This window comes from Phodopus roborovskii, unplaced genomic scaffold (genome assembly GCF_943737965.1).
Source record: "Phodopus roborovskii unplaced genomic scaffold, PHOROB, whole genome shotgun sequence".
NCBI lineage: Eukaryota > Metazoa > Chordata > Mammalia > Rodentia > Cricetidae > Phodopus > Phodopus roborovskii.
In genome coordinates this window covers 1,254,909-1,543,266 of record NW_026125572.1, presented here as the reverse complement: position 1 = coordinate 1,543,266, position 288,358 = coordinate 1,254,909, and the positions used below count along the sequence as shown (strand labels likewise).

General features: G+C 36.8%; 1 pseudogene; it reads left to right on the top strand.

Annotated features, from left to right (window-relative positions):
- Nucleotides 1-211,753: 211,753 nt before the first annotated feature.
- On the top strand, nt 211,754-212,581 carry LOC127216922 (centromere protein K-like; annotated as a pseudogene).
- Nucleotides 212,582-288,358: the final 75,777 nt, after the last annotated feature.

The window sequence follows — 288,358 nt, the reverse complement described above, 5'->3', positions numbered from 1 at the left end:
GGGCCCTCAGTCTGACAGCTGGGAATCCAGCATTGGACCGACTCAGACCCCCTGAACATGGATCTCAGTTAGAAGGCTTGGGCAGTCTAAGGAACCTCTGCCAGTGGAACCAGGATGTATCCCTGGTGCACAAAAGGACTTTGGGAGCACATTCATCATGGAGGGATACTCCCTTAACCTAGAGGCCAGGTGAAGGGCCTATTCCCTACTCCAAATGACTTGACAAATTTTGTTGACCCCTTCTGGAAGGAGATGAAATGGGGGAGTGGTAGTGGTGCAAAGGAGGGAGGGAGGGAGAGAGGGAGGCATGGAAGGAGGGAAGGAACTGGTATCAGATATGTATAATGAGGAAAATAAATAAATAAAAAGGAAAAGGAGAAAGAAAGAAGGGAAGAAAGAGAGAGAAAGAAAGAAAGAAGGAAGGAAAGAAAAGAAGGAAGGAAGGAAGGAAAAAAAGAAAGAAAGAAAGAAAGAAAGAAAGAAAGAAAGAAAGAAGGAAGGAAGGCAGGCAGGCAGGAAGGAAGGAAGGAAAGAAAGTGCCCCAATGTTGTAATCCAAGCAAACCTGCCCTGCCTCTTGGGGGGCCCTGGCAAAGTGTGCCACCTCTGCTTATGGCAAGCAGTACATTGTCTCTGTCTCTTTTTGTCTTTTCTCTTCCCTTTCCTTACTCCCTTACTGTTGAAGACCAGTAGTCTCCTGACTCTGACCCCGCTCCTTTATGATGTGTTGGATGCTCATGCCCATGCCATGGCTATGTCACGTGTTACCTGTCTCCTCATGAGGCACCTGGTTGGGCAGGGGACTCAATAATCATGGACAAGTTTTCCTTTTAAAGCAAGCATGCCAAGTGCTCCCTCTCTGTTGTTCTCTCTTCCCCTCTTACTCTCTTGGTCTTTTTTCTCCCTCTTCTGCTCTCTCTCTCTCTCTCTCTCTCTCTCTCTCTCTCTCTCCTGCTTTCGATTGGCCACTAGCTACTCGTTTTTCTCTCCACTCTCCCAATAAACTCCACTCCACATAGGCGTTTCATAGGCAAAAACTGCAACAAAAGAACAACAATTACCTTCACCAATAAAACTTCCTTTCTATGTAAAAATAAATAAATAAATAAATAAGAAAAGTAAGTAATATGAGGGCTTAGAAAATGAACTGTGACACATTCTTGAAACACCAGTTCCCTGGAGTCAGAGATAGGATATCCGTAAGTTCAGCTTGACTATAACATAGATGTATAAACTATCTCAAAAATAAAAACAAAAATAAAAGAATACAAGTATCTATTAAGTAATGCCAGAGAATATGATAATGACATTTATGACCTTTTGGAGTTAACACATTATTCAATTGGTACATCAGAATAGTGCTGTCAGCTTTAATCTTTGACATTAGCAGAAAAAATTTCAGCAAACATATTAAATATTTTATGTGTCTAGTAGCTAAACTTAGCTTAAAAACTATATTTCCCAAACAAGTAACATTAAATATTGTTATAGTCATTCTTCTATTATGCTTCTTGTGTGTTTATGAAATTCTATGTATTGAGATGTTAATAATTCAATTTATAAAAAAGAGAAATTGTTAAATCAATTTATTTAACATATCATTTTTTTATTATCTGTATTTATTAGTTAGTGTCACATCCCCAAAATGAAAATGTGAATGAAATGTTTGCCCCTGATGAGATGTTAGTGTCAGCAGTCTCACACATGATCCCCATCAAGAATATACTTTCTTATCCTAGACACATGAGGGAGGACCTAGGAACTGACCCAAATGATATGACAGACTTTGAAGACTCCCCTTGGTAGGCCTCACCCTTTCTGGAGAGCAGAAAGGGGATAGGATGGGGTTTGTTGGGGGAACAGGGGATGATTAGGGTGTGAGAGAACTAAGATTAACATGTAAAACAACCTTGTTTCAAATGTAAATAAGATAAAGTTCTTCTAGCTCACTCTTTTCATGCAAACAATAAACTCCTTTCATACATCAAGATCAAGGCACTCCATTATCTATCAAAATATATGAGTTTAAAGATTTTTTTCAATAAATAAGCACATGTTTTCCCAATAAGTAAGGAAAGGTGGACAAAGACAGGGTACAAAAATAATATTATAAAATTGCTTGCTGTCATTAATTGGATCAGATATTTGCAATATTACTGCCTGGATAAAAAGAAATACTTGAGTGTGTGCTAAGCAACATGTGAGAAACTGAATACATATTACTTCATTTCACATTTAGAATGCTTGAGTATTAGCACATTCCATAGTTCTGGGGAACAGACCCCTTCTCTTTCCTGATATCATCATCACATTCCATAGCTGTTATGGAACACAGATCCTTTCTCTTTCTTGACAGAATTCTTCTCTACCCATTGTCTACAAAATCAGAATCTGTTTCTCTGTGCCAGCAAATCTTCCCCACTTAAGACTTGAAGATTTTCAGCCAATTTATTATGGAAATGGCATCTCCCTGCTCATGATCATTCATAAATGATGGCATAGTATCAAAGGAGGAATAATGGAAGAAGCTCTGTTGACTTAGAATGCTTTAAATTAGTCAAGATGGCATTATCAAATATGATGCTGTAAGAATTGTAATAAGGCTGTGAGCTGATTCTCAACATGAGCCTGAAATGATGTACTTAAAGTAATTCTTATTCTCATTGAAGAATTCTTTCTTGTTTTTAAATGGAAAAATTACTCATCTATAGTTACACATACACACACATATGCATATATGCATGTATCTTAAGTATGTATATGTATATATAGATGTCCCAATTGTTGTCATTAGTAATGGCTATTTTGAGGAATGATCTAGTATGGCAATTGTATAACATACTTGATGCTATAGGTCATTTTCACCTCATATTTCTATAATTATATGATCCTGCTCCAACAAGGAATTATGTTTTCTTAAGAGCTAGATAGTCATGGATTTGGGATTTGATGTCTGATTGGCAATAACAATCGATACAAAATTTCTGGAATGAGGATAGGGACATTTAAACATCTTAACAAAACTAACCACAGCCTGGCAGTGCTATTGAGCACTGCATTTACTAATTAAAGCATGGCTTCTTTAGCTGAAATCTGAAAGGTACACAAACAAAAGAAATGAGCTATGTATTAGCACACATGGATATGGGCTGCAGTTTTATATATCATTCCTAATAGAAATTGTTTTCAAACTTAATATGTATCATAGAATGGGAAACCCATGAGATAACTTCAAAAGACAAAATTTGTGTCAATATTAGATAAATCTTATATTTAATTTTAAATGAAAAGATAGATGTAAAAACTAACAAACTTATAATACATAACAAATATTGCCAAATTATTAATTTGTTTAACTAAAACATTTATATATAACTAATACAGAATTCATGTTAATACTGCTTATTTTAAGCAGAAGGGAGGGATTTCTATAAGATAATAAAATGTAGCCACATTTTGTATTTTAGGTATTCATATACATTTTAACAAGAATCAGTTCTAATGTTAATATTTCAAAGAAAATGTATATAAATAAAACATGTAGTATTTGCTAGATTTTTATGAATTAAGTCTTTAAAAGCCAAGAGATAATGCTCATAGACTTAGAGAACTAAGTAAAGCCTGAAATTGGGATTCTTCTTTCTGTGTATGTATTTTTCAGTTGACAATTTTAAAGATCCAACATCAGAATTAAAATGTATTCAAGTAGAGAACTGTGGGTTATATAACCAAAGTTCAGGGTACTTTCTGGACATATGAGTCCTTAAAGGCCACTAATTTGTTTCCTTTTCTTTCTACTCATTGTATAAATTTAGAGTTTAGTGAACAAAATACTACTTCATAGACACAGTAGTAAGAAGAAATGATACATCATATGGTGAATAAAATTTAGAGAGTTTATAAGCAAACAAACAATAATAATAACTACAGTGGCTGGTCACAAAGTCTCACAGTCTGAACTATAGCAAAACACATTTCAAAACTGATCATTTGGAACAGATATCTTGAAAAGAAGAGATTTTGAAGAAGTGAACCTTAGAATTCACTCAGAAATCTCTACACTAAAGGAGTGTGGTTATTTAAAAAAACATTTATTTTACGGGAGAAAAACAGTAGCACAGAGATGTGAGTGGGTCACTTATGTTTGTTGTGGCTTTGCCTTTGCCCTGTAAAAAATCATAGTTGGAAGTTCTGTGGTAAAATCCAGTGTTTAAATTGAATGTATTCACTAGGCATTTATCATCAACCTATGGTCCATCAGGCTGAAGTCATAATGCTGAAACTGTTCCCTGTTCCAACTGCAATTAATCAACCTCATTTCAAAGAGTGTACCTGCCAAGAAAAGCACACACAGACAAGGACAGCAAGCTCATGGTCACAGATCACTCTGCAGTTTCATTGGCAAGACTTGACAGACCCCAAGAAAGAACTAGTCATTTATGGTATGTTATTCTAGTAATTAAAGTGGAGACTCTGCAACATATATTCTCAGATAGTTATATCAAGACATTCAAAAACACAAATAAGGAAGCTTGGAAATACAAAGAATACACCAAACTTTTGAGTGAATTTATAGATCTATTATTATTTTCAACACCCCCAAAAACTTATCATTGTCCATCCTAGACACAGTATCTTCTGAGAAAAAAAAAGTTCATTATTTTATCTCTGTAAAAGATTTGAAAATGTTTGTTTTAGTCATGAAAGAAAAATCATAATACTAGATAGTATGAATGCATATTATCAAACACTGGATAAGCAACAACAGAGGTCAATCATTACTGAGAAGAATAAACTATGTGTCCTGTGGTTTCTCCAACTGTCACATGTTAGTCTACCACAGAGGACTTGGGGCTATCACTAGAATTAGCTGATCAGTCAGTCCGTAGATGAAGGGGAAATGATTAGATTTTAGGGAAGACAGATACCTGGAGATGTGGATAGGGGCAACTAACTTAAGAATCTTAGCTGAGTGTGAGTACAGGAATGTGAAAGACTAGCCAGAAATAAATGAGGAGAGTAATCCATTAAGGTCATTGGGCCACTGCAAGTCAGGAAAAATATGGTGGTAATAGTCAGTCAGTGCAGTGGACAAGTCTGGAAATATTACCTTTGGTGCATTCATTATCTCTAAGGATGAGAGAAGATGCATTTTACTGATGGTTGCCACGTTATCTAGTCACATAGTCACATGAGCATCTGCTTGGAAAACTGCAGACTTGCACATTAACATTTTCTCTGTTTGATACAAAAAAAAAAATGAATCATTGCAGCTAGTTGAACAACCTTGTGGAACTCTCTGGTCAATACTATGATAAACATCATGACAATCAAGTTGCTTTGAAAGCCAACAGTAAGCAAGTCCTGATAAGTCTATCTCAGTCCAATATCTAAGCAGATCTATTAACACATTTACCCTGAACTGGAAGAATGGGTAAGAACCATTTAAATCTATTGTAAAGCCAGCATGGAAGCTACAGTTGAACCTAAGTGTGTAAATTTTGCCAGAAAGTACTCCATTTTTCTCATGATGAGAGGAGTCACAGTGCTTGGTTTTTCTGTCTACATATTTCTGGCAAATTGACCGTGATGAATATTAGTCTGTCTGTGGGTAATCATTGCTAACTCACTGCCCCTCCAGTTTGACCATTTGATTCTGATACAGTATATCCTTTTAAATAAAAACCATATTACAATAATCTGACAGTGGTGCCACTTATGTCAAGGTCCAGTACACAAATGGTCAGATTCCATGCACTTGATAGAGACTTATTTTTCTCAGGGTGCTTGTATCATCAAACACCGGAAAGGACTTCCAAAACTTTAAATGTGGAGTATTCTCTTTGCCTCTCTCAGCTTACCTCTTAGACAGAGCCTGAGTGGTACAAATGGCTATGTCCAGGGAAGGGTGTATATGCTTTTATTTAAGGAAAACAAAACTGTGATTTTGAAAAGACACCATGACCAAAACACTTTCACAAACCAATTAACTGATGGGCCTTGCATGCAGTTTGAAAGGTTTAGTCCATGTTCATCATGGTGGGAAGCAGATAGGCATGATGCTGGAGCAGTAGCTGCAGGTAGCTGGCAAAGAATGAGACACTGACAGAGTCTGATTTGGGTTTTTGAAACCTCAAAGCCCACTCCAAGTGACACACACCTCCTCCTAGTTCATACCTATTCCAAAAAGGACACACTAATCAGTCCACCAGCTGAGAACTAAGCATGCAAGTATGTGAATGTATGAGGCTATTGTCATTCAAACCACCACATGTTCTTAGAATAGCAGATAAGTCCATAAGGTGATCTTACTCCTTCTGTGCTGTGATATCCAGCTTCTTTCCACATTTTCCAATTTGTTTTAATTGAAAGTGTTTTTTTCATACAATATATTCTGCAACACCATGCCTTCTTTTTCTTCATAAAAACAAACAACCAAACACACAAAACAGGCAAATAGGACAAATAGGAAAGGAAAACAAAGCAGATTAAAAATAAAACAAATAATAAGAGTAAATAAAACACACAAATAAATAAAATATAAAATCCCCAAATTGAAAATCATACTATGCCAGAAAGGAAAAAAAGATCTCCAAAAATAGCATTGAATTATTTTGTGTTATCCATCTGTGGCTGGGCATTGTACCTGCCCTTAAGTCTGTTTTTCGAATCCAAGGAGACTCCATTGGAGAACACTAATATTCCTTTGCTAGTAGTTATCAATTGGAGGTAGCTTTTTGGTTAGGGATGGGAGATGATTTCCATGCCACCTCTCAGGACTATGACACCACCTAGTTTGGATCTGCACAATCCTGTGAATCACAGAATAGGTGAATTCACATTTGCATCAGACCTGTTATGTTATAGCTCTTTGGTGTTGCCCATCCTGTCTTGCTTTTTCAATCATTTTGCATGATTTTCCACATAGACTGCTGATCCCTAAGGAAAGGGGTTTCATGAAGATATCATGTTTAGGACTGAGTGTTCCAAGGTCTAGCATTCTCTCCACATTGGCCCTCTATATTCATTCCCATCTACTGATTAAGGTAGATTCTCTAATGATGCCTGAGTGAAAAACAGATCTAATGGGTATAGCAGACTGTTGTTAGGAATCATTTATTATTACAGTGCTTTATCATATGGTTCTCAACTTGTGTGTGGGTCATGATCCTACAAGAGTAACATATCAGATATGTATATTGCAATACTTAAGAGTGGGAAATTATAATTATGAAGTAGCACCAAAATAATTGTATAATGTGGCTCACCTCAACATGTGGAACTACATTAAAGGGTCACATTATCAGGAAAGTTAAGGACTACTGCTTTGGAAGAACAATAATATTTGGTTTTCCCCTAGGTCCATGGCATATCTATTCTTATGTTCTTGGAGACCTGAGCAATATCCGGCATGGGTTGGTAGCCTGCAGAGTACCTTCTAGTACCATGAACACCAGTCACTATCTGTGAAGTCTAAAGAGAGATACCAGCTCAACTTCTCCATTTTGAAAAAGTTATGTAGATACTGTCTTCATCAATATAGCCTGAGGCTTTCTCTGTGGCCCACTTGCCAGATGCTCAATCTGATGTAACCCATTCCTGTTACTGGATGTTTAACTTGGTGGAGAGAGGTGTGCATTTGGAGATTTGTCTCTCCCATTATTTGGTGATTCTATTTATATAATTTGTGTTTTTTTCATATGTATATGTACGTACATGAGACCTAATGTGGGACCATGCAGTTATACATAGCGTACTTAAGAAACTGCTAAATACCAAGATAAACACGCTTGTGCGCGCGTGCGTGCACACACACATACACACACACACACACACACAGCTTCTATTGTAGTGAGTGTCTATATGAACCCTCAAATGGCCCTTAGTGTCAGTTGCGCTTTCATGTATTCCCTCCCCTACTCCTTCTTCCTTCCCTTTCTCCATTTATTCCCCTTATTTCATTTTCTCAGAAACTTATCTATCTTGGTCTTTTATACTTTCTAACATAGGCTGTGTAGACCTGCATGGTCCCACACCAGTAATTTAACATTCTTTATTTATGTACAAACTATATTCTTTTCCAAATGTCTCCCCACAGGACATGTCTTCTGTATTTATGTAAGACAATTAATATCCTGATGAATGAACAGTTCTTTGCCCATTAATCTGCATTTTTTTCTCTATAGCATTTGCATTCTAACATTTACTTATTTTGAGTAATTCTATTATTTTTCTCTTATTTTTTAATCTATAGCATATTAGCAACAGAAACAAACTGTAGTTTGTTTCACATACTATCTCCACACGTTAGATAGTGTGTGTCATACCAAGAGTGTCAGAAATACTGAAGTCAGTAAGTAGATCAGAGGTGTAGGCAATAAAATTAGAAAGTGATTTTAAGATCATTATAACAGGTTGAAGAGATGTCTCCACTGGGTTTGAGAGCACTGGATGCTCTTCTATAGGACCTATTTTTTTATTGCTAGTACCACATGTGGGCTCAAAACTGTTGTTAACAACTAAATTATCCATGGAGCCCTCAACTAATGCCTGTTGGAAACAGGAGCAAACACCCATACATAAACACTGAGTCGAAGTAAAACCCAGATGCAGATGGAGAGGACAAGACCAGATGGAAGAAACACATAGAGACAGCTTACCTGAACAAGGAGGAGCTAATGGGCCACCAGACTGATAGCTGGGAATCCAGCATGAGACTGACTCAGGCCCCCCTGAATATGGGTCTCAGCCAGAAGGACTGAGCAGTCTAAGGGACCTCAGACAGTGGAGCCAGGATGTATCCCCGGTGCACAGAAGGACTTTGGGAACACATCCCCCATGGAGGGATAACTGCCTTAATCTAGAGAAAGGAGAGAAGCCCTAGTCCCTACTTCACATGACCTGTCAGACCTACATGACCCCAACTGGATGGCATTCCCCTACATATGGAATTGTGGTGGGGGGATGGGAATGGGAGGGTGGTTAGAGTGCATGTGAGAGGGCAGAGAGGGTAAAAGGGAGAGAAGGAGGGAGGGAGGAAGGGAGGGAGGGAGGGAAGAAGGAAGGGAGAGAGGGAACTGGGATAGACATGTAAAATAATAAATTAAATTTAAAAAAAAATGCTTTGACACGAAATTTAAGTTCAAGGACAAGTTACTGTGGAAAAGGATTTCTATTTTTGTTTCCACAGAAAATGAAAAGATGTGGATTCCTTCCAGACTAATGTGGTTTGATCAAGCCAGACCTCCTGAAACAGAGTACCAGGTGATCCTACATTCCAAACAGCTGGACAAAGCAGCCTTACAGACTACAGCCAGGATATCTGAATCTTCTTTGAATCCCCCATGACAGCGCCCCTTACCAGAAGGAAATAGTTTGGAAAGAACGACGCCCAAATTCCAAAGATTGTCTATAAATATTTGTTTTCATTTAAATGGACTTGGTTATATAAAATAAATTAAAAAGAAAAAAAAAAAAAACTGTTGTTAACTCCGGTTCCAGAGATTTCAATGTTCTCTTCTGCCCCCTAGAGGTAGTGCATGCATGTTGTGCACACACATAAAGGAAAAACACCCTACACTTAAACTCAAAGTAAAATAAATCCTTTGGTGATAGTTTGTTATGATATTAATAACATTCTATTTCTAAAATAACAGAGTGTTCTGATATATTTAATTACACCTGGAATCCAATGAGTCATTTGAAAGGTTGACTTACTTATACTAACTGCCAATGTATCCTCTTTTAAAAGAATCCAGATTCTTAGAAGTGACAGCAATTAATATGCAATGATTTTCCCTTCCTGGTTCTGAATTCACATGTCTAAAAGGAAAGCAAAGAAATCCTGACTGTTTCTCTTCATAAGAAGAAAATTGTGAACTATGTATTTGCCTGACTGAGCTTCTGCCTGAACAGACCCCATCTGTTTGATAACATGTGTCATTCTAGCATATGCCAAGCAATCAGCAATTCTGCTGTTCATGAGAGATAATGAAAAGATGAATAAATGAAATCTCTTAATTTCTTATGAGGAACACGCCGCTCTGTAACCTCACAAAAACATCAGAGAAATGACTACCCTACATTGTAGAAAACTGTTAAGTTCATTTCTAGGCTTAGTGGAATGTTTTAAAAACCAACAAAGCATATACATGACCATCCAATCTAGTCCTCATTTTCTTGCCCAAGTAGGCAAGACGTATTGGGAAAAATCTACACAGCAGTCTCAAAAGGTGTTTCTTCTTTGTTAAAATACCAAAGCAAGTCAATTTCGGGAGACTTTGTGAGTCCTGGTAATAAAATATTTATAGTAAGAGTCAATACTGCCACAGGCTTTTAGTCTGTATTGCTGTCTAAAAGCTCTAGGATGTGGAATAAGGAAGTCTGAGCAGTTTTGAGAATAGCAGACAGGTGATTTTTATCCATGTTTTCACAGTACCTGCTAATTTAGTGAGATCTTACATTCCAACACCCTAACAGCCCTATAATTTCATTTTTTATTAAGAAATAACAGTTTACTGAACTAACCTTAGAGATTAAAGGTTAAATTTTCCTTGTATTTTCTTTCAGAAAATACACTTATATTTTTATCACATAATTTAGGAAAATAAAAAAATGAGCGCACTCAAATTTCTGTATTTGAGAGGATAGCCTTCTTGAAACTTACATTTTGAAAGTGTTATATCTTACCATGAAAATAATACATACATACATACATATGACGTTTTAATGATATTTATGTGTATCAAAACATATAGACATACATGCACATATATGCACGCACATACACATATACAATGCCTACTAGTAGAAGCTGCAATATTTTCACAGAGGTGTCAAAAACACCAAACATTTAGCTACTAACATTTACCTACCAACAAACATTTACCTACTAATACACCTAACTTTGTAATATCCCAGAAAATTTATATACCAAGAGATCAAGGAAAGACAAGGCACATTTGATTACTAGAATTAGAAGCTTGGCTTTTAACTTCAGTATTAAATTTACTCCAACAATCTAGATGCTTGTGTACCAGGCTGGGTTGGCTGGGTTAAGTAAGCTCAAACAGCCTCATTTCTTGTGAGCCTCATTGTTGTGCCCTATTCTCTTTCTGTGTGTGGATGGCCAGTGAAGGTGACTTGACGATAATGCATCATGACCCACCCTCCACTCCCCTCTCCCATTCTGCTGGTCCCCTTTTTCTGTCACCTTAACTTCTTTGTTTTTATGTCACATTATTTTATTACACCTCTTTCTGTTGCCTACTACACTGTTCTTTAAAACATCCTTTTTAATGTTCCTCTTTGTAGTTTCATTATTGATTTTTAAAACCCTCCAGTGATCCCCAGAACAGTTACTGAGAAGGAGTCCCTGACATCAGGAGTTGAAAAGCTCTCCAGAGAGTTAGTAATTTGTGTAAGTTTGAGATCCTCAGATTGGATGTGAGTAGGTCCAAAGAGAGATCTCCCAGCCAGCAGCATCAGCACCAGAGAGGGTACTTTTAATAAAAGCAAATTTAGAGTCCAGAAAGACCCTAAGGAGAAATCCTTAGGGTAGATGACTGCAACCTGGACTTAAAAAGTGTATGAAAGATTCTGAAACAAGTGAAGGTTTAAGATTTCTATTTTGGAAGCTTTTCATGCAAAATTCAAAGACCTACAATTAGTGTTCCTGACTGTGTAGCCTGAACATTCCTACTTTGGCATTTAAATTCCCCTAAACTGTGTAGAACTAGAATGCCTGCCCACTCTGACCCTTGCAACTGATATTTGCTACTTACTTTCCTTTTAAAGTCAGAGCCAGCTCCAGATGTTCTGAGTTTAAATCTGCATTTGAGTAGTAGTTTGTGCATATTTTAAACTGTGAGAACCACAAGTTTCAGACTGGTTATCACAAACTGGGAAATCCTCAATGTTCAGGCTTCACCTAAGTTTGAAGCAGTGTTTGTGGGGATTGACCCAGGCATGTCTGTGAATCCAGGTTTGAAGATAAATGGAAGATAAGATGTCATGTGAACCAAGAATGAAATAGGTCTAAGATAAACCCCTAAATTCCCTCACAGTGATCTTCTAATAGATAGCCCCAGTGTAAAACAAAAGAGTATGTCCTTGAGATGTGTTTTGGGGTCCTGTTTACATGGTGACCCAGTGTTAGAATGTTGTGAGCACAAAATTGAACTTTATACCAAACAAACGTAATTCCCATCAATTTTTCTTGATCTGTATAATGAATACAAAGAACACATTAGAAACTTAACCTCTTCCATAATCTCACATTTACTTTATTTTTGACTCAACACTTGCTCTTAAGAGCTGGACAAATTGAAGTATTTGGAGGTCATGATGATTTCTAAGAATTATTGCTTTACGAAGACCATAAACTAAACAGAAACTTCAAACTGTAGAGTAGAAGGTAAACTGAGGTAAGGTTGTCTGCTCTAGGCTGTAGTCATCTCAGCCTGAGGTGCTTCACTCTGAAGCTGTGGGACTTGCTATGTTGCTTCTATGTCTCTCTGACCAGCGGGAAGAAAGTTTAAGTCTTTGCTGAAAAGTGAAGAGTTAACTAAAATATCCTCAAACCAAATAATGAACATTCACTGCTAATGATCTCATTTTGGAGGACACTGTTAGAAATCTGTCTCAGGCTGGCAAGATGACTCAGCCAGAATAGGTCTGTCATTCAAACCTGGTTATCTTGAGTTCCATTGCTGAAACCCATGTAAAGGCCAAATGAGAGAATTAGCTCCACAGAGTCATCCTCTAAACTTGTGCACAACCATACATATTTACAGTAAATTAAAAGATAAAGTTATTTGTTTGTTTAATTTAAAAACAATCTGATTTTACATATCAATCCCAGTTCCCTCTCCCACCCATTCTCCCACCCCACCCCCATCCGCATCCAACCCTCCATCCACTCCCCAGGTAGGGTGACTCCTTCCATGGGGGATCATCAAAGGCTGTCACATCCTTTGAGGAAGGGCCTCCTCTGTGTATCTGGGCTGAGGCAGTATCCCTCCATGGGGACTGGGCTCCCAAAATCTATTTGTGGACTAAGGACAAACACTGGTTCCACTGTCAGAGGTCCCATCGACTGCTCAGGCCTCCTAACTGCCACTAACATTTAGAAGGCTTGGTTCAGTCCAATGCTCGTTCCCCAGCTTGCTTTATGACTGAGGTTCATGTGCTCTCACATAGTCAGGTCAGCTGTTTCTATGGATTTCTCCAGCATAGTCTTGATCCCTTTGATCATCCCTCTTCCCTCTCTAGAACTGAATTCCAGGAGTTTGGCTCAGTGCTTAGGTGTGAATCTGTGCTTCTGTTTCCATCAGCAACTGGATGAAGGCTCTAGAATGGCATATAAGGTAGTCATCAATATCATTATAGGAGAAGGGCATTTAAGGTAGCCTCTCCACAACTGCTTAAATTCTTAGTTGGTGTCTCCCTTGTGGACTTCTGGACATTTTCTCTAGTGCCATATTTCTCTTTAAATCTTAAGCAAACATACTTTTTTTTAAAAAATAAAGAACTAAATTCAATATATCTGTAATAAGAATTTGATGTCACTACCTAATCACAACTGAGTATCCCAGCTGCTTATCAATATGTAAAAGATGGACAGGAGCATACAGTGTATCTTCAGGTTGTTGCTGATATACCTTGTACTGATTTAGCGAAGTTCACTGAAGCAAAATAAAACGTGGGGACCAGAGACATAGGATGGTTGGTAGAGAGCTTGCCTAGAACATACAACCTTCAGAATCAGTTTCCACCATAAACATTAGTAGAGATGCCTACCAGTCATCTTAGCCCTTGGGAAGTAGAGGAGAAATAAGGAACTCAAGATCAGCATTAGCTACACAGTGAGTTCAAGATCATTTTGGGTTACCCAACAAGCAAATAAGTAACAAAATCAGACACACACACACAAAATCCAACTTGTTCTTACACTGTAATGAATGTTTAAAAAAAGGCAACCTTTAAGCAAATATTCTATAATGTCTAAACCAGTCATGTTTTGTCTTGTCTAAGCTGGCTGCACTTAGAAGGCTTAGGCAAGGGAGTTGCCATGAGTTCTATGCAGTGGTGGTTTTTTATTTTGTTTCTAGTGGTACAAACTTTAAATTCAATTCTTGCTAAGTATTGTTACTTTGTAATAATTTGGAGTGTCTTGACCACATGGTTTTTTGTGTTACATTAAATACTATTTCCCAGCCAGAAGCAAATAGTTATCTAGAATCATATGTAAACACCCATTTTAATAATTAAGATAAATAGTCATATGTCTTTTCATAGATTTTTGTTTTTAGACAACCACATGGAGTCTTGAAACTGCATTGCCTTACAAAGTGTACAGTCAGGCATGCTCACTTCCAAAGGGATGCAGTCCTTATAAGTCATTGAGTTAGAAAGACTGCAAGAACTGATGGAGTTCTACGAGTCATGTGATTTCAAGCCTCCATGCACTAGATGCTACACTCTTATCACACTCTGAGTTTCCCTGGGGACCAACCCAATATGAAATGGATGCAGCAATGCTTTGTAAAATCCATTTTGTTAATTCCCTGCAGGAAGAAACTTGCTTAAAGTATTCTCTATCAAGACAAGTTTCAGATTATCAGTTGGTGTTCATTAAATCTTCATTATCATTCAATGTTCGCTTCTTCTAAATCTGCTTCGCATGTAGCTGCTTTGACCATGGCCGCTCTGATAGTCAGTTAATAATTTGTGTACAAGAAAAATTACAAGAGGTTCCAAGTTTCCTCTTAATCTTGACTCCCTCTCTTGAAATATGGGTGACAATTATGTTCTGATAAGCACAGTAGATCAATTATAAGAAAAGCATCCAACTTTAATTCAACCACCAAAACCCTTAGGACATATTATGATACATGTCGTTATCTTTATTAGTAGCAAGAAACAAATATCACATGGTAAACATACTTTACCAGTATTTTATCTGTTTTGTTTGTATTGTAATTAGAGTATTATTTAGCCTACATATAAATAAATAAGTCATAAGTATTCATATTAAAGCTGAATATTTGCTAGGTTTCAGAATTACTCCCACATATTTCATAGAAATTTGGGAGCCCCTTATGGTGGAGCATGTTTACAAGCTTATCCACTGTGAAAGCCAAGGCAGGATATTGGTCACAAATTCATGGACATCCTGGCCTACATATTGCATGCAATGCCAGAATTAAATACACAGTAAGGTCCACTCACAAATATGAAAAATAAGGTTGGCAAGATGCCTCAGCCAGTGACAGCACTTATGCCCAAGACTGACACCTGAGTTTGGTCCCTGGAACCTACAGAGGGAAAGAAGACAACTGAGCAATTGACACCTGCACATTATCCTTTGACTTCCACTTGTGCACAGTGACATGCATGCACACATATGTACACATGGAAAATAAACAAAGGCAATAGTTTTTTAAACTTAAAAGAAATGAAAACTTATTTTGATTGCAACATCAACCCAAAGATTCTTTCACTGAGACTTGGACATCATTTTGGGAAAAAAAAAAATGGTATCTTATATAAGCAACACATTAAAAATGTTGTGAAGTCTTAATTTTGGATAAAGACAAAAGTTATGAGAATCACATAAAATTAAATCTTGAGGATGAATAGAGTGACTATAAAGGAAAATCTGAGTAAATAAAGGCACTTAGCAACAGACAAAATATTCTTAAGTTTTTATTCTTCTCTCTCTCTCTGAGATTTAGGAATTGAAAAGCACCTAAAGAACATCTTATTTAAATGAGATACATGATATGTATTTCCATTTTTTTTTCATCTTATACAAAATATAAAGCAATATCAATTAAAGACAACAACCAATAAAAACAAAGACAAATCTAAGCAGTATTTATTTAATCTATAGTTACCGCAAAGAATGTACATCTTTCTGTCATACCTACATCATTTATCAATATAACCTCCAGATAATATGCAGAGCACTTTACCATAGGCCAGCATCCTCAAACACTTGGATCCATTCTTAGTAGCAAGATCAATAGGCTTACGTCATGGTTTCAAGTGTGGAAGGTGCTGTCAAAATGACCTGGAATTTAGTAGAAGAACATAATCTCTATTACACAATAAATGACATTTTTAAAATATTAGAACAATCCCCAGAAAACAAACACTTTTATACATATTAATCATAGCCAAAATGTCTTAGTCCAAGGGACAGTAAGGCATTTCCTGCAAAACATACTGAGCTTTGAATAAAATATTTATAAAAATATTATCTTCTCTTAGGAGCAATAAGGCACGTGAGTTTTATCAGTGCATGGTTTTAAGAATGAGCTTTGGAACTACATCCAGTCCTACTCATATCCAATTCTAGATTGGTTTGCCCTTTCAGTGTTCAAGAATACAACCACACCAGGCCAGGTTTTCTGTATTACAATAGCAAGACATATGCCTTTGTAAGACTGCATAAGGCTCAGGTATAGTTTTTATTCCAATTGTCTGTGTCATTGATTGTATTAAAAACAAAACAGAACGGGTCTCTTAGATCTTGGACTCTCTAGCTTCCTTCCCCGCCTCTCCCGCCAGAAATCAGGGTATCACCCTTCAGAACAACCCAGACAATCTCTCCTGCCCCGGACAAAGAGTTAGTAAGAACACGTGCTGTGCCTGAATCTTGTACTTTTTTCCCTTTCCCAGCAGGTACTGGAGTTCCCAACACCCCTGTGAGATCCAGGCCAATCATAGAAATCATGAATAGTACTTCTGCTCTCCTGCCTAGGGACCTTCCTCAGTGATAGTGTCATTCGGGTTAGGTTATAGTCTCTTCTTCCCATTTCACCTTCCTCTACAACCCCTAACAGTCAGAAACACCTTTTGACCTAAGGCTGTTGACCCTTGTGACCTGTTCCTTCATGCAGCTGGAGCTGTGGCCGCATCTCCCTTTTCTTCCGTTGGTGTGGTGATGCACATTATAAAACCCGAGGCAGAAACAGGGCCTGCAACGTTCTAAACATGCTTCCCTCATCATCAGATCTTCTCTGTGGACAAGTTGGCGTGAGGGAAACTCAGGACCTACTCTTCTTTATCTGATGTTGTTTCCATATTGAGTGGGATTTAGTCAAGGGAAGGCATTCCGAATTTCACAGTCACCCCAGCAGACACATGCCAGCCTGGAATGAATTTGTTCTGCAAACAAATCAGAGCATATTAAAATGCTGGCACTCTTTCCCTTCTGGGAAGAACTAACTGGGATTCCCATTTTCCTTTCTAACCTATTATGGGCATGGAGTTTATTTCTGCCCTGCTTGACTAAGGGTCTGAGTAGTTGTGGCTCAAAAAAGAAGAATTTACATGTTTGTAATAATTATTGAAGATTCTTTCAATAACATTTCAAATGTGCTGTTTGCCTTTGGGGAAAATTCCTGAAACATTTGAATGTTTTAAATTGTTCACCATTTAATGGGGGTTAGTAAGAAGGTTTGTGGAGTTCTTCATATGATGGGTCTCAAGGACATTTTCAGGCTCACACAATTTTAAGAAGGAATCAAATTTTCTAATTGCATAACACTCCAAAATCCAGAACTTTTCAAAATCCAAAACCCTCCAAAAAGCCTCAGAGGCTGTGGGAACAAATGCATGCATTTTAAAAAATCGGCTTGTCTCATTCATAGAAACTAAAGACATTGTTCAGATTGGCAATTTTTTTAGTTAAAAAAATAACTTTGGCAAATTAATTAGAAGAATGTGTTTCACATGATCTCATCATTCATTTTGGAAGTAAATGGATGATTAGTCAAATATACTCTGTTTATTCCAGCAATCCACTCCACTCTGATCTTTTTTCTTCCTTAACGAGGAGGGATATACCCTTCTTTGCCTCCTCTTGCTGAGCAACAGAAAGTGCCCAGAGAAGATTGGACCCAGAGGGATGACAATTAGAGGGTGTCCTCCCTGTTCCTGGAGCATTGTCATAGCCCTGATTCTGGTTGCCTTCATCATTAACGCTGGTCCCGAGGCCCTCACTCTCTCTGCTGGTTTCCTCTTTAAGTCAATTATGAGTAGCTCCTGTCTTAAAGTGATTTCAAAGTATACACTGAGACTGGCTGTCCTTCTCTAATGGAGCCAATTCTCCCTAGGTTGGTGAGTAAGAGTGCTTTCAGATGAGCACAGCGACTGAAAATCAGGTATGTACACTCCCATTTTAAGAAGTTTTATGCACATATGGAATCAGTGCAAACATTTTAGGCAGCTTTTCTAGACCCAGAAGCTGTCAATTTTAAGTGTTAGCAATGACATTGATTCAGGCATACATGAACAGAATGATGAATTATTAAAAGGACCAGACCTCGTAAAGTGGGCAAGGAACTAGGATACAAGGGTACTTATGAGACAGGGCTGTCAGAAAACAGAAGGACCAGCACAATGTAGAAAACTCTGTGGTGAACCAGGCAGTGGTGGTGCACACTTTTAATCCCAGCACTGGGTAGGCAGTGGAATCCGGATCTCTGTGAGTTTGAGACCAGCCTGGTCTATAAGAACTAGTTCCAGGACAGGCTCCAATGCAATACAGATAAACTCTGTCTCAAGAAAGCAAGAAAAAAGAAAGAAAGAGAGAGGGTGGAGGGAGGGAGGGAGGAATGAAAGAAGGAAAGAAGGAAGAAAAGAAGAAAGGAAGGAAGAATGCTGTGCAGTGGATAGCGAACAGTAATCTGCATAAAGGAACCCATAGAAAGGGTTGTTTGATGGAGACAACATGATAACCACGTAACTTTATATACTTACTTGTTGGCCAAGAATTTATTTCAACTGACTATCCAAAAGATAAAATACTTGCACAGTTCTCTTTCCAAGATAGAATCAAATTGGTGCAAGTCAAGTTTCCTGTAATATTTCCCATCCCATATAGAAACAGAATAATTTCTCATGTTTATGAAAAGCTAATCAAAGTTCTGTTTTGCATCCATATGAACAACAACAACATATCTTCTATACAAGCAAATACTAAACACATAGGATCTCTGAAAATGTAATATTATTTTTCAGCTTGCCATAATAAAATATGTATATGTATTTTGTTAATTTTGCTTCAATTTTTCCAAGCCTTATTAAAGACTTATACTGATAAGTACAATATACATGTACTTAGTATATATATAACCTCATGTTTTAATATATATAATTATGAAATGGCTCCCACAAGCATATCTCTACGCCTCTAATCAGAAAATAATTATGATAACTTTACCTCACAGGATAAAATGAGAGTAACGGAATGGAAGGAAAATGAAAGAAGGGAAACCACCTAGGCTTTGCCTCTAATTCTCCTACTGTGCTCAGCAAATGACGGGAGTTATTGCCAACTGAATCTTACTGACTGTGCACACACTTTGCCTTGGCTTACCTCAAACAAAGAAGTTCCTAACGTTAATCTACTTCAGTGTGACCTAACACTAGATCTACTTCAATTTAACTAAGTTCAAACTTAGCCACAAAAGGCCACACCTGCCTAAATCACCATAGTAACCTACAATCACTTTGATGGCAGTAGCAGTATTTGATAAAGGACAGTCTATGAATATGGAGAGTGTGTACAAAGCTACAGAGTGAAGTTTGGCAGCAGCAGTGTTGCTCTCCAGCTTGTTCTAACTGACTAATCTTGTGTTACTAGAATGTTGGAACTTGGCAGAACAAGTGCTAATATGCATACAGGTGTCGGTCTCTCTTTCATGCAGCCAACTGTTTCAAAATATTTTTTTTAATGTATGATTTTATGGTGCTCTTCAGTCTCACCAACTTTCTTGGCACTTCCAGTTACATAAGCGGGGAAGATTACTTGCAACTACATCTTACAGCATGGCTTAGATAATGCAAGCAAATGGTTAAAATTATTGAGAAGATTCCTGAAAGAACACTATACCATTCTTTCAATCATTTCACCTTGACATGTAAGCAAAGTCTTTACCTACACTGGCAAATAGATTTAGTCTAGATAATGAACGGTGGCCAGCTTCCCTTGAACGCTATTGTGCACATATTCAGGTTATCAGAGTTTGAGAAGCATTTGTTTTCCTACTGCAAAATCTCCAAAGACTTTTTTTCCAGGTCAACTCTATCCATCTCAGACTGACTTCATTTTCTTGTTCTACGATGACTTCTTGTATTAAGGATTCCTTGGCAAGCTAAGGCAATCTAGTTAATTTAAGATCATTTATAAAAAATGTAGTAAGTAGTCCATGTTTTATTTTAAAAAGATAGAGAATCTGACTGGAAAAGGAACTACAGAGAAAAGTCTCTATTGTTAAAGGACTCAGAGGAAGCTTACAGATACTATCAGAGACAAACTAGGAGTATAATTAACAGTCCTTCTGAAGATAGAGGATAAACATATTGAGTAATCTCTCCTTGTAATATGAAACCTTTCTGGAGTTCCAGGACACATCCTCCATGGCAAAGATGGAGGTTTCAATGATTTTCATTCACACACACATGTTCAGTAGTCAACATGATTAGATAAATTTTACTATCCCCCCAATTTTTATTTATAATATTTTATTTATAATATCCACATGAGTCACCCATGCATGTGTCACTTATGCAAGCTATCCTTGTCCTATATGTGGCATCACTCTACAGAGCCACAGCAAGATTTCATTCATCAGAAACTGAGTAAATATTCACTCTATGCTGTGATGCTTCCCAAAGTGCATTTATATTGAGGAACACAATCACTTTACTCCATCCCTGGGCTGTATGGCTTCTAACAAATTTTCACCCAGACTATTCTATGCATAAAGAAATAAAGATTCTGAAGGAGTTAGGACAACAGTAAACACAATTGATTACAACTGGTTGAATTATTACTGGGTACACAGGTATCATCTTTGCATTTAGGCTCTAAATGCAACTGGTCATAAAACTTCAAAGGCCAGCAATTATTCCCAGAAAGAAATGCTAATTTTTCACTGCAGCACTTTGTGCAGGCCACACTTGAACTGTCAGTGTGCTGAATAATGACCAATTGATATACAAAGAAAATAATCCAATACGTTCAGTTTGAACTGTGTGTAGTGATATCTCAATCATGAGTCAAGAAAGGCTCTTTAAGGAAGGTCTGTGGATTAATGACAAATAGCAGTGTGAGTACAACAGTATTTGAAAATCTGAGAAAATGTTTATCAATAACAACACAGAAACAAAGGGAGAAAAATCTAGGCAACATACACTTCCTGGTAGTAGTAGCAGTCTAATCAAGACTAAATCTAAACCAAGACACAGAAAAAATAAATAAATAAAATAAAACAAAATAGAACTCTCCTCCCCATAGAGATGCAGTCACAGAAGCCATAATGTAGGACCCAACTGAATATTCAGTAAATAAAGGGAAGAAGCATATGTGTAACTTATCACATGTCTCACATATTACAGAATCTTTCAAAGCTTACAAATAACGATATTTGAAAATTATCAACACATTTGCTACTATTAATATTTATTTCTGTTTATGGTAAACTATTTTGGTTGAGTATTGAAATGCCATCTCTTATTATCCAGATCAATTATTTAGCAACTAAATGATAATTTGTGCTTGTTGAATTATGAGTTACATTAAAATAAAAAAAATAATGATGGTAGAGAAATTAAAGTAATTAGGACCTAAGATAATATAATTCCATCATGTCTAGTAGAGCTGGACCTTGAGGTTGATCAGTTTCCTTCTTCCTGGGTGTCACACTGGTTTCCATAGAAAATGTGCATGTTTTCATTCATTAAACAATGGATTAGTTCTCTTGCTCCACATCCTCACCAGCATGTCCTGTTACTTGTATTTTCATCTTAGCCATTCTGATAGGTGCAGGATAGAATCTCAAGTAGATTTAATTTGGATTTTCCTGATGACTAAGGATGTTGATCATTTCTTTAAGTGTCTCTCAGCCATTGAGTTTCCTCTATTGTGAATTTCTTAATGCTATGTTTTTAACTCTTCAAACTGATTTTGTGCCTGATAAGTTATGGTATTTTATTTTCATTAATTAAAGAATATTTTTTTATTTTTTTCTTAATTTCTGTCTTGACACATTTTTCAGTGTTGTTCAGTCTCTATTAGTTTGTAAGATTGCCATTGTTTCTGTTGTTGATAGCCAGCATTAATCATGGTTGTCTGACAGGATGCAGAGTGTTAATAGTTTTTTGTTTGTGTGTTTTTTGTTTTTTTGTTTTTTTGTTTTGGGTTTTTTTTTTTTTTTTTTTTTTTGTTGAGATTTGCTTTGTATCCAAGCGTGGTCAATTTTGAAGAAAGTTCCATGAGCTTCATAGACAGTATATTCTTTTGTGTTTAGGTGAAATGTTCTGTAAATAATTGTTAGGTCAATTTGGTTTATCACCTCAGTTGGCTCCAACATTTCTCTATTTATGTTTTTCAGGATCACCTGTCTATTGATGAGAGTGGAATACTAAAGCCAACTGCTGTCAATGGGTGAGAGTTAATATGTGGTTTAAGCTGTACTTGTGTTTCTTTTTTAAGCCATGTGGATGGCTCTTGTGTTTGGTGCACAGATGTTACAAACTATAATGTCTCCTTGGTGGATTTTTCTTTGATGTACATGTTTCCTTCACTGTCTCTTCCAATTAGGTTTGGTTCAAAGTCAATTTAGTCAGATATCAAAATGGCTATGCCAGCCTGTTCCTGCATTCTATTTTCTTGGAATATATTTTTCCATCCTTTTTCTCCAAGACGATGTCTATGCTTGATATTAAGGAGTGTTGCTTGGATGAAACAGAGTGTTCCTTGGATGAAACAGAGGGAGGGATACTCTTTTGCATCCATTCTGTTGTTAGTCTGTGTTTTTATAGGGGAAAAGAGACCATTGACTTTACGAGATATTAATGATCTGTAGTGGTTGATTTCTCTTATTTTCTTGTTTTTGTGTGTGTGTGTGTGTGTGTGTGTGTGTGTGTGTGTGTGTGTGTGCGTGTGTGTGCGTGCGTATGCTCCACTAGATTTATTTTTCTGGTGTGGTGTAATTTATTCCCTTTGTTTTCATTGTTGTATTTAACATACTTGTGCAGGAGGTTTTCTTCTCATTCCTTCCTTAAGACTGGATTTGGAGATTGATTTTGTTTACATTTTGTTTTATCATGTAATGTCTTATTTTCTCCATGTATTGTTACTGAAAGTTTTCTTGTGTATAGGAGAGTGATCTTGCATTTGTAATCTCTTAGAGTTTGTAGCACATCTGCCCAGGCTACCCTAGCTTTTAGATTTTCCATTGAGAAGTCAGATGGAACTCTTTATGGTTTGTCTTTATATGTTATTTTGTCTTATGTCTTTCAGATTTTAATATTCTGTCTTTATTCTCCATATTTAGTGATTTTATTATTTAGTTCCCTGGGGACTTCCTTTTATGGTCTAATTTATTTGGTGTTCTGTATGCATCTAGTACTTTAATCAACATTTCCTTCTTTAGGTTAGATAATTTTCTTCTATGATTTTGTTGAAAATATTATCTGTGCCCTTGACCTCAGTGTCTTCTCCTTCATCTATTCCCATTATTCATAGACTTGGTCTTTTCATAGTGCCTGAGATTTCCTGGATGTTTTATGCCAGGAGTTTGTTTATAGTTAACATTTTCTTTGACCAGGGTATCCATGTTTCTATTTTGTCTTCAGTGCCTGAAATTCTTCCATCTCTTATATTCTACTGGTTAGACTTGCCACTGTGGTTCCTGAGTAATTTCTTACATGTTTCATTTTTAGATCTTCTTCTGGAAATTGACACCAATAGAAGGAGAGGTTTCAATGAGTACAGCAGACCCAAGATAAATGATAAATAGGTATTTATTAGGCAAGCACTTACACAGTTAAGAGTAAATAACCACCTTGGTCTTCCTTCTCCAGAAGATTCATTCGCTGCCCTTCCAATGCTCTCTGCAGCCCAAGAGAGCTGAAGCCAGGCCCCATAATGGGTTATGTCTGCACCTGAAACCATGCCCAAAGAGTGTGGCCACCAGTACAAGTTCACAAATAGAAACGCAAGATGCTATTACATTCTTTCATTTGGGTTTTCTTTAACTGATTTTGTTTCCACCTTCAGGTCTTGAACTATTTCATTCATTTTTTTATACTATGCTTGTTTTCTTGGGTTATCTTAAGGGATTTATTAATTTCCTCTTTCAGGATTTCTACTGCATTTATAAAGGTTGTTTGAAGGTCTGTATCTGATGCTTCTGTTAAGTTTGGATATCTGTGATATGCTGTAGTAAGGTTTCTGGGATTAGTAGAAATACATTTTCCTGACTGTTGCTAATTGTGTTTTAATCCTGGGAATTCAGGAATCTGGGATTGGGAAGATTGTAATCCTAAATGCAGGTATCTGGTCTTGTGTTTATTGGGTGGTGTTTTGTACCTTGGTTTCTATTTCCTCTCTGGGTCTTAAGATTGTGTGGTGGAGTTATATTGCTTGGTAGGGATATCTTCTGGGTTCCTGATAGTTGTAGTTACTGGGACTTCCAGGTAAAATGTGTTTCTAGCTATTAGGAGCTGACACTGATAAATGGAGTTGAGTTGAGAAAGTGTGAGGGGGTTCCCAAGAGGGAGGAAAACAGGGTGCTCTACCAGGATCTGACTAGTTAGCTAGCTAAGAATGAGCAGAGGTCATAGCAGATGATCTGCTTCAAAGATAGGGCTGAGACAGGGGATTGGACTTGAAAGCACTGAGAGAGATGTAAGCATCTGTGTTAGCCTACTTGCTTTCTTGATCAGAATAGCCTGTAGGTCCCTAGGGAGTACCTGCTGGTGTTGGGAGCTGGACAAATAAATGATTGGAGTTAGTTTAGGAGCAGAAGATCTGTGTGATCCGTTGGAGACTGGTGTGAAGGGGTGGAGTATGTAACAGGTCTTCTGCTGAAGCACTGAGGATGACACCAGGGGTGGTGATTTAGATTTGGAGAAGCAGATAAATAGATCTGACTTTCTGGCCTGTGGGTTTTCAGGGATGCCTATTGGAGTTGGGGCCTGTGATAAAAGAAGCAGTGGGGAAGATCCATCCAATCCATTGAAGATGTTTGCAGTAGGAAGCTAAACTAGACACTCTGCAGCAGAGCTGAGGATGGGATTGGGGGATTGAATCTGGAGGAGCAGGAGAGGGGCATATTTGCCCTCAGCATGCAAGCTTCCCTAACACGAGTGGCTTCCCTAATTTTTCTTTCAACCTGGGTTCCATATCAGTGCAACTGTTTAATTAGATTGTTATTGTGCTGTGAAAAATGACCTCTCCTAGTATTAGAAGATTTAAAATGCATGACAGTTATATTTGTTGATTACTAGTATTTTGCCTTTTCTTCCATGGATGTGGTTTGAGTACAGCCTAGAAAGCTTGGAAAGGATAATTATATTATAGCCTGGCAGATGCACTCTGTTGAACCTTGTGAAACCTGGCAGATGCACTCTATTGAACCTTGTGAAACCTGCTAGACCTTGGAGAAGAAGCCACTTTAAAAGGAACCCATGAAGCAATCCCCCTATCATAAGAAGTTTTCTTCCCAGCCCCCACACCAACAAAAAAAAATTCCATATCTCTGCATTTGGCAACTTCACACCCTGCTCTCCAGCTAATTATCTGGATCTACAGTTTAAATGCTCAATCCACCCTCCCTCACTCTTTAAACTCCAGTTACAAATATTAGCTTTTCACTATGCTTCTGACAAAGAGGCTTTAAATCAAGGACTCAAATACTTTTTCTTCTGCTCAGGTATTAACTACAACTGTTTATAAAACTCACGAATGACTTCACATGTTTATATTTGGTAAAAGACTATATTATTAATATAATACATTATATTATAATATAATACAATATATTATATATTATATATAATATAATGTATATAATATATATATACATTATATATAATATAATACATTATATTTTAGTGGCTTGCTTTCTTACTTTTGCATGCTTTTCTTCCTCCCTCTCTCCCTCCCTCTCTTCCTCCTCCCTTCCTTCTTTCTCTCTTTCTTAAGAGAGAAAAATGTATGAACTTTGATGGGTTAGGAAGGGGAAAGGATCTGTGATGACTGGTGGAGGAAGAAGAATATGACAAAAATATATTGCACGACATTTTCAAAGAATAAATAAATGAGAGAAAGGAAGGAGGAGGAAGTTTAATCTCATGGAGTAGAGCTGTTCTTTCCTCCTGGAAACTCATCAGAAGTCCTTCCCTTCCTAGAGATTGCAAGCTGCATCATATCATCAGATCTTACACAACAATCTCATGCACATTTTTAATTGTCTCTCCATTCCCTCTATTCTCTGAAGTTGGAGGTTATGATTAACTACCTAAGGTTTTAATTGTGGTTTAGTCTCCCATCTTCTAACAGTTCCCTTAAAAGAAAAATTCACTTCAATCATGAGTTCTTTCCCTAGACCTTATAAGCATTGTAGAAAGCATCCCTATGCCATCATAACTCAGGAAATTAAGAGTATTAGAAGCTCTGTTATCAGACGCCAGAGTCATAGAAGAAATATCAGAAAAAGGGGCAGGTGGGAAGGATTTTCTTATCTTCAAGATCCCTCAGGAAATTAGAGATTTGGGAGTACTGCTTCAGGATTGTAGGCTAGAGGCAAATATCCTTTTCTTGTAATGTTACACCTCAGTTACCATCTGTAGCTTTAAACATCCATTAGTTGGCATGTACCCTCTGACAGGCAGCATGAGAAGGAGTCTGCGTATGTCTCTGAAATTCTTGTAAATGGTCCTGTGTAGATTTCTAAGCGTTGGTAACAGCTTCTTGCATTGAAAGATGAAGCAAGAAGAGCTGCTATTTGTCTCTTTTGCATCCTAACACTGCTTTTGTGTGTATGTTAAATTTATGAAAATTGTTCAAGTGTACACTGTAATATAATGACATTTTTCTGTGTATTGCAAATACTACCCTACTCGATAAAATACTAAAATATAACCAAGGGCAGGCAAGATGTATAGAAAAATGTCTTCCTCTTCACATGTTTTCGGTTTTGAATAAGAAATGTCTCTCTGTTCTGTTACAAGGAAAGGTCACTAAAGCTGATCACAGATAAATTCAGATCTGTATTATTTATGGATACCTAAACCATAACTCCACCAATTAAGACATGGGTTTTAGGTTAACCTGATGTTGAATGCAGGGTGATGATATATCTCTGCCATGTGAATTGAAGCCTTCCTTGCTTCACATTCAATTTGAACTTTGACAGAGATTTGGGGGATTCTATCAAGGCCCTTACCTGGATTAGCAGTGAGATATGGTAAGGGGCACATATTCTGATTCATTTCAATTTGGTCTGTAATAACTCAGTGTCTCTAGTAATGGCCTCTCAAGGTGGAAGCCATAAACCTGCTGCCTGAAAGAATTACAGGGCAAGAAATATGAGCCTCATTTTCTGACTTGAGGGTCAGAGTGGACATGGAAGAACAATGTCAGGGTGACTTCCACTTTGAAATGTTAGGCGTGAAAGCATGTATGGGGAAGATTTGGGGTTTACTCTATTTCACATATTCTAAAGCCCATAAGGAGAATCCAAAATATACTTGATGCTATATCAACAAATATATTGACAAGATAATGATACATGAAAATGATATACAGAATTATTTTTGTATTCATGTTTTAGGAGAAATCTAATTTATTTCTTGCTATATAAAGAACCTATTCCATATAGAGGGATACTATCTCAGCATAGACACATGGGGGAGGGCCTAGGCCCTTTTGCAAATAATATGACAGACTTTGAACAATCTGCAGAAAGCAGATAGGATGGGGGTTGGTGGAAGTACAGGGAAAAATGAGAGGGTGCAGGAACTGGTATTGACATGTAAAACAATCTTGTTTCAAATTTAAATTTAAAAAATTATTCAAAGAAAAAATACCTTAGGCTATAAATATATATAAAACAACAATTATGCTAAAACACTAATAATAACCATCTAACTGATTGAAGATACAGCCTGATATTTCATTATAAAAGAGTATTAAAGTTTAAAAAATTGTCATGCTTCAACACATATTCCCCATTTAATCTTCATACTTTATTGATTTGCTTTAATGAAACTTGCTGTTTTAAATTATCATTTCTCTTGATGGCTATTTCATGATTATCTACAATGTATTTGGCACAGTTTATAGCAAGCAGGATTGCCCACACATGGGAGTTTGTAACAGAATAATGAACCTGGACTTGATCATGAATTAAAACCTTCAAAAACTTGTACTTTGCATGAAGGTAATGATATAATGTTAGCATCTCTTGTTGCATTAACAATAAAAAAAAACCTGAATGAGGGACAATAGCCGATAGAAAATTCTGAATTAAAATATATTGAAGTAAATACAAAGATTTATTTTTATTACATCAGCAAATCATGCAAAAGTTTGAAAAATTAGTTCCACTAATCCTAGTTCATCAAAAATAAATTCTACATGAGATATTCTAGCTAAATATAGCATGGGGCTTTATGTCTACTATATTTTTCATTAAAAAATGACATTCTGTATCTGTATGTAACATGTATATCTGTGTGCATGATGTATGTGTGTGTATGATGTATATGGTGGTATAGTGTATAATATGTGTGTATTGAAGTATGTGTACTCGGTGTCTGTGTATGGTGTGCATGTATTTTGAGTGTGTGTATATGGTTTGTGCACATGATATGGATGATGAATGTGTGTGTGGAATATATAATGTGAGTGCATGTGTATGATGTGTTTGTATGGTGTGTATACACCAGACATGTTTTTATGGTGATTATATATGGTGTGTGTATGGAGTTTGCATATATGTATGTTGTGTGTTTATATGTGTGTTGTGTATGGTGTGTGTGGTATATGTATGTATACTGTGTGTGTGATATGTATAATGATGTGTGTTTATCATGTGTGTATGTATGTATGTGTGTGTGTGTATGTGTGTGTGTGTGTGTATGGTGACTATACTTGTGTATGTGTGTAAGTGCATTTTTATGTTTTGTATTGTATGTGAAGGGGGCACCTAACTTTTGTGTACATTTGAAGTTGGAAACCTTCTTTCACATTGTTGTTTTCCCTGTGCTGTGTGCTTCAAGCTGACTGACTCACAAAGCTCCCCGAAAGTTTTTGTTTCTCATCCCCTGCCATCTTAAGATCATGGGGCTAGGATTACTGACCCATTGAACTGCATCTGGCATTTCACACAGGCTCTGGAAATCTATTGGATAGTTGTTCACCTTCCTTTGTTATTCAATTCAATATTCCAAATGGAGAAGCACCTATGTATTCAGAGAAAGTCAGTCTGCATGCATCTCACACACGTTGGTGTGGCTTTTAAAACGAAAATGGGCCATTGTTTTCTGTAATTCCCAAGGAAAGCAGTGCATTCTGAAGATGTACTCAATCTTTGTTTAAGTATTGTATGTACTCAAAAACTACACAAATTTATGATTGAGCCAATGCATTCTCAAAAATGCTATTGTGATACTTTTCTTTCCACTTCTGAGTATTGTGACAAGCTTAAAAAAGTATCTTGTCAATTTAAACATTAATTTGTTGCTAACTTTTACTGTTTCTGAAGTATATTAATTTATACAATATGAGGGAAACAATGAACTTTAAAACTTTTCCAAATGGTTGATTGATCAGTTACTTCTAAGTCATATCTGAATCCTTCTCCCACAGATTTACACCAGTAACTATGATAGATCCCTGAGCACATATGGTTTTCCTTCAGTGCTTTCTGTTTGTTTGGCCAGTGATATTAAAAAATATTTATCTTCTTAAAATCTTTCCATTGATTGTGAATCCCATGTCCCCTTGCTTCTAGCCTCTGCCCTTGCAAACCGCCCTGCAATAGACAAATTATAAAAGTAAAACCAAAAAACAAAACAAAAAAATCTTAGTGTGGAAGCTCTAATGTGGTCTGATGAGTCACACAGTATATGCCTTCATCCATACATCTTTACTTGTAAGTGTTCATTGCAACAAGTCATTGGTCTGGTTCAAAGACTCTGAATTCTGCTACACCCTTAATACTGGACCTGCACTGGAACTCTTCTTGGATATCCTGCTGTTGCCTTGTGTCATGGAGATCCTGTGGCTTTGGTTCTGCAGCTCCAACTGCTTCACATGCTCCAGCAGGTCACGTATAGGTGGATTTTGGAATGAACTACCTCGTAGTCCTTGTTTTAGGCTAGGGTCGTAACTGAGTCCTCTGTCTTTACCTCATCATCACTACCAGGGCAAGCCCTTCAACAATGCCTTAGCTAGCTCACCCAATGAAGCAGACAGCAAGAATCAGGGCCAATTCCCCTCTCTTACCCTCAGGGTAGACCTGATATCTGGATTGCTGCAGGACCAGCTCTTCTATTCTCAATGCCCTCGAGGCTGGCTCTCCCGCTTGTCGGGGGGGGGGGCACATTTCCCTTACCCATGCCACCCTGTAGCTTAAGAGTGAGGGGGCAGGGGCAGCACTCCTCTCTTACCCAGCTCACCATGGCCCTGCAAACAGAGTCAGCTCTAGTGAGTTGCCTGGGAAAGGTGCAGTGCCTGCTCTCCCGCTGAGCTGCTGGACCAGTTCTCCCACTCTTGTGACCCCAGGCCCAGCTCTCGCCTCCCACCGGTGGCAAAGGGCAGAGAGAGTTAGGGCAATTTTTTCCTCACCCGTGTCAGCACATGGCAGAGAGCTGAGTGGTAACTTTGCTGTAGTTGACACCAGGTTAGTTAGAAATAATTACAATTATTCTGAACTGCTTTCAGAACAAAAAAGGGAAGGATGGGAATCACCGGGTGGTATACCCTAAACTGGAATAAACAAATCCTTCCTTCGGTCATCAAGGCCCAGCCCTGGAACCCTTCTGTGTTTGAGAAGTCTTGCTAATAAGCTTCTGAGCTGTTTTCTTGTCTTTTAATCCTTTAACAACCTGAGGAAAACAGCTGACCTACTAGCCAGGATCACGACATTTCAGGTTCAAACTGGAGCATAAAAATTTCCACCCAATGACCAATGATATTTCTGAAATCAATCACTTATTTCTCCAAAATAGCCCGTGCAGAAAATATTGTGTTTACCCTTTAAAATAAATAGCCCATTGGTGAGTTACTTGTAAATGTAATTCCTTGTTCGGTCAATCCCATTGACTAAGTTGACGATTTTTCTTCCTACATGTTTTATTAACACAAATGTCAGGCTGTACTTTTTCACATTCCCAAAGATTGTCTGCTACTGTTTTCTAAATCCTACCATTTTGATTCTGTCTCTGCAATACATTTTGCAGAACAGAAGCTCCAATGAAGTAGAATGGCTCGTCTGAAATTGTCACAGGATGGATTTTATGCACTTGGTTAAAAAAGCATCATATTATGATTGCAATAATAAAAAACAAACATTCTCCTTTAAAGGGTAAACAGCAGTTTGGAATTAATAGGAAAGGATTCCTATTTCTTTTAGTACACTTAATTTTGTCTTGCAATAAAAGGTCATCTGCAGCATACTTTCATAAAGTCGGCAAAAATATTCTCCCAGAAATATTGTGGCAATGATGTACTGGAGGTATACTGAAAAAGTATACAGTATTATGAGGTGAAGAATGTATTAATGTCATATAAGATGTCCAGAAATGGAAGCCAGTAGATATTTAGAAAAAGAGTTTGCAGCAGCTTGCTCTGTAGTTTAGGAAAGCCAACATTCCACTGTGGGACTCAGGTAAAAGCAGAAAGCTGGAACCAAAGATTTGAAGTTCTCTTCCCAGCAGAAAATGGAGGATGTCAACCACTTCTTTACTGCACTTACATTGTGAGAGTGAGGATAGCTGTTCTTACACTCCATAATCTTTGGTAGTTTAGTGTTGGATCTATCTTGATTCTGCCTCATTAGAATGAAAGATCACTTCCCTTGGAATAGCAGAAAAAACAATGAAAAAATAGGCAGCTTTGAACTCTTGTTACTTGAGCGTCTTTAGCATAATTTTAAAGACTCAGTGATGTGCTGTGAGCCAATAAGGAATATATATCCATGAGTGGTTTATTTATAGGGGTACTTGTTCATATTGAAAGACCTAAAAAGTAATGTTAATGATGGACTAACCTAGAAACCAATATCTGTTCCTTGGAATTTTCTAGCTTCCTCTCACAAGGCCCTAAGATAAAAATTCACACTGCTCCTCCTTTCCTGTGAGTCAACAGGTGGTAAATAGAGTCAAGAGATAGCTGTAACTCTGGTTTGCCCAGACAAGATTAATTAGCACACCTGAGGCCCTAAGGTCTGCTGACCCTGATAGCAGACCATCTGGCCTCCAAGGGTCACATACTCAATGGACTGAGGGTCCCACCCCCTCCCTAAGCTTGTGGGTTTGCCTTTAAAAACACCTGGGCCCAGGGGAGGGGGCTTCTCCCTAGCCTGCATCCTGGAGGAGCCTGTTTACACAAACGTTTCCTGTTCATTAAAGCCTCTTGCGTTTTTTTGCAGCAACTGGACTGGACATTGAGTTCTTGGGGTATCAACTGAACCTGGAAGACTCCTCATTCTGAGGGTCTTACAATATGTAAGAAATAAGTTCAATATTTTCAAGAACCAAGTTCCTTGGATGTAGATATGAAGATTACTGAAGTAAAATTAATTTCCTGATTATAATTTAATAATACTTAAATAAAATATATGATGCATATAAAGTTCACAAATTATATATTCAAAACATAATGACACTATAAGGGAAGGAAGTTCAGAATACCTTTTTCCAACAAATATTCAATATAAATTGATATTTATAAGACTGTTTTATCTGATCAGAATGAACCTCCCTGTTTCATATTTGAGTATAGTACTAGTTGTCTTAGTAACATTATCATTATTGGAATATGCATTAAGTTTTAGAATTGGTAACCCCTTAAATATAGTGTAGATAGTCTAAGCCCATACTTTCTGTGAGATATTCATGTTAAAAATGTAAAATTCTACTAAAAAATTAATGGTTTCATTTTTTCTATTAAAATATGTGCCGTATTTTTATGTCAATTACAATAATTATTTCTAAAAAATATTTAAAATAGGACTGACAGAATTTAAACATGCCTGAAATAGTTTTGGAAGCTTATTTTTTTTCAAAAAATAAAAGTACAGTAACTTTAAAATAATGTCTCTTCTTTTTTTAATTTGTAACAGAAAAATACATAAACTTAACTTAGAGTACTTTCCCAGTATTTTGTTATGTGTTCACATATAGGAGAAAACTGATGAATGTAGCTGCGCAGTGGTTTTTATAAGAACACATGGGTTTTATAAAAGGGTTCATAGGTAAATAGGAATGGGATTTGTACTATAATCTATAAAAATAGAAACAGTAAGACACATATTTTTACTTTATTAGGGTCATGAAGCTATTTTATGAAAAAAATAGGCTTTAAAATCCATATATGACCTACAATATACATGACTATGAAGCCCTGGCAGTGTGGATTTTGATTAGCTCTCCAGGATACCAACATCATGTCACTGTATCATTAATCAGGGGAAGCTGTGTCTACAGAGAGTAGCACAGTTAATGAAATAATTCGTGAAGTGGCTCAGGAATGAGGGCCATTGTGCTAGGCCAGACCTTTAAAGTATTGAGGGCAAAAACAAAACAAACTATTAATAAGCATCCTTCACATCTAGAATCTGAAAAGAGATGTGGATATTTTATGTCATTCAGCATAGGAAATAATGGGCTTGCCACAAATTCTCATCCAGAGGTACTGGAGGTTCATAGACTCTCTCAGGGCCTCACTTTTCTGGGAGTATGGTAATTTGACCTGACTTTATTGCAGGCCCAGGTGTAAATTGTAGCTCTTTGTGGAAGACCTTCTTTAGCATATAAAGGAAATCTACTAACCTCCTATGCTTGGCTGAACAATCTAGACCTGGCTTATAAATTCATGTGTGTACTTATCATATGTATATATGCTTATATGGATGCTAGTATAAAGACATGAATTTGAAGTCTTAGGTACAACAGCAAGTGTGTATTTTCAGTCAATTTCTGATTGGTATCATAGGAGCACCAGTTTGCATGAACAGTTAGCCTTCCCATTTTATTTAAAACACTTCCTTTTAGCGTAATGAGTTTTTTACCATCTATAATTATAGGGGTGGTCTACTTTGTCTCTTCCTGCCTAAGTACAAGAAATTAGACTCAAAATCCTTTTGTTTCATAAGATAGAAAAGATGAAGTCTATCTGCAATATATTCTAAGTATCCCAGAATATATTTTTCATTTAAAATATATTTCTTGGAAATGGTAAAAATATTCTGGTGCAGAAAGAATAATTTAATGCACACTGCCAGTTTTTCAGAGTTGTTTTAATTCCAGATTTTAGATAAATTATATGATGTACCCATCATCAATCATACTTATTAATATTTTTCTTTTATTTACTATTAATGGTTGGCTTTCAGGTCAAATGTACAGAATTATTTTTGTAGACTAAATTAAAAATGTCTTTTTAAAAAGAAGGCTGTGATTATCATCTTAAAAGAAATATGAGATTCTTGTATACTATTTTGAGTTTGCAAAAGATTAAAGAGCTTAAATACTGGACTTAGCATGAGGAATATGAAAAGACTCTCCACTTACTTATTTTCTAAATAAAATACTGAGATGCCTTAAGTCTATGAAACACTCCAGATCATAAATCATGCTATAAATAAGTACTTCTTAAAAAGCATAAACCTATCTAGCTTTTTATCAGTTCTCTGTTGTGTAGTCTAGGAATGGTTTTACTTCCAGGACTATAACCCCAAAAGGTCTGACTGAGCACTTTAAGGCTATGAAGAATGTTTAAATTTCCCAGATACTCAGTTGTCACACATCTGAGACATTAATTTCTAAGAATATATGAGCATAAGCTGCAGAAACCTCAAGAATGTATTATTGTCGCTGGGAAAAACTGAGTGCACAGTCATGTGTCCATCTCCCACAGGTCTGTAGCATGGCTTTCCAGAAGTCTCTAGATGTAAAGATTCCTGGAAGACTGAGCCCATGCCTGCATTTTAAGATACTGTCTTTGAAGCAAGCCCCACTGATTTACCTGCCTGTGGGAGTCAGCCCTGCTCTGTCTATCCTGAACAAGAAATACAATCTTCAGAGCCAAGGCTTCTGTCACATTATTAGGTTCTTTCTCATGGGATTTGTATTTTAGGTCGAAAATGCAAAAAGGTAATAAAGAGAATGAACAAGTTGCTTCTCTCTCAGAGACCCACATTCAGCCCCAATGTTACTTCTAAGCTTGTGTATAGTGTGTGGTCTATTCACAGGAGCCATGGGAGCACTCAAGTACATGGCAAAATGAGAACCCAGGTGAGTAGAGATGTCACTCAAGCTTTTCTATTAGTGAGTAAACTGTTTCTTGGGTTGCATTTCCACTCCATGAATAGAGAAAATGTCTTTATGGAATCAGTTTATCAGTAAAGACTGAAAACTGTTCCAGCTGCTTTGGAAATTAGTGTAGAGAATTATCCAAAAGCTGTAAGGTTTTCCCTCCGGCCTGGACCCACTGCCGCGCCTACCCCAAATAACACACAGAGACTCTGTATTTGATATAATGCTGTTGGCCTGTTACTTCTTTCTTATCGGCTAGGCTAGCTCTGTCTTAAGTATTAACCCATTTCTATTAATCTAAGTATTTCCACGTGGTCTCATCTTACTAGAGAGTTGGGCTGGCCTCCTGCTCTCTCCAGACTCTCCATGTTGACTCCTCCCTACTACTTCCTTTTTCCTCCTTGTCTCCTAGTCCCGCCTATCTTGCTTTTCTATTGGCCAACAGTGCTTTGTTCATTAACCTGTATGAGAAACATATTTACAGAATGACATCTCCCATCAATAAATTCCCCCATTTGACCCATGTATACCACTATTTGTCAAATACTCAAAGGACTCAGCATCCTACTTCAAATATACTTACTCCACCTTGCTCATTGCTTCTATTCATGATAACTAGGAAATATAAAAAACCCAAATGCCTGCTAACTGAAAGATAAATAATGAAAATGTGGTACATATGCACAATGGAATAGCATTTAGCTATAACAAAGAAAAAATGGCATCATGAATTTGGCAGGAAAAGGGATGAAACTACATTAATTTATACTGAAAGACATAGCATAGACCCAGAAAGACAAATGCCACATCTTTTATTTGTGCATCTGCAGATGTGAGTATCTAAACTGGAGTAACAACAGACACAAACATGGGAATGCCCTGTGTAGATTCTTGCAAATAGATAGCCAGAATGGCATAACTGCATCCTATGGTAGCTCTAACTCTACTTTCTTGAAGAAACCCTATGGTAGTTTCAGTGGTGTGTGCACTCATTTTTATTCACACCAGTAGTGTATCAGTTTAACTTCTTTGCATCTTTGATAGCAGTGATTGTTTTCTTTCTTGGTGGAAGATGGAATTTCAGAGTATTGATTTGTGTTTCCTTGTTGGCTAACAATACAGATCTTCTTGTCAGAGTTGTTGGGAATTTGAACTCTTTGAGAAGTATCTTTATCCTTCATTTGTCCAACTATTGAGTAGATCACTTCTTTTGATGTCCAATTTTTGAGACTTGAAAATACTACATAGCAATACTTTGTCCAAAGAATAGCTAGCAAAGATTTTACTTCGGTCCCACATAAAAGCTATGATATCCTCTTTGGTTCCCTAGTCTCTTTACTCACTGTTCTTTTCTTTGTTATCATGTACCTTTAAAAAACTTGATTTAAGCTTTCCAGTGGTGGTACATACCTTTCATTCCAGCACTCAGGAGGCAGAGACAGGCGTATCTTTGTTAGTTAAAGGCCAGTCTTGTCTACAGAGCCAGTTCCAGGACAGCTAGGGCTGTTACACAGAGAAATCCTGTCTTGAAAAGCAATATCATACAATCTTGTTTTCTGGGTTGGGGAGGTGGGTTAGCAGTTAAGAGCACTTGCTGCTCCAGAAGGTGTACATGGGTTTGATTCCCAACATGTACATGATGGCTTACAACCATCTGTAACACAAGTTCTAGTAGATTCCACATCTATTTCTGACTTCTTGGGACATCAGGCACTAATTGTGATATACAGGCAAAATTCTTATCCATATATGCTGAATAAATCTACAAAAATATTTTTAAACTTGATGAAATCCCATGTGCTAATTTCTTGTATTGTATTATCAGTTCCTGGAGTCCAATAAAAAATTATTTTGACAATTTACTCAGAAACAATGGAGGAAGGTGTCATCTTCATATTAAAGTCTCCATTAGTGACTGAAAAGCAGTCCTAAACTTCAGGAAATTTAACTTTATAGAAAAATTGTTTGACATATATTTCTGTTCCTATTTAAACTAATTTTTCTTTGCAGAAAGTTAGTTTGCTTTGTGATATATATATATATATATATATATATATATATATATATATAATCTTTATATATTTCAGAATTAGAGAAATGGGAAAATATGCTTCATTATTATAACTTCTACTCCCTCTCTGGGGAATTTTTAAATCTCCCTCTTGTATAGGACTAATACTGTTGAGTAGCATAGACCAATTTCCATTTCACACTGTCTTTCCAATTGGCTTTTTCTCATTGTGTTTTTATAACCATTCAGGTTTTTACATTTGTAAATGGTCCCACATAAGGGCTATTATGTCCTTTTCAGTTCTGCACATTAGGAGTCACAGGGTGTCATTTCACTTCATTATAAGTGATAATGACTTTGTCATGTCGTTAAGTACTGTGCACCAGTTTTCCACTCTCAAAGGGTGATACTTTTCCTATTTCTTAAAATTAAGAGCTTCATTGATATATACTTCTAATAAAGGAATACACCTTATTAGTGGAGGGGAAGTTTTTTTTTTTTTTTTAACTATTGTCACTGTTGCATTATCAATGCCAGAAAATTAAAGTCTCATAATGAAGTATAATATTTCCTTACCAGGCACTTTATGCTCTGTGGCCATTTATATGTGTCACAAATATTATAACTTTGACCAAATTATGCTAATGTACTTTTTATGAGTATTATATAGTCTATATGAGTATTATGTAATCTAATCAATATTTTGCTACTTCTAATTTGTCATGGTTTGAAAGAAATGCCATACAAAATAATTTAATTTGTTTGTATATGTATGATATGATTTTTAATTAAATTTATGATTTGCTTAGAGTTCATTCCTAGCAATGAATTACTGAAGCATATATATATATATATATATATATATATATATATATATATATTTATGTATGTTTCTTGGAAATGACTTTCAAATTGTATTGACACCTCTATTTTCAAAAGGCTGAAAATGCCTCAGTGATTAGTGATGATATTTTAATCATGTACAAAAATATTTGCACTTAATATTCTTACAAAGTTTTATACTTCTCTAATGATTTCCTACCCATTTAAGCCGTAGTAGCATGTTGATTAATTAGAATTATAGAATGTTTGTATCCCTGGTAATTGTTGTTTACTTGCTGTCTGTCTCAGTTACTCTTCCTGCAACTGCAGGAAGAAGCAGTCTCTTTAACTCACTGACCTGAGGTACAGTATATCCTGAGAGAAAAATTCAGGCAGCATGTACTCTAGGCATTCTAGTCACATTGCTTTACCATCAGAAAGTAGAGAGCAAAGATGCTTTTGCTCAGCTGCTCTTGTTTATCCTGCAACCCAGCACCCAATCCCAGGGAATAGTGCTATTGTCTTTCAGATTAGGCCTGATCACTTCGATTAACATAATCAAAATAACCCTTCACTAATATGCCCCAAGATAACCAATATAAACAATATCTTAACAAAGTATTCTTAGGGGCTTCCTGCTAAGTGTTTCCAGATGCAATGAAATTGACAGCAACTCAGACCATGACTCTCAGAGTTTATTACAAGTGTTTCTTAGTAACTTCATGCTTGTTCTATCATATGAAGTTTAATAGTTATTTTTTCAAAGGAGTATAGTGTTTTTATTAGGATCATTATATTCATTGATTGATTGATCAGAGTGATATTTTATGATAACTCCTGGTTTTTCTTCCTTAACTAAAAGAATTGCATAGATCTACATATTTTTAATCTTTCACACAATTTTTACTTGGCATCAAGAGTGAATCACACATGTGTACACATGTGCACATCAAGCTACAAGCAGGTGCAAGGTAAAAAGCAAGTTCTTATGTGGAATTTTGAATATGGAAATTAGTAATATTAAAGCATTAACACCTGTGTGGGACAAGAAGTCTTTGAAAGGTAAAAGAATGAACATTGTTAATATAGAATTCAGACTTGAGGACCAAGGATATGGGACAATAAAAGTTAATTTTAAAAAATTAATTATTTTTGTCCATGAATAAAAACAAAGAACACAAAATTAGTTCTCTGCTTGTAGTCATTTACAATATTGCAACATTAGATTTCACTTATTTATAAAAATAGTAGATTGTCCCTGCTGCTCCTCAAAACCTTTTTGAGATTATTGAATAATTTTTCAGGAACACACACACACACACACACACACACACACACACACACACAAGCTGCATGTATTAATCCTTTCATGGTTAAGATAAATTTTTAACAATATCCTTTTAATTATCAACATTTTGAGCTTCAATTCTTGTCATTTTTCTTTCTGTTCATACACTCCTCCAATTGATTCACACTGGAAAATGCCATAGACAGAAACAATTTAACATGATTAGGCATAGAAGAGTATTATTGTTCCTTGTTCCTGAAGTTTTCCCTCAATAAATTCAAATGATTCGAACAACCAAGAGGAGTAAAGCAACCTCTCTGGTAATCTCTTTTTGTATGGTTAGGGTGTGTGTGTGTGTGTGCATAATTATGAATTGTTTTCAGCACACTGGGTAGAAGATAGTGTCTACAAATACTACAAATAGAGTTTGAGGCAAAATATACAGAGATCAATGGAACCTATAATTTGATTATGTCATGAATTTTTATAGTTAGTTTAGAAATATTTGGAAATAAACTATTCTCCTTTCACAAGTCATACCCCATGCATGATAATAAATGGTAGACTTTATTTTTTTTTTTAACCATTAGTGTAGTTTGCTGCAGCTGCAGGCAATTCAATAACAACCACAAAACTCAACAAAACTAATATGGTGCTTCTTTGGGAAAGGAAGCAGAGGGAGGGGTAGGTGTTGGCCAACTGGGAATAGAGATGGAAGAGGAAACAGGTGGGAGGTGATCGCTTGAAAGGGAAAGCTTGCACATGCATACACAGTCCTTACACAACCATTGCACACATGGCATAGCCACACAACACATGGCCCTTTGAGCTGTCTAAGTAGCTGCCAAAATACTATTTAGTGTGTGTTGCCTGCCAGTTGTCAGGGGGCAGGGGCAGCATAATGCCAGGATATCAACAATTAGTTTTTTTTTTTAAGTAGATATGATAAAGATATCTCTCTCCACTGAAGCTGCCTGTGTGGTGTTGTCTGTGAGATGGTGTCCGAGGCAGCACCAGGTAGAGCCACTTATTCACCCATGGACCCTAAAACACCACTGCTGAACACTTGAAAATGTGCACACTGAAGCAAAGCATGGCAGTGAAACTATAGCAAAATCTGAGGCCATGGTTAATAAAAGTATTCTTATACTGTCATCTTTGTTTTAATTTTATTGTCATTCACTTAAGTAGTAAAAGATGACAGCAAAACATTATTAAAGAAAATTGGCTTTCCTGGAAGGGCAGCACTGTTGACTTTAGGTGCTGATATTATTAACTCAGGCATTAGCATTAATGGCTGGGAGGATTGTAAAGACAGATATATTAGAAGAGTGGAGGGAACAGTCACTGGAAGTAACCAATGGGTTCTGATTGACTAATTCATTTATCTTTCTACATACTATATCATAGACAACTTTGTATTCATGAAGTGAAAAGAGACAAGGCATCTATGATGTTCATGTCTTAATGAAAAAGGCAGAAATCTATGTTAATTTGCACTGTGGGACAATTATGTGTGTCAGACTTTTTTTTTTTCAAATATTTATAAAAACATAGTTTCATCCAAGGGAAAAATAAAGCCTGGAATGGGAAGCATCAATATGATGTATTTTACATGCAAAACTATTTTTAAACAGCTATTAATAATCACACTGGCCTCTTAGTGACAGATGATATAGACCACACATATGGTAATAGGAGTCATGAAGAAAAATTGGTTGTTGAAAGGGAACCTAACTTAGAAGGTATCCATGACAACAGTGGTATTGATGATGTAAAATTCTGGAAAGGTAGCCATGAAATGTATCTCATCTTGGATGATTTTAATGAAAGTTTTACACTAAAATTTTGAGGGTAAGAATTCTAAGTTGAAGTAAAACCCCAAAGACATAGTATATTTTGGACTGGTTGATTGTGGTTGAGTGGTTTGGTCTGACCTTTTTGTTGTTGATGTTGCTTCCTTTGTTTTGTTTCATGCTATCATTTTTACCCCACAATTGCTGAGACCTTCCTATGTAACCCAGGTAGGTCTCAAACTTAAAGAAGTGCTATTAAAGATATGAGGCATCATTCCTGGATTGGTAATACATTCTGAAAGCAAGAAATAATTGCATAAGATGGGGTGCAATGATGTAGGGAGACAACCAATCACTGTTATGTGCCCTCAGATCCACACCATGATCAAGTAGTATCAGATCTTTTCTCCATAGCGTTCTGGGTGTTTTTTCTTGTAGTTCATCTCTACAGGGCCTTCCTCAAAACTTGAAACCTACTCTCACCCACACGAAACAGTTGTGCCTATAACTTTTTAGCCTAGAGTAGCAAATGACTAATGTGTGCAAAAACTGAAAATCTTCCTCCATTCTTCCTTCTAAGACTGAAGAATTGTTTATACTTAGAACATTCTTATAAGAAGGAGCTAAACCTACAAGATTTTACCTAAAATTTTAATTTTCCTTAGCATCTTACAACTAGCCTTTTCCTCAAGCCAATAAGTGTTTTCCCAAGTGTATTATACATTACACATTAGTTCTTATTTCAGTTTTTATTTTCTTAAGAGCACAAGAGAAATGAGAACTGGTTCATCATAGGATGTGGGCCAGAAGGATGAGTACTAAGACCTGGATTTCTGGTTCTGCAGCATTAGAAGCCCCACTTGGGTTAAATGTACAGTTCATGTGCTGTGTAACACTGAGGAACTGTTATCAGTATTTCATTCCATTGTGAACTAGGATCTGTTTGTATAAGGAAATACACTAGTGCATGAAGCATTAACTTCATTGGAGATGGATGGGGGATGCTTATATTGACAGCATTGTCATGTTTCCTGGTAGCTGCTGGTTGTAGTTGATGAAGAGAAAAAATGGAAGTCCTATGCGATTCAAATCCCAACTCAAGAAGAAATGTATTACAATTCTAAAGAGAAACTTTGCTAGAGATAAAAGGCTGTTTGTGCTAAAGATCAGGAACGGTAGGTGGTTATAAAGGGACAAACTCCTTATAGAAAATTGAATTTCTTGTCTCAGCAAACCCTCAAGTATAAAACTGGCTTTTGAACAGAGTGGACATCTGAATTTGCTGTAGCATAATAGACACCTTCTCAAAAGACAGCCAAAAGAAGCATTAACTTATACAGCAAAGAGGGAATCTTTGCCAATGTGATTAGTTTTAAAACCTGGATATACAGAGATTATTTTATAAGGCTTTTTTGAACAACTACAGGTACTTGAATTTCTACATCTCATAGAGAATTTCACACAAAGGTGGAAACAAGAAGATGAAATAGAGCTTAGAAACACTGTGGACTGTTGATTACAGTAACTCATGAGTCACCAGACAAAATTAATTTCTCCTTCCTTGGATCTATTTTACTTCATAGTTTTAACATTGTTGCTTAAGGATACAGTTTGAGAATTCTATCCATCCTGTTGAATCACACATGCAATTATGACTTTACTTCTCACTACCTCTGGCAATACTCTCTTAAATGCTTGGGCTTTCTTTCCTTCCTTCTTTCCTTCCTTCCTTCCTCCCTCCCTCCCTCTCTCCCTTCCTTCCTTCTTTATTTCCTTCCTTCTATTCTTTTCCTTTTTCCTTCTTTCTTAAAACATATTTACCTGGTACACTGTGCTCTGATTAATTCATAAATTTATATGATTTTATGTGTATAATTTATATTTAGCCATTTCAATTTTATTTGTATGTCCCTGTGTGATTTAGAATAAATTATTCCTTTGTGTTCAGATTATCAATCATAGTGATATATATGATTAATACACGTGGTGATTAATTTTAATGGGCTTGTTTGGAAAGTCTAGGAACCATGATTGTGTGTATCTCTGAATATGTTTAGGAGAAGTTTAAGTGAGGAAGGAAAACCCACACAGAATATTAGCAGCAACATTCCATGGACTTGGATCCAGAGTGAATGAAAACAGGAAATGGGGAAATTCAGATGATGACTAGTATTTATGTGCCTCTGCTTCCTAAATGTGGTGGCAATGTGACCAGAACCTCAATCTCTTGCTGTCAGGGTTTTCTGACCAGGAATTTTATGCCTTCTTAAGCCAGAAACCAAAACAAATTTTTATTTCCTTAAGTTGACTCTGTTAGATATTTTGCCACAAAAAGAAAATTAGTAATTATTGTCTTATCACTGACTAAAACAATATTACTAGAAATTGGAGTGGAAAAGAATTCCAGACTATTATTTATATGTTATTGGTGTTTTAAGTAGTCTCCTTTGGAATTTAAAATTCTGCCAATACAAAATTTCTATCACATTCTCTTTTCCTGCTTTTTCTTCTTCTCAAGATTCAGAAGTTTTAAGCAATAATGTAGGGAGGAGTTTAGTGAAATGCCATCATCAGGACATGAAATAACTAACACACTCAGGAACTAACAGTCACCCTGGTGACTCCATAAGATTTGTAGAAGATCTGTCCCCTAAAATTTAGACATAGATGGGGAAAAGTTCTCTAGGCCCTACACTTTAATGAGGGCCTTATTTTATCATCTCTACACCTTATTTATTGTCTCCATGAGAAGCAGAATCATTATATTTCAAAGATGTTCATACAATAGGTTTTCCATCCTTTAGTGAATGGTCCTACTATACACATGAACATATAGCTAGCACTAATTGGACTTACTAGGTAGAACTACTTCACTCATGAACTTAGAGAAGTTGTAGCTGCCTGAAGAAGACTACACAAGATCAAGGTGTCAACATTCTAGCATCAAAGAGAGCTCACTAGCCTCAACCCTTAACGAAAGACTGATGGGAAATTTCTGGTGCAGGGGAGTCAAGTTTCTTTACGGCTTTGTTACAATGCTCTTATGGATAGGTTCATGTCCAGAAGCATATGCAAGCAAAACTTGTAGTACATAGATAATTAAATAAAATTCATTTAAAAAATTTAAATGACTAGAATTTGAGGGGGTACAGAAGGTGAGAGTGGGTCCTAGAGCCATCAAGAGGAAGAGTTGGGGTTAGGAAGATGGGAGTAGATCTGGGATCCATTGAGGGGAGGAGTTGGGGTTAAATATGTTTAAAATATAATGTATGAAGTACCAAAGAATTAATAAAAATAAGAAGGAGATGATATTGGGATGGAAACATGATGGGAAAACATGTGGGGAGTTGGGATAAGAAAACAGAAAATGCATACGATCATATTTCATTGTTTTCATGTATGATTTCTCAAGAATGAACAATTAAAACCTCTCAATGCTAACTTTTTGTTTGTTTGTTTGTTTGTTTGAGACAGGGTTTCTCTGTGTAGCTCTATAGACCAGGCTGGCCTCCAACTCAGAGAGATCCTCTTGTTTCTGCCTCCTGAGTGCTGGGATTAAAGGTGTGTGTCACCACTGCCTGGCTAATGCTAACAAGTTTTATTAGGATGAATCATATCTCTTTCTACTTATTGACATTTCACATACCACTAAAAAGGCTTTTGATAATATTTAAATGAATTTAATGTAACATGAGAACAATATACTCCCAAGTATATTCTTTAGCAATGATGAGATGTATACTTGGCTTGCAGTACTTACTATTGCTTGGATTTGGTCGGCTCCTATCATTTTAGTTTTCAGATTCAGCTTTTTATTTCCCATGTGCATGATTTATCTCATTTCTCTTGTCTATTAACTTACAGAAAAGTCATTATCAGTTTATATATTTCTTATTAACCTCTCAAATGACACAAATGGAAAAACAATTGATACTTAAACACACATATGAAGACAAGGAAGTTTACAGAGAGACAAGCTAGGGTATGTGCTTGACGGAATCAAGATATCTTCTATTGATTAGTAGGTGCAGGGATTCTCAGTCAGCTGACCCAGCATCAGGTCATAAGCCAATTTGATAAATAACACAGTCAGGCAGGCATGTGGAGACTCCCACCTCTTTTTCATACTCACCTTATGGAAGGCTGTCGTAAAGGTTTGCAAGAACCTTAGACCACACAAAAAAGCCCATTAATCTGTTGTCTCTGAGCACATCTCAAGATCTTAATTCCTGTTTTCAATTAAAATCATATAACTGAATAAACAGTTTCAGTTACTATAGATATACGAATGCCTAGAAATCATTGAATAATGAACTTCTTCTCCTGCTAATTTTGAAAGCTGCTTTTTAAGGTCCCAGAACTCAATTATGCTCATGTTCACTATCTCATGTGTTATTTTCCCTTAGCAATAATTCTTTCTTTACCTCACTCTAGGAATTGAAACACAGAGAATTTTTGGTTTAAACAGGTTTTAAATCTTCATTTAACATTCATTCTTAGTTTTCTTTTCTCTATCTACCCATGTAAGCAAAGTAATTTTATTGCTTGAAAGAATGCAAAGATAATTCCCCTCACCCTTGGTCCTGCTTGTGGTGAGCATTGGGCCAGAGTGCATTTCCAGCACTACTACTATCTCCTTGGGAATTCTTGGGACAGCTCTGAGCATACTGGACCTACCTAAACACGAGGGATCACCTTGAGCCTGTACTCACCTGATCTTTGGGCACTACCGCCTGCCTTCTGCTGCAGGTGAGTCTGGGACCAGTCTAAGCCAAATCCGCCTACATCCTTGCAAGGAAACTCCCTGGGTTAGCTCCACAACTTGCTCCCTGTTATAACTGTTCTGAGTGGTTCATTCCTGGTAATCTGGTCCATACATCAACCAGAGTCTGCTTTCCCCTCAACCTTGGTCCTTCTGGGCCCAAGGCTCAGCATAAGCATTGGGTCAAAATGTGGATCCAATACCCCCTCCACCTCCTTGGAACTTCCTGGGCCAGATCTAAGCATACTGGCCCCACCTATTCACACAGGATCAAGGTCAGACTGCACTCATCTGATTATTGGGCCCTATCACCTGAACTCTGCCTAAGTGCTAGAGACCATCCTGAACCTAACTTCCCCACATCATTGGCCCTGCTATGTACTCTGCTTGAGAGACCTCTAAGGGAGCTCAGATCATCCAGAGTTAGTGACATCAAACTCCTGACCCACCTACACCCACCAGGAGAAAAGATAGAGAGAGAGACTCCACCTACACCTACTGGAAGAAGTGATGGGAAGACAGCAATACAAAAAAAAATATACCCAATAATAGAAATACCAGAATCTAGGGAATCTATGCCAATTAGACCTGAACACACCAAAGCAGATAAGGCAGAAGTGAACAACGTAAAAAAATAACTTCATAAAAATTATAGAAACCCTCAAAGATGATATGAGAAAATCCCTTAAAGAAATGGAAGAAATGGAATCTACAAATTCAATGCAATCCCTATCAAAGTCCCAGCAGAATTCTTCACTGCCCTTGAAAAGACAATACTCAACTTTATATGAAAAAACAAAAGACTCAGGAGAACCAATACAATAAAAGAATTTAGCAGGCATCACCATCCCTGACATTTACCTCTACTATAGAGCCATAGTCCTGATAACAGCTTGGTATTGACACTAAAATAGACAGGTAAACCAATGAAATTGAATTGAAAAATCCTGATATTAACCCACACAGCTATAGCCCCCTACTTTTTGACAAAAGAGCTAAAAGTATACAATGGAAGGAGGAAATTATCTTCAACAAATGGTGCTGGCACAACTGGGTGATAGTGTGTAGAAGACTGCAGCTACACTCATGTCTACTTTCATGCACAAAACTTAAGCTCAAATGGATCAAGGACCTCAATTAAATCCAGCCACACTGACATCTTTTGGAAGAGAAAGCGGGAGATACTCTTGATCAAACCGGTACAGGAGACTGTTTCCTGAACATAACACCAGTAGCACAGACACTGAGATCGACAATTAATAAAGGGACTTCCTGAAACTGAGAAGCTTTTGTAAAGCAAAGCACACAGTCACCAAAACCAAATGTAATTCCACAGACTTGGAAAAGATCTTCAGCAACCTCACATCTGACAGAGAGCTAATATCCAAAATATACAGAGAACTAAAAATCTAGTCACCAAAACAACAAACATTCCCAAAAAAATGGGGGCGGGGTACAGAACTGAATAGAGAATTCACAATAGGGGAATCCAAAATGGCTGACAGGCACTTAAGAAGGTGTTCAACATCCTTAGCCATCAGGGAAATGCAAATCAAAACAACTCTGAGATACACCTTACTCCTGTCTGTATGGCTAAAATCAGAAACACCAAGGACAGCTTATGCTGGAGACAATGTGGAGAAAGGGGAACACTCCTCCTGGTGGGAGTGCAAACTTGTATAGCCATTTTGGAGATCAGTATCATGTTTAGGTAGGAAAATGGGAATCAGTCTACCCCAGTACCAAGCAATCCTAGTTTTAGGCATATAACCAAATGATCCTCATCCATGCAACAAAGACATCTGCTTTACTATGTTCATAGCAGCATTATTTGTAATAGCCAGAACCTGGAACCAACCTAGATGCCTCTCAACTGAAGAATGGATAAAGAATATGTGGGACATTTACACAATGGAATACTACCGGGCCGAAAAACAGAACAAAAGAAACAAAAACAAAGCAAAACAAAGGACAAACAAAGAAGCAAACAAAAAGTAATGAGATCTTGAAATTTCCAGGAAAATAGATGGAAATTGAGGAAACCATCCTAAGTGAAGTAACCCCGTCTCAAAAAGTGGAACATGATATGTACTCACACATATATGGATTTTAAACATAGAACAACTGATCACCAGCCTATAATTCACACCACTAGAGATACTAGGACACAAGGAGGAACCTGAGAGATTCACACAATGCCCCTCACAGAAGGGGAAAGCAACAATATTTCCTGAGCATATTGGGAGTTGGGGGGGGGTGCAGTGAGCAAAAAGAGAGTTAGGAGAAATAGAAGGGGAGGAGAGCAGAACATGTGGGATCAGAAAGATTGAGTTGGAGGACGAATAGACAAGAGTAAAAAGAGATAGCATAATATAGTGAGCCATTATAAGTTTGAAGAAAAAACTGACTCTAGGGAAATGTGCAAAGATCTACAAGGGTGATCCAAGCTAACAATCTGAGAAAGAGTAAAAAGGCTTCCTTATATACCCTTCCCTGATAATGAGATTGATGACTAACTTATCTACCATCATAGAGCTGTCATCCAGTAGCTGGTAGAAACAGAAGCAGACACCTATAGCTAAACACTGAACTGAACTCCTTTGAATCCAGTTGCAGAGAGGGAGGAATGATAAGAAAAGGGGCCAAGACCAGGCTTCAGAAACCCACAGAGACAGCACCCCTGAACTAGGGGGGCTTATAGACCCTCAAACTGATAGCTGGAAACCAGCATTGGACCAACTGTGACCCCCTCAACATGAGTCTCAGGTAGAAGGCCTAGGCAGTCTAAGTGACCTCTGACAGTGGAACCAGGACCTGGTGCCTGGAAGTTCTTTGGCAGCACATTCCCCATGGAGGGATACTCCCTTAGCTTATAGAGAGGAGGGAGGGCCTAGATCCTACTCCATATGACTTGACAGATTCCGATGATCCTTTCTTGAAAGCCTCACCCTGCCTGTGGATTGGGTGGGGAATGGGATGGAAGGGGGAGTCTAGAGACATGGGAATGAGGGAGGGGAGCAGAGGAAACTGGGATCAATATGTAAAACAAGAAAAAATATTAAATGTATATATACACATATAAAAACAATGCAAGGATAGTTTTTCCTAAGGCATAAATATATCACTCAGCCATAGGGTCCATTTCTTATGCATCATGGAAAGAGAATATGCAATATTCTTGCAAGAAGAGATTTATATAAGAACCAGCTCATCCCAAGAAACAGTGGTACAATTGAAAATTTGAATAAAATAGTGTCTCTTAATACAAATGAGTAATCAGAGATCGCTTTTTGTTTTATATGCTATGACAGTAATATATAAATGATAATTTCTATGCAGTAGGTGAAAGGTCACATTATTCCCTAGAATGTTTTCTTTTGGATACAGTTTCAGTAAGAAGAGAAACGACAGTGGATATTCAGAATTCAGTCACTTTGATTCAACTATCTTCCCTTTCAGGAATGGCACTCTGGAGAGAATAAAGAATCATTGACTTGCCCGGTACCAGGTAGTGTTGACTGTGGCAGGAGAAGAATGCATGGAACCAGTAATAATTGATCACTCCCCTCCCAGACATAATTTGTAAGAAATGATTACAGCTTTGCCCTTGCAGAACGTTGCACTTTCCTCTGAGAAAGGTAGTGTCCACACAGCACTATTTACAAATTCTACGTGAAGACTAGTTTACACTCTTCTGTGCTTGCTTAGTCTCAGCGTAGACTTAGGTACAGATTATCAAACTGTGTCGAACTGACATTGTCTTTGATCTGGTAAAAGTTCCCGGCATAGTGGAACTCTAATATAGGCTTCTTCATATGTCCCTTCTCCACTTTATGTTTCTTCTGGAAAATCTATGCTGTTTGTGGAAGGATTCAGGACAATTTCTTCTCCATCTCTTTGTTTCTTGAGATACTTACAACAATGTGTTGAGAATTTAAACCTGAAAAACAACCCCTGTCCTTTATACAATACAGAAAGTTTGCTTCCTGGAATTTTCATCATCATTTTTCTTCCAGTACTTCTTATATTTTTGGATGTGAGCCTAGCCTTTAATGACTGAGCCATCTCTCCAGGCCTCTTCCAGTATTTCTTAAGCTACACTGACATTCTCACTGGTAGAAGCTCTATTCAAACATCTTATCCCACAATAGCACTGCACCCTAAACTGCAGCCTTTCTGAACATTTAAAAATTAGACTATAGAACAAACAAGATGAGCAAATGAGTTTCATAACTAAAAGTGACTTCATTGACTATTCACCCACCTACCACCATACAGAGATAGAATCCAAACCATAGTTAACACATAAAAATCCATCATGGTAAAGTAGACTGACATTTAGATGGTTTTTTGCTGTGACCATGGAAACCTGAAGCTGTTTTTCTAAAATAAAGTGCTACATTCACTATTTTAAATCTCAATTTAATTTAAGCTGGAAGAACAGATGGTAGCAAAAGATGGTAACAATGAGCCAAGGAGAGCAAGGAAGCATTGATTGCATGTTTTTTTTTCTCCCTGTAAGATCATCCAAGATACCACAACTGTATCTTTTCTGAGAGTGAGCAAGTCATAGACTACTGCCAGATGTTTTCCAAACAGAAGGCAAAGGTTCAGACCAACTCTTTAAATAACTAATAAATATATTCAACTTTATAGCAGCTGAAACATAAAACAGACTTAGAGAATCTAAGTTTTCCTGCCTCTAACTTCTATATTCAATATGTTAGTTTGTTACTGGGGGCATGATGATTAATATAGGTCTTTATCATTTGTACTATGAATAAAGGCAAATCAGAAACAATTCAGCATAAGAAATAAAACCTGGAATATGCCTTCAGTATCTATAGGAAAGGCAGAAAAGGAGGAACTTTCCAGTCCTAAAAGGAATAAGGACTATGGGACGACCTTGCCAAAGTAAATGGAATAGTCAGAACTCTGTGTCCCCTGGTAGCTTGAGACACATTTTCCATTGACTTCTCTTTACTAAAGGATCTCAGACTGAGTCTTTCATTCTCAGGGATGGATGGTAATTTTGTCAAGTCTCTCTAGTAATGGTAGTAACAAAAGCAGGTGATATCTGCCTGATGCTTTAGATGGGTCTGAATAGGTGATATACCACAGGGAAAGAAGTTTCTGTCCAGCCTGGTCCCACAGCAGTTTAGTCCCAAATAAACACACAGAGGCTTATAGTAATTATAAACCATTTCACTGATGGCTAAATCTTCTTATTGGCTAACTCTCTTTTAATTACTTACCCATTTATTAATCTATGTATCTCCACATGGTCATGGTTTTCTGGAGTATTCCTGTGCATCTTATCTTCTTGGCAGCTATATGGCATCTCCTTGACACTGCCACTACATTTCTCCATCGCTGTTTGGATTTCTGGTCTGACCACATCCTGGCTGTACATTGGTTGAAACATCTTTATTCATTGACCAATAAGAGAAACCTATATTCACAAAATACAGAAGGACATCCCCCATCATCAGGCACAGCCATAACTTACCTCCTTAGCATCTCAGCAGACAAGAGAGTAAGTTCCTGTTTCTCCAAGCTTATATCCTGTTTCTACCAAGCTATCTCACTTCTATGGTTAGCTAGTGGCAAGATCCATTTTCTGACCTTCAGACAGGCTTTATTTGTCCAAGCATGATATCACCACAATTACAAATATAAATAGTGCTGGGTCTTATAGAGGATGGTTGCAGTGGCTTCATGTAAAATCAAACTTTAAATATTTGCCATTCATATAATTTTTAAAGCACATTTTCACCAATATAGCTTGAGAACACCATATTTGTTAATAATTTTTATCTATTTCAGCATAAAATTGAATTCAAAATAGGACAAACTTGAATTAATTACAAAGGCCACTTTATGGGAAGGTGTTCATATACCTAATGGGGATTTCAAAATAATTTCTCCATGTTATTTTTTGGAATGAGTCTCTCTATGTAGCTCTGGATGTCTCAAAACTATGTAACTCAGGTTGGCTCTGAACTCACAGAGATCTGTCTACTTGCCTTTACATCCACAGTGCCTGAATTAAAGGCATGTGCCACCAGTCATGTTCCAAAGTAATTTCTTACACAGGTGACAAAAAGACATGGAGAGCTTATGTCTTTGTATTTTGAAGAATTACTCATAAGGTTATTTTTCAGAATATGTTGTATTTCTTTACATAACTGTGGGTACATAGTAGAGTATTCAAAATAGGAGTTTAGGTAACTGAAATCAGGAAGTGAAGGGAACTGATGCCATGCTATAGAGCCAGCAGATGCTTCTTTACTTCTCATCTTCCTTTCTTTCATAGTTCTCTGGCTTTCTCTTTGAGCAGGAACTAGTGTGAACAGAGGAGGTCTGGGAGGAATCCTGACTTTAGTTTGAACCCACACCATCAAAATCCAGCTTTATGGTTCCCAGCAAGCTAGTTGATCTTTCTAGTTGTAGTTTCATAAGATAATAGTCCAATCTCCATATGTTTAGCAATGTGCTACATAAAAATGTGTGTATAACTTCATGATTGTAACTTTTGACATTAATAGGAGACAGAGCCACACATCAAACTCCCTGATCCTCTGGTTCTTATAACCTTTCTACCTCCTCTTTCATAATGTTTCCTGAGCCTGGAGTTTTCTAGATACATCCATTGACAGTAATAGGCATATCAAAGTGGATGAGGAAAAGCCCACAAGACAAACCTCACCCCTACACAGAGAGATGCAGGCCACTAAGGACTGCTACGGGTGGAGAAAGTCTCCAAGAAACCAAACCAACTGGTTATCTAGTACCAAACGGTCAGCCTGAAATCATACACACAAGTAACATTATATGGATTAAGCAGGCTATGTATGGGACAGAGAGAGAGAGAGCGAGAGAGAGCATGCGCATGTACCTTTGTGAGTGCATGAACACATGCAAAAACAACTAATGATAAGAGAGGCCATAATGTGTACCTCACCTGGAAAACACACTAGAGCCTGTGGTCAGGGACACAGAGGAGCCTTCCCTGAGAACATGAGAGCAGGAGAGTTACCCCTTCCCCTTCATCTGCCATTTGGTGGCATGGGTGAAGGAAAGATGCCCCCCCCCCACCCATCACCACTTGCAACAGTAGAGAAAGCTGGCTCTGGGGTTATCAGAATATAAGATCTGGACCTGACCCTCAAGGGCTGCAGTGCATGAGAAATCAGCTTCTGCTTCCTCTCTGGCAACCTCACTAGGGCTAGCGCTGTTCTTGGGTGATACAAGTGAGCCATCATTGAGGGTATGAGAGCAGGAGAACTGATCCTGCCTTCCCTCAAAGAGAGAGCCTTGTACCTGGGCAAAAGAGTAGAGCTGGCCCTGGCAAAATGAATGACAGGGACTTGGATCTGAGGACCCTAAAGCAGGCAATCTGTTTTGCTTCGTTCTGTAGGCTGCATTTGGTGAATAGCAAGGCAGTGCTGGAGAGCTCATCTAGGTAGTAATGATAAGAGAAGGCTGGAGAGCTGACCAACCCAGCTCCTACAAAGTTCAGAACCAAAGCTATGAGTTGGCCCACTCGTACATCCATCTAATCTAATAACTGTTAGAGCATGTCAAGGAGAAATACCTACAAATTCAGCACAGCAAGATCTATATGATGCAACAAATTCAGCAACAGCAGGGTATCAAATGAGAGCCCATTACTGGTGGTGGAGTAGAAACTAGAGGCCTTGAACCAGACTTGTGGCAATGAAGATTTACAAGTAAGAGACATGGAATAGAGAGTAAACTGTGTGACTCAGGGAACCACACTACAGCTTTCCACACCAAGATTCTTCCTTTTGATGTTTTTCGTTTCGTTTTGCTTGGCTTTGGTTTTGTTTCGGTGGTGTGGGAGGTTGCAAAGGCGGAGACAGATTCAAGGAGAGGCAAATTAAGTGGGTATGGAATGTATAGAGTGAAATCCATGAATAACTAGGAGAGAGGGGTATAAATTGGAAAAAGAGAAAGGGGGGATGATAGATGAGTAGAACTTTAATGAGGAAAGGTAAAGGGACATTTTGTAATTATAATCTCAGAAATAAAATTTTAAAATGCTGTATAGTGAACAGAACTGTGCCTGGAATTCTATGGGAATAACTGTCATAATTACAGTTCTTCCCACTGTAACAATTCAGGCATACCTGGCCCCGCCCCTTGGGAAGCTGGCACAGTGGCTCTGCACGTGGTATACTCTGCACACAGGTGTAGAGGTGTCTTTAAAAGAAAAACTCTGCCTAATTTCTCTATTTTTCTCTGAGCAGGCAGCTCTCTTTCTCTTCCCTTTCCTTATTCCCTTACCTTCCCCAATGAACTTTCCAATAAGTCACATCTTCAGGTCTCTGTCTGTTCCCCATCCACTGTCTGTCCCTCACCCGCCTCACGACCCGCCATTGCTCCACCTAGTGAGGAGATACAGTCATATTATCACAACAACCCTAAGTCAAAACCCTAAAGAAATTACTTTTAATCATGTTTTTCACATCCCTTACCACATGCAAAGACCTCTCTCAGCACCCACCAATATAAATAAATGAAATATAAACAAATTAAAGTAGACCAAAACAAGCAAGTAAACAGAAAAGTAGAGACAAAGCACTGGAAAAATAAATAGACGCTGACACACACACACACTTGCCCACTCAGAAAATGCCTAAACAAAATTGAGAGCCTTAATATATAAGCAAAAGATCTGTAAGGAAAAAACAAAATAAAACAACAACAACAGAAATGCCAAGACAAAAAGACCTCCAAAACACCACTGAGTTCATTTTGTGTTGACTATCTTCTGGGCATAGGGCCTTCCCTCAAGAGTGGTTTTGATAGCCAGTAAGATTCCATTAGAGAAGTCTGATTTTCCTTTGTGCTTGGTTATCAGTTGAAGATAGTGGTGCATTAGTGGTGAGAAGTAGTACTCTCAGCACATCAGCAGAGGACTCTATCTGGCACAGGCCTCTGCAGGCTCTGCTCATGCTGCAGGTCTCTGAGATCATATGTATGTCCGTCCTGCTGTATCTAGAAGGCCTTGTTCTGTTGCTTCCTCCATCTGCACTGGCTGTTTCATCTCCTGTCTCCTTTTCTGCAGAGGTCCCTGAGGAGAGAGATTTGGTGGAGTCATCCTAATATAGGAATGAGTGTTCCTAGGTGTCTCACTCTCTACCATAATCTGGTATGGATCTCTATATTTGTTCTTATCCACTGCAGGAGGAAGCTTGTCTGATGATGATCAAGTAAGACACTGATCTATGACCATAGCAGAATACTGCTAGGAGTCATTTTATTACTGCTTTCTTTATGCAAAAGGGTAGTATCTGTTTCTCTTCTAGGTCCCTGAACTATCTAGACTTGGGTTCTTGGCCATCCAAGCAGTATTGGTATGGATCATTCCATCCCATGGATTGGATCTTAATTCTAATCAGGTAGTGGTGATTTCTTCCACAATTTTTGTGTCACTACTGCATCTGATACGATTTTGCGTTTTAAACGAAATGATTCACGGCACTTACATTCTGAATTCTCTTTTGCTGTACTTTATAGTTTCAGAACTGTTAAAGAGTAAGAACATGTAAAGTTTAGGACTATGGTACAATTTAAGGTAACATATATATAATTTTGCTATACTTTCCTTTGATCATAACAATGTGCATTTGAGCACTGACTAATCTCTATGTGAAAGGAAGCTGTTTCCATATACACAGGGATAAGCTTCAGCAATTCAATTGAAACCTGAGCTGACTGCAAACAATAGCAAGATTTTTCTCCCAAGTTCAAACACTGATAAAAATGTGGTTAATAATTAGAAAATGCCATGTGTACTGAGAGCTCTGTCATGAAAAGTGAAAGCCCAGTCTTCAAGGTCTCACTTATAATGGCACTCAACACCACTAAGAGATCTCTGCCCCTATCTAATGACTCCCTAAGGCTACATTGCAGAATGACTATAAACATATGAATTTGAGAAAAATCATATCAATATTTATGGAACACCAAGAATATATATTGACACTGAACTAAACCAATTATTATCAAAATTACTCATATTTTCTTCATTTTAAAATATATGCATGTAATTTATGTTATCTACATAGGTTTTAAGATGCATGTGCAAATCTAATTTCTACAATTCAAAAGAAAATAATAAAGCTAAGTTAAAAAAATACTTTCCATTTTCTCCGGAGACAGAAATCTTTTTTCTTTAATTAATTAATTTATTTTTTATTTTACATGTCGATCCCAGTTCCCTCTCCCTCTTTTCCTCCCGTCTTCCATCCCTCCCTCCCTCTCACTTACCCTCTCTGCCCCCACACATCCACCCTGACCAACCCTCCCCTCTCATCCCCCCACCCCAATTCCACATATAGGGCAATGCCATCCAGGTGGGGTCATGTAGATCTGACAGGTCATTTGAAGTATGGACTAGGACTTCTCTCCTGTCTCTAGGTTAAGGCAGTATTCCTCCATGGGGGATATGTCCCCAAGGTCCCCTTGTGCACCAGGAATACATCCTGGTTATACTGTCTGAGTTCCCTTAGACTGCTCAGTCCTTCTGGCTGAGACTCATATTTAGGAGGACCTGAGTCAGTCCCATGCTGGATTCCCAGGTATCAATCTTAGGGCCTGTTTAACTCATCCTTGTTTAGGTCAGCTGTCTCTATGTGTTTCTGCAACCTTGTCTTTTCTTCTCCTTCTGCATCTGGATTCTAGTTCGACTCAGTGTTTAGGTATGGGTGTTTTGCTTCTGTTTCCAACAGGTACTTGATGAGGGCTCCATGATGGTAGATAAGTTAGTTGTTGATCTCACTATCCTGGAAGGGCATTTATGGTAGCCTTTCCACGGTTGCTCAAATTGTTAGTTGGTGGCAGTCTTATAGGTCTCTAGACCTTTCTTTAGGTTCAGTTTTCTTTTCAAACCAATAATGGCTCCCTCTTTTATGTTCTCTCTCTCTCTCTCTCCCTCCTGTCTCCTATTCCTACCCTGACACAATCTTCCTAGTCGCACGTGCTTTCCTGCTTTCCTCTCCTCTTTTCTCTTTCTCCTACTTCTCTCTCCATTCACTGCCCCTGCCCCACATCCTATGTGTTCTGGGGGACTTGTCCCTTCCCCCTTCTGTGAAGGACTTTATGTGAAACCCTTAGAATACACCTCATATCCTAGTTCCTCTGGTGGTGTGAATTATAGGCTGGTGATCTTTTGCAGAGAAAGAAATCTTAAAAGGTTCTTTCCCTGTAAGGAATTATCGGTGATTAAACAGATAGCATTATAGATTAAAATATGACAGAGTTGTTCTAAGACACTAAGGAAACACACCTACACCACTAGATGTCCATACATTTAAGTAATAGTGTTGCTGATTCTAGATGAGGTCAGTCACATTTCAGGGTGGTATAGCCACAGATGAATTCAAAATGAAAAATTGGTCAATTTGATTCATTGTTATTCTAAATTAATGTTCACATCTTGCCTGATTGTGAATTTCCAATGTCAAAATCTACTGTTAACTCTGAAAGTGTAGTATCATGCTTCCTCATTAACCTTTCAGTCAACAATATGTTTTGTATTCACCGTGTGGTTTTTAGAACTAAAGATTATGAAGCTATTTGCATTTTACACATGTTCGTCATGTCAGACATGAAAGGAATGCTACTAATTATCAGTAATTAAATAGGTTATGAAAATTAAATCTATTCTTACATATTGTACCATTTGGGAGCTTTGTATTTTTAAATTCAGAAATATGGGTCTTTTTATAGTTCTTGATTATTAATTTGCTATAGTCGTAGCCTCACAGACAAGCATGAAGGAAAACTGGAATTAGTCAACATTTTTTTCTTGTTTTGATTTTATGTAATGATACTGAATTCTCTCCTCTGTGCATCATGTGGACAAATAGACCATTGGATATGTATGGTAAGTAAGGTTTTATGTTTTTTTGTTCTTAGAAGATGTTAAGTGTGAGGTTTCTAGGAGTTATTTGGGAGAAATGATTTTGTTTAAATTATATAATATGAATGAACGTTTAATATTTAAATAAACAGATAGTTGTAACTGTTTTTAAACATTTCCAGTGGAAATATTTTGTTTTAAAAAATTAAATTTGAATTTAAAAAAATTTGATGTGTGTACGGGGTAGGTTTTTCCTCCCGCTGCTGGTCTTGTCCTGCCACTGCACCAGCCCTAATTAACACACCGAGACTCTGTATTTGATATAATGCTGTTGGCCAGTTACTTGTTTCTTATTGACTAGCACTGCCTTAAGTATTAACCCATTTCTATGTATTTCCACGTGGTCTTACCTAGAGTGGTTCTGTTCTCTCCAGACTCTCCATCTTAACTCCTCCTTCCCACTTCCTCTTTCCTCCTTGTCTCCTAGTCCTTCCTATCTTCCTTTCCTATTGGCCAACAGTACTTTATTCATTAACCAGTATGAGAAACATATATACATAATGGCTTCTCCCATCAGATGTGCTTTTAATGAATTTGAGTAAAGCTGTCTTTTAAAAAGAAACCTACAAACTTACTATGCATTGTTCTTAGAAAATTTATAACAATGCTGCCATGATATATATATATATATATATATATATATATATATATATACACACACACACATATACACACACACACACACATATATATATATATACATATATATATATATATATGTATATATATATGTATATAAATCTTCCTTTAAGAGCTTTATCCAAAGACTCTCTGTGAAGCAGCAAATCCTTGTTTGCTCAAATTTCAAACACAATTCCACTAATCTACTGTGACCATGAGAGGCATAAAAGAAGATAATAGACAGCATATACATCTCAGTTGATGTACAAATTGGTTTAGCTGGGATGTAACACTTGTATCACATTGAGATGCTATAATTATAAGCCTCTACTGGGCTTGATATTTTTTTAAACATACCATCCTAAAATAACACCTGAACATATTTTATATCATTTTCTAGAACATCATCTTAATAAAGATTTAAAAATACTTAGATGAGAAATTAGGTCTTTTGCTGCTGCCACTTTAATATATTAGACAACCTCTCTGTCTCTGCCCCCTCCGGCCACAATAGTGTATTCACATACACATAGTGTTTTCAATATCTGAAAAGGTTGCAAGCTTTGCAATGATACCAATTTTTAAACTGCGATTTAATATGTTCTGTAAGCAATGCATCTTTTTGATGAGTTCTAAATAAGCACCCACAGTGTGAATATATGAAGTGTCCAACATTAAGTTACTACATCATAAACAAAGGCACAAAGAATTATACCTAACTCACCAGCAGTTTCCACTCTTTTGAAGAACTATCAGAAATATTTACGTAGCTACTGAACCACTTAAATGTAGTGCTGTGGATTCTGTTTGAATTACTGTCTTCTGACCACCACTGGAGACTTGTCAAAGCATTATTCAGTTCTACTAGTTACTTAGCCCTGACTAACAGCCTAATAACTAGCACTGGTCTTGCTAAAACAGTTCTTGACATTGCCCATTCAGCTGGTGGATAAGCTAGGAACTTTGGAGAACTGTGGCTAGCATACATCTTTGGGAAAAAGACCTAAGAATTGGGCACATCAGAAGTGTTCAACCTTCTAAAACCTTTGTTACATGAAAACTTAGCTCCTAGAACCCTCTTTCTGCCATTTCCCCCCACTATTTAAAGCACAAATATCTCATCATCCTATTCCTTTACAGGTCAGTGTGTATGCTTTCATAAGGAACCAGAATGAACTCATTAGAAGGCAATGTGATGAGTTTCCTTGCTTTTGGATGCTGTGGATATCTGTGATGCCTACATTTTAGCTTGTGCCAGATCAAAGCATCCTCAGGACCCATGCACCTGCCTTCCACAGTTTTAACAAGATAATTAGTTTTCAGTTTTTCAATAATTTATATGTGTCAAACATTATATTACCATTTAGTTTGTGGTAATACATTGCTAGTGCATATGTAAAATTAAAATATTTCCTTTCTGAGAACTACAGACTATGCTAGGAAGCAGATGCTATAAGTTACTAGAAAAGTTCCTGTGACAGCCATTTAAGACTTTCTTTAATAATTTCGTATAATTAAGAGTACACTGTTTAAAAATGTTTATCTGATAGTAGCTGAAATATAATTTAATAACTTTATGCCACTACAATATTTGGCTGAATACTATAATTTTCACCAAGAAAATCCACTCTCTGTTCTGTCATAGCAATGATATGTTATTGTATTTTGCAGATATGTTATTGTATTTTGGGGTATTTTATTGTTTAATTTTTTTTTTGTTTTTTGGTATTTTGACCCTGATTTTAATTAATCTGAAACAATTAGGAAAAGAAAGCCATAGATTAGGTTACACTGAAATCAGGAAGAACAGTATGTTATGCCAAGACCAAGTTTTGTGTTTATGCTGTAATGAACAAGGACTATAAAAATGGAAATAAAAAACATTGCATAGTATTAAATCTAACATTCAAGACCAAGGGTTGGTTTTATGAGTGAGAAATAAATCCAGGTCCACAGTGCTTTTTTTTTTTTTTTTTTTTTTTTTTTTTTTTGTCATAGAACAAATTAGATGAAGCCATGGAGAGACAATTAAAGTTGATTGTGAATCATTAGAATTTGTTTTTAATGTACTAAACAATACTAATGTAAACTGTATTTGGAAAAGCACTTTGATTAACATCTTAATGTTGTACCTGATAAAAGTGTTGATTTGAAATGTATAGTGTTAATAAAACTCCTCTGTACTGTTGCTAAATTCCTCTGAACTGCTAATGAGAATCCCACAAGTAATGCACATAGAAAGGCATACTAAAAGTTCTTGAGTGTGTTGAGGTTACAAGAAAATCAAATGTGACTCGACTAAAATCTAAAAATGGAATATCTGAGGTTCTTACAGAATCTTAAATTTGGCATTGTTGTATAATATAAAACAAACATAATTAGAGAGAAATAACCCCTACACTGAGGCTAAGGGATCTTCACAGAACAAGGAAAAACACATCTGCTGTGATAGTGACTTCTACATATGATAGGAAAGTTGCACCTAAAACATCTCAACAATATTGACTCCTAAACAAGACTAGAAGAGTGACTAAGCCTCCTGACATGACAACAAGGTCACACTCCTAGACAAAGAGCCACAAACCTGTTAAAAGGAGAATTAGTGTCCTCCAGGAATGAGTTCCCTGATAAGTTAGTTATCCAGTCCCAAGCAGGCAGGACTAAACACATACATGAAAGCAATACGCAAAGATTCTAATGGTGTTATGTATACATGTATATCTATATGTGTATGCATATGCATGTAACTGTAAAATGAGGCCTTGACTTTTGATGGGTCTGAGGTGTGTGGAGGAGTTACAGGGAGGAGAAGGATGGAAGAAATTATGCAAATGTAGTATAACATTTTCAAATAAATGAAAACTAAAATTAAAAAATGTATTGTCCATTCAATGTCTATAAATTCAGAAAAAAAAATAACTTTCAAGGATCAAAGTGTTTCTTTCAATATGTCAAATGCAACATCAAAAATAAATTAAACAAGAATAAGGAATTGCATATTCTAATCTGTAAATCCGCTACAATTAACAGATGCTAAGAATGTAAACTTTGCTGAAAAACATTCATTTTGTGAAACACAAATTATACTTGTTGGGCTAACTAACTCTTGGAATTGGAATTTGGTTGATAAATCATTATTTTAAAATGCTAAGCATAAACTCAAACTAGCAAGAATGTTTGAAAATGCATGCTTTTATTTTAAATGATCCCTTCTTAGAGGATGTCAGAGCTCATGACTTAGTAATCATCCAAATGTGGAAACATTGGACAAGCAACTGAGTATTAGTTGAACAACAAATATTGTTTAATTTTTAAAAAGTTTTCAGAGTATGGAAATGAAATATGATATTATTTAAGTTCTGATCATTAGTAAAGTATATTTATCATTGAACAAAAAATTATGATGGTAATGAGACAGAAAGTTCCAGAATTTGAAATAGGTCAACCGTGATGAGACTTAAGAAAATCGTTGTGTGGTAGTATTGTAGTTTGAATAAATTGTTTGCATGAGTCTTGGGCATTTAACTATTTAGTCCCTAGTTGTTGCTGCTATTTGGAGATGATCAAGAGCTGTGGCTTTCTTGAAAGAAGTATGTCACTGGAGGTGGAGTCTGAGGTTTCAAAAGCCATACACCATCCCCAGTTAGTTCTCTTTGTTTCCTATTTACTATTAAAAATAGAGCTGTGTGTTTTTGGCTCTCAACTGTGGCTGCAGCCTCCTTCCACCTTTGTTCTGATATCATGGACTCTTATCTCCCTAAAACTTTAAGTCCCCAATAAACACTTCTCACTATAATTTGTATTGGTCCTAGTGTTTTATCACATCAATAAAGGTATAACTCATACATATCTCATTTGGGATAGTATATACATGTGTCTATGGCTATATATTTCTATACATGCTTTTCTATATCATTAATATCTATATCTAAATCTATATATCCAGCATCTATATGATGTCCAGGAGTCACATTTAAAAAACACATGTTGTATGTATGTCTATTTCTAAGCCTTAAAACTGATAGCATCAGCACAAATTCATAGCATCCAGCCTTAGGCACCTGAGTCGCACTTTCCAGTTACGTTGCAGCCACTTGACTTCCCACAAAGCTTTAGGTGCTTCTGATAAAGGCTCCAGTCTAAGAACTATTTCACCTATGTTTATTCCATTATCTAAAAACACGCACAAATAAATAAAATAAAAAAAGATGTGCGTGGAACCTGTAACTCTATTCATACCCATGGCCAATTTCAAATACTATGTAGTATATTCTGCTCAGAGAGATGACAAGATGTAAGAGATGACAAACATATATAGTAGTCTCCAGAAATGTGCACCCAGTCCACATCCTGTAAAATATTTATTTCAGAGGCTCACAAAAGGTGTTGTACTCGGACACCTCTGTTAAAGTCATACATTATATTCTCAATTGAATATCAGTCTTTCATTTGAGTCAAAGAGTAAATGGACTTGAGGCTTTAAGTAATAATACTCAAGATAGATTTGACGGTTAATTGCTTGTGATGCCTTCCCTGAAGAGGCTGAGGTAAGAAAAAAGCCAAGAGTTCGAGACCAGGCTATGCAGTGAATCTATGACCATCACAAAGCATATGTTATAAATAAACATGCAAATGAGTGCTTTACTAATTACTTAATTAAAGAGAATGCTAATGTCCCCTCTATTGCTTAAAGACCTTTATTTCTCACTGTAGTAAAGATAAGGTTGTGCTTGGTTTAACAATAATAACCGGTTGACACTCTCTTCCCATCACATTGTTGAAACATAATGACATCCTAAAGTTTAAAGTTGCATTTTTTCATAGATGACTGACAAAATTGTTTTTGAACTTAATTTTTCCATACTGTGCCTTTGCTTTGTACCTGTTCTGCTGTGCCTGCCTTAGAACTTCTATAACTACGTATATTTAAAGGCTCATGATTTTCCACATTCATATATAACAGCCTCCTGAGTTTCCATCTCCAAATATTTTGGGGCTATGTGGTGAAATGTAGGATATACTTGTTTGATATGTCTTCTTAAATATCAAAACAAGAAAAACCTTACTACTTAGAGGATTAAATTATAGTCTGTAATTTCTTCTATATTTTTCTGTTTATGGTTTATGTAAACAGTTTTATTCACAAATATCTCTAATAGTTAAATATGAGAAGTAGAAACTTAGATTTGCATGGAGTTATTTCATACTTCACTTACTCTGTAAAGGACTGATTAAACTGATAAGTTTCCCAAAAGGGTTTTACAAACTCGAGTATCTTCCATACTTATGACTATCAAAGCCAAGCAGGTAATAGTGAAGCTACTTTTAATTAACATTCAAAATTCATCATTAACGGAAAATGGTTCTTCTACTTTTTTTCTAGCATTGGTCTGATGCAGAATTTTCCAAACTTATTTTTACATAGTTCTGAAAACTAACATTGAAAAAATACAATTTGTCTACTCAAATAACACTTGCTGAACATTTTTAGTTAAGTTTGATAAACATGGATTAATTTGTTTTGACAGGACAGAAATCATGTTTTATCTTCCTGGCTTTTATGTTTTCTTCTGTCTGCATTCGTTAACTATTATTTGAGACTGAAATTAGGTTGAATTTGAACCACCTAAGCCTTTGTACAAGTTCTGTTTAATCATGTACTTTGCTATGTTAATGTGCTTTGGGCTTTGATGCTAACACCTCATTTCCTTTTGGGCTTTGATTTTAGCAAGCAAGCTAATATTCTTTTTTTGTGAAACTTTCCTGGGCTTTATACCAGTGTAATGACACCTTCACAGAATAAGCTACAGCTACATTTTTTTTTAAATGTATGTGCTGGAATACTCTAAATGACTCTGTGATAAGCTGTTCTTTAAACCTCTCTTGACTTACTTAAGGGTTACAATATAACACAAGGATTTGGTACCCATTACCATGTTTCCTGTTTTTGAAACATGAATGAAATCAGATAGCATTCAATTTTTTATGCTCAGGTTTCTGTAATTAAGAGTATAGGTCTGCTAATATGTGGACCATCTACTTATGTGTCCTTTCTTAATGAAATGTTGCTGACATCATATGATGACTTTAATTAACAGTCTTTTGCTTCGCTATATTATTGGAGATACTTTTCATGTTATTTTTATCTTTTTGTTGTGTTTTATAAACCTCTTTGAAATTAAGTTTGTGACATTTATAATGTAAATGTAAAACTTCATGTTTTTAAAAACAGATACCTACTTCTTAGTTCTATTTTTTTCTGTACTGTAAATTGTATTCAGTTTATTGTTGTGCCCTTATAGCATCTACTTTGACCTTCTACAAATTTTAGACTTAACTTGTGGGCAACACAGAAATGAAACAGCTAGAATTTTTTATTTAGAATAAAACTAAATATAAATACAAATAAAACTTTGGGAGAATTGACATCCATATAATATAGGTCTAATTATGAAGAAACATCCTAAAACCATATTAAAAATAAAACTCAGGTTAAATGTTTTTAAATAGATACCTTTTACTATAACTATTTTTGATACATTAAAAATTGGATAATTTCTATTTTTTCCTACTATTACTTTTTCTTATTTTACATATTGATCCCAGTTCCCTCTCATCCTCCCATGCCTGAGACCCCCCCCCCACCTCCATCCCAGTCCCCTCCCACTCCACAGGGAGGATGATGCCTTCCAGGAAGGATCATCAAAATCTGTCAAGTCATTTGGAGTAGCACCTAGGCCCTCCCTCCTGTCTCTAGGTTAAGGAACTATCCATCCATGGGGAATGTGCTCCCAAAGTCCTTTTGTGCTCCAGGAATACATCTTGGCTCCACTGTCAGAGGTCCATACACTACCCAAGCCTTATAATTAAGACCCATGTTCAGAGGGTCTGGGTCAGTCCAATGCTAGTTTCCCAGCAATCAATCTAGGGTCCCATGAGCTCCCTCTTGTTCAGGTCAGCTGTCTCTGTGTGTTTCTGTAGCCTGGTCTTGACCCTTTTGCTTATCACTCCTCTCCCTCTGCAACCGGATTCTAGGAGTTCAGCTCAGTGTTTAGCTGTGGGTGTGTGCTTCTGTTTCAATCAGCTACTAGATGAGGGCTCTAGGATGGCATATAAGTTAGTTAGTTATCAGTCTCATTATCAAAGGAAGAGCACTAAAGATAGCCTCTCCAATATTGCTTAGAATGCTAGTTGTAATTCTTGTTGGTCTCTGGACATTTCTTTAATGTCAGGTTTCTCTTCAAACCTATAATGGCTATTGCTTTTCTCTCTTTTATGGTATCTCTTTACTTATTCTCCTCTATTCCTCCCCCTGTTCAATCTTCCTAGTACTACATGTTTGTCTCTCTTCCTCATCTCTATTAACTTCCTCTCCTCCTCTCCACTCATCACTTCCAATATGCCCAAGAGGTCTTGTCTCTTCCTCCTTTGGTGGGGGATCTTGTATGAATCTCTTAGGTTACCCCTTGTATCCTAGTTTCTCTGGAAGTGTAAATTGTAGGTCAGTGATTCTTTGCTCTATGTCTAAAGACCATATATGAGTGAGTAGGTACTATGTTCCTCTTTTTGGGGGGGGCGGCTGGGTTACCTCATTCAGGATGGTTTCTTCAAGTTCCATCCATTTGACTGTGAATTTCAAGATGCCATTGTTTTTTTTCCACTGAGTAGTATTCCATTGTGTAAGTGTAACATATCCTCTTCATCCATTCTTCAGTTGAGGGGCATCTAAGTTGCTTCCAGTTTCTTACTATTACAAATAATGCTGCTATGAACATAGTTGAACAGATGTCTTTGTTGCATGGATGTGGATCATTTGGGTATATGCCTAAGAGTGAAATTGCCAGGTCCTGTGGTAAACTGATTCCCATTTTACTGAGGAACCTCCATACTGTTCTCCAAAATGGCTGTACAAGTTTGCACTGCCACCAGCAGTGGAGGAACGTTCCCATATTTCTACATCCTCTCCATCATAAGTTGTCATTGCATTGGTGTTTCTGATTTTAGCCATTCTGACAGGAGTAAGATGGTATCTCGAGTTATTTTGACTTGTATTTCCCTGATAGTAAAGAATTTCAGCCATTTTGCATATCTCTATTGAAATCCTCTATTCAGTTCTGTAACCCACTTTTTATTAATTAATTTATTTATTTTTCTCATTTTAAATATAGATACCATTTCCCTCTGCCTCACCTTTTCCTGCCTCTCTCCCTCCCTCCCATGCCCCCTGACCACCCTCCTATCCCATCCCCTCCCTCCAAGCCACTCCACAAGAAGGATGATGCCTTCCAGGAGAGGTCAACAAAATTTGTCAAGTCATTTGGAGTAGGGACTAGGCCATCCCTCCTGGCTCTAGGTTAAGGGAGTATCCCTCTATAGGGAATGAGCTCCCTAAGTCCTTTGGTGCATCCAGGTTACACTGTCAGAGGTACCTTAGACTGCCAAAACCTTCTAACTGAGACCCATGTTCAGGGGGTCTGAGTCCTGTATCCCACTTTTTAACTGTATTATTTGGTGTTTTGGTGACTAGTTTCTTGAGTTTTTGTATATTTTGGAGATCAACACTCTTGTCAGATGTGGGGTTGGTGAAGATCTTTTGCAAACTATTGACTGCCTTTTGACCTTGTCAACTGTTTCCCTTGTCTTACAGAAGCTTCTCAGTTTGAGGAGGTCCAATTAACAATTAATTAATTGTTGATCTCAGTGTCTGTGCTACTGGTATGTTCAAGAACCTCTTCTAAGAGGTTCAGTGTGGCTAGATTAATGACGAGGTCTTTGATCCATTTGGACTTAAGTAATAGACACAGATATATCTTCAGTCTTTTACACACCATCATGCACTTATGCCAACACCATTTGTGAAGATGCTTTCCTCCTTCCATTGTAAAATTTTAGTTGTTTGGTCAAAATCAGGTGTGAGGGTTAGTAACAGGATTTTTGATTCAAGTCCACTGGTCTGAATTTTTTTTTTTTTTGTGAGTGTGTGTGTGTGTGTGCCAATACCAAGCTGTTTTCAGGACTGCAGCTCTATAACAGAACATGAAGTCAAGGACAATTATGCCTCCTGAAGTTTCTTTTTGGTACAAGTTTGCTTTGGCTATCCCAGGGCTTTCATTATTATCCTTTCAATGTTAGTGAAGAATTGTGGTTTGATTTTCATGAGGACTGCTTTGAATCTGCAGAATGATTCTTGCAAGATTGTCACTTTTACTGTTTATTCTACCTATCCAAAAGCATTTTCTGGCGTCTTCTAAAATTTCTTCTTTAAAGATGAAAATTTCTTGCTATATAGTTCTTTCACTTACTTGGTTAGCATTACTCCAAGATATTGTATGTTGTTTGTGGCTATTGTACAATAAAGGGTGATATTTTTCCTGTGATTTTTTTCTCAGTCCCTTTATTGTCTGTATATGGAAGGGCTACTGATTTTTTTTTTAATTTAATCTTGTTTCGTTTACTTTGTTGATGGTGTTCATCAACTCTAGAAGTTCCTGGTAGAGATTTTCAGGTCACTTATGTAAACTATCATATAACCTGAAAGTAATGAAAGTTTGACTTCATGTTTTCAATTTGTAGCCCCTTGATCTCCTTTTGTTGTTTTATTGCTCTATCTAGAAATTCAAGCCCAATATTGAAGAGATATGGAGAGAGTGGACAGCCTTAAGCTTCTGTACATTTAGTTTGATGTTGTCTGTTGGTTTACTGTATATTGTTTTTATTGTGTTTAGATATGTTCCTGTCATCCCTGACATTTTCAAGACCTTTTTCTTGAAATGGTGCTGGGTTTTGTCAAAGGCTTTTTCAGCATCTCATGAGATGATCATAAAATGTTTCTATTTCAGTTTTTTTGTATGGTGGATAACATTGATAGATTTTCATATGTTGAATCATCCCTGAATATCTAGAATGTAGCTTACTTGGTCATGGTGGATGAATTCTTTGATGTATTATTAGGTTTGATTTGCCAGTATTTTATTGAGTATTTACATCAATGTTCATGAGGGATATTGTTCTGTAGTTCTCTTTATAATTTTGTCTCTATGTGGCTTGGGTCAATGTAATTGAACCCTCTTAAATGAGTTTGATAATACAATTTCTGCTTCTATTGTCTAGAAGAATTTGAAGATATGGGTATTAGCTCTTCTTTGAATTTCTGGTAGAATTCTTCATTGAAGTCATCTGGCCCGGCCCTGAGATTTTTTTTTTTTTTTTTTTTTTTTTGGGTTGGGAGGCTTTTGATGACTGCTTCTATTTCATTAGGGTTATAGGTCAATTTATGTTGCTTATCTGTTGTTGATTTAATTTTGGTAAGTGATAGTTACCCAGAAATTTGTCCATATCCTTTGAATTTTCAAATTTTGTGGAGTACAGCTTTTCAAATTACGACCTGAAGATTCTCTGGATTTCATTAGTGTCTGTTGTTATGCTCCCTTTTCATTTCTGATTTTGTTAATTTGCATGTTCTCTCTCTGTTTTGGGTGGGATTGGATAAAGGTTTCTTTATCTTGTTGATTTTCTGTAAGAACCAACTCATTGTTTCTTTGTTTTGTTTTCTGTTTCTACTTTATTGATTTCAGCCTTCAATTTGATTATGTACTGGCATCTACTACCCTTTGGTGAGTTATCTTCTTTTATTCTAGACCTTTCTGTTGTGTTGTATTTTTCTTTAATTTTACTATTCTCCAGTTTCTTCATGTGGGCACTCAGTGCAATGAACTTTCCTCCTAGCACTGCTTTCAAAGTGTCCCATAAATTTGTGCACGTTATATCTTCATTCTCATTGAATTTTAGTAAGTCTTTAATTTCTTTCTTTATTTCTTCTTTGACCCAGGTATGGTGTAATTGCTTATTGTCCAAGTTCTATGAGTTTGTAGGGTTTCTGAGATTTGTGTTATCATTGAATTTCAACTTTAAAGCATGGTGGTCTTATAAGACACATAGTACTATTCCAATGTTTTTGTATCTGTTGAGGTTTGTTATGTTACCTAGTATGTGGTCGATTTTAGAGAAGGTTCCATGTGGAGATGAGAAGAAGGTATATTCTTTTGTGTTTGGTTGGAATGTCCTATAGATGTCTGTTAAACCCAATTGGGATATAACTTCTGTTAGCTCTTTTGTTTCTTTGTTAAGTTTCTGTGTGGTGGGCCTGTCTAGTGGTGAGAGTGGGGTGTTGATGTCTCTCACTAATAGTGTGTGAGATTTTATGTGAGCTTTGAGTTTTAGTAATGCTTCTTTTACGAATATGGGTGACTTTGTATTTGGGGCATAGATATTCAGAATTTAGACTTTGTACTGACAAATTTCTCCTGTGATGAATATGAAAAGACATTCTTTATCTCTTTTGATTGATTTTGGTTTGAAGTATAACTTGTTAGATATTAGGATAGCTACAACTGCTTACTTCTTGGGTCCATTTGATTGGAAAATCTTTTCCCAACCCTTTACCCTGGGTAATATATGTCTTTGAAGCTTACATGTATTTCTTGTATACAATGGAAGGATGGATTCTTCCTTCATATCCATTCTGCTAGGCTGTGTCTTTTTATAGATGAGTTAAGGCCATTAATGTTGAAGGAAAGTAAGGGCCACCATTGATTGTTAATTCTTATTTGTTTTAGATTTGTTGTTGGTAGTGGTGTTGTGAATATATTTGCCTTGCTTTATTCTTTGGGTTCTGGTGAAGTGGGGTTATCTATTGTCTATGTCTTTGTGAACATAGTTAACTTGTTTGGGTTGGATTTTTCCTCCAGAAATTTCTGTGGGGCTGCATTTGTGGATATGTGTTGTGGAAATCTGGCTTTGTCATTGAGTATCTTGTGTTCTCCATCTACAGTTTTGCTGGGTATAGTATCCTGGGCTGGCAACTGTGTACTCGTAATATTTGTGGAACATCTATCCAGGACTTTCTGGCCTTCAGAGTTTCCATAGAGAATTCAGGTGTAATTTTGTTAGGTCTGCCTTTATATATGCCTGGCGTTTTTCCTTTGTTCCTCTTAATATTCTTTATTCTGTATGCAAGGTGATGTGATTAATATGTGGTGAGGGGACTTTTCAGGGTCAAGTCTATTTGGTGTTTGGTGTGCTGATTGTACTTTCATTGGCATGTCCTTCTTATGATTGGGAAAGTTTTCTTTAATGATTTTGTTGAATATGTTTTCTGCACCTGTGAGCTGGGCTTCTTCACCTTTTTCTATGCCTATTTTTCTTAGGTTTGGCCTTTTCACAGTGTCCCACATTTCCTGGATGGTTTGTGTTAAGGATTTGTTGGTTGATGAATCTATTTCTGCTTGTTTTTCTTCTGTACCTGATATTCTGTCTTCGATCTCTTGTACTTTTTTTTTTATGCTTTAATCTGTAGTTCCTGATTGTTTGTCGAGCTTTTCTACATCCATCATTCCCTCAATTTGTATTTTCTTTGTTGTTTCTATTTCAATTTTCAGGTCTTGAACTGTTTGAATTGTTTCCTTCATCTGTTTGATTTCATTTTTTTTTTTTTTTTTTGGCTTTCCTTTCTTTAAGAGATTTATTCAATTCTTGCATTTTTGGCTTGGCCTTTTAGTCTATTTTTTCCAATTTTTTGGTTTGATTTTTTACCATTTCTTTAAGGGGTTTTCTCATATCATCTTTGAGGGCCTCTATCATTTTTATGAAGTTATTTTTTAAGTGTTTATCTTCTGCTTCATCTGCTTTGGTGTGTTCAAGTCTAGTTGGCATATAGTCCCTAGATTCTGGTGGTGTCATATTTGTCTTTCCATTGGCGAGTGTTTTCTTGTATTGCTGTCTCTTTCTATTTCTTCTTCCTGTGGGTGCAGGTGGAGTCTCTCTCTCTTTACCCTTATCTTCTGGTGGGTGTATATGGGTCAGTAGTCAATGTCACTAACTCTTTATGATCCTAGCTTTTCTGGGAGTTTCTCAAGCAGAGGCCACAGCAGGGCCAATTATTTGGAGACGGCAGGCTCAGGATCATCTCAAGAACTCAGGCAGAAGGCAGGAGAAGGGGCCCAAAGGTCAGGTGAGGACAGGCTTAAGATGGTCCCTCATGGAAGTGCAGGTCCAGTATGCACAGAGGCAACCCAGGAAGTTTCAAGGAGATGGTGCTGGTTAGACCAGCACTTTGGCCAAACACTCACCTTGAACAGTGGGCTCAACTGGAACAAGGATGAGGGGAAGGTAGCCTCTGTGTGGCAGATGGTCGGAGTACTAAGACTGGACAACCCAGGCCAGTTATAGGGGCAAGCGAGATGCTGAGCTAACCCAGGGAGTTCCCAGGAAAGATGTGGGAGGACTTTGGCCTGGGCTATTCCCAGACTCACCTCAGACAGAGGACACGTGAGGGAGCCTAAAGGTCAGGTAAGGGCAGGCTCAAAATGGTTCCTGTTGAGGGGTGGGTCTAGTATATACAGAGCTGACCCAGGAAGTTCCAAGGAGATGGTGGTGCTGGACCTGCACTCTGGCCAAATGCTTACCCGGAGTAGTGAGTCCAGCTGGGATACTTTCTTATTAAATTTTATTTCTTTCATATTTATATACTTTTATGCACTAAACTGGTATATTGCCAAGTTCCTAAGTTAAAATATGTCTCTAATATTTATTTATATGTCATCCTGCAAGTTTCTGCAGGTACCCCAAATGATAATGAAACCTTCTTATAAAGGTACAGTGAAAGAATCTAATAATTATAGATGTAAAAAAAATCTTGATTAAAATGCAAAGAAAATGACAGAAAACACCTCATTTATCTTCATTGAGCTGCTTGGCTCTCCTATACCGTGTATAGCACTGTTTCCAGGAATGTTCAAAACACAGGAGGTAGAAACAGCCCACTTCTTAAACCTGCATCTGGGAAACATTTCCCATTATTCCACTGGGCAAGGTGTCATAACCCTTTCCCCGACCCAAGGGATGGAAGAGGTTCATCTGGAGATCGTGATAGCCACAGGCTCATCTCCTCATCAAAGCTGCTGAAATTATCTGATGCTTGAACAAAGGGTTTCCAAGTTGGGGGGGGGGCTCGTAAATGTCAATAATTTGAAAATAGTGAATGTGGAAATCACAAAGCCATTCTCAGATTTGTTCCTCCCATGCCATGAGTTACCTTTCTTAAAATAAAAAAAAAAAAAAAAAAGGACAGCCCCATTTCATTGCAGAACTAAAATGCACCTCAGTATTATAGCTCTGATAATAAACAAATTTTGTGTTAATTGCCTCTTTGTAGTCTAGCCAAATAAGTTACTACAATTTGCCATTTGCATTTTTACTTTAAAGAATTTTACAAACTTTTATAACAGAACTGATTTATAAAAGAAGATAGATTTTGATAACAAAATACATTGATGAACTGTAGGCAGACAACTGTGAATACACAAAATTCTAATGTTGCATTATCTGGGAAACCCTTGACTTGTGGAAGAGCACAGCTATGAGACTGCCAGGCAAGAGTTTGGCACAAATCGCTGCCCCATAAATGCACCAATAATATAGCTGAGGTATAGAAGCTGGAGAATGCAGAGTTGATAGTGAACAGCTAGCAGAGAAAGTGATTCAGAGCCCTGCTGAGCAGAGACATGGGGCACCAAATTCACAAAATCCAAATAAAAACTAAAGGGATAGAAAATTACAAAATGGTCCACATTTCAAAAATCTAAAAAAAAAAAAAAAAAAAATAAGGAAAGGTCAGTCTTAGTCATCTCAAATGTTCCTGGAGAGTTAATAGGTACATATTGAGCAATAGCTTTTGATGTGACTAAAGTAGCTTTCTAAAATGGGGTGTGATTTTCCTTGGATTTTTAAAATATGCTTTACATTACTCAGAGTGTGGGTCCAAGTTTAAAGCCACTTCCATTAGAATAAAGAAAATGTACTTTTATATCTTCAATGACAAATATGTGGAGAAAATGACAAAACTTCTGAAATGTCATAGTAATTTTAGCAAGGTGTGAAAGACATGTAACTTAATCCATTCCCAACTACTTCAAGATCCAAGAACCATGCTTGTCATTTGTTTTAGTGTTGTATCTATGAGTACTTGGCATATTAAATACTTTACCCCAAATCTGACTGTTTTAAGTGTTGACATGTTGTGTGCAGGTATGTAATCTCCCATTTACTTTTAAATTTGATCTTATGGAGACAACATTTATATAGAAATTTCCAACAAACTATCTACCTAGTACAAAGTAATGCAATATGTAAACTTGAGTCCTACTTGATCTCTGAACACTGACTACTTCTTATTTTTTCTATTCTTCCATAATTCACCTGGCCCCTTAGATAACTTGTTTGTGAAACACCTTCTAAGTAGAAGTTTATTTATCTATCAAACTTTAAAAAATGTTTATTTGTATCTTAGAGTTTTATTCCAGATGGATTGTATTTGTGATAAGTCTGCAAGTCATAGCAGGACAAGAATAGAAATCTGTCCACTAACTGCCCAGGACTCCAAAGAGAAAGTGAATGGAAGAGGCTGGGTAACTTCAGTCCCCTTGGAGGTCATATCACCTATGACCCAATACCTATCACTAGACTGCACATCCAAAGGTCTGACTAATTTCAAATTATGCAATATGGCACACAAAGCTATGAAATATGGCCACATGCCCTGTGGATGGCATTCCATACCACATCTGAAAGACACTATTAGGCATTTTTTTTCTTTACTTATTAGCCATAGTAAATCGCACAGAAATTTTCATTTAGCCAGTAATGAATACATGTTTTAGAATCAAAGTCTCCCTATGTATTGGCAGATGATTTAGCTTAAATATAAAGTCAAGGATAATATAATTTTAATTTGATGAAATTGCTACACAAAACAAGTTTTAACTTTTCTGCTCATTATATTTGGAAAACTAGTTCCTTCAACTAATCAGTATTTGAAGTAACCAATCATATAAGATGGTAATTTTTGACTTTGACTGTATCATAAATATTCTGCATTGCATTTTCAAGTTCCACAACAGACAAAAACATATTGCTTTTGATTACAAAACTAATATTGGGAGTCCACCCTACTTCGGAGACTTCTCGGAAAACTCTGAACAAAGGAGACCTGCCTATCCATGCGGGACCACCCGTAATTTCCACATGCTTGGTCTCTGACTCCACCTCCAGTCCTCTGCTGGAGTCCAGGGCCCCTCCGAGAGATCTGCCATTCTCTGTGGTTTCACTCTGGCAAGACCCTTGACCCCCAAAGCAGGGCCTCTGCTAAAAAACAAAAAAGAGGCCTCATCTGGAGAGTGCCAGTTTCCAGTGAGATCCAACTATCTACTTTCATGCAGAAAATTCCAAAGTTTCAGGCTCAGCCTTTGTCCTCTTCCACCAGCTATTGGCTAGAGCCTTTGGCTAGGGGCATCTTCTACTGGATCCTCATCCCTGACCCCATCACTGGGTCCCTGTCTTTGGAGAGACATCCTATAGAGCTTGAACCACCCAGAGCTACAGATATTGAACCTCTGACCCACATAAGCCCACCGGGAAAGTACCATGGAGGGGAGACCCCACCAACACCTACTGGAAGAAGATATGGGAAGATGGCAATACAAGAAAACACCTAACAACAGAAAGACAAGCATGACACCACCAGAATCTAGGGAACCTACATCAACTAGAACAGAACACAACAACAAAGCAGAGGAAGCAGAAGGGAACGACTTAGAAATTAACATCATAAAATGATAGAGGCCCTCAAAGAAGATGTGAGAAAATCCCTTAAAGAAATGGAGGAAGAAACAAACAAAAAAGTGGAAGAAATGAACAAATTCTTTAAGGAAAGCAAAGAAAGTACAGAAAGCCTAGAAAAAAGAATTAAGCAGGTGAAGGAAACAGTTCAAGACTGAAATAGAGAAAATAAAGGCAACACAAACCGAAGAAATGCTGGAAATAGAAAAACTGGGCTAAAAATCGGGAACTACAGACTCAAGCATAACCAAAAGAATTCAAGAGATCAAAGAGAGAATCTCAGGCACAGAAGATAAACTAGAAGAAATAGATTCATCTACCAAAGAAAATCATGAATCCAACAAATTCTTAACAAAAAACATCCAGGAAATGTGGGACACCATGAAAAGGCCAAACCTAAGAAGAATAGGCATAGAGGAAGGTGAGGAAGCCCAGGTCAATGGTGCTGAAAACATATTCAACAAAATCATCGAGGAAAACTTTCCCAATCTGAAGAAGGACATGCCCATGAAAGTACAAGAAGCATACCAAACCACAAATAGGCTGGACCAAAGAAAAAAGACCACTTGACATATAATAAACAAAACACCTAGCATACAGAATAAAGAAAGAATATTAAGAGCAACAAAGGAAAAAGGACAGGTAACATATAAAGGCAGACCTATCAAGTTACACCTGACTTCTCCATGGAAACCCTCTAGGCCAGAAGGTCCTGGATAGATGATCTACAAGTATTAAGAGAACATGGATACCAGCCTAGGCTACTATATCCAGTAAAACTCTCAATCACTATAGATGGAGAAAACAATATATTTAATGAAAAAAACAGATTTTCCCAATACGTAGCTACAAATCCAGCCCTACAGAAAGTATTAGAAAGAAATTCCAACACAAGGAAGGTAACTACGCCCACAAAAATGTAGGCAGCAGATAATCCAACTACACCAGAAGCCAAGGGTAAAGCAGAACTAATATATTCACAGTACCACTGCCAATAACAAACCTAAATCAAACAATCATCAACTTTTATAGGTCTTAACTCACCTATAAAAAGACACAGGCTAACAGAATGGATAAGAAGACAGACTCCGTCCTTCTGCTGCATACAAGGAACACATCTAACCTTCAAAGACAGACATTAACTCAGGGTAAAGGACTGGGAAAAGATTTTCCAATCAAATAGAAATAAGAAGCAAGCAGGCATAGCTATCCTAATATCTAACAAATTAGACTTCAAACCAAAATTAGTCAAAAGAGATGAAGACAGTCATTTCATTTTTATCGCAGGGAAATCCATCAACACAAAGTATCAGTTCTGAACATCTATGCCCCTAATACAAAGGCCCCACATTTGTAAAAGAAACACTACTAAAACTCAAAGCTCATATAAATCCTCACACACTAATAGTGGGAGACTTCAATACAGCACTCTCAACACTAGACAGGACCACAAATCAGAAACACAACAAAGAAACAAAAGAGCTAAGAGAAGTTATGTCTCAACTGGGGTTAACAGACATCTATAGAACATTCCATCCAAAGACAAAAGAATATGCCTTGTTCTCTGCTCCACATGGAAACTCCTCTCAAATCGACCACATACTAGGTGGCATAACAAACCTCAACATATACAAGAGTAGGAATAGTCCCCTGTATCTTATCAGACCACCATGCTTTAAAATTGGAATTCAACAACAACACAAATAGCAGAAAACCTGCAAACTCATGGAAACTGAACAATGTGCAATTGCACTAAACCTGGGTCAAAGAAGATATACAGAAAGAAATTAAGGACTTTCTACTATTCAACGAGAATGAGGATACAACATACCCGAACTTATGGGACACCTTGAAAGCAGTGCTATGAGGGAAGTTCATTGCACTAAGTGCCCATATGAAGAAAACAGAGGATAGAGAATTAACAGCACAACTGTAAACTTTAGAACAGAGAAAACCTAATTCACACCGTAGGAGTAGATTCCAGGAAATAGTCAACTTGAGGGATGAAATCAACAAAATAGAAACAAGGAAAACAATACAAAAAAATCAAAATCAATGCAACGAAGAGATGGTTTTTTGAGAAAATCAACAAGATAGACAAACTTTTATCCAAATTAAGGAAAAAGCAGAGACAGAACATGCAAATTAACAAAATCAAAAATGAAAAGGGGAACATAACAATGGACACATAGGAACTCCAGACAATTTTCAGGTCATACTTTGAAAATCTGTATTCCACAAAAATTGAAAATTGAAATGAAATGGACAAATTTCTGGATAACTATCACTTACCAAAATTAAATCAAGAAAAGCAAATAACTTAAATAGACCTATAATGTGTAATGAAATAGAAGCAGTCATTGAAAGCCTTCCAACCAAAAAAAGTCCAGGGCCAGATGGATTCAGTGCAGAAATCTACCAGACATTCAAGGAAGAACTAATACCACTATTCGTCAAACTGTTCCACAAGATAGAAACAGAAGGTTTATTGCCGAACTCTTTATGAGGCCACAATAAACTTGGTATCCAAGCCTCACAAAAACACCACTAAGAAAGAAAACTACAGACCAATATCCCTGATGAACATCAATGCAAAAATACTCAATAAAATACTGGAAAACCGAATTCAAGAATACATCAGAGAAATCATCCACCATGACCAAGTAGGCATCATTGATGGAATGCAGGGAAGGTTTAACATATGAAAATTTATCAACGTGATGCACCATATAAACAAACTGAAAAAGAAAAACCATATGATTATCTCCCTAGATGCTGGAAAAGCCTTCAACAAAATTCAACACACTTTCATGATAAAGGTCTTGGAGAGGTCAGGGATAACAGGAAAATACCTAAACATAATAAGAGCAATATACACCAAACCAACTGCCAACGTCAAACTGAATGGAGAGAAACTTAAGCCAATTCCTCTAAAATAAGGAACAAGACAAGGCTGTCCTCTCTCTCCATATCTCTTCCATATCATACTAGAAGTTCTAGCTAATGATACAAGACAACAAAAGGAGATCAAGGGGATCTAAATAGGAAAGGAAGAAGTCAAACTGTCTCTATTTGAGGATGATATGATAGTTTACATAAGCGACCCAGTAAACTCTACCAGGGAACTCCTACAGCTGATAACCACCTTCAGAACCCTAGCAGGATACAAGATAATCTCAAAAAAAAAATCAGTAGCCCTACTTTTTTCAGACGACAGAGAAACAGAAAAAGAAATCAAAGAAACATCACCCTTAACAATAGCCACAAGCAGCATAAAGTATCTTGGTGTAATGCTTACCATACAAGTAAAAGACCTATATAATAAGAACTTTGTGGCTCTAAAGAAAGAAATTAAAGAAGATACCAGAGAATGGAAAGATCTCCCATGCTCCTGGATAGGTAGGATAAACATAGTAAAAATAACAATCTTGCCAAAAGCAATCTACAGATTCAATGCAATCCCCATTGAAATACTACCACAATTCTTCCCTGACCTTGAAAAGAAAACAATCAACTTTATATATATATATATAAAAAAGACCCAGGATAGCTAAAAACAACCCTATACAATAAAAGAACTTCAGGAGGCATCACCATTCCTGACTTTAAGTTCTACTACAGAGCTATAGTTCTGAAAACAGCCTGGTATTGGCATAAAAATAGACAGGTAGACCAAAGGAATCGAATTGAAAATACTGACATTAACCCACACACCTATAAACACCTGATTTTCCACAAAACAGCTATAATTATACAATGGGGTGAGAACAGAATCTTCAACAAATGATGCTGGCACAATTGGATGACGGTGTGTTGAAGACTGCAGATAGACCCATGTCTGTGGCTATGCACAAAACTCAAGTCCAAATGGATCAAAGACCTCAACATCAATCCAGCCACATTGAACCTCTTAGAAGAGAAAGTAGCAGGTACCCTTGAACAAATTGGTATAGGAGACTGCTTCCTGAATATAACTCCAGGGGCAGAGACACTGAAACAATTAATAAATGGTAGCTCTTCAAACTTAGACGCTTCTGTAAGGCAAAGGACACAGTGGACTAGACCAAATGGCAGCCCACAGACTGGGAAAAGATTTTCACCAATCCTATATCCGACAAAGGGCTGATCTCCAAAATATACAAAGAACTCAAGAAACTAGTCAACAAAACACCAAATAACCCTATTAAAAAATGGGGTACAGAACTGAAGAAAGAATTCTCAATAGAGGAAATCAAAAAGGCTGAAAGACACTTAAGAAAGTGCTCCACATCCTTAGCTATCAGGGAAATGCAAATCAAAACAACTTTGAGATACCATCTTACTCCTGTGAGAATGGCTAAAATTAGAAACACCAATGATGACTCAGGTTGGAGAGGATGTGGACAAAGGGGAACACTCCTCCACTACTGGTGGGAGTGCAAACTCATACAGCCATTTTGGAGATCAGTATGGCTGTTCCTCTGGAAAATGGGAATTAGTTTACCACAGGACCCGACAATCCTCCTCTTAGGCATATACCCAAATGATCCACAAACATGCAACAAAGACATCTGTTCAGCTATGTTCATAGCAGCACTATTTGTAATAGCAAGAGCCTGGAAGCAACCTAGATGCCCCTCAATTGAAGAATGGTAAATGAAGATGTGGCACATCTACACAATGGAATACTACTCTGCAGAAAAAAAATAATGGTATCTTGAAATTCACAGGCAAGTGTATGGCAAAGGATCACCAGCCTATAATTCACACCACCAGAGGAACTAGGATACAAGGTGTATTCTAAGAGTTTCATATAAAGTCCCTCACAGATCTGGGAATGTACAAGTCCCCCAGAGCGCAGAGTAAATGGGGGGGCATCAAATGGAGGGAGAAGCAGGAGAAAATGAGGGGGAGGAAAGGAAAACACGTGCAACCAGGAAGATTGAGCCCCGTTAGGAATAGAAGACAGGAAAGAGAGAGAGAGAGAGAGAGAGAGAGAGAGAGAGAGAGAGAGAGAGAGAGAGAGAGAGAGAGAGTGAGAGAGAGAGAGAGAGAACATAAAAGAGGGAGCCAATATGTTTGAAGATAAAATTGAACACAAAGAACGTTCTAGAGAACTACAAGACTGCTGCCAACTAACAATTAGAGCTTCTGTAGAAGCTCTATGCCTTTCCGGAGAGTGAGATCAACAACTAACTTATCCATGGAGCCCTCAACTAATGTCTGTTGGAAACAGGAGCAGACACTCATACATAAACAGTGATTTGAAGTAGAACCCAGATGCAGATGGAGAGGACAAGACCTGGAGGCAGAAACACATAGAGACAGCCTACTAAACAAGGAGGAGCTAACAAGCCACCAGACTGATAGCTGGGAATCCAGCATGGGGCTGACTCAGGCCCCCCTGAAAATGGGTCTCAGCCAGAAGGACTGAGCAGTCTAAGGGACCTCAGACAGTGGAGCCAGGATGTATCCCTGGTGCACAATAGACCTTGCTAACTCATCCTCCATGGAGGCATAACTGCTTTAATCTAGAGACAGGAGAGAAGCCCTAGTCCCTACTTCACATGACCTGTCAGACCTACATGACCCCTACTGGATGGCATTCCCCAACATATGGAATTGGAGTGGGGGGATGGGATGGGAGGGTGTTTAGAGTGCATGTGAGAGGGCAGAGAGGGTAAAAGGGGGGGAAGGAGGGAGGGAGGAAAGGAGGGAGAGGGAACTGGAATCGTCATACAAAATAATAAATTTAATTGAATAAAAATGCTTTGACTCCAAAGTTTATGATCAAGGACAAGGTGCTGGGGTAAAGGATTTCTATTTTTGTTTCCACAGAAAATGAAAAGGTGTGGATTCCCTCCAGACTAATGTGGTTTGATCAAGCCAGACTGACTGAAACAGAGTACTAGGTGATCCTACATTCAAAACAGCTGGACAAAGCAGCCTTACAGATTACAGCCACGATTTCTGCATCTTCTCAGAATCCCCCATGACAGGGCCTCTTACCCGCAGGATGTAGTATGGATAGAAAGACGCCCAAATTCCCAAATATTGTCTATAAATATTTGTTTTCATTTAAATGGACTTGGTTATATAAAATAAATAAATAAATAAATGAAAAAGAAAAAAATGAAAAAAACTAATATTGGTTGCTCTCAATTTACCTTCTGTTTTAATATTATTCTTAACTCTATATGTCCCGTCATTCTCTCTTTCACATACTTTTGCACATTGCCTTATCTAGCTATCATATATTATACCTACTATGGTCTTTATGAGACATATTTACATTTGACAATTAATAATGCAAAATTGCTGTTTTTTTTTTTTTTTTCTCTGTAGTCACTTCTGGAAATTTTAAGACTGGAATTGATTTAGTCCTATTATTTCTACACAAAAGGAATTACACATTGACAACATTCTACTCCATTTTGATGTTTGTACCCAGCTAATCTTATGAAATGCATTTTCATCAATGCACTAACTAGCTTTTCCAGTAGTATAACAATGTTTGAAGGCAGGGTAGCTTTTTTTTTTTTTTTTTTTTTCACCAGTAAATACCACTAATGGCCTAAAATACAAAATCTTTTCACAGGATGAGTTGCAAAACTCCATGACTCCCTGCCTGCCTATTTTTCTTGGGTTTTATGCTGTTTACTACTTTCTAAGTGTGACCATAGGATCCCTTAATATCTTGCTTGCAATGTTGCTACCACTCTCTTTTTTTTTTTTAATAGAAACAGTGTTATTACAAACAAGGGCATTTTTTCAGGTACCACCAATGCCTGAGGCCCTTTGCCTTTACTGGATTTTTACCCAGTGATACTCACACAGATTTATCTTACTGTCAAATTTATGTCCCTGTGGACTTCCTCGTAACCTTAAGCTATCATTTTCACTTTGTTTATTTATCAATATGAAGTTATAACCTGAGAGCTGAAACATGCCTTACTCTCATTACTGGTGAGGTTCCAACCAAAGTCTATGTCAATACAGAAGAACTGAGGATGACTGTGAACACATCTGCAGCTGTGCATCAAGCCATGGCAAAAATCCATGGAGAACTGCTGAGTGCAGGCTGGAGACTGTATCTATGTTAAGCTCTCAATCACCAGTCCTGTTTGTCCCTCTTGAAACACAAGTGATCACTCTGCCTGTAAACCTATTCAGGAAACAAATTATTTATAGATAGAAAACAAACATTTTTCTGTAATAAACACAACTGATTTCCCTATGCATTCCCAAAGTTCTTTTAACTTTTCTTCTCAAGTGATTTCAAACAAACAAGAAAATATATCAGTCCTTGTTTCATAGGGTATCACCCATCAGAAATCCTCAGAGACAGAAAGCTGATTTTATAGAATTTGTTTGCATGAAAGGAACTACAAAGATAGGGGTGTCATTTTCCCAAAAAATGACAATAGAAATAGACTATATTGAATTTTTAAGACTTTACTTTGTGGCTATATGACATAAATTTACCTGGGAATGAATGTTTGAACCTTATCAGTAAAACATATTAAAAGCTAAAATTCCAAGTTCAAATTTCTAGAGATTTTTCCTTTTTTTTTATTTTTTGAAATGATAATTATACCAGTTCTTCCCTCTACACCCCCTTAATCTCTTTCAAATCTATCATGTCTGTTACATTGTTATGTGTGTGTTTGTGTGTGTGTGTGAGAGAGAGAGAGGGAGAGGAGAGAGAGAGTTTGCATAATGATAATTGTGTGTTTCAGCACTGATCATTTCACATGGGTAATCAGTTGGTGTGCCCTTTCCTGAAGAAGACACCCTGTGCCCAATGCTTGTCAGTAGTCTCTAGTCCTTTGATAGGGTTGAGGGATCCTGGGCTTTCCCAGCTCACTTTGCCATGTATATATGTCGTTGTTCTTGTTCACACCGTGCTTGTATTCCTCAGGATCTACTCACTGATAATTCGGTGAATTCAAACACTTTGAACTTGGGAAAAATGAACTCTTCTGGCTTCCAGTGGCTTCAGCAGTTGTTCTTTCTCTCTCCCTGTCTGCCATTCATGTGTTACGACGTCAGAGGCTTTCTTCATCATATCAGGATCTTTGCTGGTGTGAAACTGCAACTTCTAAAGTCCATCTCTAATTAATGGTTTTGATTGGCTTACTTGAGAGCTTGTGATCATCTCTGAGTCAATCACTGTGGTCACATGGATGGATTATGCAGAATGCATACATTTCCTGCTGGGAGTGTTGGTTAAAAATGGTTATCATTCAACACATATGGATTATTATTGGAATAGAAAGTAAAAATGGAATTCTGATATCAAAATATTAATGTTTAAATTGAACATAAATTAACAAATGTTCTCCTCAGAACAAAATAATTATCTGAATGTAAACAAACTTGTTTTTATATAAATCTCTCCAAAATATTATACCAGCAATAATCTCTATGAATTGATAAATAAATGTCTAAATGGAATAAGCCAGAAAAGAAAGGTTGAACCATGGTCTCCTAAATCCCTAACTATAAAGGATGGAAAAATCTAAAATAATTGTTTTCTTTTACAACTTCCTTCATTATTTAATACCAGATTGCCTTCAACAAAGAAAAAAATTCAAAGACATTAGAAAATGCAAGAACTTTTTCCTTGGCTATAGTTTAGTTTTCAACTCGTTTTTTATGTAAAAAATTCCAGGCCTACCAAGGTGGCTCAGTAGGTAAAGGCACTTGAGGTCAAACCCGAAAAACCACATTCCATTACTAAAACTCAACATGCAGGAAGGAGAGTACTGACATTCACAAACTTGTCCTTTTACCTCCTCATGTGTATCATGGTGTGTGTGTGTGTGTGTGTGTGTGTGTGTGTGTGTGTGTGTGAGTGTGAGTGTGTGTGTGTGTGTGTGTGTGTGTGTTTGAATTCATACTACTATTTTTGGCTTTAGTGAGAAGTGTTTATAGTATTCAAGAATGACTATGTGTAGTAAAGTTAAGGTGATAGTACTCTCTTTTAGGCTCTATCCCAAACCTCCACAGCACATTGACTACTGTCAGCAGTCTATCAACAAATCCACTGTGAGAACAGAATGCCAACTGGCTACAAAACAGTCATTCCTTAACTACCATTTCATTTGGGGAATAGTTTCCTTTTGTATGAAAGAGAAAATAAGAGAAGTGGGAAAGAAATCACAGTGGAATTTGTTATGAGTACTTTCCTACTAGCTTCATCCCAGAGCCATATCAGTCCCAAAATAACACACAGAGACTCTATTGGTTATAAAGCTGTGGGCATGTTACTAGTGTTTCTTATTGGCTAGCTCTGTCTTAAATATTATCTCATTTCTATTAATCTATGTGTTTCCATGTGGTCTTATCTTACTGAAGAGAGGGTCCAGACTTCTTATTCCTCTTGTATCCTACATTTCAACCCTCTCTACTACATCTCACTAAATCCTCCTGTTTCCTAGTCCCACCTATCTTGCTTCTTTGTAGGCCAACAGTGCTTTATTCATTAACAATAACAGAAACATATTTACAGAATCACACCTCCCATGAGGGATTAATGATTAGTATTAGGTTGCTATGTAGGAAGTATTACAGGGGAATGTGCATTAAAAACAAAAACAAAAACAAACAAACAAACAAAAGAATAAGAGAAGCAAAGAAAGAAGTGATGGGAAGCTTGTTTACGATATATGGGACTTTAGGTTAAAGGTAAGTTAAAGAGATTTGTTAAATATAAACATTCAAATAATGTAGAACAGTCTCTTCTCTGAAGAGTTGGAGTCATTGAGACTCTGCAAACTAGGTCAATCTTCGTCTTTGGGATAGCTAAAAAAAAAAAAAGATGATAAGATTTTCAGGAGTGGAGCCATCAACTGAGAAAACTACTAATTGACCAGTAGTATCACAGAATAAGGAAGATCTATAGTGAGAAATAAGAGCTGGGTAGACTGGGTGTAGAACCACATTCTCCACTCATTCCCATATATAGTTTTAGCTGGCCTTGGGTGGACACTTGGGTCTCAGTGCCCTCCCAAACCTCAACTGGCAAAATAGCTATGGCTGAAGGATGAGTAGGCTCTCAATCCACAAATGACATCTAAGGAATGGTCCCTGGCTAATCAAGCCAGAATGTGGTGCCTGTTTCTTATATTGACTGTGCTTTATATTATTCAGTTCAGTCCTTGGGTATTTTTAACCAAAAGTAACATTAATAACAGCAAAGGAAATTTAATATCCTTAAAGGAAGAGAAGTTTTTGAGTATGTAGAAAAATTCAGGTATTAAATAGATAAAGAGTAGAGAAGCAGGAAGTGAAGGTATTTGTACTCATGGGTATAATATCCCTTATCATTTACTTCTTTCACATACAGAGTTTTGCACCAGCTGAAACTTAACACTAAATTTCCCACACATTTGTTGGACTTTGTCAATGACCAGTGTTAGCTAGCTACGACTGAATTATAATTTTAAACATTTGATAGAGTGCTTAGAAAATGAAACAAGCATGGAGAATAATACAATAGACAATTGCGTATTTACCTCCAGCCAGGAAAATAATCCTTTACCGATGCAGGTTGACTCCCCAGTACTCTCCTTTCTAATGGTGTCATACTCATTTTTAATACAAAATAAAAAAAAATTAGTTCTAAAACAGAAAGAAACCTTTTTAGAGAATATTCAGCTGAATTGTGTTAAATATATGGTTTACTGTGACTATTCAATGCAATGCCATACTGCCACATGCACCCCAAAATAGACCAAAGGGAGTAGAAACAAGAAACATCATTTTCTCACCATTGGTTATAATATCTTCCCTGTAATCATTTGGAAATTTCTGGTAGCATTGACAGTGACCAAGCACTTTGTCTCAAGTTTGCTTACTATTTTCTCTCTTTTGTTCTTTATAAAGTCTCTGAGATAGACATTTCTGTAAAAAATTGCAAAGGTAAGGGAAATTCATGTAACTTCCGAATCTTAACAAAGAGAGAATTACGAGTCAGAAAAAAATTCCTTCATTCCTTTCTGGGTATGTAACTGAGTTTAAGCATCTCATCTTCATTATTTTCTGACAATAACACATTTCACACATTTATTGCAATGTCATTTCTGTCTAATAGAATTCACTTTGTTGTATATTTGTAATTTTTCTTTCAGTTTTCACAACTTAAAAGCAATTATTTTAAGTAATTAAATTATGATGTAGTTAAGTGTGGTTTTGGTAGACCTGCCAACTGAGATTTATATATAACCTAAACTTGTCCACTATTAACTTGTTCATTTTCAGAGGTGGTATTTTTTCTGTAACTCTGCCTTTCACTTCCCTTCCCGATTTCTTTCATTATGACCATTCTAGAAGAAATGGTCATAATAAGTCTCTTAGACAGCAGATTTTCTGTCCATAATGACAATGACCAAAATAAGGGTGCCTTTGGGGTGTCATTCTGTATTTCATGACTTACTTTCATCACCAATATTGACATCGACAGATTACTGCATCTCTCATCACTCACCAGAAAAACGCTGTGCAGTTGATGGTGATTAACACAGAGACCTGGAATTGGGAAAGGTACTGAGAATAAAGGAACACAGAATACTCATTCAAAAACGCATATCTATAGCACACTTGGGGATAATTGAAGAAGATGGGGAGAAAGATTTTAAGAGCCAGGGATGATGATAGGTGACTAAAAGGAAGCCATGTCTTTCAAACACAGTGGAATATATGCATATACGAACTCAAGGCCTATACAAGCTCAAGTTGATCAAATCGCAATGGAAAGGACAGTTGGGCATGAAATCCCACCCCAAGCTGAGCAGGTACTCACATTTGGTGGCTGCTGAGAGAGGAAGACTAGGTTTTCCTTAAGAGTATGACCTCTGTTAGATTGGCCAGTATCTAGTTGAAGGCTGTGCATCCAGGACAATTAGGCAGAAAAATAGGACTTGGTGGGTTTGGAAGAATATATTTGACACAAAACTGGATGGGAAGTGACAGGGGATGGACCTGGTAGGAGTCCTAAGAGCAGGCTAATATGATTGAAAGCACTGTACAAAAACTCAGAAATCTAATTGAAAAGGAAGAGACGAAAGAGATAGGAATAAAACAAAAACTGTTGTCACAAGTAAAAGAGAGTCAGGCAACATGCCATCAATTTGCAGTACATAAATCATGTTAGCATTCTTAAAATTTATATATTCCTTATACACACACACACACACATATATATATATATAAATCATATATATAATCATATTTCCACTATAGAAATATGTGGAATATAAAACAATCTGATAACAAAAACACCAGAAATCCAGCTTCTAAAATGTTCCTCAGGGTTCAAAAAAAAAGGGACTACAAATTAGCAAAGTAATGAAAGTCTAAGGGAAAAAATAATTGATTCACATATAATTGCTCCTCTATATGTTCTTTATTCTTCTGTTCTCTTACTCTCTTGCCGTTCTGTTTCTCTGTTTCTGTGTCTTTATTTGTTTGTTTCTTTGTCTCTCTAATTCTCCCCAGTTCTTCGGGATACAGGTATAGATGTTTGCAACAGTAGTTCTTTTTACAATTCAGTATGAGGCTTGGGTCAGCAAGGCAGGTAAGATTTATGCACAAAGCAATAAACCAAAACTGCTAGGAGAACATTTAGCATCAATTGCTTAGAGCTATAGGCCAAATGGGCTCTAAGTTTAATTTGCACAGGAAACAAAACCTGGAGCCTTCCAGTGCTCTGGTCTCAGTGGCAGTGCAGGCCTTCAGAAAAGTTTCCTGTTCCCTGAGGATGAGCAAATGGGATGATTCCCTTTGTCTTTCTCTTCTGAGGGGAAACAGGAGGGAGCTGTAAATCTCTGAGCTAAAATCTTGAGTTAATACAGGAAGTCTGAGACTCTTTTAGTGCATGGTTACTTTAGGTTGTCACTTTTTCTGTCTGCCAGTGAGGTAAAGCTAAGGCATGCTTATTTTTTCCGCTCCATTTATGTCCAGCTTGGAATTAACAACTTTGGACATGTAGTGATTCTTTGTCCTTGGATATTTGGAAATGTCTTAGATGGGATGCTTTTGCCTGGGAACTAAACACTGACCAAATGCCTGTCAATAAAAGTATTTGCAGGAAGGCAGATCTCCGCAACTGCAATGGAGAGGGGAACAAGAACCTGATAGTGAGAAACAGGACTCACACATAGCTAAGGAATATAATCAGTAAAGTAGGATCTGATAACGGATAACAGGTTTCACCCATAGCCAGGGAGCATAATCAGTAAAACTTCAAATGCAGGGGAGAAATTTGCCCCCAGTAAATGAGCAGAGAGTTCTAAACTGTAGGAAGTAAATCCCAAGTTTGTAGCAGAAAGAACAAGCTACAGGAATAAACTACAGCAAGACACAGCCAATTCATTCATAAGATCATAATGCCAGGTACCACTTTGCACTTACTTCATCCAGTTCTCCTGAGTTATCTCATGATATATTGGCTGTATAATTACCATGTGATCTTTCAGCTAGCTAGTAGCAATCAGAAATGGGAACCGACTAGATGGCATTCTGATGTATTTCCTTAAAAACAATTTTTCCTTTGTGACAATGGTAGCATGAGATATTTATTAAAAATATTTGTATTTTAGAGATATACACATATTTTTCTTTATAAAATACTTCGTACTTAAAATTTATCCTTTCAATTTGGAGCTCCTGTTAGAGCAAAGTAATAGGAATATTTACATAAGAGTATAAAAATATTTTTTCTCACGAGATAGAACACACTTAAAGTTTCTGCTGTGTTTTAGCCACCACAGTTTGCATATCCTAATCTCAGCATGTAGTAACTAAAAATTGATTCATAAATATAGAATACTCAAAGTGATAATCAAAATTATATCATTAAGATAGGCATCTTACACCATGGCTATTTCTGAGTAAAAAGGAAATTTCAGACTCACAGGTGTGTGGAGAAAAGCTCATGTGGAGAATTAATGAGAGAGAACTCAGAAGAAGCCAGTGTCACTGACACTTTGATGTTGTCTGTAGGAACCAGCGAGGATGGAGGACAGCAAGAAAACAAGGTCCTCTAAATCAGCATGACCGTTGTTCATAGGAACTCACAGAGACTGAGGCAGAACGCACAGGGCCTGCACAGGTCTATATCGGGTCCTCTTTGTATGTGTTATGGCTTCCAGTTGTGGGATTTCTGAGTAGACAATCAAATCGGTCTCTGATTCTTGTGCCTTCTCTTGTCCTTTTTCCCTTCTGTTGGTCTTGTCCAACTCAGAAGTGGGAAGTTTTTGTTTCATCTTACTATTTTCCTTTGTTTTTATTGTATTATCATCCCTTAGGAGCTGATTCTTTTCAAGGGAGAGAAAGGGGTGGATCTGAATAGGAGGGACGTTTGGAGGAATGAAGAGGAATAGAGGGACGGGTAATAATAATCAGGATATATTATGTAATAAAACTAATCTCTTTTCCATAAAAAGGAAATAAAAAAAATGAAAGTCTGCTCTTTCTGGAGTTATATCATGGAGTTTTGAAAAGATAATAAAATTAATTTCTCTGTCTTAACTTACCCAGTTTTGGTCCCAGGAGTTGGTTTCATTTTGAAGCTGAAGCTATGACCAGGAGAATGATGAAATGCACACATCCCATTAAACACTTTGTAATATCTGTTTTGTCCCTAAAATTTTCCACATGAAAACATGGTTGCCTTCAGTGACAATGTCATTCTCTCAGACCCCAAGAATGATAGTAAATGAAAGGTATTTCACAGATTGAAAGTTGACTGTGACTATGGCAACAGAGGACTAATGCTGAGTAATTTGAAAAATTCAACAAAGGCTACTTTATTAAAGATGCCAAAAAAAAAATCCTGTGGTTTAGTTTATGTCTTATCTTAAAATCATTTTTTATGAATTATTATAAGTATAAAACCGACTTCAGATTTATGCTTCAGATATACTTTTTCATAAAAATAAACCTAAATTTCCCTTTTCACAGACACAACTTATTTTACAGTAATTAATTAACCTCTGATAATAGATAATAAATTCAGAAAAATGCTAGAGAAGGCATCGTATAAGGAAGATTGTATTGAGGTATTTCAAACATAGTTAATTGTAAAAGAGAATTCCCCTCACACTTGCAATTATTTTTTAATTATTTATGCTCTTTATGCATATGTATGCTAAATGCTGTGATAATATAAGCAGAAATAAGATACCACCCTCACTTTCAGGAGATTTTTCAGGGAAGCACAGGTCATTCTACTCATATTTTCTTATGAATATGACAAGGGACAGTTCTGAGATGTCAACACCTGACTTTATAACAACAGTCTCCACTTCAAAACTGTTTCCCAACTGTATAGTAGTGATATTTCTATTGAGGGTCAGAAGCTTACACAAAGTGGACATCACGGTCATTTAGAAGTTACCATTTTGGGCTGGTCATTTTTGCCAGGTCTAGAAAGGTAGATAGAAATGTGGTGGTAGAGAGGGAACTGAAAGAATGCATGGGAGCCCTTGAAGAAGCATGTTCAGCAAACTCATCAATGAGGTGACTAGATGTAGATCCATAGATTATGGCTAAAAAGGGGCTACAGAAGTCAAAGTTTAGTCCTTTATGAGTTAAAGTAATGATCCTTTTTAACTGACCTAAAAAAAAAATATGGAGAGTTTGTACTTTGCTTTTTATTTGTGGAGTTGGGAGTCCCAGGGATTTGACATCCAGAACAGAAAAGTGAAACCCTGATCATAACTGACCAAATAACAATCATGACCTACAGAAATTACATCATGTTTTTATTAAACTACAGGATTTTGACCCAGTAAAATCAATAATAATTGCTACTTTCCCATAGAGTGCCCAAGCCTTGTGGAGACATTTTCTTATTCCATTTAGTTCTAAAAGAAATAATCACAACCAAGTATCACCAATGAGTGAATGCTTGAGAGGCCCTTTCCTGAGAATCGTGTGTGTGTGTGTGTGTGTGTGTGTGTGTGTGTGTGTTGCCAAAATTGAATGTACAGTTCTAAAGAACAATCACATTGTATATTTTCCAGAAAGAATGCTTCATAGCTTCCTCTGGATCTGGATAAACAAATAGGCCGAACAGATGTTTATTCAGGGAGAAATAACTCAAAACATAGACAGATGAACACCAGCTGTTTCCTGCTTCCAAGAATTCCTCCGGAAGTCCTCCTGTCCCCGTTACTTCGGCTTGCAAGAGAGCAGAGAGTGTTCCCCCTGCTCCTCCTCAGACCTAGTTCCCCAGGTCACTTCCGCCCCTGGCTCCACTCCCCCAATGGGCATGGTCAGTGCCACAGAAGGAGACAAAGTGAATATCCCACTACACAAAAGCCATTTTATTTTAATTTATTTATCTCATTAAATATTTTTAGCAAATTATTCAGCATTAGTTACCATCATTCTAAAGCCCACATCTAAGCAACCGCACTAAGAAAGCTATTGTTGCTTACTTTGAATATAAGCAGGCATCAGCATTTTTAAACAAACCCTTTAATGATCTTATTTATGTCAGTAATTTTGCTACTTACTGCCTGAAGCACTCGCTATGGCTGTAGTCAGCTTGTACCATAGGGTATATATAGTTTCAGGCTATGGAGAAAATTAATTGAAAGAATAACTTCCTAAAAAGTCAGAGACCTGTATTTGAGCATAGCATTTATAACAAGTAAATTTTGAATTCGATAGTAAAATAGCACTAGATTTAGTCTTCTCTGTGTTTTGTATGAAATATCAAAGTCATATTTTTTATTTTTAAATGATTTCTGATTTAGTGTAGGCTTGGGCTGCATCATATCTTGACATAAATTTGATATGAGTAAGTATGGAGACAACACTTAGTTACAAAGTAGGAAAAAACTCTTATTTCCCCAAATGAAAAGATGGCTACAGGCATAATTAGTAATTATGAAGTATATTGCCAGAACAAGTAGCTTAAGGGAGATTCAAAGAACATTTGCAAACTTAAATGCTTTCTTTCAGGGTCATTATTTCACTGGAATTTTCTAGCCTTGTGTAGTGTTTCTAAATGAGGTAAGCATTTCAGAGAATGTGATAAGAAGGGTATTTGAACTGAATCCTGGGTCTTTGCCTTCAGTCCCTAATTAGCATTTTAAAAGACTCTCTAATTCCCTAAACCTGAAACCCTAGAATAACTTTACAAATGTCAGTCCCATCTCAAAGAAAACTATTTTTCAGTCGTCTTTAAAGCTACTCCTTGGGGATAAGAAATTGCCCGTGTTCAGGAGAGATGTGTATAAGCACAAATACATTTTAAAGAAGAGGCTTAATTTTCTTTCTCAAAAATAAAGGGAACATCTGAGAATATAGTTCAATCAAAGAGTGTTTTCTCAGAAAATACAGTCTTGGGTTCAATTCCTGTTACTGTAAAATAGAGATAGATAGATAGATAGATAGATAGATAGATAGATGATAGATCTTCATGTCCCTATCTTATTTTATTTTAAAAATCATGTGGATAATCACTTTCTCTTGTTTTTGAAATGTGTGTGAATACTTATGAAAACTAAGTCAATCTATTCATGACCAAAAAAAGGGTTTGGAAACCATTCTTTGAAATAGATAACAACCAGAGAAGACAACAACCACATCATCTACTTTCTTAGAGCTTGACAAATTACTTTTATAATACAATACTTAGTACCAAATATTTTTTATCACCGAAGTGAGACTTCTATATATAACTGTACCAGGAATTGAGCACTAAGCAGTTGTGAGAAACTGCCTGACAGAGGTCCTCTTGCCCCTGATCTATTACAGGCATGGTGATGAACAGACTACCCAAGAACACTCCATCACCTGTACTTCCTTAAGGACTGTTGGTCATCAAAAACTCTAGGTCCTTTCTCTGAAGAGGAGGGGAAACTAGAACACGGGGGACCAGGAAGATTAAGTCAGGTGATGAATACAGGAGAACAAGAAAAGAGATACCATAAAGGAGGGAGCCATTATAGGTTTGAAGAGAAACTTGACACTAGAGAAATGTCCAGAAACCTATAAGGATGACCACAACTAACAATCTAAGCAATAGTGGAGAGGATATCTTCCCTGATAATGAGATTGATAAGTAATTTATAACTCTTCCTAGAGCCATCAGCTGGTAGCAGTTGGAAAATGATGCACACCCCCACCCCCCAGATAAACACTGAGCCCAATCCTGGAATCCAGTTGCAGAGAGAGGAGTGATAAGCAACGGAGTCAAGGACCAGGCTACAGAAACCCACAAAGACAGCTAACCTGAACAAAGGGGAGCTCATAGACCCCAGACTGATAGCTGGGAAACCAACATTATACCCACCCAGACCTCCTGAACTTGGGTCTCAGTTAGAAGGCTGGAGCAGTCTAAGGAACTTCTGACAGTGGAACCAGGATGTATCCCTGGTGCATGAAAGGACTTAGGGAACACATTCCTCATGGAGGGATACTCCCTTAGACTAGAGGCAGGAGGGAAGGCCTAGTCCCTACTCCAAATGACTTGACAGATTTTGATGATCCTTCATGGAAGGCCTCATCTTTGCTGTGGAGTGGGTGGGGAATGGGATGGGAGGGATCAGGGGATCACTGGAGAATGGAAAGGAAATGGGACTGGGACTGATATGTAAAATAAAAAATAATAATTAAAAAAAAACAACTCTCAGGCCTTAAAATTGAGAAGTCTTTTATAGGTCTCTAAAATGTTAGCTTGCCTTGTTCAAAATATCAAACAAATTTTTCCTGTTCCTGAAAATGTCTCTATTTCTACATCCCATTCCAGGAGTGAATAGTTGCCATTCACAGGATATGTTATTTTTCCCTCCCTTCTTTTTATCTTTTGATTTCACAAAAATTAACTAATAAAAGTTTTTTTAAAGTGCCTGAAGATTTGTGACATATATATATATATATATATATATATATATATATATATGAATAAAGTATATGTTATAAGTTTTCTTGGTCATTTTTTTGCATCTAATAAAGTAATTTATTTCTATCTTACATTTATGGAGTTTTGCCTTGCGCAAAATTTTGAATGTTCTTATATCCTAACTGCCTGACATGCTAAAAGATCCTATTCATATATGGTTAAAAAAATACATGGTATCTACATAAAACTGTAACTTTAAAAAACAGTCCCAACTCTATGTGTAATTATTGACTGGAAATAAAAAACAAAAAGACAATCTGAATGACCACAAATGCAATTTATTTATTTATTTTACAATAACAATTTAGAAATCATTGATTGTATTTTGGCAGATATAAAGACAAGAATACTAGTAAGCATTAGCATTGAGGGGGTAGAAGCCATTAAACATACCTTTAGTGGATATAGGTAGCATTAGGAAATTGAAGATTCCATGTGATTGGTTAAGAGCACATACTTGACTTTCTCTGATTAGCCTGTGTTGGAAGTGGGTGCAAAAATATAGGAAAGCTATCAGGTCTTTAACAACATTTATTCAGGTCAATTCATGTGTATCTCTGCGCAATTGTGTTTGGGTGCCCATGAGGCTACAAGAGGTTGTCAATTTACTTGGAGCTGGAGGTTCAGACCTTGGGCACTACCCTATGTGGGCTCTGTGAATCAAATTTTTAACCAGTGGATGAGTCTGTAATCCCTGGAGCTATTTCTTCTTAGACAAAGTAGGAAAATTTGCTGTTCAGTGTTACAGGGATTTTACTTGGTCTAGTAGATCCATTAGTAGACATAATATTATAACTTCCTACAAAGCTGAGTGACAGCAAGCTAGTTTCTTGCGAAGGTTTCTGTGAACAACTGAATCATGAAATTTGTCGCTTATGATCTCCTTTTATTTATGGCCTAGCAATCATAACATGCAAATTCACTTCCTCTATTCTTGGAACAGTGTCCTAGAATAAAATTGTCTACTGCATGCTCTTCTCTTTAAGAGTAGCTCTGTCTTTCTCATTGGATCTATACCATTACGGATCCTCACTGCCTGGCAAAATCCCTAGGAGGACGCAAACCTGTTTCATGTGTCTTCTTAGGCTTCAGTGATTGTTGTTCCCATTCATGCTCCTATACGTTAGTGCACTGGAATCCTAGCTATCACTAAACTTACCCTCTGGATTTTGAAACTCTAACACAGCTCATTGACTGATTCCTTTCTCAGATTTTTTCTTTCCAGCTACTTTCTATAACTACAAGTCACTGTCACACTGCATCCTAAAGCCATGTCTGGCATTTCTAATTTCAAATATGTTTTAAGAATTTCACTTGAAATACTTGATGGTATGAATATATGGATATATTATCATTTCTATTTAAAACATATCTAATTTAGGTAAAGTGGCCACAGCTATAAGCCTGGCATTCAGGAAGCAAAGACAAAATTGTAAGTCTACAAGCAGCCTGATTGCACAATGAGCTCCTATCTTGAAACTTTTTTGTCCATTTTGAAGCTGAGAGAAATGGAGACAATGCACTGTTCCATGTCATATGAAACTACATATTACCTAGTAGAAAGTTTTTGGTAAATGTTACTGCTTTAGCAACACCTCCGTTTTAAAACAGGTAATTAAAGTTTACTGAATGGCAGTTAGAAAACTATAACTCCGCATGTAGTTAGTGTCATTTCTGAGGCTGTGATAAAACACCTTCACCAAGAGCAACTTCTGGCAGAAGGCGATCTAGGCCCTAGTCCACCACTTCACAGAAGTCCCAGTGGAATCTCTAGCACACGGTCACATCCATCCATGGTCAAGACAAGAAAATGAATACACCTCCTGTGCTTAGGGCCTAGCCAGTTTTCTTCAGTTGCACCATCCAGGCCAGGGAATGGCTAGGCACTGTGGGCTGCATCAGATTCCGATGTCTGGAAGCCCTCACAGTATGCCCAAAGGTCTACAGGACCAAGATAGTTCCTCACGGGAGGTTGTTGTCCTCCAGGAGGCTATAGGTTGTGGCAAATTAAAATTAAACTAAGTATGATAATACTAGTTTATGGTATGATAATACCATAAATCTAAATTTCTCTGCTAAAATCCAAAACTTTACTTCCCCTTTATTGTTAATTGTTTTTATTATGTTATGTTTTGTTTTTTCTTTCACTTGGTGCCCTCAATGTATTATTTTACTATAATCATTTTTTCAATATTCTTCAAAACAGCTAATACATGTTACGGGTTCTTTAAATAAAGATTGTAGTAAGTTTGACTTGTAAGCATAACATGTATTTATGGTATATTTGAAAAACCACCAAGAAAATAAAACAGTCCCCTGTGAAATGCTAATAATAGACAGATGTCACTGTACATGTGGCTAAACCTGAAAGATACACAGCAAAAAAAGGTGAGTACTTTGGTGAACTAAGGACTATGAAGATAGTTGTCTATGCTCACTGATTGTGCAAAGTGGAACTCTCCTGAAACACACTGATAATATTGAGACTAGAAAACTACAAAAGTGTAGAGCCAGAGTTCCATGAAAGCCTCTGTATTTTAGAGAGCGGAGAGCCTTGTGCATACAGATGGGCACTGGAGAAGCCAGGAAAGTGAAAACACACAGCTCACCTCTTCAGTGGAATGAGGTGCACAGCTGCTCTTTCTGGACTGCTAGGAATGATGTCAGTTTACAACCTGGTGATCCTTTGCTGTAAAATGAGACACACTCTGTTGTATCATCCAGAATTAACACTTTTACTTACCTTAGACCTTTCCCCCTAAATCCTGAACATTGTTTTAGACCATAAAAACCCACTCTTATAAGTGATGTCACTTTTTCTTTTCAATAGCCTAAATGATTTTGTAGATATAAGTTTCTGTTCCTCCTGGTCCCTTAACCCCAAACAAACACAAAAAGACTTATGTTAGTTTAAAAACTGTTTGGCCAGTGGCTCAGGCTTCTTTTTGGCTAACTCTCCCTCTTAAATATTAACACATTTCTCTTAATCTAAGCATTTCCATGGGGTCTTGCCTTACCTGGTAATGACCGGACAGGTTGCACCTTCTGCCTCTACATGGTCTCTCAGCAGCTTCTCTCTCATCGGTAAACCCACCTATACTTCCTGCCTGACAATTGGACAATCAGTGTTTTATCTATCGACCAATACGAAAAGCATATATATAGAAAAACATTCCCATCGTGGCTACTATGTTATCTTCAGCCTATACCAATCCTGACACCCACAGTCTTTATGTTTACCTCAATCAAGCTCCCGAAACACTAAATCGTGGGCACTATCTCTGATCACCATTCTTGTGAAAGAAGCCAGATGTACCTAGTAAGGAACCTCACTGTAAACATGTGTTAAGCTGTTGTGCACTTGCGCCTGAGCATTTAATAGTTATCTGAATACTTTTCTCAGAATCCTGTAGTAAAATGATCTGAGTCAGACTCCACAAGTCCTGGCGCAGCACCTGTTACAATAAAATCAGGCTGAGCTCAGTTTAATTCTTGTGTTCATGCCTTCTTTCCCTTGCCTGCTGTAAAAGCTATAGGACAATCACCTCAATTTTGCAGCGAATCACAAAGGCCTTTGAAATGTGGTAAGTAGTGAAAACAGACAAACAAACAAACAAAAAACAATAAAAAAAAACCAACAAGAGTTACTTTGTATGCTGTAGGTAGACATATGTCATCCTTAGGCCTCAGAAGTCTTGTGAAATTCCCTTGCATTAATATTTGAAATGAATTTAACCTCTTGATGCCACACACATATTTTCAAAGAGCAGTTATCTAAAGAAGACATATAAGGAAGCCAGTATTCTATCTCAAAGACTGAGCCTTGCCAAAGGAAAAAAAAGTTGGTGAGTTTCAAGCAGAAAAAAAAAGGTATATAACATGGTAAGAAACTGCATGAAGTGTAGTGTTTTTCTTTCAACTTATAATCTCAATTGCTAATCATTAAAAATGACAAAATGGTTACATGCTACAGAGTGTAGTTTTATACAAATTGAAACAGCATAATGAGGATAATGCATTTTTCCTCATAGGCATCAGCTGAAGAATATATAGTCTGCTACTCAAAAGTCAATGTAGTTTCTCACAGTAAGGGAGCAAAGGATAAAAGCCTTTTGATGATCCTGACACACAAAACAGAAGTAATTGACGAAAATCGATTTCCACTTTGGAAAGGAACTTTGCACAAACTTTGATTAGATAGGAAATTCTATCTCATAAAGGGAGTTTATGAAAAACCAAAATCTGTGATTTCCATGTTCCTACTGGAAATGGAGACAGGAGAATCTTGACATCTTGTGTGCCACCTAGATTGGTATACATAGCAGGGGGCAAAAGAAAGACACTGCCTCAGAGTGGGAGGCAAGGACTGATACCCAAGCTGGTTCTCAGATATATGGTCTCTGTCTCTCTCTCTCTTTCTCTCTCCCTCTCTCTCTCTTTCTCTCTCTCACATACACACACACACACACACACACACACACACACACACACACATGTGCAGGGAGGGCACACACAAAACAAAATTACCACTTCATTCAAGCACATCTAGCAGCTTCAGTACTTGATTTCAACAAGGCTGTGACATATAAAGTTAATATGCAAAAAAATCTTTTCATAACCTGACAACGTATCTTTATGAAATAAAAAATTTAAATTAAAAAATAATCTTATATAATATTTTTACTTATTTTTCTTATTTTGCATATAGATCCCAGTTCCCTCTCCCTCCCTCTCTCCCTCCCTACCATGCCCTCCAACAACCCCCCATCCCAACCCCCCCACATTCTACCAAGAGGGGTCACCTAAATCTGTCAAGTTATTTGGAGTAGGGACTAGGCCTTCCCACCTGCCTCAAGGTTAAGGGAGAATCCTTCTATGTGGAAGGTGCTCCCAAATTCCTTTTGTTCACCAGGGATACATCCTGGTTCTACTGACAGAGGTCCCTTAGACTGTCCGGGCCTTCTAACTGAGACCCAAATTCAGGTGGTTTCACTCAGCCCAATGCTGGATTCCCAGCTATCAGTCTGGGGCCCCATTAGCTCCTCCTTGTTCAGGTTAGCTGTCTCTTTGTGTTTCTGTAGCCTTGTCTTGTCCTCCCTCTCTGCATCTGGATTCCAGTTCAGCTCAGTGTTTAGCTGTGGGTGTCTGCTTCTGTTTCCATCAGCTACTAGATGAGGGCTCTATGATGGTGGATAAGTTCGTCATCAGTCTCATTATCAAGGAAGGGCATTTATGGTAGACTTCCCATTATTGCTCAAGATGTTACTTGGGGTCATCCTTGTTGGTCTCTGGACACGTTTCTAGATTGAGTTTTCTCTTCAAACCTATAATGACTCCCTCTTTTATTCTCTCTCTCTCTCTCTCTCTCTCTCTCTCTCTCTCTCCTACTCCTCCCCGACTTAATCTTCCTAGTCCCATGTGCTTTCTCTCCTCCCTTCACTACCTCCTAGCTCCCTCTCCACACACTGCCCCCCCCCAACTCATGCTCAAGAGATCTTGTCCCTTTTCCTTTCCCCTTCAGTGAGGGACCTTGTATGAATCTCTTAGAATACTCCTTGTATCATAGTTTCTCTGGCGGTGTGAATTATAGGCTGGTGATCCTTTGCTCTATGTATAAAATCCATATATGAGTGAGTACATACCATGTTTATCTTTTTGAGGCTGGGTTACCTCATTCAGGATGGTTTCTTCAAGTTCCATCCATTTGCCTGCGAATTTCAAGATCCTATTGTTTTTTTCCCCCAGCAAAGTAGTATTCCATTATGTAAATGTGCCACATCTTTTTTATCTATTCTACAGTTGAGGGGCATCTAGCTTGCTTCCAGGCTCCTTCTATTACAAATAATGCTGCTATGAACATAATTGAATATCTTTGTTGCATGGATTCCTAAGTGAAAATGCCTAAGAGTGGGATTGCCTTGTCCTATGGTACACTGATTCCCATATCCCTGAGGAACTGCCATACTGATCTCCAAAATGACTGTACGAGTTTGCACTCCCACCAGCAGTGGAGGAGTGTTCCCTCTGTCCACATCCTCTCCAGCATAAGTTGTCATTAGTGTTTCTAATTTTAGCCATTCTGGCAGGGGTAAGATGGTATCTCAGAGATGTTTTGATTTACATTTCCCTGATAACTGAGGATGTTGAGCACTTTCTTAAGTATCTTTCAGCCTTTTTCAGCCTTTTTGATTTCCTCTACTGAGAATTCTCTCTTCAGTTCTGTAATTTTTTTTTTTTTTTTTTTTTTTTTTTTTTTTTAGTAATGCTATTTGGTATTTTGGTGACTAGTTTCTTGAGTTCTTTGTATATTTTGGAGATCAGCCCACTGTCAGATGTAGGATTGGTGAAGATCTTTTCCCAGTCTGTGAGCTACCCTTTGGTCTTGTCAATTGCATCCTTTGCCTTACAGAAGCTTCTCAGTTTCAGGAGGTCCCATTAATTCATTGTTGATCTCAGTGTCTGTGCTACTGGAGTTATGTTCATGAAGCAGTCTCCTGTACCACTTTCTCTTCTAAGAGATTCAGTGTGGCTGGATTTATTTTGAGGTCTTTGATCCATTTGAACTTTTATTTTGTGCATGGCTATAGACATGGGTATATCTGCAGCCTTCTATCCACCATCATCTAGTTGTTCCAGCACCATTTGTTGAAGATGCTTTCCTCCTCCCATTGTATACTTTTAGCTCTTTTGTCAAAAATTAGGTGTTCATAATTGTGTATGTTAATATCAAGATTTTTGATTCAATTCCATTGGTCTATCTATCTATTTTTATACCAATACCAAGTTGTTTTCAGGACTATAGCTCTACAGTAGAGCTTGAAGTCAGGGATGGTGATACCTCCTGAAGTTTCTTTATTGTACATGATTGTTTTGGCTATCCTGGGTCTATTTTTTTTTTTTTTTATAAAGTTGATTATTACCCTTTCAAGGTCAGGGAAGAATTGTGCTGTGATTTTAATGGGGAATCCATCTGTAGATTGCTTTTGGCAAGATTGTCATTTATAGTAGGTTTATGCTACTTATCCAAGAGCATGGGATAAAAAAAAATTCATGGTAACATCAACAAATTTTTTAGGATTTCCCCCACACTAATTACATCCATTTTGTCTTCATGGTCTGAATGTATGAAATACTTTCTGTAATGCCTTCCACATGATTGAGTTTAGTAGTCAAAACAAGTGAATATGATATTTTATTTGCATTTTACTTGTCTATATGACAGAAGTGGAAAGATTGACAGGAATTCAACTTTGTATCAGCAAGCTAGGTCCATTTATACAAGTTAAACTATTAGATCACCAAGATTCTAGAGAATTATATTCCTATAGATTCCCAGAGCTTTGGTAAAATGAGCATGCATTAAAACACTTTTATTTTTTATGAGGAAACATCATCCATTATTGGATAACATATTATATGTTTTGAAAAAGTGTAAATTATTCATAAAACTAAAATTATGGATTTTTTTATAAAAAATATAGCCTAATAATAGGCATAAACAAATATATCTTAGAATTTGTATATATTTTAATATATTGAATATAAACTATGTGTTGTCACATGAAACTAAAGGGAAACATTAAAAAACAAACATGTAAAAAAATACTCAGCCAAAGCTTCTATATCCCTACCCACCACTTTATTCTTTCACTGGCAGGGCTTGAATGGGTCATCATAAATTTGTAGCTTTAGAAGGCATTGATTTTGGTAAAGAACACTGGCAAGAACTACAAGATATAGATATACAAACATAAATATTAGGGCAGTTTCTTAAAGATATGCTAATCCTACTTTATGCATGAGAAATGCTCTTGTTCAAAAACCAATAACAGAAGCTGCTGACATACCCACCACCTGACCTGTCATGGTGTGTTTCCCTAATGAGGTACAAGACACACTTTTTGAATCTCTGTTTATTTTTACTGTTCTTGTAGCATTCTTAATTTTGTTGTTCCGTTTGTGCATGCAGAGAATAGCAACCCTACTCAAGAATTATTTGACTGTTCAACACTGTGGTAGTTTTCAGGAGTGGTTCAAGCATCATAATCATCCATGCAAGGACAAGTAAGGCCTAAATGAGACGCAATTTGTAATATTATTCTTTCCTATTTACTATCTAGCTAGCCAATATTGACAAGCAAACACAGCATGTTTGATAGCTTCTAAACACATCAAAATGCCTTAGTACTTGTAAGTCTTATAATGATGAAGATAAGTTTTCCTATACTTATATGTTCTTCTATATCCTTTATTAATCTATCCTTACTATGTATGTTTAGGAAACTAACAATTGGGATCAAGCTGATAAATTTATATTTGGTAAAATTGGTTTATAATGATCACCTTGGCATTTTACAAAATTGAATGTCAAGAGCCTTTGAAAACTTGATTAGAATAATGACAAGGACATCCTTTAGAGGGTCAACTCATAGACATTCAGTTTATGCTGTGAAAGATTTCAATTATAAGGCATATCCATTTGTAGCAAAAGAAAATTTTCCTCTATAGATTTTCTTAATAAAACTGTCAAAGAACAGAAGAACAGTCCACCATCATGCCCAAAATAATCATGGAGATGTAGAGGCACAACTTTGGCATCACATGAAGGAAAATACTGCTCAAAGGAAACCTGTAAAGGAAAATCTAAAGTCTACTGTTACTGTAATTAAAGCTGGAAAACCCACAGAAACAGCTGACTTAAACAACTAGGTGTTCATGATCCCCAGACTGACAGCTTGAAAGCTAGCATAGGACGGAACCAGGCCCCCTGAACATGCATGTCAGTTAGGAGGCCTGGGAAGTCTATGAGGCCCCTGGTAATGGAGCACCATTTATCCCTAGTGTGCAAATGGACATTGGGAGCCCTTTCCCTGTAGAGGGAATCTCTCGCAGCCTAGACACACAAGGGAGGGCGTAGGCCCTGCCGCAAATGATGTGACAGACTCTGATGATCCCCCATAGAAGACCTCACCATTTCTATTGAGCAGAAAAGAGATGGGGTGGGGGTTGATGGGGAGCATGGGAGGATAGGAGGATGGGAGAGAGAGGGAACTGGGATTGACACACAAAACAAGGTTGTTTCTAAATTAAATTGAGAAAAGGAAAAAAAAAAAAGAATACATTTAACGAAAACAGATTGTTTACAATATAATCTGATTACGGTTCTCCTTCCCAACTCCCCATCACAATTCTTCACCTACCCAAATCACATCCATTCTTTTTCTCTGATTTTTGTATTTTATTTTGTGTTCTGCTTCATTTCTGAACATGTTGTTCACCTGTATAAGCCTCTTTCTGCAGTCTTTTGGCTCCTTATGTAAATCATAATTAGCAAATAAAGATCTTTGAGTTCTCCACTTCCTATTTGTATTCCTTTCATCTCTTTGAGATGTCTTGCTCTAGCTAAGCCATCAAGTACTATATTGCATAGTTATAAGAGTGGATGACATTATCTTATTCCGCATTTTAGTGGATATCTTTCTCCACTTATGTTAATGATGGATTTATTGTGCTGCAAATCATTATGTTGGAGAAAGGGAAAGGCAAGGCTTTCTTTTTATGTACCACCATGATCACACACGGACTTGGCAATTCATTTTTATGAAGTACTTTGAAACTTGATGATTCCATTGTATATTACTTTGTTGAAATGGGCATGTAGTGAATACAACTCCATTCCATAAATAAATTCACATTTTTCTCAGTGGAAAACTGAACAATTTTTACAGAACTTAGAAACTGTCCTGTAATTGGCCTTTTGGTAAATATCTACAAGAAGGTTACAATATAATCACGAGTCAGAATACAATTTCTTTAAAGGATTTGAATACAGTAAGTTAAAACTGACAATGAATAAAACTAGTACCTTTATGTCAAAGTCTGTTCATAACACATATAGGAAAAAATAACCCAGCTGCTGGCATACAAGAGAGGAAGAAAATGGAAAAACTGACAGCTGAAGTGTAGGATACAAGTTCTAAATGACTTATATGCCATTTTTCTGTGTTAGCTATGTCTAGCACCCTACACAATACTTTCTATCTATGAGGAATTTGAGGAAAACTTACACTTCCTCCCTCTTTAATTTCCTTTGATTCTTAGCATTCAGCCTCATCAAGTCCTCTAATAAGGAAGTCACAATTCAAATGTAATTTTTTATATTCATACATTGTATTAATATACGATGTCTTTGATGTTTGCTCTCTCATTATTATGTTGACCTCACGAATGTACTTTCTTATTTTCATTTACTTTCATTTCAGTAGTCTGTGAGTGATAGGGTAGAATTTTAACTCTGTGTGTCCTATTAATAAATATAAATCTGTTTTCTGGAAGTATATTCTCTAGAATCAAATGCAGCTTCCATACTACATTTGTGAATATACCCTTAATATTAATTTTATTTAAATTAAAAACAATCTTATTTTACATAACAATCCATCCCAGTTTCCTCTATTCCTATTTCTCCCACAAACTCCCATCCCACCATTCCATTTATTTTATAGGGAGGATGAAGCCTACCAGGAGGAATCATCAAAGTCTGCCACATAATTTGCGACAGGACATTTGCCTACCCTTGATTATATAGGCTGAGAAAGTATTCCTCCATAGGAAATGGGCCCCATGCACAATGGAGAAGCATGGTTTCCACTGCCAGAGGCCCCATAGACTGCCCAGGACCCCCAAACTCACACACACATTCAGGATGCTTGATTAACCAACTGTCAGACTGAGTTCCCATTTGCTCAGGTCAGCTGTCTCTGTGGGTTTCTCCAGCATGGTCTTGACCCTATTGCTCATCACTCCTCCCTCTCTAAAACTGGATTTCAAGATTTTGGCTCAGTGCTTAACTGTGAATGTCTGCTTCTGCTTCTATCAGCTACTGAAAGGAGGCTCTGTGATGGCACTTAAAGTAACCATCAATCTCATTTATAAGGGATGGGCATTTAAGGTAGCCTCTCAACTATTGCTCAGATGTTTAGTTGGGGTCATTCTTATGGGTCCCTGGATATTTACCTAGTGCCAGTTTTCTCATTAAGTCCATAATGGCTCCTTCTCTTTTCTCTCATTCTCTCCTTCCACAAACTCGACCTTCCTGATCCCTCATGTTCTCTTCCTTCCCCATCCCCACTCCTATTTTTTCTCCTTCCCTGCCACAATACTCCCAATTTACTCAGGAGATTTTATCCCTTTCCTGTTCTCCAGGCGTCCGTGTATGTTTCCCTTAGGGCTCTCCTTATATTCTAGGCACTCTGGGGTTGTGGACTGCAGGATGGTTATACTCTGCTCTGTAACTAATATCCACTTATGAATGAATACATACCATGATTTTCTTTCTGTGTCTGGGTTACCTCACTCAGGATGGTTATTTCTAGTTAAATCCATTTGCTGGAGAGTTTAAATATTTCTTTATTTCCCCTGAGAAATATTCCATTGTGTAAATGTACCACATTTTCTTTATCTATTCTTTGATTGAGGGGCATCAAGGTAACTTCCAGGTTCTGGGTCTTAAACAATGTTGCCACGAACATAGTTGAACCTATATCCTTCTGGTATGATGTGCATTGTTTGATGTCTAAGAGTGGAATGGCTGGGTCTTACAATAGACTGTTTTCAATTTCCTGAGAAACTGCCATACTAATTTCTATATTGGCTGTACAAGTTTGCATTTCTACCAGTAATGGAGGAGTGTTACCCTTTCTCCACACTCTCTCCAGCATAAACTGTTCTTGATGTTTTGGATTTTAGATATTCTGACAGATGTAAATGTTATCTAATAGTTGTTTTGATTTGTAATTCACTGATGGTTAAGAATGTTGAACAATTTCTTTTTCTGTTTTTTTTTTAATTCTTTTTTTTTTTCTTATTTTATGTGTTGATCCCAGTTCCCTCTCCCTCCCATCCTCTCATGTTCCCCCCAATGTCCACTCTGTCCCACCATTCCCCACCTGTTGGGAGTATTTTTTCTGCCAGCCTGTCTGGTTTCACTGCTGCACCCACCTTAAATAATACACAGAGACACTGTATTAGATATAAAGTAGTTGGCCTGTTTCTAATGTTTCTTATTGGCTGGCTCTGTCTTAATGATTAACCCATTTCTATTAATCTAAGTATTTCCATGTGGTCTCATCTTACTGGAGAGAGGGGCCAGAATTCTGCTCTCCGTCCTGCATCTAACTCTCCTCACTACTGTATCCTCTCTCCTTCTTGTCTCTTAGTCCCACCTATCTTGCTTTCCTATTGGTCAACAGTGCTGTATTAACCAATAAGAGAAACACACACACACACACACACACACACACACACACACACAAAATGATATCTCCCATTATCTCCTCTTTTCTGTCTAAATAAAAAGGAGGCATTTAATTTGGCATAGCAAAATATATCACACAACAGTTATCAAATAAAAATTACAGTTAGCAATATTTAGTTCATTAACATTTAGTAAGATTTAAAGAAAATATTCTGTTATCTATTCTATCTTTGTGTGTCTAATGTCTATGTAACTTACCTTTAATTCTAAGGAAAACTATAACCATAACTATTTGCCTTCAACTCCCTCAAAGACCATAGAAGGATAATATGTAAACTCTAGAAATTACAGAGACAACTTCCCTGGTCAGATACACGAAGTTCTTCTGTAATGTTCCATCTTCAGCCTATAGGCCATAGTGTGTCTGGCAGACTCCTCAGCAAAGCAGGAAACTTTAAACTGTCTACCTGTATTGGCAGTTTGTCAGACAATTTTCTTTGTGTTCTTCAGAGTGTCTGACAGACTCTTCCATGAAACAGGAACCATGTAAACATGTACATCTTGCTTCAGCAGTCACTTTCCTATGGGTACTGCATGTCCAGTTTATACAGCATAATGTCATATAGTCCAGACAAGAACAATATCTTGCCCAAAAGGCAAGTCTTGCCATATTGAAAGCAAACGCTATAATGTGCTTCTTCAAGGTCCATCTTCCTTTCTGATGCAGGTGGTATTGCCAGGAGCAGTTATGCTTCACTGTTAAGAAAAACCCTAAACGATTTTAAATGCCATATTCTGTAGGTCTTTGAAAGGTTTGAAGAGTGTCTACCATCTCAAATACATTTTGAAAACCTAACTAACTTCACTGAAAGTTTTGACTATCATAGGTAATTATGTATAATCTGTGTTAAATTATACATTATATTTTTAAATAAACTATATAAACACAATACCTAAACAAGAGGAGAAATATGCATATCACAAAATTTACCTTAAACTTTATCAATAAATGAAAATCCATTCCAAAATGAAGTATTTATATCTATACCATAATCCCCTTTTTACCTTTAAAAAAATGGTTGTGGTCATTAACCATTTATAATCAAGCCCAAACAAACATTTATAAACAATATTTGGGAATTTGGGTGTCATTCTTTCCAAACTACTTCCTGCTGGTAGGGCACACTGTCATGTGGATCCTAAGAAGATGCAGATATCTTGGCTGTAGTGATCTGCAAGGCTGCCTTGTCCCATGGACATTGCTTCAGGGTGTGTGTGGGGGTCTTGCTTGATCAAACCATGTTAGTCTGGAAGGAATCCACAGCTTATCATTTTCTGTGGAAACAAAAGTAGAAATCCTTTTTCCCAGTAACCCAGTAACTTTTGAGTCAAAGCATTTTAAAAATATATAAATTGAACTAATCCAGCAGCATTTGTTTTAACAGTTGTTGTTATTTCCTCAGAAGTCAAATGATACTAAGACAATATAATACCACACAGTATCCAGATTCTTTCTGTGCTTTCCATCTTTACGTGGCTTTTTTATTACTCTATTTCTTCTACTTCTATTTTTTCATTTTTTGAGACAAAAAAAAATATAACTTTTGTCTGTCCTGGAATTAACTCTGTATACCAGGTTTACTTTGAAATCACAGAGATCTGCCAGCCTGTCTCCTGAGTGCTGCAATTAATTTATGTGCCACCACACCCAGCTACTCTCTGGTTCTTTGTTTTGCTTTTTTTTGTTGTTGTTGTTGTTGTTTTGTTTTGTTTTTCTTTTTCTCTCCCAAGCCTACATATATCTTAAAACACACTGTAAACCTTTAATGGTTTTTCTTAATGTGAATCTGTCTTTAGTGTAAACTTTTATATTTTTGTGGCCATGAGTCTTTTATCTGTAAGACCCTAATTCTGGGGTCCTGATGGGCCGATGGGAGAGCCCCATGACACAAACACCAAAACCAGGAGATACAACAAGCAAGAGGTGTTTATTGAATGAGTGCACTCAGTTGTTAGCAATCTCAGGGAAACCTGCATACTTCTCAAAGCTTCCGGGTTCTTTTTATAGAGAAGACCACAAATCAGCATACATGCACGGGGCATTCAGTTATTCCACAAAGGTTTGATGATTCAGTAACTAGCCCTATTTAACAAGATCAGCCTAGCATATAACCACTAGCCCCATCAACATAATAACCTTTCTTGTTCTCATAATTCCTGATCTTTCTTCCCATGTCAACATCCATTCTTTATGATTTTCTACATTCCGCTTGCAAGAATTATTCTCATGCCCCTTTCCTACATCCTTGCTCTGCAAACTAAAATCTTTCAATCTGGTAAACAACAACATTGCTAAAATGAAAGCAACAACTGTATTAGCCACGGTCTATCCTAGATGGCAGCAGGTACTTTTACCGCCAGAACTGAGAGCTATGCTCACTACTTTGGTTGAGGCTGCCATTCCAGCGGCATGCTGCCATCTTGGAGATGTGGTCATTGCCATTGCCAGCTCTCATACATACCATTCAGTTGTCAGCAGAGCTCTTTAAAAATCCTTGCAGTTTTATGCCACTTATGGTGAGTCAGGAAAGCTCCCTTAAAGGAGCAGCGCAAGTCTCTGTTTGTCTCTCACAAAACAGAGTCCAACCCAGAAAAATGCTGCTACCAAGAAACCTTGCTTGTCTCTGGCTTTTTTTTTTTGTTTGTTTGTTTTGTTTTTGGCTTATTGTTTGTTTACTTGTTTTTAAAATGCTTTCTTAAGCTTTTGTTAAGTTTTAAGTGGAGTTTCTTTGGTCCGCATTGGATGCCATTATGTTATGAGTAGTTTTGCCCTGACGGTCTGTGCCCACCACGGTGCCAGCCCCAAATAACACACTGAGACTCTGTATTAGATATAAAGCTGTAGGCCAGTTACTTGTTTCTTTTCGGCTAGCTCTGTCTTAATTATTAACCCATATCTATTTATCTAAGTACTTCCTCGTGGTCTTATCTTACTGGAGAGAGGGGCTGGCATTCTTCTCTCTCAGTCCACCATCTTGGATCTCCTCCCTACTCCTTACTCTCTCCTCCTAGTCTCCTAGTCCCACCTGTCTTGCTTTCCTATTGGCCAACAGTGCTTTATTCATTAACCAGTATGAGAAACATATTTACAGGGTGGCATCTCATCCCATCACTCACCCACTCCCCAGGGATCACCAAAATCTATTGAACAATTTCTTTCTTAAGTGTCTTTCAGCCATTTGAGAGTCCTCTATTGAGAATTCTTGATTTAGTTCTGTAACCCACTTTTTAATTGGATTATTTGGTGTTGTGTTCACTATCTTCATGCGTTCTTTGTATACTTTGGAGTTCATCCCACTGTCACATATGGAATTAGTGAAGATCTTCTCCCATTCTGTGGGTTAACGTTTTTCTTGTTGGCATTGTCCTTTGCCTTATAGAAGCTTCCCAGTTTCAGGAGGTACCATTTCTTAGTTGTTGACCTCAATTTCTGTGATACTGGTGTTATGTTCATGAAATTGTCTCCTGTGCCAATTTAATTTGTTCAAGGATACTTCCCACTTACTCTTCTAAGAGATTTACTGTGATTAAATTTATGTTGAAATCTTTGACCTTTTGAACTTAAGTTTTGTACACAAAGATAGATATGAATCTATCTGCAATCTTTTACATGTCAGCATCCAGTTATGAAAGCACCATTGGTTGAAGAGGCTATCATTTTTTCATTGTATAATTTTAGCTGATGTTTGTCAAAAATCAAGTGTTCATGGGTATATCCATTAATATCAAGGTCTGTATTTCAATTCCATTGATCTACCTGTCTGTTGTTGTTCCAATACCAAGTGGTTTTTATTACTATAGCTCTACAATAGAGCTTGATGTCAGGCATGATGATATCCCTAGAAGCTCCTAGATTGCAAAGGGCTATTTTGGCTATCCTGGGTTTTTTGTTTTCCATATAAAGTTGAGTATTATCCTTTCAAGGTTTGTGAAAATTGTTCTTGGGTTTTGAAAGTGAATGCATTGAATCCATAGATTGCTTTTGGTAAGATTTTTATTATGTTGATCCTATCTACCCAAAAGCATGGAGATCTTTCCATTTTGTGGTATCTTCTTTAATTCTATTTTAAAAAGAACTAATGTTCTTGTACCTTTTTGTGCCCTGTTTGGCGCTTCCTGAGGATTGGAGATTGCACACAGGGAAATCTGTCCCAGCGGACAGAGTTTGCCAGCACCCTAGTCCCAAATCCAACCACTGGAAGAAGAGAGTCATTGGAGTATTAGACCTGGTTGCACCCATGGAAAGAGAACCTAGGTCCCATACCCACAAGGAGAGGGTGAAACCCCAAGCAGTACTCACTGCAAGAAGGGATGGGTAGATGACAGTGTAAGAACAGTCAACAACAGACAAAGTCTAGGGATTCCACACCAGCAAGGCCTGAACATCCCAACGCAGATAAAGCAGAAAAGAAGAACCCTGAAAACATCTTTATGAATATTATAGATCCCCTAAAACAGGAAATGAGGAAATCTTTTAAATAAATGGAAGTAAAGACAAATCAGAAATTGAAAGAAATATTTAAACAGTGCAAGGTTTCAAAGCTGAAATACAGACAATAAACAAAACACAGTCTCAGGGAATGCTGGAATGAGAAAAGCTGGACATCAATAAGAAACTACAGCTGCAATCATAACCAACACAATACAAGAGATGGAAGAGATAATCTGAAGCACTGAAGATACACTAGAAGAAATAGATTCCTTAACCAAAGAAAATCTTAAGTTCAATAATTCCCTAACACAAAATATCCAGGAAAAATGGGACACTTTGAAAAGGCCAAACCGAAGAATAATAGGTATAGAAGAAGGTAAACAAAATTAACTCAAAGGTGCAGAAAATATATTCAACAAAATCATAAAAGAAAATGCCCTTCCCGGAGAGTGAGATCAACAACTAACTTATCCATGGAGCCCTCAACTAATGCCTGTTGGAAACAGAAGCAAACACCCATACATAAACAGTGAGTCGAAGTAGAACCCAGATGCAGATGGAGAGGACAAGACCTGGAGGCAGAAACACATAGAGACAGCCTACTAAACAAGGAGGAGCTAACAAGCCACCAGACTGATAGCTGGGAATCCAGCATGGGACTGACTCAGGCCCCCCTGAAAATGGGTCTCAGCCAGAAGGACTGAGCAGTCTAAGGGACCTCAGACAGTGGAGCCAGGATGTATCCCTGGAGCACAAAAGGACTTTGTGAACACATCCCCCATGGAGGGATAACTGCCTAAATCTAGCGACAGGAGAGAAGCCCTAGCCCCTACTTCACATGACCTGTCAGACCTACATGACCCCTACTGGATGACATTCCCCTACATATGGAATTGGGGTGGGGGGGATGGGAGGGTGGTTAGAGTGCATGTGAGAGGGCAGAGAGGGTAAAAGGGAGGGAAGGAGGGAGGGAGGAAGAGAGAGAGTGAGGGAGGTTGGGAGGGAGGGAGGGAGAGGGAACTGGGATCAACATGTAAAATAATAAATTAAATTTAAAAAAATGCTTTGACTCCAAAATTTATGTTCAAGAACAAGTTACTGGGGAAAAGGATTTCTATTTTTGTTTCCACAGAAAATGAAAAGATGTGGATTCCTTCCAGATTAATGTGGTTTGATCAAGCTAGACCACCTGAAACAGAGTACAAGCTGATCCTACATTCAAAACAGCTGGACAAAGCAGCCTGACAGACTATAGCCAGGATTTCTGAATCTTCTTCGAATCCCCCATGACAGTGCCCCTTACCAGCAGGAAGTAGTTTGGAAAGAACAACACCAAAATTCCCAAATATTGTCTATAAAGGTTTGTTTTCATTTAACTGGACTTGGATATATATATATATATATATATATATATATATATATATATATATATATGACAAAAAAAAAAGAAAAAAGAAAACTTTCCCAACCTAAAGACAGACATGCCTATGAAAATACAAGAAGCAACACCAAATAGATTGGATCACAAAAAGTCTCCTTTCCACCTAATAATCAAAACACAAACTATATATAGGGAGACTATTAAGAAGAGCAAAGGTAAAAGGCCAAGATACAAATAAAGGCAAACCTATCAGAATTACACGTGACTTCTCCATGCAAACTCTATAGGTCAGAATGTCCTGGATAGATATTCTACCAACATTAAGAGATCACAGACACCAGCCAAGAATATTATAACCAGCAAAGCTTTCAATCACTGTGGATGGAGAAACCAAGATATTACTTGACAAAAATAGATTTAAAAAATACTTATCAAGATTCCATTTTTTATTTCCCACAGTGTAGTATTCCATTTTCTAAATGTGCCACATCTTTTTTATGGCATGGAAGTGAGGAAGAGAGGGAAGGAGAGAGGGAGGGTGAGGGAACTATGATTGATATGTAAAATAAGAAAAAAAGACAATAAAAATATACTTATCAACTAATCAAGACATATAAGAAGTTCTGAAGGAAAACTCCAACCCAAGGAAGTTAACTACACCCACAAAATCATAGGCACTAGATAATCCCACTTTACCAACAGCCAAAAGAAAAATGAGGGGAATTCGACATATACTACTATCACCACCACCAAATCCAAAATAAATAAGAATTAACAATCAATGGTCATTAATATCCCTCAATATTAATGGTCTTAATTCACCTATAAAAAGGCACAGGCTGACAGAATGAATACAAAGACAGAATCCATCCTTATGCTGCATATAAGAAACACACTTCAACTTGCAAGTGTAGCAATTCTAATATTCAACAAATTAGACTTTAAACTAAAATTGATCAAAAGAGATGAAGGAGGTCATTTCTTATTTATCACAGGAGAAATCCATCAAGATTATTCTCAATTCTGAACATTTATGACCCAAATAAAAAAATACCCACATTCGTAAAAGATACAACTAAAACTAAAATCACAAATAAAACCTCATATACTTATAATGGGACATTTCAACACCCTCTTGAAACACTACACAGGTCCAGAAGACAAATATTTAACAAAACAAAAAAGGAACTAACAGACGTTATGTACTAATTGTGTTTAACAGACATTTATAGAACATTCAATCCAAACACAAAAGGATATTCCTTCTCAGAACCACATGGAACTGTCTCTAAAATTTATCACATACTCAGCAGTATAGCAAATCTCAATAGGTACTAAAAATTGGAATAAACCCCTATATATTATCAGAACACCAATCTTCAAAGTTAGATTTCAACAACAGCACAAAATACAAAAACCCTACAAACTCATGGAACTTGAACAATAAGCAATTGCACCATTCCAGGGTCAAAGAAGAAACAAAGAAAGAAATTAAAGACTTCCTAGAATTCAGTGAGAATGAAGACACAACATGCCCAAATTTATGGGACACTTTGAAAGCAGTGCTAGAAAGAAAGTCCATTGCCCTAAGTGCCCACATGAAGAAACTGGAAAATAGTCACATTAGAGACAACAAAACAAAACAAAATAAAAACATCAACAACAAAAAACCAGCACAACAGAAAGCTCTAGAAATAAAAGAAAAAAGCTCACCACAGGGTAGTAGATGCCAGGAAATAATCAAATTGATTGCTGAAATCAACAAAGTAGAAACAAAGAAAAAACAACGAATCAATGTAACAAAGAGTTGGTTCTTTGAGAAAATCAATAAGATAAAGAAACCTTTATCCAAACTAACCAAAAACAGAGGGAGAAACTGCAAATTAACAATATCAGAAATGAAAAGGGAGACATAACAACAGACACTAAAAAAATCATGAGAATCTTCAGATCATACTTTGAAAACCTGTACTCCACAAAATTTAAAATTTAATGGAGAGGGACAATTTCCTGGGTAGATATCACTTACCAAAATTAAATCAAGTACACATAAGCAATTTAAATAGATCTATAACATCTAATGAAATAGAAGCAGTCATCAAAAACCTCCCAACCAAAACAAGGACAGGGCCCAATGGCTTCAATGAAGAACTATACCAGAAATTCGAAGGACAGCTAATACCAATAATCCTCCTGGTGTTCCATACAATAGAAGCAGAAAGGTAATTACCATACTCTTTTTTACTAGGCTACAATTACCATTAGTACCCAAGCCACAAAAAGACACAACTCTAAAAGAGAACTACAGACAAATATTCCTCATGAACATTGATGCAAAAATACTGAATAAAATATTGACAAACCAAATCCAAGTATACATAAAAGAAATTGTCCTTATGACCAAGTAGGCTTCATTCCAGGGATGATGCAGGAATGGTTAAACATAGGAAAATACATCAAGGAAATCCTACGTATAAACAAAGTGAAAAAGAAAACACACATGATCACTTCACTAGATGCTGTAAAAGCCTTTGACAAAACAATACCCCTTCATAATTAAGGTACTGGAGAGATCAGGGATAACAGGAACTTAACTAAACATCATAAAAGCAATACACAGTAAAACAACAACCAACATCAAACTTAATGGAGAGAAACTCAATGTTATTCCTCTACAATCAGCAAAAACTCAAGTCTCTACTCTCTCCATATCTCTCCAAAATTTTACTTGAAGTTTTAGCTAAAGCAATAAGACAACAAAAGGATATCAAGGATATACAAACTGGAAAGGAAGAAGTCAAACTTTCACTACTTGCAGATGATATGATAGTTTACATATGTGACCTGAAAAAATCTGCCAGGGAACTCCTACAGCTGAAAAACACCTTCAGCAAAGCGGCAGGATACAAGATTACCAAAAAAAAAAAAAAAAAATCAGTAGGCCTACTATATACAGACACTAAAGGGGCTTAGAAAGAAATCAAAGAAACATCACCCTTTACAATAGCCACAAACAACATAAAATATGTTGGGTAAACCTAACCAAAGAAGTGAAAGACCTATATAGTAAGAGTTTTGAGACTTTAAAAAAGAAATTTAAGAAGATACCAGAAAATGGAAAGATCTCCTATGCTCTTGGATAGGTAGGACCAATATTAAAAATTGCCAATCTTGCCAATAGCAATCTACAGATTCAATACAATCCCTGTTAAAATCCAATCACAATTCTTCATAGACCTTGAAAGAACAATACTCAACTTTATATTGAAAAAAAAAAGCAAAGTCCCAAAATAGCCAAAACAACCACTGTACAATAAAGGAACTTCTGAAGGCAACATCATCCTTGACTTCAAGCTCTATTATAGCGCTATAGTCCTGGAACAGGTAGACCAATGGGATAAAATTAAAATCTTGATAGTAACACACACACGCACACACACACACACACACACACCTACTAACAACTGATTTTTGACAAAGAAGCTAAAATTACACAATGGAAAAAAGAAAGCATCTTCAGCAAGTAGTGCTGACATAACTGGATGCTGACTTCTGGAAGACTGCAGATTGATCCATATCTACTACCATGCATAAAACTTAAATCCAAAAATGTCAACATAAATCTAGCCACACTGAAACTCTTGGAAGAGAAAGTGGGAGGTACCCTTGAACAAATTGTACAAGAGACTTCCTGAACAAAACACCTCTAGCACAGACACTGAGATCGACAATTAATACACAGGACATCCTGAAATTTAAAAGCTTCTGTAAGGCAAAGAACACAGTCAACAAGACAAAATGACAACCCACAAATGGGAAAAGATCTTCTCCAACGCCATATCTGACAGAGAGCTGACTTCCAAAATATACAAAGAACTCAAGAGGGTAGACACCAAAACACCAAATAATCTTATTAAAAAGAGGGGTACAGAACTAATAGGGAATTCTCAATTGAGGAATCTAAAATGGCTGGAAGACACTTGAGAAAGTCCTCTACATCCTAAGCTACCAGGAAAATGCAAAGCAAAACAGCTCTGAGATACCATCTTCCTCATGTTAGAATGTGTAAAATCAAAAACAACAAAGACAGTTTATGCTGGAGAGGATGTGGAGAAAGGTGAACACTCTTCCACTGATGGTTTGAGTGCAAGCTTGTACAGCCACTTTGGAAATCAGTATGGCAGTTCCTCAGGAAAATGGGAAACACTCTACCACAAGATCCAGTAATCCCCTCTTAGACATATACCCAAAAGATACATATTCACACAACAAAAACATGTGTTCAACTATGTTCATAGCAGCATTATTTGTAATAGCCAGATCCTGGGAACAACATAAAAGCCCCTCAACTGAAGAATATATGGAGAAAATATGGTACATTTACCCAATGGAGTAGAACTCAGAGGGAAAGAAAAACAATGGAATCTTGAAATTCATAGGCAAATGGATGGAACTAGAAGTAAGTGAGATAACCCAGTCACAAAAAGAAAAAACAAGATATATACTCTCTCTTACATGGATTTTAGACATTGCGCATAGGATTCACAACCTACACTCCAAACCACCAGAAAATTTAGGAAACAAGAAAGACCTTAGAGAGGTAAAAATGGTCTTTTTGAGATGGGGAAATGGAGAAGATCTCCAGATCAAATTGGGGCCTTGGACGGAGTGGAGAGGGAGTTAGGAGAAAGATAAGGGGAGGAGAGGAGCATGAGAAAGCAGGAAGATTGATTCAAGGAAAGAATAGAGGAGAGCAACAAAAGAGTTACCATAAGAGATTGAGACATTATAAGTTTAAAGAGAAATTGGGCATAAGAGAAATGTCTAGAGATCTACAGGGATAACCCCACCTAACAATCTAAGTAATATTGGAGAAGCTACCTTAAATGCCCTTCCCTAGTAATCAGACTGATGACTACCTTATATGCCAGTCTCCAGCCCTCATCGAGTAGCTGATGGAAGGAGAAGCAGACACATACAGCTAAACACTGAGCCGAACTCTTGGAATCCAGTAGCAGAGAGGAAGAAGTGATGAGCAAAGGGGACAAGACCAGGCTGGAGAAACCCACAGAAAAAGCTGAGCTGAACAAGGGGGAGCTCATGGACCCCAATGTGATAGCCAAGACACCAGCATAGGACCCACCCAGACCTCTTGAATGTGAGAGTTAGGAGGACTGGGCAGTCTATGGGGACCTGTGGTAGTGGATTAGCATTTATCCCTAGTATAGGAATGAACTTTGGGATCGCATTCCACATAGAGGGACACTCTCTCAGCCTAGACACATGGGAGAGGGCCTAGGCCCTGCTCCAAACAATATGACAGACTTTGAAGATTCCCCATGGAAGGCCTTACCCTCCCTGCAGAGCAGTGGACAGGGGAAGAGGGGAGGGCAAGGGAACTGCTATAAACATGTAAAATAAGCTTGTTTAAAAATTAAATAAAAATACTATCATAAAAAAGAATTAATGTTCTGTCATACAAGTCTTTCACTTGTGTGTTTAGAGTTACTCCAAGATATTTTATGTTGTTTGTTGCTATTGTGAAGGGTGATGTTCCTCTGATTTCTTTCTCTGTCCCTTTATAATCTCTGTAAAGGAAGGTTACTGCATTTTCTTTTGAGTTATTTTGTATCCTGGCACTTTATTGAAGGTGTTTATCAGCTGTAAGAGTTCCCTGGTAAATTTTTCAGGTCACTTATGTAACTATCATGTTGCAAATAGTGAAAGATTGAAGTCTCCCTTTCCAATATGTATCCCCTTGATCTCCTTTTGTTGTCTTATTGCTCCAGCTGGAACTTCATCTACAATATAGAGAGAGGGGACAGCCTTGTCTCATTCCTGATTTTAGAGAAATCACTTTGAGTTTCTTTCCATTTAGTTTTATATTGGCTATTGTATTTCTGTATATTGCCTTTATTCTGTTTAGGTTATTCCTCAGCTCTACAAGAGGTTTATCATAAATGGGTGTTGGAGTTTTGTCAATGGCTTTGTCAGCATCTAGTGAGATGATCATGTGGATTTTCCTTTTAATTTGTTTATATGGTGGATTATATTGACAGATTTTCATATGTTGTACCATTCCCACATCTCTGGGATGAAGCCTACTTGATCATGGTGAATAATATTTCTGGTGTGTTATTGCATTCAATTTGGCAGTATTTTATTGAGTACTTTGCATCAATGTTCACAAGGGAGACTGAACTGTCTTTCTCTTTCTTAGTTGTGTCTTTGTGTGGTTTGGGTACCAAGTAATTGTAGTCTCATAAAAGAGTTTGGCAATGAGCCTCCTGATTCTAAAGTTTGGAACATTTTGATGTGTATTGGTATTAGCTCTTCCTTGAACTTTTGGTAGAATTCCACACTGAAACCATCTGGCCCTGCACTGTTTAGTTGGGGGGTGTGATGACTGCTTCTATTTCATCAGGGGGTAATATGTCTACTTAAATTGCTTATCTGTGCTTTATTTAATTTTGGTAAGTAATACCTATGAAAAATAATGCCAATTTCTTTTAAATTGTCCAATTTTGTGAACTACAAAACCTAGTTTCTCTGGATTTCCTCAGTATCCCCATTATATCCCCTCTTTTTCATTGAATATTCTCTCTCTGCCTTTTGGTTAGTTTGGATAACAAGTTGTGTATCTTGTTGATTTTCTCAAAGAACCAACATTTTGCTTCATTTATTCTTTGTATTGTTGCCATGGACTGACCAGTTGGTGGTCTCCTCCATGAGAGAAAGAGGGCTCCAGTAATCAGGTTGGGCAAGGATTTGGTGAGTGACAGACAGACACAATGCAAAGAGATTTGGTTGGAATCTGCTGCAAGTTTACTTCAGTGAGAGCATCAGATATATACACATGATTTAGGAACTAAGATTTGACCCCATGCCAGGTTATACATAATCACATCTGATGAGTGGTTACATGTTGACACCTTATCTTGAAACTAAAAGAACAGAGCAGGAAGTAACCTCTGAGTACCATCTGCCTGCAGACAGTGGTTAAGAATCTCAGACCTGAGGTCAATTTTATCCTTAGAATTCTGCAGAGCTGAGTCCTATGTAAAAAATGCAGAAGTTTGCAAAGCTTAATATATTTGTGGCCAGTCAGACCAATTTGGCTGTTTTAGAAGCCCCCTTATCCAACTTTTTGGGGAGGTGAACGTAGAATTTTTGCAATTGTCTTATTAAACTAATTTGGTCCCTTTTGTCAGTAGACAGTAAGGAGGTTTTGCTCTATCAAATCTCTCCATAAAGTTAAGTGTGTAATACACTTTTTTCTACATCTATATTTACCCATCCATTTCCATGATCATCATATACTCCTTTATCTGGTATACGAGGCATTGTATTCCTGTGTTTCTGTGGAGTTTCCCTGTTTACTGGAGGCACCCACCATCATCCTCTGAGTAGGTAATATCTTCAACCATAAATAATAGTAGGAGTAATTTCTAGACTGTTCCATGATTTTATAGGCTTTCTGCAATTTGTGTTGTTGTTGAATGAATTCTAGTTTTAAACCATGGTGGTCTGGTATGATACAGGGGGTTATCCCATTATCCCATTTTTTTTAAATCAGTTAAGGATTGCTTTATTGACGAGTATGTGGTTGATTTTAGAGAAGGTTCTGTGTAGTGCTGAGAAGAAAGTATATTCTTTTGTGTTTGAATGAAGTGTTCTATAGATGTCTGTTAAATCCAATTGGGTCATAACTTCTGTTAGTTCCTTTGTTTCTTTCTTATGTTTGTATCAGATAGTCCTGTCCAGTATTGAGAGTAGGGTGTCAAAGTCTCCCACTATATGTGTGTGGGGTTTAATGTGTGATTTGAGTTTTAGTAATGTTTCTTTTACAAATGTGCCTGCCTTTGTGTTTGGTGCATAGATGTTCAGAATTGAGACTTCATCCTGATGGATTTTTCCTGTGATGAGTATGAAATGACCTCCTTCATCTCTTTTGATTAATTTTAGTTTGATATCTAGTTGTTAGATATTAGGATAGCTACACCAGCTTGCTTCTTATGACTTTTGGTTAGAAAACCTTTCTCAACCCTTTGCTCTAAGGTAATGTCCGTCTTTGAAGTTGAGGTGTGTTTCTTCTTTGCAGCAGAAGGATAGATTCTGTCTTCATATCCACCCTGTTAGCCTTTGTCTTTTTATAGGTGTTAATATCATTGATATTGAGAGATAGTAAGGACCATTGATTGTTGATTCTTTTATTGTTTTGGATTTGTTTTTGGTGATGGTATTGTGTATAAATTTTTCCCCATTTCCTGACTTTTGGTAAAGTGGAATTATCCATTGCCTATATTTTTGTGAGTATAGTTAATTTCTTTTGGTTGAAGTTTTACTTCCAGTAATTTCTGTAAAGCTAGATTTGTGGATATGTATTGTGGAAATCTGATTTTGTCATTGAATAACTTGTTTTATCCATCTATAGTGATTGAGAGTTTTGCTGGCTATAGTAGTCTGGGCTGACACCTGTGGTCTCTTAATGTTTGTAGAATATCTATCCAGGACCTTCTACAATTCAGAGTTTCAATTGAGAAGGCACTTGTAATTCTGATATGCCTGCCTTTATATGTTACTTATCATTTTTGTTTTGCTCATCTTAGTATTCTCTCTTTATTCTATATTTTGATGCTTTGATTATTATGTGACATGGGACCATTTTATTTTATTTAATTATCATTTTTTGGCCCAGTCTATTTGGTGTTCTGAAAGTGTCTTGTACTTTCATAGGCATGTCCTTTAGAGGTTGGGAAAGTTTTCTTCTATTATTTTGTTGAATGTATTTTCTGTGCATTTGAACTTTGCTTCTTTGCCTTTTTCTATACCTACTATTCTTAGAATTGGTCTTTTCACAATGTCCCACAATACCGGGATATTTTGTCGTGAGGAATGCTTGGCTTGACTTAACATTTTCTTTGGTCTATGCATCCATTCCCTTTAGTGTACTTTCAATGCTTGTACTTTTTGATTATGTTTGCATCTTATTTCCTGGTTATTTACCCAGATTTTCTTTTCCAGCATTCCCTCAGTCTGTGTTTTCTTCATTGCCTCTATTTCAGTTTTCAAGTCATGACCTATTTGAATTGTTTTCTTACCTGTTTGATTGAATCTATAGTTCCTGATAATTTATCTGGATTTTCTATTTCCATCATTCCTGCAGTTTGTGTTTTCTTTATTGTCTCTATCATTTTTCAGTTCTTGAACTCTTTGAATTTTTTCCTTCTTCTATTTGGTTGCTTTTTCTTGGCTTTCCTTGCTTTTTTTTTTTTTTTAAAGAGATTTCTTGCAATTTTTGGTTTGTTTTTTTCTTCCATATCTTTAAGGGGTTTTCTCACATCTTCTTTGAGGGCCTCTATCATTTTCATGAAGTTGTTTTTTGAGGTCATTCTCTTCTGTTTCACCTGTATTGGGATGTTCAGGTCCTGGCTGGCATAGAATCCCTTGACTCTGGTGGTGTCAAATAAGTCTTTCTGTTGTCTCCTATTTTTTTTCCCAGTGTGTTTAGGTGGGTTCTATTGTCTCTTCTCTCTCTACTGGGGGTGGGTGTGTTGAAGGTCAAGACAGGAATGCTTTTTCTGCCTCTAGGCCCCATTGTGGGATTAAGTAGCACGAAGGGTCTGGCTGTTGTAGGTAAGAGGACTCAAAGGAGGAAATGTCCCATATGTATTTTCCTTTAAAGACAGCCTTCATTTTCTCTCATGAGTATGGTTATGCTGAATATTAATGTTCACTGAACTATATAAAGTCTTTATTTCTATTTTTTTATTTCTTGACCTATTTTGCATTAATTTTAAATAATTAATTATAATTACTTTCCCATTAATTATATCAGATTGTCTTCAGCTAAGACAAATTCAATGACATTAGTTAATGCAAGAACTTTTCTCTTACCTCTAGTTTAGATTTCAACATTTTTTATGAAAAACAACAGCAACAACAAAAAAACAAACAAAAAAACTGTAGGGCTAGCAAAATGATTCATCAGGTAAAGGAACTTGGGTTCAAACCTGAAGAACCAAATTCAGTTATTTTTCATTCAGTAGAGAGTTGTTCAGTTTTTATGACTTTGTAAGCTTTCTGTTATTTTTGTTCTTGTTGATATCAAGCTTTAATCACTGTTAGTCTGACAGGATTCAGGGAATTTATTTCTTGGTGGGTCTTTTGAGAATTGTTTTATATATGAGTATATGGTCAGTTTTTTGGAACCTTCCATGAGGTCCTAAGACATCCATTTGCTTAGAATATGTTTTATGTCCTTTCATTGTGAGGTGACATTTTTCTGTAATGTTAAGTGTTTCTTGGATTCGGCAGAAAGAAAAATACTGTGTTCACTTCCATTATTTAGTGTTTGTCTTTGTGTGTGTGTGTGTGAATTGAGACCATTAATGTTCAGAGATTTCAATGAACACTCTTTGTTGGCTAGTGTTATTTTGCTATTGTTCCCCTCCCCCTCCGCGTGTGTGTGTGTGTGTGTGTGTGTGTGTGTGTGTGTGTGTGTGTGTGTGTGTGTGAATTCTAGCATATGGATGTTTTCAAGAGTAAGTGCTTCTACTTCTTTTATTTGCTGCTTGTAGTTAATTCTTTGTGTTTTCAAGCATATGGTTAACAACTCTAGGTTGGGGTTCTCCTTCCAGTACTTTCTGTAAGACAGTATTTATAAATATGTATTATTTAATTTGGGGAATATTGATTAACTATTCTTGAAAGTCTGTTAGAATTCTGGGAAAAAATCTGGCCCTGAGCTTCTATCAGGCTGGGAGTTTTTCCATTTAATTAGTTTTCTCATTTAATTAGTTTTTCCATTTAACCATTGCTTCCATTTGGTTAGGAATTATAGGTCTGCTATATTGCTTATGACCTTGATTTAACTTTTGTAAGTAGTATGTAGAAAATTATCCCTTTCTTTTGGTTTTTCCTATTGTTGCATACAGGGTATATCCACATGATTCCCCAGTTTTCCTTGGTGTGTTTTTTATGGCTCCCTTTCATTTATAATTTTGTTAATTTGGATATTCTCTCTGTGTCTTAGTTACTATGGCATGATCTACAATGGTAACATATTTTAACCACATATTTCTGGGCTTCTCCCCTTAAGGACCAATTGGAAAGATTCTTCTGATGATGAGGATAGCTGTTGTAAGTGTTCTAGGGCCTGGACATTGTCTATAAACAACATGCTAGAGCAGGAACAAAATCAGAGTGAAGTAACCCTACATCTACCTCACACAGTTTCCTTTAGAATTCACTATTACCATTTGTACAAAGTTTCTTTCTACTGCTAATTTTCAGAGATTGTATCAGTTCGTTATGGTATATTTTCCTAGTTAGTCTTATGTTGCCTTGGACTTCATGTTTCTTTATTATGTTCAATCTTACCCCTCAAATTTCAAAATTCATTTTATTTATATCTTTCTCCATATATTTTCAAACATTTTCAAATGTAACAATAGAGCTTCAATTATTACACTTTAATAGGAGAGTCTGAATTAGTATTTTGGACTCAGATTTTCTACTTATTTTAATTTTGAAAAATTTAGATTGTAGTCTTCAGAGAAAGGCACATAAATCTCTGATATACATTGACTTAACATCCCTATAACCTCCAGCACCTTCATTGTTTTTATGTTCAGACACTCTTGGAAGTATCTCCTCCTAACTGATCAATTAGATCTGCCCGATAGTATTCTATGGCCAGGGAAGGCTGGTGTTGACTTTTTGAGGTGTTGGAACTTGCCAGACATGCAGGTGGAATCAGGTTCAGATACACAAGAGTCAGGACGTGAGTGGCAGCATCTCACATACTGCCCAAGGGTGGAGGAGTCATTAAGCTGTCTGCCTCAACTTTCCTAACACCAGACCCTTTAGTACAGTTTCTCAGTTGTGGTCACCCCCAACCATATAGTTATTTTGTGGCTACTTCATAGCCATAATTTTGCTACTGTTATGAATTGTAATGTTAACATCTGATAAGCTGCCTCCAAGGGGCCAATTAACCACAGGTGAAAACCACTGTATTAGAGTAACACATATGCAAGCTGACAAGGAACAATGAAAGATGATTACAGAAAACATCACCCAAGGCCATAGCCAGGGAGAGGCTGGTGTGCTTATGTTTAGATTGACATGTTTTTTGTTGGTGCTAGTGAGGATTTCTTTCTTTTCTTTCTTTCTTTCTTTCTTTTTTTTTTTTTTTCAGATTTTGGTCATTTTTAATTTTTTTCTTGTTTTTACATCTTAATCCTCCCCTCCTCCCAGAGTCACCCCACCCACCCTCTATCCCTTGCCATATTCCTACCCCATCCACACCTCTACTGTTTCTCTTCAGGCATCCTGTGTGTATCAGCCAGACATGATATATCAAGATGCAGTAAGAGCACGAAACCTCTCCTCCATCAAGGTTGCATGAGACAACCCAGCAGGAGGAATGGGTCCCAAAAGCAAGAAACAGAGTCATCATAGGCATCCCCCATTTTCCCTGCTTTGAGTCCCACACAAAGATAGTTACACAACTATCAGATATATGCACAGGGCCTAGGTCAACCCTATATAGGCTCCCTGGTTGTTGGTTCAGTCTCTATGAGCCCCTTTGAGCTCAGGTCAGTTGATTTGGTGGGTTTTTATGTCATGTCACAGACACTACTGGGTTCTGCAATCCTTCCTCCCCATCTTTCACAGGACTCTCCAAACTTTGCCTAGTGTTTGGCTGTGGATCATCTTGTTTTCAAGCCTGTTCTAAGGGTTGGATAATGGCTCTGTCCTCTAGATGACACAGCTTCAGTTTCCAGGAGCTTCAGAACAGCATGCAACTCTAGATCCAGGTGACCCAAACTTTTTCCTGGCTGCTGCTAACACTACATATATGCCTCCACTCAGAGTCACTCAAGTACACACATGTACCCACAGAATGAATAAATAAATATATTTAAATTAGAAAAACTAAGTATTCTACCATTTTAAATTTCTGAATGCCTGGATAACTTTATTTCTGGTCTCTATTCAACTGAAAATATGCCAGAATTTGACTGATACCATCTGATAAAACAAATCGTTCTGTCCAATTAGATCACAGTAGACTTGAAAAGAGCATGTCCCTCTTCATTGTCACACTATAGTGTAGCTGTTTTGTTCTGGTTTTTGGTCTTATTAATAGAAAATATATTGTATTTTTGGTTCTTTTATTTTTATAGTTTTCAAAACTATAAAAACAATACAAAAATGATTTGTGGGTTTATCAAAGCAGAGCCTAAGGTTTTCACTCTTCTAGTGATGGTTGTATAAATGTTCACTGGTGAACTTGCCTCGTAATCATATAGACAGGACATTCAGTCTGAACAAATGTGGAAAAGGCCTACCCCCAGTAACAGGAGGTGTAACTCAAGAACAAGCACAACAATGGCTCACATTGCACATGCTACACTTCCAAGGCAAAATATATTTTTAGATACTACAAAGTATTTCCCCAAAATCATAAACATGGTAATTCAATTATCTGTTTCATTTGATTACTGGGTACACTCAACTAATATACTTCAATTTCTATTTCATAAAATGTTGCAAATCTCTGGGGTGAAATAATTTTACCATCAGCAAAAAAACTGTTATAACATTGCTGTTAGTTTATACTTTGCATCAACTTATAATACTCAGCATCAACTTATAATTAAATCTTACATTAAAATATGAATAATTTGTATTTACAGTGCTTTGCCTTAAAATTTGCTCTTGCAAATACATTGTAAGGGTATGTTGTGAAATAATTTTATTTCAAGTTTCTCTGGAGACACATTTGAAGAAACAGTGTTTGATTAGCAAATGGCTTTTAGATTGTAAGTTTCAACACTGAGTTATAAGACATTTCTTAGAGCCATGCAACTCATTTGGTTTCTACTCTTTCCTCATTCCTTCCTCATACTTAATGGTAAGAGAACAAAAGTCTACCTTAGTTGAATGTTTTGTCATTCTATAGGTGGCAATATTATGTGAATTCAAAAGACTGAAGAAAAATCTGAATTGATTGTTTTGCTGCATTACCAATTTCACTTGGAGGCATGTGAAACTTTCCAGATAAATGCAAAAAATTCTTATGGACATAAGTACATGATGAATATCCCTAAGTATAGAGAATCCGTTTATATATGAAAATACAATTCAGTGATCCAGAAAAAAAAAGTGTGTCAGGAACTAGGTCTTTGTGGGTGATAGGAGAAGTGGTTCATGGAAAACTTTCCAGTTCTATGTTGCAATGAGGACAGAGGCTGAAGTTAAAAGGAAGACTAACAGTTACCATGACTGAGTTTGGAGCACTAGGTATTTGATAGCAAAGTTAGTGTGATAAGAGAAAAGGAGGGGTCCTGGACACCTGTGAACTCCTTGACAAGCAGATATCGGGTACTACTGTCGTTGCATAGGTCCTTTCTTCCAATATAGTGAACTGGAACACAGAAAGTAAAATTAGCTCCTGAGAAAGCCTCCGTGTCTTCTAAGCAATAACAATAGCAGCTGCTTTTTGTTATAATTAAGAACACTTGAGACACCTGCAAAATTGAATACAGTAGTGCTGCCCAAATAACAAATAACTAGCAGTCAATTCAAATAAAGATGGAGTCAGAGATGAACAAAGATGTGTTTCAAGACGCCAGGGTGTATATCCTGTCACCATCTGGGCCAGAGGAAAATACTCACTGTGTGTGAGTGCTCCTTTGGCTCAGCCCATGATTCCAAGAGAATTAAACAGTTTCAATAGACATTCCTTCAGCCTGTATCCAGTTTCTGTTATAGTGCTATGAAAATGACTGGAAAAAAGGAAGCTTTGTTGTGTTTGTTTGCTTTCATTTCTGTTTTCAACTTTTATTTTACTTATTTTTTATTAAGTCTTGTCATAGAGTATGCTCCATTTTTTTGGGTTCTCTCATTTTTCTGTAATATCTAAATTTCTCCCCTTTATGAAAGTCTGTTTGATAAAGCCTGCTTCTGCTTTCACCCTCTTATGAGCATGTGCTTTTTTATTCTTCATCAGCATAAGACAAGGGACCTAGAATCACTGCCCAAGGTCATCTAATGTGTTGTACACTGGGCCCCTGATTCAAGCACAACTCACTATAAAATGGTTTCATAGCTCTCAAAAACCTGAACTACATCTAAGCACAGAGTAGATAAAGGAATTGGTAAGGTGGTTCAATGGGCCCAACTCCATGTTACAGGCATAATTGTTGTAAGCAATGAGTAGCATCTGCCTTACAATGGCCACTTGCTTGTGGTATATGTCAATACACTGAGTAAAGCTGCAGCTTATCAGCAGCCTCCTAACTAGGTTTGGCAGTGAACTCCTATAATCAAAATACTGGGGGAGGTGGAGGCAAAGCATCAGAAATTCAAAAACATTGCAGATTATATGTAAAGTTTAATATCAGACTGGCCCACATAATGTTCCTATTCAATTAAAGTTGAAAGGAGAAAAAGATATTTTTTAGAAGAGGACAATGAGAAGTATCTTCGGCCTTTGGAGCCTTAGTACTGCATCCACCAGGAAAGGTGAGTGCTGATTCTTCCCCTGCCTGGGCCTCCTTTGGAATCCTTGAATAGGACACATAACCCCTTTCCATCCACTTAAGCCCCAGAGTCCTAGGGGCAAAGAGTAATATGACACCACCAGAGTCTAGGGCTTCTATACCAGCAAGATGAACATCTCAACATAGATGAAGCAGAAGAAAATGTTTATGAAGATGATAGAGGTCCTTAAAAAGGAAATGAGAAAATCCCTTAAAGAAATGGAAGAAAAGACAAACAAAAAATGAAAAAAAATGGAGAAAAAGACAAACAGACAAAAAAGCATGAAATCAAACAATATTTTAAAGAAAGCAAGAACAGAAAAGAGAAACCAATCATACAGGTAAGGAAACAATTCAAATAGGTCAGGACATGACAACTGAAATAGAGGCAATAAAGAAAACACAGACTGAAGTAATGGTGGAACAAAAAGAAAATCTGGGTAAATAACCAGGAATTAAGATGCAAGCATAATCAACAAAATACAGGAGATGGAAGACAGAAACTCATGTGTTTAAAGTACACTAGAGGAAATAGATGCATAGACCAAAGAAAATGTTAAGTAGGTTCAGTCAAACAATCCTCACAACAAAATATCCAGGAAATATGGGACATTGTGAGAAGACCAAATCTAAGAATAATAGGTTTAGAAAAGAGCAAAGTTCCAAGTTACAGAAAATACATTCAACAAAATAATTGAAGAAAACTTTCCCAACCTAAAAAGGACATGCCTATGAAAGTACAAGACACTTTCAGAACACCAAATAGACTGGACAAAAAATAAAGTTCCCATGCCACATAATAATCAAAATATCAAACAACAGAATAAAGAAAGAATATGAAGAGCAGCAAAATAAACAGAACAAGTAACATATAAAGGCAGGTACATCAGAACTACAAGTGCCTTCTCAATTGAAACTCTGAAAGGTAGAAGGTCCTGGATAGATATTCTACAAGCACATGGATGCCAGCCCAGACTACTAGACCCAGCAAAGCTTTCAATAATTAATATATGGGGAAAGCAAGATATTCCATGACAAAACAAGATTTACAAAATACATATCTACAAACCCAGTCCCAAATAAAGTACAGGAAGGAAAATTCCTACCTAAGGTAGCTAGCTACATTCACAAATACATAGGCAATAAATGACCTCATATTACCAAAAGCCAAAAAACAAAAACAAAACAAAACATCAACCAAAAACAAGAAACACACACACAACACCACCACCACCAAGAAATATAAAAGTAACAAGAATCAACAATTAAGGGTCATTAATATCTTTTAATATCAATGGTGTTAATTTGCCTATGACAAGACATAGGCTAACAAAATGAATAATAAGACAAAATATATCTTTCTTTTGCATACAAGCAACATACATCAACTTCAAAGACAGACATTACCTCAGAGAAAAGGGTTGGGAAATGATTTTCCAATAAAAAGGATATAATAAACAAGCTGGTGTAGTTATCCTAATATTTAATAAACTTGATTTCAAATTAGCATTAATCAAAACAGATAAAGAAGATCATTTCATATTCATCACAAGAAAAATCCATCAAAATGAAGTCTCAATTCTGAATATCTATTCCCCAAATACAAAACATTCACATTTGTAAGAGAAACATTACTAAAACTCAAATCACACATATAATACCACACACTTATAATGAGAGTCTTTTACACCCCACTCTCACCATTAGACAGGACCACAAGACAGAAACGTAGCAAAGAAACGGAAGAAATAACAGAAGTGATAACTCAATAGGTTTAAACAGACATCTATAGTACATTCCATCCAATCACAAAAGAAGATATCTTCTTCTCAGTACCACATATTTGGGAACAAAGCTAACCTCAACAGATAGAGAAAAAAAATTGGCATAGCCCCCTGTATTTTATCAGACCACCAAGCTTTAAAGTTAGAATTCAACAACAGCCCACAAGCTCATAAAACCTGAACAATGCTAAATTGTACCACTCCTGGGTCAAGGAAGAAATAAAGAAAGCAATTAAAAGACTTGTTAGAATTCAATGAGAATGAAGACACAACAAACCCACACTTATGTGATTCTTTGAAAGCAGTACTAAGAGGAAAGTTCATAGCACCAAGTGTCCACATGAAGAAACTGGAAGATAGTCACACTAGAGAAATAACAGCACAACTAATGTTGTTCTTTTGCTACAATTATTGCCTAAGAAACACAAACAAGAGACTATCTTGTTGATTTTCTTGAAGAGCCAATTCTTTATTACATTGATTCTTTGTTTTCTTTTCTTTGTTTCTACTTTATTGATTTCAGCCCACAATTTTATTATTTCCTGGTAACTACTCCTTTGAGGTGAGTTTGTTGCTTTTTGTTCTAGAGCTTTTAGTTGTTGCGAACCAGCAGTCTGCTTGATGGGCAGGATGCTCATGGTCTTGTCTTCTCTACTTCAAGACTTATCTGGCTGCTCAAGCTTTACCAGGTTGCACAGGGGACTCAGTTACTCATGCGTAAGTTTCCCTTTTAAAGCAAGTGCACCAAGTGTGCCTTTATTGATAGAGGGAAGAGAAAGGAGGGTAGCTGGTGGCCAACTGAAAGGAGACAGAAAGAGAAGAGAGATAGCGATCAAGAGAGAGAGAGAGAGAGAGAGAGAGAGAGAGAGAGAGAGAAAGCAAGAGAGAAAGAGCAAGAAAGAGAAAGTTCAAGAGCAAAAGAGAGAGAGAGAAAGCAAGAGAGAGGCACACAACTATTGGGTTTTCTGCTCTTTGTGGGCCAAATTCTTTTCACTGTTCCTTCAGTGAGCATGCAAAATGAATTTATTGTAATGCTCTACTGTGTGTAGGTAATATGCATGGCTTTACCCATGATCTGTCTCCCTCATCTGTACATGACTCCAATATTCACATATCAGACTAAATTCAATTCCAATCCTCATTCTCTAAAACACAATAGAATATTTTTGTTCAAACTACTTCTCCAACCAACTTCAGATCCTTAAGGAGACACTTTCTGCCTTACAGGTTGTGTATACTAGTTTTTACATTAATTCACTTTCTAGAAAACAAAGGACAGAAAATAGTGTTCCTTCTTCGCACATACACCCTTCAGTTTTACAGTGCTACTATCATGCTTTAGGGTGGTACAGTTGCTAAACACAATAAACTCACGTAAATACTTAACTATTAAGCAAGATTTTTAAATTTGCATTAGTTAGGGTTTACCTCTGGTGTTTGTTGTCATTCTATACGTTTCAACAAATGCAAAACACTATAAATGCAGACAGCTTGTAGGCTTTCTTGCTTAACAGTTTCTATGTCCTAAATATATCGTGTGATCTACCTATTTACTTTCCCTTTTTCCTCCTCCATTCTCCACCCACACTTATTGGCAGCTGTTTCTCTAATTTTCCTGTTTTATGATGTCACATAGTTGCAATCAAATGTCATGGGGACTTGGAGACTGGCTTCCTTAGCAGGGTTCATTTATGTTTCTTCCATTTCTATTCATACTGTCAATGTTCATTGGTTTGTGAATAAAACAAATTCATAGTACTAAATAATACTTAATTGTCTAGCTATACCAAAGTTTATTTACTACTAAAGCATACAGGGATAGTTTGGGAAGGATGATATGGCCTTCACTGCACAAGCTTGATGCTTGGTTTTAATTCCTAAAACTCCCAGAGGAAGAAGGAACTAACTTCTCAAACTTATTCTCTGATATCCACAAATATATTGAGACAGGCATGCACCAGCATACATGTGTGCATGTGTACCCATGCACATATAACATAAGAAACAAACATGCAAAAATCATTTAATCTGCATACACTTGAGTCTCTCAAAAACTGTAATTTGGACCCAGAAAGCTGACTCAGCAGTTAAAAATTTGTACTGTTATTGGAGAGAAAATTAATTTTATTCCTAAGACCCATGTAGAATAGAAGATAATCCCTGAAACTCTGTATACAGGACTCCACAAGCACCTGTACATACATATGCACGCACTTAAACAGAATTAAACATTTAAAAAAATCACACACACACACACACACACACACACACATATCATCTAAGAACTCATCTTACATAAATATCAGTCCAAGAAAGAACTAAAATGAACATAGCTTTCATCCAAAGACTATGAAAGTGAAATAGGAGAATTATGTGTTTTCCATGAATCTGGAAGGAAGCAGATGCTGCAGATAATAAATCTGCCAGACATGAGAAGAGAGAACAGACAAGTTTAGGATGACCTGTGTGCTTGTTGGATATATATCCACTGATAGCACCTAGATGCATTTTAAAGACGGAACCTCATTTGAGGTTTGCTCATGGAGAAACCCATGGTTCAATTTCTCTACTGATACCTGATGCAGTAGAGCCTACCTCAATGTGGGTGGTGCCACCCTTGAGTAGTAGCTATATATGAACAATCATTATAAGGAAGCCAATAGGCAACATTCTCCACGGTCTCTACATCAGTTCCTACCTCCAGGATCCTGCCCTGGTCTCCTTGGCAATAAACCTTTCCCACCCAAGCTGATTTGGGTGATGATGGTTATCATAACAAAGCAAGAAGACATGCAGGTGCCTTTTAGACCTGTAAAATTTCAGCTGAGTCTAAAAAGTACTTTAGAACTATGGAGTGCAACTATTTAAAATGTATGCATGCAAGGAACTGGGAGTCTAGGACAGAAGATGCTTACTTCATTCCAAGAACAAACTCCTCTTTACAAAAAGACCAGGCCCAAACTGGTGCCAATGATTCAGTCTTAGAAAGACAATGATAATAAGTGAAACATTTATCTAAAATAAAATGGAATCATGCAGTTTCCCTGTACTTATCCAATAAAATAACATTTCAATCATTCTGTAAACATTAGGTGAATATGAAACATTTATTTACAAGTGCCTCAAACTGACACATCTTCAGTAATATCAGCCCATGAATGGATCAATTACATGCGAAAACAATAGCATATTACTCAGTAAAGAAATAAAACAAACTGCTGATACCTTCTGCAGCTTGCAATGTGAACTAAATTGGGAGTCATAAGAAACAGGTTCTGTCAAATGACAGAGGTTGATATATAAAATGATCTTATCTACTTTATTTTCTAAATAAGATGATACCACAAGAACTGGTGGGAGATAAATGTACTACGAAAGCAAATGAGTGAATTTCTGAAGTGATCAAACTAGTATCTATTTTAATAGTAGATCATTTTTGAGACATAATCTTATGCACCTCAAATGTGGCTCCATCTGGTTCTGTCTCCAAAGACTGACTTAAATTTTGATCCTCCTGCCTCCACCTTTCAAATGCCAGGATTATAAATGTGCCAACAGGTCAGACCAAATTGTGCTTAGCTCTACACAAATGCATATGTTCATCAAAACCATAAAAATAAATCTCTAGAAGGCTGAGTTTTCTTGTGTTAAATAACAAAAACAAAACAAGATGGCTGTGAAGTGATGGTACATACCATTCAAGCCAACACTCAGGATGGAGGGGCAGGCAGATATCTGTGTGTTGAAGGCCAGTTTTGTCTATAAAGCTAGTTCAAGAATAGCCGGAACTTCACAGAGAAACCCTGCCTTAACAGAAAGAAAGAAAGAGAGGTGGGGGAAGGAAGGATGGAGAAAAGGAAGAAAGGAAGGAAGGAAGGAAGGAAGGAAGGAAGGAAGGAAGGAAGGAAGAAACTTTCTTGACATATGGGAGTTAGTTCTGCAAGACAGTTTTAGTTTGTGTGGTCAACTAAGTCTGAAAATTATAATCCTCATCATAATTTACCTCCCACTTCTTTAAAACTGAGCTACAAATGGCCGAATATTTGTAGTTTAGAAGTTCAATTTAATACAGCAAACAGAAACTCATTGAGAATGTAATCATGGTTTAATTGTTTAAATTTGCAAAAATTCTTAAAAAACTAAGAGAAAAATGCAAAATATCCTGTATATATCAGTTAAAATTCCTCCTGGAAGGGCATCACTTTCCCTGTGGAGTGGAGGCGGTGGGATGGGAGGGTGGACAGGGGGCTTGGGAGGAGGGAGGGAGAGGGAACTGGGATCGATATGTAAAATAAGGAAAAAATAATAAAAAATTTCTAAAGGAAGAAGTTTAGGTTAATTATTATTCAGACCATTAATTTTTCTAAGAAAGTAAGTTAGAATAACAGAAGTCCATTTGATCATGTATTTTAAAGATTCTTTTCATTGAAGAGATATATGAAAATCAATCTCAAAGGAGTGTGTATGCACATATGGTGTGTTTGTGACTACTTTGCATTTTTATAAACTGGACTGATATCAATACTATCCCTAGTAAAAGATTGAATTTGCTGTGCATTACAAATTTCACAAGTGCTCCCTATCTATTTAATATGCCGTACACATGCTGTCTACAATTTCCACTTGATAATTTCATCAAGGTAACACAAATGAGGAAGAAATAAATATTACCATAATGAGTCATGGATGCAAAAAAAATGGATTTCTTTTTTTTTTTTTTTTTTTTTGCCTTTTGTATGGCTCCAGGAAGCAGAATGCACCTGAAATCACAGGTGTCATGGAAAGAACAACTGCTTTCACGTCAGTGCCTGACTAACTTGGCAGACTTTTCTAGAAACATTTGGTGAAATCAGCAGCTCGTGAACTGCCTCAAGGGCTGTCATATGCCTTGGTAGTTATGGAATTAATGGCCCTCTCATTTCTTCTGACCTCAAATACTTCCTGGAGATGGTAATGCTAAATAAATACATGAATGAAGATGAAATAAAATCAGTCACTTTCAGAGTTCAACCATCTTGTGTAGTTAATTGACAGTCATTCCCATCTTCAATTCAGTATGATTAGTAAGTCACAGAGTCAAGTAACTGAAAACGAATAGTTTATTATGCCACTTATATAATCAGAACCACTTTTCTGCTTGCACATTTATTGATCCCATTATACAGAAGGGAGCATATGGAAGGCATTGAGCTTACACTAGTGAACAAGACACAGAATATCTGAGCTAAGACTCAAAGTTTAATAAGTGGGACAGATATGTAGCAAAATCATAATTGTCACCTAGTGTCTTCATAGTTGTTTGAATATGATACCATGGAATAATTAAATCTACTTCAATGCATCATTGCAAAAAAATTCAGACGGTTGAATGTAATTAATCTAATTTGCTAAAAGTAAATATAAATGGTCCATGTAGAGAAAGAAATAAAAACAGGTCATTCAAACCATTGAAATAGTTTGTATAAAAACAAGTATGTAGGAGGAGAACTAGCATGCCAGGAATATGGGGAGATCTTGTTAGAGACAGAAGAATATATTAATAAGATATAGGATATAAAAATGAAGAGTGTTTGTGGTTCAAGGTAAACATACTGTGGCGATTTGTTCTGTTATCATGTTATAAACTACACAATGCACGAAATAGAAAAACAGGCAATAATAATGTGGGGCAAGGAGGCTTATATAGGCATATCCAACACTTTTTTATCTTAATTCCTATCAAGTTTATTTATTATTTATTATTTTACATGTTGATCCCAGTCCTCTCTCCCTCCCTCCCTCCTTCGCTCCTTCTTACCCTCTCTGTCCCCTCTAATGCACCCTGACCACCCTCCCCTCCCATCCCCCACCTCAATTCCACATGTAGTGCAATGCCATCCAGGTGGGGTCATGTAGATATGCCAAGTCATTTGAAGTAGGGACTAGGACTCTCCTGTCTCTAGGTTAAGGCAGTATTCCTCCATCACTTTTACGGCCAAGGAAGACAGTTACAGTGAGTGTGACATTAGGCAAGTTTATATCCATCTTTTCTCCAAAACATCCATTATACTTTACAGAATTCTTTGGACAACTTCTCTACATCTTAATTTTGTCCCTGTATACTAGGCATCTTTTATATTTACTTTTGAGACACTTGCATAGTGTTCTACTGTCTTACTTGGTTTTATGCTTTGTTCTTTTAATAAATTCACCAACTGAAATATTTCTTCTGTCTAATTTGTGTTAGGATATGCTATGGTATAGAAATACAGAAACCATAAAATTTTAGTAACTTAATACAGAAATATCAGATTATAAAACAGTAGTTTTATAATATTGAAAAATCTTTTATTTGAATATATAATGAGAATGTTGTAGCTGTTAAGGTCATAATGGCAGAGTGCAACATTTGAGTGAATTCACATAATACTGTAATGGAATTTGTTTATGCCACATTCACTCCATGTCATTGTCTAGAAACTAGAAACTCAACCTAATGGCTAGGAAGTTTGGTTATTGGGCTTGTGAAATGCAAGATAATATGTCATTTCACAAAACACATAGCTTTGTTTATTTCAAAATTTCACTTTCTATATTGGGATTATGTGGTAATAAAATTTCTATATCATGCATTTATATAAACTATTCTCTATTTCCTTGATCAGCCTATTACTCACCAATTGATAAAATATTAGAAGATAAATATCTGTACTTAACGGATGACTTGTCCATTTGGGGCATTGCATTCTTCCAAACTAGAACTGCAGTAAAGAAGAGCATTGTATTCAGAGAATAGAAAACAAAATATTTATTGTATCAAGGACAGCCTGGCATACTTCTGCCTCCCATTCTCCAAGACTCACTGAGGCTGCTGGCTTAACATGAATTTTACAGGAAACAGTCAAATTTCATAGGATTCATACAAATTATCTGAATTTATATGTGTAGATTTTGAGCTCTTTCTGTCAGAAAACAGTTTCTAGATGATACAGTGTTAAACAGAATTGATTATCTTGTGTTCCTAGATGTTTATAGTATCTTTGTTTCAAATGATTCTGTAATTTTAACTAAATGATTAACACCCTTGACACGTTTTGAACAAAATATAGTTATAATAAGATAGAACTCAAACAAATGTGAGGAGATAATTGCACGGCTCCTTTAAGGGAAGATTCCTGACTCAGCATAAGCGGCAAAAACCCGCAAGGCTTTAAAAAAGCACTGATAACAATTTATTGGTGTGTACAAGAGCTGGCAATGGCACTGACCACATCTCCAAGCCAGCAGCATGCAGACCAAGGCAGTGAGCACAGTTCTCAGTGCTGGCGGTAAAATAGCCGCCGCCATCTTAGATAAAACACGGCAGAAAACAACTATAACTTTCATTTTAGCAATGTTGTTGTTTAACAGATAAAGACTCGAGGCTACAAAAAGATAAAGATTTACAGTAAAGACAGATTCACATTAAGAAAAAGCGCTAAAGGTTTACAGTATGCAGGATGTTCAAAATATATGTAGACTTGGGAGACAAAAGGAATAAAATGGTTTTAAATAGACAAAGAGGGACTGGGTGTAGTGCCACACACCTTTAATCCCAACACTGGAGAGACAGAGGCAAGCAGATCTCTTGTGATTACAAAGTAAACCTGGTATGCAGAGTGAATTCCAGGACAGATAAAAGTTACACAGAGAAATCCTGTCTCGAAAAATGAAAAAATGTAAGTAAAACAAAGAGTAATAAAAAAGCCATGTAAAGATGGAAAGCACATAAAAATTATGGATGTTATATGCTATTCTGTTGTCTTTAAATAGTTTGACTGCCGAGGAAATAACAACAACTGTTAAAACAAATGCTGCTAAATTAATTCAATTTATGTATTTTAAAAATGCTTTCATTCCAAAATTTAAGTCTAAGGACAAGTTATTGGGTAAAAGGATTTCTATTTTTGTTTCCACAGAAAATAAAAAGCTGTGGATTCCTTCCAGACTACTGTGGTTTGATCAAGCCAGACCCCCCCAAAACAGAGTTCCTGGTGATCGAACATTCAAAACAACTTGGACAAACAGCCTTGCAGCTACAGCCAGGATTTCTGAGTCTTCTTTGGAACCCCATGACAGCGCCCCCTATTAAGATGAAGTAGTTTGAAAAGAACGAAGCCCAAATTCACAAATATTTTCTATAAATGTTTGTTTTCATTTAAATGGGGTTGGTTATAAATGGTTAATGATCACAACCAGTATCTTTTTAAAGGTAAAAGGGGGATTATGGTATAGATATGAATACTTTGTTTTGGAACGGATTTTCATTTATTGATTACTTTGCTTTGGAATGGATTTTCATTTATTGATACAATTTAAGGTCAATTTTGTGATTTGTATATTTCTCCTTTTGTTTAGGTATTGTGTTTATATAGCTCAGAAATGTAGTGTATAAATTAGTAAAGATTATAGATAGTTACCTATAATAGTCAAAACTTATAGTTAAGTTAGGTAGGATTTCTAGATATACAGAGATGTATTTGAGATGAATAGGCATTCATCAAACCTTTCAAGGACCTACAGAATATGGCATTTAAAATGGTTTAGGGTTTTTCTTGACAGTGAGAAAATTACTCCTGGCAACACCACTGTGTCAGAAAGGAAGATGGACATAAAAGAAATGCGTTATGACTAGCCATTTGGACAAGATACTTCTCTTGTCTGACTGTTTGACTTTGTGCTGTATAAACTGGACATGCAGGACCCACAGAAAAGTGACTGCTGATTCAAAATGGACATTGCTACAGAGTTCCTGCTTCATGGAAGAGTCTGCCAGATAGTCTGTAGGACACAGAGAAAAGTGACTGACAAACTGCTAATACAACAAGACAGTTTAAAGTCTCCTGCTTTGCTGAAGAGTCTGCCAAACACACTATGGCCTATGGGCTGAAGACGGAACATTACAGAACAACTTTGGGTGACTGGCCAGGCAGTGAGTTGTCTTTGTCATTTCCAGAGTTTATATACTATCCTTCTGTGGTCTTTGAAGGAGTTGAAGACAGATAGTTATAGTTATAGTTTTCCTTAGTTAGGATTAAAGATAAGTTAAACATAGACTTTAGACTCACAAAGATAGAATAGATGACGGAATATTTTCTTAAATCTTGCTAAATGTTAATGGACTAAATATTGTTAACTGTGATTCTTATTTGATAACTGTTGTGTGATATATTTTGCTATGTTAAAGCTAAAACCCTTCTTTTTATTTAGACAGAAAATAGGAGATGATGGGAGATGCCATTGTATATATGTTTGTCATACTGGTTAATGAATAAAGCATTGTTGGCCAATAGGAAAGGAAGATAGGAGAGACTAGGAGACAAGGAGGAAAGAGGAAGTAGTAAAGAGGAGTCAAGATGTAGAGTCAGGAGAGAACAAAGCCGCCATTCCACGGGCTCTAGGTAAGACCACGTGGAAATACATAGAAATGGGTAATACTTAAGACAGAGCTAGCCGATAAGAAACAAGTAACCGGCCAACAACATAATATCAAATATAGAGTCTCTGTGTATCATTTGGGGCTGGTGTGGTGGCGGGACAAGATCAGTGGTGGGAGGAAAAACCTTACTCCTTACACATGAGTCTAAAGAAAACAACAATAGCAAACATTTACTCTCCATTTGGAATGTGACAAATACCACCAAGTTGGTGATTATTGTATGCAAGGAGCTCTGTTGAAAGCTTCCTGTCAGTCTCTGACATCAACACATCTATGATTACTTATCATATCAGTGATAGCAAGGGAAACCAAAGCTATTATTTCAACATGTATTGACTGCCACTGTTTTGAATCTGCGCTGGAATATTTTGAATGTGACAGAGTTGCCCAGGGTAATGCTGCTCAGTCATCACTAACAATGTTAGTAATTTTTCTAAAGTGCTTGCTTTAAGCGTTTAATTCTTAACCAGTGTCTTATAGTAACTTCCAAAACTGAGTATCTTAAAATGGCATTGGTGTTTTCAAAGCTTAAGTAGGACAAATAAGCTAACACGCTGTGGGTATTCCTATTGAGAGGTCCATGTGGCCAGGATCTGATGTTGCCATCCAACAGTCTGTGGTTACTCTAAGAATGCCAGAAGCACATGCCCTCTTTTTCAAGTGACACAAATATTCTACATTTGGATTTTCAAATTTTTAAAAGATACCAATATTATTTTCTGCTCCCATTCTTTATACCATCCTTATTTTTATTATAAAAGCTATTAAATCTCTGAATACAGTTTTATACCTATGATAATTAGACTTCAGCCCAATTTCAGCTCAGAGAGACATCTGTTCACAGTAGATAAGGGATTCTTTAAATATAGCCATTAATATTCTGTTTTAAACTTCTTATCCTAAATTCTTCCTTGTCTGAACAAAGATACAATTTTTTTCATTCAGTGTTTTAATGACAATTAAAGCTAAAACCTACAGTCATTTATAACTACCATTGTCTTCATATCTCTTAATTACTTGTTATTCTCCACAGGCAGTCTGAAGTAAATAGTACCCTTAAAATTCTCCATATCAATCCCCATTACCTCTAAATGTTCTATCTTTCATAGAAAATGGAAAATTTCATGCAACAATAAGTTAAATGCCTTAATGTGATGTGATAAGCACAATTGTCAGGGGAGATACAATCTAGTTCAGTGGGTCCTTAAACTAGAAGGTTTTCCAAGTTACATTCAAGGAGAAGTTTAAGACTGAAAGTGGAGATAGAGAGAGGCAACATTAATAATTGTGAAGATAGAAAAAAAATGTGAGTAGTGTTTGAAAGTTAAATGTGGCAGTGGAAAAAATCCTCTTCAAATCCCAGAAGATCCAGACTTGCCAACAACTTGGTATTTGCCCAGTGATGCTTTTTTTTGAGATTTCTACTCTACAGAATGTTAAGAGAATATATTTGTAGAATTTGAAGCCAAAAGAATTGTGATAATTTGTTTCCACAGCAGTAGAAAATAAATACATTCATGTCCATAATTCTCCTTAAAGGAAAATTAAGTTAAATCATACCTAGAGGATGTTTCATCGGTTCCATAGAATTGCAGATGTTTTCTTTGAAACAGGTTTATTCTTAGTATTTTATCCTAATGAATTGTAGAAATTATTTCAGTTCATCAACTAATTTGTGTCTTTCTAGATGCAGATTCTAAACATCTAATTAAGAATGGAGGAAGTGTGTTATGGAATAATAATTCTAATGATGTATCTTTGCCAAGATGCCTCTTGATTATTTTAATAAAGAGTTAAACACATAATAGCTAGGCAGGAGGTATAGGTGGAACATCCAGGTACAGAGAGGACTCTAGACAGAACAGGGGCATAGAAACCAGCTAAACATGTAAAAATTATGAGACACAGAATGGAACAGGGGTTAAAGCCATGTGGTAGAATGTAGATTAATAGAAACAAGTGTTAATTTAAGTTGTAAGAGATAGTTAGGAACAAGCCTAAGCTATAGGCTAAGGTTTTATAATTAATAAGAAGTCTCTGTGTTGTTATTTATGAGCTGGCAGCCCAAAGAAAACTCCAACTACAGAAGTATATTTTGAAATTTTGCTCATAAGACACCAACAGAGAAAGTAAAAGAAATGTAACTAGAAAAATAAAGAAAATCAATCATGTGTTACTGTGGTGGACACCTGGAATTTAATTCAGAGCTTAGGAAAATGGCTACCTGAGGATTACAAGCATTTATATACATTTCTTGGAATTAAATCCAGGCCCCCAAACTTTCACAACAAATATTTACAAATTATTCTACCAATTCATATTAATTTATCTTGTTCTTGAAATCCCCCAGGAAACAGAATTTAAAATACAGTCTAGTATGGCTTATGCACATAAGAGGCATTTTTTTGTTTAGATTTAGTTGTTTTGTTTTATATGTTTGTGCACCAAATATGTGCATGGTGCCATTGGAGGCCAGAATGGGGCACCCGAATCCTGGAACTGGTATTGCAAATGGTTGTGAAGCATTATGTGGGTGCTGGGAACCAAATGTTAGTCTTCTGCAAGAGCAGTAAGTGTCCCTCAGGCCTGATAAGTTAAATAGTCCTTGCCTTAAACTGATTTTCCAACAGCATATGAAATTCACTTTGGGATGCTGGTAACTAGGATAGGACAATCCTTTAAAATTCATGCATTTAATCTCATAATACAAAAGGTCACATTCATTACTTCAAGCCCAGAGCTTTGTACAAATAACAGAGGTTCTCAAGTATATTTAATTTCCCCCTCCCCCAAAACTGATTTAGATTTAGTTTTGCTTGAAAGTTTAAAATTTTAATTTTATTTATTTATTCATTGTGAGTGTGTGCATGCATGTGTGTGCCTGTACCTGACCATGCACATGCCATCCAGTGCTTGTGGAGGTCAGAGATCAATTTAAAGATCAGTTCTCTCCTTCTACCCCATGGGTCCTGGGGATTGAGTGCTGGTCACTAGGTGTTGAGACAAGTATGCTGATCAGCTCATCCTACCATTTAGAAAGGTGAAATTCTGTTCTTTAAAGCATTATTGATAAATTTCTTCAAACTGATAGCTTCAGTTCATATGTAACTTTAGAAATTATCAGAAATATTTTATATTTCATGAGATTGATGGAATTTCAAGTAAAACATTTTATAAGGAAAAGACCATTTCTAGTATCAACTTGCCTATTACACAAGTGTTTTGTCTAAAGATAAACACACTCCATGTAATAGCCAAACTCATAGACAGGTCCTGTTTTCTACTATAGATACTGAAATGGCAAGAACAAAATTTACAAAGATTTATCAATTTTATTGCTTTATCAAAGAGAATTAAAAAAAAACCCAGCTATCATCTGTGTTTTTGTGAGTGTGTTGTATGTCAATTAAAAGAAAACCTATCACTGATATAATTTATCAACATCATCATGATTTTCCCAAGTCTTCACCAATTTTACCCACTATTGCTTTTTACAACTAATGAAAGTCAACACAGCATGAAATTAGACACAAAGTGTCTCACTTTTCTCATGGAAAATAGTGGGGATTCTGGATGGGCCCTGAAAGGTTTTTAAGCTCTAGGGAACATCTATGATTGCAATCTTAGATTGCATCTAAGATTCATCTTACTCCCTTCTTTGCCCTTAGTCTCTATAAGAAACCCTATTCTGTTTGTATAGTTATATTCTCTTCCAAATGAGTCACTAATGTTTTCATTCTGTGACTCTGATCTCAACTCTGCTTTCAGTTTTTCTACACAATATTTTCATTCTGTTCAGCAACCAAATAATTAATGTCTTAAGTAATTGTTCAGTTTGTCCCCAAGTGAGATTTCTGTCACTGATATACATTCCTCTTGAACTATGCCTCATTGAAAGATGATTCATATTTGTTTGTGATTAGAGGCAGAATGAATGTTCACAGCTAACAAGTTGTAATATGCATCCACAAATATACAACCATTTTATATCTCTTAAGACACAAGGGGCTATCACTTATTAGTGTAAATAGCATGTGTTTTCTAAGATTAATTCCTGTTTAAATCCAGATACACTCCATAATTAGCATTCCTTAACCCTCGAATTCAAGGAACCCAGTCAATATAGTGATAAGAACATATATTACATATTCATCATGTAAAGATAATCTCGTTCTTAGGAAACAAACCAGTATTGTAGAGAGGTACCTGTTCTCTAACAATCAACTATATTTTGCTACTTCAAAAGCTTGGAAAAGGGCCTCTTCCTTACAAATTTCAAATGCTTTATTTATGTTTTCAGGTTTTGATGAATGAGTTCACAGTGTTATCTTAAAATTACATTCTTAAGACAGAAATCCATCTTATCAGTATTTTCCTCGGTTTCATGACATATGGGTAGTGACCATCTGCCTTATACCTTGGGGTTATGTTTGCTTGTAAGATGTCTTGTACATCAAGCTTCATAAAAATCCTCTTTGAAGTTTTCACATTTTTTTCAAGATTTGTTTCACTTTGGGTTTTAGAATTTCTGATAGTTTCCTACAAGTAGTCAGTCAGAATTTAATATTTGATTGTATTTGTTTACTCTTTCTCATTTTTATGCCTCTCATCATGGTGAGAACACAGAAAGAAAGGGCAGTTCTTGGCTTTCTTCCCTATGAACACACTTGAAACAGGGTCCTATCAATTTTATTACAAAGGAAAAATGAAATGACAGTGTGTGGTAAGACAGGTAAGTTATTGTAAGTCAAAACACGGAAATGTATTGCATAAAATGACTTCACTGAGATATGCTGAGTGTTATGCATGTGCTGCATAACCGTGACCACTGGAATGTTGATGTGGAACAGCCTACTGGATTCTGCCAATAGGTGTTGCTTCTATTGGTTGATAGATAAAATTGCTTTGTCCTATGGCAGGACAGAGTATACTTAGGCATGAAATACAAGCAGAGATACAAGGAGAAAGCGAGCAGAGTTGGGAGAAATGCCAGCCAGCTGCAGAGGAAGATGTGTCGAAAATGAGATAATGCAATGGCTATGTGACAATATATAGTTTAATAGATATGGGGTAATTTATCTGAAAGAACTGACTAAAAATAAGCCTGAGATGTCGACCACACAATTATAATGAATATTTTAAGTGATGATTTAGTAAGTGGCAGTGGGACTGGAGGACGGGAAAGAAAAGCTCTAGTTGCAGCATAAACTGAGTGATGTGAATGTATTGCAGAAACCACGTTCCCTGTCCTAACTTCTAAGTGCTGTGCTGGTTTTCTCCTAGGGATTGTTTTGGAAAATCAGAGAATTGTCAAAGTTCTCACCTATATTGCTGAGTCTGGTTATTTTGCTTTGTAGACATAAGAAGATAAAATTTTATGGAAAAATTTGTGGCTAAATATCCATCTGACATCTATTAAAGGGTTACTTGGATGTGCTTTCAAATGACAAATAAAAATAATAATAAAATCCAAATGTTATGTTTGTACAGTAAGGAAAAATCTTGATGTCTCAGAAAAAGCAAATAGGTTTTGCCTACCTAATCTATTTTGTTTATTAATTAATAACTCGCATTATTGGTTTTACTAATACATTTTAAAAATTCTTTCACCTACTACCTCCTATCTGGGTAAAGATAATAAAAAATAGTAGTTATGTATTACATTTTTAAAAATGAAAGAACATCTAAAGAAAAGCTGTATCTTTGATACCTATCTGACTTAAAGTGAAGATGCTGAATTAAGCCAACTGAGGAACACCAACACACTGTTCAAGGAAAGACTGATCAGTGAGGGAGAACACATACTGCCCTTACAGAAAACTTGAGTATGTTTTTAGCACCTGTGTCAGATGGCTTCCAACCTCTTACAACTTCAATTCAAAGGGTTCCAATGTCCTCATTTGGACTCCTTAGGCACTACATTGAAGAATGCAAACCCAACACAGATACACACACATAGAAAAAAAATAAAACTTCAAAAAGAAGTACGTTAAAGTAAGATATAAGATGAAATTATGTGTAAATGAATTAACTTGCTTACTAACACAAGAGAAAACCTTACCATGCCCTCATATTTATAAGATATCACCATGAAATTCTACCAAAAATATAATACTTTCTTATGACAATGCCTTCACTAATTAAAAACAGGGAAAGTTGAAAATTATGCCCTAAAACATAAAAAGTATCTCAGCATGCCAAACAGTAGACCAATTTTAAAGAGATTTAGTAAATAATTTTAATTGATATTAACATAACAGATAAGAAACTATCACCTTTTAAGAGAAAGAATAGAATGATGTTATAAAGGAATGAGTACTTTTATAATGCATTCCCCAGAGCACATCTGAATATTCAATTACAGATTGCATTTCATCTTACAGTGAAAGAACACTGTGGCTATGTTACTCAAAATAAGACCTGGATTCCAGGAGGTTAGAGAGACAAACTCACTTCACCCTAGCCCCAGCTTCTTATTTTCACACTGCTTAGACATTTTCAACAATATTGGTGAAAGAAAATACATTCATATGTAAAGTGCGTGCAGGAGATGGGAAGGATGTTCTCTTACTAGAGGAGTTCTCTGGAAGGGAATGACGTGAAATGTCTGCTCTTGTTTGACTCCACAGCCATACATGCTTTTATAAATTGGAATCATGTTTTACAAAAACAAATATGTATTATAAACTTATTCTGTATCAACTCAGAAAATGTGAATCAATTGACAAATAACATGGTAGTCATATGAATCTTAGACTTAACGGTAAAACATTTCTGTTTTATAAATCGAAATAATAGGACTTAAACATTATATGTTCAATATTCTATTGAATGTTTTGAGATTTAGATTCTCTTGGTGAAGGTTAAGTTAGGCAATTGTTCAATCAATATACTATATAAGTCATTATAAGGACACAGGTACAGATGTGATTTCTAATACTTAGCAAGTGACTGTATCTGCTATGTGTTGAATAAGTATAAAGGTAATTATTATAATTAAAAGCATATGTTATTTATCAAAAGCCCCATTAAGTTTATTAACTCATAATGCCAATGGTATAATACTGATTTTCAAGATTTACCATGTCATAAACAACATAAAATATCTTAAGATAACACTAAACAAACAAGTGAAACACATTTATGAAAAAAAATATTTAACTCTTTAAAGTAAGAAATTTAAGAAGATTCCAGAAAAATTAAAGACCTCCCATGCTCTTAGGTAGATAGGAACAGCATATTAAAAATGGTAATCTTGCCAAAAGCAATCTAAAGATTCAATTCCCCATCAAAATCACAGCACAATTCTTTACAGACTTGAAAGGAAAATACTCAACTTTATATGACAAAACAAACACCAAGGATAGCCAAAACAACCCTGAACAATAGAGGAACTTCAGAAGCATCACCCACCCTGACTGAAAGCTCTACTATAGAGCTACACTCCTCAAAATAGCTTTGCATTGGCACAAAAACAGACAGGCAGACCAATAGAATCAAAAAGAACACCCTGATATAAAAAAAAATTAAAAATCTATAATCATTTACATTTTGCTTTTTTCATTTTTTAATTTTTAATTTAAATTAGAAACAAGCTTTTTATACAAGTCAATCCCATTTCCCTCTCCCTACCCCCTCCCCTGCACCCCACAATTCTCCTATCCCATTCACTTTCTGATCTCCAGGGAGGAACTTTAGAGTATCTATGTGGAATGAGCTGCCAAAGTCTGTTTGAACACTAGGGATAAATGCTGATCCACTACCAAAGGCCCCATAGATTTCCCAGTCCTCCTAAGTGACAGCCACATTCAGGGGTTCTGGGTCAGTCCTATGCTGGTTCCCTAGCTGTTCAGGTCAGCTGTTTCTGGGTGTTTCTCCAACTTGACCCCTTTGCTCATCAGTCCTTCCTCTTTGCAACTGGATTCCAGGAGTTCAGCTCAGTATTTAGCTGTAGATATCTGCTTCTGCTTCCATCAGCTATTAGATGAAGGCTCTAGGATGCATAGGAGGTAATCATCAATGTCATTATCAGGAAAGGGCGTATAAGGTAGCCACTCCATTATTGCTTAAATTGTTAGTTTGTGTCATTCTTGTAGGTCTCTGGACATTTCTCTACAGGCAGCTTTATTATTAAACCTAAAATGGCTCCTGCTAAATATGGTATCTTTTTTCTTGATCTCCTCTTTTCTTCCCCAGACTTCCTGCTCCCTCATGTTCTTCTCTCCCCTTCTTTTCTCCCCTTCTCTTTCTCCTGACTTACTCTCCCCTCCCCATTGCTTTCAATTTTCAATTTCCTGAGATCTTGTACCTTTCCCCTTCTCCAGGGGAACACCTCTGTCTCTCTCAGAATCCTCCTTGTTTCCTAGCTTCTCTGGAGGTGATCCTTTGATCCATGACTAAAATCCATATATGAGTGAGTATATACAATGTTTGTCTTTTTGTTGGGTGGCCTCACTCAAGATGGTTTCTTTCAGCTCCATTCACTTGCCTTTAAATTTCAAGATTATACTGGGTTTTTGGTTTGTTTGTTTGTTTGCTTTTCTGCTGAGTAGTACTCCATTATGTAAAGGTACATTTTCTTTATCCATTCTTCAATTGAAGGACTTCTAGGTTGTTTCCATGTTTTGGCTATTACAAATAATGCTGCTGTGAACATTTTGAACAGATGTCTTTGTTACATGAATGTGCATCTTTTGGGTATATTCCTAAGAAAGGAATTGCTGGATCTTGTGGTAGACTGATTTTCAAAGTGGCTGTATGACTTTGCACTGCCACCAGAAGTGGAGGATTGTTCCCTTTCTCCACAACCATTCCAGTACAAACTGTCTTTGATATTTTTGATTTTAGCCATTCTGACAGGAGTACGATACTATCTCAAAGTTTTTTTGATTTGTATTTGCCTGATGACTAAGGATGTTGAGGACTTTCTTAAGTGTCTTTCAGCCGTTTTGGATTTCTCTATTAATAATTTTCTATTTAACTCTGTACCCCACTTTTCAATTGGATTATTTGGTGTTTTGGTGACTAACTTTCTTGAGTTCTTTTTATTTTGGAGATCAACACTCTGTCAATTATGGGGTTGGAAAATATCTTTACCCATTCTGTGGGCTGCCACATTGTGTTATTGACTGGGATCTTTGCCTTACAGAGCTTCTCAGTTTCAGGAGGTCCCATTTTTTAATTGTCAACCTCAATGTCTGTGCCACTGGGGTTATGTTCAGGAAGTGCTCTCCTGTACCAATTTGTTCACGGGTACCTCCCACTTTCTCTTCTAAGAGGTTCAGTGAGGCTGGATTTCTATTGAGGTCTTTGACCAGTTGGACTTAAGTTTTGTGCATGGAGATAGATATGGATCTATCTCAAGTCTTCTACAAGCCAGCATCCAGTTGTGCTAGCACCATTTGTTGAAGATGCTTTTTTTTGTAGTTGTTTTATTTTCCCATTGTATATTTTCAGTTTCTTTGTCAAAAATCAGGTGTTCTTATGTGTGTGGGTTAATATCAGGTTTTTAAATTTGATTCCATTGGTCTATCTGTCTATTATTGTGCCATAAGAGAGCTTGATAATGATGTCTCTGTATAGTCCTTTATTGAACATGGTTGGTTTGGCTATCCTGGGTCTTTTGTTTCTCCATATAAAGTTGAGTATTATTGTTTCAAGTTCTGTTTAAGAAAAGTATCAAATTTTGATGGGGATTGCATTGAATCTGTAGATTTCTTTTGGCAAGATTGCCATTTTTACTACGTTGATTCTACCTTTCCAAGATCAGAGTAGATCTTTGTATTTACTGATATCTTCTTTATTTTCTTTCTTTAAAGACACAAAGTTCTTGCTATACATCTCTTTTACTTGTTTGGTTAGCATAACCCTGATATTTTGTTATTTGTGCTGTTGTAAAGGGTGATGTTTCTCTAATTGCTATTCTAGCCCATTTATCATCTGCATATAGTATGGCTACATAATATTTTTTAATTATTGTTATATTTTATTTTACATGTTGATCCCAGTTCCCTATCCCTCCCTCCTTCCTTCTCTTGCTCCGTTCCTCCCTCCCTCTTCCTCTCTCTTCCCCCTCATATGCACCTGATCACCCCCGCTCCCATCACCCAACCCCAGTTACACTTATAGGGCAATGCCATCCAGGTGGGGTCATGTAGATCTGACAGGTCATGTGAAGTAGGGACTAGGACTTCTCTCCTGTCTCTAGGTTAAGGCAGTATCCCTCCATGGGGATGTGTCCTCAAGGTCCTTTTGTACACCAGGAATACATCGTGGTTCTACTGTCTGAGGTCCCTTAGATGGCTCAGTCCTTCTAGCTGAGACTCATATTCAGGGGGGCCTGAGTCGGTCTCATGCTGGATTCCCAGCTATCAGTCTGGGTGTCCCATTAGCTCCTCCCTGTTTGTGTCAGCTGTCTCTGTGTGTTTGTGCAACCTGGCCTGTCATGTCCCTCTTTATCTGGATTCTAGATTGACTCAGTGTTTAGTTGTGGGTGTTTGCTTCTGTTTCCAACAGGTACTAGATGAGGGCTACATGATGGTAGATCAGTTAGTTGTTGATCTCACTATCCAAGAAGGGAATTTATAGAAGCCTTTCCATGGTTGCTCAAATTGTTAGTTGGCAGCAGTCTTGTATGTATCTAGATCTTTATTTAGGTTCAATTTTCTCTTCAAACCAATAATGGCTCCCTCTTTTATGTTCTCTCTTTCTCTCTCTCTCCTTCTCTCTCTCTCTCTTCTGTCTTCCATTCTTACCATGACTCAATCTCCCTAGTTGCTTTTGGCAAGATTGACATTTTTACTATATTTATCCTACCTATTCAAGATCATGGTAGGTATTTCCATTTTCTGGTATCTTGTTTAATTTCTTTCTTTAGAGCTACAAAGTTCTTATTATATAGGTCTTTCACTTGTTTGGTAAGTGTTACCCCAAGATACTTTATGTTGCTTGTGGCTATTATAAAGGGTGATGTTTCACTATTTTCTTTCTCAGCCTCTTTGTTGTCTGAATAAAGCAGGGCTACTGATATTTTTGAGTTTATCTTGTATCCTGCTAGTTTACTTAGGGTATTTACCAGCTGTAGGAGTTCCCTGGTAGAGTTTATTGGGCCGCTTATGTAAATTATCATATCATCTGCAATTAGAGACAGTTTGACTTCTTCCTTTCCAATTTGGATCCCCTTGATCACCTTTTGTTGTCTTATAGCTTTAGCTAGAACTTCCAGTACGATATTGAAGAGATATGGAGAGAGAGGGCAGCCTTGTCTTGTTCCTCATTGTAGAGGAATTGCCTTAAGCTTCTCTCCATTCAGTTTGATGTTGGCTGTTGGTTTGCTGTATATTGTTTTTATTATGTTTAGTTATGTTGCTGATCTCTCCAAGACCTTTATCATGAAAGGGTGTTGAATTTTGTTGAAGGCTTTTTCAGCATCTAGGGAGATGATCATATGGTTTTTTCTTTTACTGTTTGTTTATATGGTGGATCACGTTGATAGAATTTCATATGTTAAACCATCCCTGCAATCCAGGGATGACGCCTACTTGGTCATGGTGGAGGATTTCTCTCATGTATTCTCGGGTTCGGTTTGCCAATATTTTATTGAGTATTTTTGCATCGATGTTTATCAGGGATATTGGTCTGTAGTTTTCTTTCTTAGTTGTGTCTTTGTGAGGCTTGGGTACCAAGGTTATTGTGGCTTTATAGAAAGTGCTCGATAATGAACCTTCTGTTCCTATTGTGTGGAACAATTTGAGGAGTATTGGTATTAGTTCTTCCTTGAATTTCTGGTAGAATTCTGCAGTGAAGACAGCTGGCCATGGGCTTTTTTTTTTTGCTTGGAAGGCTTTCGATGACTGACTCTATTTCATTGCGGTTATAGGTTTATTAAAGTTCTTTATCTGTTCTTGATTTAATTTTGGTAAGTGATAGTTATCCAGAAATTTGTCCATTTCCTTTGAATTTTCAAATTTCGTGGAGTCCAGGTTTCCAAAATATGACCTGAAAATTGTCTGTATTTCCTCTGCATCCATAGTTATGTTTCCCTTTTCATTTCTGATTTTGTTAATTTGCGTATTATCTCTCTGCTTTTTCATTAATTTGGATAGAGGTTTGTCTATCTTGTTGATTTTCTAAAAAAAAAAAAAAATCTTCGTGCTTTTACTTTTTGTATTGTTTTTCTGGTTTCTATTTTGTTGATTTCAGGCCTCAGATTGATTATTTCCTGGAGTCTTCTCCGGGGTGAGTTTGCTTCTTTTTGTTCTAAGGCTTTCAGTTGTGCTATTAATTCTCTAATGTGACTATTCTCTATATTCTTCATATGGGCACTTAGTGCAATAAACTTGCCTTGTAACATTGCTTTCAAGGTGTCCCATAAGTTTGGGTATGTTGTGTCCTCATTCTCACTGAATTTTAGAAATTCCTTAATTTCTTTGTTTTTTCTTTGACCCAGGTGTGTTGCAATTGCACCTTGTTCATTTTCCATGAGTTTGTAGGTTTTCTGCAATTTGTGTTGTTGTTGAATTGCAATTTTAAAGCATGGTGGTCTGATAAGATTCAGGGGACTATTCCAATTTTCTTGTATATTTTGAGGTTTGTTATGCCTCCTACTTTGTGTTCAATTTTAGAGAAGGTTCCATTTGGAGTATAGAAGAAGGTATATTCTTTTGTGTTTAGATGGAATGATCTATAGATGTGTGTTAAACCCAGTTGAGACATAACTTCTCTTAGTTCTTTTGTTTCTTTGTTGAGTTTCTGATTGGTGGTCTTATAAGTGTGTGAGGTTTTATTTGAGGTTTGTGTTTTACTACTGTTTCTTTTACGAATGTGGGTGCTGTGTATTAGGGGCACAGATGTTCAGAATTGAGACTGTGTTGATGGATTTCTGTTGTGATGAATACAAATTGACCATTTTCAACTCTTTTGATTAATTTTGGTTTGAAGTATAACATGTTAGATATTAGGATAGCCAAACTTGGGTCCATTTGATTGGAAGATCTTTTCCCAACCCTTTACCCTGAGGTAATGCCTCAAAGTTTTCCTCGGTAATTTGTTGAATATGTTTTCAGAACCTTTGAGCTAGTCTTCCTTGCCTTCCTCTATGCCTATTATTCTTAGCTTTGGCCTTTTCACAGTGTCCCATATTTCCTGGATGGTTTGTGTTGAGGATTTGTTGGATTTATGATTTTCTTTGGTCAATGAATCTATTTCCTCTAGTTTATCTTCCGCACCTGAGATTCTCTCTTTCTTTTCTTGAATTATGTTGGTTATGCTTGTGTCTGTAGTTCCCGATTGTTGGCCCAGTTTTTCTACTTCCAGCATTCCTTTTGTTTGAGTTGTCTTTACTTTCTCTATTTCAGTTTTTAAGTCTTGAACCATTTCCTTCACCTGCTTATTTTTTTTTTCTTGGCTTTCTGTACTTTCTTTACTTTCCTTAAGAAATTGGTTCATTTCTTCCAGTTTTTGTTTGTTTTTTTTCCATTTCTTTAAAGGATGTTCTCACATCTTCTTTGAGGGTATCTATCATTTTTATAATGATAATTTTTAAGTTGTTCTCTTCTGCTTCATCTGCTTTGTTGTGTTCTGGTCTAGTTGGTGTAGAATCACTAGGTTCTGGTGGTGTCATGTTTATATTTCTGTTGTTAGATGTTTTCTTGTATTGCTGTCTTCCCATAGCTTCTTTCAGTAGATGTTGGTGGGGTCTCTCCCTCTCTCTATGGCAGTTCCCTGGTGGGCTTAGGTGGGTCAGAGGTTTGATGTCTGTAGCTCTGGGTGGTCTAAGCTCTGTAGGAGGTCTCTCCACATGCAGGGGCCTGGCAATGGTGGGGGGTCAACGATCAAGCTCCAGCAGAAGACTCTAGCCAAGGCTTCTGCCAAGGCATGGTGATGGGGCCCAAGGCTGGGCTGATACTCAGTATGTTTCTGCACCAATAGGCAGATCTAGCTGGGACTTGGCATTCTCCAGCTGAGGCCTCTTTAGCAGAGGTTGCTACTGAAATTTTAATTAATCTTGTATCTTGCCACTTTGCTGAAGGTCTTTATCAGCTGCAGGAATTCCCTGGTAGGGTTTTTAGGGTCACTTATGTAAAGTATCATATCATCTACAGATACTGAAAATGTGACTTGTTCCTTTCCAATCTGTATCCACTTGATTTCTTTTTTGCTCCCTTATTGTTCCAGCTAAAACTACATGTAAAATAGTGAGGAGTATTAGCTCTTGTTTGAATTTCTGTTGGAATTCTCCATTAAAACTATCTGGCTCTGATTTTTTTTAGTCATTGTTTTTGTTTTTGGTTGGGAGATTCTGACTGCTTTTATTCAATTAGGAGTTATGAGTCTGTTAAAATTGCTTATCTGTACTTGATTTAATTTTGCTAAGTAATATCTATCGAGAAAATTTTCCGTTTCCTTTAAATATTGTAAATTTGTGGAGTACAGATTTTCAAAGTATGACTGCAAGATTCTCTGGATTTTTCAATGTCTGTTGCTATGCCCCCCTTTTCATTTCTGACTTCTTCCTTGTTCTCCTTCTCTGCCTTTGTGCTGGTTTGGATAAAGGCTTGTCTATCTTGTTGGTTTTCTCCACGAACCAATTCTTTGTTACATTGATTCATTGTTTTGTTTTCTTTGTTTCTACTTTACTAATATCAGCCCTCAATATGGTTATATCCTGGTGTCTACTACTCTGGGGTGGGTTTGCTGCTTTAATTTCTAGAGCTTTCTGTGAGCTGTTTTTTTGTTTTGTTTTGTTTTTGTTTTTGTTTCTCTAAGTATTCTCTAGTTTCTCCATGTGTGTGCTTGGAGCTATGAACTTTCCTCTTAGCCCTGCTTTCAAAGTGTCTCATTAATTTGGATATGTTGTGTCTTTATTCTCATTGAATTTTAGGAAGTCTTTAATTTCTTTCTTCATTTTTTTTCTTAACCCTGGAATGGTTAATTGTGCATTGTTCAGTTGCCATAATTTGTGGAGTTTCTGCAATTTTTGTTGTTGTTGAATTCTAACTTTAAAGTCTTGTGGTCTGACAAGATCTGTTGAGGTTTGTTATGTTGGCTAGTATGTGGTCAATTTTAGACAAGGTTGATGTGGCACTGAGAAGAAGTTTGGAAGGACTGTTCTATAGATGACTGTTAAATCCATTTGGGTCGAATTTCCAGTGAGATCCGACTATCCTGCAAAACCTTCCCAAGTTCCAGCACAGCCCTTGGCACCTTCCACCAGCTATAGGCCAGAGGTGAGTCTGGGCCCAATCTGGGCTGCCTGTCCCCTACAACCTCCCCTCCCCCCCGCCCGAACTCCCTGGGTTGGCCCCTGATACTGCTGCTTCTGTCTCCTGTCCCCCTCGAGAGCACCCTAGGAGCACTGATACACCCTCACCCATCCCCACCGCAAGCATACCTCACCTACCCTGTGCCCTACCCTACCCAAGGTCCTGCTGCTCTGGTTGAGCACTGGGACAGAGGGTGGAGCCAACAGTCCAACTTACTTCTGAGACTTCTCAGAGTAACTCTGAACAAAGGAGACCTGACTACCCACGTGGGACCACCTGTAATTTCCACCTGCTTGGCCTCTGACCCCGCCTCCAGTCCTCTGCTGAAGACCCTTGCCCCTCCCAGAGATCCGCCTATCTCTGCAAAACCTCTGTGAGTACCTGGTGGCATCTTCTATTGGATCCTCATCCTTGACCCCATCCCTGGGTCTCTGTCTATAGAGAAACCTCCTAGAGAGCTTGGACCACACAGAGCTACAGATATTCAATCTCAGACCCACATAAGCCCACTGAGAAAGTACCATAGAGAGAGGGGGAGACCCCACCAACACCTACTGGAAGAAGCTATGGGAAGAAGGCAATACAAGAAAACACCTAACAACAGTAAGACAAGCATGACATCACCCGAATCTAGAGAATCTACACCAACTAGAATGGAACACAACAACAAAGCAGAGGAAGCAGAAGGGTACGACTTAAAAATTACCATCATAAAAATGATAGAGGCCTTCAAAGAAGACATGAGAAAATCCCTTAAAGAAATGGAGGAAAAAACAAACAAAAAAGTGGAAGAAACGAACAAATTCCTTAAGGAAAGTACAGAAAGCTAAGAAAGAAAAATTAAGCAGGTGAAGGAAACAGTTCAAGACTTGGAAACTGAAATAGAGAAAATAAAGGCAACATAAACTGAAGGAATGCTGGAAATAGAAAAACTGGGCTAAAAATCGGGAAGTACAGACTCAAGCATAACCAACAGAATTCATGAGATGGAAGAGAGAATCTCAGGTGCAGAAGATAAACTAGAAGAAATAGATTCATCGACCAAAGAAAATCATAAATCCAACAAATCCTCAACACAAAACATCCAGGAAATGTGGGACAACATGAAAAGGCCAAACATAAGAATAATAGGTATAGAGGAAGGTGAGGAAGCCCAGCTCAAAGGTGCTGAAAACATATTCAACAAAATCATCGAGGAAAACTTTCCCAATCTGAAGTAGGACATGCCCATGAAAGTACAAGAAGCATAACAAACCCCAAATAGGCAGAACCAAAGAAAAAAGACCCCTTGGCATATAATAATCAAAACACCTAGCATACAGACTAAAGAAAGAATATTAAGAGCAGCGAAGGACAAAGGACAGGTAACATATAAAGGCAGACCTATCAAAATTACACCTGACTTCTCCATGGAAACGCTCAAGGCCAGAAGGTCCTGGATAGATGTTCTAAAAGTATTAAGAGAACACGGATGCCAGCCTAGGCTACTATATCCAGCAAAACTCTCAATCACTATAGATGGATAAAACAAGATATTTAATGACAAAACCAGATTTTCCCAATACATATCTACAAATCAAGCCCTACAGAAAGTATTGGAAGGAAAACTCCAACCCAAGGAAGGTAACTATGCCCACAAAAATGTAGACAACAGATAATCCAACTATACCAGAAACTAAGGGTAAAGCAGAACTAATATATTCACAATACCACTGCCAACAACAAACCTAAATCAAACAAGCATCAGCAATCAATGGTCCTTACTCACCCTCAACATTAATCGTTTTAACTCACCTATAAAAAGACACAGGCTAACAGAATGGATACGAAGACAGAATCCATCCTTCTGCTAAGCTTCAAAGATAGACATTACCTCAGGGTAAAGGGTTGGGAAAAGATTTTCTAATCAAATGGAAATAAGAAGCAAGCAGGCCTAACTATTCTAATATCTAAGAAGTTAGACTTCAAACCAAAATTAGTCAAAAGAGATGAAGATGGTCATTTCATATCCATCGCAGAAGAAATCCATCAACACAAAGTCTCAGTTCTGAACATCCATGCCCCTAATATAAAGTCACCCACATCCGTAAAAGGAACACTACTAAAACTCAAAGCTCTTATGAAACCTCACACACTTATAGTGGAAGACTTCAATACACCACTCTCAACACTAGACAGGACCACAAATCAGAAACTCAACAAAGAAACAGAAGAACTAACAGAAGTTATGTCTCAACTGAGTTTAACAGACATTTAAAGAACATTCCATTCAAAGACAAAAGAATATACCTTCTTCTCTGCTCCACATGGAACCTTCTCTAAAATCAACCACATACTAGGTGACATAACAATCCTCAACAGATACAAAAGAATAGGAATAGTCCCCTGTATCTTATTGGACCACCATGCTTTAAAATTGGAATTCAACAACAACACAAATAGCAGAAAACATGCAAACTCATGGAAACTGAACAATGTGCAATTGCACCACTCCTGGGTCAAAGAAGAAATAAGAAAGAAATTAAGGACTTTCTAATATTCAACGAGAATGAGGATACAACATACCCGAACTTATGGGACACCTTGAAAACAGTGCTACCAGGGAAGTTCATTGCACTAAGTGCCCATATGAAGAAAACAGAGGATAGTCACATAAGAGAATTAACAGCCCAACTGAAAGCCTTAGAACAAAGAGAAGCGAATTCACCCTGTAGGAGTAGATGCCAGGAAATAATCAACTTGAGGGCTGAAATCAACAACATAGAAACAAGGAAAACAATACAAAAAATCAATACAATGAAGAGTTGGTTTTTTGAGAAAATCAACAAGATAGACAAACCTTTATCCAAATTAAAGAAAAAGCACAGAGAGCATATGCAATTTAACAAAATCAGAAACGAAAAGGGGAACATAACAACAGACACAGAGGAAATCCAGACAATTTTCAGGTCAAACTTTGAAAATCTGTATTCCACAAAAATTGAAAATTGAAAGGATAGCTATCACTACCAAAATTATGACTATTGCCTATATGAATTCACAGCAGCTATGATTACCTGTTCAAGAGAAAATCAACAACACACTTTTGTTGTTGCTTCTTTTTTATAAAGCAGAGAAAGCAGAGGTAGATGGAAAGGAACAAAGCTTGTTATTAATAGGTAGAAAGGTATACGTTGGTAAAACAATTACATGTGAGGAATGGCATCACTAAACTGCTTGGGTGCAAGGACAGCACCCAAGTGAAGAGGAGGTTTGGGATAAGTCATCTGTCAGCGACAACACTGAGTCATAACAATAAAATGACCGTCTATGAAATCATGCAGCTCTGAAGGAAAACACCCTGCTTGTGTATGTCATGTTGTTTTCAGAGAAACCTGATAGGGCAGAATCACACTTCCAAGGGTAAGCTTCCATCTTTAAGTATTTTATCTACAACATTTGAGAGTGCCTATAAACCTCATTTACCCACCATGAAGTTATTTAGGAAAGTGTAATAAATACCAATGTGGGGATCATAAAGTCCTGATCTGATGATTGGGAGAGTCACAAAAATATCAGCTTATTTAAATGAACACATAAACATTTTTCTCACTGACAGAAGCAGCATTAGAACCATTTTTAGCACACCATATTTCTTTAATTTTTATGGTAACAATAACACTGCCTTGTATTCACATAGGAAATTGGACATATTAGTGTTCCTCAAACTCAGTATCAACCATACAATGACTATGCACATTTAGCCTTAACAAAATGATGTAAAGGAAAGCATATTTAAAGTTTCTATAATTTGTTTAATAATACTTATGAAGTAAGAGATAATAATATTGTGTTCTGTATAATAGTAAGTGCCCTTTATTGAGATACAAATGTAATTTTTTAACAAAGAAGGTTATAAATACAAGGAAATTTTGTGCTAGATTTCTAAAAACATTGTAAAATGAATGTTACACAGTATTTATAATCTGCCTAATAGTTGAAGGGTATGGGGGGAGGTCTTGGTTGGTAAAAACATTTCCTCTATACCCAAAAGTACCCAATGTCAGTCTCTGGAATTCACATGAAAATAGCAGTTTGGCTGTAGCACATATAATCTCCTCTCAAGGGGATTCTGTGCTGCCACATAACTTCCTCTTCAGTGTGTTTGTATTTAGTGATTAACAAGCATCTATGGGCTATATTCACCACCATCAAGTGACTAAGAAGAGGAAAAGGAAAACAACCTGCACACTGTCTGTTCTTAGTACCAAAGAACATACTGCTTCCTCTACCTGCTTCAATGGATTGCATTCCTCAGAACTGTGAAATAATGCAAACTCCTCCTCCCTATCATTGCTTTATGTCAGATATTTTGTCCCATCAAGGGTAAAAGTAACTTACATGGGTGGCATGCTTTGATTATGGTGGAGTGTGCATAGATGGAACAGATTAATATCGGGAATTTGGAAAGTTTAAGTGTCATAGTCCAATAATACTCACAAAGCTGTGCACCAGCACTGAGATGGGTTCTGTGGTTGGGTGTGAATTTAACAGATGAATTCATGACAAGAGCCAGAAGGAGACACTGGATATGGTAATTTAAGTGGTTAATTCTAATAGTTACTTAATTCTCCCTGATGTACAATTAAGATGCCTTCATTTCCTGGTTCTTAGAGATCCAATAAAGACTCTCACACAATAAATATAAAACCTTCTGTGAAAGTTTCAGGTATTCAGAAAGGCACTGACCTTGTGGTAATGGCATCTTAGATTCTGGTGAGCTGTAATACTTGAGCTGCTGCGTAAATCAGTGACACACGTGTTTCACTGAGTGCTTGTAAATAACTTCCAAATTAAGTATTCCTAACCATTCATGTACTCTACAGGAGAATGAATTAAATAATAGTCACCCTGTGGCATTCTTGATAGAATCATGGTAAACAACTTAGTATTAACTTATGCAAATGGGAAGCATATGGAATTTATGGTTATCACAATAATTCCAATAAAGCAAAAACTCTCTTTGATAGCTTGATATGTAGCATTTTACAAAATTAATTTCCCCAAAGTAAGATAAAATCATTTGGACATCTGTGATGAATACCTTTGTGGTCTACTTAATTTAGAATCACCTAAGAAACACACCTAGAATTTGTGACAGCTAGTTTCCAGAGAGTAGAAAGGAGCCATCTTCTATATGGATGACACTATCCCATGAGCTGGGGTCATAGACTGAGCAAAGGGGGAAGGGGGAATAAAATTAGCCTCTTTACTAATATGTGCAATGGGAACACTTACTGTATCCTTCTAGCCTCATGCCCTCACTGTTACTAAGAATAATAATAACAAACCATTTACGAAGGTAAACTTTCTTGAGTGGTTTCAATCCAGGAAATTTTATAGTGATGAAAAAAAAAATGAATGTAAAGAATGGCTGTACATAGTGAAGCTGTTGAGATGATTAAATTGGTAGTATAGTTCACAGTCCATTGAAGCTGGCACATGAGGGGTGCAGGGGCAGAAGGGGAGAAGAATTTGGAGATCTGTGCTAGAGAAGCCTAAGATGCTGGAAGTAAGTTCAAAGGGACACCCAGAACTGGAATGAAAAGAAGCTCCGAGAAACACTTAGATGTTAGAGGGCCATAAAGACTGCATGGAGAAGTGGGCCAGGGGCCTGTCCTGTCCAGGATTCTGCTAACATATCTGTCTGCTTGTGCATGTGTTCTGAAAATCTGAGTGAATCTGAATTGGAAAATAGTGCACTAAATTGTTTTCTGGAGGAAATTTCAAGTGGCTGACACTCAAGATGATATATATATATTTCAATGTGCTTAGTGGGGTTGATAATAAAGATTGAATGAAGAAGATATTTTTAAAGATGGGGGAAAGAGCAGATAAGATGTGTGGGGAGAAAGCAAGAGTATTTGTTAAATAGGTGAGGACATTACTCTGTACAATTTGGTATATATTTGGAATTTGCATAATAATTATTTACAGAATGGGTACAGGTATGCAGTTTCATATCACAAATACAAGGTGTTTTAAAATCACCTGATGGCCTTTCAAGAGTACTATGTTAAACAAACTGAAAGGTTCAGCAAATTGAAACTCAAGAAGTATTTTTTTTGATACATGGAGAATAATGGTTAATATAGTCATAAGAAAACCAGCATTACACACAATGTGAAAGAGACAGACAAACCCAGAGGTTCACAAATGGAATCTGTTGGCTTAGAACTAAAGACGTTAGAGGCCCACACAGCAGACATACCTAATGGGACTTGATGCATGGGTGATGGCTGCTTGTGAACATACATGACACAGAACACCAAGAGGCTGAATCTTTGAGGATATTCATAATAGTTTGCCAATAAAGAATTCTATTAGGACCCACCCATGTGCAGTTATTTGCACTTTGTGGGGAGAAGAAATCTTGTGGTGCCAGGCAGTTCAGCACCATTATTTGGAGCAAATATATGGTGGGTTATGGTAGTGACAGAGAGGCAAAATTGTTTAGGTCCTGTGCAGCAAGCCAGATGTGAAGAGGTAGAGTTAGTGAGGAATGGGCTGATACAGGAGGCTTGCTTGCCATCCAGGGCCTTGGTGCTGTCCAGGCCTGAGGTGCTGCCAAGGGCCAAGTCGGGGTCCATGGTCCTGCTCCAGCTGCAGTCTGTGTTGATGTCCATGGCTCCTGTTACCATTGAAGGCCATGAGATTATTCAGACTAGGCCTCCACACATGGTCATGTTGGTGCCTGCGAGCTATGACACCACAGTGGCCATCCTAATCTGAGTGCCCTAAGCTGCCACCCAGGTCTATGGAGTTGTATGAGCTTGAGGTAGAGGCAAGTTCTTAGCCTTACCTCAACCAGGGTCTGTGTTGAGGTCAATGGCTCCCGTTACCACTGAACAGCATGCAACTCCCTGGCATATGGGCCCCCACCTGGGTTCCTGTTGGAGTATGACTCAGGCATATATCCAGGGCTTAGGGTGGACACTCTCTAACATTTACCCCATCTATGACCTGCTACTGTGTATGAAGAGACTGTTCCTATAAAGCATGTGTGAGCCACTATAGCTTATAATGCCACTAAAATAAACAAAGGTGATGGAGAGGTGGGAAAGACAGAGGAGTAAAGTGTTATTTTGGGGGTTTGAGGGGAGAATTAATTATTTTTTGTTTTTTTGTTTGCTTTTAAATTAATATTCTTATTTGCATTTTATTTTTATCTCATTTTTATTATTTGTATTAATTTTCCTTTGGGAGAACACTATAAGGTTGAAGAGCAAATATGGAGGGACTGGGAAATGAGTGGGATTGAGGTGCATGTTGTGAAATTTCCAAAGAATCAATTAAAAATTACATTAAAAAATTCTACTGTGTCATCATTGAGGAAACACATTGAATTTCTGACAAAAGAATGTTAGTTTTTGTGACTAACCTATAGGTTCTCCATAACATCTCTTCCTAATTGCTAAAGAAAAATGTACTAGATATTTAGAGTGGGAATGTATCAGTATGTAAGTCTAGTCTGAACACACCATCTCATCTAACCTATAAAAATAAATGATAGTGATTATCTATGCAGGCCACAGATAGGTAGTCTAGGGACACCTAAAATACCCAAGAATTGCCTCACAAAAATCAAAGAAAATTTCCTTCTACTTTATTCTTACCCTTGTGTTGTACAGCTTTTCTCATCAAATTTAAACACCCTCTCCTGAAGTAGGGAGGTGGTTCACAAGAGCCATGGCATAAAGCAACTAGCAGGACAGTGAATGGTCTTAAAACTTTTGCAAGACTTCTAGGTAAGTTTTTAGTTAAGTACCAACCATTAGGGAGAAGACAGCCAATAAGGAGTGAAGCCACCTGATGTTCATACAGGACATCCAAGAACTAACCTTTCCTTAGCCATCAACTATGAGGTAGCTGCCTTTGAGTCATCTGTGTTTTTGTTAGTGATTCCTCATGCATGCTACTATAAATAACTAACCCCCAAGCCTTTACTAGTTTACAAAACTAGATTAGCTAGAATTCTTAAGTCTAATGTCTATATCTCCTTTGGAATAGATAGATATGTGTTCACATCACCCCCGAGAAAATGCACACAAACTGTGTCAGCAGAAATTTGGTATAATGGCACATCAGGACAGAAAAAGTGACAAATATACACTGTACTTAAAACAGTTATTTGCCTTCCTTTGCCAACAAAGATGAGAGAGAGAGAGAGAGAGAGAGAGAGAGAGAGAGAGAGAGAGAGAGAGAGAGAGAATGGATATGGAGGAATCACAGATACCCATAGAAATTAAATATAGTTCATTCTCAGGCATATTAATATAAAATCTCACACATAGGTCTACTGACTACAGGTCCTATTACCTGACCTATAATGTCTAGAATTCAATAAAACTTTTCTAGGTACGCAAAAAGAAAAAATTAAAACAGAGCAGGCAAGAAAAAGTGAGGTCTGAAGACTATAATCCTGCACAAGGCCGAATTGTACCAGTAAAATCTTCAGCAAGTTAGTAACGCAGTGTGTACTCCACAGTATTTGAAAGAAAACAGGATAACAGTCATTTGTTATCTTGTTTCTTTTAAATTCAAACCTTTCTTATACATATTGGCTGATACCTATAAAGCTATATAAAAACTTGTTCTGTACTTAAATTACAAGAATTAAAAAAAATATTTATAGTAATCTGCCCCAAAGTGGATCAGGGAATTTAATTTTCTTGGCTTATAAATCTAGCCTATAACTGCTAAGGTAAATGAATTTTATTCATGTAAATAAATATCCCCTGAAAATAAAAAGCAAGACAAGTCAGCAGTATATCTCACATTCACTGAAAACAATATTTGAAGAAGCGGCATCTGAAAGGTAAATATAAGCAATTTATTTGAAAGTGAGTCCCTGAGATGATCCCTGAAAAATCACTGAGTTCAAGAGCCACAGTGATTAAATGAACAAGCTTAACTGTCATGAATGGCATAGCAGCTGTAGGATATATATAGTTGAAAATGATATATTTTTAGAAGAATAATGAGATGTGGGAACAAGATCAAAGTTAGAAGGTAGAAGCCATGAAATCAAGAGCACAGGATTTGAGTGACTTAATAATTAGGATATGCTCCTTGCTGGAGTATTGTTTTTGTTATTACACACACACACACACACACACACACACACACACAAAAGGAGCTTGAGAAGTCAATTTTCAGGAGTTAGTTATCCTTCCACAATGTGAGTGCCAGGCTTGCAACTCAGGTCTTCAGGCTTGGAAGCAGCTGCATTTTCCTGCAGGCCATCTTGTCACTGTTATGCATGTGTTTTTGGATCCTTGCAGGGCCATCTCAGCACACTCATGCAGAGCGTTCTGGGTTCTCTGCAGGGCCATCTCAGAACCTTCATGCTTCGGATTCTGGGGTTCTATGTTCTACATGTTCACTTCTCCAATTTTTCCAAAGTATTCAGATGTAAATATTGTTTATAGATGAAAGCAATATCAGAATGACAAGAACTTCACTCATGCATTAATCTTTCATTAACTCAACATCAGACAGATATAAACACTGGATTCATTCATAATAGTTTTACACACTCCACTCAGAAACTGTGAAAAAGTTAAAGAGCTGACAGAATTTATCACCAGCCTCCTCAGAATGCCAAAGCAATGATAATAATGTTCAATTTGCAACAAAAATATTCCATTCTTCCATCTTAGTAGAGAACAGATGAATAGTTTCAAAATAATCAGTGAAATGGAAGACTAATCAAAATTGTGTTTTCTAATTTGTCCCAACCAGATTCACTTTCACTAAACTTCCACTGCTCAGAAACATAAAGGGCTTCATCATTCTTATGGTCAGAATATTTTATTTATTTTATAATAATAAAAATCCCTGCCAGTTTTATGTAATTTACTTATATTTTGTCCCCAATGCAAATGAATTTTATTGGAAAAGTCCACATATTGGCAAAGAAGAAAGAGAAAGTTAGATGAGATAATTGATTGCCTGCTTTGCACCCTTGGTGTCACAAAGAAACACTGTAAGTTATTGGTGGACATTTCTATTAATAAGGGGACTAGACGATCTACTTATACTGGATGACAAAGAACTCAATAGACAACTCAGCTATCAATAGTGTAAAGAATGACTACTGAAGATTCCATAGTCACAAACTGTTACTCTAAAAATCTTAATGTAGATGCTGTAACACTGAGCTCCAAACCTTTTCTCTGACATGTAACCACTCTCCATGTTTCTATCTTGGTACAAGTGCCCATTACAAGGCACAGAATTGGCTTATGTTATTTACTAAAATATTTTACTTACTTTTGAGTTTTCCCATATTTAACTGCAGCCAAGTTCCAAGAATTGTTCACCCTGTTCATATTTGAAAATATTTCTTCCCTAGACCTTTGTTCCCTGTGTGACCACCCCACTATTCACAATCACTATGATAAGAACAATGATCTTGTCCATTTATTTTCATAGGGAACCCATCACTGTACTAGAGAAGCCTTTGTAAATAACTATATACATTAGTTATTTCATTGTTTAAATGCCCCCTGAAGTTGCTGGATACGTTTGGGGAACTATATGGGCTTCTTAATTCCTGAAAATGTTCATGGCTAGTGAACTGTCTGGGGTATAGTGGATGTTCACTAAGTGTCACTAAATGAGTAAACAATCCTTAATAATGGTCTTTATTGTCAAAATAGGTTTTCTTATTAATTTAACCCTTTCAACTGATTTCATATTAGTATGAATTTAAAACAAGCTTTATTTTACACCTATTCCAAATACTTTTTTAAAAAATACTGTATGCCTTGGTCATGGAGATATGTTTGTTCCTCGGGTTCCCTATAATGTCAAGTCAATTGCTACCCCCATAGCTCTGATCTTTTTATCCATATGCCTTCACCATTCTTAAAGGTATAGCATTTTACTTAAAAAACTCAAAATTCAGTTGTCATATCCCATTTTAATTGTGTATCTCTGTCCAAGAGTGAATGAGTACACATGTGTGTGTATTTGAGAGTAGAGGATACCTACATGCTGTTCCACATCTTCTTAGACATAGCTTTTCACTGATCTAGTACCTCTAGAATTAAGCTATAGCTGGGTGTCTAGTCTCATATATTCACATAATCAATAATATGTGTATGTGCTAAATAAATGATAGTCATGAGTCTTCCAAATTCTTTCATTTTCTGACACAAATATTTATAGATAATACATTAAGGATTTGGCTAAGCATCTCATATAAACAAAAAGTTATTTAACACTTGAAAACTCTGTTATTTTTATTTTTTGTGATGTGGTCCTGGGTAGTGAATCTGGGGCTTTCTGTAGTGTAGGCAAGCACTGAGCCACATCTCAGGCAAGGTTAAGTCACTTTAATAACTAGAAATGATTACCCTAAATATTTATTTTTATGTTAAATGTTTTAAAAATGAAATAATAGCAGGCTAGGAATGATAACAATGCAAACCCAAGGTAAAAGAATGATGGATATTACATTTATCATTTATAATTAGATACATATGCCCTTTCCCAAATACTGATAGTGACAAATCTAAGAATTATACATAATTAGATATAAAGGGAGAAGCAAGAAAGAGAAACGAATGTCCTGACAAGAAAAGCCAGGTTCCAAGAGACAGAGAAGCTCATTAACAGTTCTCCTAATTAGACTATTTTTATAATACTCTCACAGAAACACTAGATGTATGATTGTGTCCATGTAAACCTACCACTAGATGCATTATGAAACCATGCCAAGGCATAGAATCATTACGACTTAAGGAATAATTAAAATACTGCCATGATAACTCATTTGTTTTTCTGAGGTGGAGTTAATAAAGCTTGATGGTAAGTGTTAAGTTATAACACATTTACAAACTGTTTCTAGGAATCAAAAGTGAAACAACAAGTCCGTATAGACATACTCACAGGAATAATATTCATAGCAGTGGTTTCCAGACAGTAACCAGTAACCATGTATTCAACAATGAAGAGTAAAGTTACATTATGTACATTGGCAAACACACACAATTCTATCTCTCTCTCTTCTCTCTCTCTCTTTCTCTCTCTATCTCTATCTCTCTATCTCTCTATCTATGTCTGTCTCTTGCTCTCTTCTATTTCTCCCCAGACTCTATCATCCTAGTACCACATGCTCTCCTCTCCTCCTTTTCTCTATCTCCTATCTCCCCCTCCACTCACTGCTCCCCACTCCCAATATGTTCAGGAGATCTTGTTACTTTCCCCTTCTGTGAGGGACATTGTATGAATCTCTTAGATTCCACCTTGTACCTAGTTTCTCTGGCAGTGTGACTTATAGGCTGATGATCCTTTGTTCTATGTCTAAAATCCATATATGGGTGAAATGAGTGAACACATACCATGTACCTCTTTTTGTGACTGGGTTACCTCATTCAGGATGGATTCTTCTCCATGTTTCACCCACTTGCTTGCAAATTTCAAGATTCCAGTGTTTTTTCCCCTCTGAGTAGTATTCCATTGTATAAATGTGCCACATTTTGTTTTTTATCCATTTTTTTAAATTAAGGGGCATCTAGGTTGCTTCTAGGTTGTTGCTATTACAAATAATGATGCTATGAGCATAATTAAACAGATGTCCTTGTTGCATGAAAGAGCAGACTTGCCTGTGGTAGACTGATGCCCATTTTTCTGAAGATCTGCCATACTGATCTCCAAAATGGCAGTACAAGTTGGCACTCCCACCAGCAGTGGAGGAGTGTTCCCCTTTTCCCACATCTTCTCCAGCATAAGTTGTTATTGGCGTTTCTAATTTCAGCCATTCTGACAGGTGTAAGAGGGTATCTCAGAGTTTTTTTGATTTGCATTCCCCAGATAACTAAGGATGTTGAGCACTTTCTTAAGTGTCTTTCAGCCATTTTGGATTCCTTTACTGAGAAGTCTCTCTTCAGTTCTGTGCCTCACTTTTTAATAGGTTATTTGGTGTTTTGGTGACTAGTTTCTTGAGTTCTTTGTATATTTTTGAGATCAGCCCTCTGTCAGATCTGGGGTTGGTGAAGATCTTTTCCCAGTCTGTGGGCTGCAGTTTGGTCTTGTCAACTGTGTCCTTTGTGTTAGAGAAGCTTCTCTGTTTGAGGAGGTCCCATTTATTAATTGTCAATCTCATTGTCTGTGCTACTAGTATTATGTGCAGGAAGCAGGCTCCTGTACCAATTTGTTCAAGGGTACCTCAAACTTTCTCTTCTAGGAGGTTCAGTGTGTCTGGATTTATGTTACGGTCTTTAATACATTTGGACTTGAGATTCTTGCATGGTGATTGACATGGGTCTATCTGCAGTTTCAACACCGTCATCCAGTTGTGCCAACAGCATTTGTTGAAGAAGCTTTCCTCCTTTCATTGTATACTTTTAGCTGTTTTGTCAAAAATCAGGTGCTAATAGGAGTGTGGGTTAATATCAGGATTTTCTATTCAATTCCATTGGTCTACCTGTCTATTTTTGTGCCAATACCAAGCTGTTTTCAGAACTATAGCTGTATCGTAGAGCTTGAAGTCACAAATGGTGATACCTCCTGAGGTTCTTTTATTGTACAGGGTACTTTTGGCTATCCTGGGTCTTTTGTTTCTCCATATAAAGTTGAGTATTATTATCTCAATGTCAGTGAAGAATGGTGCTGTGATTTTGATGGGGATTGCATTGAATTTATAGATTGCTTTTGGCAAAATTGCCATTTTTCTATGTTTATCCTACCTATCCAAGAGCATGGGAGATCTTTCAATTTTCTGGTATCTTCTTTAATTTCTTTATTTAAAGACACAAAGTTCTTGCTATATAGGTCTTTCACTTGTTTGGTAAGTGGTTTCCCAAGATACTTTATGTAGTTTGTGGCTATTGTAAAGGGTGATGTTTCTCTGATTTTTTTTCTCAGCCCCATTGTCGTCTGAATATAGTAGGTCTACTGATTTTTTTAGTTCATGTTGCATCCTCCTAATTTGCTGAAGGTGTTTATCAGCTGTAAGAGTTCCCTGGTAGAGTTTTTTTTTTTTAAGTTCACTTATGTAAACTATCATGTCATCTGCAAATAGTGACAGTTTTACTTCCTTCTTTCCAATTTGTATCCCCTTGATAAAATTCTGGCAAATATAATCTAAAGAGACATCAGAGAAATCATCCACCATGGTCAAGTAGTCTTCATCCCAGGGATACAGGGATGGTTCAACATATGAAAATCTATAAATGTGATCCACCATATAAACAAACTTAAAAAGAAAAACCATATCTCACTAAATGCTGAAAAATCCTTTGACAAAACTCACCACCCTTTCATGATGAAGGTCTTTGAGAGAAAAAGGATAACAGGAACATACTTTTTCCTGTATAAAAGCAATATACAATAAACCAACCACCAACAACAAACTGAATGCAAAGAAGGTTAAGGTGGTTCCTCTAAAATCAGGAACAAGATAAGGCTGCCCTCTCCACATCTCTTCAATGTTGTACTTGGAGTTCTAGCTAAAATTCTCCTTTCAAAATACTATATTCCTCTATTTATTTCAAATATATCAGCTCTATGATGTTTATAATGCTCTGATTCAAACACTGTTGACCTTCCCTAAGAAGACACAGCAGTTGTCTGTAAACTCCCATATAAAGTACAGAAACTAAAGCAAACAAACAAACAAAAATTCCCAGTAGTGAACCAATGAATTTTTTGGAGTTATTTATGAGAGGCACAAGTAAAGTATTGGCAGTTCTGGCAGTGGAGCCATCACACTCACTTGGGAAATTGTTCCCCTGCAGGACCACATTTAGTCTCTATCAGATTTCCCCTTCCAAAAATTGCTCATCAAGTTTTAATCTTGTGAAGATGGTTTGTTGATCCTATAATTTCTTTGTGTTCCTTGAGTCTGGTCATTTTCATTATCATTCTGGGTTTTCAGAGTCTCCTCCCTTCCTCCCAGATAGCTCAGGAATTATCTGTGCCACAAAGGTCGGCTCACTCTTCTTTTTACTTACTAGATTATTTTTCTCTAAACTGATGTGAGCCTATAATATATTTTTTTTGGAATGTTATACCATGTTAATGTTAAACAACTCTTTCCCATGTTCAAAACAGTACACATAACATCACATATCTCTAGAGGTTTCAAGAACAAAATAGTTCATATTGGGTATGTCTGTCCATATTTCAGTTCTGTTGTTTTGACAAATACACTAAAAAGGAAAAAAGCAATGTGATAGCAAGGGGACAGTTTGGAAGATTACAAGTTACTTTCCATTGTTTCAGAGATATCAAGGCAGGAGTTCAGTTAGTTCCATCTTTCTTTTTCACAGTCAAAAGTAAAGAAAGTATAAGCACATTCTTCTTTCTTACACATTCTTAGATAGCTTTCTCCTTTCAAACTGTTCACTATCCTGTTTAGGAAGTGATACTGCCCATGGCACCCTTTACTATCAGGAAAGACAATCCCTAGCAGACAAGCCCCATGGTCCACCTTGATCGAGAAAATGCCTTAGTCAGTCTGTCTCCCCAGGAGAACATAGTTTGTGCCCATTTGACAGTCAAAACTAGAAAAAAAGCACCATGGTTATCAGATATACATACATACATACATACATACATACATACATACATACATATATTAATTCAAGGTAAGAACCTATTATTTTATCAAAATTGTTCTTAAGTCTAACTTGGGTCAGAATCTCTTGCATTATAACCCTTGCCAGTGGGTAGCATGTCTGATAGTATGTCTTATCTTTCTGTATCTATTTCTTCACCTCCCTCTTATGTCATCTCTTACTCTGTCCCTATTATTTCTATTGTCAGGGATTTGTAACAGTTATAGGCCTTATATAATGCAAAATAATATTCCCATTTCAAGATCCTAACCCTTTGTTTTCTCCCATCAGATTTGGAGAGCATGATTCTATCTGTCACACCTCAAAACTGATGCTGCACATTTGTGGTTGCTTCATATTCTTGTCATTATTTATTATTTTCTTAATGTCATTATTCCCCATAAACTTTAGGATAGATTCAGACATAGCACTCAGTTATTCTCAGAAGATCCTTATTTTTCATCCTCAATTTGGAATAGTCTTTATTCCACTTTATTCTGACATAGTTCTACTCTCTCCTCTAAGTGAATTTACTCCTCTTTATAGCCCCTCATAAGAAGGAAAACAGTATTGATGAACAAGTGACAGAGTGAAAAAATTGAGTACAGTATTAGGAAGCAAAGCATGAATTCTAGTGATTCTTTACTTCAAGAGTGATGAAAATAAAAAAAAACTTTAAATAAATAGTAGGTGACTGGATGGAGGATATGAGCACTTTAGTTTGGAACATAAAGATGAAAATACACAGATGTCAGAAAATGAAATTTGAAGTTATACCCATTTAGTTTATAATTAAAGTCTACCTTTTATTCCAAATTATTTAATGTGCATTATAATTTTATGTATTTTGAATTGTATGCCTTTAGAAACATGATAGATATCTGACAATAAAAGGAACTATGGTGATCTAAAAATATTCTCCTAAAAAGCCTATGAATGATTTTTTTCTCTTAGTTTTACTGCACAATACAGGCAAGTCACTGAAAATGAAAAATGACAAAATAATTTTTGATTTGAGCCTAGCATCTTGTCAGCTGTGAAAGAGAGTTGGCCCACAATCTTTAGATGCTATCCTATTCAGTGCTTTTGATTGAATCCAGACCTAGGCTATGAATAGCTTACTTGGTGAGATCGGCCTTTAGTTTGCTCGCAAAGCTTTATTTGATGCTGATTCATAAATGATACTTGCCGAATTACAGAACCTCATTATCCTTCATTATAAAAAGCATGCTAAATAGAAGTTGCTTTTACACATCAGGCAATACTGGATGCTGGTAAGATGAAAGAGCCAATTAATGAATAAAATACACAGTTCTCTGGCACAAAGAAGGAAGAAAATGCAGGCTCTGATCCTACAGTCTTTGATATGGCATAACCATATCTTATAATACATGACCAATTTTAGGTACTGGTTGATTATAAGAGAGAGATAATTAATAAAATCTTAAATGAAGAGATATTTATTATATTATGGTCCTCTACCAAGGATGGTTACTGAAGTTCTTGCCACTAAATGAATTGTTACTCAGAATAAATTCTTTGCCCCACTTACATGTATTTTAATGAAACCTTTTCCTATCCCTGTTTCTTCTCTCTGTGTCTCTGTATCTGTCTCTCTCTGTTGTTTGAAGAAATCTCTCATGTTATTCAGCAATTAATCCTCTAGGCTAGCTCATAGGCTTTAGGATATTATCCCATACCCATCTCACAATTCACCACAGGAGTGGCTTTATCTGAGTTCTGGGGATCCAAATATGCTTGTTTGCCAAGTTATTTGCCTACTCAGACATTTTGCTAGTCACAGAAAAATGTAAATATTTATAAGGAACATTAAATGCCTAAGTTTTGCAGTGTTTATGATGCTTCACTTTCATGGCCTGGGGCAGTAGTTCATTGGTAAACACTGGCCTCACTCATCAAACAAAAGTCCTGGATCTGATCTCTACCATGGAGAGATAGAGATAGAGAGACAGAAGTTCAAAGACACACACTCACACCAAATTGCTTTTAACTCAGCCATTAGACAAAGAACCAATTTGAGTGATTTTCCATCACTTTTATAATTATTATCTTGATTGAGTTTCAACTTGCAACAATTTAGAAGATACATATAGTTCCTTTCTTCTAAGAGCTGCTGGTATAATACACTAATAATAATAACAATAATAATAGGACAAACAAAGTGGGATAAATCAAAACACCAGTATTAGTCATGTGATTAACTTCAGCTATGTTTACATCATTTTGAAGATATACTAAATACCAATTGCTACATTGTGAGTATAAAATATCCCATGGAGACTAGTGCTGTAAGCTTGACCTCAAATTGAGCACTGAAGGTGATGGTAGACTTCTCACAGATAAAGCCAAGTAGGTGAAGTTAAATTACTGGGGACAGGCTTTGAAGAGGTATATAGGAGGATCTGACCTGTCTTCATACTGCCTTTATGTTTCACGGCCACTAGGATATAAGGCTTTTTCCTTTAGATGATTTGCACCATTGTGTATTAGCTACATGAAGCTTCAAAAGCAGTAGCCAGTGTGGAAGAATGAAGCCTAAAAAACTGGTAGCTAAAATTAGCCATTTATGCTTTTAAGTTGCTTATCATGGAATTAATGGCAATCTGATTAATAAATCCACAAATGGAATGATAAGTAAATAATGAAAGTTTACTCAAGGATTTTAGAGAAACTTCTATTAAAAATAGTGGTACTGGTACTTAAAGTATAGTCAGATGCCACAGAAAAATGTAACAAGTGGGATGGGTAGAAGGATGGATAGATGAACAGCAGAAAGAGGTAGCAAGATTATGGTGATATACATTGATAGATTCACAAGATATGAATCATAGCTAGCTAGCTAGACAATGAGATAGATAAGTAACGGTATATACAGGTGAAAGATATATGATGGACAATAGTTGGATATATAGATGAAATACATAGAGATAGATTCATAACAAATGGATAGTTGGTAGATTAAACATTAATTAAAAATTTAGATAAATATAGGTGATAGATACATATAATTGATAGTTGCTATATAGACAGATGACATATACATAGATGGTAGACTCATATACAGATAATAGATAGGTGGTAGATGCTGATAGATGGTAAAGATAAAGAAAGACTGACAGGTAGATAGATCGATGATGGATAAATAAATAGAAGATAGATGATTAATAGATAGACCGACAGACAGATGGACCGATGGATAGAGGTTAAGATCTCTATTGCTGTGAATAGACACCATGACCGTAGCACCTCTGATAAAGGAAAAGATTTAATTGAAGCTGTCTTACAGTTCAGAGGTTTAGCTCATTATCATCATGAGGAGAAGCATGAGAGCATACAGGCAGACATGGTGCAGCTGAGACTTCTATATCTGGATCAGCAGGCAGCAAAAAGAGAAAGTGACTCTAGGCCTGGCTTGAGCCACTGAAACCTCAAAGCCCACAGGCAGTGACACATTTCTTCTAACCAGGCACAACTTCTTCCAACAAGGACACAATAGTGACTCTCCTCATGAGACCATGGGAGGGGGCATTTTTAATCAGACCACCATAAGCACATAGATAGCAGATATATAATAGATAGATGGCAAGCAAGTTTTGTACAGAAACTGATGCCTGAAATTACATAGAATCAGAAGTCTCCTGATAGGCTGTCTACAAGCTAGAGAATGATAAATTGTTCCCCGTTCCATCATCTGAAAGCCAGGAAGGACAATGTCTTAGTTCAGGATTCAACCACCAAAAGACCCCATCTCCTAGGGCAGGAGAAGGTGGGTGTCACAGGTCTACATGGAGAAGCACATCTGAGGTTCTTCTCAGTGTTTCTCCTCCACAGGCTCCACTGGTCTCAGTGGAACAGCTCTGCCTCCATCTCCAGATTCTAATACTGATTTCTTTGAGAAACCATAAATGCATTAGGAGATACTCCTCAAGTAGATCCCTAAAACTAGTCAAACTTATAGAGAAAATTAATTATCATAAGTAAAAATAGCAACATTTTGCCTTTTGAGCACTCAGTTTTGCAAAGATTTAAAAGCGGAAGTTAGTGATCCAGAAAACTTGGGTTACTTATTCACATCTGGAATCTGGACACAACATTATAGACCTCATTATTAACATGATCAAAGGGATATTAATTGCTAAAACAGCAGAGTATACAAAGTAAGTATGCAGAAATGGAATGACAATGATAGACAACAGAGAATATGGTGGCTGACCATGGATCTCATCCTAGAGCAATAGCCTAGCATGTGGCAAGTGCTGTTTGACATTTCCAATAGTTGCGTTATGAGCTAAAGTGATAGGAAGAGCAGGGAGTAACAATACTGAGTGGCATGTAGGAACAGTGGCATCATACAGATGATGCTATAGTTATATCTTATTTGTCAGAATATTGTGTTTCAGAACAAGGAAAAGAAAGTAGGTTCCTATAAATTGAAGTAAAGAATCACTTACGATTTTATTCCCAACCCAGTCTACATCGAAAATAGAGGAAATTGAAAATAATATAAGCAATTCAAAGAAACGAATGCAGTCAGAGTGGAGTTAATCAGATTTCCTCAGGGAGCCATAATAAATGAAAGAGACTTGAAATCAGTGTGTTGAAAATATGGACATCATGAGAGACCTGTTTGGGCATCACTTATGAAATAGGACAAGAGCAAGAAGCAAAGCAAACTAGACTTTGGTTTTCACTGAGTGTGATCTGCTGCCTCAGAAATGGTGCTGCAGAAACCACATGGCTGGTTTGATGTGTTAGAACCCATTGGAAGACTGCTTCTGCTTCCAGTTTCACAGGTCAACTAGTGGGTTGGTATGCTAGGATCGACTAGAAGACAACTTTCAATGTATAGTCACTTTCCCTGTGGAGAGAAGGCAGTCTTAAAGGCGCCTTTTTATAGGAGCCAGCTTATTAAATTATGAACATTTCGGATGCACCAAAACATTTTCATTGTTCTTCTAGAAATTTTATTAAATAGAAAATACTGACTCATTCCCTTGCCAGAAGCCCTCAATTGTGTAGAGCCACATTTCATCTTTATCACAATTTTAAAAGATCTTTTTTATGGTTTTCTGTTTAAACTATTACTAGGGACACACCTGGGAGGACTTGTCAATGAGTGTGATCAGGGTCGATGATGTGAAATTCCCAAGTAATGGATAGAAAGAAGCATTACTTTTCAAGAAAAAGGAAAACCTAAATTCTAATCACAGAAAGACTGAAATCTGTATATTTGCATGCATGGGATTGTTCACACACAATAGTTTTCTGTTTGTGGTCTAAAGTAATTCCAGAAGCAATAGCTTACACATCACAGTCTGCTCACTCAACAGACTTTGCTTGAAGTCCGGGATCTTCTTTGGACTCATCCACTTTCCCTAAAACAGATACCCTATCACCAGAGAGAGTTTCAAAACCTTTGTTCTACCTTCTCTCTGCATGTCTGAGGCATTTTGTCCCACACATTCTCTAACATACATAGAAGCCACTTTCTCCAGTCCTCTTCCCTGTCTTTGGCTCATTTCCCTGAGCTGCTTTGACCCAAAAAGGAGTAAATGTGAAAATGAAGATAACTCGTAAAGAAAAACTGAAGACTCCTAATAGTAAGCTTCCAGAAGCTTCATTCATTTTCTAAAGAACTATTTGGTACTTATGTTTCATTTTCATAATGGTAAAAAACAGTTCATTGAAAAAGAAAGAACATAACATTTTGAGAATATTTTAGCATTATTCTGTAAAAGGGCTTTCAACAAAAGCTAAAAAAAGAAAACGTAGATGAAAGTATTGGGCATACAAAAGAAAGGATCATGAGGTTACTTCATCTTGCCAAGGGATTTGGCAAAGTGATTCATTATTTTCACAACTTACAGAAGACAAGCTTCTTGAGTTTTTGTTTTGATTTTTTTAATTTTCCTGTGGAAAAATAAACATAAATGAGCTTTATATCCAGTGAAACCAAGAAAACCCAACAAATTCAAGGAAAAAAGAAAAAGAAACAGGCATTACACTCACTGACAGCAAAAGAAATGTTTCACACAATTGTCTCATGGATAAATAAGTTTTTATATATAATAAAATGACAGAATTCAATTAATAAAGCACACTTTATTTCTGTATTTTTTTGAAAAATATATTGTCACCTTGATTTCAGACAAAGAGAAGTAGAATTGAGTAAACAATTTATATGAAATTCAAAATTCTCCTTAACTTATTTTTAAATATGATGAGAAGCCTGTATTGCTTTACTCATTTATTAAGTAATATTTTTCCCATATCAGAATTAACTACTTTGAAATTTGAAAGTTTAGGGTCTGAAAAAAAACCACCTCTGTTTTCTGTCACTCTGGCTGTTCTGTTTCATAATATTGCCATGCTTGTCTCCATGGTGTCACCCTTGGTTAAATATTATAATAATAAGAGAAAGCAAACTGCTCAGAGCAGCTGTAAGCCAAGTAGCTGCTTGCTGAATCTTAATCTGTTTTTAATGTTTCCAAGAAAGCATATTGCTCAACCATGTTCAGCTCTGCATCTCATTTGCAATGTCAAGTCAGAAACAGCTACATCATTTCACCACCTCAAATGCATTCCTAGGATGCTTCTTACTTCTGAGTCCAGCTGTAAACACAAGCAAGACTGTCACAAAAATAATTTTTGAGATCATGTTTTTACTGCCCTGAAATTACATAGTAACATAATCGGTACTCCTAGAAGAATTGGGAGAGCTATGGCAATTCCCTCTAGTTTCATGTAGATTTAATAAGAATGGGCTTTTGTTCACTTAAATAATGGTAACAGCTTAATATATGATTCCAAATAGTTTAGGCACTGTAGTGGTAATTGTAGCCAGGTAGAATTTAGCTGAATGTGGATGTCCTCATAGTTTTCCTTTCTGCTATGGACAATTGGATGCTCATCACTTGTCTTGCCTGTCAGGGTATGCAATCCCTAAAAGAAATGTCCTTCATATTTCCTTATAAATGGGTCTGACTCTTTACTGGTTTCATGATTTATCATCACACGTTGTACAAAATTAACAGCCATTTGATGGGAGATGTAATTCTGTAAATATGTTTCTCATACTGGTTAATGAATAAAGCTCTATTGGCCAATAAGAAAGCAAAATAGGCAGGACTAGGAGACTAGGAGGATTCGAGGAAGTAGGAAGGAGGAGTCAGCATGTAGAGACTGGAGAGAACAGAGGTCCGGGCCCACTATCTGGTAAGATGAGACCACGTGGAAATACTTAAATTAATAGAAATGGGTTAATCATTAAGACAGAGCTAACCGATGAGAAACAAGTAACTGGCCAACAGTGTTATATCAAATGCAGAGTCTTGGTGTGTTATTTGGGGCTGGCACCATGTTGGGTACAGGCCAGCAGAAAAAACTTTACTCCTTATAGCCGTTCCTGTTGAGTATTTGCAAATTGAAGGTGGTTAATGAGTTGTGGTTTAGGAATATCCAAACTCACAACTTATTATTTTGGAGTTTATAGATCTCATTACAAAATAACATTTTTTTGTTAATATTGTTTTGTTGACATTTTTAGTTTATTATCTCAAGAAATGCAATGGCAAAATAAAATGAAAGAAGATGGATATTGATTGCCTTGTAACAGTGGTATTGGAAAAACATATGAGCTTGCACATTATCCACTGCAAAACAGAGGACAGAAGCCTATAGTTACAAACTATAGGTGATAATACACTATGAAGAAAACTTTCCATAAAAGACACTGAGATCTACTCATCCTTCCTTTATGTAAGTAGGGGTGAGTTACTTGTAATGTTCCATTCTAATGGGTCATATCAGAAACTTTAAAGTTGAATGTTGTTATTGGATTTTTTCATAGCACTGAACATTAATGATGGCAACCATATTGGTAAGTAGATTTGGCTCCACAGTTTTGATAATCTAATTTGTTTCTACTTAGAACTTGAAACAATGAAACTATGGCTCCCAAATAATATATCATATACTTTATGATTTGACAAAAACAGTTCTATGTACTGAATAACTTGAAGGTTTTGAGAAGTTATTTTTATAATGTATTTAAGAATAACAAATATACATAACCTTGTAAATAAGGCAGTATTCATATTTAGGCAATACATTCTCATTTTACTAAAGGAAAACAAAGCTATATTAGCAAATTTAATAATACTGTCTCAGATTGTATACACTTGGCCATTGTAGTTAATCTTACTTATGACTGTTTCAATTCATATAAAACTTCCTTGCTTGAAGGTATGTAGCACTTAGCATTCCATAGACACTCATTCAGTACAGGAGGATCATTCTTTTGTGTAAGGAATAAGGTTTTTCCTCCCACTGCTGGTCTTGTCCCGCCACAGTGCCAGCCCCAGATAACACACCAAGACTCTGTATTTGATATAATGCTGTTGGCCAGGTACTAGTTTCTTATCGGCTAGCTCTGTCTTAAGTATTAACCCATTTCTATGTATTTCCACGTGGTCTTACCGAGAGCCAGCAGAATGGCGGTTCTGTTCTCTCCAGACTCTCCATCTTGACTCCTCCTTATACTTTCTCTTTCCTCCTTGTCTCCTAGTCCCACCTATCTTCCTTTCCTATTGGCCAACAGTGCTTTATTCATTAACCAGTATGAGAAACATATTTACAGAATCGCATCTCCCATCATCTCCTCTTTTCTGTCTAAATAAAAAGAAGGGTTTTACCTTAGCATAGCAAAATATATCACACAACAGTTATCAAGTAAGAATCACAGTTAACAATATATTCCATTAACATTTAGCAAGATTTAAGAAAATATTCCATCATCAATCCTATCTTTGTGTGTCTAAAGTCCTATATGTAACTTATCTGAAATCCTAACTAAGGAAAATTATAACCATAACTATCTGTCTTCAAGTCCTTCAAAGACCACAGAAGGATATTATATAAACTCTAGAATTGACAGAGACAACTCACTGCCCAGTCAGTCACCTGATGTTCTTCTGTAAACTTCCATTTCAGCCCATAGGCCATAGTGTGTCTGGCAGACTCTTCAGTAAAGCAGGACACTTTACACTGTCTTCTTATATTGGCAGTTTGTCAGTTACTTTCCTTTGTGTCCTGCAGAATGTCTGGAAGACTCTTCCATGAAGCAGGAACTCTGGAGCAATGTCCATCTGGAATCAGCAGTTATTTTTCTGTGGGCCCTGCATGTCCAGTTTATACAGCATAAAGTCAAACAGTCCAGACAAGAGCAGAATCTTGTCCAAATGGCTAGTTTTGCCATATGAAAGCAAACTCCATCATGAGTTTCTTTAATGTCCATCTTCCTTTTTGACACAGGTGGTGTTTCCAGGAGCATTTATGTCTCACTGTCAAGAAAAACCCTAAACCATTTTAAATGCCATATTCTGTAGGTCTTTGAAAGGTTTGAAGAATGCCTATCCATCTCAAATACATCTAGAAAACCTAAGTAACTTAACTCTAAGTTTTGACTATCATAGGTAACTTTCTAATATCTGTACTAATTTATATATTGCATTTCTAAATGAGCTATAAAAACACAATACCTAAATAAGAGGAGAAATATACATATCACAAAATTGACCTTAAATTTTATCAATAAATGCAAATATATTCCAAAACAAAGTATTCATATCTATACCATAATCGCCCTTTGACCTTTAAAAAGATTTGGCTGTGATTATTAACCGTTTATAACCAACCACATTTAAATAAAAATAAACATTTATAAAAAATATTTGGGAATTTTGGCGTCGTTCTTTCCAAACTAATTCCTGCTGGTAAATGGGGCTGTCATTGGGGATCCTAAGAAGATGAAGAAATCCTGGCTGTAGTCTGCAAGCCTGCCTTGTTCAAGCTGTTTTGAATGTTGGATCACCAGGAACGCTGTTTCAGGGGGTCTGGCATGCTCAAACCACATTAGTCTGGAAGAAATCCACAGCTTTTCCATTTCTGTGCAAACAAAAATAGAAATCCTTTTCCCCAGTAACTTGTCCTTGGACATAAATTTTGGAGTCAAAGCATTTTTAAAATATATAAATTGGATTAATCCAGCATCATTTCCTTTATCAGTTGTTGTTATTTTCTTAGCAGTCAAAAGATACAAAGACAATATAACACCATATAGTAACCAGATTCTCTCTGAGATTTTCATCTTTACGTGGCTTTATTATTACATTGTTTCTTTTACTTTTTTATTTTTTATTTTTTTTTCTGTGTAACTCTTATCTGTCCTGGAATTCACTCTGCATTCCAGGTTTACTTGGAAATCTCAGAGCTCTGCTTGCCTCTGTCCCTGAGTGCTGGGATTAAAGTCTTATGCCACTACACCCAGTTCCTCTTTGTCTATTTAAAACCATTTTATTTCTTTTCTCTCCCAAGCCTACATATATTTTAGACCACACTGTAAACCTTTAGTGCTTTTTCTTTATGTGAATCTGTCTTTATTGTAAATCTTTATCTTTGTCTGGCCACGAGTCTTTATCTGGTAAACAACAACATTGCTAAAGTGAAAGTCATACTTGTTTCTGCTGCGGTTTATCAAAATGGCAGTGGCTATTTTACCACCAGCAGTGAGAACTGTGCTAACTGCCTTGGTCTGAATGTTGCTGGCTTGGAGATGTGGTCACTGCCACCGCCAGCTCTTGTATACACCAATAAATTGTTAGCAGTGCTTCTTAAATGCCGTGCAGCTTTTTGCTGCTTATGCTGAGTCAGGAATCCTCCCTTAAAGGAGCTGTGGAAATATCTGCTTGTCTCTCTCAAGTTAGAGTCCAACCGAGAAAAATGCTGTTACCAAGAAACCTTGCTTGTCTCTGTTCTTTTGTTTGTAAAACCCTTTTTTAAGCTTTTGTTAAATTTTAAGTGGAAGTTCTTATTAGCCATGTGGTCGCCATCTGTAAGGAGTATGGGTTTTTCCTCCCACCGCTGGTCTTCTCCTGCCACCTACCAGCCCCAATTAACACAGTGAGACTCTGTATTTGATATAATGCTGTTGGCCAGGTATTAGTTTCTTATCGGCTAGCTCTGTCTTAAGTATTAACCCATTCCTATGTATTTGCACGTGGTCTTACCAAGAGCCAGCAGAATGGCGGTTCTGTTCTCTCCAGACTCTCCATCTTGACTCATCCTTCCTACTTCCTCTTTCCTCCTTGTCTCCTAGTCCCTCCTATCTTCCTTTCCTATTGGCCAACAGTGCTTTATTCATTAACCAGTATGAGAAACATATACAGAATGACATCTCCCATCACCTTTGCATAACCTATACTTTTCACATCTCAGTTTGTGTGGACATTAAAAAAAGGTTTTATATCCAAAAGTCATACTACAAAAGTCATTCCTGCATGAGACAGGGATGGGGGAGGGACAAATCCCAGACCCCATCAGTAATTAAAGAACCATTGTTGGTAACTGCTGAAGGAAAATGATTACTTGGATTTCTTTGTAGGCTGTCCATGCTCCAGTTGATGTTCCACAACTATGTGAATATTGGTGTAGAGTGAGCTCGGGCCATTTTGTAACATTGGTATTTTTTTTTGTCCTGGCTAGGTCCTAACACTGCTTCAGCCCCAAATAGACATGCAAATGCTATATTATGTATAAAGTTGTTGGCCAGTGATTAGGGCTTCTTAATTGGGTAACTCTGTAATAATTATTAACCAATTTCTATTAATCTACTTATTTCCACATGGCCTTATAATACCAAGGAATGCCAGACACACAACCCCTTTGTCTGCTACATATGACTGCTCAGATCAGTGTCTCTACATTGAAGAGAGGGACTTCCTAGTTTCCCTGTTTATATCCTGTCTCTGCCCAGTTACATCACTTCCTGTCTGACTATCCAGACCTCCAGATCTCTATGGTCAGCTAGTGGCAAGCTCCATTCTCTGACACCCAGACAGGCTTTTGTTTGTGAAAGAAAGATATTTCCACTTATTGGCAATTTTAACAAGACTCAGTGAGATATATAAAATAATAAAAATAGGGTATGAATTTTAGAGTAAGATATGTTGAAAGTGTTAGGAGAAAATCATAGGGGGGGATAAGGACATGAATATGATTAGGATATATATATATATATATATATATATATATATATATCTGAAATTTGCAAAAACCAAGACTATCTAAAATTTAATTGTAATATCAAGGTAAAGAAATCAAAGAAATCAATTTTGGAGTCATACTCTTTAAAGCTTAAAAAATTCAATTTGTGTGGCAAACATGCTAAATGGTGTGAGCATCATGTGCTGCCTAGTAGGCTAGAAGGATCTAAGAGGAGGGAACTTGAACTGATATAGTCTGGGAAACCATGAATGCCAGCCTAGATTACTATATCCAGCAAATCTTTCAATCACTCTAGAAGGAAGAAACAAAATATTTAATGACAAAGTCAAATTTTTAAAATATCTGTGCATAATTCTAGCCCTGCTGAGGGTACTAAAAGAAAAATCCCTGAAAAATCCCTGCCCAAGGAAGTTAGCTACACCATGAAAACACAGGCATAGATAGCCTCATACCTTCACAATCCAAAGGGAAGTGCACATACACGCACGCACACACACACACACACACACACACACACACACACACACAAACTAAATCAAGGTCACTAACAACAATCACCACCACCACTACAAATTAATAGGTCATTAATATCTCCCAATACCAAGCAACTAAATTCACCTATAAGACACATTATAACAAAATGCATAAAAAAACAGGATTCATCCTTCTGCTGTGTATAAGAAGCATGCCTCAACATCAAAGATAGAAATTACCACACAGTAAAGAGATGGGAAAAGATTTTCTAAGCAAAAGGACCAAAGAAGTAAGCTGGTGTGGCTATCCTGTTACCTAACAAAATATGCTTCAAAACATAATCAAAAGATGTAAAGAAAGGCATTATCATACTAACCAAAGGAAAAATCCACCAAGATGATATCTTAGTTGTGATCATCTATGCCCCAAATTTAAGAGCACCACATTTGTAAAAAAACATTACTAATCCTTAAATCACATATCAAACCCCACTTAATAAGAGTGGGATACTTCAACAGCCCACTCTCACCAATGGACAGGCCACCCAGACAAAAACTCAACAGAGAAATAAAGAATAAATAACACACATTATGACTCAAATAGAAAATTTAGAAAAATCTTATACTAATAAGTTAACAGCACACCTGAAAGCTCTAGGAAAAATAAGCAAACTCACCCAGGAGGAGTAGATGGCAAGAAACTAAAGGCTGAAGTCAATAAACTAGAAATAAAAAGAACCATAAAAAGAGTCAATGAAACAAAAAGTGAATTATTTGAGAAAATCCACAAGATAGACAAACCCTCATCCAAACTAATGAAAATGCAGAGAGAGGGAGAATATCCAACTCAACAAAATCAGAAATGAAAAGGGGGACATAACAAAAGACTCTAAGGAAATCCAAAGAATCATTAAGTCATACTTCAAAAACCTGTGTTCTACATAATAGGAAAATCTAAAATAAATGTTCATAATAAATGGACATATTTCTTGATAGATACCTCCTACCAAAGTTAAATAAGAATCAGAAAAACAAGTCAAATAAATCATAGATCTATTACACCTAAGGAAATAGAAGCTGACTTTAAGAGCCTGTCAATAAAAAAAAGAAACCCAACAAACAAACAAATGAAGCAAAACAAAAAGCCCAGGGCTAAATTGTTTGAGAACAGAATTCAACCTCAAATTATTTCACAAAATAGAAACAGAAGGAATATTGCTGTTTTTTTTTTTTTTTTAATGAGGAAATACTCATCATGATACCCAAAACACACAAAGTCTCAACAAAGAAAGATAATTACAGGCCAATTTCATGAATACTGATGCAAAAATACTCAAAATAGTAAATACTCAAAAGAAGAATCTCCAATAGCCAGGAAGCACTTCAAGAATTGTTCAACATTAGTTGTCAGGGAAATGCAAATCAAAACGTCTCTGACATTCTTATACTTGCCAGAATGGTTAAGATCAAAAACACAAATGACAGTTTATGCTGGTGAGAACATGGAACACTCTACCACCTCTGGTAGGAGTGAAAACCTATATAGCCACTCTGGAAATCAATATGATGGTTTCTCAAAAACTGGAATTTGATCGACCTGAAGGAAGGCCAAGCTATGTTGCTCTTTTGAATATACCAAATGGGTGCTCAATCACAACACAAGGACACTTGCTCAACTATGCTCATAGTGGATCTATTCTTAATAGCCAGAAAGTGGAAACCTTATAGATGTCCCTCATTGGAATAATTTAAGAAGAAATGTGGTACATTTACACAATGGAGAATTACTCAGCTGTTAAAAACAAACATCATGAAATTTGAAGGCAAATGTATGGAACTAGGAAAAACCATTCTAACTGACATAACCCAGACCTAGAAAGACAAACATGGTATGTACTAACTTACAAGTGGTTCTAAGTCATAAAGTAAAGGATAACCATGCTACAACCTACAGACCCATAGAGGTGAGATAACAAGGGGTGCTCAGGAGTGGATGCTTGGCTCTCTGTGGGAAGTGGAAATCCAAGAAATTTCATGGGTAAACTTGTGGGCGTGTGGTGATGGGAAAAGGAAGGATAAGGTTGGGAGTTGAAGGAGGAGGAGATTACTAGAAGGGGTGACTGGAAAGGGTGCATTTGGGGGTCAGGTAGAAACCTGGCTCAAGGGACTCTCTCAGGAATCTACAAGGATGACCCAGGTTATGACTCATAGCTGTAGGGCCCTGCATGGACCCTCAATGCGCCTTGAACAAGCCTGAAGCTCTTGGCTGGAACATCTTGACTCAGAGTTGTTATTGGTACTCTTCCTGTTCTGCTAACACACATCTACCAGGGAGGAACTAAGCGAAAAACTTACACTCTTGACCCTGGGTTGTTTTCCACCATGTTGTGAGTCAGTACATAAGCCCACTCCTTTCCCTCTATAAATGGCATTAATGCATTCCTGTTGCACAAATGATCTTGTCTCTTTTTTTAAATCTCTAGGCTTTGGCCCAATTAGTGGAACAGATTGTAGCGTGGGTGCTACACATAGCAATAGTGGATATATAGCCTAAATTAGCCATCTCTTGTGACCTGGCAAGAATTCCAGTGAAGGTATTGGGAAACCAACACAGCCATATAACCTTCAACCTACAATCTGTCCTGCTGGGATAAGAATGGGGCATAGATTGTGGGAGTTGTCAACCAATGACTGGTCCAGTCTGGACCCCATGCCAAGAGTGATTCTGTCCCTGACACTGTGTGAAGTGCCAGGACCCAGAGGTTGGATGACTCAAACACCTAGGATAGAAATAAACACAATTGCAGAAACAAAATATCAACCTAATGATGCCTAGCAATATCCTGCTTTATTTATAGATTGGTACTTATCCCAATTGTCACCAGAGAGGCTTCATCCAGTAATCTTAGAAACAGATGCAGAGACCCACAGCAAAATATAAGGCTGAGCCTGTGGAATACTTCTGAAAAGAGGGTAGGAAAGATTGAAGGAGTCATAGAGGTCAAGGACATCACAAGAAAACCCACAGAATTATTTAACCTGGGAACATAGGAGTTCACAAAATCTGAAGCACCAGCCAGGCCTGCATGAGACTGACCTAAGTCCTCCACAGATATGTGACAGTTGTATAGTTTGGACTACTTTCAGGAGTCCTAATAGTGGGAGTAGGTGCTGTCCCTCATTCCTTGGGTGGCTTTTGGGAAACTATTCCCCATACTGGGTTGCCTTGCTTGGCCTTAATAAGCAGGGGGTGATTATTTCTACCACAACTTGACATGCCATGTTTTATTGATATCCATGGAAAGTCTGTACCTTTCTGAAAAGAAAAGGATTAGGGTGGGTTGAGAGGGAATGGGAGGAGATGAGGGAGGGGAAACTACAGTCGGGATGTAAAATAAATACATAAATTTAATAATTTTTTAAAAAAGGATCTGGCCAGTAGACATTTTCTTCATTAGTGATGGATGGGACAGTGCCTAACCCATTATTGGTAGTGCGATTCCTGAATGTGCTTCTGGGTTCTAAAGAAAGCAGGTTGAACAAATCATGATGAGGAAACCACAAAGATGTATGCTTCACAGCCTCTTTGTCAGCTCCTGCCTCCTGGTACCTGCCCTGCTTGATTTCCATCCCTAGCTTCCTTCAGTGCTGAATAGTTCTGCTTAAGTGCAACCAAATCAAAGACTTTCTATTCTGACTTGCTTTTGGAGATATATCATCATAGAAATAGTAACCCTAACCAATATGAGTCAAATCTAATTCTTTTAGCTACAGGTATTACTTTTATATCTTAGTTGTAGGTGCTAAAGAATATAAAATGAAAATTCATTTATGAGCTTGTATTCATTGCCAAACATGGTAGAAAAATTGCAAACAAATGAGCTCCCTCTCAAACAGCCTTGCAGCACAAGGATTTGTTAATAATTTGTTGAAACCAGTGAGTTGAAAACACGTTTGGCTAGGGTATCTTTCATCCAAGGTACACTAGCGAATGTATGATATGACCTTACTTATAATTGTTAGTCAGATATCACTAGACTTGAAGGTCAAAAGGGATGAATCCCCACTCATAAGCAGCAGCTTATGAAGCCAGAAACTGAAAGAGTCAGATTTTGACAATGGGTCAAAGATTATCACCTCACTGGTACCGTGGTCCTATTTGGAGACATGATCTTCTGATCTACCAGGAAGATCATCATATTATTTTCTAGAGGGAAGTTTTCTAACAAATAAAAATCCATAACCATTGTCCTCTCTCTTAAGAGTTAATGTAAATTTGCTTGTCAGATTCAATCTCCTAGACAAGAAAGCAGTCCTCATGAAAGCTGTCTGTTCTAGAGACTGAAAAGTATTGTTAAAATCTACCTAAAAATGTAAGCAATGGACTCCCTGATCATTGCTGATATTGTTTGGTGAGGGCTTTCCCCCCTTAATGGTCTTTCTGGGCATTTGCCTTCCATTACCCCCTGGAGCATGTTTGATTTTACTCTGTAATACACTGCATCAAGTTCTGGGATTGCCATCTGACTTCTTGTAACAGAAATGACAAAGACCATGAAGCTGAGGGGGGGGCAAAGTGAGATCCAACATACAATACTTGTAGCATTATTTCCTTTTTAGCAATTTCCAGAATAATTTATGTATTTAATGCAGATCTATACAATATCTAAAGAAAATTTCTTCTCATGCTGTTCTGTTCCAATTTCAACAACAAAACACACACACACACACACACACACACACACACACACACACACACATATATATATATATATATATATATATATATATATATAGAGAGAGAGAGAGAGAGAGAGAGAGAGAGCTGTGTGGATAGGGACTGAGTGGAAATTCTTCTTTACTAGATTAAAAGATCTTATAGTAAAAATCCCTTGACTCTCAAGAATATCAAAAGAAGGTTGCAGTTTGCTATTTATCCTATAAGTTAACACAACATTTACTCATTATTAATAAACTGAATTTTTAGAATTGTAATTAAAATATAATTATAGAATTTCCCTTCTCTTTCTTCTCCCACCAATCCCTCCAATGTCCCTTTCTTTCCTCCTTGTGTGTATTTTTCTAGTCCACCTTCCCTACTTGCTAGTGAATGCATCAGCCTACCTTGTTGCTGCTGCTTCCATCATTCATAATCATTAGAACCCACTCTCCTACTTCATATCCAACATGGAATCCTCCTGGTTTTAAGGGATAGTTTGGGACTGAAGAATTCAGGCTTACAGACTGAGAAAATGCTGGACTCCTGGTCTCACTGTCCTGAAGACAACCAATCCTGAAATACCCACTATAGATGGAGGTTTCTGTCACTCCTGGCCCCACAGCTGCTTTGCCCCAAATGCACATACAAAGACTTATATTAAGTATAAAATGTTTGAGCAATGGATCAGGCTTCTTATTGGTTAGCTCTGTCTTAATTATTAGCCAATTTCTATTAATCTATGTATTGTCACAAGGCTGTGACTTACCTATAATCTGTATGTTACTTACTCCTTGGGCAGCATGGCTTCTCTTTTCTGCTTCCCTCTGCCTTCCTCACCCCAATCTTCTCCTGGCCTTGTAGCCCTACTTTTTGACAATCAGTGTTTTATCCATTAGCCAGTAAGATAAACATATATACAGAAGACATCCCCTATCAACCCAGCTTGTTCCATTCACAGAAATGTTCCTCATAATACATATCCATTCAGTCAGCTGTGCTCCTCTTGAGAACCCTAATACAATAAATCTTATTCTCTGTTAGTTTTCTAGATAAAATTACCTTTGAAATAAGTAAAAAAAAAAAAAGAATCTTTCACTTTGTAATTAACTTTTAGCAATACAAAGCTACATATTTGAAAACCAGAGGTAAACAATTGTGTTTTGCCTTGTTAAACTTCCAGCTCTGATGATGCTAAACATGAGAAATCTGGCCAGCATTCACCATTGATTCAATGGTGACTGAATCTGGACTCTCATAGGGACTTCATAGAATGGTGGATACCTATGTATTGACTTTAGTTCATTATTTTAGAGATATTTAACTCTGGCTATTCCTTATCAACATCTACAGAAATAATAGTGGCAATAGTGATATAAAATTTAACTTGATAAGAAACAACTAGTCCTTTTATATTATTTGTAATCAATTTTGTGAAAATATGATTTTGAATACCACTGAAGTTCACTTTATGTATATAATGATATTTGTATTTCATTCTTTGTCAAAATGATTTCTATTTATACCATGATGTATTTATTAGGATATTCATCCTAATGAATATTGTAAATCTATATTAGTGCCCTATGTTCTTGTAATGTATTGCTGTGAAGCTAAATGGGTTTTCAGGAAAGGGCAAGGCGTATTTAGCATGTATAGATCATTATAAAAATGACTATTAAGTCTTAAGTGTTGTAGTATAGTGGGCTACTAAACTATTGTTATGCTGAAAGCACTTCTAGGAATACTTAATTGCTAAAACTATCTTGGATAAAAACTTGTCTCTGGTCACTTAGACCAGCCATAAATTTCCATGGTAAACTGGCCTTTGGACCACCCATACATTCCTATGGCAAATTGGCCTCTGGACCAGCCACAGATTCCTATACAGTCATACCCTGACATGAAGGTAAACTAACTGACCTACACAATGTTTGCTGCAGAAGTCCACAGCTACCTTTCTGTATATGTCACATTTGAGTTGTTTGTCTTTAAAACCTCAAACTTGAGGTAAGAACTGCTCCACACTACTCTGCTTGGGCATTCTAGCTGGCAGTAATGAATAGTAAGATCTCCATATGATTTATTCAGGCATCTTCAAAATTCAGGTAGAGCTTATAAAAGTATCACAGGCCTTTAGTATCAACATTCTAGAGGCAGAGGCAGGCAGATAGGTATCTGTGAGTTCCAGGATCAACCTGGTGTAATTAGTGAATTTCTTAAAAGTTTAGGATAGATGAAGAGACACTGTCTCAAAACAAACAAACAATAACAAAAAAATAAGCAAACTAAAACGAGGAAAAATGGAACATGAAAAGTCATGTGTGCTGCCATATCAGCCTGAGCTGATATCTTTCCAGTCAGCCTAGCCAATATGGTGAGTTCCAAGTGAGGGAGAAACAATGTCTCTAAGGCATGCATTGCCCGTGGAATGGACCTGAAATTGTAGTCTGCTTTTCCTTGTCATGCACACGTATGTACATATATTTATAAATGTGCAACTGAACACATGCACACCTACTCATGAATATCAAAGAGCATCATTAGAGAAAAGGGGTGAGATAAGAAAAATGTAAGAGGATGGTCAGAAATTTGGTAGAATGGAAGAGTTAGTATAAAGATCTGTCACATAAACACCTTCTAACTTGCTTATATGGAAGTTATTAACACTGAAATCCTATAAATGAACCTACTAGATAATTTGGAATTCACATGGTGGAATCCAAGTCTAATTTCATTTTGAATCATTCACACACCACAGTTAAAAGCTGCCAGATCTAAAGTTCTTTCAAACCCTAAGAGAAATATATCATTAAAAGCCTGTGAAAAGGGATCAGCTTAGCTGTCATTTTTTCATGGCATTAAATTGGAAAACAGCTCATTTCCATACACTTTCACAGGCCCTGCAGATATTTTAGATACTTAATTTTAATGCACGCTAAATCACTGCAGCCTGCAATAGTATTTTTTTTTATACATCAGCAAAGACTTTTTTTTTTAAACAGAGCATAAAATTGGCATTTTTCCTCAGGAAAACATTTAAATTCAGTTTTCAACTAGGTAGATAATTGCACGATTGAAAGAGGGAGCTCTCTATCAGCCAGCCATTTATAGACTGAGGCTGGATACTCTTCAGGAATACAGGTCTCAGCACAGCTCATTTTGAGTCTCTGGCTCTGAAGATAATCCTGCACATAAAACATGAACTGTTTGCCCTCATATCAGATAAAGACTCCATAGGTCTGTCAATAGCGTGCCTCATTATCTCGTGACAGCTACATTTCTTAAATCCTAAAAAGAAATCTCATGTCATCCTTGACCTATGATTACCAAGTCTTCAAGGATACTCTCTCAGCTTTCAAAAGGGCACAAAGCTGCAGAGATGTTTGATTAACTAAAAGTGCCTGATTCACAATTAAGAAGATGGGAACTTAGGTTCCAAGAACCCATGGAAAAGCCATTGGGTTTGGCAGCCTACTTGTCAGCCCAGCCTGTGGAAAGCTGAGACTAGAGACGGCCAGAGCAAAATCTAATTCTTGGTTGAGTAGAGAACTCATACATCCTTGTATAAGGTGGAGAGCAACTGAGGAAGAGACCTGATGTATATCTCTAGTCTCCACATGCATGTGTGCACACACACAGGCAAACATGCTTACACAGGCACACACACCACATTATATTAGTTGGATTTCTCTATAGCATGGTTCGTCACCTGTGAGTCTAGACCCCTTTTATGGTTGATGGACCCTTTCACAGGAGACTCCTAAGATCGTCAGAAAACACACATACCTATATAATAAATCATAACACTTGTAACATTGACTATAAAGGAGGAAAAAAATAATTTTATGGGTGGAGGTCACCACAACATGACAAAGTGTATTAAAGTGTTGCAGCATTAAGAAGGTTGAGAACCAGTGCTCTGAAGGAACAGAAACAGTGCATTAATGTATGTACATATGTGCGTATGTACATACAATGTGTGTATATATGTTGAATATTACATATATAATATATGTTTTGTTTATTATATGTTTGTATGTATAAACATATATATGGAGAGAGACAGAGAGAGACAGAGAGAGAGAGAAAGAGAGAGAGAGAAGAAAAATTAATCTGTAATTTCTCCACGCTTAAGGCTAAAAGTCTTAGGAGGCAGAGGTCCCTTATAGGCTATCTCACAATGCGTAGGGAGTATGAGGGATAGAAAATTGGCAATTGGTCAGCCCATCAGCAATCCCTGTCTCCCTCTTTGACCCTGATATCCCAGAAAGTTATTAGAGAGATGCTAGTCCCTAGATTTAAATGAAACTTCATAAATTCTGAGTCTGCTCTCAGGGAAGGAATCAGCAGGCTTATCATGTGAATGGACACAGGACAGAGAGGGAAAGCCAAGGCTAAAAAAGGCATTGTCCTTCTGCAGCCCTGAGTTTATCTGAACTGCCATTGGAAGGATCCACTCCCAAGCCAGGCAGGACTCCCCTCATCAGTCAAGAGAAAATTGTACTTTTAAGTGAGACGATTCTAATTTGTGGAAAGGTGACTTTCAAATCAACCAGAAAACACACAAAATGGGCACAGAGCATGAAGCAACACTATGTGGCTTTGGAAACATGAGATCAATCTCACTTGAATTCCTTGTATTCAAATGATAATATACCTATGATGTACCTCTAGAGTTAAGGAATATTTAAATTGTATGTAACAAAACCAAAATTTTCCTAGTTATTTAGTAAGGAAAGCAGAACTCTTGCATCCCTATATAATGCTAAAGCAAACAGTTTATTCTTATCATTAGATTCAGAAGAGAGCACCTGTGTCCTGTACTAGTTACCTGGAGCTATTAGTTAGATTGGGTGGGGGGAGGGCAATAGTGGCAGGCAATCAACTTACACTGATCTATATGAGTAGAATTTGATTACTTAGAGCTTTTGGCATTTCACATTGGGCCTTAGTGCCAAATAAAATACATAAGTAAAAATCTCATTCACAGTACAACAGCTGTCCACATAAGATTGAATAAATATATAGAATTGTTATGGGAAGAAATGAAAATCAAAGGAATCTCAAAGCTTTTTTTTTCTGTGAAAAATATAAAGCAAGTCTATCCTAATAGAAATATCTGGTTTGATCTAACACATATCAGTTTGTGTAGCCACTGGGAAGTAGAAAAAATATGGCATGCTCCAGGTATGGTGCTCTACACAAGTTTTCTCATCTTAGTGAGTGGCTGATGCAGGAAGTCATCAATGTGTGACCCATATGAGCCAAGGAGAGAACTTATGTCTAGCCTGAGAATTAAGTGAGACCTAATATCATATATAAATTAAAATTACAGCTGGGATATAGCTGAGCAGAAGAATGTATGCCTAGGATTTCTGAAGCTCTAGTTATAATTCCCAATACTGAACAAGGAAAGAAGAAAGACATCCAAAATTAAAACTACACTTTAATTTCCCCTGGTTGAGAAACTACAATGCCACATGAATCCAATATGGTAGACTCAGGCTGGATTCTGAGTAGAAGATCAGAAAGACAAGTTCACCTCAGAAAGAGGTTCACAGGGACAAAGAGATTTGAAGGGACAGAGATGTTGTCATGATTTAAATCCCCAATCCTTTCCTTAACCTATTTAAAGAGGAATAGGTTGTCAAACATGATAAAGCAGTCATTTTGAAAATCTGAGCATTTATTATTACAACCAAGAAAAGGATTATGTAGTAATTCCATGATTTTGATTTGAAAAGAGATACACATGACTGTGAAAACAGACAAAAACAATATAAAAACAATCCAGCAATAATAGTAACAAGAGAAACAGTAGCTTTAATTCACAAGATGGAAAGAGAAAAGGATAAGAGGGTCTATATTAAACATGCTGTTTAAGATACACACCCTTGGAGCTCTGAGAAAGACATATGCAGAGGATCTGAGAGACCTGGATAAACCGTGGAAACATTCATCACCAAATCTAGTTTTGTGAGTTGTATTATTGAGAGACATTTAGTTCAAGGCTGCCTAACTCTTATGAATAAAAATAATTCCCTTGGAAGAGTCCAGACTAAGTCTCTGAGTGTGTAGCAGTGACTATTTTGTGGAAATGTGTGCCTGTAACACCAGCAATGGGAGGATTAGAAACACAAGGACAGGGTCTCTGTTTGGGCTCGCTGACCACCATTTAATTCAGGCAGAACAAGAGACACTGTCCCAAAGGAGTAAGGTGGCTAGAGATAGATCAGGATGCCTAGCATCCTCTTTTTGCCCTCATGAGCAGGTGGGTGCACGTGTGTGTGTGTGTGTGTGTGTGTGTGTGTGTGTGTGTGTTCACACTTGGACATTCTCACATGCATACATGGGAGACTTATACACACACACACACACATATGCATGCACACACACACACACACACACACACACAGAGAGAGAGAGAGAGAGAGAGAGAGGGAGAGGGAGAGGGAGAGAGAAAGAGGAGAAACATACTGTTTTGTTTGCCAAACACGCCTAAATCAGGTCTAGAATGTAGTTGATGCATTCACTGTCAGTCTATTGAAGAAAACTGATTTTGCTCTTCCCAATACCTATCAACAGCAAACAGCTTCATGTTCAGTTGTGTCTTGCACTCACTTCCCTTCTCCATACTGGGATGTTGTTAATCTTGGTCTTGTGTGTGCTGACACAACTTCCGTTACCTCATCTAGGCATCATCTATGTTTTTGTCTGGAAAGTACTCATTCCTAGGAGTCTTTAGAAAACCTGGTTCAGAAATAGCTAAATGCTGGACATATTGAGGAATCAACCAGCCCTTGGAATTCTCCTGTATTTGTTATAAAAAAGAAATCTCATAAATGGTAATGCTTACAGACTTGAGATCCATCAATAAAGTTATTCAGCCTATGGGTTCTCTACAGCCTAGAATGCCCTTGCCTTCTTTGATACCTAAATAATGGCCTCTTATAGTTATTGATTTAAAGGATTGCTTCTTCACTATACCTTTACAAGAACAAGATAAAGAGAAATTTGCCTTCACGGTACCTAATTACAATAATTCTCAACCGGTGAAAAGATATCAATGTAAGGTTTAGCCACAGGGAATGCTAAATAGCCCCACCTTGTGCCAATATTTTATACAGAAACTTCTAGAAATAATTCTTAAACAGTTTGCACAATCCATAATCTAACATTACATGGATGATATATTTTTAACTGACTATAAAGGAGAAACATTAGAAAAAAAAATGTTTGAGAAAGTAAAGGAAGTCTTACCTCGCTGGGGATTACAAATTGCACCTGAAAAAATACAAAAAGGAGAGTCTATCAACTACTTAAGTTATAAAATAGGTCTACAGAAAATTAGACCACAAAAAAAAAATACAGATCAGGAGAGATCGCTACCAGACTCTTAATGATCTTCAAAAATTACTAGGAGAGATTTCTCAACTGCAAACCATTATTGGAGTAGAAGGGCATGATTTGAAAAACTTGAAATGGCCTGAAAAGGACAGAAGGACTTGAATAGTCCAAGAATACTATCAGCTGAAGCTGAAAAGGAAGTAGAATGGGTAGAAAAGAGGATACTAGAAGCACATGTGGACCGTGTAGATCCAAACCTAGACTGTATTCTGGTTATATTACCATCTAGAGAATATCCTTCAGGGATTTTGATGCAGAGAGAAGATATCATATTAGAATGGATATTCCTACCACATAAACAGAATAAAAAACTAAAAGCATATATAGAAAAGATCTCTGACTTGATTATAAAAGGTAAATTAAGACTTCGTCAGCTAACAGAAAGGGACTCAGCAGAAATTATATTACCTTTAACTAATGAGGAAATCTCCTCCTTATGGAAAGATAATGAATATTGGCAGAGAGCATGCAGTTACTTTTTGGGAACGATTAGCAACAATTATCCCAAAAGTGAAAGAATCAAATTTATAAAGAAAACAATTTGGATCCTTCCAAAAGTGAAAGAATCAAATTTATAAAGAAAATGATTTGGATCCTTCCACACATTGTAAAAAAAAAAACACCTATCTCTGGAATTCCTACATTCTACACTGATGCAAACAAATCAGGTAAGGCAGGATATAAATCAGGAAAAAAAGTAAAGTGGTTCAAAGCCCTTACAATTCTGTACAAAAGGCAGAATTGTATGCCATTCTCATGGTACTTATGGATTTTAAAGAACCCCTCAATATAGTTACTGACTCTCAATACACAGCGAGAGTCGTCTTACACATTGAGACTACAGAATTTATTCCTGACAATACAGAATTAACTTCACTGTTTATACAGCTACAAGATACTATCAGAAAGAGGACTCATCATACATATATATATATATATATCTCACACATCAGATCTCATAAGGGTATGCCAGATCCTCTAGCACAAGGCAATGATGAAATTGATCGGATATTAATAGGAAGTGTGCTAGAAGCCTCGGAGTTTCATAAGAAACATCATGTGAACAGCATAGGTTTAAAAAAGGATTTTTCTATCACTTGGCAACAAGCTAAGGAAATAGTAAGGAAATATCCTACTTGCTCATTCTATAACCAAACTCCTTTACCAAAAGGCAGTAACCCTAAAGGTATAAATAGAAGTGAAATATGGCAAATGAGTATGTTTGCAGAATTTGGAAAATTAAAATACATGCATCATACTATAGATACATTTTATACATACTATAGATACATCATGTCTTCCTCGTAGAGTCATTCTGCTCTCTATTCTGTGTGGGTCCTGAGCCTTGTGGAGAATGGTATAATAAAGGCAGCCTGTTTGCTGCCAAGTTTCTCCCATCCTGTAGCTCAGTGTTAATTACCATGCATTCCAAGAAAACGTGTATAAATTACAAGACAAATACAGGACACCAAATAGATCAGAAAAAAAAATTAAAGGAGTTCAGACAGCTGCCTTGCTTTTTACATTCATTAAGAGCACACTAACGTGCTGGCTATAACATGGTTATGCACAAGGTAATCTAACACCAGTCTCCCAGTCTCTAGAACTTGTCTAAAAGCCACTCAGCCTTTTTTAGGTTGTTATAGATACCCAGATTAAGACCTTAGGGAGAATAGCAAAGTGGGTGAAGAATGAAATTTTTGCCCAGAGGAGACTAAATGGAATATTGGATAAGTGGAACATTTCCAGAGAATGGTGTAATAAACTAGAAGATGGCAACTAAAGGAAACAAATCAAGAAGCAATGGTGAATACTTATGGGTATGTCTAGACTGATAGACATTTGAAAAATAATATTGATATTTTACTAACATTAAGATAATAAAAATATAGTGTTAAGCCTCAACTGTATGGTAAATGAAATCGTGTTATATCAATTTAGAGAAAAAGGTCAATAATGACTAAATAGTTATAACTTTAAAAATTGAAAACTGACTCTGCTAGTTTTAGGAATACAGAATGAACTTGAGAAAAATAATATAGATTTCCAGGAAGGACAAGATTAGCATATAAAGAATAATTTAATCATGTTTAAACATATTCATTTAAACATACTTGTTAGATGTTTTCCTTTCTAGATGAGTAAATTATGTGGAAGGGCAAACCTTTTTCCCTTTAAAGCTTATATTCTCCTAAAGGGTAGATTTTATCTCTTGTCACATTAACATATGGTAAGTATTCTGACCTGCTCTTCCTGGTGTCACTATAACCACAGCTTCTGGAGTCCAGATTCCCATGTCTCACACCCTGCTGTGACCTAGTGACTCTGTGTATGACTATAAAAAGGAAGCAGTTTTGCCCCTTTCACAGAAATGGTACCAATTCAGAACCTGAAGTGTTTCTTGCCTGATGTTTGTTTGAAGCTTCTGCTGTCCCACATAGATGACCGCGATAGCAGGAGTTACCAATATTAGCTCTCCTTCAGCATGCCCTCTGCTCAAGTCCCTGCTGCAGCTGTGTGGAATTGGTTTGTCTTTCTCTTCTGACATAGTGGAATTGAGGTTACTTGACCTGCTCTGACTCCAGAATCAAGGGAAATAAAAGGCATTTACTTTAAGCAGTATGGCTTTAGAAAGTATTTCTTCCAATCATTTTTAAATTCCTTTTGTGGCTATATTGGTGGTGATTAAAATGTATGCTTCATTAATTAATTTACTCTCAATATGTCCAGGAAGTGCATCTTTGGCTTATTTTCACTTAAATGCAAGGATTGTGATACAAAAAGGTGAGGGGCCTTTGAGGTCACAAAGCTATTGTTACCTAACTTCTACCAGTATACATCAAGTCTCAACAAAGGTAAAGAGAGGCAGGGAAGATTGAGGTCCCAAATCGGAGCCTGTCTTCTCTGAGGTGTGGGTATGTGATCACTATGTTTCTGACAAGCTAGTAAGCAACTGTGCATAGAGTTCCCTAAGTCTTCTGTCCCTTAGTTTACATATAAATGGACAACTTTGCTATTTAAAGATGGCTAGCTTTGTGTTTCATATTATTTATTTTTTCCTTATTGCTTTTTAGTTTTATTTAGTTTGGGATTTACCAAACCCTCTATCAATGAGCTAATCTCAATCCTGCTTTTTGTTCTGAAACAATGTTTCAAAGTTGTCCAGACTGGCCAAGAGTATATAATCCCTTTGCTGACTCTTGGGTAGCTGAAAATCTTGACTCTGAAGGAAGGTCACTTCCAGGCAGGGAGAAGCAAATGACACCATCAGACTCCAGAACAGGGCAGTTGTTTAACCCTTAGTTGGCTTCTCAGTATTTCAGTTTCTCTGTAGTCTGCTGATCTCTGGTAAAACCCACCTGAGATCCAGACCTTAAATACTATTGGTGAGGCAGCTAGCTTCAGATCTCTTTTCCTATGGAATTTAGGAAGATCCTAAGATTTGGAATGAGAAGGATATTAACAGTATTATGCTTGTTTTGGGGTGGCATACACTAGCCTCAAATGCCCTCATTTCTGGTTAACAGGGACTTGGACTTTGCCTTGAGAACACCGTAAAAATCACCATTTTCACCAAAAGAATAAGCCTGGCTACCTTACTCAATCCACCACACAGGAAACCAGTAAAATGGTTCTTTGAAAACATTTTACCTTTGTGTGTGTGTGTGTGTGTGTGTGTGTGTGTGTGTGTGTGTGTGTTCAATTCTCTGTCATTTCTCCTATCATCTTATAATCACATTTTCCACAAAGTCAATGCTGTCTTAATTCAAATAAGGCTTTCAATGTCTACACATGTCATTTTCTGATCAATAGCTTCAACAGAGGACATTTTTGAAGGAGATCCTCCCAGACCCCAGATTAGGCACAAAACACACAAAACACCTGTTTTCAAAGAGAGATCCTTTACTAAGCAGGAAACAAAAGTCCATGCCCTGCTCTCTGACTCACACAGGAAAGAGCAACAAATAACCTTGCAGGTGTAATTGTTAAGGGGAGGAAAATGGGAGGTCTGTCTTGGAATGGGCTAGAATGTGGTGGTAAAGAAAATAAGGGAAAGAGGATAAGGGGAAAGGGACAAGGTGTATTTGTCCTGGAGGTACAAAGGACTGCCTCTGGATAGAGTAGAGACAGATGAGGCACATAGGCAAGTGGTGGTTTATAAACGTAAAAGGGGAAACCCTGAGTAAGCTGAGGTCCTGTATGTTAATTAGCTGAACCAAAGAGGGCTTCTGATTGCTGGATTTCCATACTCTAGCTAGACATTGGTAGTTGGTCACAAGAGGAGGAGTTGGCCAAATAAGGAAATTGAGCTTGGTGGCTAGCTTTAGGAATGTAATCTAAAGGTTTTTTTTTTTTAATCAAAGTTAGAGGTAATGCAAGAAAAGGGCAAAGCAAGGCCCTCCAGAGCCACATGTTCAATGGGCCAGTATCCCTTCAATTATAGGGACTAATAAAGAGCCAGAATGAATGTAAATACTACTTTGCTAAAGACAGTGTTGTGAAATTATAGTAAAACCAGAAATGCAGAGGAAAATATCAGTACCTACAACAGGAAAATATTTCTTTTGGGAATCTTGAATTAACTTAATCATGCCGGAATAATAAGGTAATTGTGGGAGCTGACAACATTAAGGTGTTTTGAGTTTTAAGAGTCATTTAATGGGTCTCTTACAAGCACAGAATTTGTAACATTTCCTTCAAAATTGTAGGTTCCTGAAAATAATCAGATATTTAGTGAGCACACTTCCTTATGATTCATTTTGAAAATAACTTTTATGAGTGCACTAGAAAAGGCCTTTGTAAACTTTCTTTTTCCTATTTCACAGGCCGCTGCCAAGAGAAAATGAATAGTGTCTTTGACATATCCCCAAGCATCCGGTGCGGATGAGGACACTCACTCTGAAAGCCAGAATTTCTTCTACTTGCAGTTTTAAAACCGTTTTCAACAAAGGCCGTCCCCAGCCTTAGCCTTCTCACTGCCTTACTGATGCAAGAGATGCTGGATTAATTTCTGTTCCTTCTGCAAACATACAGGGTTCCTGTATTTCTTCTCCTTCTGGACTTGGGAATAGTCAGCTCCAAAACACATCCAGAATCTCTGACATTCCTCCCAGCCCAGCACAAGGAAACATGGCGAGACTTAGGGTCTCGTCAGACGTAGTCTGTCTGCAAAGTGTGCTTTCTATGAAGACCCTAGACTAGAATAAAATGTCAATATGGACTCCATGCGTGAAACCACATAGGGCTTTAGTTGAACATTCTGACCAAGGAACTTTAGTCATACACATACTATGTGGATACAGATGTACTATATGTATCACAGTACATAACAGTGAGGAAAAATCATTTCACAGTCCCCTTTTCTTATTTTGTAGAGAATGTCATTGCTCTGTAGTGCAAAGTTCCAATCAGTGTAAACACAAGTCATTAACAGATTATACAGGCAAAGAAATGAATTTATAATAACAAACTACAGATACTGTTTCCATATAAGTTGGATGTTATGTGTGTAATAAGCAGCCAGATGTACATCTGGCTATACATTTAGGTGAGTTTTACTTTTTGTTTATTGGTTTAAATGGAAGTTAACCCCCATCCATGGATTTTAATTCTCTCTACACAATTTCAAATCACTTGGAATTTTACGAGTTGTAGTCAATGTTATAGGTACATAAGCCCTATATAAATTCAAATTTCACCAATTACTAATTTGCATTGAATATCAGGATAAACATTATACATAAAAGAGACAAAACATAGTCATGAAGATGAAGAGAGTACAAACATGTATGCAAAGCTAAAGGAAATTGCATATGCAAAGCTCACTATTGTTCCTTACTCAGTGTAAAATGGAGGCAAGGTATTAACTAATAAACATATTTCACATAAATATATAGTAAATATTGAGTTCTGCATTTCAATTTTTTCCTCCATAAAATTGCTGAGATGGGAAAAAATGTGATGGTAAATGAAGACATGGATATGTTAAATAATATACTTCTTAATGAAGGAGTTCGCTATACCAAATCTTTTCTGCCATGATTTGAGGAGATTAATAAATCCCTTTACCTATTGGTTCAAAACAAAGTACTAGAGAAAAGAAGTCATACACTATAGAGTGTGCCAATTGGTACATGCATAAGGAAGTAGATGTGGGGGCAAAATAAGTTTACACATACCCCAAACTGGTATTTGGACAATTTGTAAAGGGCAAATAGAAGCTTCAAATATAAGCATGTATGTGAAGAAAAAAGTGCAGTGAAAGACTACCTTACAGCTGTCTAAGGAAGCCTGATGAGCAATATGAACTTCAGATGACAAACATGTGTGCTCTTAGAGTGTGGGTTCACCAAATAGTTCAATGGTAGATGTGTTTCCTAGCATATAGCAGGCCCTGAGTTCTACCCCCATTGAGAGGGAATGGGAAAGAGAGGGACATGGAAAAGAGTGGTGGATAACGGACAGGAGGATGGACAGAAGACAGAAAAAAAAAGGAATAAAGGGAAAGCAAAGGAAGAAAAAAGGTATAGAAAGGAAGGGGGCATGAAGAAGGGAGGGGGAGAGATCATGGGATGAAGAGGGAAAGAATAAGGAAGACCAGTTTGAAATCATAGGAGTACAGCAATTATAAAATTACATTTTGTTAATTAATTAGTGTATGTCTACCCACACATAGACACATAACTATATACACATGCATACATTCATAGGCATATACACATACATACCTATAAATATGAATATACACTTACAAGTATATCCTTGTACTAAGTCAACAGTATAATATCAAATACAGAGTCTCTGTGCATTACTTGGAGCTGGCGTGGCGGCAGAACCAGACCAGGCAGCAGGCAGAAAAACCGTACTTCTTACAAATGGCGCCCAACGTGGCTAATAAGAACTTCCACTTAAAATTTAACAAAAGCTTAAATAAGGGTTTTAGAAACAAAAGAACAGAGACAAGCAAGGTTTCTTGGTAGCAGCATTTTTCTCGGTTGTACTCTGCTTTGCGAGAGACAAGCAGATATTCGCGCGGCTCCTTTAAGGGAAGATTCCTGACTCAGCATAAGCGGACAGAAAAACAGCACCACTTTAAAAAACACTGCTAACAATTTATTGGTGTGTATCAGAGCTGGCAATGGCAGTGACCACATCTCCAAGCCGGCAGCATGCTTGGAGATGGCAGCCCAGACCAAGGCAGTGAACACAGCTCTCAGTGCTGGCGGTAAAAGTACCCACCGCCATCTTTGATAAACAGTGGCTGACACAGCTATGATTTTTATTTCAGCAATGTTGTTGTTTACCAGATAAAAGACTTGTGGCCAGACGAAGATAAAGATTTACAGTAAAGACAGATTCTCTAAAGGTTTACAGTGTGTTTTAAAAAATACATACGCTTGGGAGAGAATAAAAAAAAAATGGTTTTAAAAAGACTGGAAGGAACTGGGTGTGGTGGCAAACGCCTTTAAACCCAGCACTCCGGAGACAGAGGAAAGCAGATCTCTGTGATTTTAAAATAAACCTGGTATGCAGAGTGAATTCCAGGACCCATAAAAGTTACACAGAGAAACCCTGTCTCAAAAAATGAAAAAATAAAAGTAAAATAAACAGTAATAATAAAGCCACGTAAAGATGAAAACCTCAGAGGGAATCTGGTTACTGTATGTTATTGTGTTGTCTCTGCATTGTTTGACTGCTGAGAAAAATAACAACTGATAAAGGAAATGCTGCTGCATTAATTCAATTTATGTATTTTAAAAATGCTTTGACTCCAAAATTTAAGTCTAAGGATAAGTTACTGGGGAAAAGGATTTCTATTTTTGTTTCCACAGAAAATGAAAAGCTGTGGATTCTTTCCAGACTAATGTGGTTTGAGCAAGCTAGACCCCCTGAAACAGCATTCCTGGTGATCCAACATTCAAAACAGCTTGAACAAGCCAGCCTTGCAGACTACAGCCAGGATTTCTGCATCTTCTTAGAATCCCCCATGACAGCGCCCCCATCAGCAGGAAGTAGTTTGGAAAGAACGGCACCTAAATTCCCAAATATTGTTTATAAAAGTTTGTTTTCCTTTCAGTGGACTTGGTTATAAATGGTGAATAATCACAGCCAATTCTTTTTAAAGGTAAAAAGGAGGTAAAAAGTTAGTTATTCAAGATACACAGAGATGTATTTGAGATAGACAGGCATTCTTCAAACCTTTCAAAGACCTATAGAATATGGCATTTAAAAATGGTTTAGGGTTTTTCTTGACAGTGAGACATAAATGCTCCTGGCAATACCACCTGTGCCAGAAAGGAAGATGGACATTGAAGAAACTCGTTATGGAGTTTGCCTCCAATATGGCAAGACTAGCCATTTGGACAAGATACTGCTCTTGTCTGGACTGTTTGACTTTGTGCTATATAAACTGGACATGCATGACACACAGAAAAGTGATTGCTGATTCAAGATGGACATTGCTACAGAGTTCCTGCTTCATGGAAGAGTCTGCCAGACAGTCTGCAGGACACAGAGAAAAGTGACTAACAAACTGCCAATACAAGAAGACAGTTTAAAGTCTCCTGCTTTGCTGAAGAGTCTGTCAGACACACTATGGCCTATGGGCTGAAGATGGAAGATTACAAATGAATTTCGGATGAACAGGCAGTGAGTTGTCTCTGTCATTTCTAGAGTTTATATACTATCCTTCTGTGGTCTTTGAGGGAGTTGAAGACAGATAGTTATGGTTATAGTTTTCCTTAGTATTAAAGATAAGTTACTTAGACTTTACACACAAAGATAGGATAGATGATGGAATATTTTCTTCAAATCTTGCTAAATGTTAATGGACTAAATAGTGTTAACTGTGAATCTTATTTGATAACTGTTATGTGATATATTTTGTTATGTTAAGGTTAAAACCCTTCTTTTTATTTAGACAGAAAAGTGGAGATGATGGGAGATATCATTCTTTATATGTTTCTCATACTGGTTAATGAATAAAGCACTGTTGGCCAATAGGAAAGGAAGATAGGAGGGACTAGGAGACAAGGAGGAAAGAGGAAGTAGGAAGGAGGAGTCAGTCAGCATGGAGAGACTGGGGAGACCAGACTCCTGCCTCACTCAAATACATAGAAATGGGTTAATAATTAAGGCAGAGCTAGCCGATAAGAAATTAGTACCTGGCCAACAGTATAATATCAAATACAGAGTCTCTGTGCATTAATTGGGGCTGGCGCGGTGGCAGGACCAGACCAGGCAGCAGGCAGAAAAAATGTACTCCTTACATCCCAAGATCCATGTTTCTTCCTTCAAATGATGATACAAATCTGACCTGGGAAATTACCCATTTTCACTTGTGGCTATGTTTTTTGATGGCGTTACCTAGTATATTGGCAAAGGTTATTCCCTGAACTTCCATGATTTGGATCAAGAATGTTTCTAATATGCTGATTTATAATATGTAAAGCTTACTAATTAATAGATAAGCATAAACTTAAAGCAAAGAACCTTGTATCTTCCTACTGTCTCTGTAGACACTGGCTAATCGTTTAGGCCACTCTTGGAAATGTTCTTTCGCACTGGCAGTAGGCATGTTGAACATAAGGGAAAGTGATAATGGCAAGCCTCTGGCTGCAGCTGTCATGACACATCCAAGCCCCAAGAAGCTCCATGTAAAGGTTAGACTAGCCCAATGGATGAGGGCCACGTTAAGAAAAATTCACAATTATTAAAACCTTAATTACTATGAAACTGAGTTGCATGCTTACCTTAGCCAGTAATCCCCCAGGCTTGCCAATCCAATGTACACTGAGTTCTGAATCATTTAGAATGTAAAGAATTTGGAGTGACAAGCACCATCACCATTTTCTTGACGAATAATTAGGGTTTTTCATAAATCTGTTACTTTTGGAATTAATAATTTTGAGTTTTAGAAGTATAAAATGGCAGTAGTTTTTCATTCTTTACTAAATTCTACCCCATTTCACAATATTAGGAACATCTAGATACATCATTCTGATATTTGAGAAAGGTAAGTGCCCATAATGTGTTCTGTGTCTGTGGACACAATGTTTATGCCTTCATTATAGAATTTACTTCTTTGGCTAAGCAGTCAATTTTCATTTCCATGGCTCTTCCAATGGCTTTCTTGTTCCTGGTTTCCTGAGGCACCTAACATTTGTTACTTTTGCTTTGATTTGTGTATTGCGTGTGCACATCTGGCATGCAAACTACACTCTCATTCTGTGCCTTACGTATCCAGTGCAGGTGTTGAGAACATCTTTCTCTGAGGATAGCCTGACCCAAGGATAAAATGTTTGAAAGTACATTATTTTATTTTCACAGACTAGAAGGAATATTCTGACATAACCACGAAACACCCATTAAATTAACCCAAAATGGATATGGACAGCGTTTTATAATTAAATTAATTGTAAAAATCATTAAACAAAAAATATGAACCTTTAGCTTTCATTTGCATTCTGAGGCTGACAGGGTTTCACTGCCATCAACAAACATTGATGAGGTTTGGTTTGTTGTTGCTAAGCCAACTTATTAATACACAACCTCAAAAGATAAGTAATGTTTCCTCCTTTTTTAACTGACTTGTTATAACCCAGTTGTTTTCCATCGATATTTTATGCAAAAAGATGTATAAAATCTTAGTGATTTGCCATTCTTCTTGTTTCTCTTGAATCATGTATTTGAATTAATATGTAGTGTCAGAGAAAATAACATATTAATTAATAAGTTTGCAAATCACCTTTCTACTTAAACTCTAACTTTATATTTCCCCCCTTGGTTGTGAGTGACTGTGGAATGGTCCAACCAAACATATGCTATTGACCTCAATGTGAATAGATCATGTGTTGCATGCAAAAGTTACAATCGTTCATTAGTTTCAAGCAATGTGCTTTGACTTTTATGTCTTGAAACTATGAAATAATATTCCTATTGTCCAGTTCCTGAAGTTTGTTTTTTAAATAGAATGCATTGTGAAACTGAAATCACAGGCTCTTTTATAAATCTGTGGATATCACTACAGTAAGAACAGTTTCAAAAGCAGAACCCAGACAACATAATTGGTACATTGAGGTTGAGGCTGATGTGACATTTTCTTGAACATATTTTAATACTTATGCATATTTAAATTTAAATTGTAACCTCCTAACATTCAAACCAGCAAGCCACTTGACATCCAATTAGAGGGATCGCCATTTTACAAATGACACAGCATACCCCACAAATCAATGGTGTGGGACACATTTTTACCGTGGAAGAAATTGTCTAAAGCCTGGTTGTTTGCCAGCATTTTGATAATGGATCCTGATAGTGGACAAGCTTTCCCTCCCTGATTGTATTCTATGAATCTACCTCCAATATTTATCTAAATATTGAATAAGTGTTACCCAGAAAAGCAATATGTTCTGTGCTCAATTCATGTCCATCAGTAGATTTATTCCTGCTACGTGAAGAGTCCATAGTTCTTATAATTCCATATTTCCGACAAGACTGGATAAGAGCAGCATCTGGATTAGACACAAACAACTCCTCTGGAAGAACCCACATGTCTGGACATAGAATTACCTAATGGAGTTGCTCAGTCATGAGCAGAGGCAGGTTACCAGGTGACCAGTTTCCCCAATAGTCTTGCCATGACCAATGCAATTGCCTTGAGTATAAATGTACGTTTTAGTAAGTGTATCTAATTTCTTGAAGAACTGGTGTCCTGGTGCATAGCCAGGTCACATCTGCCAACCATTCAATGGTATTTCCAATTAATAATTTAACTACATTAGCTAGCAATGAGGTGAAATGTCGAAGTAAAGTTTTCCCTGTTTAATAGCAGGCAGAAGTGAAAATTATTGTATCTGACTCAAGCTGTTACTTGCAAAGAACAGTTGATATTTAAATTGGGAAGTCGCCAGGGGTGCTATTGGTCTCATGCCAAGATTTCCAAGTGCTGTGGTCCCGAGGAAGTTATTTTCATTCCAAGGAGCAAGAGTTATTTTGCTTCCTGAAAGCCAATGGGGCTACTTAAAATAAGAAAGCGTGAACATTTTATGGCACAGGAATAGAGAAGACCCTTCTTGCCAATTGCCTCTGTTTATTTACTTCACTGCTCAGACGAACAGCCCACATCAATTTTGCCACCCACATTATAAATAGCACAGCAAATTCATAAAGAGTCTTTCTTCAGAGTACGGAAATGATTCTGAAGTCTGATTAGATCACAGTGTCCTTGTGAGAGAGAAGGGAAGAAGCAGAGTATTCTGTCTGATTTCAAAGTCAAGAAAACAAGGAAAACAAAAGTTAAGTGGCTAGCCTCCATTTATTCAAATAAACTTATTCAGAAGAGCCAGAAATCAAATACAGTCTCTTGGCCCGAGTCTGGGGCCACATGCTGCCTCACAGCCTTCTGATTAAGCTGAACTTTCCTCTCTACATTCAGACACACTGCCATCTACCGACTCACGAGGGAATATGCCAGCCCCAACCATCTGCTCCTCAGGACAGGGTGTGCTGGGAAGTGGGTTGAGAGGAATTTTCCTTGGCATCTCCAAGATGCCAAAGGGCGATCTGAGAGTAGACAGGATAATGGGGCAAGAGGTAAGTGAAATAAGAGCATTTTCTCCTCCATCTTGGCACTATTGATATTGACAGACCAATACACCCTTCTACCACGTTGTCTGGATGGAATATTCTATAAACATTCCATCTTCTCATTGGTTTGATTGTGAATTCCTCACCTATAGGTTCAGATAGTCTAATGCAGCATTTTCCTCTACATAAAACATCTTCAAAAATGATATCTGTTGTGTGTTGTCTCTGTGTCTTTTGACTGTATATAAAACAAGCCTGTTAGTCCCAGGTCAAGAGCAGAAGGCCTTACCTCAGGCTGTAGGACAGCCTCAGGCCTGTGCTTACAGAACATATCATGGAACACCCTCAAAGACTTAGAGAGTCCTCACTATCTTTGAACAATTTTGTCTTGGGAGCCAATCTAAGCTTCTCTCACAGACACTCTCAATGCTATCTCTTACCATGTCACCTTTGTAGAACTACCCAGCATCCTCCTGAGAAGAGTAACATGCCTAGACCTGATAAAGTGGTGGCATACAAAGCTATCATTGTAATTTTATTTTCATGACCATCAATTAAAAAAAAATCTATGACATGTCTGTTGTTAGTCTGCCTATTAGTCAATTGTTAGTCAATTAAAAAGAAAAAGCAATAAACCTTGACTATAAGTGCTTAAAATATATTTATTCATGGTGAAGAATATTGGGTGAAAATCTTGATGCTTTTAATAGGAAAGATGGCCCAGAAGTTAAAAGTGGATGCTCTGGCAGAAGACCATAGTCTGGTTCCAAGCACCCACATGGTGGCTCACAACTGTCCGCAACCCTAACTTCAGTTGATTGGGAGATATGACCTGGCTTCTGCGAGACACCACATGCATGTACACATACACAGGCCTGGAAGATATTCACTGGCTTCTGTGAGCACCCACATACATGTAAACACACACACACACAAAGGGAGAGAGACAGAGAGAGAGAGACACACAGAGAGAGACAGACAGATACATAAGGAAACATAAAATAAGTCTTTCAAGGATAATTGTATCTTAATATAGAACATGTGCCCATAAGAAAAGTCATACATTAGAGAAGCATATACACATGCTTGGGTATTTGTCTGTGCTTTATTTTAAATACTGAGAAATTTTCCTCCTGGGATGATGACTCATCAATGTGATGCCTAAAGACTTCATGTAGAGAAATTAGTTTTGAAAAAAGGAGTAGTGTTATTCTTTCTAGAACCTTGGGGATTATGACAATTTTAATTGATTTTATAATAGAAAAATTTAAAACGGAACAATTAGTGATACTGAATTTACCCTTTGAAGGTCACAGCTTGGAAGGCAATCTGGATAAAAATATCAACTGTTTAGTGTGGAAAAAATATCTATAGCTGATCATCTAAATCTTTAAATAAATAAATAATGGAAAGGATGATGGAGAAATAAGAGGGAGGCTATCAAGAGGGAAAAAATATCTCATGTTTTTTCTATCATGTTGAATTCAAATTAATATATGTGTACATATATTAGTCATATATTAGTGCATGCATATGGTATGAAAATAAAAGTTGCTATCTGAAAAGAAGATGACCATTCAGACAAAAAAGAATGTACAATAATGAGGATTTGAGCATGATTCATTATATTTCATTCATATTCAAATCCTCATTATTGTCATATATATATATAAATTTACAAGGAAAAACACTATTTTGTATACCAACTTAATCACTGATTACAAGAAAAGATGTAAAGACACGCTTTACTATGTGTCACAATGGGTAGATATGAGTAATGGTGTTGATATATGCTTCAAATCTCTGCAGTCTCTTGTCTTTATGGAGTCAGGAAATACTTGAGAGACGAAGTGAGGCATGACACAAACAGAAGTAATGGAGTTTTTGACTCTGTGAAACAAGGATTGTGAGGTTTTTGAAATGTGTCACTAGAGAAATGTCCAGGTTTTCACAAGGATAACCCCAACTAAGAATCTAAGCAATAGTGGAGAGGCTACCTTAAATGCCCTTCCCCTATAATGAGATTGATGACTACCTTATGTGCCATCCTAGAGCCTTCACCCAGGAGCTGATGGAAGTGGGAGCAGACACCCACAGCTGAGCACTGAGCCGAACCCCTGGAATCCAGTTGTGAAGAAAGGAGGAGCAATAAGCAAAGGGGTCACGACCATGCTGGGGATCCCAACAAAACGAGCTGACCTGAGCAAGCTGGAGTTCACAGAGCACCAGTCTGACAGCTGGGAGACCAGCATAGGAAGGACCAAACCAGGCCCTCTGAATGTGGCATCAGTTAGGACCTGTGCAGACTATGGAATCTTTAGCAATAGAAACAGTATTTATCCCACATGCACAGATTTGGGGAGCCCATTCCCTATGGAAGGATACTCTCTCAGGCTGGCACACTCCCTAGGCCCTGCCACAAATGATGTCATGCTTTCACCCCCATGGGAGACCTCACCCTTCCTGGGGAGTGGATAGTAGAGTGGGATGAGGAGGGAGTTATTGGTGGCATGGGATGATGGGAGGGAGAGAAAACTGGGATTGGTATGTTAAATAAGATTGTTTATAAATTGAATAAAAAATAAAATTAAAAAACAAAAATTAAATGTGAAAGTTAAAAAAAAACAATGACAACAACAAAAACAAACAAACAAAAAGGTATGTAGGGAGAACTCCAACAGAGAAATTTGTCCTCATGTGCTCTGTGACTGAGGCCTACTAGAGCTGTAAGATAGGATGAAGTCCAGGATAGGACCTGTGGGATATGCAAAGACAAAATGATACTAAGAGAAAGAGAGCTAAAGGGCAGAGGTCAAGTATTTGGACATTTGAGCTAGGAGAAAGGGCTAGATACTTGCAAGTATCTCCCAGAATGAAACTGGCCACCAAATATTCTCAGAAGTGGTAACAGAAACAAAATGCCCTGTTTTGTTTCAAGGACACTCACCTATGGCAGTACTTCACAAAATGATGATAATATCTTGTTTCTCTGTATGACTTGGTGACAATACAGCCACTTAGAGCCACTCCGAGGATATAAATACTTGCAGAACCTTCATTTCTCTGATACCAAAAGAGTAAACCAATTCAGATTTATGTTATTCATTTATTCTCTATCCTTATAATTTTGAAGATTTTAGTCAAAAACATAATTATAAAAGACATTTTTGTCCTGTTGCTTGGTATGGTTCTGGGAACCAGCTCAGAATTTCACATAAGATAAACAAGCGCTACAGCAACTGAGCTACATTCCCAGAAGCATGACACCACTCCTTTCTCAAAAATGTGGCTTCAAATGTTTAATAATAATTAACATTGAATGTTTTAAGTAGGAAATTCTATAACAGGCTACAGTTTCCTATCTAGATGGGACAGGAGAAGCAGAGGTAGAAGTTAGCATTCTCTCTGTGTATAGGAGATAGCTATGAATTCTCTGGCCAAAGCACATAGAGTTCTTAGCAAATACAACTTGATAGGACAGAGGCACAAAGATAAGTTACCATATAAGGAAGATTTGTCTTAAGTTTTTCATGATGGAACTGATCTGTACATGTTGTGAGAAATTGTCTGAATCTAAGAAATGTTCTGTCTGGAAGGATTAGAGGAAATGACAAAGAAGGTACAAAAACACTTTAATTAATTAATTAATTAATTTTTGCAGTAGCAATAGAAGGAACACCAGGAAGAATACATATCAGTTCTAAATATTAAAGTATAGAGCCACTAAGCTTCAAATTATACAAGATAAAAACAGAACACTCAAAAGATAAAAAAGAAATCCACAACTAAATATGGACATTTCACAGCTTTATTCTTGATTCAAATGATACCAATTCTAGGCAAACAATTCTAAAGCTGGAAGAGATTGAGACACTTTTCTAATATGTTAATAATTCCATCATTAACCTCACACCAAATTGTGAGGAAAAAAATCACAAAATGACCAATATTTCCATAGAACATGTATAGAACTCATTGTATTTAAATAAATCAAATGATATGCAAAAAGGTAATCTAATCATAGACTATTATAGCAGACAATGACAAATTAACATTTGAAAATATTCAGTATTAATTATAATAGTAATAATTTTAAAATATAATCATAATAAATTTAAAAATATGATGAAAATAAAAATATTTGTTTTGAAAATACTCCTAGCCTGTTGTCAAATGGTGGTAAATTGATAAGGAATTCTTCAAAAAACTGAGTCATTATGTTTAATATTAAGAGATTTTTTTTTTAAGTTGAGTAACAGGACAAACTCATCCTTTTCAACAATTTACGAAGTATACTAGTTGGTATACTATGACAAGGAAAAGAAACAAACATCTTCAGATTGAAAATAAAAGAAAAATAAAAAGGCAGTCCCTCCTCTTTGGAGACAAAATGGTCATATAGCAAATATCTTTAAAATCCCCCCAAAATCAGGCTGCTTTGATGGGAACGCCGAGGCCACCAGGGAACTGGCGGGATGTGAAACAGGCTCTGGCCGGTTTTCCCACTAAGATGAAGAAAACTATAAAGGCTATGTTAGAGAATCAGAGAGAACTAGAGCCAGATATTACTCCAGATATGGAAGTTATAGATACCGAGGAAGAAGTTATTAAACGATGTGAAGAAATGTGGAAAGACACAGAAGAATGTCAGAATGGATTATCACTCATTGGAACTGAGACACTCACTAACTCTGACTCTTAGCTCTCATCACTTATGCAAATGAAATGTCTGAATGCTGAACTTGGTAATTGGAAAAAAGAACACCTGAAATAACTCCCATTGGTGAAGAAGTTTTGATAAAATTAGGAAAAGAAGAGTCCCAAAATTTGAGATGTAATCTTGAAATGGTAGTATCTACTATTCAATCAAAGAATGAAAAGTTAAAGGAAGACTTAGAAAGGGAACAGCAGTGCTTGGATGAACAGCCACAAATCCTGGAACCTCTTAATGTATTGTGCAGCGATTTGAAAAACCAAGTTGTGACATTTTCTGAATCAAGAATCTTTAATGAGCTGAAAGCTAATATGCTTATTATTAAAGAGTTTAAGGAGAAGCTCTTATGTACCTTGGATGAGTTTTTAGAATATCATTTTCCTCTGCCTGATGGAACTATTAAAAAGAAAAACACTCAAGAATCAAATGCACAGTTGATAACACTAAATGAAGTGAGTGATAGAGATGCTTATAAATAGAATGTTTGATGTTCCACAAGATCCATATGTTAAAATTAGTGATTCCTTTTGGCCAACAAATATTGAGCTGCTTCTGTGGTATGCAATTGCTTTGTGACATCCAGAAGATCCAACATGGATGAGATGAGAAGCATTCCATCAGTAAAATGATGCTCTGTTTTCACACAATATGGAATCTTGCTATCCATGGATAAAGAAAACACACAAATATTTAAATAAAGAATATTATTATTTGCAAGTTTAAAAAAAATTCCCAGAAAACTCTTAGAAGTGTTAACCCAAATTAACAAGCTTGAAATATGTAAGACTAATAGATAATTACATTTCTACATGCCAGCAAAGAATAACAAGAAATACCAAAAGTAGCATTTTCATTAATACAAGGAAGAACATATAAAGTAGTCATAGATAAGCACAATGAAAGATGGAAACACTGGTATTGTTGAAAGAAATTAAAAAAGTCATACATTAATAAAGATTAATCTATGTTCATACATCAGAAAGGTCAATATCAGTAACAAGCCAGCTTCTCACAAATCTGTCTGTATCAATCAAACCTCAATCGAATTCCAGCAAGATGGTTTATAAAAATATGTAATATAATTCTGAAATTTACATGGTAATTGAAAGAACCACATGAAGTTCAAACACCTTTAAAACAAAATGTTACTACAAAATTTACACAGCCAGACCTCATTATATATTATGAAGGCTACAGTGTACTGGCATATGGCAGAAAAGTAGATCAATGGGACATATCTATATGTTAGAAATTGATTTTTAACTAAAGTGCAAAGGCTGTCTTGATAGCAATATACAAAATAAAACACAAACCTACATCTAGTATCTAGTATCACGTATAAAACTGAAATTCCACTCAAATTAAATTTCAAATTTAACTGTAATCTAAAAACAATTAGAATCCTTAGGAAGCCCAGACAATATGCAAAATAAGAAAAAATAATAAAAGGAAAAAGAATCCTTAGGATGCCATGTCCATTCCTTTTCTTTTGACAGGCATCAAACATTAAAAGCATAAAAAAAATACTCAGAAAGAAGTATGTTTACTTATGCCTATAGAATTGTAAAGAAAACAGACCATGAAGAAATAGTCTGAACAGTTACCATAGAAGAAATACTTGTATAAGGAAAATTTTGAAAACATTCAAAGTTACAAATAACAAATCAACATAATTAGATTATGAGCTAATCATCTGAGCACACTTCATATAACATATTGATGCACAACAACTGTGTAAAAGTTGCTAAATGTCAATCATTGGAGAAACACAGCAAACTCTGCAAGAAGTTATCTCTTATATACCTACCAAAATAGTGAAGTGGGTTCAGCAGATTGACCATCATGAGGACTGTGGAGCCACTAGATCTACTCACACATGGAAGTGTTTATACATGACAAGTGGAAATATATGGGCATAGAGAAGTTTATATGGGCTGAGAAGATAGTTCATCTGATAGACATGTTTTACAAGCAGAAGGGTCTGATTTCAGTACCCCAAAACCTTCTAAAAAGTGGTGTGCTGCCTTCCAAATCCAGTACTGGAGTGTGGAGACAAGCAGATGCCATTGGTGTGCCAGCCTGCCTGCCTTACTCTCTGAGTTCTAGGTCAATAGGAGACCAGATCTCAAAATGAAGATGGGTGATTCCAGTGGAAAGGCATCCAAGGCTGCCTGGGCTGCTACATGTATATACATACGTTGCTGCACAAACACAAGCTCATCTGCAGCCACAAAGGTACACAAGAAAATATCTTTCATGGCAAGATTATCTGTTATTAACAATGTCTGAAAACAACCTAAATTTCCATGAATAGAAGAGTGGGTGAACAATTTCAACACAGACAACTCCTGTGCAAGAAAACAAAACAAAACAAAAACACAAAACCACCTGGGTGGTGTAGCTCATGATACCTCAAATCTTTTCGTTTAGTGTAATGAAGAGGGAAGGCACATCTGTGGCATTCTGGTCTCTCACCCCTTCTATTTTAAGCAGATCACAAAAATTCACTTTCTGAGTTTTTCTTCTGATGAATCTTAGCTCTCCCCTGCATCCCTCTCTCTTAAGGTAAAGGAGTTCAGTGCTGAATGTAAACAGGTCTGTCTTGCTAAATGTCCCCCAGTTTATTATCTCAAGCTATTTGCTTCATGCTCTTATCTTGCCACAGTTTTCCATGTCACTATGCTGACTATAACAACGGCCATGTGTAGCTGTAGGGCTTTTATATCTTTATGACATCTCACCTCCTACATTCATGCTTCAACATTTACAGTATCTCTTACAAAACTATACCACAAAAACTGGCCATTATTCCTCCTTGGCCATAAAAATACAAATATCTTTGACCACCTTTCTGATATTGCATAAAGCTGTAAGAAAGAAACACAATGCTCACTTTTATGAGCAAAACACTGAATTTTAATAATTAACAATTCGTTTTTCACAATTTCCATTTTATCAATTTAATACAACCAATTCTTTTTGACCCATTTCCATGAATTCACATTCTGTCTTTCAAAATATCTTGAGATGAAAACCTACCAAGCAGGCTCTCAATTCACTTTTTTTAAAAGTATAGACATGTTTCATAGTTGGAATCAAATATAAGTTCCAGATATAATCCACACAAATATGGACACATGTTTCTTTTTTTTTATATATAAAGAAGCCAGAAATACACAATGGAAAGAAGGCATCTTCAACAAATGGTATTCATTAAACTGGATGAAGAATCCAAATAGATCAAAATTTACCACCCTTCACAAACCGCAGCTCCAAATGGATCAAAGACCTCAACATAAAACCAGATACACTGAACCTAATAGATGAGAAAAACACATTGGTGAAGAAGACATCTTTGTGAACAGAATGCTAATAGTGTAGTTACTAAGATCAACGCTTAATAAATGTGATCTCATGAAACTGCAAAGATTCTGTAAGGTATAGACAACTTCAGTAGGACAAAATGACAGCCTGAAGAATGGGAAAATATTTTCACAAACTCCACATCCAATAGAAGACTTATATCCAAAATATTTAAAGAACTCAATAAACTAAACATCTACAAACCAATCAATCCAATTTAAAAAATGGAGTACAGATCTAAACAGATAATTCTCAAAATAGTAATCCAAAATCTGAAAAGAATTAATGAAATGTCCAAGATCTTTAGCCATCAGGGAAATGCAAATCAAAACTACTTTGAAACATCTTTCACCTGCCAGAATGGCTAAGATTAATAGCACAAATCAGAGCTAAAGTGCTGCAAGGACAACACTTCTCTATTGCAGATGGGTCAGTACAGCATATGGTTGTTTCTTAGAAAGTTGGGAATCAGTCTACTGCAAGACCCAGGTGTACTACTGTTGGTGATATACCAAAAGGGTTCTCCATCCCACCACAAAGACACTCAATCATGTTCATAGGGGCACTCCACACCTATTCCCTGACCCATCCTGCCCCCAGTGCAGTGAATCTGAAATATATTGTTACTCATTTCTTCTCAGTTGTACTTATTCTTACAATTATATCACTTTCGCCCAAATAGAAAATCAAAGAGTAAAAAATGGTTCTATACAATTTTAGCTTAAGGACCACCCTGTTCATTGAGCATTTCCAAGTGCATGGGTATGGGATTTTTTTTTTTTTTTTTTTTTTAGCAAAACACGGGAAACTCTGTACCACTAAAATGCCTACTCCAGAATGTGTGATGATCTCCCTAAAGATTCATTTATAGAGTTGCCAATTCTATTAACTTTCTGTCCTCTTTATATTCCTAAAACCTCCTAGCTCCACAGCTACAATAAAATTATCTGTCACCTGGAAAAGAACTCCCTAAATGAATGGCTAAAATCTCTGTTCAGGGTATAATAACCTTTGCTAGCCTTTTTTTTTTCCATAAGGGACAAGCCACATGCCCAGTCTTGTGAAGGTCATCTGCCAATAATCACAGCTGCTTTATTTAAAATAGTAACACCCACGCTATGTCCAGAGGATAGCAGTCCACCACATTTAACTTTCTCAATAATATCTTTTTATGACTATTTTTTAATTTTCATTGTTAGATGCCATTTATAATTATGGTATGAAGTTAGAATTTATAACCTTGCATGTTCACAAACCCTGTTTTACTTACCTTGGCTTTTGGTCTTCACAGTTACAATTTGGTAGTAATAATGTTGTGGAATCAATTTTCCCTTGCTCTGAAATTACTAACAGACAACACATTTAACGTTTGTTTATAACAATCATGAATTTGTACCACAAAAACTGATATTGTATTATAAATTTACTTATCCAGGTAGTGGTTGCACTCCAGTTTAATCTCAGCACTCAGGAGGTAGAGGCAGGCTGAGATCTTTGAGTTCCAGGCCAGCCTGGTCTATAGAGGAAGTTCCAAAACAGAACTACACAGCCTAGTATCCTGCTCTTTCCCCCTCTCTCTCTTTCTCTCCCTCTCTCTGCATATATATGGATGCAATATGCATGCATATATATGTGCCTCTCTCTGTGTGTGTGTTTGTGATGTTTCAAAATCAAGTGATGTGAGTATTTAGCTGTTGGTTTACGTACTTCTTAAATCCTATTTTTATTCCACCATATTGCCCTCTAGGCTTCTTTCTCAGGAACACCTTAACAATCAAGTGTGAAATGACACTGACTTCTCTTTTTTTGATATTGAAGAAGAAATTTGGGTTCTAAAGGAATTGCAGATGAAACAAGCCTGTTATCTCAGCACTGACCTGATAGAAACAGGAATACAAGGAGTTTAATGCCAAAATTACAAGTTTTGGGCTAGCCTGAGCAATGGGAAATGAGATGGGGTAGCAGAAATGTCCAGGGTCACCAAAAAGAAAAATCCAAATTGTTGGGATTTAATAGCCTGAGTAGACTCTCAAACTACATGGGATCCCATATGCTTATCTAACAAGAAAACTCAGTGTAGGTCCAGTCCATCTTAAAATTCCAGACAGATGTTCATATATTTAGAGCTCTTATTGTTTGTTCTTTAAATCAACTCAATGAGAAAAAGAGGTCCTAGAGGTCCACTTAAGTCTCAAGTCAGTCAGCCATGCTTGTGTTTCAAGACCTCGGTGGAAAGAGGGTATGAGAGTTAGGTGAGCTAATTCAGTCAGCTATGCTCTATGAATGTGTCATACCACATTGACTAAAAGGGGGGACCCAGACTAACTCCACAGGCAGAGGATAATGATAAGTTATATATCAGGACTCCACTGTGTAGCTGTTTTCAACCAATTTAAACATTCCTTCCTAGGGGAAAGTGGGAGGGCCAGACTCCTCTTCATGGTAAGTAAAACATCTACGTCTTAAGAAACTCATAAAACTGACAGGGCTCGGAAATTTCAGAAGCTCAGACACTTGATGCCCTATACAAATTTTTAAGAGCAGTAAGTAACTGCACGGGAAAGAAGGTTCTCCTATGAAAATGTCTCCAGTTTAGACATTATGCCCCCAATGGTCCAGTGCTTCAACTTCACTTTTGCTGGAGTAGGTTTTAAGTCACCCATGTTCCTGTAGAAACCCAACAAACTTATTGAACCAATAAACATTCATTTAGTAGAATCATTTCTTTAGTCTTTTGTCTCATTGTCTCATATTTTAATTTATTTTATAATTTTATTTTTATATTTAACTGTGTGTGTGTGTGTTGTGTGTGGGAGTATCTGTGAATTCCAGAAAAAAGTCATAAAATTCCTTGGAGCTGGAGGTACACATTGTTCTGAGCCACCTAATGTGAGTTCTAAGGAAGAGCCACTTGGATCCTTTGGAAGTGCTAAGTCATCCCTCCAACTTCCTTGAAATTTTAAATGTACCTTTAGATATACCCAGAATTTGTAATGAAAAGTACAGAGAAATCAGGTAGTCATTTTTCCTACTCACTGAAGTCTCTCATATACACCATTCCACTCCAACCTGATACTTTTTAAAACAATTTATCAATTAAAATCAACACACAGTTGCCTCTCACTGTGCACTGTTAAAATTATGTTTCACTCAGGAGTTTCATACACATTTTATGTGTTGGACAAACATATAATGGCATGTGTTAATATCTACCATTAAAGCTTCCCACAGATTATTCTCTTGCCTGAAAAACTTGTGATGTTTTTGACCATTTTTTTTCTTTCTTCCTAACCTTCTCACCCTAATTTATATTCATAACATACCGTTTTCTTGTATAAGTTTTGGTGGACTATGCCTTTCAATAGCACATTTTCACATTTTCTATTTGGTAAGCAGTGTGTGTTTCAATTCTCATCATTCTTTCCTTTAGTCAATTTTTTTTCAGTTTCATTTTTTTTTCTTGAGGAAATGTGCACCTGTCACTATTTATCACACATTTCCATAGAGGCTGTTCCACAAGCTAAGACTCTACCTGAAAAATGGCACTTACTTGACAGGTGAGAGTTTTAAAAGCAGAGAAGACTAATCATTGAAGTAAATTTAAAATTTTAAAGATGTTACAAGATTAATAGACTGAGAGATTCCTTAAAAGTTATTTATTTAATAATTAAAATCTATTAGAAATCTGAAAACTAGAAACCCTCGTGAAGGGTAGACGCCAGTTTTCCATCATTGCCCTTCTGTATTCTCAGTGCTTCAGTTTTACTAAGCTGCCCACTTTCAGGAGGATCTATCTCTTCTCTAGTGAGCTACTGTCATCTCACACTTAGTGCCACCTGCATTAGGGCTTCTGTTGCAACAGGAACGAGTAGTTAGTCACAAATTTTGGGGAACATCCATTTCTCTTATTTTTTGTTTATTTTCTTTCTTTACATTTTATGTTTCTCCCAGTTTTAGACACAAATGAGCCTCAAATGACTTCACTAGAAGTCCTTGCATCAAATTTGCTTGATTGTTGGGTATTCTTTCTTGAAAGGACTTAGTGCAGTGGGGAAAACTGAAGCTTGCTTCATTCTTTCTACTCATGTAATACTGAGCTTTTAAACTGTTTTGGATTTATATTATTTTTGTCTTCATTTACTTCTTTATTCTTCTCATCTGTTCCCAAGGTTGAAATATCTGTGTTCTCCAAAACCGATATGAGAGATAGCTCATTGGGTAATGGCAATTGCAATCAAAGTGAAGACTCAAATTTAACCCTTTGACTCTCGTGAGGGAAGGAGAAATCCAGCTCTTCTAGAGTAACATTTGACTTTACATGTGCTTCATATCTTGTGTTTGCACACACACACACACACACACACACACACACACACACACCAATTACATGAAATAAGAACAAGAAAACAGAAATGTACTGCCATTACAATAGTGTCAAATGGAAGGAGTTCTTAAAAGTGAAAAATCATTAGCACCCTCTCTTTATGGTTCTCAAAATAAATTCAATAATTACCAATGCAAGTTAAAGTTTAATATAGATATCAATCATGCAATCATATCATTATGCAATTATAAAATGTGATAATTGCTGAGAAAAATTATAAGGTATTTTATGAGAATGAGCTAGGAAGATCTGATTTAATTTGGGGATTTAATTAAATCTTTCTTAAAGCAGATGTCATATACATAAGAATGTTTATAAATGTGGTGAGCAAATATGCATATTTCCATGAATGAACTTGTGTTCCAGGACACAGTGTAGGTACCTTGACATTGTTACCTTTTTCATTTCTCCTAGTCAGTGGAATACGCAAGAACAGCGGTGACTGGCCCATGTGTTCTTCATCTCAGAACTGTCACCTTTTTCTCTTTTTACCTCCCAGCTGCTAAAATGCTGATGCTTCATTACCACTGTGTAGATTTGGTTCCACTCCAGTGTGAAAACCCAGCAGCACCTAAAAGTGATCACATCCTAAGGACAGCTCCATGCTGCCAGCTGCATGGTAGACTTGAAGGACTCCCAACATGAAGACCTGTGACAGCTGTGCAGCACCTAGAACAGGGACACTGTTTTCAGACAGGAGGCCTAGTGAAGAAATCGCTAGAAAATACACAAAGTATGCACAGCACTTGCAACTCCTTGCTGTTTTAAGCCTCCACAATGTCCGGGTACACGATAAATTCTCAATGACCATTGATTGCAGCACTTACATTTTGTGTTTAATATATTCAGCACATGTTATATATACTGCTCTTAGCTGCATGACTTCCTATGGAAGCTACTTGAATACAAGTTTTGCATGTTTTTGTTTTGTTTGGTGAGCAAGATCATATAGTACAATGGAATCACTATAATTTTTGTTGTGTAAATGATAAAATAAGAAAAATTAGAATTACAAAATACTAGACTATTTCCTCCATGAAATAGTGTACCGACTCCTAGTTTAGCCTTCTTTTGTCAGAAGACACTAATTACATCTAATTAGGCTTAAATAACTAATTGATATATTTGTGATCACAAGTGGCATTGCATTACATTGTGAAAGGTAAAATGAGTGTTTTGATTAGCCAAGGACAAGAGTTTAGCTTTCAATGCAGACAGGGACTGAATATAGCAGAAAAAGAACAAAAAGTGGATTGTTCAGTTTTGTTACTTTCCCTAGAGGCAAAAGACATAGGGATTTCCATATTGTGCTGACTGGGGTTGACTTGTTTGTCCTAAGTTCTTTCTGTTGTCTTTTCCTTTCTTTACAAAGCAGACTGTTCAGTGAAGAGGCTGCTCTGTGGCTAAGGCAATGTGTGCTGCTCTTATAGAGAACCAGCGATCTGTTCTTTTGTTTGTTTGTTTTTTTATTTTATTTTTTTAATTTATTATTTTACATGTCGATCCTAGTTCCCTCTCCTTCCCTCCCTCCCTCCCTACCTCCCTCCCTTTTACCCTCTCTGCCCTCTCACATGCACTCTAACCTTCCTCCCCTCCCATCCCCCCACCCCAATTCCATATGTAGGGGAATGCCATCCAGCTGGGGTCATGTAGAACTGACAGGTCATGTGAAGTAGGGACTAGGGCTTCTTTCCTGTCTCTAGGTTGAGGCAGTTATCCCTCCATGGGGGATGTGTTCGCAAGGTCCTTTTGTGCACCAGGGATACATCCTGGCTTCACTGTCTGAGGTCCCTTAGACTGCTCAGTCCTTCAGGCTAAGACCCATATTTAGGGGGGCCTGAGTCAGTCCCTTGCTGGCTTCTCAGCTATCAGTCTGGGAGCCCATTAGCTCCTCCTTGTTCGGGTAAGCTGTCTCTATGTGTTTCTGCAGCCTGGTCTTGTCCTCTCCATCTGCATCTGGGTTCTAGTTTGACTCAGTGTTTATGTATGGGTGTTTGCTCCTGTTTCCAACAGGTATTAGATGAGGGGTCCATGGATAAGTTAGTTGTTGATCTCACTATCAGGGAAGGGCCTTTCCATGGATGCTCAAATTGTTAGTTGGAGGCAGTCTTGTAGTTCTCTAGACCTTTCTTTGGGTTCAATTTTTTCTTCAAACCAATATTGGCTCCATCTTTTATGTTCTCTCTCTCTCTCTCTCTCTCTCTCTCTCTCTCTTGCCTTCTATTCCTAACTGGACTCAATCTTCCTAGTCACAAGTGTTTTCCTCTCCTCCGCCTCACTTTCTCCTAATTCTCTCTCCATTCACTGCCCCCCACTTCCCGTGTGCTCTTGGGGACTTGTCCCTTCCCAGTTCTCTGAGAGACTTTATATGAATCTCTTAGAATACACCTTGTATCCTAGTTCCTCTGGTTGTGTGAATTATAGGCTGGTGATCCTTTGATCTAGGTCTAAAGTCCATATATGAGTGAGTACATACTGTGTTCCTCTTTTTTGTGACTGGATTTCCTCATTTAGGATGGTTTCTTCAAGTTCCATCCACTTGCCTGTGAATTTCAAGATACCATTATTTTTTTCTGCAGAGTAATAGCAAGAACCTGGAAGCAACCTAGATGCCCCTCAATTGAAGAATGGATAATGAAGATGTGGCACATCTACACAGCAATCTGTTCTTATCACAGCTCATCCTAGCCTCCTCTCACAATACTCCTTAACATACACATTTTAATGATTTTTAAACTAAATATGATATATTTACATGTGATGGGAGATGTCATTCTGTAAATATGTTTCTCGTATTGGTTAATGAATAAAGTACAGTTGGCCAATAGGAAAGGAAGATAGGTGGGACTAGGGGACAAGGAGGATTCTAGAAGTGGTAGGGAGGAGATCCAATATGGAGGACAGAGAGAGAACAATGCCAGCCACTCTCTCCGATAAGATGAGACCACATGGAATTACTTAGATTAATAGAAATGGGTTAATAATTAAGACAGAACTAGCCAATAAGAAACAAGTAACTGGCCAAGAGAATTATATCTAATACAGCATCTGTGTGTGTTATTCAGGGCTGGCACAGAGGTGGAACAAGACTGGTAGAAAAAAACTACTAATAATATAGTAACAACTCCGTCCTTTTAACCTTTTAAATTCTTCCATAGTTTATATACATTTGCTATCTTATAAGTCAATATGTCCTTACTAAAAGATAAATGTGCTTTTAAAGTTTAAATTTTTAAAAATAGGGTGACTTAATCTCAGTCGCTTCAAAGGAGATTTGGGAAGCCTGGTATGAATTCTTTCTAGAAAGATATCAGCAAATTTCTCTAAATGTATGACAAATAGAACATAGTTTTAATTTTGTAAGATAAGAGTTTGTGTGTTGGCCAAAAAGGCATTTGAAAGAGCCAAGTAAACTATGGAGGCCATACAAGTTACATCATTTCTATTCTGCACAATATCAAAATGACACACATTTACTCTAGTGTAAGAAGAAATAAAACTAGAAGGGGTTCTAGTTTCTTATATTTTGCTACAATAAAATAACCTTTAAACAGCAACTTAAGGGGGGGAGAAAGCCCATATTATCTTATAGTTCAGATGGAGTTCATGGTAGCAGGAGCTTAAACAAAGCTGGTTAGAGTACATTGGTTTCAATCAGTAGCAAAAGTCATGAATGTATTCCTACTGCTATAGCATTTCTTTTTACTCTATATTATTCAAAGACCATGCTCGGGTTTGATCTTCCTACCTCAAAGACCCAATTAAGAAAAGTCCTTCACAGATAAACCCACAGACTAACTCTCACTGAGACTTGTCAGGTGATTGATGTAGGTTTTGTAAGTTAACAATTCAAAGAATCACAAAAAGAAATTGTTTCAATTCAGAGGAGAGAGTGAGAAACAGTTCTGAATTTATGAATTGCTGAAAAGAAATAAAGCAAGGGACGAGACGCAGCCTATGATTACAGAAGTTTGTCATTTCAATCACCTGAGGCCACATCATCTGAAGCACCCTTCTCCATCGTTCTGGTTCTGTGTGTGGCCCACTGAAGCAGGAGTTGGTTCTCTAAGAAGATGGGTCTGTCTATAATGCAAGTGTGCTATACCTACACCATGAAGGTGTGCACTGGGGCTTTTAATTTTTTTATGCTGTGCGTGCTTATCCACACTACCAGCTATATACTGATCCTCACTGCCTGTGGACAAACATGACATTAGATTTCTTTCCATCTAACTCCTTTACTAAATGTCTGTCTGCATTCTCTTCCTCGCTGATCTCCTTCATCGTGACAAACAGCCCACCTTTCTTCCAGCCTGAATGTTCTTCTTCTACTTTCATTCTGTATTCTCCATGTACCCACAGTTCATAATCCGTGCTCTATTTGTAGACAAGTAATCAATAGTGTTAGAAAAGTGTGAGGGCAGGAAAATCCATGTCTGTCTATTTTAATTCCTTGCGGTACACAGAGCTGTGCTGACTCACCTAAAATACATTCTTCCATATTTTTGGAAACACATGGTCATCAAAATCTCACTTCTTCAGTTGATTGTATTCTTGGTCAATTGCAAATGTCAAATGAGTTCTAGTCAACTGGAACCTGTCACTCTAAATTTAGTCTACTTACTCAGACTGAAGTTTAGTTATAACATATAGCCTACAGAAACTTAACTTGCCCAAAATAACTTTTGCTTGTTATTCTGTCAGTTATGTTCTGCCAATCAGCATCTTTCAAATCTTAATAACCAATCACTCACTGTAATAAATGCAAAAATAGGATTCTTGATGACTCAAGTTCCTGACGGGTTTCATTAGAAACAATTTACTCCCACTACAAAGCTTGGTTAATACTTCATCAGAGTCATTGTAGATAATGAAGATCATATACATTTACCAAAAAATAGTATAGTAACCTATAGTCACCAGTTGAAAATCCTTTCATAATTGCTTCTGGACTTTCCATAATGCCTTGTTGGCTCTTTGTCCCTCAATGAGAAACATATAGGAAACACTTAAAATATCAGAAGGAAAAAAGAATTGAGAGAACACTTGAAGATTGTCAGAGAACGCTTGATGAACACTTGTTCATCAAGAATGACCCTGCCATTTTTAGAGTAATCTTTTCTAAATTAACTGAGGAAAACCTGGGATTTAACATATTTAAGATTTGCTGGATAAGGGTGTAAGAGAAAAGCTGTATCATGGAGTATATTTGACAAAATGTAATTAGACCCCAGACAAAAAAGGCATTGATTTCATATTACCTAGCAACTGTGGACAAGTGACAGAGCTCCTCATGCTCAACTTTAGCATCTATGAAAAAATGGTGCTAGGATTAAATGAATACAGTATTACTTTATACATATAGTAACATCAGCAAAATATTATGTGCATCTTAGATATTGTTTCTGTTATACTGTGAGATTATAAAATAGCTGTTTATATAATTTTTCTTCATTCCATAGACACCAATAGTCTTGAATATAGAATTGAGCATCACTGAGTTTCATACAAAAATGATAACGTCAGGGTCTGGAGATGCAGCACATGTTGGAAAGTGCTTCCCTCATAAGCATGAGGCCTTGATTTGGATCTCTGGCTTCCAAATGAAAGGCCCTATACACATGGCTCTTTGCTATTCAAGTGCTGTGAAAATTTAGACTAGGGCTCACTAGCCAGATAGCTAGTCTAGCCTTCTATCCTGATCATTGAGCTCTAAGTCCCAGTGAAAGAATCTGTCTCAAGAAAACAAGAGGATAATTTCTTAGGATCAATACCAAATGTTGACCTTTGACCTACACCACAGAGACAACACACACACACACACACACACACACACACACACACACACACACACACTTTGTTTATGAATACTCTGCTTTTGTTAGGATTTCTGTTGCAGAGATCAAACACCTTGACAAAAGCACCATTGCAAACGAAGGGTTTATTCTATCTTCTACTCCAGGTAACTTTCTATCACTGAGGGCAGTCAGGGCAAGAAGTCAAGCAGGGCAAGAGTCTGGATGAAGAAGCTGATGCTGAGGCCTTGGATGTGTGCTGCTTACTGACTTGCTCTCCATGACTAGTTTACTGTGCCTTCCAGAAACAACAGTTCAAGGCAGGCAGCATCAACAGTGACTGAGCCTTTTTATATCCGTTTTCAACCAAGAAAATGCACAGAATTTCCCACAGGCATGTCTAGGGATGGTTTTTTCAACTGAGGTTCCCTCTTCTTAAATAACTCTAATTTGTGTCAAATTGACAGAAAACTAGTCAGTACACATACCCTGATACACAAACTAATGATATTGTCAATATTTTATGGAAAAATAATAAAAATTAAGTGCAAATATAATCATAAGATTTGAAAATTCTTACTTGTGTTAATGAGATTATAAATTATCTTGCCTAAAATTTAAAGTACATCATTGTAAATGAATGTTTCTCCAAGTGAAGTAGACATACTCTGACTTTGTAAAAGTATTCAATCAACATTTGTAGAATACATAGATATACAAATATCTAAACACTGAAAAAACAACGGATATTTAATTTTAATAAACTTACAGTTTACAATGTTGCTGATAATATTAGGTAAGGAGATTTTTAAAAATAAATATAATGGGTGTCTCCTGTGCATTCAAACACATTCTGAGCATCATCAGATTTGAGCACTATAAAAATCTGACAAAGGTCTTTTCCAAAAATACCACAGGTGCCCTGGATTTTTTAAAGGCTAAACTTCTTGACTCAGTCACCATTAAGACCACAAATATGTGCTAGTATCAGTGAAATGTCCTCCTACATCTTTCTAAAATGAAGTACTCACCATACTTCTGTTCACAAAAAGTTGCCAGTAAATGCAGATGAAGAATTTTTAGGATAGTTGTCTTCAGTTATGTAAAATGACTATTTATCAATAACTGTCAGCTTCTGTGGTCACCCAGAACTAGGGCCAATGCCTGGCATGATTCACAGAAAACACAACTAATCGTACACAAAAGATGCTTGTTAGCTTAAACCTCGTGCAGATGCCCATAGAGGTGACCACTTGGTTTCTGAAAAATTAGGAATAATTTATGGATGATAACACATTTGAATCAGAATTATAAAAATACAGGGTAGGTACCTAGAAGGAGAAGAATTTTGGCCATGGGAATAACTTAAACAGTATATTACAAAAATGTCAGTCATGAGAAAAAAACAGGAAATATAAAATGAAAATTCATCTAAATTATGATAGGTAAAAATGTAGTTGAGATCAACTAATGGAGCAGCATAGAGATCTGGCTAAGAAGCATGGACATAGTTAACCTGGACAAAGAACGGTCATTGAAATCCAGTGCTTGAAACACATGAAAGGGTATGAAAACAGGTTCTTTCCCGGTGGTGAAAGCTGGTATCACCTGCAGGGTAGTTTCATATGTTCAAATGTCCAATACACTGTAACAAAACATTTCTCTCTAACTTTAAATCTGTGAAAAAAGTCCATGCCTTTATACGTTATTCCAGGAAGATGATCCATAAGGATGGGCGGCACTGCTGTATAGTTATTAGGACACTGAGTTTAAATTACCAGTCAGCATTGAAGAAAAGTGTAGTTATGGATGTATATGCCTGTAACCACAGGACTAATAGGTGAAAAAGACAGATTCCAAAAATTCATTGGACAGCTAGTTTTTCCCAATTAGCGAGATCTTGGTTTTGTGAGAACCTCACAAATAATAAGATAGAGAACAATAGAGGAAGACAATAAAATTTAACTTTAGCAGCTACATACACGTGTAAAACTGTGAACCCATATGTACAAGTTACATACATACATACACACACACACACACACACACACACACACACACAATCATACACATTCACTAATCACACACACAGTGCTGATAGAATTAAATGTTATTCTTGTGGTTGCAACAAAACTGGTTAATTATTCAGTGTGTCCTGTTACTCATTTTTACATGACCTCGTGTTGAGTCACTGCCCTGTGTTGAACAAATTTTGCTTAGAGTAAAACATACAGTGCATATTACTATAACATATATTTCAACAGGGATCATTTTTAGTTATCCAAATACAGGTTTGGAAGTGGCCATAGACTCTGAAAGATACTTGACAATAGTGTTGTTTTATTGTTAGTGTGTTGCATAGTACAATTCAGTTCAGTCCATCTTATCATTTCCTCATTTTATTTATGTATCTCAGTTTACTTATGAACAAAAAGAATTATGCTGTTTCCCACACACTGCTTCATAGGACATTTTCTTCTATCCAGTGCCTGTCCACCCACACAAGCAGCTTACTCACAAACATCTGAGCTTTTTGTGAATGCAGACACAGGCAGCATCTGCACTTGTCTCCTGACTGAATGTTCCTTGTGGTTTGTTTGTTTCTAGATGAGAGTGTTATTTCCTTGTCCTAATTTGAGTTGGCGGTGACAGTGACAGGTGTCAGGATGTTACCAGAGACAGCTCAGTGATGTAACCATGTGAGTGTTAAAACAGAAGCTAGAACCCAATGACTTGAATTATGAAACTTGTGTTACTTCTCTGAGCATTTATCTCTGAGTGTTATAGGTGCCTTTATGTGTCATCATGACAAGCCAAAGTCATCAGAGGAAGGAGTTTCAGCTGAGGAACTGTGTCCTTGAGATCCAGCTATAAGACATTTTGGGTGATATCATCCCTGAGCTGTTGGGCCTGGGTTCTATAAGAACATGGTTGAGCACATTGAAAGCAAACCAGTGAGCATCTCCCCTCATGGCCTGTACTACTGCTACTACAGGCTGCACAAGTGGACTCGGTTACTCATTCGCAAGTCCTTATTTTAAAGCAAGCATCCGGTATTCCCAGGCGGTCTCTCATCCAAGTACTAACCAAGACCGACCCTGCTTATCTTCTAAGATCAGACAAGATCAGGGGCGTTCAGGGTGGCATGGCCCCTAGATGAAGGCTCTGAAGAATCAGTTGGTAGCTGGTTAGAACCCACATCTTACTTCATAGATGACCATCTTATTGTCACTCATGATGAAGAAAGGGTGGGAGCGTCTTCCTGCACATCCTTGACAAAGGCACTAATACCTTCCCTTCCATGGGTGTTGATAATTATTCCCTTTATTTTAATATTATTATCCAATTACATGATTTTTTTCCATTTCCTTTCTTCCCTCCAAGCACCCCATAAATTCCTCTTTGCTCTCTTTTGAGTACAAGGCTTTGATTTTTCATTAATTGTTGTTACACATGTGTGTATACACATATACATACTCTCCAAAATTTATAAATAGAACCTGCTCAATAGGTATACTCTTTCTTAAATGCACGCTTTTAGAGCCATTAGATGTGGGATGGTCAATTAGCATGTTTTTCCCTGGGGAAGACTATTTCTCCCACGTTCAGAATTCCCTATTTGCCCAGTATACTTTAGGTAGATTGAGACTTTATTTCATGAGGTTTTTGTTCATTTTATTTTATTTTGTATTTTACCACAGTGGCTTTTTAATTTAAAAAATATGTGTGACAATATGCATTCACACTTATCACAATACACAATCCAAAGACAACCTTTAGGACTGTTCTCTCCAAAACCATATAGGTCCAAGAGATCAAACATCAGGTTGTCATTGAGCCCACTAGTCCAGACCCATTATCAACTCCTAAAGGCCCCCAAATACCTACACCTTTCCACTGAACTTGTAATGTTCACATATGTTAAAGTGTCCAGATTACTTGATGTAAATTTTAGCCTCTAGGCATAATGATAACCAATTTTACTATAGAGTCTTATACCAAAATGTCCTGTACCTAAATCACTAATGTCCTTTAAATATTTAAGATTTTAACAGAATAAAAACTGAAGATACCATTTTTCACTAGTTGCTATTTCATGCATATGTGTTTATACACATATATTCCTATATATAAACTGTTCAGTCTGTGTAATGTTATTTGCATATATGTATATACATACATATTCCTAAATATAACCTGTTCAGTCTGTATAATATTGTATGTATGTATATATACACAGAGATTTCAGGAAAGAAAAGGAACAAAATTACAAAATAAAAATAGAAATGAGTAAAAAACAAAAAATAATTAAAAATGCATATCTCTACATCATTTTCCTTATAGAACTAGTACTATACTCCTATAATGAATCACATTAAATCAACAGATTCTTGAAGAATTTCCACCACAAATAACTATCACAAGAAATATATTTTAACCAATTATATTTCCACTTAGTGGATATCTTTTTTTGTCTAATCTAAAGCTCCTGTACAAGTCAACACAAAATATTTGAGAAAGTTGTAGAAAGGGAATCCCAGAAATTCTTTATGAATTTCTAAGGCAATATGCATTGGCAATAAATTAGGCTACAAATATGATGTCAAGAGTAGCAAAAACTCTGGTTGAATTACAGTAAAGAGAATGAACAGATTCTTTGACAGGCAGGTTCTTTATATCATGTGTATTTACTACTATGCAGAATAACACTCTGTAAAATGGCAAGTGAAGATACCTAATATACAATTATATGCTGACCAGGGAATTAGTGATTTCACAAGTTTGTGCTGTTAATGTTTTTTAGGCTGATGATATATTCACACACTTTTTTATTTGTTTTTCCTGAAGATACTGCAAGAACATTTGTTCTAAACATGACCACAAAGCTAATACAATGCAAAGAAAGTTAAACATTTCTATTTGTTTTAACATATTTATAATCTGTGATGATAAATTTTAATCATGGTGGCAGAAACTTTTAATTGTATCACTTGGGAGGGATAGGCAGACTTATTTCTTTGAGTTCAAGACCAGCCTGGTCTAAAAAGAGTTATAGGACAGGTACGAATATTACACAGAGAAATACTGTCTTGGAAAACAATAAACAAACAAATAAATAAATAATTTGATGAACTTGATCACCAGCATCCTGATTATTAAATTCATTTTTCTAAGCAAAGATTTTTCTCTAGAATTATGAATAAATACTTGGTTTTTCAAGAATATTTTTAACTATGCAGAGACATGTTGCATTTGTTTATATTGTGGAATATCTGCTATGTAAAGATATGTTGCCAACTATACTTGGTGATCCATCCTTTTATCATTCCTTGATGTATTGGTGAATGCCTGTTAATCCCAGAAGAAGCAGCCTGGAGTCTCATTATCAAGTGATAGAAGCCCAATCTGGAAAACTCAGATGTTAGAAAGTTGAGACAATAGGGGTCAGGAATGGGCAAGAGCCTGAAAAACTGGAGCTAAAATTAGTACAGAGTTAGAACACTTGAGACCTTTTCTCTGCCCCTGATAGTGATCAGAATCTATACACACTGTGATCATGGCTCTAACTTCGAAATCACAGATGTCTTTGTCACTCCTTTAGTAGACAAACCCACCTCTGAGTGGGGAAGTCATTTGCTCACTACATTTCTGTATGGATGCTTTCAGTATATAGTTTTGTAGTGTCTGCAATGGCAGGCCCCCTCTACTGATCACTAGATTCATATTGAGTATGGAGTTGTCCCACTATGAGAAGGCGGACCATTTATGAGATTAACAAACAAGTCAAGAAACAAGCAAATATGTACTAAATTATATACAGGTAAAATTGAATGCAAGGCATCATTGGCTTGCATACAGACTTACAAAAGTGTGAATTTTGACTTCCCTCCTCCTTATGCATACAATTTGCATACTTTGCATCCTTTCTTAGCATCTGCTAGTTTAAAGTTTCCTAGTGATTAAGAACTGTGTCTTTCTGTTCTCTGATGTATTTCCCTCATTTAAGCATTGTATGGCAATAAGCAAAATCTGCCAGCTGTGGATGAATGACAAGGCTCAATCCCTGGATGAGAGATGATCAACTTATTCTCTAATTTGTAGATACTTTATTTGTTTCATGGTCGTTTACCAACAAGTATAACAAACACTAGACTAAGAACTAGTATAGTTTTTAAATACCAGTATGGTTTTTAAACAATGGGATTTTAGATGTGTCTTAAATGTTTTGAGTTTATCTTGTAAATGTTTAATTATTTAAATTTACATATTTAATTTTTATGGATAAAAAACAATGATGTAGAAATATTCTGAAATCAAATAATTCTCCATGTTTACTATTAGAATTTACTTCTTTCTCCCAAGGAATCTTTGCAGAAGAGGGGAAAAAGTGACAGTAAAATAGTTAAAATCAGAAAATAACTTCAAAGAAACAATGTTTTCCAGACACAACAGACTGGATGCAAATATGAACTCACAGCAATTTGATAGCATGCACAAAACCAATGAAAGTTTCAGCCATACCAACTCGCAGCATGGAGAACAAAGGGACATGTGTAAGTACTATTAGCTGAAGAGCCATTAGCATTTGCTGGGGCTGGGGGAGGGAAAGTTTTTGCTTTTGTTTTTAATGATGTGACCCCTGGTAGACAGAGTACATGTTAGTGTGGGATCCATTCCCAAGACTACCTGAGAAACACACACTGGAGTTTATGGGGAAAGAATGAAAAAATGTAATCTCAATGTTTTTTGGAAAGGGTGGTAAGAAAATTGAAAGCGTGAATATGTTCAAAACACATTTGTATGGATTTCTCAAAGGATTAATAAAATATTTTAAAACCTAAAATTCACAATGAAGTATAACATAATTCATGAATAATACATGAATAATCTAATTATATTGAAATGAACAGTGGTCATTTGTAAAATTTCTGAAGCAATTGCATTCAACTAATAACAAGAGTGTTGTAAAGAGCCTGAAGACAAGCTCTGCCTCTCAGCACCTTGGACATCATGATGTCCATTTGTCACCATTTGCCTCATGCCTGCTCTGCAGGCCAGTCTCTGTGTCTATCAACTTTTTGTGTGCCTATTCATTTAAGCTTTGGCCTTCCATTCAATCAGGATTTCATTATGGGTATTTCTCTAGAGAGGTGTTCAATATTATTCTTCCCTGAGATTAGATGAGAAAGTTTTATAGCAAAGTATTAGTACTACTCTTATTAAGGCTAACATTTGTGGAATACTTGTTAAATGTCAGGCTCTGTGTTAATGACTGTAGTGTGCAATCACTCTTGTCCACCATTCTAAATCATGATGGAATCATCTCTATGTCACAGATAAGAATGTGCCTCCCAATAACATAGGACTGCAGTCACAGAGCTAGCACTCAAACTCCCCACATGGAAATGTTCTGATATCCATTTTAGCCAATGAGTTTACACACACACACACACACACACACTTGTGTTTTTAAAGTTTTATTTAATTTAATTTAGTAGCCCAGCTTTTGAGTTTCATTTCAGCGATCTTATGATTCATGTAACCAGACACAGCAAAATATAGCTTGACACTTTATTGTTAAATATTTGTGATACATCTACCTCCACACACCCACACCCACACACCATTAATTTATATTTTTGTGTTTGTGCCTCTGTGAGTGTTATGTACACTACCTACAAACACAAGCCCATGAGTGGCCAGAAGAGAGAATTGAATCCCCTGAAACTGGAGTAAGAGGTAATTATAGGCAGCCCTGTAGGTGATGGAAACTGAACCTTAGTCCTTTCTAACAGCAGAAAGCACTGTTAACCCATGAATCATGTATATGACAACAACCATCAAAATATTTTGAAATGAGAAGGCAGAAACTCTAATTTGCAGAATTTCATATTTTCTTTTTCTCGTGAACTAGAATGGCATTCCACAAAATTTAAAATAGTCAAACTTCCTGGATACTGTGTTGTAATAAAGAAAAAAAAATACTAGTGACTCTTGAAGGTCTTATATAGACGCAGACAAATTTTTAAGTTATCATTATTAATAGAAATTGAAAAATATATCCTATAGGTACACAGTTAAGAATCACTTGTTAATTGGTGCATTTAAACAAAATACATTCAAAATAAAATTTATCAGGCAACATTTATTTTATTTCTATTTTTATGAATTAAAAATAAATTTTATTAGCTCTCTCAAAAATAATTAAAGAGTTAGAGTCATAGTTCATTGGCTGAATAATGATTTAGCATATGCCAAATGAAAACCTTTGAGCTTAATCCCAAGAACCAAGTAAAGCAATAATAGTAAGATAAAGAATATAAACTAAAAACACCTGTGCAGTGTGGAACATTTGCACAAAGTGATTCTTCTCTACTTATTCTTCATTTTTACAAAGAAGGAGGCTTCCAAAGCACATGCATGCAAGGACCCTGAGCCATGCCTGTGGACATAGAGTAGAGGTTCTGTTGAAACTCTATGGGTAGTGGAAAATGTGTTACATGTAGAAAAATTCTTATATATTTAAATAATGTTGTCTATGTTCAATTTAATTATAACTTGATAAACTATTGTATATATTTACAGGACACAAAGTGATGTTATGATGTATAGATATATACTAATACTTCATATATATGCATATATGAATGCTTGTGTATATGTGTGGATATACACAAACATCATATATGGCATGATTCAAACCCATTGACAAATACATCTCCATTAATACCTGGTCCTATCTTCAAATAACTGGTGTTTTTACTGACTTTGAAGTTATGCAAAAGCTATATGTATTTATGGGAAGATTTAAACTTAATTTTTAATTTTACTTCCAGATTTAAGCGTTAAGTTGAGCTTCCAGGACAGTCTACCAGTATTTAATGGTATGTTTTCTTTTAAGGTATGGAGGAAGATTAAGAGCAATAAGCGCTACCAGGCAGCTTATCCAACACTATGACAATGAAAATATCAATAGTCTGTCCTTGACAGTGAAATGAAATCAATAACTAAGAAGGTATTTCACACAATTCATTTATTTGCATAGAACAAGCTCGCTATCGGTTAATACTTTTAGACCTCTGCATGTTAATACTGTGCTGTGAATGAGTATGTTTAAGAAAGTTTTGCTAAACTCTAATATCTGGGCCTCGCAGGCTGGCTCACACCTCTATGCCCAGCACCACACAGACAAGGCTAAAGTTGGGGGATTGGTACTGTCATGATTGTCTTGTGTGTGTGTGTGTGTGTGTGTGTGTGTGTGTGTGTGCGCGCGCGCGCGCATGCACTCGCACATCTGTGTTTGCTTGTGTGTGTAAGGCCAACTCTGAAGATCCAAGTTTGATTAAAAATTTTAACTAATTTAATAGTTTGTAGATTCAGTTCCCTTTCTTATAATTTGATATTCATAACTATAACACTGTTACACTGTGAAAATATAAAATTTAGTGAAAGTGCTTAATAACCCATTATTTAAAAATATCTCTTATATTTTGAAAGACTAGAACATTTTTCTGGGCCTTACAACCAAAGATAAAAGTATACCTCGAGGTCACTTAAGACTACTCTCCTAGTGTGTGCTCAGCCTGTTTGTTTAAGGGAAATATGCAACAACCAATTTTACTTGTCTTGGATTTCCCATGTGCTTAGTTAGGTTTTTATTGCTGTGAAGAGACATCATGACCAAGGCATGGTCTCTTAGAAAGAGAATTTTGTTTGTTTGTTCTTTTGTTTGTTTTTGCTTTTTTTCTTTTTTCTTTATTTTTTTTATTTTACCAATCTATCCCATTCCCCTCTCCCTCCCATCCTCCCATTCCCCTCCACCTACCTCCTCATCCCATTCCCTATCCAATTCCCAGAGAGAGTGAGGCCCTCCATCAATACACATCAAGTTATTTGGAATAGGGCCTAAGGGAGTTTCCCTCCATGAGGAATGGGCTCTAGGAGATTGTTCATGCTCTAGAGATGTATCCCGGTTCCACTGCCACAGGTCCATGTTCAGGGGGTCTGGGTCCGTCCTATGCTAGTTTACTAGCTATCAGTCTGAGGTCCATGAACTCTCCCTCGTCAGTGGTTTCTGTGGGTTTCTCCAATCTTTCTTGACCCTTTTACTCATCATTTGACCCTCTCTGCAACTGGATTTCAAGAGTCAGCTCAATATTCAGCTGTGGGTGTCTGCTTTCCCTTCCCTCTGCTACTTGATGAAGGATCTAGGATAACATATAAAGTAGTCATCAATCTCATTTTCAGGGGAAGGGCATTTATGGCAGCCTCTGCACTATTGCTTAGATTGTTACTTGGGGTCAGCCTTGTAATCTCTGGACATTTCCCTGGTGCCAGATTTCTCTTTAAACCTATAATGGCTCCCTCTATTACGGTATCTATTTTCTTGCTCTCCTCTATTCTTTCCCTGACTCAATCTTCCCGCTGCTCCCTCATATCCTCCTCTCCCCTTCTGTTTCTCCTAACTCCCTCTCCCCTCCCCACCCTGCTCCCAATTTGCTCAGGAGATCTTGTCTCTACAAAGTTGGAGAGGGTCAGTCAGTTATCTCCACGGCACAGAGCATGGCAGTGTGCAGGCAGGGGTGGGGCTGGCTCTGAGACTGCTGGTTTTGCAGACAACAGTTCATCAACTGAGTGACTGGGAAGTGTCCTGAGTATATGAAAGCTCAAATCCTGCCCCTACAGTTCAATATTTAGGCCTTTGTACTGGCCTGGCCTTGGGATTCTGACAGGATATGCCCTCAGCTGCAGCCACATCCTGTACACATTTACTGTGTTCCCCATTAACAGGTCTCTGCCCACCTCCTGTATTTCTCTCTTTGTGTGTCTCTCTGTCTATCCTTCTCTTTCTCTCTCCCTCACTGCCTCTATTTTCTCCTTCAGTTATCTTCAGGGGACAGGCTCCCTCTCCCTCCTTTCCTACTCACTTTCCCCCAGTAAAACATCCCTTTATCTAAGCTCTGTTGCACGGTATCTTTCTCTAGAACACATCCTACTCCAACAAAGCCATACCTCCTAATAGTGCCACCCCATGTGAGATTATGGGACTATAAAATTATGGGATTATGGGGGCTCATTACATTCAAACTGCCACACTATGTAATCAACTTTTGCAACCTAATCTAATGCATAGCTGTAATCTTAAATTTTGTTCTACTCCTCTACCCAAATGACTTACAGATTAATGTATACATGTGTATGTATGATATGATAAATGTCAGAAACAGCAACTATATGCTGAAACTGGCCCTGTAAAATGAATATCCAATATAAATGTTGGCACAACATATTGATATTAATGATTGTGACCTAGTTCAGTTGGGGTCCACAATTTCTTCCTATTAAAACTGTATTATAGATTTTTGTAAATTATCCTTCAAACCTCCCCCCACCATATGATTCTATCTTTTATTTGTGATGTTCAATAAATACAGAACAAAAGTCCTTTTTTGGGGCAAGGTGTATACACACATGAACACACAGATATGGGCATAGGGCCAGAGAAAACAAAACAAGACAAAATTCAGACAGGCACAGATTTTGTCTCATAGACCATAACAGGCAGAGAATGAGAGAAGACACAGGTAGAAATAAGTAAATAATTATTATCTGGGGTTACTATCTTAATTTATACTAAAGGAAATTGCTTTCTACTTTCCCCTTGGAAGCAAAAATGCATTGTTCCTGACTTTTAGTTTATCATACAGACAGTGCAGATACACTGATTCAAAGGAATAAGCTGAAATTTGAATAGGAATTTGTGAATGAAGGAATCTGTCTGTATAGATAGACATAATGGGACACAGAGAGGAATATTATAGTGAGGAGAGTAGTGAACAAATATCCGTTAACCTGAAGGCTCAAATATTATGAGTGCTGACTATATGTTTTAAATTAATTTGTCTACTAGTACTGTCAATAGTTAAAATGATGCTAATTCCCAAATAATCTAACTTTTCAAGAATGACAAGATAAAATGACAATTTCAGGTTTCCTAAGGCCTGGATTCAATAAGCAATACAAATGTATGACTCTTGGTGGGCACATTAAATAACCCCACAGTGTTAAATTGAGGGATAAAAAAAGTTACACAGAAGATTGTCTTATTTCTTCTTTTTGCTGATATTGCAAGGATTCCAGATAATTAGATTTATGGAACAACATAGCAGGAGCTCCCAATTTCCGCATCATGACAGGACAATTGATAAAACCTACTCAGGCAGAAACCAAATTGGAGAGACTGACAGTTTATTACACTGGTTCTTCTAAAGGAAGGGTACTCTCCTTAGAAAGCTGGGCCCATCCATCCTCTTTTGAGTTGAGAGGTCATTAGTCTTTTTCTGTATTTAAATGAGCAGGAACTGAACATCTGTAATGTAAGTCTCTCTTTTTTTCACTTACAACTTAGCTTGCTACATATTTCGGCAGACATTTTCTAAGATAGACTCGGCTTCAGCTTCAGGATACAGTTCTGACATGAGAAGAGAAAAAGAAACAAGTTTCAACGTGGTGAAAATGTAAAGAAAATAAAATATATACTAAACTTGGAGGACTGAAATGAAACCTTTGGAATTTTTTTGCCATTAAATCTCTAGATCTTCAGATTTAACATAAATCACCAGTAACTATTTGGCAAAAATCCTCATAATACATTGTTTTTATCTGTTTTCAATTTCACTTACTAAATTTTATTTGTGCACAATACAGTAACCTGGATACAGACACAGGAAGTTGTGCCATACTACATCCAAGTATCCAACTACAAGAAGAGCAAAGAGGCTGAGTTTCAATCCTGGTCTTAGGGTGTTTAGTTAAAGACTACGTTATTTTCTTTGTCTTTTCTTTCTTTCTTTGTGTCCATTGGGGGGTGGTGTTTGCATGCTTGTGTGTGTGTGTGTGTGTGTGTGTGTGTGTGTGTGTGTGTGTGTGTGTGTGAGCTTTCAGACAGAGTTTCTCTGTATAACCATCCTGGCTTTCCTGAAACTCACTCTGTAGACCAGTATGGCCTTGAACTCACAGAGATCTGCCTGCTTTTGCCTCCTGAGTACTGGCATTAAAGGCACGTGCCACTGCTGCCCAATAATTTTTTTTTAATGAGGAACAATCAACAGGAACAAAATGTACTTATCAAAAAGGGAAATTATACTTGTAGATGGAATTTTAATTTTCACATGCTTAGTCTGTGATTCTGGGAGCATACCCTGGTCATATTTAGAAGCTAATGTAAATTAAAGATCACTATTTTAGGTGGAAATGTGGGCAGGTGTGACATGTTAGGTAATATAAACTTATTAGTAAGATGTTTGAAGAACAGCAAACTTGGCTTTAAATCAGTAATGATAATTATATAGTTTTAAGCCTTTTATTATTTTAATCAGAATGTCACACTGTTTCAGCTTAGAGACATAATTCCTATATGCATAGACTGATTTCTGTCTCCATTAACTGTGTAAGTTTTAACTGTACCTGAGAAGTATCTGTACATTTTTTTCCATTTTTGAAATCATTCACTCATCAAATGTTAAACATAGTAACTCATTGAACACAAAGTCCTACACAGATTCATTTTGGATATAAAACCAGATAGCAACTATAAACTTCAGAAACTCATAGCAGTGAAAACGTTTTCATTATAATTATCAATTATATAAGCATCAGGGGCTGGCACATTTCTAAAAGGCAGACCTCTGTGCTGCTTTTATTCCTCTGCTCCCTTTGCATTGGCGAAATTACTGAATCTTTTGTACATTTATTCTCTAATGAAATCTTTTTGAACAGTTCTTTGTCCCACCACAGACACTGCACTTATCCATAGCAACAATGATCTCCATCCCTCCAAAACACTGCAGCTGTTATCATGGTGACCTTGAAAAAGCAGCAGCTTCTGGGACAGCATTATTATTTCTTAATAATTCCAATTTGGAAAACCTTTCCCGACTTCACCTAGATTCCAAACCTTCATATGCTCCTGAGTTTTCTGCCTCATGAATGCTCTATACCTCCCTGACAGTTCACTTTTGATATGGTGTAGGGTCCAGATTTTGTCTAAATGTTAATGGTCTATTGTGAATCACAGCTGATTTTTCAGCCCTATGTAAACAGCTAATCTATTACCTCAATAAAGTAAAGGTTTCACTTCCACAGATTCTTAATTCAAATATATCACACAACAGCCCCAATATTTTTTGAAGATCCCTTAAACTCCTCTTTGAATTTTATAAGCCAATCATTTCTCTTAGAATTTTGATCTTTGAAGCTAAAACAGTGGCTATTAAGTTCTGAACACTCAGCAATTTTTCTAGCCCAAAGTTCCGTATGACACGACAATACTCCTGAAATACAAGCTGATCAGGTTCATAGCAGTACTGCCTACCAATCTTTGTCTTAGTTTGCATTTCTGTTATTGTGGTAAAATGCTGACCAAAAAATTCATGGGGAGAAAAAGGTTTCTTTGGCTTGCATTTATACTTCACATCAAGCTTCAGCTACCATTTCTATAACAGATAAGCCTACTTGCCCAAGGATTGCACCACGCATAATTGGTTTGTCCCTCCTACATCAACCATTAATCAAAGAGATGTCCCACAGACATGACTACAGGCCATTCACCTGAGTTCTCTTCTTCTGGCTGGTGCTAATGTGTCAAGTTAACAAATATTTTTCATTATGAATCACATAGACATATTTTAGCTTTGATTTGCATTTACCTGATGGCTAAGGATGTTGAGCACTTTCATAAATGTCTTTTAGATTCATCTCTTGAGAAATCTCTGTTCAGTTCTGAACACTACTTTTTAATTGGATTACTTGGTGTTTTGGTGACTAGCTTCTTGAGATCTTTGTACATTTTGGAGATCAACCTTCTGTCAGATGTGAATATCTTCTCCTAATCTACAGTCTACTCTTTTGTCATGTGGACTGTGTCCTTTGCCTTACAGAATGTTCTTAATTTCAGGAGGTCCCATTTTTTAATTGTCAATCTTAGTGTCTGTGCTACTGGTGTTATGTTCAGGAAGGGGTCTCCTGTACCAATTATTTCAATGGTACACCTCAATTGCTCTTCTACATGATTCAGTATGGTTGAATTTATATTGAGGTCTTTGATATATTTGGACTTCAGTTTTGTGCATGTCAATAGATATGAGTCTATCTGCAGTGTTCTACATGCCAGCATCCAGTTGTGCCAACACTATTTGTTGAAGATGCTTTCTTTTGTCCATTGTATAATTTTAGCTGCTTTGTCAAAAATCAGCTGTTCATATCTGTGTGAGTTAACATCAGGATTTTCAATTAGATAATATTGGGCTACCTGTCTAATTTTGTGCCAAACCAAGCTGTTCTCAAGACTATAACTCTATAGTAGAGCTTGAAGTCAGGGATGGTGATGCCTTCAGAAGTTCCTTTATTGTACATGGTTGTTTGGGCAATCATGGGTTTTTTATTTTTCCATATAAATTTGAGTATTGTCCTTTCAAAGTCTGTGAAAAATTATGCTGGGATTTTGGTGGGGATTGCATTGAATCTTTTGTAAAGATTGCCCTTTTTTCTATGTTGATCCTGCCTATCCATGAGCATGGGAGTAAGATACCATCTTATTACTGTCAGAATGACTAAAATAAAAAACATCAAAGACAGCTTATGCTGGAGAGGATGTGGAGAAAGGGGGACACTTCTACACTGCTGGTGGGAGTGCAAACGTGTACAGCCATTTTGGAGCTCAGCATGGCGGTTCCTCAGGAAAATGGGAATCAGTCTACCACAGAATCCAGCAATTCCTTTCTTATGCATATACCCAAATAGTCCACATCCATGCAACAAATATATGTTATACTATGTACATTACATAACAGCATTAATGTTAATAGCTAGAACCTGAAAGCAACCTATATGTCCCTCACCTGAAGAATGGATGAGGAAAATGTGGTAAATTTACACAATGAAAGACTACTCAGTGAGGGGGAGGGGAATGGATTCACAGGAAAATGGATGGGATTAGAGGAAACCATCCTGAGTAAGGTAACCGCATCACACAAAGAGGAACTTGGTATGTACTCACTTATATATGGAATTTAGACATAGAGCAAAGGATCACCATCCTACAATCTACACTGATATAAAAGCTAGGAAACAAGGAGGATCCTAAGAGAGAAATACATGGTCCCCTAGAGAATGGGAAAGGGACAAGATCTCCTGAACAAATTGGGAACAGGCAGGGGATAGGAGAGAAGAAGTTAGGAGAAAAAGAAGGGGAGAAAAGGAGGGGAGTGGAAGACATGAGGAAGCAGGAAAATTGAGTCAGAGGAAGAATAGGAAAGAACAAGAAAAAAGATGCCATAATAAAGGGAGCTGCAATAAGTTTAAAGGGAATTCTCACACTGGGGAAATGTCCAGAGACCTACAAGGATGATGCCAACTAACTAAGCAATAATGGAGAGGCTACCTTCAATGCCTTTTCCTGATAATGAGAGAGATGACTACATTATTATGCCATCCTAGAGCCCTCATCTGGTAGCTGATGGGAGCAAAAGCAGACACCCAAGCTAAACACTGAGCTGAAGTCCTGGAATCCAGTTGCAGAAAGGTAGAAGTGATGAGCAAAGAGGCTGGAGAAACCCACAGAAAAAACTGACCTAAACAAGTGGGAGCTTATGGACTCCATATTGACAGCTGGGAAACCAGCATAAGACCAACCCAGATCTCTGAATGTGGGTCTCAGTTAGGAGGCCTGGGAAGTATATGATACCTCTGACAATGGAACCAGGATTGACTTCAGGAGCCCATTCCCCAATGGAGGGATACTTCCTTAACCTAGAGATATGGGGAATAGGTTAGACTCCACCCCAAATGATTTGATAGACTTTGATCATCCCTCATAGAAGGCCTTACCCTTTCTGGGTAGTGGATGGGGATGGTCTGTAGGGGGTATGGGCAGATAAGAGGGAGATGAAATTGGGATCTATATGTAAAATAAGAAAAAAATATTAAATAAAAAAGAAATATTTTAGCTTCTTTATTAACACACAGTATGTTTTAAGTGCCTTTTAAATGAAGCTAGTGTTTATGTGTGCCAGTAAAAACATCAAATTTCATAGCCAATACATGAGCATTTTTAACATGTATGATTTTATGTTAGTCTTGAGTTTTAATTGACAATATTATCCTGTTTTTGGTGATAAATTGTTTAATCATATTAGTCATACTATATATTAATCAATGGAAAGTCTTAACTAAGGTATTTGCTTGCATTATATGGCTGTTTCTTGATCACTATAAAGGAAGTTTATAAATTGTATTTGAAAGATTTTGATACAAAAAATTTCTATATTTTGAAAAATATCTTCCTTTCCTCATTACATAAATTTATGTATGTAGTGAAGAATTCAAACATACTTTTTTTCTTGTTGAAATTTGTGTTTCTGAAATACACACATACCTTCATATATGTGATATACATGTATACATATATATAAATATATGCAATATTTCATTGAGTGTTGTGATATAGACACTCAAAGAAGCTGTGTAATAGAAAATATACAATAGTAATTTAGACATAGGGGAAATTGAATCTTTCAAACTACATTTGTCATATTTTGAAAATTAAATTTATTAATAACACACTTTGCTACTTTTCTTCATATTATTTCATGACAAATCTGCTAACAATGTGCAAATAACTTTCAACTTCTTTTGGTAAAATTTAGAAGCAAAAATTGTCAGAAATTTGACATACAAATGTAATCATTCATCCACGTTTTTAGCAGATAATATAAAATTGACACAAAACATTAAAAGAAAATGCTGGAAGACAGGCTGGAGAATGACTTGGAGGTTAGGAGAATTCATTGCTCCTTCCTCAGACCCAGGTTTGATTTCCAGCACCCATGTGGTATGCTTAGGACTAGAACAAATAGGTGGGGTTCAGGTGCCCTGGGAGGGGAGGAGAGGGAACTGGGATCAATATGTAAAATAAGAAACCATAATATATATATATATATATATATATATATATATATATATAATATATATATATCAAACAAACAAACAAAAAGAGCATTAATGCTAAACCTAGGGGGGGCTTTTAAATACTAACATCTCCAAAACAATCACAAAAATATGAAAATTGAGGGTTTCAGTATGGAGTCAAGGAAAAATATGTAAATATGTATATACTCATATGAAAAAGAAGGATGATAAACCAGCTTCTCCTTTGACTGCTGGGAATGTGTTTGCTTACATGATGAGTGATTCTTCATTGCTCAGTGGAGCACACAAAACCATCATAATTGGGAATTTTGTGTACCCAGATAAAATTTTGGCGAACAATAAAATTCATAAACATATAACATACTAATTATGACAATCAACTTAATACAAACAAACAGATCCACTACAATGACAGAATTTGTCATGATAATGAGTATTTGTGCCCTGGGCTTTGTTCCTTAATTAAAAACTAACTTTCTAAATACCTACTTTGGGCATCCACAATTTTTAGGCTTGAAATATTTATATTATGTGACAAATGAGGGCTTATTATCATTATTGTTGTGTTAAGTAACCACTAAATCCTTGAGATATTTTATTTACCTCTTTATAAGAATGTAAAATATGCATACAGTTTTAGGGCAATTGAAATTAGGATCTTTTTACTTTTCTTCAGAAAGTTTTTGGTAGACAAAATTCATATTAATAAAATGTATAATTATATACATTTCATGATAGATTTCCATACTAAATACAGCTTTTTATTTGTAAAATATATGTGTATCATGGGTAAATTTCAGTTTCAGGATGTTAAATGATCAGACTTAAGTTAAAATATTTGCAATAACATTTGAGTTTGAGTTCAAATAATTTTAGTTCATAATATTTGATCTTTTGATAGTTCACATTCATCAACTTTGTCACTTGTCATCAACATCTAGAACAATGGACAAGCCTGTCTCACTTTGAATAGTTGATGTATCTCACAATTAAAGGTAAAGGGGATCTTGGAAAAGTAAGGAGGGATAGTAAATACCAGTAGATGCGAGGTTTATTAGGAATCTGAAGAGAAGTGTGGGTTAGACATTGATCTGAGAACTCTTATAAGGATCGTTCACTTGAGTGTCTTCTCTGCTGATATTTTACTTACTTTCTTGCTTAGAAAATAAGATATGTATATCAGTCAATATTTATTATATGGCTTCAATCCTAATGCTGTTGAAGGGCTGGAACATGAAGACAGACAATACACTGAAAATGCTCCTTATGATATTCTTTGAAAACTGAAAAAGGGAAACATTCACAGACTCTCCATTCATCTGTTTCTAATTTCATCTAATGTCAACAACTGAAGCACTGAGGATCAAGGTGCAGAAATTTATTGATTGTCAGGAAGGCAATTACTGACAGGTAAGTTGGTGCCCTATGAGCTTAACCACACAGATTTGGATATTCTCTCAATTACAAAGCAGATAAATACCACTGGTCTTGTCTACTGTTGCCTTACACCACCTCTTTTACATGCTGCTCCCTTACTACCCTAGTTTCAATTCTCCATTTATTGGCCAGCCAGAAGTCTACATTTCTAATGCAATTGCTGCTGCATGATAGTAGCTCATCTGGAATCTATGGATTCCAGTAGACTTTGCTTTGTCCCACTTCTCTGAGTTTAAACAGTGCAGATTCTCTGTTCCTCTGATCTTACCAAAAGAGCACAGGCCACATACTCACAGGCAATGCACTCTGCATTCACTGTCACATGCTAGACACATAAGCCAATATTCATCACAGAATTCCCTCTGATGTCTATGATAGCCTCTAATAGAGGTGGGGGTATAGGATACAAATATGATGCACAGTAATTGAAGGCATCTAACCAGAGCATGGCAAACACATGCCTGAGCATGGCAAAAGCATGGCAAAAATGGTGCTGGCAGGGTTTTTTTTTTTTTTTTTTTTTTTTTTTTTCCTTTTATCCTTCACTCCAATTCCCTCTACCTTGCTAAAGTGTGAAGCTAGCCACCAAGGTCCACTTCCTTATTTGGCCTGACCACCAAAGTCCAGCTATCAAAGTATTTGAAGACTAGCCATCAAAAAACCTAATACACATGCCAAATAAAAATAAACCAACTCATCCTAACACAGAATTTTCCTCTTTCCCTTTATAAACTGCCATTTGCCTATAGGCCATGTGAGCCTCCTCTCTATTTAGAGGCAGTCCTTCGTCCCTCAGGGAAAAATACTCCTTCCCTTCTCTCTTGTTCCTTTCCTTCTCCCTCATTCTCTTATCTCCTGTCGTCTCTTATTCCCTGACATTTGTCCCTCTGGGTCAAATGAATCTCCTTTGTGTTGACAACTTGGTCTTGGTATGTTCTGGGCTCCAGTTTCCTCTGGAGGACTAACTTTTTTCATTGGCTCTTTGAGTATTCAGATCTATGTCTCATATTGTTTCCTAACACGAAATTATATAGAAGAGAAATATGCTGCCTCAAAAAGAAATTATCTACAAACGTCTTATGAGTTGAGAGAGGCCTGACCCCTAGAGGAAGACATTTTAAATTATGTTATTAAAAAATGTGATTACCAAATACAGAAAACCATGAAATCGGATGACCAATCTGGTTGAGAGATATTGCCCCTGGTGCATATTTTACACTTTCTGGCTAATTAAATTATAAATGCTTCTGAACACCCATCTTTGGAGGATTTTGCCTTGTGGTTCAAAATGCAAGTTTTACTTAACATCTCAATGTATAACACATATTTTCTTTTCAGGTTCCATATCTTTTTAAATATATTTTAATATATTTATATTTAATATATTTATTTTTATATAATATCTGTGAGTGTTTTGAGTGCATGCATATAAGTGCTAGAGGAGGCCAGATGAAGTCAGCAGAACCCTGCAACTGGAGTTGAGAACAGTTGACAGCTGCTTTGTGGGTCCCCAACAAGAGAAAGAGTTGTTAACTGCAGAGCCACATCCTTAATCCCTCAAGATCTTTATTTATGAATCTTTCATCTAGCATTCAATAAAAAGAATACTACAGGCTTTGGTATCATACCTTTTGCATAAGATTTAACAATTGTGCTTATAGCTTTTTTTTCATGAGTACATGATTTTTAAGAATGTCAGTATTAAACATCATTATTTCTGTGCTTTGAATGAATCAGCATTTGGATATCAATTTATGCCAACTAAAATGAATCTCAGAATTCTTGGGAAACTACTTTTTGATATTAACATTCCCCATGCTCATTAAGGTAGCATTTTCTCTGCTTTATTCCTGTGTTTCAGAACCAAAAACACCTCCTACATTATATGTTGTGAACTATTATTTTTAACTATGCAAAGATGTGTTACATTTGTTTATGCTGCCTATGTTAACAATGTAAAAGTATGTTATGTTTCTTTTACCTTGCCTGTCTAAAACACCTGATTGGGCTAATAAAAACTTGACAGGCCAATAGCAAGGCAAAAGAGAGATAGACAGGGCAGGTGGGCAGAAAGAATACATAGAATGAGAGGGAAAAAGAAGGAAAAGAGAACAAAGACAGGCCTGGGGCCAGAAATCAGGTAGCCACCAGGCAGACATGAGAAGCAGTGAAAGAAAAATAGCCCCAAAGAAAAATATATATGAAAAGAAACAGGTTAAGTTATAAGATCTATTAAGAAAATAGCCTAAGCTAGGACTGAGCATTAAAAACTGTTAAGTCTCTGTATCATGATTTGGGAGTTGGTTAGAGACCCAAAATCTAATGAGTGTAAAAAGGATGTTGAAATAGTTCTTGTCAACATTAGGTGGGTGAGTATGTTAGAGAAGTATCATCAAAGAATTAAAGGTTGTCATGAACTAGGCACTTATCAACAGGCATATACTGTTCACATGGGATCTCATGATGGGAAGTCATCATAATGAGTTGGAGTAAAACATTCCCTGAAAGAGACCGACTGACTTAAAACACCATCCACACTTACTCCTTTATCTCAGAAAGTTTATGTACACCTTCTCAACCCTCTAGATTGAGACTACAATAGGATTTACCTAGTAAAACCCTGTAATTGCTCCTTAAATTGATGCTACTCTAAGTGAAAATATTCCTTACAATAAGTCAAGCATTTGTATAGAGTCCAAAGAAATGTGAAATCCAGTGCAATTAAGAAACATGTGAAGATCACAAGGCAACATACAAAAACCTTAGGCCATTTTGAGTGCAAACTTGCATTCCAAAATTAACAAATATGCTGCAATTTGAAAAATAATGTTAAAGTCAGGAGAAAACAGGACCTCTAACTGGGATTTTGTTGTGTGTCATTAAGTGGAAACTTCCAACAGAATGCCATTTGTTACTTTAGATAACAGCAAAGAACAGTAAAACTGCCCATGCCCAGGTTATATGAGTTTGGAAAATAACTCTAGCCCTCGTCTACGGCCATACCACCCTGAACACGCCTGATCTCAGAAAATAACTCTAGACATATAGGGAATATAATATGCCAGCACTCACATGCTGACTATGATTTGACTAATATTGTCAATACAGAAGATAGTCATCTGCTCTCTCCTTCATTCCTCCTTCCCCTTCTGCTCTCATCCTTCCTCTGTATATCTATGAAGCATGTTCATATGTACACATTGACATTTAGTCACGTGTATGTTAATGGCTGCTGAGATTGGTTGTGCTAAGTTTCTGTATCTTGATGAGTAATGAATCTTCATCAGCTAGACATGATCCTGTTCACACTATGTTTCAATGAGAGAGATAGAATGAAAAAAGCAAGTCAGTCGAGATGGTGGGAGTAGAAAGAGCTAGCAATACTTGGGCCACTAGGGCTGAATTTTCAGGAAAAAAGCAATCTGGTAGGAATGTTTCCTTGGAAGTCTACAGACCAAATGCCCCTCAACCGCCATGTTAATTCATCTGTCTATTCTCAATTTTCATTAACGGAAAGAGGGTCACTTGGTTAACTATTATTTATAAAAAGAAAATGAGTTCAGGACATTGAGTAGGTGGTTGCAGTAGAATCACTGAAAACTTTGCTAAATTTTTCATACTTTATATGGCGATAAAGGAGAGTAGGAGGAGGATAAAGAAAGAGAGAAAGAGAGCGAGAGAAGGAGGAGACAGAGAAGCTGAGCCCACATAATTGTTCTGTAACTAAAGACACTGACAATATTTTTGCCCAAAATCAGTTATTATTAATTATTTTTTCAATCCTCTGGTATGGTTATTAATGTATGTACATTGTCAGTGACGTAATGTTTTCTTACTTTATAATTTAATGTATATAGATGTTTTTCTGCATCCTGATGCCCACAAAAGCCAGAAGAAGACCTCAGATCTCTTGTAACTGGAAGTACAGATAGTTGTGAGACACTATGTAGATGATGGGAACAGAACCCAGGTACTCAAGAAGAGCATCTAAAGCCCTTAATGTCTGAGTCATCACTCCAGATGACTCCCACTGACTTAATTACATATTCTACTAATCTTCATGATGAGTGGTCTGTCAAAAACGTTCAAATGTAGTTTGAAACAAGCAACAGATTTTTAATTAAAGAAAAGTAACCAATCAGTAGCACTTGTATATTAAAACACACACACATATATATATATATATATATATATATATATATTTACTGATGCACATACTTTTCCATTAAAGGTCAAATGTTTATTTTGATGTCCTTAACTATATAATTTTGGCAAATTACTTTACTTATGAAGTTTTCTATTTTACTTTCTGGAAAATAAGTTGGACAATCTAGCCTTGAGGAGCTATTGTTCAAGTGAGCTGTTGTATGTAGTTTGCTGTGGTCTCTGTAATTTTCAGTAGCAATAGCAGTCTCAGTAGTTTTAGGATTTACTTTCCTAGTTTCTGTGGTTACACAAGATTACATATATTTAAAGATTCAGAGTGAGAATCCACAACTGTGTGTGTGTGTGTGTGTGTGTGTGTGTGTGTGTGTGTGTGTGTGTGTAAGAGAGAGGGAGGGATAGACGGGGGAACCATTTGTTTTCTGTGTGTTTTATATTATCTAATATAAAATGAAGTAGAAGAAATTAATACAACAGTACTGTTACCTAGCATGGGTGTTACTGGCAATCAAAACCAGGTTGTCATTGCTGGGATGTTTGGGTATTACTGAGCCAAAGAGATGAGAGAAGAGAACAAGAGAGATGTATGAGCAGATTTGGTGAAGGAAAGGAGAAGGTAAATTTGCTAAGGTAAAAGCAGAGGGTTAGTGGAGGATTCAGGACTTGCATGTCTAAACTATTCTCCAGTGAGTCATGATTCTCTTCTCCATGGTTTGGGTAGACATTTTAAAGTTCTTTGTCTTTCTCTAAATCTAAGTAACTTTTGAGTTGATAGTATAAATTGAGAATTATGGTTTGAAACATAATTTCCATGCCTTCCTGGATCCTATCCTTGTTGACCCTTTCCCTAGAACATACCATCACAGATAGTCCATAGCCCAGTGCTGGCACCTCACCAGAAGACTCAGGCCAACAAGAATGGGTGAATGATCTGCCTACCAGAGGAACTGTATCCCTCCCTGAATTCTGTCTACCACTACCCTTCACTAAGACAATGCCATCTCAGCTTGTCCCTGGCCCTGCAGCTGCTGTACTCATCTCCCAACCCCAGCAGACTTCATCCATTCAAGCATAGATCATACTAGCCACAACTGCCCTGACAAGTCAACAAGTAACTCTTCCCCAGAAATTCATGCCATTTGGAACAACAGATGTTATAGGTCCAGTTCAGTCCACACCACACTAAATAACAGCCCCAGCTGCTCTACCCAGGGCCAGACAGGATCAAGAGACCCAAGGCTCCCCAAACCCCAGTAGAGACATTTTTACTGGACCTGAGGACCCATCAGTCACCAGAACCCTTGGTCATTTCGGCCAAAAGAACAGAGAGAAAACATAAACCAAGGAACAAAACATCTATCAAACAACAACAACATCAACAAAAACAACAACAACAACAACAAAAGAACCCACAGGAATCAACACCAAACCAAAAATAATCAAAAGAGATACAGAAGGACTTTTTATATTCATCAAATGGCAAATTCATGAAGATGATGTCTCAATTCTTAATTTCTGTTCCCCAAATACAACAGCATCCAGAATTGTAAACTAAACATTATGAAATCTTAAGTCACATATTGAACCCCACACATTAATACTTGCAGACTTCAACATCCCACTCTCACAAATGGATAGGTTATCAAGAGAGAAACTAAACAGAAACAACAGAGCTAACAGATGTTATGACTCAAATGTACCTAACAATTATCTACAGAATATTTCACCAAAACACCGAAGAATATACTTCCTTTTCAGCACTTCATGAAACTTTCTCCAGAACTGACCACATACTCAATCACAAAACAAGTCTTAAAAGATTAAAGAAAAAAATGGAACAATCCCTCTATCTCATAGGATCAGCATGAATTAAAGTTGGATTTCAACAGTAACACAAACCACAGAAAGCCTATAACTCGACTGAATTACCACTGGATCAAGGAAGAAATAAAAAAAAATTAAAGACTTCCTAGAATTCAAAGAAAATGAATGCACAACATAACCAAGTTCATTAGACACAATGAAAGCATTTTTGAAAGGAAAGTTCAAGGCACTAAGTGCCTGCATGAAGAATTTTGAGAAATTTCATGCTAGCAACTTAACAGACCATTTGAAAGCTCCAGAACAAAAAGAAGCAAACATACTGAAGAGAAATAGTCAGTAGGAAATAATCACACTAAGGACTGAAATCAATAAAATAGAAACAAGGAAAACAATGGGAAGAATTAATGAAACAAAGAGCTGGTTCTTTAAGAAAATCAACAAGATAAATCCTTGCCCAAACTAACCAAACGGCAGACAGAGAATATCCAAAATTAACAAAATCAAAGATGAAAAGGGGGATAAAATTCAGACACTGAGGAAATTTAGACAATCATTAGGTAGTTTTTCAAAAACCTGTACAACAGAAAACTGGAAAATTTAATAATAGAATTGGACAAATTTCTTGATATACAGCATACTAAAGTGAAATAAAGATCAGATAAGCAATTCAAAACTGACCTGTAACCCTTCTGGAAATTGAAGTAGTCATTAAAAGTCTCCCAACCAAGAAAAGCCCAAACCAGATGTTTCAGTACAGAATTCTAATAGATTTTCTACAGAAGAACTAATACCAGTATTCCTCAAATTATCCCACAAAATAGAAGCAGAAAGAACATTGCAAAATTATTTTTATGAAACTATAGTTATCCTCATACCCAAATCACACAAAGACTCATAAAAGCAAGAGAATTATTGACCAGTTTCCCTTATGTAAAAATACTCCACAAAATACTAGCAAACTGAATCCAAGAACACATCAAAAAGATCATCCACCATGATGATGCAGACTTAATCCCAGAGTTGCAGAGAAGGTTCAGTGTATAATAATCTGACAATGGGGTTCACTCTATAAACAAACTGAAAGCAAAACACCTCATGATCTTCTCATCAGATCATTTAAAAGCCTTGACAAGATACAACACCACTTCATGATAAAAATCTTGGAGAGATCAGGGATAAAAGGAACATACCTAAACATAATTAAAGCAATATACAGTAAACTGACAGCCAACATCAAATTAAATGGAAAGAAATTCAAAGCAATTCCACTAAAATCAGGAATAAGACATTTTCTCCACATCCATTCAATAAAATCCTCTAAATTCTAGCTAGAGCAATAAGACAACAAAAGGAAATCAAGGGGATACAAATTATAAAAGATGCCCAAGTATCACTATTTGAAGATGATATGATACTGTACATAAGTGGCCCCCAAAACTCTACCAGGGAACTCCTGTAGCTGATAAACACCTTTATTGAAGTGGTTGGATACAAGACTAACTAAAATAAAAAGAATCATTAGCCCTCTCGTATGCAATTGATAAAATGTCTGAGAAAGAAATCAGGGAAACAATAACCTTTATAATATCCACAAACATATATGAAATATCTTGGGGTAACTCTATCCAAGAAGTGAAAGACCTGTATGACAAGAATTTCAAGTGTTTGTGGAAAGAAATTGGAGAAGATATCAGACAATGCTAAGGAATATATAGGATTAACTTATTAAAAATTTCCATCTTACCAAAAAGAATCTACATATTCAGTCCAATCCCCATCAAAGTTTCTACACAATTCTTTACAGAACTTGAAAGAACAATACTGAACATCATATAGATAAACAAACAAACAAACAAACACAAAACAGATAACTAGGACAACCATGCACAGCAAAAGAGCCACTGGTGGTATCACCAGTTTTGATCTCAAGCTGTGTTAAAGGCTATAGTACTTGGTATATCATGCTGTGAATTTGAGATATAATGTTTTGCTAGTGCCCATGGGAGGCTTGCCTCATTCTGAGTGGATACAGAGGAGGAGTGTATTGGAGCAGGGCAGAGGTGAGGTATAGGGAGGGAGTGGGAGGAGAGGAGGAAGGGGAGACTGTGGACAGAAAGTAAAATAAATACATTAGCTATACTTAAATAAATAAATAAAATGCTTCTTAAAGTAAAAAGTAAGCTAATAGAAATAAATAAATAAATAATAAATAAATAAATAAATAAATAAATAAATAAATAAATAAAGCATCATTATTGTGAAATGCAAGGGAGGCATATAACAATCTGGTGATTGGACATGAGTTATTCTCTTGGTACCATTCTGTGTGATGGTCATTGTGGTATTTATGATCTGGTATTTCACTCTTATATTTGATGTTTAGAGCGAGACACTTTCTTTTATTAATATTCTTTGAAACGTTTGTCTTAGTTATTTTCATGTGTTATGAAGAGACACCATGACCAAGGCAACTTACCATATGAGGCACTAAATTGTGATCTTACTTACAGTTTCAGAGGATTAGTTTTTTGATCTTCATGGCAGGTAGGATGGCAGCATGATGGAGCACTAGCTTACATCTTATTGGCAAGTTGGAGGCAGAGAGAGATTGGACCTGCCTTTTGAAATCTATCCTTAGTGTCATATCTCTTCCCTTCCAATCCTTCCTAAATAGGAACCAAGCATGCAAATCTGCGCCTACGGGAGCAATTGCCATTCCAACCACCACAGTGTCCAACTGGTATTTCATAACCTTTTTGTATGATATAATTTAAAACCTATCTTTAAAGTAACATCCAGCTTCTCCCTACCTATTTCTAGTCTATAGTGGGTAAGGCGTTTAATCAAGTGAGGCTTCCTCCAGTAAACAAAAGGACCTCATTTGAATGCTCACTGAGGATGTATATGCTATTTTGTAGATGATTTCTATGAGGCCATGAAAATCAAGGCCATGGCCATATTTCTAATCATGAACAAACAGAAAACCCAGAGTTTCAATCCCTAGAGACTTCTTAGAAATTTCTGATATAGAGCTACTTATCACGTGTGTGATAAATTACAGATACATTACTGAATTCTGTGAAGGGCACAAATTCCTTAAGGTAGGATAGATTTTCTTTCTTCTATACACCTGTCCTTTGAGAGGTTAAGCTATATTAAGGAGTCTTTAGTGTATGTTTCTTGATTCAAAAAATGTTATCTGCTCTAGACCACTGGGCAGTGGTTCCATTATTTATGAACTCCTTCCTTCCTTTGGGTATATCAAGCTCTATGTAAACTAACTATTTTCATTAAATATAGGTAATTATACTTCTACATAAGGATTCTCTTCATTAATAAAAGAATGTTCAAATCCCAGTGGTCCTGAATCACTGTTTTTAAGATAACAAATACCTGCAGTGGTTTATTTTTAGATTAATCCAGGATTATAAGTTGTTTAAGAGCTATGTTCAAAGTATACAAGGAACAAAAACAAAGCATCCTAAGATTCTCATTTATAAACTGGAAAAAATAAACAGGTCAAAGACATTATAACATTTGGAACTTAAGCCACAATGCTTGGGATTTTATAAATTTAAAACATCTTTTTAATTGAGAAAATATTGGGAAATGCCATTCCAAATACCCAGATCCTTTCTCAAAGGACACTATAATAAATCATGTCATTGTGAATTTTGCAAAATAGTCTATTGCCCTAAAAAGGAACTCTGGTTGTTGATTATTTTATGCCACTTTTAGTATGCTCATTGTATTGCCATGAATATCAAAACTGCAAAAACACCAAAATACAGTGAGATAATTGATACAATTATGCTTACATTGTTGCTTTGAAAACTTTGCAAGTCCCAACTCATAAATAGCTAGAGAATATTGATCTCGAAACCTGTTTGGCTCCCACAGCACAGACAAAGGCAATGAATCTCATTTTGAAATCAAAACATTTTCTTAGCTTCCACAAAAGAATAAAGCTTTAAGTGGTAAAATGGATCACTGAGGAAGCTATACTCATATACTCAGAGATGCATAAAATAGTGTATTTTTATCAAAAGGCTGTTTGAGGGCTCCCATTCAGCCAGAGTATACATCTGTGCAGGTTTTTTTTTTTTTTTTTTTTTTTTTTTTTTTAAGTCAGTCTCTAATGGGCATCCATGTGAGCATTAGTCAGCATTTTCTGTTAATGCTCCACAGCAAAAATACATACAGGAAGAAGTCAATTGTCACTGTGGATACATGTAAAAAAATTTCACTGCTGCACAGTAAGGAGGGAGAATCAAGTAACCAAAGGGTCACAATTAATTGAGTGAGTTAGAAAGGGTTGGTTTAGATTAAAAAAAAAAAAGGTTTAATAGTATTTTTCATATAACCCAAACATATCACACTATTTCAGACATGATCTACATTCCTAGGTACTTCATTTTGGCTATTTTAGCAATCTTTTTCTTTGCAGGTGATGCTTTGTTATACCCAAGCTTCCTTGCAGGAAACTGATCTCTTCTCTGATAGCATTTTAATTAGGATTGCAAATGTTTAGCTAGGATTCAGTCAAAGCTTCTGTGGCTCATTTTTGAGAGCACAGTAAGTGAACAGTGCTAACAAGGCTAAGGAAAGCTATGGACTGTTCAAGAATGGGATCCGGAATATAAAAGGGAAATGCTGCTAAAGCAAGCAGAAGGCAAAACCTCAACCACAAGATCTCCTGCTGAGCAATCTGCCTGAACATGGGTGAGCACCCAGGTGCAGCAGCATTTGTGAAGTCTTCCTGGCTTTCATGCTGGAGTTCCTATTGAAAAAATAATAGCTCTAACATCTCCCTGTGATTTACTTCTCAGGCAGGAAGTTGGGAAGCTAAGCAATGCTGGTACCTTACAATCCTGCTTGGACACCAAGCTCTTCATTTTCACAAACCTGCCACACTGCTTATCATCATTTTCATAAAGCAAGTAACAGCCATTCTCATCTTGGTATTTGCAACATACAGAGAAATATCAGAATGTGTGTTGTTGTATTGGCTTTATGAAAATGATTATAGCCCAGTGTGGTGTCACATTTCTGTAACCCCTTAACTCCAAAAGGGAAGCAGAAACCAGAGACACTCAGTAGATCAAGGTCAGACTGTTCTACATGACAAGTTTTCTGGCCAACCAGAGTCACCTCTGAGACTGTAACAAAAATACCAAAACACAATAAAATACAGCAGAGTTAGCATTACATAAGGATCAGAAAACTGCAGTCAAATCACAGAAACACTAAACACAGAAGAGTAAATAAAAGTAATTCTCACTGAATAGAATTCCCTGAGCCAGAAAACAGTACTGAGTTGAGGTCATCTGGATAGGGGCTGGAGAGCACCTGCTGCTTTTCCAGAGAATGCATTTTGGTTCCCAACACAAACACAGCAGCTCACAAACCATCTGCAACTGCAGTTCCCAGGGACCTGCCACTCTCTTCTGGCCCCTGAGATCCTTGCCCAACCTTGTTCATTACTGTTCTATTCATAATAGCCAAAAACTGGGGGGGAAAGCACTGGATTTCCCTCAACAAATTGATAAAGAAAATGTGGTAGGCACATTATCACTCAGCCATTAAAAAATAAAATGAAATCATGAAATTTGCAGGTAACTCAATGGAATCAGAAAACAATCATCTGGAGTTATGTACTCCAGACCTAGAAAGACAACCCAGGCTACTGCTAAGATATTAGGCTGCTGTCTATAAACTGAGAGTAAGGCCTTCTTGCTGAAGAGAACATCCACAGTAGTCACTGAACAATGGAAAATCAAGCAGGTGCCTACACAGAGGCTTCATCACAGGAGCTAGGATCTTTGGTATGGGAAGGTATTTTGCATGATACAGAAGGAGGAATAAAAGCATAAAATCCTGCTAAAAACCCTTCCATACACTGTGATATTCTGTCTTAAAAATATGTTAGTGCAGTTATGTCACAAAGCTTGTTGTATTAACCAACCAATATATATTTAACTTAAGACCCACTTCATGAAATTGAACACATACATGACACAGCTTGGGTAACCAGAAACTTGAGACAAGCTATCCCAGGGGTAGCTAGGGGTAACATAGATACATCTACTGAAAGTACATAGCAATAAGATGACTTCTAATGGCATTCTGCTGTACTCATAGATCAGAGCCTTGCTTAGGTATCATTAAAGAAGCTTCCTCCTTCAGCAGATAGGATTAAATACAAAGACCCACAGCCAGAAAGAATGCAGTGAGTAAGAATCTTTGGAACACTCAACCCATCCTAAATGGATGTCTCCATCAAATCCCTCCCATCAGGGCTCATAGAATCCTGCATAAGAGCAGACAGGAAGAATGTAAAATACAAAAGGGCTGGGGTCAAGATAACAAAGTCCTCTAAATCAAAAGTATCAAAGATCTCTTGTAGACAATAAAAGACTAAGGCAACATGCCCAGGGCCTGCAGGGATTTGAAGAATTCACATATCTTGCATGGGTCTACACATGGGTCTTAGAGCTAAAAGAAAGAGTAGGACATATATTTCTTTTCCATAGGCCCTGGTTGGTTGCAGGCACATAGCTGTAGAAGATCCAGTGGCCCTCTACTGGCCACATTGGGTAACTGAAATCAGTTGTACAACCCTTCAGCACCTCCTCTCCCCTGGCCCAGACATGTACACATAGTTAAAAAGTAAAAATAACACTTAAGAGATGCCTCAGGGGAAAGATCACTGGTTCTTACAAAGAACCTGGGTTTGGTCCCCTACACCCAGCAGGTGGTTCTAAAACATCAGTAATTCTGGTTCCAGGACATCTTATGTCCCTTTCTTGTCTCTGTAGTCAATTCACACACTGTAGGTACACTTACATGGTAGTCAAAGCACTCACACATCAAATAATAGCTAATTAAAAATAACATAAAAGTACACAAAAAATCATAGGAATCTATCATTTCCCTCCATTATTTCTGTATGCACTTATTTCTTACTTAGTAACATACATAAGTTGGTTAAATTAAACATAAAAATTCATAACCTATGTTTGGTGATGACTTAAACACATATCTGCTACTTTTGCCCTTAGGTGGTGTGTGCACAGTTTGAATTTAACACGCATCTCAGTGTTCTTGTTGAATTTTTTTTAACTATGTTTAATGGTGTTAAATTTTCCTAGTTGTCCCACTGACTATTTTTAGGCCTTAGTAAGACCAAAAATCAAAAAAGTTTTATCCCAGAAATTAATGTTTGTTGTGACAGATCTGACTGTATCTAGACCTGTCATATCTAGAATTCATGCTAGCAGCATTTTATCATTTGTTCATAGCAGCTTATACTTCTATGCCCATCTCTCAATGCAAGCATGAAAGCCAAGACTTTGAAACCACATTAGCTACATTGAAAGACCTGGTCTCATAAAACAAGAAGAGATATTGCACCGAGTAATTTATTAGTAGGAGTAGACCACATATGCAGCTGAATTACAAGAAATGAAAGGGACTGGCATAGATTTATACCTCTAATATTTGAGGGTCTTCCAGAATTTTCTCAGTAAGAAGAACTCTGTGGTTTTAAAGTTATCAGCTATTATAGTGAATAAAGAATTAGCAATGCATTTACAGGTTCTTTGACAAGTGTTATTTTTGTATTGGGCAGAGTTATGATATAAACATTCATACAGACTAGCAATGTTCATGTTACACTCTTCTGATTCTGGACATGTCCCCCAAGTTTACCTAAATCCTACAAGGAAATATAAAATACTAGCAAACAATTATAAATTGAAACAAAAATATAGTTACATAAATAGTGATTTAGGACTTGGGGAAATGTTTTTTCAGAGTGGCCATTTCTGCATGTGTTGGTTCTGCAACCATGGTGACTTTTTCCTTAACTCAATGCCTGTACACATTTTATATTAGAACTCTTTAAGAGGAAAGTTAGAAAATGTCAGTATTTAATACATCAAGCCAGGAATATTTATCTCACTATACATAATTATTTCAAACACTTATCAAACAAAGTGTTATTACTTTATAAAAGTACATCATCAAACTGTCCAGAAAGCAAAGTACAGAAAGCTGAACTAATATGAAAGGGATTTTAGAAAATACCCTGATTTCATTTGGCCTTTGGAATACATGACATGCCTTTCTTCACTACTGTTTTCATCCTCAGGAATGTTCTCAGATTTCCTTTTTTTTTTTTTTTTTTTTTTTTTTTTGAGAATATATTCCACAGAGAAAATGCTTGCACTATTAGGCTTCTGATGAGCATCAGGTTATTCAGGCCTTGTGAAGAGCTTCTAGGTGTATTTTACATGATGCTTCATCCAGTTTTGCCAAAAAAAAACAAAATTATCAGGCAAATTTTTGGTTATTTTAGAAAATAGCAGAGAGATTATTGAACCCAGCTTCCTGTGAGAAATCTGTCAGGGCTCCATGCCTTGACACAAGGCTATATTATCTGATAATAATAGCACTCTTATCTCATTGAATATCAGGTTTTCTTGCTCATAGATAAAGGACTGCAGTGAAGTTAAAAGCATAGTTGTGACATGAAGGCCTTGTGAATTACTTTTTATGTTTTATTATAAATAATCTTATTTATACATCAATCTCAGTTCCCTCTCCCTCCTATGCTCCCCATCCCATCCCGAATCCACTCCCCAGGGAGGGTGAGGCCTTTCATGAGAAATATCAAATTCTGTCAAGTTATTTGGGATAGGACCTAGGACATTCCCCTGTGTATCTAGGCTGAAAGAGTAACCTTCCATAGGGAATGGGCTTCCCAAGACAATTCATGCACTAGAGATACATCCTGTTTCATTGCTGAATGCCCCATAGACTGCCCAGTATTTCTAGCTACATTCACCTACATTCAAGGGGCCTGGTTTGGTCCTGTGTTTGTTCCCCAGCTGTCACACTGGGGTCCATGAGTTCCTGCTTGTGCAGGATGGCTGTTTTTATGGGTTTTCCCAGAATGGGCTTGACCAATTTGTTCCTCACTCCTCCCTTTCTGTAACTGGCTTCCAGGAGTTTGGATCAGTGCTTAGATGTGGATCCCTCTTCTGTTTCCATCAGCTACTGGATTAAGGTTCTAAGATGGCATTTGAGGTAATCATCATTGTCATTTAAGGGAGGACCTTTAAGGTAGCCTCTCCTCTATTGCTTAGATTCCTCCTGGGGTCATCCTTGTGGATCTCTGTAGAATTCCCTAGCACCACATTTCTCTTTAAAGCTGTAATGGCTCCCTCTATTGATGTCTCTCTATTCTTGCTCTCCTCTATCCATCTTCCCACTCAATCTTCCTCATCCCTCATGTCCTCCTCCCCTCCTCTTTCTCCTACCGCCCTCTCCCTCCCCCAATGTTCTCAGTTTGTTCAGGGGCTCTTGTCCCTTTCCACTTCCCTAGGGGACCTTGTATATCTGTCTTAAGGTACTCTTTGTTCCATAGCTTCTTTGGAGGTGTGGATTATAATCTGATAAACCTTTGCTCTATGTTTAATATCTGTACATGAGTTAGTATATACCTTGTATGTCTTTCTGTGACTGAGTTACCTCATTTAGGATGATTTCTTCTAGTTCTATCTATTTGCCTGTTAATTTTAAGATTCCATCGTTTTTTTTGTTTTTTTTTTGTTTTTTTTTTTTTTTTTTTTTCTGGTAAATAGTACTCCATTGTGTAAATGTACCACATTTTCTGTATCCATTCTTTGGTTGAGAGGCATCTTGGTTGTTTCTAGTTGCTGGCTATTAGAAATAATGTTGGTATGAAAATGGTTGAATACATGTCCTTATTGTATAAATGTGTATTCTTTGGATATATGCCTATGAGTGGAATTGCTGGATCTTGAGGTAGACTGGTTCCCATTTTCTGTAAATCTGCCATATTGATTCCCAAATTGCCAAATTGTCTGTACAAGTTTGCACTCCCACCAGCAGTGGAGAACCATTCCCCTTTCTTCACATCCTCTTCAGTATAAACTGTCATTGGTGGTTTTTTTTCTTTTTCTTTTGCCATTCTAATGGGTATAAAATGGTATCCCAAAGTTGTTTTGATTTGCATTTGCCTGATGGCTAATGATGTTCAGCAATTTCTTAAGTGTCTTTCAGCCATTTTAGATTCTTCAATTGAGAATGCTCTGTTTAGTTCTGTACCCCATATTTTAATTGAATTATTTGGTGTTTTGGTGACTAGGTTCTTGAGTTCTTTGTATATTCTGGAAATCATCTCTCTTTCAAATGTGGATGTGGCGAATATCTTTTTCCATTCCGTGAGCTGCCATTTTTTGTCATATTGACTGTGTCTTTTGCCTCATAGAATCTTCTCCATTTCAGTAAGTCCCATTTACTAATTGTCAGTCTCAGTGTCAGTGTTAATAGTGTTATATTCAGGAAGTTGTCTCCTGTGTAAATTCATTAATGGGTATCTCCCACTTTCTTTTCTAAGAAGTTTGGTAGCTGGATTTATGCTCAGGTCTATGATCCACTTGGACTTAAGTTTTCTGCATAGTGATATATATGAATCTATCTGCAATCTTCTATATGTCTGCACCCAGTTATGCCAGTACCAGCACCATTGTATTTCTTTTTTCTATTTGTATAGTTTTTCCATTGTATAGCTTTCCCATTGTATAGTTTTAGCTTCTTTGTGTTTTTAGGTATGTGGGTAAATATCAGGGTTTTCAATTCAGTTCAATTGGTCTACCTGTATGTTTTTTGTCAATACCAAGCTGTTTTCATTAATATAACTTTATAGTAGAGCTTGAAGTCAGGGATGGTGATATCTCCAGAAGTACCTATATTATACAGGGTTGTTTTAGCTATCTCGGATTTTTTTTTTCATATAAAGTTGAATATTGGGCTTTCAAGGTCTGTGAAGAATTGTCCTGGGATTTTGATGGGGATTGCATTGACTATATCAATTGCTTTTGGTAAAATTGCCATTTTTACTATGTTGATTGTAACTATAAAGAGCGTGGGGAACTTTCCATTTTCTGGTATCTTCTTTCATTTCTTTCTTCAATGACTCAAAGTTCTTGCTATAAAGTTCTTTTACCTGTTGTGTTAGAGTTACCCCAGGGCCATATGGTTTCAGTGCAGAATCCTACCAGAAATTCAAAGAAAAACTAATACCAATACTCCTCAAATTGTTCCACACAATGGAAACTGAATGATCATTGGCAAACTCTTTTTATGATCTTGGTATCCAAACGACACACAAAGATATAACTAAGAGAAATACAGACCAATCTCTCTCATGAACATTGATGCAAAACTACTCAATAAAATACTGATAAATCAAATCCATAAACACATTAGAAAGATCATCCACTATGATCACGTAGGCTTGATCCCAGAGATTCAGGGATGGTTCAATATATGAAAATGCATCAATGTAATCCACCACATACAGCAAAAACAAACAAACAAACAACAAACAAACAAACAAAAAACAGCCAACTAAATGTAGAAAAACTCAATGCCATTCCTCTAAAATCAGGAACAAGACAAGGATGTCCACTCTTTCCATATCTCTTCACTAATGTACTTGATCTATTTGTAGGATATTTATCACTTCAACAAGGAGGCATACCTCCATCAAGACATCACACTAGACTATATGTAATTAATTGTGCCAAAATAAATTTTAAAAACCTCAAAGTTGTTATTATGGATATTATATAATATCTTTAAAATTTGCATTTCTTTTTTGACTGAATGTGTGTGTGTGTGTGTGTTGCTCTTGGATGACCTGGTTCCCTCCATGCACTGCCTGATTTCTGGGTGTCAAACATACAATGTAAAGATTGGTGCAAGCACTTTTTTATCACTGAGCTATCTCATGGCCATAATTTAATACCTTTTACTATGTAATGTGTTTTTAAAAATAGTCAGAATGATGCATCAGAATGGTAAAAGCCTTGAGTTTGCTTTAAAACTGAAGTAAATCAGTAATCACACCTCAGACTCAGGAAATGATATGCTGGTGATCACACATCTATATCATTTAATAGGAAACACTAATAGTTTCCTTCTAAAATTAGGTATGAAACAAATTACAATGTAGCCTTAGTTAATTTGACAGAGAGTATGGAGTCCCACCGAGTCCAGTTGAGATGTTATAGTTTGGGTGATTGGTTGTTGCACAATGACTTCCTACAGAATCCAGTTGAGATGTAACCATCTGCGTAGTTGGTACACAATATTTGTTGAAAAAACTAACAAAAATTCTTAGGGAATTTCACATTTTAAACTATTTTTAATTGAAAAATAATTGATAATAATTATCAATATCAATCATTTTGGAATTCCATAGATTTATTCTAATTGTATTCAACTCATGTCTTCCTAGAACACCCTCTGTACTTCCTTCCCCATTTCCAAATACATGTGTATTTTTAAATTTTATTTAAAACATCATTAACACCAATTGGTTCTTTTTTCTGGGTGTGCGGCCATCCACCAGATCATGATCATGTTCAGTCTGGCAGTAGCCAGTTATGGACCTAAAGAAGATTGAATCTCTCCTCCAGAAAAACGTGTTTTGTTTGCTTGCTTGCTCTCCTTTTCTTTTTTTTTTTCCTTTAATTTTTTAATGGAAATATATCTTTTTTCTTCTCATATAAGATATCCTGGATGTGCTTTTCTCTCCCTCAGTTCTTCCCATTTCCTCCTAAAATTCCTCCAATAGAAATCCACCCCTTTTCAGTCTCATTAGAAAACAAACAAGCTTCTATGGAATAATAATACAATACAATCTGACAGGATCAAATGAAAATTGACACATTGGAATATCAAAAAACAAACAAACAAACAAACAAAAACAACAGGCAGGAAAGTGCTTATGAAAAGGGACAAGGAAAAGATAAAAATGAAAAATCTTCTTGGGAGCGAACAGTCTGTCAGCAGGTGAGAGACCTGCAGGAAGGCTGCATTACCACAGCTGCTACTCACTGGACTCTGTTCCCATAAGACTCACTCCACCTCCCAGCCACACCTACTTCAGCATCCTCCTAATGGAAAACCCTGTCTGGCAATGTCAGTAGGCACAAGCACCACCCCCACAAGTTGGAAGAGCAACAGTCCCATTGAGCACAAACACCAATTATAGTAGTTGGAAGAATAGATGGGTAAACGTCAGTGAAAGAACACATTCAACCACAAAAAGAGCATCATTGCACATTCAACAACAAAAAGAGCATCATTGCACAACTAGTGCACAGTGGGCCTGTAACAGCAAGACATGAGCATCCCAATGCAGATGAAACACAAGAGAAAAACCTTAAAAATCACTGTATGAAAATGAAAGATGCCTTCATAAAAGAAATTAAAAGTTCTCTTGAAGAGAGAAATCAAGGAAAAGACAAAAATAATAAATAAATAAATAATTGAGATGCCTCTGAAAGTTCCTTTATTGTACAGGGTTGATTTGGCTATGCTGGGTCTATAGTTTTTCCATATAAAGCTGAGTTCTTTCAGGGCCTGTGAAAAATTTTTCTGAGACTTTGATAGGGATTCCAAGAATGGCATTTATACTATGTTGATGTTGATCCTGCCTATCCAAGAACATGGGAGATCTTTTCATTTTGTGGTATCCTCTTAAATTTCTTTCTTTAAAGCTATTATATAGCTCTTTCACTTGTTTGGTTAGCATTACCCCACAATATTTTATGTTGTTTGTGGCTATTGTAAAAGGCTATATTTCTCTGATTTTTTTCACAACGCCTTTATCATCTGTACATAGTAGGGCTACTGAATTTTTTGAGTTAATAATAAATTCTGCCACATTCCTGAAAATGTCTATCAGCTGTAGGAATTCCCTGGTAGAGTTTTTTTGGGTCACTTACGTAAGTTATCATATCACTGGCATATAGTAAGAATTTGACTCCTTGCTTTCCAATTTGTATCCCCTTGATTTCCTTTTGTTATCTTATTGTTCTAGCTAGAATTTCAAGTACAGATTGGAGAGAGTGGGCAACCTAGTCTTCTTCCTGATTTTAGAGGAATCACCTTAATCTTCTCTCCATTCAGATTGTTGATGGATGTTGGTTTACTGTATATTGCTTTTTTATGTTTAGGTATGTTCCTGTTATCCCTGATCTCTCCAAACCTTTATCATGAAAGGGTGTTGGATTTGTCAAAGGCTTTTTCCACATCCATTGAGACAACCATGTGTTTTTTTTTTTCTTTTTAGTTTGTTTATATGGTGGATCATATTGATAGATTTTGTATGTTAACTCATCCCTGGGTCTTGAACCACCACTTGGTCATGGTGGAATATATTTCTGATGTATTCTTGGATTTGATTTGCCAGTATCTATTGCATATTTTTGCATCAATGTTTATGAGGGAAATTTGTCTGTAGTTATCTTTCTTAGTTGTGTCTGTGTGGTTATGAACCTTCTACTTCTATTTTGTGGAACAATCTGAGGAGAATGGGTGTTATCTCTTCCTTGAATTTCTGGTACAATTCTACAGTGAAGCCATCTGGCCCTGGGTGTTTTTTGGTACGGAGGCTTTTGATGATAGCCTCTATTTCATTAGGAGTTATAGATTTATATAAGTTGCTTATTTGTTCTTGATTTAATTTTGGTGATAGCTATCTAGAAATTTGTCCATTTCCTTTGAATTATTGAATTTTGTGGAGTACAGGTTTTGAATGTTTGACCTGAAAAGTCCCTGGATATAGTGTGTATTGTTGTGTTCCCCTTTTCATTTCTGATTTTGGCGATTTACATGTTCTCACTCTCAAGGCCAGAAGGTCCTGGATATATGTTCTACAAGTACTAAGACACCACAGATGCCAGCCCAGGCTACTATTCTACCCAGCAAAACTCTCAAGCATTATAGTCGGGGAAAACAATATATTTAATGATAAAGCCAGATTTTTACAATATGGATCTACAAATCCAGCCCTACAGAAAGTTCTGGAAGGAAAACTCAAACCCAAAGAAGTTATCTATGCTCACAAAGCCATAGTCAATAGATAATCTCACTTCACTAATTTGGGACTAGGAAGATTGAGTCGGGGAGGAATAGATAAGAGAAAAAAAAAACAGAGAGAGAGAGAGAGAGAGAGAGAGAGAATAAAAGAGGGAGCAATTATAGGTTTAAAGAGAAAAGTGAACCTAGAGAAATGTCCAGAGACCTACAATCTGACTCCAATTAACAATTTGAGCAACAGTGGAAAGTCTACCATAAATGCCCTTCCATGATAATGAGATTGATGATTAACTTATCCACCATCATAGAGCCCTCATCTAGTAGGTGATGGAAATAGAAGCAGACATTCATAGCTAAACACTGAGCTGAACTGGAATCCAGATGCAGAGATGAAAGACAGGCTGCAGAAATAGACAGAAACAGCAGACCTGAACAAGGAGGAGCTAATGGTCCCCCCCAGACTGATAGCTGGGAATCCAGCATTGGATGGGTCAGAAGGCCTGGACAGTCTAAGGGACCTCTGACAGTGGAACCAGGATATATCCCTGATACACAAAAGGACTTTGGGAGCACATTCCTTATGGAGTGCTACTCCCTTAGCCTAGAGGCAGGAGGTGGGGCCCAGTCCCTACTCTAAATACTTGACAGATTTAGATGACTCCTCCAGGAAGGTATCACCCTCCATGTGGAGTGGGGGGTGGGGATAGGATGGGAGTGTGGTCAGGGGAGCATGAGAAGATGGAAATGAGGGAGGGAAGGATGGAGAGGAAACTGGGATCAGTATGTAAAATAAGAAAAATATATAAATAAATAAAAATAATGATAAAAATACAATCAAACAGAGCAAGAAAATACTTCAAGACTTGAAAATTGAAATAAAAGAAATAAATAAAACACAAAGAAAGGGAAATTTGGAAAAGAAAATCTGAATAAGCAAATAGGAGAAACAGATATAAGCACCTGCAACAGAATACAAGAGATGGAGGAGAGAAGCTCAGGCATTGAAAGTATGATATATGAACTAGATTCATCAGTCAAAGAAAATGTTAAATCCAGGAAAAAAATTTTAATACATATTGTTCAGGAAATCTGGGATACAATAAAGACCAAACCTAAGAATAGTAAGGATAGAAGTAGGAAAAAAATTCAGCTCAAAGGCACAGAAAATATATTCAATAAAATTATAGAAGAAACTCCTCCTAACTAAAAGATGGCCATGCCTATGAAGGTACAAGAATCTTACAGAACACCAAACAAACTGGTCCTCAAAAACTTGTCCCCATAAAATCTAATAGCCTACATACAATATATACAGAACAAACAAATAATATTAAGAATTGAAAAATAAAAAAAGCCAAGTAACATATAATGGCTGAACTGTCAGAATTATACACAAAATTCTCAATGTCCACCTGGAAAGCCAGAATGTCCTAGACAGACATTTTGCCAACAATAAGAGACCATGAAACCCAGCTCAGACTATTATACACAGCACAACTTTTTATCACCCTAGTTGGAGAAAACAAGGTATTCCATGACAAAACAGTTTTTTAAAAAGCTATGTACAAATCCAGCACAACACAAATAACCAGAAGGAAAAAAACCAACACAAGGAAGTTAGCTCCACTGACTAAAACAGAGGCAATATATACTTTTATTCTAGTAAAACACAAAGAAAGGAAATATGCACACATTACCACCACCACAACAAATTAACAATCATTGGTTATTAATATCTCTTATTTTATTTATTTTATTCAATGGAGCTAACTTCCTTGGGTCATAGGGTAGATTAAAAGTCTATGGGAGAGAACAAAGGAGAAGTAGGAAAGGAAACTGATCAGTTTGTAAAATAAATGAAAAAATGTTAAATAAATAAAATAAAAAGAAATATCTACTCATTAATACTCTCAAGAATCTCATAAAAACAACAAACTGGAGGCATATATATATATATATATATATATATATATATATATATATATATATTTATAAAGGACTATGTATGCAGGGTTTTTCATTGGGGCTGAAGGTCCCCTAATAAATTACAGGGAAACTTCTGATTAATTATAAATGATCAGCTGATAGCTTAAGCTTATCTCCAGCCAGCTTTTATAACCTAAACCATCCTATTTCTACTAATCTATATGGTTTTCCAATGCTTATTTTTCTCATCTATATACTTCCCATGTTGCTTCTTCCATCTGGCCCATGACTCCTCAGACTCTTGCCCTTTCTTACAGCAAGCTGTCTGCTCAGAAAATCCTGTTTAGCTATCAGACAATCAGCCTTTTATTAACAATGAGAGCAACCCATTTTCACAGTGTACAGAAATATCATTCTACAGCATTTCCACTTTTTAATTCTGAGTAAGAAGGAAAACTTTAACTTTAACATAGTAAAATTATATACAACAAAATCAGTTGTCAAGTAGAAATTGTAGTTGCAATATGCAGTCCACTTGTACTTGGCAAAATTAGAGAAAAATATTCTATTATTAATTTTATCTTTGTGAAACTAAAGTTTTTCTTCTATCTTTTTTCATAACTGAGAAAAAATTTAATTCAAATTATTTAGTGTTTATCCCCATCAAACTCTCCAGGAGGGTGTAAAGTTACCTGAGAAAACAGGAAGTGCAGAGAAATCACCTTACAATTTTAAAGGATGAAAGATTGCATTTATTAATTACATATGACATGATTATATTATATATATATTTGTATATATGTATAATGATTATATATTATATGATCTACATAAACAGAATACCTCAAACAAGAGTAGAACCATCAATATAGTATGACAAACTTTAACATTATATCTATAAGCCAGTGGAAATTATTTTCAGATTAATAGTTGCTTTTTGCATTAAAGTATTTATTAATCTACTCTTTTTTGCTATCATTTCTATTCCCCCTTTTTTCTTTTAGAAAGAGTTTCTTGAATTTAACACTTCTGTTATCTTTTTTCTGATTATGACCAAAACCAAATTGTAACCAACCCCCCCCATAAACAATGACAGACATCTATAATTTATTATATAAACAAAACCCATTTATACACCATCTCTAGGGAATGTGGGCATCATTTTCTAGACTACTTCTTTTTCTGGGCACTGGTATCTTTGGGGGAACCTTGAATAAATCAAGATAGTTATTAGGTCTTGGGTACAGTAGTTTGTAAGGCTAGACCATCTCAGCCAGAAGCCTTGAAACTGTTTTGGATGCAGAATTCTGAGGGTACTGTAACCAAAATGTTAGCTCACCTGGAACATCCTCTTTTCACTGATATCTGGTCCCTCTGTTCTAAAAGTACATAAATTTTAAAGGTAGCATACAAGTCTGTATTAATAGAAGTATAGAGTGTGTGTTGTATACAAGTTAGTTTTGTTTGAGAATGTAAAATATACATTACGTTTTGTAGATTTTATAGGTTTATTTCTTTATGTCTACAACCAGGATTTTTCAGAGGGTCCTCCCCAATTGAAACTGATCCATAATCAACCTGGAATGAATCCACTGTCTCTCATTTCCTGTGGAAATAAAACTATAACTTCTTCCCCAAAGTAACATATTTTTTGACTTCCATTTTGAAGTCAAGTTATTTTTAAAATATATAGGTTAGTTTACTTCTGTAGTAATTTTAGTCCAATGTGTTTTTATCAGCTTTCATTCCTTTTTCACCAATCAGAAAATTCAAGACAACACAATCACATACAGAATCCAGACTCCCCATGCATTTTTTCATCTTTGCATGACTTTTTCCTTTATACTTCCTCATTCTTTCTTTAAAGACTTTAATATTTGGATAAAAAGAAAAAAGAAAAACAATATATAAAATAAAATATTTAAATAAAAAGAAAAGGGAAAAGCTTTGACACATTATGGGAGAAGGAACCACGAATATTGCATCAGAGTTCTGTAGCTTTTGGCCACCCCCAATCTCTTACTCTATACCTAACACTTATGCCCCCCCCCCAGATTGTAGCTTGGTAATCATAGAATTAATGGCTAGTATCCACATATAAGCAAGCACATACTGTATTTGCTTTTTTTTTGGTATGAGTTATTTCACTCATAATAACTCTTCTAGTTTTATCCACTTACCTATAACTTTCATGATTTCATTTTTTATTTAAATGGTGAATAATATTCCATTGTATAAATTACTATATTTGCTTTATCTATTTATCTTTTGAGGGGCATCTTGGTTGTTTTCAATTTCTAGGTAGTATATATAGGCCAGCAGTGAGCATGTTTAAGCTTTTTTTAGTAGAATGAAGTGCCCTTTGGGTATATGTTCAAAAATGGTCTGTCAGTATCTTGAAGTAGATCAACTCCCAGTTTCTACAGTGGCTAGTCCCATCAGCAAGGGATGTGTGTTCCTCTTACTTCACATTCTCACCAGCATGAGCTGTCATTTCTTTTCATTGATTCTTAAGGTTATAAGATGGTTTGAATTTCCCTGGTGACTTCAGATGCTGAACATTTCTTTAAGAATATTCTCAGTGATTGGTATTTCCTTTTGAGATTTCTCTGTTTGGAACTATATCTTGTTTTAATTGGGTTATTTGTTTTCTTGATATCAAGAATTTTGAGTTCTTTATATATTTTAAATATTAGCCCTCTATTGGATGTGTTGTTGGTAAGAAATTTTTCCCATCATGTAAGTTGCTGCTTTGTCCAAATGATGTATCTTTTGCCCTGTAGAAGTTTTTCAGTTTCGTGATGTCCCAGTTCATCTTTGTGTCTGTACTATAGGTTCTCTGTTCAGGAAGTCTTCTCTTATGCCGAGTTCAAGGCTATCCCAACCTTCTCATTTATCAGGTTCAGAATAATCTGACTTTATATTGAGTTCATCAAACTATTTAGACATGGATTATCAGGGTAATAAATATAGTTTATTTGAATTATTTTACATAAAGTCATCTAGTTTAAACAGGACTATTAAAGATGCTGCATTTTTCTTGTGTGTGTTTCCAGCTTCTTCGGTATAAATTAAGTATTCATAGGTGTGTGGGTCTTCAGTACATTTTTATCAATCACATATTTAAACAGAAACTTACCTCAGTATTTATGCTTCAAGTTGAAAAATTTGGATATGTTATTTTTATTTATTTAGTAAGTTTTTTTTTTTTTGGTTTTTTTTTTTTTTTTTTTTTGAGACAGGATTTCTCTGTGTATTTATCCCTAGTGCACGGAAAGAACTTTGGGAACCCATTCCGCATAGAGGGATACTCTCTCAGACTAGACACATGGGGGAGGGCCTAGGCCTTGGCCCAAATTATATGACAGACTTTGAAAACTCCCAATGAAAGGCCCATCATCCCTGGGTAGCAGAACGTGGATGGGATGGGAATTGGTGGGGGGACAGGGATGAGGGGAGGGTGAGGAAACTGGTATTGACATGTAAAACAAGCTAGCTTCAAATTCAAATAAAAATATTATCATAAAAATAGAAGGTGAAATACTGGACATAACAATGTTCCTCAGTAAAGTGAGAATTCATGTTATCTTCAGTGTTTTGAGTCATTACAAGCTAGACATATTTATTCTATTAACATAAACTATAAAGATTCTAGGAAGGGTTAGTGTTTTGGGATTAAAAATAGCTAATATAAGCCTCCTGGGATAGATTTCTAAAGAGCCTGGGGCATGTTTGCTGATATAGTATTAAGAAATTAGATCCTTAATTAAGCCTGGCAGACATTTCAGGAATGTGGGCTTTGCTGGTTCACTTCCCACTAATTTTGACATGTTTGGAAATTGTTGGTAGGGAATGAAAAGAAAGGAATTCAGCACTGGGAGTAATCATACTTAATTATTTTGCCTAATATCTAGAATTTAATATTTTGCCTGTAAGAATGCCATTATGGAATAAGTCATTTTTTTTTTTTTTTTTTTTTTTTTTTTTTTTTTAGTTTACTTGTGAATAAATAGCCAGGCATTGGCATTATTGTTGACTGTGTTCTTATACTACTATCTACCCATCCCATTTTCCAGTGCATATTGATGGGGTCTCTGCTGGTGGGTATGCGACCAAGATTCTCTTCCAGTGGGTGCCAGCAGGTCCAATACTCTGATGGCGCTCCTCTTCCAGTGGTGGTGGTGGGACTAGGGTGTTGGAAAACTCTGTTTGGGCTGGTTTAATTGTATGTGTAACTCCGTGCACAGTCCCCAGTCCTCGGGAGTCTCCAAGCAGGGCACTAGAAAGCAGGCTCCTCCCATTGACCTAGGTGGAACAAGGATTCAGGCAGACTCTTGATAGGCCTGTCTACTGGGACAGGTTCCCCATGCGTGCACAGTCTCCAGGCCTCAGAGGTTCTAAGCAGGGCCCTAGAAGGAGGGCCAGAAACAGTTCCGTGCTTACCCCACTCTGAGATTCCATCTTATACTGATCAGAATGGCTAAGATCAAAAACATTAATTACAGCTTATGTTGGAGAAGATGTGGGGAATGGGCAACACTCCTCCATTGCTGGTGGGAGTGCAAATTTTTACAGCACCTGTGGAAATCAGTATGTTGTTTTCTCGGAAATTTAGGTACCAACCTACCTCATGACACTGCAATACCACTATGGGGCATATACCCAAAGGAGGCACAAAGATATTTGCTCAACTGTGTTCATAGCAGCATTATTTGTAATAGCCAGATCTTGGAAACAACCTAAATTCCCCTCAAGTGAAGAATGGATAAAGAATATGTGGTATATTTTTACAATGGGGTATGGCTCAGATGTAAGAAACAATAACATCCTAAAATTTGTAGGCAAATGAACAGAGCTAGAACAAAACATCCTGAGTGAGGTAACCCAAAACCAGAAAGACAAATATATTACTTACTCATAAGTGGATACCATATAGAGAGCAAAAGATACCATCCCTTAAATCTATAACCCTAAAGAAGCTAGAACCCTCTTCCACAAACAAATGAAAGCAAATACAGAAATCCACAGCTAACAAATGGGTCAAGCTTCTGGAGTACAATCCAAGTGAGGGAGGAGGAATAATATGAACAATGGAGCCAAGACCATGATGGGAAAATCCACAGAATCAGCTGTCAGGAGCTATTGAGAGATCACTGACTTGCTTCTGACAAATGGCGAACCTACATATGACCAAACTAGGCTCCCTTAATATAGATGACAATGGTGTTACTGGAACAATATATGAGGCCATTGGCCATGAGTCCAAGTTCTTATACTAACATACAAACTGATTAATTGGAGCTCATTTATATGGAGAGATACCTTGCTCAACTTAGACATAGGGGTGCAGTGTTGGAGAGTTGCCTTGGTCCTGACTCAAGAAGATGATGGGACAGACTTAATAGAATTTCTAGGGGAGGCTTACCCTATCTGAGGAGTAGATGGGAGGTTGGGGGAATCGAGGGATCAGGAGGAGATAATGGAGTGTGAACTGGGATTGTAATGTAAAAAATAAGTTAAAATAAAAAAACTAAAGAAAAACAGTTGCTGGCAATTAACCAAAGCTCTGTATGAAACATGTTCCTCTGGCTCTGTTCAGGTGATCCCATTAATGTTCTCTACTCTCCAAAAGTGAGAAGAATCTCTGAATAAATCAATGACTTTCAGCTTCAGAAGAATACAGAACACATGAGATAGCTCAAGTATGTAACACCCTGTGACTATTTAACTGTCATTTAATCAAATATCATGTTTCATTACATCAGTTACTCGGCCCCATAGTTATTCTAAGAAGTCTGTGAATTCAAGTAGTTGTTAAATAAAAAGGCATTGTACATAGACATTCTTGATTTTTACTCCACACAAAACATCCCAAATTTATCTTATTTAATTCTTTTTATGTTCTTTATTATATAACTCTAAGATGGTATTTTTTTTCCATGATTTTCAGTTTGATGAAGTGGAAGTGAGGCATGTGAAATATCTTTTGACACAATAATGGCACAAAACTGGTGGGAGATAAAATTCTGTAAATATGTTTCTCATGTTTGTTAATGAATAAAGCACTGTTGGCCAATAGGAAAGCAAGATAGGCAGGACAAGGAGACTAGGAAGAGAGAGATTCAAGATGGAGAATATAGAGAGCAGAACACCAGCCCCTATATCCGGTAAGATGAGATCAAGTGGAAGTACTTAGATTAATAGAAATGGGTTAATATTTATGACAGAGCTAGCCAATAAGAAAATAGTAACTGGTCAACAGCATTTATATCTAAGACAGCATCTCTGTGTGTGATTTGGGGCTGGCGTAGCTGTGGGTCCAGACTGGAGGAAAAACATACTCATAACACAAAACCATGTTAAACCTCAGTATTACAAAGCAACATTAGCATTTATGGCACATTTTTATTCTGGTCATAGGATGTTATGATCACCTTGCATGAGCTCATTCAAATTACTGAACAACAGGATGGGAAAGAGGACAGCTACAGTCCTTTATGTGTATCCCTTACCTTTCATAAATTCTCAAGAAGATGAGGTATGTGCTAGAGCATTTCTTGGCTCAATTACCCACAAAACATTCTGTAATTATTTGTATCACATTTGAAAATCTCCCAATGACCAAAGTAAATAATCTGTCTATAATAAGAGTTGGAGATAGGGTATCTCTTGAAAATGTCCAGATAATAGGCTGAGCCAAAAATTGGAGTTCTTTCTGCTACATGTCACTGAGAATATGTGTTAAGGTCATATCTTGGAAGTCTACCAACCTTTGCTGTGGCAGATGCTTTCCCATTGCAGTTCTCTCTATTCCCAAATGAACTTACTGATATTGAGAGAACTATTCCCTGAACATTACTTAGGTTGATATAGGCTTATTTGCCAGTTTTAAATAGCAAAGGGTCTGAAGTCTTTGAGATCATCCATCTTGGGGGTCATTTAAAGCTTCTCACATTTGTGTGTTCCTTTTGACTCTCAAACTGTTGGTTTTACACTGTGATTCTTGTCAGACATAACATCTCCCACAAACCCATCTGTGCTCTTCAGCAAACACAAGAATGCAAAACACATTCTAGCCAAGTAAGTTTGAGCTTCCCTTGCTACACTAAGACTTGATGTACTTCACTGCTTTTAATTCTCCTTAATCACAAAAGCTACTTATTAATGAAATCTAGGTTAGGTCTTGAGATGCCTGCTCTTGAGATGGCAATTGTCGTGAAAGCCTAAGAAAATATTCACAATTCTACTTCACCAGAACTTGAGGCATTTCAGTTGTAGTCCTGGAGAGAACAAGGGATGTGGACATTCTCTGTGGAAAATTTTGCCCTTATCTTCCTACCAGCAGCATCAAGACAAAATAAACTAATAGTTATGTATTCAGAAACAAAGAAAGAATGACTTTCTTCCTCAGGAAAGAAACACCATGGTAGGTAATCTAACAAGGCCAGGAATGATAAAAGCTAGTGTACTGCATGGCTTTGGAGAGAATTGTCTCTGAGTCTGTGTACATGCATAGAAATCCAATATATGGAATCAGAAGGCTGCATCTGATTCCAGATCTTCAGTGATCACATCTCATTTTAGCACAATGCTGGTGTGTCAGATTGACTAGAGGTGGACTTATGATAAGTGTTATTTAAAAAAGAAACTTTAAAATTACCATGTTATTTGTTTATAAATAACATTACAATCCATCACTGAAGTAAAGCCAATGCAACAGAAGCAAGAAGAATCCAGTAACATTACATCCACAGCCAAGTGCAGAAAGCAACACATTAATTCATGTATGCATTAATTGTTCTTTGTTTTAAGCTATGGATATGATAGGACCACACAGCTCTGGCTGTGTGACTCCTCTGCTATGACAGACTGCTCCTGGAACTTTGAATTACAATAAATTCTACTCCCTTAGGTGACTTCAGTCATAGTATTTTAACACAGTATCAGAAAAGGAAACTAGGACACTATGTTAACCAGAGCGGCAGGACTGTGGGTGGGGTAGGGCACAGGGTAGGGGGGGTTAGGCTGGCGGTGGGGATGGGTGGGGGTGTATCAGTGGTCCAAGGGTGCTCTCTATGGGGACCAGAGACAGGAGCAGCAGGATCAAAAAAAAAATGTTTCCTAAAAGTGGTACATAGATTTTTTTTTCCATTTCTAATTCATCTGTGTATGCTACGGTCAATAAAAATTAATCCTTTGGATTGGATTGATTCGGTTCTTTCTATGAGTAAGATAGCAATATAATTAGGTAATATAATCAAAATACTAATTATGATATGCTAGAATTGTAACATGAAATTATTGAAGACCATTTCATATGTTCTCAATAATTCTATCCTTTATTAGATGCTCTTAGATATGACCATTTTCTTTTAACACAATACAAAATGACAAAATAATGTTTTGACTATGTAATAAATGAAAACAAAGTAAAGCAATCCCTTTACTACAATTTAGGTTGGACAATGCAAGAACACATAAATATATGAATGCATTATAAGTGACATTTTTTACCAAATTCCTAAACAAAAATATTCTTTGTTTATGCTTAACCTTACTCTCTTTCACAGGTATAAGAAATACAGTGAAATGTAATTAAATAATTATGGTTTTAATATAAAACTTTCATCAGTTTGCCCTTAAGATCAAAGTGGCCTGCAAACTATGAATTCCAATCCATCATTTTAATTATCAGTCTCTTAAATATTTCCATACAGGGGAATGATGAGTTACAAAAGTTGCCAAATAAACATCTAGTCTGTCACATGAACTGTCTTGTGGGATATGAGTCTTCTGACTGGGACACATTGCCAACCTAAAGTTTTTCCTGAATGATGTGTTTAAGAATCAAACACTAAATAAAAGAAAAATAACTTGCCAAGTTATAAGATACAAAGTGAAAGCTAAAACCACAGAAGGAGCAAAATCATTACACTTGCCATCTTCTCTATTAGTCTATGTTATCCCTGTACTGTTCTGGTGAATTTATCTCACCAATAGTCTCTAGAGAAGAAAATAGCATCTGAGGACAGAGCTTTTCTGAAAACTGTAATGAAAAAGACCAATATAGTAGGCTTGGTCCTGTGCATTCTTAGATTCTACTTCTTTGGAAGTAAACATTAAAGTATTATGTAAAGAACATGGTATAGCAGCTTTTTGTGTATCATTTACATTGTATTACATATGAATACAATAATTGAGTAAGGATGAGAAGTGTTCAAGAAAGGTTTATGGGCTACATAAATAATGTCATTTCTTTATAGGGACCTGAGTATCAGTGGGTTTTGGTATTGGTGCACTATGGATACATTAGAGGGAGTGACGGCACAATAATTTTATACATCAATATTAGTGCCCTCCAACTCTATGGCCTGAACTAAACTCATGAACGGCAATTTCAGGGTTAGGGTAGGTATTTGGAAAGGAAATTTCCAAGATTTCTTTCAGAAGCCTTGGGCTGGGGAAGGAACAAGAAGTTTCCTCAAAGAGTAGAAGTCATTCATCAGTAGCTACAGAGTATCGGTCACATTCTAGAAAATCTACTAACAACTGGTTCCATCTTGACTTAAGATCAGAGAGTTCAAAATTATTCTTGTTGCTCAAGGGCAAATAACAAAATGCTTGGCCAAAGGTATGGCTACTTGATGTTTTACTCTTCAAGGCCAAGTAACAGGATGTTTGACTTAGGGGATGGTTACTAGCTGTTATGAGAACTAATGAGGTTATTATGCTTGTTTGTTCCTTATGTCATGGTAAGGAAGTCTTTTACTCTCCCATTTTTCTTTGAATATAAAAGGTCTATGAGAAATAAATTCAGGGCATCTACAGTATTCACTGAGAGTGCTCCTGACTATACTATCTTCTGTCTTTTGTCATTCTTTTCTCGATCCTCTATTGTGGTTAAATAAGGATCAGGATAAACAAATAGGCTGAATAGATGTTTATTCAGGGAGAAATAACTTACAGCCTAGACAGATGAACACAACAAATTCCACCGGATGTTCTCCTGTACATGTCCTGCCAGCAAGAGAGTTTTCCCTGCTCTTCCTCCGACCTCCTTCCACAGGTCACTTCCGCCCATGGCTCCACCCCCCCAATGGGCGTGGTCAATGCCACAGAAGGACTATCTCACTACAATTCCCTTTTAGTCTAAAGAAAAGATTTAGGCTTAATACAAAACTATATACAAAACAGTGAATAACAAGTGTGCTCTAAGAAAAGGAAAATTGAGAACAAAATGACCTACATATCTAGTCCTAGGGTGAAGGTATAATGGAGTTTACAATAGAGTTGTCCTAAGCTGGAAAACGTAAGTCTAGTACCTAATTTGTCTAACTAGGAAGAGAGAATAATAGTTGTGATAGTTCAATCTTCAACCTCATCAAGACCTGAGAAGGAAAATAACAATACTAGAGTAGACAGGAAGAGCAGATGGACAATTTCCCAAAGGTGCAGCAAGCACAGAAACAGCAAGCCACCTGAACAGTCACCCTAGGTCTCAATGCAACATTGGTACACCCAGTTTTGGCTAAGGCCAAGAGAACTTGACAGACCACAACAACAGCAGGGAGGTAGAATGGCTGTCTTACCCTGACTTGGCAAGGTCCAACTGTCTTATATATTTGTCTAATGCAAGCATATAGGAGTGCATCCAAATCAGTAGTCAAGTTGGGGGCAATTCTTTGCCCAACAGGCCATTAGCTGAGGCGAGAATGAATTCCAGCAGGAGCAACAACAGTGTCCAACATATTTTCGGGAAAGTGCATGGTGCTGTCAGGAGCAACAGTATCTCATGTCAACAGAGTACTAATATTAAAACATTTAAATGCCATGTACTGCATGTCTATGAAGTGATTGAAGATTAAGGATCTATATCTGACTAATCTCATAGGTACAGGAAACATGAGTGAAGATAATCTGTAATACTCAGGAACTTAACTAAAAAACTGATTAAAACTTCCCTGAGTAAAGCAGGAACAAATACTTAAACAATATAACTATATACATATACATACATATAAATCCCTAAAATAGAGGTAGAGTAGAAATGTCAAGACAAGAGATAGAACTATAAAGGGCAGCATGATAAATATCCCAAATTGTATCAATATACAAAATGTCTCAAATACAAGAAAAGTATACATACATAGAATATGGTAAAAAAAAAATAATGTGCATAAAACATCATAATTGGAAAGATTTTACACAATATAACAAAATATAAACTTAATTTTACATAGCTTACCACATATAAGAATACATAACAATGTAAGCTGTAAAATACTATCTCATTCTTGCTCAAATTCACAAGAAAATAGGCTAATCTACCTATATCCCATCTAAACCATACCTTTCCCAACCATTCCCTATTCCTGTCTAAAAGATAAACCTGAGTGTAAGCATCACCTTCCATACCCAACCCTAAATAACTAAAACCAACCCAAAGACGATGACTATTATCCCAAAATTCCAAGGGTAGGGAAAGGGGGCGTCATTATCTTAAGGTTACTTCCTGCTGAAATGCGATGATGATTGCTCCAATGGATCCTGTAGGAAGAAAATTTTTACCAACCAAATTTCTCAACAGAACTGGCTGTAACATATGTAACTAGTCACTGTGTGGCAGAAAATTCTTGACTGTAGTTCTATTTGAAACTCTGGCCAGGGTGTAATAAAAAGGTGCACCATTACAGCTAGCTTGTGATAAGTTGTCTCAAGCAAAATAGTCTCAAACCGGTTTTAGGGTGATATTTGTAGTTCAGGTGCATCAGGTTGAGTCAAGTGGAAACGATGATGTGGGGCCGCATCTTCATTCAGGAGAGTTCAAAGACTGCTGTTAGGAATTGTTATTATTCCTTGTGGAAAAGTTACACATCAATATTAAAGTAAAATTTTCAAGTTTTAAGGTATGCATTAGGGAAAGACAACAATAAGCATTAAAACTTATGTGAGGAAATTAGGATTTCAGAGAGAAAATTGTGTAAGAAATGAGTCCCTAGATTTTGTTTTCTTCTGCCTTACACCAATTGACTTCTTGATTTAAGGCAGAAACCATGAATTTAATCTTAACAACATGCTTGAATTTAGAGAAGGAAAGCCAAATCCAACTCCAAAGCCAGCATTGGTTTACATGAATTGGGACTTCAGGAATACTAGATAGTAGAGAGAAATAGATTTCTGTATAGAAATAGTTTACTACAATTAAATATTTTTTTACCATATATCAGATTCTGCTTCATTAAGTGATTGTTTCTGAAGAGCTGTCTTCTCTTCTGTAGGTACCTACATGTTCAGTGTCTTTTGGCTGTTTGATGTTGATGATGGGAGATGCCATTATGTATATATGTTTCTCATACTGGTTTAGTGAATAAAGCACTGTTGGCCAATAGGAAAGCAAGATAGGAGGGACTACGAGACAAGGAGGAAAGAAGAAGTAGTAGGGAGGGGTCAAGATGGAGAGTCTGGAGAAAGCAGAATGCTGGCCGGCTCCCTGGTAAAAGAAATACATAGATCAGCAGGAATGGGTTAATAATTAAGACAGAGGTAGCCGATAAGAAACTTGTTAAGGGGCCAACAGATTATATCAAATACAGAGTCCTGGTGTGCGTTATTTGGGGCTGGCTCGGTGGCGGGACAAGACCAGCGGTGGTGGGCGGAAAAACCGTATTCCTTACAATCCTCATTACCTATTCAGGCATATTCAACAGGTTGGCTGTTCCAAACAGACAACCATAGATAGTATTCATTCAATAGAGCTATCACAGCAAAGCATTACCATTACAGATGAGATGGATTTAACACCAAAATTAATTTCCTGATAGCCCTATAAGTTGGATGTTCAAGATTAAGGTTGCAAGATAGTTTCCACCAAGGACAGTTTTGATGTTCTCCAAATCTTCCTCGTTGATTTGTAGATGGCCTTCATATTGCTACTTCACATGAACACCCTCCCATGTGAATGCAGATTTTTTTTGTTTGTTTCTTTGATTTCCCCTTCTCATGAGGAAAATAGTCATGATGTATTAGAGTTCGTACGTACAGTAACCAATCATTTAACTACATTGCCTCTTCCAGTAGTGCTGTTTTCAAATAAATTCCAGTTGGAAATATAGGGATCAGGGGGTATTTGACATGCAAATACAGATAACATTGTAATACATGACAAAAGCTAAATACACATAATCTTATCTGTACCTTCAACATCATAGAAAAAAATGATTTTGGTTTAATCCCTGTTTTTAGAACAAGCTTAGAAAGTGATGTTTTATGTAGACTTGTATTCTTATCACAAATGACAAGTACAAATTTTGCTATATAAATGTTTTATGTTAAATTGAATCACTATGAGGTTTATATCTGATAATGCTGTATTTTATGTTGTTCCCATCACAGCATGATTAGATGGAAGGTGACAAATCAAGATACAATATTTCAAAAATGTAAAATTTCACCTTGTGACATCCTCTGCATGATTTAATGAGGAAAACTGCACAGTTTTTTTTTTTTTTTTTTTTTTTTTTGTTTACTTCATGGAAGCTACATATACAAGAATTTAACACATACTATTGAAGCCTAAAACAAATACCTGTAACTTAATAAGAGTCACTGAACTGTTTAGCAGTATTTGGAACTGTGCTTTATTTTGGTTGCTTTCATAAAATTATCATTCCAGACAAGTTTTGAAATAAATATCTCATTGTGTGGCTTTTCCATGACAAATTCCTCTTAAGGCAATATTTAAATAAAAATAAATTTGCACCTAAAACATAGCAGCATACTTAGTATTGTGATAAAGGTAATTCTCACTTCTTTATTCATATAGAAATCTTTAGACTAGTGGATAGTATTCTATAATTTAGATTCAAATAAATTCAGATACATAGTTCTGCTGAGACTTATGGTCCATGCCTTTATAATAGGTCACTGAAGACAAGGTTCCATAGTCCTTTTTCAGCATTCAGCAGTAGATTTCATCTTTTGCTACCATACCTTCTCTGCTTAAATGCTGCTCAGAGAAGATGAGTAGGAAAACAGGTTATGAAATTTAGTGGACACTCATGTGTATTTGATGTGTCTGAGTTACAGCTGTCATCTGTGCAAGTCAGCATTGCAAAACCCTACAGAATATGTGTTGTAGAAAATAGAGTAAATTTTAGAACCGTATTGTCAGCAAAGGGTGGTATATTCTCAAGCTTTTGTGTCAATATGACCAAATGACTAGATAAAAGATTTCTTGATTATCTTGTATTAAAAATAGGACTAATGGACTCCTTAAGCTTGGCCCAGTGCTAGGCTGTGGATCTCTTCATCTGCTTCCATTGGGGACTGGGTAAAGGCTCTATGATGATAAGTAGAGCTGACACCAATCTGATTACAGGGGAAGGCTAGTTCATGGACCTTCTCCACTATTGGTAGGGGTCTTAGCTTGAGTCATCCTTGTGGGTTCCTGATAGCCTCCCAGGTACTAGGTTTCTCTCTAATCCCACAATGATCCCCTCTACTAAGAGAGATCCTCTATCACTCTCCTACTCTTTCCCACTACTACTTAACTATCCTGATCCCTGGTGTCGCCATCCCCCCCAACACCTCTAACCCCCTCCCAGTTTACCCAGGATATCCCATCTATTTCCTTTTCTTGGGGGAGATCCATGTATCCCTCTTAGGATACTCCTTGTTACCTAGTGCTGAGGATTGTAGTCTGATTATCATTTGCTTTACATCTAATATCCACTACTGGGTGACAACATACTGTGTTTATCGTTCCTGGTCTGAGTTACCTCACTTCGGATGATATTTTTTTTTTCTACTTCCAACCATTTGCCTTCAAGTTTTATGATGTCATTATTGTTGTTTGTTTGTTATCTGGGAGTTCAGTTGAAGAGAAGGTGAGGGTGGAGGGAATGCACAAGCAAGGGTAGTCAAGATCATAATGGGGAAAGATGACCTGAACTTGTCGGAGCTTACAGACCCTGACAGACAGCCAGCAGCAGTGTTGTAAGTCTCTAGACCTTTCTTTGGGTTCAGTTTTCTCTTCAACCAATATTCGCTCCTTCTTTTATGATCTCTCTCTCTCTCCCTTTCTCTCTCTCTCTCTCTCTCTCTCTCTCTCTCTCTCTCTCTCTCTCTTTCTCTCCTGTCTTCTTTTCCGACCCTGACTCAATACTGGCTTAACCTAGAGACAGGAGAGAAGTCCTAGTCCCTACTTCATATGACCTGTCAGATCTACATGACCCCACCTGGATGGCATAGCCCGACATGTGGAATTGGGGTGGGGGATGGGAGGAGGAGGGGGTCAGGGTGCATGTGAGGAGGCAGAGAGAGTAAGAGGAAAGGAGGGAGGGAAGGAGAGGGAGGGAACTGGGATCAACATGTAAAATAATAAATTAAATTTAAAAAAAAAAGGTCCTATGACTACCCATGAATATCTACACAAAATTTCTTTTTTTTCAGAATGTGAATAACCATGTTATTTTTCTGTTTATATACATGTATGTGAATATGTGTACAATGTGCTTGCATATCAAGTTAAAATAATTATTGACTTCATTATCTCAAGATATTTTAAACTTAGGATGTTCTTGTTTAGGAATTATGAACAGAATTACACTGCCTTTTTTAGAGGGATGTAATGAATGTGTTCCCAACAAAAACAGTAGCATCTTTTGTATCAAGACAAACACATATGCTGCTCTAATTAACCAGTTAGAAGAATATGCTGTCATAATTAATATTGGTAAGGACTTCAGAATACAGAGCAAAAACTGTCAATTATTTCTAATCTCACCACTAGAAAATGCTAATCATTGAAATTTAGTTAGGACATCCTTGACATTGTGTCACTTGTGAGTAAGACCCTTCCTATTTTCAACAGTGATTTTAGGACTTGAAATGAATATTTGCCACCATTGCATTAATAACTTCAACATGATACCAAATGCCACTTGGAATGCTTACCTTCTTTCCTTACACTGGTCATCAATATGTTCCCAAATTTATATGATCTCATCTTTAAGCTACATGCAAGCTCTTTCTGCTGTTTCCATTTTTCAAACCATCACACCTATTCTCTGATGCTTCCACAATTTCTTATCTATGCAAACTCTTAAATTCATGGCTTGAATTCTGGTTTCCTCCAAGTCTTTCATTTTTCTTTTCTATCTTCTTAGTGGATATTTTCATGCAGACAATGTAACATATTTTCATCTGTCTAAATTTCAACTTCATCTCTCCTGTTCCAATGTCATTTAATTCCAAAATTAACTAGTTAAGTGGTTATCTACGGTTGGGTACTTGAGAATATGTTGAGTGTTCCTGTAAAGTCATTTTCTAAAATGAATGCCATCTCATCACTTCCTTTTCAATCACTTCTGCATACTTAACACTCTTTGCTTCCAATGTCATCATCCAGCTGAATATAATTTGCCTGAATTTATTGCATTAATATTCTAATTGGTCTCTGGGATCTCCCACTGTAATCTATTCAGCACTCTGTTGCCAGTTTAATCTTCTTAATATTATTTTCTGCGGCAGAATGCCTCCAATGACCTTCTACTCTAGCCAAGTAATTCATACCGATATCTTGATTATTGCCGTGTATTTTGTCTGACTGAATATGTTTCACCACTTATATCATCTTACTCTCCCAAAATGCCCTTTTTATTCTTTACTCTTCCTTCCTGCATTCTGTTATTTTTTGGTCCATTTGTTTTGGAAAGTTTGTGTAGAGATTGTCTTAATTATGGTTTCTCTTGCTATGATGAAACCTCATTACCAAAAGCAAACTGGGAAAAAGGGGTTATTTGTCTTACACATCCAAACTGTATTCCCTCTTTGAAGGAAGCCAGGAACAAGCAATTAAACAGAGCAGGAACCTAGAACAGGAGCAAATACACAGATCACAGGGAGGTCTGGGCCCTTCCTCATTAATCCTCTTTTTTCTTATAATAGTTATTTTGCTAGAGACTGTGAGGATTAGAAATGACATATATGTTTTGCTTTCTAACATCTTAAATATGCTCTGAATATCTGTATAAGTAGTCAACATGTCAAAACTGATAGAAGTGTTATTTCTATTGTTGACACTTTGTCAGTGTAAGTAAAGTATAAGCTGGAGCTATTAATATATAATAATTATAAAACCCTAAAATGCATTTAATTTTTTGTTATCTCTACAATGATTATGTTTTTAAGAATGTAAATTCCCTAACATAGGCTTTGGTTTTGACGAGTGTATAAAATATAGTTAATATAAGTTTTCACCACTTTGCTTTGTCTGTGTTCTTATTCTTTTCTCTTGATCCATGCAAAGATAAAACATAATCTTTTTTTTCTTTTTTCTTTTATATTTATTTTATATAACCAAGTCCATTTAAATGAAAACAAACATTTATTGACAATATTTGGGAATTTTGGCGTTGTTCTTTCCAAACTACTTCCTGCTGGTAAGGGGCACCGGTAAGGGGATTTGAAGAAGATTCAGAAATCCTGGCTGTAGTCTGTAAGGCTGCTTTGTCCAGCTGTTTTGAATGTAGGATCACCTGGTACTCTGTTTCAGGTGGTCTGGCTTGATCAACCACACTAGTCTGGAAGGAATCCACATTTTTTCATTTTCTGTGGAAACAAAAATAGAAATCCTTTTCCTCAGTGACTTGTCCTTGAACTTAAATTTTGGAGTCCAAGCATTTTTTTTAATTTAATTTATTATTTTACATGTTGATCCCAGTTCCCTCTCCATCAATCTCTCCCTTCTTCCCTTCCTCCCTTCCTCCTACCATCCCTTTTACCCTCTCTGCCCTCTCACATGCACTCTAACCACCCTCCCCTCCCATCCCCCCACCCCAATTCCATATGTAGGGGAATGCCATCCAGCTGGGGTCATGTAGAACTGACAGGTCATGTGAAGTAGGGACTAGGGCTTCTCTCCTGTCTCTAGATTAAGGCAGTTATCCCTCCATGGGGGATATGTTCGCAAAGTCCTTTTGTGCACCAGGGATACATCCTGGCTCCACTGTCTGAGGTCCCTTAGACTGTTCAGTCCTTCTGGCTGAGACCCATATTCAGGGGGGCCTGAGTCAGTCCCATGCTGGCTTCCCAGCTATCAGTCTGGTGGTCCTTTAATTTCCTCCTTGTTCAGGTAAGCTGTCCCTATGTGTTTCTGCTGCCTGGTCTTGTCCTCTCATTCTGCAGCTGAGTTCTACTTCGACTCAGTGTTTATGTATGGGTGTTTGCTCCTGTTTCCAACAGGCATTAGTTGAGGGCTCCATGGATAAGTTAGTTGTTGATCTCACTCTCCCGTAGGGGCATTTATGGTAGCCTTTCCACAGAAGCTCAAATCGTTAGTTGGCAGCAGTCTTGTAGTTCTCTAGACCTTTCTTTGTGTTCAATTTTATCTTCAAACCAATATTGGCTCCCTGTTTTATGTTCTCTCTCTCTCTCTGTCTCTCTTTCTCTGTCTCTTTCCTGTCTTCTATTCCTAACCAGGCTCAATGTTACTGGTTGCACAAGTTTTCCTTTCCTCCCCCTCGTTTTCTCCTACTTCTCTCTCCATTTGCTCCCCCCCCACTTCCGCTGAGCTTTGGGGGACTTGTCCCTTACCAGTTCTGTGAGGGACTTTATATGAATCTCTTAGAATACACCTTGTATCCTAGTTCCTCTGGTGGTATGAATTATAGGTCTAAAACCCATATATGAGTGAGTACATACTGTGTTCCTCTTTTTGTGACTGGGTTACCTCATTCAGGATGGTTTCAGTTCCATCCACTTGCCTGTGAATTTCAAGATACCATTATTTTTTTTTTCTGCAGAGTAGTATTCCATTGTGTAGATGTGCCACATCTTCATTAACCATTATTCAATTGAGGGGCATCTAGGTTGGTCCCAGGTTTTTGCTATTACAAATAGTGCTGCTATGAAAATAGTTGAACAGATACCTTTTTGAATGCATGGATGTAAATCCTTTGGGTATATGCCTAAGAGGGGGATTGCCGGGTCCTGTGGTAAACTAATTCCCATTTTCCTGAGTAACCCCCATACTGATCTCCAAAATGGCTGTATGAGTTTGCACTCCCACCAGCAGTGGCGGAGTGTTCTCATTTCTCCACATCCTCTCCAACATGAGTCATCATTGGTGTTTCTAATTTTAGCCCTTCTGGCAGGGGTAAGATGGTATCTCAAAGTTGCTTTGATTTGCATTTCCCTGATAACTAAGCCTGTGGAGCATTTTCTTAAGTGACTTTCAGCCTTTTTGATTTCCTCTATTGAGAATTCTTTCTTCAGTTCTGTACCCCAATTTTTGATAGGGTTTTGTTGACTAGTTTCTTGAGTTCTTTGTATATTTTGGAGATCAGTCCTTTGTCGGATATAGGATTGGTGAAAATCTTTTCCCAGTCTGTGGGCTGCTGTTTCATGTTGTCCACTGTGTCCTTTGCCTTACAGAAGCTTCTAAGTTTGAAGAGGTCCTATTTACTGTTTCTCTCAGTGTCTGTGCCCCTGGAGTTATGTTCAGGAAGCATTCTCCTATCCAAATTTGTTCAAGGATAACTCCTACTTTCTCTTCGAAGAGGATCAATGTGGTTGGATTGATGTTGAGGTCTTTGGTCCATTTGGACTTGAGTTTTGTGCATGGCGACAGACATGGGTCTATCTGCAGTCTTCTACACACCTTCATCCAATTGGGCCAGCACCATTTGTTGAAGATGCTGTCTTTGCCCCATTGTATAATTTTAGCTGTTTTGTCGAAAATCAGGTGTTCATAGGTGCGTGGTTTAATATCAGGATTTTCAATTCAATTCCACTGCTCTATCTGTCTATTTTTATGCCAATACCAGGCTGTTTTCAGAACTATAGCTCTGTAGTAGAGCTTAAAGTCAGGAATAGTGATGGCTCCTGAAGTTCTTTTATTGCATAGGGTTTTGTCTATCCTGGGTCTTTTGTTTTTCCATAAAAAGTTGATTATTATCCTTTCAAGGTCGGTGAAGAATTGTAGTGGGATTTTAATGGGGATTGCATTGAATCTGTAGATTGCTTTTGGCAAGATTGCCATTTTTACTATGTTTATCCTTCCTATCCAAGAGCATGGGAGATCTTTGCATTTTTGTGGTATCTTCTTTAATTTCTTTCTTTAGAGCACAAAGTTCTTATTATATAGGTCTTTTACTTGTTTGGTAAGCGTTACACCATGATACTTTATGTTGCTTGTGGCTATTGTAAAGGGTGATGTTTCTCTGATTTCTTTCTCTGTCTCTTTGTCATCTGAAAAAGGTAGGGCTACTGATTTTTTTTGAGTTTATCTTGTATCCTGCTAGCTTGATGAAGGTTTTTCTCAGCTGTAGGAGTTCCCTGGTAGAGTTTATTCGGCCGCTTATGTAAACTATCATATCATCTGCAAATAGAGACAGTTTGACTTCTTTCTTTACAATTTGGATCTCCTTGATCTCCTTTTGTTGTCTTATAGCATTATCTAGAACTTCTAGTATGATATTGAAGAGATATGGAGAGAGAGGGCAGCCTTGTCTTGTTCCTGATTTTAGAGGAATTGGCTTAAGTTTCTCCCCATTCAGTTTGATGTTGGCAGTTGGTTTGCTGTATATGGCTCTTATT